Source organism: Lepidochelys kempii, chromosome 1 (assembly GCF_965140265.1).
Source record: "Lepidochelys kempii isolate rLepKem1 chromosome 1, rLepKem1.hap2, whole genome shotgun sequence".
Classification (NCBI taxonomy): Eukaryota; Metazoa; Chordata; order Testudines; family Cheloniidae; genus Lepidochelys; species Lepidochelys kempii.
This window is the reverse complement of record NC_133256.1, coordinates 174,866,483-175,154,840: the sequence shown is the minus strand read 5'-3', so window position 1 is coordinate 175,154,840 and position 288,358 is coordinate 174,866,483. Positions and strand designations below refer to the sequence as shown.

The 288,358-nt window shown below is 41.5% G+C and overlaps 1 protein-coding gene across 7 annotated transcripts; it reads left to right on the top strand.

The window, feature by feature from the left end:
* The first annotated feature begins 108,730 nt into the window (after positions 1 to 108,730).
* On the top strand, positions 108,731 to 255,559 carry USP25 (ubiquitin specific peptidase 25). Of its 7 annotated transcripts, XM_073303634.1 has the most exons (26): positions 108,731 to 108,999; positions 143,446 to 143,523; positions 145,406 to 145,550; positions 158,705 to 158,828; positions 164,240 to 164,402; positions 189,928 to 190,014; positions 196,524 to 196,661; positions 197,733 to 197,809; positions 199,089 to 199,162; positions 203,667 to 203,815; positions 206,659 to 206,786; positions 208,453 to 208,548; positions 208,829 to 208,990; positions 211,872 to 212,080; positions 212,920 to 212,990; positions 224,577 to 224,805; positions 227,040 to 227,240; positions 228,895 to 229,034; positions 237,270 to 237,383; positions 239,705 to 239,800; positions 243,588 to 243,766; positions 244,792 to 244,870; positions 246,918 to 246,997; positions 252,399 to 252,522; positions 253,269 to 253,464; positions 254,104 to 255,559. In XM_073303634.1, the coding sequence occupies exons 1-26, from the start codon at positions 108,955 to 108,957 to the stop codon at positions 254,274 to 254,276; spliced, it is 3,357 nt and encodes a 1,118-aa protein (XP_073159735.1). In that variant the 5' UTR covers positions 108,731 to 108,954; the 3' UTR covers positions 254,277 to 255,559. The 7 variants fall into 7 exon arrangements, with proteins under 7 accessions (XP_073159735.1, XP_073159742.1, XP_073159751.1 ...); XM_073303641.1 differs by lacking the exon at positions 189,928 to 190,014; XM_073303650.1 differs by lacking the exon at positions 237,270 to 237,383.
* Positions 255,560 to 288,358: the final 32,799 nt, after the last annotated feature.

Here is a 288,358-nt window from a genome sequence, read left to right as displayed (position 1 = left end):
AAGAGAAAGAACCAAGCTGCTTTTGAGGACAAATCAGTCCTGGACTCTCAAGTTAACTCAGGTTGGGATCCAAAACATGATCCATCTTCAGTCAGTGACCACCATTGAAAACACATCTCAGCATGTTTGTGCTGGATTTGTTCCACATAACCAGCCCTCTCTATCCTCAAGGGCAGATTGGTTCCTTCTCTTCTGTCCTTAGGAGCAGAGTATTTCCTATACAGCTGGTCCAGCCTTTGCAGGAGAAGTCTGTAATTATAATCCTTTCCCTGAACCCATTGTCCCGCATCAAAAACTAAGTTTTGTTAATTTCAAGCTCTCTGCTGTATTGATGAGAAGGGCTATTATTGTTTACTCACAAACATGCAGCTTCACAGAGCAGTCAGGCAAAGAAAGAAAAAAAACCTACATGTTTCTAATAAATCTTTGCCAATTCTGCACCATACTTATTTGCTTGTACATCATATCTACTTCCCGTGCCTTTCATACGTTTGTGTCTCTAGATCATAAGCCCAGCAGGGAAGTGATTGTCTCTCTTCTGTGTCTCTACCGCACCCAGCACAATGGGGCCCCAAACCTGATGGAAGACTTTGGGCACTGTCATAAATATTTGACTACTGCTGCTAAAAATATTGTTAGTTATATTTCTATCAGCATCAGTTCTATAAACCACTTTAAGTTCCACATGTTATTATTAGATAGTTACACTGTTAGCTTTGCATCCTTTCATTATACAATAACAGCACCTTACTTTCCTCTTCAAACAGACGTACAGTCTGCTCCTACCTTCCTAGAGTTTGGTTTTTGGAACCCACAAAAATATTTTTTCAGGTTACAGGATACAAACAGCCCAGCACCAACACTCAGATTGCCAACTTTCTATTTACAGAAAACCAAACTCCCCTGCCCTGCCCCTTCTCTGAGGTCCCGGTCCCCTGCTCACTCCATCCCCCCTTCCTCTGTCGCTCACTCTCCCCCACCCTCGCTCACTCACTCATTTTCACTGGGCTAGGGTAGGGGGTTGGAGTGTGGGAGTGGGTACGGGCTCTGGGCTGGGAGTGCAGGTTCTGGGGTGGGGCCAGGGATGAGAGGTTTGGGGTCTAGGAGGGGGCTCTGGGCTGGGGCTGAGGGTTGGGGTGCAGGAGGGCATTTGAGGTGCAGGCTCCAGGCAGTGCTTACCTCAGGCAGCTCCTGGGAAGCAATGGCATGTCCCCTCTCCAGCTCCTAGGTGGAAGGGCCAGAGGGCTCTGCGCTCTGCAGGCGCCATCCCCACAACTTCCACTGGCTCTGGTTCCTGGCCAATGGGAGCTGCGGAGCTGGCACTGGGAGCGGGGTCAACGTGCGAAGCTCCTGTGTCTGCTCCACGTGTAGGAGTCAGAGGGACATGTCGCTGCTTCCGGGAGCTGCACGGAGCCTGGCAGGGAGCCTGACAGCCCCGTGCCAACCTGAATTTTAATGGCCCGGTCAGCAGTGCTGACTGGAGCCACCAGCATCCCTTTTCAGGCCTTCCGGTCAAAAACTGGACACCTGGTAACCCCAACCAACACATTAGAATCAAAGTATATTTTCTAAATTACACAATAGATTGTGATCTCTATTTAAAAATCTATTGTTATAGATGTATGGATAACTAGAGCTTTATGGTTCACTATACTGCAAACCCTGGGCACTTTAATACTTGGCAGTGGGTGTAGAATTCAGATTCTCCTGTTTCAAAAAGCATGAACTGCTGCCCTTTGAACTAAAGGAGAATCTCCATTAACTGTAAGAGCCCAGACTGCTTTGACAAGCTGCTGCGCATGTCTGATTTCACCTGGTAGAAGGCAGTGGTGCATTTAGCCAGTACATGGCAGTATTAATATCAGGAAGGCATGGAATTCTCTAGTGTTTGAAGCCAGTTTCCTCAGATTCTGTGGCATTAATAAATGCAGTGGGCCACTATATTTTTGGCATGTCCCAAAAATCTGCTTGTATAAGTGTTGGTACATTCTGCCATCTATTACTCATGTCTGTATTTGAGATAAAGTAATTCTCTGTGCACCTTCACTGCTGCCAAAAAGCAGTGCATCATAATGCAGAACAAATATTGCTGCAAGCTATATCCCATTTATTTATTTTTTATCTTTTAACCTGCTCATTGGATTGTGCTTGGGAGTAAAGGGAGTCTGCAACTTCCTCTGTTTTCTAGGTAACTTCTGCTACCTATTTGTGTCAAGCTAACGGGAGAGACTGACTAAGCAAATCTCTGCTGAATTTACTCATATTTTTAGCATGGTATGTTGGAGCAGTATTTTGACGTGGTAGCAAATAATATGTGGCAGAATAAAATGCATTGGCTATATGAATGGGTGAACTCAAAAGGTTTGGTTGCTTTGGGAAACCTTAAATGAACCTCTGACTCTTTGAGACAAAACTGCACTCCTCCAGAAACTTCTAGGCAGCCTGCCCATAAAAACCCAGCATGTGCCAATTTCCTCCTCCCTTCAAATTCCCAGAAGCACTGTTAGATCCCCAAATCACTTACTTGCAGAAAATGTGAGGTGTCCTGCTGACATTGCTTAAAGTAGAGGGAGGAGGTTGCAAGGAGTTGCAGACCTAGTAAAAAAAATAAATAAAATTGGAACCAGGTCTCTGAGGGATGCACTTTAATCACTCTTTTACCAAAGGTGCTGCACCCACATTGACAGATCCTAGCATCTTTTTCAGACCACTTTAAGCTCTGACTACAGGTATGGAAACCTGCCTGAATGGTCTCAGGTTGCTGCATCAGTCAACTTTCCCAGCTTTTCAGTGTTTCCTCCCGTGTTGTAACCAAAAGTGAATGACAGAGTAATGCCCGAGGGAGAGAGCAGAGCTTACTCCCCTCATATGCTCTAGTGGTCAAAGGCATAATATAGACCCTAGGTTTCCCCTTTAACTGAGCCCAAGAACATTGGGAAGTGTGAATTAAGTAGCAGCACATGGCTTAGCAGAAAACTGCAAGATCTGCTAATTGTTGTCTGATCTTCAAAAGTGAAGTTTAGCTAACAGAGATTGGATCCCATTGTGCACTGTGAACCTGAAAACGGGCATGGATGGGTTGCCAGTGGTCAGAGATTGAATCCCATGGGAATGGAAAGGAGGGAGGGTTCAGATTGTGTTGTGTTTGGGGAGTAGCAATGGAAGGGTGGGGAGCTGGGGGGCTTGGATCAGGATGAGGTAAAAGTAGGTCAGATATTAAAAAGAGGGTAGAGAGGTAGTAGGAAGAAGAGGCAGAGACAGAATCCGATCTTGGAGCTGGAAGTAGTAATAGCAGGGAGTGGAATTAAGATACTTGAGTCAGGGGAGATTTATCCAAATGGAATGGGTTCAGTTTAGGGGAATAGGCAAAGCTTCAGGCCAATTCTTTCTTGGGCCAGTTTGCTTTCCCTAATTAGAAGCTAGGCTAAGTTATCTTTTCTTTGCAGCAATTAACACTTGTGGTTACTGCCAGACAATTTTGTAATGATTCAGGAAGATCATCCAACTTTGAAGAAGTTCCAGTATCTCTTTGTCATAGATGAAAGTTCATGTTTCAGCAAGGAACAAATTGCTCTAAAACACCATTAGACTAGCACTATACACAGTACATATTGTGCAGTATTTTAATGGTCTAGCAATAAATAAAATATGAAGCTTATCCCATCCATCTGATTTATATACTGTGTGTATGCGTGCATGTATGTATATAGATACGCATGTGTGAGCATGCAGAGGAATATCAGCCTAGGAAAATAGAATACTGTGCTTTAATTCTGTGACTATGGGTCTTTGCTATAATAAGTAGTGCGTGTCAGTGAAACTCACACATTCAGCAACCTGGGAAGAAGCCCATGGCCTTCTCCAAATTGCCATATAGAGAGGGCGGCTGTAAGAACAATCGCTACAATACCAATGAACAGCTTAGGTTTATTAGCAGAAGTCTGCCAGAGCACAGATTCTACACACTGGTATTTTTGTTGTATCTGGGTAGCAAAGGATGACAAGGCCACATTGAGCATAATCCTGCTGACCCACAATCTTGTGTAAGTGGAGGTTGGAGTACTGCTCCAAGAGGTGAGGGAGCTAAGGAAGCAATAGTACATCACCTTGACAAGCTAATGTCTGCACATTTTATAAAGCATTTGAAGGCCCGTATTGCCCTCCACCTTTCACTAGAAAGATGCTATGATGTTTTAGGTGGCAACATTTTAGAGGCTGATATCAGCAGTGTTGCCTCAGTTTCTCACTGGTACATGATTCTAGCGAACAGTCATTTATAACAGGTGTGCTTTTGGTGCATTAGCTCTGGCTGTGAAGTGTAGAGAGGAAATATTTCATTCCAAATGAATCTCACATTAGGTAATAAGAGTACCAGATACAGATCAGAGGGAAGGTTGCACTGGTTTCAACATATGGTGTGATTTTAAAAATGACTTAGTTAAACTGGTGTTTAAACCAGGCTGTATGGACACTCATTTCTGTTAAAACCAGGCTTGTTTCAATTTAGCTTAAATTGATTAGGAAGTGGCTTAAACTAAACCAAATTAAGATATTCTTAATGTGAAATAAGAGGGTTTAAACAGGGGTTTGCATTGGTTTAACTAAATCTTTCTAAAAATCACACCATAAGTTTTAACCAGTACAATTTTCCTGCGTAGACAAGGCTTCAGCTACTGCTGTGAAATCCCACTGAAGTCTGTGGACATAACTGAGGGCAGAATGTGGCCTGTGACACTGAACCTAGAAACATAGCCATGTTAGAAAAGGATTGTCTGTTTAAGTAGATTTTGCTCAAACTGAAAAAAAAAAATCTTTAGGCAGAAATAAGCATAATTTTCGCTCCAAAGACAAATGTTTTAGAAAGTCCTTTGTGTGTGTGTGAAAGAAGGGGTTTAATGGACATTATTCTGCAACTTTAACTGGTGCTGCTGGCAATTACTAATACATGAAGTTTAATCATGTAAAATGACAAAACCTGGCGTTCTAGAACTTTAACAAAAGTAAATTCGGAATTCAGGGATAGGACATGATGAAGATACAAATCCATTGGACTCATGGTAGAGTTCTAGCAGCCACGACGAAAGGAAGCGTCCTGTTAAATAAAGAACCAAAAGACCTCACAGATAAGTGGAAGCCAAGCTACACAAAGTGAGACTACAAACATCTTAAAACCAGCCCACTGCTTTGAATGGGAACCAATGAAGGAGTAGTGTGCTATGTGTACTACTTAGACTCCTAAATAGCAAGATTGTGTCCCAAATGCAAATAGTGGAGGGTGATAACAGGAGGACTGGCATACAAAGAATTGCAGTAGTCTTGTCTGACACAAAATATGGAATAAAGTTTTAGCAAGTGGGCTACGAACAGCATAGATCTCAGTCTGGCTAGATTCCAAAGACAGTAGTAAGACATTTTAATTGCATGATTGATGGGGACTTCAAAAGAAACACAGAATCCACAATGACCCCAAGGTCACAAGCATTATCTGAGGGATAAAAAGAACTACTACAAATGGAAACTGCCATAGATGACACCTGAGACCTCTGCATCAGTGAACTAATCAATAGCAACTCAGTTTTTTGTCTGTGTTAAGTTTAACAAAATTTGAAGCTATCCATGATTGAATATCACAGAGGCAATTATACAAAACATCAAACTTCTTTGTCGGATCTGCAGGGACTGAGAGGATATCCAAGTTTTGTCTGCATACAAATGACATTGCAAACCATGAGATTGAATAATGTTACATAGTGGAAGTGTATAAATAGAAATCAAAACTGAAACCTTGAAGGAATTGCACAGGAGCCATTCTAACCAATGAACCCCCAGTGCGTAAACTGAACTTATCAATACGTATAAAAGAGCACTGGACAAACCAATGCAAACTTCCAAATGAAATTAAGGAAAGGCCTGCTAAATATTAACTAAACTTTAGATTCAACAGCCCTCACAAAGACATGTGCTGTGAGGGCCTGATTCTGAATCCTTTATTTATCTTAAGTACTACATTAACAGGCAGGTAGTCCCAATGAAATCAATGGGATTATCAAGGAGTAAGGTATTATATGAGATGTGTAAAGGCATCAGAATCTAGTCTTTTTTTAATAAACATAGGTCTCATTGCTGAGTTGGAACAATGTGATAATATCACAGGATGACCATAAACAATTAGAATTAATTGCCCAGTGCAATGAAATGTGAGGTGTAAAGAAATTCAAAAAGTTACACTACAAGGGCTTCCAACCTCTCATCTACCTTTAAAAATTAAAACAAGGCTTTCTTCTAAGATATAGACATAAAATTTAGTTAGGTCCCTTGTTAAAAGAATAAGAGTAATTATAAGTATCTTCAAGCCAGATGGAAGCTCACCTTGAAAAGCAAAGAACAGAAAAGAAGGAGTAATAAGACAGACAGACCTCCAGAAGTGGGAGAACTTCCAGCCAAATCTTAGTTACAGCCAAAAAATCTAGGCCATTTTCAAAAACTAACTTGAGAATTAATAGTGATTTATTACTGAGAGAGCTGACATTAATTAAAGCAAATTTAGCAGTATCCTTATTACTTTGAGTTGATGTTATTACACCTAGCTGGAAACAGAATACAAATTACTTAGGAAAGGACCTTTAGCTCACCAAGTTTTTCTAGCGTATTTATGTCTCCTGACCATCTCAATACAGGACTTGAGTACAATATGAATCGTCACATGAAAACCAGAGTGAGATGAAAAATCATCAAATTCTGAAGGCCCTGCAGAGAAGAATGGTAGTATAACGAACAAGAGAGGGCACTAGTGACCAAACGGTGTCAAACGGCACCAGCACTTAAAAATGAAAAAAGGGAATTTGTAATCTTAGACAGTTAAAATGAAAAATTTACATAAAATATCTCAATATTAAAACGTGCTTGATCTTCCCAGTGATCAAAGCTCAGTTCTTAATCAATAGATCCTGACTCCCCAGATAACTCCACAATACGAAAAGCACAACCACCACCAAAACTGCAGTCCCTTTCTCCCAGTAAGACTTGGGCAAAAAAACCAAACCGAAACCCCAGAATCTTGCTTCTGCAATCCTGCTTAGTTTCAAGACATGACCCTTGCTATGCTGTTCATTGACCAGATATTCTGTATGCTTACATAGTTAAAGTTGATAGTATTACAGTTGTATAACGTAATTTTAGTATACAGCCCAGACTTCTACATTTGTGCCATTGTTCATTACTGCTGGAAATGGCCCACCTTGATTACCACTACAAAAGGTTTTTTTTCTCTCCTGCTGGTAATAGCTCACCTTACCTGATCACTCTCGTGATAGTGTGTATGGTAACACCCATTGTTTCATGTTCTCTGTGTATATAAAATCTCCCCACTGTATTTTCCACTGAATGCATCCGATGAAGTGAGCTGTAGCTCACGAAAGCTTATGCTCAAATACATTTGTTAGTCTCTAAGGTGCTACAAGTCCTCCTTTTCTTGTTGTAAAGTCAAGCATTCAAAAGTGAGGAAAAGCCAAAATTAAGGTTTCATGTACAACCTTAATGAATCCCCTTTGTGTGTCTGAATTATGATGCAGTCTTGAATTGCATGGTCACATACTTCTTTTTTTCCCAGAGGACCCCTATTTTCTTTAGTGCACGGGATGAATACAAATGGGAGCAGAATGAAAGTTGCTCGGGCAACCATAAATCTATCACTTCCTATGTTTTGAGTGTTTGCTTTTGCAACCTAAATAAAATTGTTTTAGTGCAGGTTTTTGTCTGTAATATTAACTACTTTGCTCGGGGATAGAATAGCACTGTAAGCATCAGCTTTAAAATACTTAGGTGCCATGGACCCACAGGTTCAAATCCCTGCAAAGCTGTCTCCTCCTTCCAAGTTAGGTAAATTGAGTTCTGTGTGGATGGTGTGCACATATTTTTCAGGCAAAACCTTTTTAAAAGTGACATCCTGCGCCCATTCTCTCTGGATTTTAGATGTCGTGTCACTTTTAGTAAAAATAGAAGTTTTTCCCCGCCGTCACTGGCCGAAATATACCTCTTACTCTTAATGATGTTCTGTGCCCATTTGATTACAGTTGGCTGCATTTCAATGATGCACTATGTATCATTATTTTGTTTTAAAAGATTTTGTGTACACTTATCAGCCTGATGTTTAGATCCATGACAGCATTACTCACAGTCAGTGAAGAACCCAAATAAGTACAAAGAGGAATTTGCCGTATTAGCCAAAACAAATTGCTGTGATCTACATTTGTTATGCTCATACATTTTTGTTAGGGTGATGGTCTCTTAAGCCAGACTTGTTGGCTAAATACTTGACAGATATCAGGGATTTTATAGGCATGGCAAAAGTGCTTCCAAGGAAATGGATCAAGATGCTGAATAAAAAATAACTGAAGACCCTGAGAAAATCCCCGAGGAGCTTCAGCTTCACAGCTGAAAGAAAAGGAGTACTTGTGGCACCTTAGCCTTTGTGTAATAGCCTTCCATTTACTTTTAAAACTCTCTTAGAATCATAGAATCATAGAATATCAGGGTTGGAAGGGACCTCAGGAGGTCATCTAGTCCAACCCCCTGCTCAAAGCAGGATCAATCCCCAATTAAATCATCTCAGCCAGGGCTTTGTCAAGCCAGACCTTAAAAACTTCTAAGGAAGGAGATTCTACCACCTCCCTAGGTAACGCATTCCAGTGTTTCACCACCCTCCTAATGAAAAAGTTTTTCCTAATATCCAACCTAAACCTCCCCCACTGCAACTTGAGACCATTACTCCTTGTCCTGTCCCCTTCTACCACTGAGAATAGTCTAGAACCATCCTCTCTGCAACCACCTCTCAGGTAGTTGAAAGAAGCTATCAAATCCCCCCTCATTCTTCTCTTCTGCAGACTAAACAATCCCAGTTCCCTCAGCCTCTCCTCATAAGTCATGTGTTCCAGACCCCTAATCATTTTTGTTGCCCTTCGCTGGACTCTCTCCAATTTATCCACATCCTTCTTGTAGTGTGGGGCCCAAAACTGGACACAGTACTCCAGATGAGGCCTCACCAATGTCGAATAGAGGGGGACGATCACATCCCTCGATCTGCTCGCTATGCCCCTACTTATACATCCCAAAATTCCATTGGCCTTCTTGACAACAAGGGCACACTGCTGACTCATATCCAGCTTCTCGTCCACTGTCACCCCAGGTCCTTTTCCGCAGAACTGCTGCCTAGCCATTCGGTCCCTAGTCTGTAGCTGTGCATTGGGTTCTTCCGTTCTAAGTGCAGGACCCTGCACTTATCCTTATTGAACCTCATCAGATTTCTTTTGGCCCAATCCTCCAATTTGTCTAGGTCCCTCTGTATCCTATCCCTGCCCTCCAGCATATCTACCACTCCTCCCAGTTTAGTATCATCTGCAAATTTGCTGAGAGTGCGATCCACACCATCCTCCAGATCATATATGAAGATATTGAACAAAACCGGCCCCAGGACCGACCCCTGGGGCACTCCACTTGACACTGGCTGCCAACTAGACATGGAGCCATTGATCACTACCCGTTGAGCCCGACAGTCTAGCCAACTTTCTACCCACCTTATAGTGCATTCATCCAGCCCATACTTCTTTAACTTGCTGACAAGAATACTGTGGGAGACCATGTCAAAAGCTTTGCTAAAGTCAATGAGCAACACATCCACTGCTTTCCCCTCATCCACAGAGCCAGTTATCTCGTCATAGAAGGCAATTAGATTAATCAGGCATGACTTGCCCTTGGTGAATCCATGCTGACTATTCCTGATCACTTTCCTCTCCTCTAAGTGCTTCAGAATTGATTCCTTGAGGACCTGCTCCATGATTTTTCCAGGGACTGAGGTGAGGCTGACTGGTCTGTAGTTCCCAGGATCCTCCTTCTTCCCTTTTTTAAAGATTGGCAGTACATTAGCCTTTTTCCAGTCATCCGGGACTTCCCCCGTTCGCCTCGAGTTTTCAAAGATAATGGCCAATGGCTCTGCAATCACAGCCGCCAATTCCTTTAGCACTCTCGGATGCAACTCGTCCGGCCCCAGGGACTTGTGCACGTCCAGCTTTTCTAAATAGTGCCTAACCACCTCTTTCTCCACAGAGGGCTGGCCATCTATTCCCCATGTTGTGATGCCAAGCTCAGCAGTCTGGGAGCTGACCTTGTTCGTGAAGACAGAGGCAAAAAAAGCATTGAGTACATTAGCTTTTTCCACATCCTCTGCCACTAGGTTGCCTCCCTCATTCATTAAGAGGCCCACACTTTCCTTGGCTTTCTTCTTGTTGCCAACATACCTGAAGAAACCCTTCTTGTTACTCTTGACATCTCTCGCTAGCTACAGCTCCAAGTGTGATTTGGCCCTCCTGATTTCATTCCTACATGCCCGAGCAATATTTTTATACTCTTCCCTGGTCATATGTCCAACCTTCCACTTCTTGTAAGCTTCTTTTTTATGTTTAAGATCCGCTAGGATTTCACCGTTAAGCCAAGCTGGTCGCCTGCCATATTTACTATTCTTTCGACACATCGGGATGGTTTGTCCCTGTAACCTCAACAGGGATTCCTTGAAATACAGCCAGCTCTCCTGGACTCCTTTCCCCTTCATGTTAGTCCCCCAGGGGATCCTACCCATCCGTTCCCTGAGGGAGTCGAAGTCTGCTTTCCTGAAGTGCAGGGTCCGTATCCTGCTGCTTACCTTTCTTCCCTGTGTCAGGATCCTGAACTCAACCAACTCATGGTCACTGCCTCCCAGATTCCCATCCACTTTTGCTTCCCCTACTAATTCTTCCCAGTTTGTGAGCAGCAGGTCAAGAAAAGCTCTCCCCCTAGTTGGCTCCTCTAGCGCTTGCACCAGGAAATTGTCCCCTACGCTTTCCAAAAACTTCCTGGATTGTCTATGCACCGCTGTATTGCTCTCCCAGCAGATATCAGGAAAATTAAAGTCACCCATGAGAACCAGGGCGTGCGATCTAGTAGCTTCTGAGAGCTGCCGGAAGAAAGCCTCATCCACCTCATCCCCCTGGTCCGGTGGTCTATAGCAGACTCCCATCACTACATCACTCTTGTTGCTCACACTTCTAAACTTAATCCAGAGACACTCAGGTTTTTCTGCAGTTTTGTACCGGAGCTCTGAGCAGTCATACTGCTCCCTTACATACAGTGCTACTCCCCCACCTTTTCTGCCCTGCCTGTCCTTCCTGAACAGTTTATAACCATCCATGACAGTACTCCAGACATGTGAGTTATCCCCCCAAGTCTCTGTTATTCCAATCACATCATAATTCCTTGACATCATCAGGACCTCCAGTTCTCCCTGCTTGTTTCCAAGGCTTTGTGCATTTGTATATAAGCACTTGAGATAACCTGCTGATCGCCCCTCATCTCAGTATGAGGCAGGAGCCCTCCCCTCACAGACATTCCTGCCTGTGCTTCCTCCCGGTATCCCGCTTTCCCACTTACCTCAGGGCTTTGGTCTCCTTCCCCCGGTGAACCTAGTTTAAAGCCCTCCTCACTAGGTTAGCCAGCCTGCTCGCAAAGATGCTCTTCCCTCTCTTCGTAAGGTGGAGCCCGTCTCTGCCCAACACTCCTCCTTCATGGAAGGCCATCCCACGGTCAAAGAATCCAAAGCCTTCTCTCCGACACCACCTGCGTAGCCATTCGTTGACTTCCACGATTCGATGGACTATGAACTCATACTGGTTTAAAAAGGATGTCCTATGTAGATAGTTTAGAAGTAGTATGCACAGCAAGCCAATGTGAGAAGTAAATGCAGGAGTGAAGATATATTTTCAAAAACCAGGATGGCTTTGTGGTGACATTTTCTAGGGTCATGAAAGGTCACGCAATACGTCTTTGAAAAATTGTGCAGGTGTCGCTGCTGCCATCTTGTGACTATAGAGCAGCACGTGCCTGTTTCTCAGAGTGAAGGATTTAAGCCCCCTTTGCACTCCCTTTATTCTAGGACGACACTGGGGCCTGCCCAGCTCCTGGGGTAAATTGGAGCCATCTCAGGTCTCTGACTTTCATGGCCCCCTATAGGCACTAGGAAGCAAAGAACAGTCACAGTGCAGCAAACCCCTGCCACACGTGTTGTTTGGCTCTTTGCAGCCAGACCTGGGAGTAGATCCCTTGTGCCAGTTCTACACCACCAAGGAGGCTTTTTGTGCAGGAGTTATTCTCAGGGGTCTATCTCTACCTACTGTAGGACTGTTTTATGACACCAGAGTGGTGTGAAAAGGCTGTAACATAATTAAGAATCAGAACTAGGGTGTGCATTGCAGAATATTAAGAAATATCAAAGTATAAAGAATTAATTTATTTCCAGTCAGTAGAGATATTTTAGTGCATGAGGGCATTAATATCTGATAGGGAGTAGTTTGAGTGTGGCTATATTTCAGATATAGAAAATAAATATTGCCACCACCTGGATCAAATTAGGATTAAATGATAAGTAGAAATCAAAAATGCTGATAATATTTTTGGTCGACCTGAGGGAAAGAAGAGTTGTTTCATTATGAGAGATGACAGACAGGGGCATGGAGCGAAGCTGGCATTTTGTTCCAGTTGGGAAAGTCCTTAGTGTTCTATAATCCATACTTGAGTTTTCACCAGGCCCTGAGACAGTACAAAACAAAGCTATCAGTCAAACTCAACCACTTTTTTTTTTTGTGTGACCAAAATTACAGAACCAGTGGACAGAAGGGATTCAGACATAATAAATCTGGACATCAAAAAGTGTGTTTCCTACAATGCCTATGAAATTTTAACAAATTAATATACATTGGCTTGGCTGAGAGTTTAGTCATGTGGCACAAAAGCTGACTGAGAGAATGCAAACAAAGGGTAGGTAACAATAATCAGAAACCCATTGTGTGAAGGAGATGTCACATTCATTCACACAGATGAACCTGGCCTCTTTGGGTACGTCTACACTGCCGCTGGGAGCAAGATTCCCAACTCAAGTAGATAGATGTGCTAGCTCTGCTTGGGCTAGTGTACTAAAAATACCAGTGTAGCAAGGGATAGCATGGGTGGCTGCTCAAGCTAGTCACCAGAGTATGTACCCAGGGCAAGTTAGTACTCAGGCGGCGAGTCCAAGACACTGCCTATGCCACTCCTTGCAACACTATTAGCACTCTAGCTTAGACAGACTATGATGGTCTTCTCTTGGGGGCTGATTGGTAGGGTACTGTCACCTCATAGTCAAGGCTTAGACCCATGACCTACAGGCATAGGCTCCAACTCCAGAGCTGGAGCACCCACGGGGAAAAATTGATGGGTGCTCTGCTCCCACTGGCAGCTCCCCACCCAGCCCCCCCCACCCCAGCTTGCCTCCGCTCCACCTCCTCCCCTGAGTGTGCCACTGTGTTCTGCTTCTCCCCGCTCCCTCCCAGCACTTGCGCCACGAGGGAGAGGGGAGGAGGAGGAACGCGGGCTCGGGGAAGAGGCGGGGCCGGGGCAGGGATTTGGGGAGGGGTCCAATAGGGGCAGGGAGGGGGTGGAGTCGGGGGGGGGCGTGAGCACCCACCAGCACCAAGGGAAGTTGGCGCATGTGCCTACAGGAGATTGTTGGTAGGGGAGCCAGGGCACTCCCACTCCACCAGGTTCTGACCCAGGGCCCTTTGATGGCTATCAGTGATCTGACAGCTGAGGCTGCTTAAGACTGCCCTACCTGGGCCTCTCCCTATTCGCGCCCCCTGCAATTGTCCAAAAGTCAACATACAGGTTAAGGCAGTGTGAAGGGTTCCCATTCACCACAAGGCACTTGCTGGTGATGGCGTGCAGCATAGTAGCTCTCTTCCTCTCTTTGGCGGTGTGATAGGGTATACCTACCTTGCACTGGACAGGAAGGGGTTAACCCCATATTGTGGGATGAGGAAGCCCTGCCCCCTCACACCTGCTGGGCATGCACCAGCTCGAACCATAGTATAAAAGGGAGCTTCCCAGTTCAGTCTGCCCTGAGTGTTGAAGAGAGAGGACATGTGCTGCAGATGCCTTCCTGGGAACTGCTGGAGCACCACACAAAATAGGCCAGGGTGTGCTGAAACCCAGGCCAATACCCAGCTGCCTGTGGAAGCCCATGAGGGGAAGGAGTCATGGGGAACTTCACTAGCCAACTACCCCAGAGTACCTGTGGACTACAGCACACGAAGACAGGGTAGGAAGTAGCCCAAGGGAGCTAGACATCATAGAACTGGAACAGTCAGTGTGTTTTGGACAGATCCCTGCTGACCCAGTGGCAGATACACTTGCTGCTGATGGTGCCCTTGTCTGGGACCCCTTACCCTGGCCACCAACCCTCTCTGGGTAGTGGCCCACCCCCTGCCTGGCCACTAGGCTATACTGCCCCACTCAGAAGGGCAGCCCTATTGACTTCATCCCCTAGGGCCATACCACCCTGCCCCAAAGGGCAGTCCTACTGACTGGCTGCTAGGCCACACTGCCCTGCATAGGAGAGTTACCCTATTGGCTCTGGCTACTAGGCCATGCCACCTTGCTCAGAGGAGGGTGGCCTTATTTAGTCATTAGGCCATACTGCCCTGAATCCAAGGACAGTCCCCCTCACAGGGTATACCTGACTTGTGACAGTCAGTAACTGTCTCTTCCCATGCTATGGCCCACCTTCTTGGGCCAGCTCAGTCCAAGTGCTTTCCCCTATTGGGGTAGTCCAAGCAAAAAATAAAGGGGGTTATGAAAGTCCAGAGCTCATATGAGGGGGAGAAGGGAATGCTTCTCTCTCTCCCACAGCCTCTGTGGCAGGTCCTCCCTAACCTCCAGGAGGGACCTTTGGGCAGTTGTTTTAGGGAGAGATTCTGCCTTTCCCTCCCCTCTCTCTGCCAGAGCTGCAAGTAGCAGATCTGCTCTCTTCCCCTAAATCAGCTGCTTCCCTGCCTTTTAACTCCTCTTCTAGCTGGAGCATTTCCTACAGGTGTGGCAGGGCAGGCCTAGATGGGCCCAGAGCAGTTCCTTAACCCTTTGTTACCCAGCGTGCGGTTTGCACACCCCATCACACAGACACACATTAGTTCTGCTCACCAAAGCTGCGAAGTGTGCTTCCAGCTGCAGTGTAGATGCACTCTTTGTTAACAAGCTGGTACAAGAAGTAAATAGCACAATCCTTTAATGGATTTAAGAGAGCTATTGAGGATAGGGGATTGGATTTGCTCTAATAACCACATGGTTGGATCCTTGATCAGTTAACTTCAGTTGGAGCACTGTGTAGGCACAGGGCTTGACTTTATGATTTTTTGCAAGACCAGGGACTTGGGGAGTAAATATTTAAATTGAACCAGAGTATGGGCTACTGTACATATGGGGAAAGATCATCTGAAAGGCAGATATCTAATGGTAGGGAAATGCTTGGAAATCAGTATTTCCAAATGAGAACTGAGAATAATAGTAGATGGCAAAGGTTCTTTAGTATCTCTTCACATGCAGTTTAAAGAATATTAAATCACTAGGAGCCCACTCAAAATGTTAAATAAACATGTAGCGAGGAGCAGCCTTTGAGGCCTGCAGATCCATGGGACCCACCCCTCAATGATTGTTTGAGGATTCCTGACCCGTTTGCTGCTGCAGCTACCTGTGAAGCTATTGATTGTGAGAGAGCCACAGCAAGCGTCGTCCCACTAACCCACTGGTTGCTAACATCACTGAGCCAACTTGATCCTCCCCTGAGCTGCCATTACAGACTCTAATGAGCAGACAGCAGGAGCAAAGCAGCTCAGTGGAGGAACCACCACAGGCAGCTTGCCCAAGGAGCCATGCACAGACAGCTCCACTGATAGCAAAAGGTCAGGGCCTTGAATATCAACCTCATCCCTTCTTGACTTGCCAGGAGACCAGTGTGGAGGAAAATCCTGTGAAGAAAACTGGACTTGCATGGCAAAGGAAAGAGCCTTTAAGTAACAGAGCTAGAGTATGGGGCAAAGGAAAGAAAGTAAAATTTGTAAAATGAGAATAATAGCACTTCCCTACTTCAGGGGTGTTATTTATGAGTATAATTTCATTAGTCTTGCATGGCATTCAGGTATTGTCAATGTGAGCACTATAGAAAAGTGAGAGAATAGATGGGGAGAAAATAGAGGGGGAAATGACTGAGCAAGAGGTAAAGTGGAGTGAAGATGGGGAGATCTAGGAAGGAAAGAGCAGAAAATAGTATACAAATTAGAAATGACATGGTGGTAAAACTGTATCAGAAGGAAAGAAGAGGGAATGGAGATATGAAAGTGGGGAGGTAGAGAAAAAGAAGGGACTAAAGATAAGGAAAAATACAGAGGAAACAAATGCAACTTTGAGCTCATTAAATTGTATTTTGTTTATCTGCATTCCTACATTTATTTTCTATAGGAGAATGGGCCATTGCATTGCAATGCAAGATCACCTTGTACTGATTTTTGTGCCAATAGGAAAAAAGCCAGCAGCATCACCATGAAGCAATGTCGTGATGTGAAGCCATAAACATTGTGTGATGGCACAAGGTATTGTACCACACTTTGAAGTCTCCTACAACTAACCTTGCTGCCCCGCCCCAAAATATTAAAGCCATTCCAGACCAAGAGTGCATGGCCTAACAGGGCACAGATGTGACAAATCCACTTTTGGGGGACTGAGAGATGCTATATATGAGCAGCTTTTTTTTTCTGCTGGATAATTGGTATGGATCTGAATAGCCATGTCATGTTCTCATGTGAATTCAGTGTAGCAACCATATTAAAAAAAACCCAGTGCATCTTGAGGGCCAGGGGCAGTGAGCAGAAGAGAGTGCATTAATTTTGCATCTGCATTGAGAGGTGTTTTCAAGACAGTTAAAAGTTTGGAAAGACAAATCTCCTTTATCCCTTCCTCAGTGGTTGCACAAATGGGTTAATTAGCAATAAGTCACACTAATGCAGAGCACAAGATATTCTTCCAGCTTACGTTTATATATGAAAAAATAATAAAATATTAAACCTGCAGGAATGAAAGATACAAGGCTCATAATTATTCTAATGAGAATGGCTGTTTTGCAGAAAATGCTGTTTCCTAAATCTAAGTTCTTATAAACAACTATTTTAACGTATAAATCCTGAAAAATACCTCTCCTTCCTATTGATCTAGAGAAGTAAAGGTCTGGAGGAAAGAATGAGGCAATGGGTGTCTCCAGGATGACTTGTACAACAAGCTGTAACTCTGTAATGTACTGTATTTACCCAAAATAAATATTACAAACATACAAAATTTCTCAAGATACCTGAAAGGAAGGTACCCACCTTATGGGTTAACTGCCTTCATAATATTTCTTCTGTATTCAGCATGTGTGATATAAAGATTTGCCAAAGAAACACCAGACATTTTGGTTTAAATTTTTTACCAAAAATAACTTCAGAAATGTGCTTAATTTCATAATTCAGTTTAGGGGTTTAAGACATTGGCTGCTGGTTTTTAAAAGTTGGTTTTTGCATACTCTGTGCCCCTATGGGTGCATCAAAAGTCTATTGAAAATCCCATAAAATACAATCCACAATTACAGACTGTAGAAAGCTTCAGAAAAATCCCAAACAATGCATTTATGTTGGTGATAGCAAATGCAAATTATTTCTACTAGGTAAATTCTGTGGTTTGTAGTAATATGCAAGAAGCTAGACAAATATTTTTGTTCATACAGAATTTTTCACCAATCCATCACTTAGGCCTCAATATTCCCCTCCTTTAAAAGAAAAGGGCCAAGAATACACACAACATCAGTGCCCTAACACACCAGATCATGACCAGATGTATCAAATTCTCCATCTGTACGGCTTTCAGCTTGGCCTAAACTGTATGGCTAGGCCATTAGCCATGTTGCCATCAACTTGCCAGCTAACTAGCATTCTGTGACCCTGCAGAAGGGGTTCAGAGGGCTTGCATTAGTGCTGCTTGAACCAGCATTAACTTGCAGAGCCTTTTAGTCTGTAAGGTACGTGGTTCTTGTAAGACATATCATTTGGTGTAGCTCCTCCCTATCACAACCCCTATTGGTTCATGGTCATTCTATTTGTGTGAATCTTTTGCAGTAAGCCATCAGGTTGGCTATATAATGGGGGAAGCATCTTGCATTGCCACCTTTCTATTCAGTACAGTCTGTGTAAGTTTCTCTCTCTCTCCCCCCACTCCAACAATTCTGTTACCTACTGCTTTGTGGGTTACAGAGAGAGGGAAAGAGGTTTTTAGGGGCATTACTGAACGCTAAATAATACCCTATTCAAAGATGAACTAAGAGGTGAATGTGGTAGAGTAAGTGGCCAAATCCTCATAGGGTTGCCAACCCTCCTGGATTGGCCATGAGTCTCCTAGAATGGGCATTGATCTCCCAGTGGCTACTGAAACCAATCCAGGAGATCTAGGCCCCTAACAGTCCAGTAGGCAGTGCAGCAGGGCTAAGGCAGGCTCCCTAGCTGCCCTGGCTCCACACGACTCCCAGAAGTGGCCAGCAAGTCCCTCTAGCTCCTAGGCACAGGGGAGGCCAGGGGGTCTCTGCATGCTGCCCCTGCCCCAAGTGCTGACTCTGCAGCTCCAGTGCCTGCAGGCAGAGGCAGCACGCAGAGCTGCCTGGCCACCCTTAAACCTAGGAGCCGAACATGCTGGCCGCTTCCTGGGAACTGCCCAAGGTACACGCTGTCCAGCTGGAGCCACCACCCCAACCCCCTGTTCTAGCCCTGAGCCCCCCTGCACCCCAACTCCCTGCCCCAGCCCTGAGCCCCCTCCCCCACCCAAACTCCCTCCCAGAGCCCTCAGCCTGCACCCCTCCCACACCCCAACACCTTGCGCCAGGCTCAGCCAGGAGCCCCCTCCCACACTCCGAGCCCCTCGGACCCAGTCCAGAGTCCGCATCCCCTACCATACCCTAACCCCATGCCCTAGCCCGGTAAAAGTGAGTGAGGGTGGGGGAGAGTGAGTGATGGCGGGAGGGGGATGGAGTGAGTGGGGGTGGGGCCTCAGAGAAGGGGCAGGGCAAGGGCAGGGAAAGGGGGTTTGGGTTTGTGCAATTAGACAATTGACAGCCCTATCACATTCTCTATCCCAAAAAGGGAGGGGTTGGCAATGCTTCTCTTCTTAACTAGTATGCTCTTCTTTTTAATGGTCTCCCAAAATCCTCCCTCTCTCAACTTTAGGATCACCTGTCTCATGTCCTAGGTCACAGTCACTAGCTTAACTATGTTTTTTCTGAATACCACCCAAGATAGCTTTCCTGCCTTTACAGACTCCATTGACTTTCTCCATTCTAACAATGACCTATTTTCCACCTCACGCCTGTGTTTTTGGCCTGCTCTCTCCCCTATGACTCTCCCAAATTGGCAGTCATTCTCTCGCTTGTTCCACGTCATCTCTGTGGAATCCTGCCCCTCCCCCGCAAAACCTCTGAGTCACTACAGATCTTAAGTAGATCACTGGGCCAAAGTCATTGTTGTCTTGCATCTTTGGAGTCATTTGCACCAGTGTAAAGAGGGTGCAGAATGCTTAGCAATCAGAAGGGCAGTGTTTCACAGTCCCTTTGCACTGGTATAAATGACTCCCCAAGGTACAGGACGCTGACTCTAGCTGTCTCCATACAGGGGTTTTGTAGTACTGTATGTGAAGGATACTACAAAAAATTGTCATTGCATTTTTCTTGTTCATCTCACTGTCTTTTTCTTTTTACTTGCCTGCTTATGACGAGAGAGGGCCATTCAGATCCATCCTGTATTTTTATATTCATCTTTTGGAAATGGGAAAATCTAATATTCAGAGTTATAGAACAGTTAACATTACAGACCCTAATGAGATTTAAAAGTTTCTATATTTTGGTTTACCATTCCAGACTCAGGGACAAGATGGGTTAGATAATATCTTTTATTGGACCAACTTCTGCTGGTGAGAGAGACAAGCTTTCAGGCTACACAGAGCTCTTCCTCAGGTTTGGGAAATGTACTGAGTGTCACAGCTAAATACAAGGTCGAACAGATAGTTTAACATATTCTGAGGGACCCCTCAAGGTGAAGTTGCCCATTAACACCCCTGTAGACATATGACCACGGTTTTTAGTGTTTAGCAAAGTTATGAGTTTAAGCTCCCAGGCTTGTCTTGGAAGTGTTGTCAGCTTTCCTTTGAGGACTGATAGATCAGACGTAGAGTGATTGCTTTGTGAAAAGTGTTCACCCACAGACGCTGGATTTCTGGTTTATTACTATAATCTGTAACCCACTAGTGCCACCCGCTTTTGTCCTATGATGACTGCAGGGGTGATATCGGGCAAATTCACCTTGAATGGTCCCTTAGGATAAATGCGAACACTCTGAGTACCTTTCCCAAACCTGAAGAAGAGCTCTGTGTAGCTCAAAAGCTTGTCTCTCACCAACAGAAGAAGTTGGTCCAATAAAAGATATTCCCTCACCCACCTTGTTTCTCTAATATCCTGGAACTGACACAGCTACAACAACACTGCATACCTCCCACACCCACACCGTCTCTGAGCTGATTATAGTGGCAAAGTAAAAGTCAAAGGAGATAAATAGTATGTGACAATAAGAGAATTGTAGGCAACTTTTAGTCAATTTCCTGGGCTGCACTTGGAGGTTACTTAGCCATGGGATATAATGGTTTCTCTACACAATTACAGGTGAATTCACGTTTATCTTTCAGTAAATATATGCAACCCTTAAATGGTAAAATTAGGGCTTACCTTAGATCAGTGTTGGACACATCTCTGAAAATCTTTCTGTTTATTGGCCCAGAATCTTGCAATCCTAGGAAGCCACAGTATTTCCTTTTTGCTATAGTAATCTCATTTCTGGAAACAATCATAATTTGGCAGTTGTAAGTTTTATTTAATTAGTAATTTATGACCTCTAATTTTCTCAAAGTACTTCACTCAGGCTGGAACTGCAAATTATATTATGCCAAAACCTGATCTCTGTTGCAGTATATGTAAAATGACTAAAATTATACATATTTAAGACATCTATTCTTCTACCAAGTGTTTATTAATAAAGGTTTCCTTGTAAGTAAAGTACTAACATAAATTAGAACATAGCAGATTAATCATTTGAGGTTATTTTATTATACCTATTAGATAATCATTATACTATATTTCATCAATTGATATACAAGTGTGGTGTGTTTGTTTTTGTTTTTTTCCCCAAACAATAGCTGCATTCCATATCAGCTATGTATCTGAAATGACTGCATTTGCAGGCTTGGTAAAGAGGACTTCATAAATAATATCTCTTAAAAGTTCATTTTCATCTTCCTTCCCAGCAACTGTTTGCAAGTTGCTTTGGGCTGTACATATACCCAAACTTGAATATGTGGAAACCTTTAAACCACATCACAGAGCAAATATTATTCCAGTTGTTTAAACACTTTTTTTATGTCATGTTTCCCTTCATTTTGTTCTGCTTTAAGTGTCCTAACATTGCACCAGGTTTAAAGGCAAAAGTTAAAACCATACTAGTGGGGTTAACATGTAGTCATAGTCTGCAGAATACACACACACACAAAAGCATTTGTCATTATGCTTGCGGAATAAAGGAAGTTGGTAAGCAGTAAGCTACTAGCACACAGGTCTGAAAAAAAAAACACTAACAAATTTACACAATACTAGACTACTGTATTATTTGTCAGCACCATTGTCATGTTGTCCAAAGAGCTGTATTTCATTTGTACTTCCAAGTGTCCTGCAGTGAGAAACCTACATTTGACTCATGAGGTCTGCAAAAATAACACCAACTCTGTCCGTATTAGCACTTTGTACTCCCTGGGCTGATTCACCACAGCCCCACTCCAACTTTATCCCATTTGATTTCAGTAGTATTAGGCCATGTCTACATTACATAATTCCGTTGACCTATCTTATGTTGGCATGCAGCCACCGCAGTTATTAATCACTTGTGTGTGTGTGCGTACTTTGTTCCTTGTGTTGGTGGTGCATGTCCTAACCAGGAACACTTGTACTGATTGTAGTGTCAGTGTGGGGCATTGTGGGATGGCTCCCGGCAGCCTGTAACAGTTGATGTAAGCAATGCAGTGTTTACACTGACACCCCATCGACCAAATTACATCAACTTTGCCTCTACACCACTCAGGGAGGTGGTGTTAATAAATCGGCATCAAGAGGCACTTACAGCAGCAGGAGCCAAATGTAAGTGAAGACACTTCCACAGTTAGGTCGACACAAGGCAGCTTTCATCGACCCAGCCCTGTAGTGTAGACCAGGCCTTAGACTGGCATAAGAGGAATCAATGCAGTGATGAATCAGGCTCTGTTTCTAGCAACATACATCAGTTAATCTGCTAGATACTTTATTAAGAGACCTTGATTATTCCCTTATGCTGTGTGATAAAGCGGGGTGGGGGGAAAGGAGTCAAAAGGAAAGGTAATGTCCCAGTGGCTACATAAGAAGAATGAGTGCAGGTTTGTGACCTGCCCCTAATTCCCCGTTTCAGGAAAGCTCCTTTGTACTAACATTTTGCAATTTGGGCTCTGTGGGCTGGAGTGGGGATATACAGGTCTGTGTATGTACTGAGATGAGCAGGAAAGGAGTCACTTGTGGCATGAATCCTGGCAACAGTTTAAATACCATCTAAAGGACCAGTGAAAATGCACACTACTAAAAGAATCCTTTAATTTGTACTCCGTGATGTCTCCTGCTCTGAGGAGAGGGAAGGGGTTATAATGCAAATATGATGTTGGGAATTATTTGCAGACAGATGTCCAAGGCATAGAATTGAGAGTAAGTTGGATGGAAATGTCAGGGAAGTCAGCTTTTTTCATGGATCCTTAGGCTCCATGGAGTTAAGAGGTCTTCCTCTGATCTTCCCCACCCATATGGTTTATAGGATTTCCTGACTCTTCTTTCCACCTCCTTTCCAGCAAAATGCATAGTATTATTTAGCTCAAGTCTTTTTTTCTGGGGAAAAAAGTCACTTGTATATAATACTAGTGGCAAAAGATAGTTCTGGAGCAGCTGATGTTATATGTTTATTAAAACTTTACTTAGCTTGCCCTCACCTAGTTAAATTTCTTGCAGTCAGTTCTAACATGAATCTTTCTGCGGAAAGGTGGTCTTGTGGCTAAGGCACTGGATTAAGAGAGAGGAGAGCTGAGATCTATTCTCATATGTGCCATAGAACTCCTCTGTGGAGGTGAGGCGACACATTTAACCCCACTGCACCTCAGTTTCCCCGTTTGGAAAATGAGACACTTGCATTCTTCCTGGGGCTATTGTGAGGCTAAAGTAATGTTTGCAGAGTACTTCAAGATGTTCAGATGAAAGGTGCTATATTGTTACTATAAGGGTAGATGGTGTATTTGGTTAATATACTAGCCTGCACTTCTGGAGATCTGACTTCAAATGTGAGCTCAGGGCACAAACAAAAATTAAGATGAGCTCAGCCTAGTCCCTACTAGATTTATTTTTTGTCCTTAGTACAATATCATTAACACATGGAAAGTGTTGGGCAACCTTAATAGGAAGTGCTTCGAGTCCCACTTTATTTTATTTATATATAAAGTGGGACAGGTAGCACTGCCTGTTAACACTTTCTATTATAAAACCCTGTTTTCAGTTGCTTTTAACATTGCTACATTTTAACCATTTGGGCTGAAATTTTCCATGTTGTCTGTCTGCCTCAGGCTGAATTAGTTTGGAAATCTTCAGCTAAAACCATTCAAACTTTTCCAAGAACAAAGCCAGGGAAAAATATATTATCTTGCCCAAACTAAAAAATTCTGGCAACGTTTTCTTTGAGACTCAGCAGTTCTATAGACAAGGTTCTTTTACTATCCAACCCTGATTCATTTTCAGATCAAGTTCACTGAATGAAGCAAGAGTTCTATGGCAACAATAGTATGTGGTCATGTAAATAAGTACTGTATCATAATATATACACACAAAGGGCTGAATTAAGGGTATACAGACAACCTTTATTGTGACATTTCCTAACTTTTGAATACTTGCCTTTGCAGCCTTAATTGTCTTTTAATATGCTGGGGGGGGGGGGGAGTTTCTGAGTAATATATATATCTAGGTCAGACTAGATGATCTCTTCTGGCCTTAAAATCTGTGACTCTATTAATACATTTGCCACAATTTAGATAACTTTCAATCTGTTAACCTGTTAATCTCAGTCTGTTTTGGCAAGGTCTAAAACTGAGGTGTTCAGTAGAATATTGAGCAATATTCTTAGGTGGATTCATTGTAGATACTTTGATGTAACTGAGAGAAGGATTTCTCACCTTGTATGCAAGGTTCCACACAAAACGATAGCTATGCATCCTAATCATGACCTGAACATCCCACACCTGCATCTCTTCCAAATAGCCAGTGACAACTAATTATGCTGCCAATTTGTGCCAAAGTTTTGATTGTTTTGTTACAAAGAGAGCTATTTACCAAGGACTAAGCTGATCCAGCCAAACTTATTTTCATTTGTGACTGAAGATAACAACTGAATTCACGTGTCCAGAAGAGAGGCTATTTCATAAACCAAATATAGTACTTACCTTCTTGATAGCAGACAAGATTGCAGCCAGTAAATGTATTTCATGTCTATAGTTGCAAAACCAAAAACCACTATAGGAATGTGGTTGAAAAGAATGAAATAATTAAGATAAATGGAATGTCTTATTGCCTACAGCTGATAAATGAACTATGAGGGAAAATGGGCCAAGTGGGTGGACTCGTTAAAAATATATCATTGATGTAACTTTTGATATTATCTATGCTTACTGTAACTCATAATTTATGCTACCTTGACTCTGCAATGTTTCCTTATTTATATATCTAGCACCTTCTCTTATTGCTCATGTCAGTAATTTTCTTCTTTTGTTTTAAGATGCTAATTTTTTATTGAAGATAAATTGACTGTAACAAATGAAGTGTGAGCTGCTAAATTTTGCTTGTGGAACAAACTGAGTGCTTCAAAGCCCTTAATCTTGCAAACATTTAAGCATGAATTGAATTCTGTCCAGTGGGACTACTCCCATGTGTCAAGTTACTCATGTGCTTAAGTGTTTGTAGGACTGGATCATAACGTGCAGAAATGCACAATATCATCTGTGTTACCAAAATGCTTTTCCCACAGTGCCGAAATGTTACTCTTCTCAAAGGACAGTAGACAGCATGGATCAAAAGTCAGTGAGGTTGTATTTGGTAGAAGAATTTAGCCAAGTCTTTCTCCATTATACGTGTTTTAAACCAGCACTATTAATTCATACTGTTTATAGGCATTGCATTTACACTAAGGGCTTGTTCACATAGGATGTTACTGTGCAGCAAGCTGGTGGGATGTAGAATCATACCCTGGCTTACTGTGCAGTAATTTCCCATATAGACAAGCCCTAAGTTTAAAAGTGAGACAGGGACTGTCGCATACTATTTGTGCAACATCTAGCACAATGGGGTCCCAAACTTCTTGGGTTCTAGGTGTTAACATTTAAATTGTAGCAAACAATAATAAAATAATAAAATGACTAGTTACATTTTGTGTGCCCAGCATGAGGTGCCTTGAAAGGCCTGATATTCAAAGAGTGGATGCTCATCAATTTCTGAAAAACGGACCACAGCCCCTTAAGATATCTCGGACTTGGCACCCCAAATCACCAGTGGCTTCTGAACATCTGGGCCAATCGTTTTAGTTGTTCCCTATATGAAAGAACCTCTCTGGCCTGCCACTGCTAGCTCTTGAGCTTGCAGTGCTGTCATCCTTTTAGAAGTGTGTACATTGTTATAAATGGGTCAGGACATTCTTTAAGCCAATACTTGCTCAATTCATGGGCTTGAAAGGGAAGTGGAAAGTGAAATCAGAATCTCTGAGACCAGAGATCCTCTCCCAGCAAATGATGAGACTTCTTTCTATTTTGAGTTTCCAACCCTATCAGGAGGAATCCTTGTGAATTAGGAATCCCTAGGATACCATTAACAACAGAGAATAGCAGCAGTTGCTGCAGCTAACATGGAGCTACAGGCTTTGCAGAAGGTGCTGGGAGGACTTCATTAAACTAAACAATGCAAGGTTTACTCTAAAAGACAGATGGGGCATCTGTGGAAATGATGCAGTAATATATTTTAAATACCTGAGTCAATTCATTCAAAAATACACATTGGCAGGAGGAGGGGAAGTAGTTTAATAATTTTAATGGCTATCACTTAAGAAAAGATTAAAGGTCTAATACATTAAAAAGAAAACTCTGCTGATGGTAATCAGTTTTGTGGCTTTTATGCATTTTTTTGTGCTGGAGGGGAGGGTGGAATGATGAGAATTAGAGAGATTCTTGCTTTCACAAAGGTGTTTTATTGCACATTGACAATTCTGGATTTAACTAGAAAATCCAATTGTTTCACGCTTTTTCCACAATCTGTTTTTTCCTATATCAATCATGAGGTTACAGGATGCATTAAAATAAATTTGTGAACCACCATTCCTCTTCCTTTCTGTTGCCACTTGTCAGTGCTGATGCTGTCCTCTTCCTTCAACCTTTTTTGTTACAAAAAATAAGGACAAGAAAAATGTCTGAAAATAAATGAAGTGTTTTAAAGGTACTGCTAAAATATTGTCACAATTATGATAAATCAGTTGAAATATTGGTGAATTTTTCATAAAGGAAGCACCAGTAACTCAAATGTTTTCATACATTTTGCAGGTGGCTTCCTATTTTCTTGGTTTAATAGAGATTTCAGTAACAAAAGCAGTCTCCAAAAATGGTGGTTCTTGTTATTGTTTTGGACGAGCAATTGCTTTGTGATATTTAGCAAATAACCGCCAAAATCAAGAGCAATATTTTCATACCAGAGCAGAGTGCAGAATAACTTTTTTATAAATATTCCCCATGCCACAATAAATATTGGTGTCAAGAAGTCATAATGTCCATAATCCTCACTTTACTACATTAGTGTGTCAGGTCTTTCTCACTTTCCTTGCCTCTGACCCGAAGTGTGGATTTTTATATCACTTTCTATACTTTGTTCTGGTTTCCTCAGGGCAGCAGTCCTACTGGGCAGTACATAATCAGACTGACTAAAATTGCATCCTCTTTACCCCCCAAATTCAACACATTTCAAATTTACATCAGGTGCATGATAGGTAACAGCATGGGCTTTTCAAAAGTGCCCAACTTACTTAGGAGCACACATTGCTTTGGGTTCACCTTCTCCAGGAAAGAAGGTGTGGTCTTAACTTATTAGCTAACACATGCTAACTAACACAAGATAAACCCCTACTGAAGACACGGCAGTTTTAAAAGGTGTTAGCAGGTTGAGATAAAGACTATGAGGGGGGCTATTTTTAACTGTCAATCTGCTAATTTGTGTTAATTACCAGCTGCCTTTTCTTCATTCGTATTTTACCTCATGTTAATACTAGTTTGCAAATACAAGTTAAGAACACACCTGTGAGGGAAAATCTAGTAGGCCTAAACTTCTAGGCCTAAAACTTTGGTCAAGCTAACTGTGTATATGAAGCATAAGAAAAGAATGCAAAAAATTCCATTGAGGGGCAAATTGCAAACAGCACAGCTTAAGAAATGTAACCATAAATGCTAGAAGTTAGAAAAACCATTAACCGCAAAGAAAAACACCTGTTGATAACAGGAAAAGCTTGTTTTTGCTAAACTCCAAATAAGGCAAAGCTACTGTTGAAGCTTGCACTGTATTCCAAATAAGGAAAACGCTGTTGAAGGAAGTGGGTTTGGCAAATTGTGGTTTTCAGCAATATAAGCTCCTGTATTTCCATTTACACCAGAGCAGCTCCGGCGGACTCTCCCTGTATGCACATGCTTGAATAAAGCTGGCTTCAGGCTTGTTCTGAACCAAACACAACGCATGGTGATTTTTCCATGACACACCTTTATTCTTAGTTAAAGGCAAGGCCTTTGACTTTCAGTGGGACTTGTGCTCCTAAGTGATATAGGCTCTTTTGAAAATTCCACAGCAATGTTGGTTATAATGTAGATGAATACAACTAACTAACTAAATAAATACATTGATTTCTTCAGCAGATTTGTATAGCCTTTCCTTGTGGGATGGGCTGAGTGCAGCTATCACTAATTAAATGCTTTACATAACATATGCAAATTCATACACATTAACATGTAATATTCACAGAATCTGAATAATCAAAATTGCATATAAATATCCAAGACTCCAAGGTGTGGGCTCTTTCATATCTCCCCAAAACAGAGCTCACAATCTATGGGCTAGATTTGGTAAATAGATTCACCTGGACAGACCCCTGAACTTGCGAAGATCCCACTGATTTCAATGGGAGGTGCAATGGCCTACCCATGCAGATCCCTTTGCAGGATCTAACTCACCACACAGAATGCTTTGTAGGATTGGAGCTTAAATACAGTATCCACATCTGTAGAGTCCTGCAAATCTGTGGATATCTGCTTTATATCTGTTGACCATGTTTGTGGTTGGGATGGCGATAAAAAATTTGTATCCATGCAGGGCGCTAAGCACTTGGGATTGACAGCTGAGAACAAATGAAATATGTATTTTGAAGGATGCTGGTGCCAATGTAACCAAACTAAGCATAAAAGGCAACACACATGTATTCAAGAGCTTGATGCTGTAGCCCTTACTCACATGACTAATCCTTGTCAGGGTTTGCAGGAACGAGCCTCAAGTTTGTAAGTGTCAGCATTTGATGACATTTGGCTTTTTGCTTATAAAGTTGTTCTGCTGACAGATAACCGAGGAATAGTGATGTGTATAGGGAGCTCTATTGATGGATGTAGTGAGACAGTGCCATTATAGATTGATGTCACTGCTATATGGTGGCCATTTTCTGTGGCATTTGTTCTCTGCCTCACATCCTGGGGCTTGTTTCTTTTTGTTGCTTTAGTTGCTTTTCATGAGCACAATATAAAGCAGTGAACAAATGTAAAATATTTTAACAAATATGGCTGTATAAGGTACTTAACTTTTTCCGGTTTATCTCACATCACTGTACAGTTATAATTGCCTTTTTACCTGCATACAGTGAAATCATTCAGAGTCTGACAACATATAATCTATAAAGTGCAGAACATGTAAATATTTATCAAACATAGCGTTCAGTGCAAAAACCGCATTAAACTTTATCAAATCCAATTTCATTTTAAAAAATACTAAGCCAGCATATTGAACTGATTTCTGGCACAACTGTAAGATGTTTTCCCCATTTACTGTCATTTTAATTCATTATATTAGTAGGCTATTTTTAAAAGAGCCCATTTATTTTGTACACTGCAGTTCGATAGATTAACATTTGGAAAACTAAAGATGGATTTACAGGAAACATAAGGAAAGTAGAAAAGAGTAGTGACTTGAGTTATCGTATCATATAATATATTGCAAGATCGGTATCATGCCATGTATTCTGCAGTGGAATTATTTTTTGTCATAATATCTTGTTTGCTGATGTATCCTGAGTAGAGCTGGCTGAAACGCAGGTTTTTCAGTTCATGAGAGATTTAACAATTTGGTTTCACTCCAATTCAGACGAAAACCAATTGTTTTGAAATTTCTAAGGAACCAGAAATCCTGTGGGGAAAGAGGGAATTGTTTCAGAAACACTGACACATGGTATTTCTAAAACAAAATGCACTTCTGGGGCCATCAGCTGCTGACTGGAATTGACATTGTCACGGTTCTCAGGGGTTCCAGGCTCCCAGTTCCATATCCAGGAGCATAGAAACCCTGAGACACCTCCCTCTCCTGGTTTTCTGGAATCCTTGCTTTGGAGCTGGAGCCATGTCCCAGCTAAAGTCAGAGTTCCCAGGGCTTCCAAGCTTCCAGCTCCACAGCTGGGAGTTTGGAACCCCTGGCATGGTCTGGCTGCCCCACCCAGATCCAAGAGACCTGGGCTTCCCAGAGACCTGGCAGAGAACCAGGAAATTTTATTCTACCAGAAAATTTCTAACCAGAAAATTTCTAACCAGCTCAAATCATGAGGATGATCTCATGCCAGGGCTCAATTCGATTAATAACCTTTACAGAGTATAGTGTGAGCTAGTGGATAGATGACTGGACTGGTTATCACAAGACTCCGATTATGTTCCTGGCTCTGCCACTGACCTGTTGTGTTAACTTGGACAAGTCCCTTCCCCTCTCTGTGCACCTGTTTACCTTCCACCCTTTGTTCTTCTTGTCTATTTAGATTGTAGGCTCTTTGGGGCAGGTATCATCTTCCTTGTCATTGTTACAAGACAATCAGAGTAAAATGTAGCATAAGTTACATCTTTATTACTATAATTTTATTTGAACAAAATATCTGAAATAAAAATTCTGTTTGATTTATAAGGAAAAAAGGAGTTGCTAGAAAATATTAGGCCATGTCTACCACACAAAGTTTGGTTGACATAAGTTATGTTGGTGTATCACTACCCCAGTTAATGCATTGTGCGTGCACATGTATACTTGGCTCTGTGGGTCAGTGGTGTATTTACTCACCAGGAGTGCTTGTGTTGATGCACAGCGTGGTGCACCATGGGTAGGTACCCCAGTGTGCAGCTTACCAACATCTGGTGCACTTTCTTTTAGGAAATTTTGATAAAGCATAGTGGGCAGAAATAAGTCAGGCAGGAGTGACTGGGAGCATGGGCATCATGCAACTCCCATCATGCAACTTTCTTCATCCCATAATTGTACCATATCCTATCATTTTTGTGCCTCACTTTAGAATCCCACAAATGAGGTGGCATTTTTCGCTGTCCACCATCACTGACAGAAGCATGGAGCCCACCTAGCTCTGCACTATTGTCATGAGCATTGCAAACACAGGCCCACTGATCCCCCAGTATTTGCAGAGCTACAGGAAGAAATGCAGCAATGGAGACATGATGATTTTGTGGAGGACAGTTTGCTGTTGGACATAAGGAAAAATCAATTCAAGGTTGGTGGTGATATCCAAGGAGTAGCTGCAGATGGTGAAGTGCTGATTCTGGGCCTGAGAAATGAGCACTTAGTGGGATTGCATCGTCATGCAGGTTTGGGCCAATGAGCAGCAGCCATATTCCTGGATCTGTGTGCTGAGCTCACCCCAGCCCTTCAGTGCAAGGATGTCAGCATGAGAGTTGCTCTGACAGCTGAGAAGTGAGTGGCAATTGCCATCTAGAGGCTTATAGCTTCAGATTGCAGCCGGTCCGTGGGAAATCATTTTGGAACTGGAAAATCCCTCAGTGGGGGCCATTGTCATGCAAGTGTGCAGGGCCATTAATAGCATCCTGCAACGCAGGACTGTGACTCTCGGCAATGTACAGGACGTAGTGGATGGATTTGCCGCAGTGGGGTTCCTGAACTGCAGTGGGGTAATAGAGGGCACGCAGATCCCTGTTTTGGCACCAGTCCATCTTGTCACAGAGTACATCAACAGAAAGGGACTCTTTTCTATGCTTATGCAAGTGCTGATAGATCACCTGAGATGCATCACCTATATCAGTGTTGGCTATCCAGGGAATGTGCATGCTGCATGCATCTTTAAGAACACAGGACTGTTCAGAAAGCTACAAGCAGGGCCATTCTTTCCTGACTGATGGATTACCATTGGTGATGGTGAAATGCCAACAGTGATCCTGGGGGATGCAACCTAAACCTTACTCCCCTGGCTCAAGAAGCTATACACCGGACACCTCAACAACATTAAGGAAAGATTCTGTAACAGTCTTGGGCTTCATTAAATAAGAAACCAGTGAATGAGAAAGGAATAAAACTTTAATAAAACAAACTGAAGTGTGTCTCTGGTGAACTGCTGCACAAAGCCATGCGTTGTTCACAACCCACGCTTCCAGGACACATCTCCAAATTCCTATGTTCATAATACTGTCCCTTATGAAGGAACATCTCTAAACTATAATCTTCTACAATCCCCATGCCATGGAGTAAGAATGCTCTTACACCTCTGGACAGGCTACTCAGGTCTTGGGGCTTGGCACTGGGTGTTCGGTTAGGGAATGTCTACACTGCAATTAGACATCCGTGGCTGGCCCATGCCTGCTGACCTAGGCTCGTGGGGCTTGGGCTAAGGGGCTGTTTAATTGTGGTGTAGATGTTCAGGCTTGGGCTTCAGCCTGAGTTCTGAGACCCTCCGCCTTGCAGGATCGTAGAGCCCGGGACAGCTCAAGCCCGAATGTCTACACTGCAATTAAACAGCCCCGTAGCCTTAGCCCTGCAAGCCTGAGTCAGCTGACAGGGGTCAGGTGTGGGTTTTTAACTGCAGTGTAGACATTCCCTCAGGGCTTATCCACAGCTTTATACCCCTCTAAAGACTGATCTCAGTGAGTTGAGTTTACAGTAAAACTGAAATGTCTGGTCCTTGCTGTGTTTTTTACCTTGGGCTGACTCATGCATATTAATTACCACATGGTAAAAAACGCACTTTTTTTAGCAGTGAGTCACAATTCTTCCCAGAGCTACTCCTGGGTTGGGGCAGTTCATGCACCAAGTCTTGCTCAAGGCTGTGCTTACAATCAAGCTCTAAATCTCCACACCTCTCCTTTTATTACTGTCTTTGGGCAGGAATGACATGCCCAAAGACAGTTATAAAAGGTTTTTACAACTACCATTTGCAGTAACAACTTTAGATGGATTGCACGCAGAAATACCTAAATTTCTCACGAGTGCTACTAGTTTTGTTATAGATCAAAAAATGTAATAGTTACCTCAGCAAGTGCAAGCAGCATGAGGAACTGTCAAGTGTTTAACGACAATCCAAAAGTCGCACACTGATGCAAAATAAATACTGGTATAATTTAACAGGCAATGTAAGGTCACCCTCCACCATTAAAAGATTCAGAATCAAGTTGGAACAGTTAATCTCTGCAAAAGACAATTTGACAATTACAGATTTAGGTTTCAATTTTTCAGAATGTTTGTTATTTTTCATTCACGTATCACCTCCTTTGACCTTTAAGGTAGCATGGGTCTTTGTCTGTACACGAGAGGTGCAAATCTATGAGATGGTAAATGAAGTTTTTGGATTCGCTAGGCTCAATTTCTATGGGTGTTTCGAACCTGTATTGAAGTTATGTTCATCTGGTCTTGGAGGAAAAGGGCAATGTCCGAGTGACCAACTCTCAAAGAAGATAGAGACAGTGACAGTAGACAAGCTAACGGGTATATGTGGCAGGGTGCTGCTGGAGAAGCCCTTAATCAGTTCCTGCCGCTCAAGCCTCAATCAGGAAAAATGGATAGGGGCTAGGTGAACTGCCCTATGTTTGTCTGATAACTGACCACACCTGCCAGCCTCATTAGCAGGAGCTATAAGGCTTGAAGGAAGTGAGAGAAATGGGGGTGGAGACTAGGAGTGGGAGGTCAGGCTCCGAGGGAGCCGGAGCCGGAGCCTCCGAGTCTGTTGCTGACCAGGCCTGTGGTAGGCCAAGCAGAAGCAAAAACCAATATGTAGTTGGAAACTGGTGTTGGGAAACTGATCACAAATAAAGAACATGGGTGTTGCACCAGACTGAAGTGTCCCTGATTCACGGAGGAGAGGGGCCAAGGGGCTGACTCCGGAGCGGCACTGTGGGTTCCCCTTTGCAGTATGATACCTTGTCAGCTATTAATCCTGGAGGACATTGAGTGAAAAATGAAAAAAGGAAGCACTGGGAAAAGATAGTCAAAGCATTGACACATCTATCATTCCAGCTGAAAGAGACACAGACTAAGAACAAGTGACCATGCATCAGTGACCCAAGGAATTATTTTGTATAGTTATACAAGGGAAGCAGAGAAGTCAAATCCACATTCTTTGTGAAAACAACTTTTTATAAGGGATAAGGTTTCCAGGCCCACTGTATTTGTTGCCATGATAAATACACTTACATTAAAAAAAAATTGTAAACCACACGCACACAAAAATCACATTTAAATAACAATTCAGATATTACCAAGAGCTTACAAAGTTCAAACCTACATTTCATCCTCCATGTCTTTTGTGAGGTCTACAGGTAAAAAGCAGTACAGAAAAAATTATGTAAGTGGACTTTCTCCTGGTCCTACAGACTATTTAATGACTTTTAGATTATAAACTCTTCTGGGGCAGACACTTTTCTCTTTGCACGGTGCACACTGAAGCTTTTAAGTGTAAGACCCGCCATAAAGAATAGAACTCAGATCCCCTGGCTCCCAGTCTAGCCTGCTACCCGCTAGACAGCTCTATCTCCCCTGCTCTTAAAATAGAGAGAAGGTCCAAAAACTGGTAGGGAGAATTGGAGAAACAAAGACGCAGAAGCCCTGAGCCATAATCTAGTATATTTTACTCCTCATTCTCACTAGTCCCATATTGACTTTTTTCTCCCCGTCCCCTCCCAAAAATTAATATCTGTAATATGAATACACAAACAAAAAACTTAATGCTATCTTTCCAAGGAGAGGACATATTCCACTGAGCATCAAAAAGCACAGTGGATACAATCCATGCAACCTCATTTCTACACCTCCTTAAAGACTCTGCTGTGCTACGCTAGGTCATATTACTTGTTCTGTCCCATTGTTAACAGTAGAATGGAGAGACACACAAAGCAAGTTCATTTTCAGGCCTGGTCTGCACCAGAAAATGAGGTCAGTTTAACCACATAGGGCAGGGATGTGAAAATCCATACCCCTGACTGATGCAGTTAAGCTGATCGTATTCCCCATGTAGACAGCACTAGGTCAGTGGAAGAATTCTTCATCGACCTAGCTACTGCCTCTTGGGGAGGTGGATTACCTATGCTGACAAAAGAATCCCTCCCATCATCGTAGGTAGTATCTACACTAAAATGTTACAGCAACACAGCTGTGCCACTGTAGCGCTTTAAGTATAGACTAGCTCTCAGAGAATGGATACTCTGTGTTAGAATTGAACAATAGGAAACACAAGCAGAATTAGCATTTTAATGGGAAACAATAAGAGTCTGAAAATTTCCTTAATTTGGCTATCCAGCACCATCTAAAAACTGCCTGCTTGAGAGAAAGCGAGAGGGCATTATACACAGATGTATAAGAAATTCAGCTTGTGTTTTAATAAGGGATGAACTGAAGTACTCAATGCAGCTGACCTTGCTTCAGACACATTTTCCTGATGCAAAATGCTGTAGTTTCAGACCCACTTTCACACATTCCATGAATAGATATCATTACTCATTACCACTTTTATCATTATAAGTGTTAAAACAATGAGGCGATAACAAGGGAGAAGGACAAAAATAGGCTTTAAAGACCTTCTTTAAAAAGTATGTTATATAGGGTATTATATGGCAGCTTGTTAGAAAGGAGGAAAAAGTAGCACAGGCTGGATCCTGAAAACTCTTCCTCACAGGAGCTGTCCTATTGGAATCCGAACTTCTCACTCTCTTATTCCTTTCCAAAACTTGGCGTAAGACACAGTGCCAGGGTTGAAGAGATAATGGACTGGATTCTGTGCCATTGACTTCAATGGGAGCTTTGCCACTGACTCCAGAAGGCGGGGGAGACAGAGGATCAAGCCCAGCATGTGCATCGTTACTGCTGTTTTGAAGTTGAATCAATACAATTTTTATTAGAACAATGAGGTACCTGGTGAGACATTCCAGAGACAATTTCCATATCTATTTGTAGCAAACCATCTACGGGTAGCTAGTGTGAAAAGAAAGGAGCACATAGACTGGGGTGTGGAGATGGGTGAACGTCTGACATGCCAAATTATGGAGACTGAATTTAACTCATTATGGTGACCACTCATTAGCTTTGAAGAGAAAGTGTACGAATAGTTGAACTGTGGTCACAGGTGACAGTGAGGGTAAAAGTATTTGAGGATCTTTGGTCTCGTACTGCTTGCCCTATGTTGTGGATTGGCAGGGTACATTCTGAAACTCTTTAATCATTTTCTTTTTTAATAGAAAACTGGCAGTTCACAAATACTGAATTTTGCTATTTGCAAAGAAGCCGGCTTTTTGATAAATTGTATCAGTCAAAAGAACTCTGTCATCTAGCCAATTTCAGATTCAGATGAATAAGACTGGCAATTATTTGAACAATTTTGAAAGCAAGATATTCAGACCTAATAGTATGCTTCCTTTTGATAACCAATTCCTGCTCTATATTTGTATTTGCAACACCATCCTCTATACAAATGACAATGCCGTGGCTTTTTATATGGATTTTTCTCATTTGATAAAACTGATTATCAGACACAACACCAAAACAAAATTAATCTGACAGTTACCTTCGGAGACTGCTCCATTGTCAGCAGCAACACAATCAGAGCAAATGGAGAGCTTAGGCAATTTTACTATACTTCTCCAATCTATTGTATATGTGGGGAGCTGACAGCTAATTGATTCCAGTGTCCATTGAACCAAGTGGTGCTAAAGTTGGAGAACTGTGCTGTGTGACATCAAGGACTGGATCCTACTCCCATCAAAGTCAAGGGCAAAACTTCTATTGACTTCAATGGGGGCAGAGGCTTAGGCCATAGCATTGCATTTTCTTTTATACGCCTGTTTATAGCCTAGAATCAGCATGACACTTAACTTCTTTGCTTTAACTAACAATGGGATTATTTATGTGGTTAAGTGCTTTGCTGAATCAGGACCCATTAGGGGGGTTAAATGTTGGAATAACATGAGATGAAATACAAACTAGAACATGATGCCACATGTGTGATTCAAAATGCTTCCTTGAAGAAACATGGATATTGCACGTCCTCTTTCGATGTATCACATTAACCTCTGTACATTTTACAACACGAAGTCAAATGAATTTGCTGCTGCAAGGGCAAAACAGAGAGATATGTTGTCTGATGGTGAAGACAGTTTGATTTCCATAGACTGCTCATAGATTCATATATTTAAAAAGCCAGAAGGGATCATTATGATCATTTATTCTTACGGCCGGCATAACACAGGGTAACTTCTGCATCAAGCCCATAACTTCTGTTTGAGTGAGAGTGTATATTGCATGGCTCATCTACACCACAAATTAAGGTGTAACTGTAGCACTGACAGGCATACCTCACTTTAATCTAGTTTGGGCAGGTAGCAATAGCAGTGAAGACAGCACTGACTTCAGCTTGGGCTAGCCACCCCACTGTAAGCCCAGTGGGGACCTGGATACATAGTACAATCTCATCATACTTTGCAGTCTAGACATTCCCTTTGAAATGTACTGATCATATAAGTGTAAATATGTAAACAGGCCTAGAATAAGTTTGATCATTTTTCCTAAATTCTTTAACTCTACAGGGATGGGATAGATTTTTTTTTCTTAAAAGAAAAACTGCACCTGGATTTTTTTTATTTTTTTTTTAATCCTCATGAATGGCTCCAAATCATCATCCCTGGGGCATTTGCTCTGAGAACAGGTACAGCGTGGATGGCATTCACTCCTTGGCTATTCTCTAGAAGGGTGATAGTTTGTGTGGCAGTTTCTGTAATGTGGACAGTGGTCAGCTCTGAACTGAGCCCAGTGAATTCATTTCACATGGACCACTGAACAGCCATCAGATAACACAGTTCTGTCACTGTGAACCTGGACCAGATTCACACTGACAGTTTACAATAGAAGTGGAAAACTCTAATATATTAGTACCCCCTCAGAGGTTTGTAACTAAGGCCTGGTCTACAATAGAAAGAAGGTTGACATAAATCACTTTGTCAACCAGTTGTGCACGTATCTAAGCTCAAATTTGTCTCTGGCCAATGTAAGCGCTCTGTTATGGTGACACAGTAACACCACCTCTGCGAACGGCATTGAGCCATGGTCGACAATGAGGTCAAAGCATTGTGAGTGTAGACTGTGCATGACCTATATTGACCCTAACAGTCCTCCAGCAGCTGTCCCACAATGCCTGACACTGACTGCTCTGCTCAAGAATTATGAACTCCACTGCGTAGGGGTCAGAGACATCTGAAGCTACACACACACTTTTAAAAAACCTGCACATTTTTGAAATGCCTTTTCCTGATTGCCCAGCTTGGTGAGCACACCTAGCAGCTCTTCCTTGTCGTGTGGAATTGCCCAACCAACCACACCAGTTACACACTTCTGTCTGAAGTAGACAGGAGGTATTGGATCTCCTGGTCTTGTGGGGTGACGAGACTGAGCAAGCACAGCTACAGAGCAGTCATAGAAACATGGACATCTACAAAAAGATTGCACAGGGGCATTGCTGGCACATGATGGCATATATCACATTGGTAGATGTGCAGGTGAACGAGCCTCCCACACTATCAGAGGCTCGTTCACCTGCACATCTACCAATGTGATATATGCCATCATGTGCCAGCAATGCCCCTCTGCCATGTACATTGGTCAAACTGGACAGTCTCTACGTAAAAGAATAAATGGACACAAATCAGATGTCAAGAATTATAACATTCAAAAACCAGTCAGAGAACACTTCAATCTCTCTGGTCACGCAATTATAGACATGAAAGTTGCGATATTACAACAGAAAAACTTCAAATCCAAACTCCAGCAAGAGACTGCTGAATTGGAATTCATTTGCAAATTGGATACAATTAACTTAGGCTTGAATAGAGACTGGGAGTGGCTAAGTCATTATGCAAGGTAACCTATTTCCCCTTGTTTTTTCCCCCCAGACATTCTTGTTAAACCCTGGATTTGTGCTGGAAATGGCCCACCTTGATTATCATACACATTGTAAGGAGAGTGGTCACTTTAGATAAGCTATTACCAGCAGGAGAGTGAGGTGCGGGGAGAGAAAACCTTTTGTAGTGATAATCACCCATTTTTTCATGGTTTGTGTGTATAAAAACGTCTTCTGTACTTTCCACAGTATGCATCCGATGAAGTGAGCTGTAGCTCACGAAAGTTTATGCTCAGATAAATTAGTTAGTCTCTAAGGTGCCACAAGTACTCCTTTTCTTTTTGCAAATACAGACTAACACGGCTGTTACTCTGAAACCTATAAATACAATGGTACATATGTGTGTTTTATCTGTAGTTGCTGCCTCTGGGGCCTTGAGAGGTGCCCCTCCTCACACACGGGCTGACCCCGATGAGGAGGAGGAGGAAGAAGGATTCAGAAGAGATGTTCAGTGAGATACTGCAAGCCAGTGCTGCAACAGACCATGAACAGAGGACCTGGAGGGTGAATACTGAAGATAGTATGGAGAAGGAAAGAGTGGACAGGAGAAAGGTCTGGGAGTCCCCTCAGGAAGAGGAAAGGGGCACGCACCAGAACATAATGGGGTTTCTCCGTCACAAACACAAATGCTGTAGGCTCTTGTGGAGCTACAGGTTCAACAAGCACAGGCTCACCTCACTTTGCAGTCAATGGAGAACTCCATTTTAGCACCCTACCCCACCTCACAACATTCCAGGTGGCAAAAAAGGCACAACCCTACCTCTACCACTCCAAGACGGGGAACGGTAAGGACAAACCTAGCTTCACATACACTGATGTAGGAGAGCTATGATTGACGTATGAGTAGCCAAAATGATCTGAAATGGACAGGAATGTTCTTTTGCCTTGTAAAGTTCTGTTCCGTTAATTTATTTCAGAAGTTTTCATTGTATTTGTTTGCACATTGTTTTTTTTGTTTTTGTTTTGTTTTGCACTGGTTTTGGAACACAATAAAATTCTATTTTGGGGAAATTAAGTCATCTTTATTACTTCACAACATATGCTACAGACTGTCTCCTGCTACACAAAGCACTCACAACTTTTTATCATACAGGACGGCGGAACTCAGGATCAGTGACAAACACAGTGTAATAATCCATAAATATACAGCAAGCACCACACAATTCCTAACCAGCCCCCAAAGTGCAGGGACAGCTAAAGCACAGTAGACCACACTTCATTACTGTGGCTCACTGTTAAAATGCTGTTTTCAAGGCCTCCACCTGACACATAGCTCCACACTGAGCTCTTCTAGTAGTCCCTGTGTCTGGCTGGTCAAACTCAGCAAACAACCTCTCCACTCCACCAGCAACTATTCCCCTTGGCCTCACAGGCACAATGCAGGACACAACAGGCAGCTATCACCATGGTGATATTTTTCTCACTGAGCTCAAATCTTGTGAGTAAACAACTCCAGCGTCCCTTCTGTCTTTCTGCATCTTTTAAGCCAGTAGTTGACTCTGTAGAGATATGTTTGTAGAAGATAATTTAGAGATGCTCCCTCAAAAGGGACAGTATTATGAACATATGAATTTGGAGATGTACCTTGAAGGCAGGGGTTGGGAAACACCACATGGCTGTGTACAGCAGTTCACCAGAGATGCTTTCCAATTTGTTTTATTAAAGTTTTATTTCTTTCTTATTCACTGGTTTGTTATTTAATGAATCCCAAGATCATTACAGGGTTGTGGTCCTAGTTATCATCTACGCCCTTTGATATATGTCATTACAGAAAACTGATAACGTTAAAAATAAATGGCCCAACAGTATACTGTCTCAATAGGAGGTAGAGAGTAGAACTGTGTATTCTTACCTGTAGTTCTGTTCTTTGCACTCAGAGGCAGGAGTTCTTGAACTAGAGGTGCTGTGGGTGCGGCAGCACCCCCTGGCTTGAAGTGGTTTCCATCTTATACAGGGTTTACAGTGTGATTCAATGGCTTTCAGCACCCTCACTCTACAGATTGTTCCAATGCCACTGCTTAAAGGGAGTTATGATCGGGTCCTATTGTTCTAGTGCAGTGTCCTCCCTCTTACACTTCAGAAGAAAGATGATTTACATGGAATGTTCATCCACGTAAGCATTTTTTTTTTGTATGCAGTGGGCTATTCAAATGAGAATACATCACTAAGGAGTTGCATCTATTGTATGTTTAAATCAAACCAGTAATTCAGTATCTAAGTGACCAACACTTACTAGGTCTAAGATCGTTTGTTTTTTTTAATTGAAAATCTGCTGATTGTAGAAGCATAAAGAAGAATGGTAAGATATTTGAATAGTGTAATAGGCTCTGAATGGTAATTTATAATCTCTTTATTAACTGTGGGGCTATCAGGTGAAATTGTGACTGCATGAACCGACTTCTTTTTACAAGTGTATGTAACAAGCACATGCAAAATTTTAGAGCCAAAATATTATGCTTGAGGTTAAATATTTTAAATATTAGACTAATAAAGGGATAAACCTCTTTAAAGGGCACTTATATAAACTGATGTTCCTAAAAGATATAAAGTGGAAATGTAGTGTTTGCTGCACCGCCCACTGTTATGAATACAAGAGAAACAACAGGCAAAATATTTTTTGAAGCTCACTTTGAGACTATTTGAATAACAGACATTAGAGAGACTGTAATATCATTTGTTTTACTAATTATCTCTATCCCATTCACAAATGGGTTTGTGTGGTGGTAAATCTGTTAATCCTAGGAAAATATCAAATACTAGACTTGCTTTCTCAACTCAGTTCTTTGGTCTAAAAGGCTCTTATCCCTAACATATGAAAATTAGACATTTCATGATCTTTTGAATAAGTATGGTAGAGACTGTCTCAAAGAAGGGCCAGATAGTACAGTCCCTCTTCTGGCCAAACTCCCTACTGAGTTCAGTATCTAACTTCTGTTATTTATCATGCCCTAAGAGGTAACTTTTATTGACAGTGGACCCATAACATATTACTGCAGTGATCACATCCTTCAGGCAAATAGTCTTTGAGAGAGAGAGAGAAAGAAATAGCACCTCACTAAAATGTTCAATGGTTTTTTATTTTGGGGCCAAGTTTTACCTCACACATTTCTTACTGGTAAATTTAATTCTATTAGGTCACAATCCTGCAATTGCTTCCATGTGGGTAGACATCATACCCTATGAAGCACTGAGCTTAATGGCACTCTACACAGGCATATGAGTCTGCCCTTATGGATCACTCTTTAGGTACAGGGCCTACAATTTCTTTCCTCCTGCACCTCCTTTTGTTTTGTTTTGTTTTTGCATGACAGCTTCAATGGCCTGCATAGAAACCCCCCTTTCCTCCCACTCCGATCCTACCTATATAGTACAGGCTTAAATTCAGTGCTTTGTTACACCTCCACAAACCTATTGAGGTTGAGATATAAATGAGATCAGAATTTGGTCCTAAGATGTCAAGGTGTTTCAGTTATGTGGGAGGGTAATGTCTGACTTTTTGTGGGAAGAGGAGGTGAGCATTTTCTGAGGTTGCAGCAGTAATAAGCTGAAATTCTTCTCTTGGTGTGTAGCACTTTTATGTCCAATTCAATCCTATAAAACATAATATATGTCTTAGAGAGTGACATATCTTTTTTTTCAGTACATTAAAATATTTAATTACACGGGTTAGTTAATTGAACCAGAAACTGCTTCAAAAATCTCTTTTTATCTTAAACCAAGCTCTGAACATTTGCGACTGCCCACAAGTCTCTAAACACTGGCCACATTCACACATTTTTATGTGCAAAGGAATACAATTTTGTTTCTCGTTGAGTTGGTTTTTTCTCATTTAAAAGAGGAGGGGGTCCTCTAGCGGTGAACTACAAGTTTTACTCATAGGGTATGAGACTTGAGAACATTTGACTCTAGCTGTTTGAATGTTGCAAATCAGGATTCAGAAACATGCATTCAAACTGTAAACCATTGCTCGGCTTATCCATATTCATACCCATTGTTAAGTATAAGTCTCCAACATTTGTGTGAACAGATTTTGTTCTTCCAAAGGTGTGGGAGATTTCTGTTTTTCTTATACATACCTCTATTTTCTGGAGAAGAATGTATTTAGGAGTGACCTTTTGGAAATCCTTATTCTCCTGTTGAAAAGAAAATTGCTACATAATCAGGGAGGAGAAGTAATATAATGTGGCTTTTGTGACCAACCAAACAACATCAATGGCCAAATGAAACAGCTTCCGAAATGGTTAATTCAAAACTAACCATCAATTAGTTACAAATAACAAATACAGTCACAAAAATGAGGATCATTTCACAAATAATTCACCAGTAAAAAAAAATTAAATTAGCATTGAATGTTAGTTAGAACGAAGCATCTGACCAGCTCATGATGTGACACAACTTGAAGGAACACAGTGTACTTCAAAAGGGCATTTATATAACAGGATGTGATGTGATCACTTTTGTTTGGTTACCTTATTAGCTGCACACAAACATCAGTCAAGTACTTTTAAGCAGCCCTGGGGATGTCTCAGCTTTTTGCTCTTGACTTCTCAGAATATTTCCAGTTTTTCATGTATGAATGAACTTGGCTCCTTTTTGCTATTTCAATTTGTTTTTCTCTTTCTCCAGCCCCATTTCAGATTGCAATTGTCTGCTAAGGAAGATGGGGACAGATGATAGGAGCTAGAAGCACAGTACCTGGCATGAAAAGCGATGTCTTCCTTTTTATTAGGGCTTGCTGGACGACAGTAATTACATTTTGTGAACAATGTTGAGGTTGCAACATTTGTTTTCATTTCTCATTCAAAATTTTAATGAAAAATGAAAGTGAAAGAGAGAGAGAGACTGACAGACAGACACCTCCATCCACCCCGGAATAGCTAAAAGCCCAGTTGTTGGGCTGTTCACCTGTTATGCTGGAGACCCAGGTTCAAGTTCCTTCTCCAAATTAGGATACTGATTTCAAACTAGACCTGTGAAATCTCCCCAATGAAATTTTCGTTGAAAAGATGCTTTTCTGTGAAAAGTTTCCATTTCAATTAATTGTAATTTTTCGATGTAAAAATGTTTAGTTGAAAAATTCCCAACCAGCTCCTTTGTTTATCTCTCTGGAATCTACATATTTTGAAAGTGTTACTTTAATCTGTGTGCCTCAGTTCTCAGTCTATAAAATGGCAATAATAGCATTTCCCTACCTCACAGAGATAGTCCCGGATTAACCAATGCACCCTGGGTGTACTTGCACAGGGCCCCTATCTGAGTGGAGGCCCCAACTACCAGATTTTGGTGGGTGGAATGGCAACCTGGCACACTGGGTTGTGACATCGCTCAAGTTTGGCCTGGCTGCCCCTCCATCATGATGTGGGGGGGAGGGCAGTAGGACAAATTTGAATCTAGGTGTGTGGATGGGGGCAGTTTCCATAGTTCACAGGACCTCAGAATTCTTTAGACCCAGCCACTGCTTAGGGATGTTGTGAAGATAAATACATTTAAGATTATGAAGGGTTCAGATACTTTGGTAAAGGTGGAACGTATAATTACCTCAAATATATAAGTAGGTAGGAAAAGATAAGAAATTTATTGAATAAAATTATTCCATAAATTGTTTCTCAAGCTTCTCGAAGTGCTCAAAGAATAATTTTGCTGAGTTTGTAATAGACTTTGGAGTTTTTTCCAGAGCTTCGCTGAGCAGTCGACCATTGAAAGGATCCTAAAGTAGATTACAGTGCAAAGCATAGCCTGTGTCTGGGGTTCTGGGACCATGGTACAACACGCCAGCATATTGGAGAGGAGGAAGCAAGCTGTGATCCTGACTTTGTCACAGGCAGCATTATGAATGGAGGATACAGATGTCCTGAGAGTGCAAAGCTGGCTTCTGATTTCTTTCAGATTCTTTCTTAGAAAGGGTTTTCCCATGGTGAGGGATAATGATAATCTGGTGATGCTGTGGAAGTATGACTGGTGATGCTGGGCCCTCCTTTGCTGCAACTGAAAGGCTGGCAGTGAGAATTCTCAACCTCACAACATATTTCAGTAACCCATAGGACAATACTTCATAACTTCCCGTACAATGACAGCACATACAATCCAACAGGATATTAATGTTCAGCAAATCAAGACTTTTAAAATGATATCTCATAAGGTATACTTTGTATAAAACATATCATACTTATATGAGAGTGGTAAATATGGGGATTCCAGGGTGCTACTTTGAGGTACACAGTGTCACACAACCACTCCCATATTTTTGAACCATTCCTTTACAGTAGGACTGATTTTCTTTTTTCAGTGGAAGGCTACCAGTCACCTAGCAGCAACTAGCAGATGGGAGATTAATTCTTCATTTCCCTTTGCATGGCCATTTCCACTAGAAAGCGCCAGGAGGACTACCCAAGGATCATGTGGTAATAAATAGTCAATAATTTGTAAAATGGATTATGAATTGCATTCCAGTACCCTTTTATGGCTGGACATGTCCACCATATATGCATGAATCTCCTCTTTCTTCACAATTTCTCCAAAATTTTTTCCCATTCAATCTATATCTGTCTGGTGTGAGGTACCTTTGAAACTGTACTTTAAAGAAATTTTGTTTTATTGTGCTTGTGATGGGGTGTACCAACTCCCCACTGGCAATGCTTTGGGTCCAAGAGGCCACACCCCCACACCTCTGCTGGGCATGCTCCCATAGGACGGAGCATATAAAAGGAAGCAGCCCAGTTCAGTCTGGGCTGGCTGAGGAGGAGAGTGGTTGTATACTGCAGGCTCCTGCTTAGAAGCCACTGGGACTCCAGACTGCCAAGACCAAGCACCCTGACTATGCCATGGGAAACCAGCTGATCATGAGAACTAAAGCGGATGATGAGCCAGTACCAGCCAAGGAGATACTAGAGCTGGAACAAAGGGCAAGAAGCAATCCAGGGGATGTGCTGGAGGAACATGGATACCTGAGCCCTGTAACAGGGTAACTGGTTTCAAAGGGCCCTGGGTTGGAATCTGGTGTAATAGGGTGGTCCCAGGTTCCCCTAACCTCTCTGCAGCAGAAGAGGTGACCCCATAGACTCTTGCCACTAGGTGATACTGCTGGCAAGGGAGGCAGCCCCCTGAGACTCTCACCACTGGGAAACCCAGCCACTAGGAGAGGTGCCCTCCCCCCCCCACCCCCTGAGTCTCTCGGTGTTAGGCAACGCTGCAGCCATGAGGGGCGAGCCCATATACTCTTGCCCACCGGGGCAATACAGCTGCTGAAGTAAGTGGCTACTTTTTGGACTCTTACTGCTAGGTGATGCTGATGATGATGTAAACAGACTCTTCTTGGACCCGCACTGACCCCTCGACAGTACTATGAAGTCAGATTGCTGGTTCTCTCTTCTGGATCAAACCCCACTACTCTGTAGTAATTTGTTTGTCCAGGTCCATATACGACATGCTGGGAAAAGGACAACTTTTGTGAGGAAAGTTGTCTGCAAATATTGACATTAATTAGTTACTTTTTGTTTCCTAATTGACCAGATGCCATTGCTTCTATTAAAGTTAGCTTTCTCTAAAACAGATTTTCTAGAAGGTTGTGAAACATAACGCCTAACTTGAAAATGCTGTTACCAGGGGAGAACGGGTCAGCTGAAGATAATTTTGATCTCTAAATAAGGCTCTGTCTACACTAGAGACTTTACAGTAGCACAGATGCAGCTGCACTGCGGTAAGATCTCCTGTGTACCGCACTATGCTGATGGGAGACAACTCTCCTGTTGACACAATTAAACCAACCCCAACACGTGGCAGTAGCTATGTCAGCAGGGGAGCACCTCCCGCTGACATAGCACTGTCCACACCAGCACTTACGTTGGCATAACTTATGTCACTCAGAGGGGTGCACCCTGGCAACATAAGTTATACTGACAAAAGTGCTAGTGTAGACATAGCCTATGCTAGAATAGTTTATTTGCTGAATAGCTGGCCAACCATTTGTATTCCATGGCTCTGCCGATCTTTGAAGTTCTCAGATTCGTGTTTTGGGTTAAGACTTGGATTGTTTACAATGGGTGTCATTGGTGAGGGAAAAGAAATTATTTTATTCTAGCTCTATTTCATACCCATATAGAGTAGCCTTCAGTAAAGGATGTGTGTGAATTTCTGGCAGATGTGATTTTTTTTTTTTAAATCCATGGTAGCGGAGCGATGTTTACACTGCCACAATTTTCTTATTCTTGTTTGTTTGGGTTAGAACATCACTGCTTCTAGCTGACTAGCTTGATAGTACTGTGGAATATTTAGAACCGTGAATGGATCTGTACAAAGTATCTGCACTCACTCTTGGTCTTTTCTTATTCTGTATACAGTCTAACACCCTCTGTATTCCTGCTATGGTTTTATCTGAGATGATTACAGGAAGAGTTTGAAACAAGAAAGATATCCTTGGCAAACTGTTCATTTTGGCTGTGTCTGTTCTTCTCAACCAAGAAACCGCCCAATTCCTTTCTAAAAGCATGAATTAATCTATGTGAGGGTTATCAAAATGTTTCGTGTGCACATACTTTTCTCAAGACTCTTTTTTTTTTCTTCTTCTTCTTCTGCTGACTTTCAGGCTTCAACCTGTTTTGGTATCAGGACATGAAATCTGATTTTTAACTGTATGGACCCCCAAAAGCTTAGGAAAATTACTCAAAGTATATTCAGCTTCACATCATCTAATGTAACTCTTAATACCATGGAGTGTTTTACATCCTAGCATTTCCATAAAAGAGGCAGTAACAAAGGTTAATTTATTTGTAACACTGAATTCCTTAGTATGTCTCTTTTTTGCTCAGTTTCCCTCTTAGACAATTCCTCTCCTTGATAGTTGTAGATTGCAATTATATAGCCACATAAGTCACTTTTGGCCAGCTATGTGTATTTAGTTCATTTTAATTTTTTCTTGTAAGTCACTTGCTCAGAGTAAGTGCACAAAATATTAAATGATGTGAATGTATGTCTCTGTTCTTTGTGCTGGGAAGATTTATTAACTGGGGATCCCTCTCCAATAACTTAAGGTTCTGAAGCAGTGTCAGATTTTACCCATCTATTTTTGGTAGCACTGAGCGAAGTATGGAAGGTTCTCCTGTGGCAGATCTGATGCTTTTGACTTGTAACATCTCCTGAGAGGATCCATGCAGATCATGGGTAGAAAAAAAGTCTTCTAGCTTTTAAGAACAGGGAAAATGAGGGTCTTCAAAGATTAGGAGTATATATTTGGCTCTAAGCACAAGTCTATTGCCTGCCACATTGACCAATATTATCTCATTGTTCTTTGTGCTCCCCTGTCAGCCTGTCTGTAATGTATTGATCTGTTTCACTTGTCTTGGACCTAGACTGTAAGCTCTTTAGAGCAGACATTTTTGTTTTGTTTGTACAGTGCCAGCTAGCACAATGGAGTCCTGATCTATGCCTGAATGTCCTATATGCTATTTCAATACAGTTAATAAATAACATTCCACGGGGGTGAAATGTGTAAAATGATAGCACATTTCATGTATAAAGTGAAGCGGGCAGATTATCTGCTTTCAGTGCCCACCACCCACCTAAAATGTGTGGTGTGTGTGTGGGGGGGTGTCACTGATTAACATTTTGTGATTTTTTTTCTTTATTTTACCCTAAACAAGAAGCAGCTTTTATCAGGGGAAATAATCAGAGTGCATGGAAGATGCAGAAAATATGAAAAATGGTGCAAATGAAAAGCCTTTTTGTTTGTATCAAATGGAAAAAAATTTCACTTTGAAAATATTTTCATCTAATTGGTGAAACTGTGCATCATTTGGCCATGAAAAATTGCACAAAACAAGAAATCACATATATTTCACATAGCTCTAATGAAGTTCACATGTTTGGGGGCAGGGGAGGAAAGAAACACTTTTCTGTTTTCATTTCTGTCTGGGTGTTCAGGTTAGGTTATAAGTTACATGAGGGATAGTGAGATACAGAAAGTTTGATGTTCCTATGCGTTAGGCAAAATATAAATGCTTTGTCTTAAAAGAACCAAAAGAAATGCATAGTTAATGAATCAGTACTTGAAAAGTGTTGTTGCAAAATGTCTTGGGGCCTGAAGGTTATAGATAAAAACTATGGGAAGTGAAGGGTTTAGATAACAAATGATTTCAGATGATGCTCCCTCACTCTTTATATAGGGACATTTTTACTCCATTCAAAGGTGGCTCAGTACTTTTGTATAAATTATCTCTTCCCTTTTCAGCTAGCTGAGGGCTCCTGCTGCTGGGCACAGAAGAAACCTTTGCAAGAGCACAGCTGTTCATAGAAGGATTAAGGTAACACAGAATGATTTAGTGTCTTTGCTGTAAAAGAGAAGTTCATTTGTCATATTAAAAGGATTTCAGAGCAGAGCTTATTTCTGGTAATAAAATATCACCTTGCTGAAAACCTCGTTTAGACCTTTCATGCATATGGTTCTATTTATTAATCTAAACATTTGACTGACATATCAATTTTTAGATTATTTTTCTACACTGCTTGAAGAGTTTTGGCTGCAAAATGGAAAGTAAATCCAAAATATTCATCAATTATCCATCAGCATCATGGCAGAAATGCATCAGATTGCATTTTGAGAGAGCATGTTAAATACAGTATCTATAGTCTTCATGAATGTTCCTTGATCAAATTAAATTCTACTTAGGGACTTAGGTTCAAAGTTCTTAATTTGAATAAAATACCCATCTGAGAATGTGGGTAATAGCTGAGCCTGAGAAGTTTCAGTATGCATGATAGACCCATTGGTTAAATACATACATGAATATGTATGCTGGACATCCTTAAAAACTTGTCATTTCCATTAAATACCTCAGTGTGTACACTATTCTCTATACTTCATGGCAAGCTAAACTGAAATTCTGAAGCATTTACATTTTAAAAACAAATATCAAAAATTAGTACAATCAGCCAGTGGCCCAGGTGTTGATTTTGATATTGAATTCAATGTATTATTGCTGTCTTCACATTTTCAATATTTGATATGCCACAGATGTTTGTGCTGACAGTGCCTAGCTGCATTGTATACCTTGTCAGGGAAAAAGCTGGAGAATCTAGCTGCCGGGGCTTTTGGCACGTGGGGAAATGATGGAGGCAGTTACCAGTTGTCAAGCTATTAATTCTGTATGGGTATCCACTGATGCAGACAGAATCATAGTGGTCAGGGCTGCAGCATGCAATGGGGTGCTGCACTGTGCATAGGGAGTCTCCATAGGTCACATGCTGCATGTAGTCTGAACAAGCTAAGGGAGAAAATAGAGGAGAGGTATTTTATTTACCTTAGGTGGAGTTGTGGCCTCAGACAATACAGCCATTGGGCTGCATAATGTTGTGTGCTTTGCACATGTTGTAGACTTAATCTTTGGCAATAAACACTGAGAAATGAGATTGAATCTTTATGCACATGATTTTGATAAAAATCAATATCACTCAAATCTATTGGGTCAGCTAAAACTCCCTTTGAGACTGTTTCTAATCCATTTGCATTGTTGCCCCTTTTCAACCCATGCATCTAGTCAAAGTTCAGGGCCCTCTGGGGATGTTCCAGCCAGGGTAAAAGTTGATGATGGAATCTGGTATTTTCTTTGATTCAATCCTGTTAATTTACAAGGAATATGCAAGGTCCTCCTTCTCTGAATGCAAAACAAAAGAATAGTTTCTTGGAGCTAGTCTACACTAGAAGTGCTACAGTTGGCCCCCGTTGCATGTCTGGTGACTACACTCCATGCTGATGGGAAAGAGCTCTCCCGTCGGCGTAATAAAACCACCTCCATGAGAGGCAGTAGCTATGTCAGTGGGAGAAGCTCTCCCACCAACATAGCACTGTCCACAGTCGGTGGTTACACTGTCGGTGTAATTTATATTGCTCATGGGGTGTCTTCTTCACACCTTTGAGTGACATAAGTTCTACCGACATAACCTGTAGTGTAGACAAGGCCTTAGCTTACAGCCCCCAATCCTCTGGCTAGCACCAGATTGAAACAACTCTAGCTTTTTCCAGGGGGCTACACTGAGCTCACAGGCTGCTGCTTGGTTTCCTTGCCTCTCCATCTCTGGTTTTGTGTCTGAACCCCAGCTTATCTTTTACTTGCACATGGGCACACGCACGCAGTCAGAAGAATATTCAGTGGAACTCCCCAGCCACATGGTACTAATTTCTGGGCAGACTCTACTAGGCCTTGTTTTAGGTGTGGCCCCTTAACTGTCTGACAACTGTCTTAAGTGAAGGACATATTTATACATCAGTTTTAACAAGTTTTTAACTTAACTCATTCAAGGTTCAACCCAGCTCATAACAGCGTCACATTGTGCATTTTGTACTGGGTCAGAATGAGTATTTGAGTAAAATATTCACTGGGACTGGCTCTCTTGAACGTGTGAGTGTGGATCTCATTGACTTTAAGTTGAGCCAATTTGTGAATCTGAACTTGAACCCTTGTAAGTTGGGGGGAGTGAGGGGTTGGAATAAAGTTTTAAAAAAATAACCAGAAAAGCAGCTTAAACCTCTTTCTTGATAAAAGACAAGGAAAAAGAGTGAGATATCACAGAGATGGGCACTAATATAGGAGCCTAAATAGATGGTCATATTTGCCTTCAAAAGTAAAATAGTCATCCCTCCCCCCTGCAGTGAATGTGCGAATCTTTGAACCACTAATGACTACAACTCAGCTGATTCTTTAGGTTTTATTCTGATGCATGGGGACAACTGGCTCCAGAGATGATCTGCTTGTGGTACTGCTAGGCTCATTTTGAGTTTTGTACACTTTCTGCTAAAGCATTTGGTACTGGTCACTGGTACTGCCAAAAACAGTAGAATGGATTGACCATTGGTCTGTCCTGATAACGCAGTTCTTAAATTCTTAAAATTACTGAAACATTCTAAAAATACAGCTGAAATATTTTTTTTAAAATCTCACAAGTTCACATGGTGAACTTTTTCTTACCACACACTTGTAAGATATGTGAATGAATTAGCTTGAAACTGTGAGATCTTCTAAGCCACACGTGGTTGTCCATAACCTGAGTGTGGCTTTCTTCTCAGTTGTATGTCATCCCTTCATAGATATGACCGCTGACTCAGGAAAAAAATGTGAAAAATTAAAACAATCATTTAGAGATACTTGGAAAGAAATGGGTCAACTGTGCACATGTGATGGAAGCCAGCTAATGTAAGTGAAAGCTTTTGCTTTGATGCTTCAGCTCATTTGTGAAATAGCTATTTTGATATCTGCATAAATTTGTGACTTACGATAAACATGTAGTTAATGGCCAATATTGTTTTTAAAAATGGAAGCCTAAATTAAGGACCCCTAGTCCATATTTAGGCACCTAAATAAGTGACCTGCTTTCCAAAAGTAGTCAGCACTGAGTAGCTCTTCTGAAGGAACTGCTAAGTGCTCAGTGCACGTGAAAATATCATACCTCTTATCTAACTTTAGGCGAACATTTTTGAAAACCTTGGCCAGTGTTTCTCAATTTTTAACGTGTTTAATTCCCTTGTGGAATGGGTTTGAATACATAACGCACTGGGTCAGCGTGTGTTATGCAGCCCCTCTGTGTCTGATCCACAGCGTACTTGAGTTAAGTCAGCTCTTAAGTTCAAGCTGTAGAGACTCAAGTTTTTTATTCTGGAGGACCTGTGTTGAATCCCTGGGCTCAGCCAAAATGTTGGTTGTCATATACATCTACCTTGTCAGCACCACTTAATGTGGCAGCCACTATCTTTGCTGACACTAGGGACTGAAGTGGCGACCTCCAGAATTAGAAGCTTGTATAAAAGAGCCAGCCTTCCTAGCTGACAGTTGTAACAGACTCTGAACCTCTGTGGATGAGGGCCAGAGGACACGTAACACACACTGACCAGTGGGTTACACATACACAACCTACTCTATGGAACTAGTGGATTGTTAGGTCTCCTATACCTGCATCTGTCTCTAGATTGCTGTTTGTAGCCTGGCTTCTTCACAACTTCCTTGGCCATACAATTCTTTCAGAGCAGTGCAGCCATGTCAGGAGCCAGTTTCTTGTGTTGTCACCTTTCCATTCAGTAAACCCCCAATGGCTGGAGGTAACAGGCATAAGATTAATGCTGACTTGATCCACAGTTTAAGGTTCACAATCCTTCTGATGTTGGTGTGTTGGTGGTAGATGAATAGGGTGGGAAGAGAACCACTATACCTCAACCCTTCCCTTATTGGCCCTATGAGTCCCTGTCTGATGGTGCATATAATAATATTACTAAATGATTTATAGTGCTTTATTGGCCAGATTCTTTATTATAATCTACCACCTTCACTGATCCTTCAATAGCATAAAGCCCCCTCAATTGCTCTACTTCCATTCCAGAATCAATACAGTCTGACCACTCCCTCTTCCCCCCCAAAGTAGGCAGAGCTCTATCTTTTAAATGCTCAGTACAGATAGTAAAAAATTAACCTTCATCTACTTTCCTAGAGATGTCATGGGTAAGTAACATTATTACTTAATTTTACAGAGACAGAAAGGGTGAAGTGAGTTGCTCAGACCCACACAGTAAGTCAGTGGTAGAGACAGGATTACAACTCAGGATCGCCTGATACCCACCCTAGTGCATTTTCCACCAGACCACACTTCTTTGCTGCCTGTTTAAGGAAAACAGAGTGGTCTAGTGGATAGAACAATGGCTTGGAAGTTAGGAGACCTGGGTTCTAGTCCTAGCTCTGCCATTGGCCTGCTAGGTGACCATGAGCAGGTCATGTGCCTCAGTTTCCCCATCTTTAAATCAGGTAATGATCCTGACCTCCTTTTGTAAAGTGCTTTGAGACCTACTAATGAAAGACACATTAAAGGATTTAGGTATTATTATCCATAGATGGACTCCAAGGGATCCTGCTGTGGAGCCACTGTTTCTTCCACAGAAACTTTTTACTGTGATCTTCATGCACTCCGTCTCTCTTCTGAGGTCTTGTTTTCACCAGCAAGTTAACATGACATATAGTTTATGTGTTCCCATTTACTCAACCCCCTCTCCCGCCCAAACCTCTCACTGGTGTAAGGTGACGTTAGCAACACAAACCAGCTGGCCTGACCGGGAGTATACTGCATGGCTCAGGTGAGTTCATCTTGTCAGCCCGTGTATGACCTCTTTGTAGTATTGATGGTGGTTAGTGCCAGGACATAACAATTGAGAGCAGATAGTTCTCCAGTGCCTTCCCACAATTCCCCTGGGTTCCTCTGCCTTGTCATCTCTTCTTGCCATCTCTCTTGCCTTGGGACTGGAAGTCACCTATCACTGCATATAGGCTTGCTGCTTCCTTACTTTCTCATATGACTTCCAGTACAAGAAACTGCTGGTGTCTGTTTTTGGTGCAGAGCTCTATTATTTGAGATTGGAGACCAAGAATTTAACATCTCTGCATACTGCCAGCTAGCCGGAGACTGACAGGAATATACGTATAAATCTCTGGTGCAAGGCTATCAAGGGCCATATTTTGGCAGTAAAAACCAAAATGCCAATCTGCATGATATTTCAAATAAGCTGGTTGAGCAAAGAATCCAACAAATGGGACTCCAGTATCAGGAGAAAAACAAAGGGATTAAGATTCTTTACTGCAATGCCAAGGATGTAGCTCTGTTCTGGTAATTCCTTGAGGATGGACCCATTCTATGATGAGATAGTTCACATCATTAGCAGTACCCCTAGCACAAGCAACAATGTCATATGGGATGGACTTGTGGGTCAGGCAGACTGCTTGAAGCATATAGAACCAGAGGGTTGTGAGTTGGGGAAAGAGGAGGCCACCTTCACCTGCATGTCCTGGCACTGAAGGGGCAGAGTGAATTCCTCATACAGCTCCAAGGATGTGGCCTTGGTCATGGAAGTTTGGAGCCCACTGATGGTCATCCTAAGTCTGCATGACCATGTAGTCCCACTACTCAATACTTGTGGGTCTGGTCCATAACTGCAGGTCAGTATATGGGGATTCATCAGCTATCTCCATGCCTCCAGCTCTGTACACATCTTGTACACTGTCTTTAAGAAAGCATGCCACCACTAACTCATGGTGACAACCTGCTGCTGAAATGCCCACCACTATATCTCTTGCCCTGCTTCTTCTTCCTCAACAAAATGAGATTTGCACTAGTACCTACATTGGGTACAGGTCATTCCTCTGAGTTGGATGTATACCTTCCTGCTGATTAGAACAAGGGCCATAGACAGAAATTTGGAGCATGCCAAACCAAAACTTGTTCACTTTAATGAGTTGTCATTTCCACACAGGATCCCCAGAAGGGACAAACAAGTTCTTCTACAATACACCACAAAAGCACTAATAGAAGGGCGCAGTACAGTGACTCACTATGAACCATGGGATGTGCTCCCAAACTCACCCTACATGAGTAGAGCACAAATGTGAATGCAGGTCATGACAGCAAACCCCCACCCCCCAGCATTCAGCTGTTACTCCATAGTATGGGTGCTGTCCCATGGTGACAGAGTACTCATAAAAAAGAGAGAAAATAGAATGAAAATACACTGATTTATACCCTGTTGGGGATCTGATCCTCAAACAGGTGTTCAAAATAAATTTGGTGGATCTTTACTATTTTTGTTTTAAGAGGCAGTTTAAATAGAAATAAACTTAAACTGTGCTATTAGTGGGCCCTCACTCCCTTCAAAGGCTGAATACAATTGCTACTAAGTGAGAATTTTAAGTTATTTGAACACCAGCTATTCATTTGCAAGTCCTTTAAAGATTCTGATTTACCTATTGGTCTGCTTAGATCTCCTAAGAAAAACCCTCCTTTTAGAACTACATACCTCCCAGGAAAAATCTGAAGAACCACTCCCATACCTAATAATTTGAGCTCCAACCTCATCATCCTGCTGCCTGTCTTCCACATCTTAATTGATCTATATTTTTCTGCAGAGTTCATAAATAATTGAAATTGTTGCTGCTTTTAACAGTACATTCCCAGTCAAAAACCTTAAGGGAAGGGAAACATGAAATAGCATAGAATAGTTCATCTGAAAAAAAAATCCAGTTTCAGCCCCTGAAGATTTAATGAATCCCAATATAGATATTTCATTATTATTTTTCCTTCTCCTTTTGTCTGTGCTTTTGGTTCTTCTTAAACAGTACTTGATCTAAATATTTGCTGTTTGTAAGCAATGCAGTACTTGAATTCTTTGGCATTTTTTCCCCTCTGTATTTTATCATGTGCAGTGATACATAGTACCTCTTGTTAAATTTCTGTCACCAGATTAAAAGGAAGGTTGATTTGATCTCCCTGTCTCTGGTGGGTTTAGGCTTGATGCAGCTCAAAGGTTTGGAAAAGAGTAGCTGGTAAAAAAGCAAACTACTACTTTGACTTCAATATAGCTGGGCAAACATAATCATTTGCCAGTTCTGATTCTGAAAGAATAACAGAATAGTCAAAGAGTACAGCCAAGCATCGTAGTTTGGAAGCCAAGTTTGACTCCTACTGGAATCAATGGGAGCTGCTGCATGAACAAGTTGTGAAAATGTAAGTGCCTGAATATGGACTTAGAAACCTAACTTTAAGCACTCATTTTTGAAAAATTGGCCAAGAGAAAGAAACCAAGTTAGTGTTATTGCAGCATAATTCACTTGGAATATATGGAAAGTCTTTTATGAGTCCACAGCAGATGGCACTGCTGAGACATAGGTTATTGTCTTCCTCAACATGCAACTATCACTCAGTGCAAAATGCACCAGAACAGAACTTCATATCCAGTTGCAGACTAGAAAAGAGACGTAATAAAGAGTGGTATTTTACTAAATTTATGTGTCTTTAAATAGTTATATGGCAGTTAGGAAAAAGTAGGTCAAGTGCCACACAGCTCAGTAAAGGAAGGATGATAGTTTGTATGTTTAAATTTTAAAATTTTTAAATTTAAATTTTAAAATTAAAATTTTAAATTTTAAAATTTCAGGATGCTCTTTAAGTGATCAGAAAGAATTTGTATTAAAGCTATAGTATAGTAAAACTTGTTAATTATTGTAGCTACATGAATCATGAGTTTCATTCATTCTTCAGAGATGATATTGTATATAAAATATAGAAATAGCAATAAAAGAATGCTAGGTTAGTATACAAAAATCATATTCTGTGCACACCTCATGAAAAATAGCAATCACATTCTTTTTAGCTTTTCAAATGGCTTTTTCCCCCAGTTCCTTTGCCAGAGTGACAGCACTGGAAACTGAAGTCTTTGTCCCCAGAATTGACTAAAATCAATGGCTGATGGCTTTGCTCGTTTATCCATACTCTGCTGATCATTTTGCTTCAACCCTGTTTTGGAAAGACACCTTCTAGAGAGTATTGCTCAGTCTCTATGTATATCCTACCTTTGGCTTTCCTGCTAGGGCAGCTAAAAAGCGCAATGCCAGTCATGATGGACTGAGTAGTTATTAACTGCCAGCATAGTCAACATTAGTTTTTTGTGCTTATTCTACACATTTTTATGAACCAGTTGTATTTCCAAAGTATACTACCTATGGGAAAAATAATGTATTATACCTGTATGCTTTGAATGTATGCTAAGAACACTTAGAAGGAAAATTTTGAAAGCAGCCATATGGCATTATGTGAAACTACACAAATTACTGAAGACTTCAGGAGTTTCAGTAGGGACTTGAAGAAGAGGAAAGTCCAAGTAATCTTCTCAGAGATCTTTCCAGTCCCACTGAGAGGAGGCAGAAGGCTGAAAATACTGGAGATGAACAGCTGGTTATGCAACAGGTATGAAGCTTGAAGGTTTAGGTTTTGTGTAATATTGGGCCACTTTCCAGTGAACTGAGCTGACTGCACCTCAAAGATAGGGGAGCTAATCTTCTGCATTGGAGACAAGCTGGAGCAAGCAGGAGGACATTAAACTAACCAGAGAGGATGCTAAAGAGACAAATAAGAGATGCTAAAGAGACAAGCATGTGTACTTACATGCTTAAGTACACATGCTTAAACTTATTACTCATACTCTGGATGTCATGAACACATTAGCCTTAGATGGTATGTGAAGAGAAGAAAAACTTCAGTTTTCTATACCAATACTCAGAGTGAGTAATAAGAAAAAAAAATGAAAATTTTCATAGATTAGAAGAATTTGATAAATTGACATTACTGACACCTGGTGGCACTATTTGCTTAGAAATGAAATATTTTTGACAGTTAATTATTCGAGCAGGTCAAAAAATTCTGTTTTATTTCTACACAAAATTTTGAACAAAACACTTTCATTAAAGATATTTTGCCAGAACCATTCAAAGTCAAATTAAAATGTTCATTTCATTTGAAATTGAAATGTTGCTTTTGTTTCCAAAAAAGGGGGAATTGGGTGGGAGGGGCTACTTATTTTTTTTTTTAACTTGAGGAAAAAGTTGAAAATAGAGATAGCGGGCATAAACAAAACAATTTTTCTCCTACCACCTCCCTGTTTTTAATTTTTTTCCTCCTTTAGCAGTGTCATACTTCAGGACAACTCTACCTGTATTCCCCCGCTGTGGACCCTCTAGGCTCCCAGTTCCTCAGCTGTCACCTCTCTTGAGTATAGACCTGCATCTCTCTCATTGCTGAGGGTGTTCAGTTTCTCACCTACACCATGATATCCACAGCAAGCTAGACTGCCTAGACAGGCCAGCATCCGTACTTTGCTTTCTCTGCAAAAGCTATGAACAGCTGTAATTGCCAGCAATTATAAGTTACCACATAGCTCTGTATAAGCAAGCACATTCATTCTTAAGGTGAAAGCATTACAGAGAAAACCCATTAAAAACAATACAAGTTCCTATGTGCATGATAAAAGCTTACCAGAGGTCACCCATCAGTCGCAAGGGGCCTTATTAGGACAAAGTCCTTCCAACCTTTCCATGGGAGGATTGGGTACACCCTTGGACAGAATGCCCTGTCTATTTGCTGGGTCACAAAGAAGGTCTTGAGTCTGAGTTTAAACTCAGAATTTGTATCCAAAAATCCTTTCTTTATCTGCTGGTTCCTGGAAAATCCAGTTTGAACTAGTGTATATGTGAACTTCTCCAGGTAGGGGTACCTCTCTGGAGGTGTTTAACCTGAGTGAATTTGTCTAATCACACCCCACTGTTCTTAATTCCTGGAGGAGCTGTGATCACCCTCCCCTATGGGATTACATACAATCCCTAGCCCACAATGATACATAAAGTTCATATCGTAAAATCTCCTCCACAGATTGTGGGAAATTGCTGTCTCTGTCATGATCAGCATTTATTCAATAGAAAGATTAATACCTGCATGCTCTTTACATTGAATGGAGATGGCAGGTGAAAGCATCATCAGGGAGCTGCACAGTCAGAGGTAGCACAGTAAAGAAAAATAAAACTAAAGGGACAAAATAATCTCGGGTGTAACACTGACAGATTGAACCCCCCCCTTTCCCCCCCCCTTTCAGGGTGCCACCAGTTGTGCTGGGGTCCCACTGAGCCCACCGGTCCTACCAGCCTGGGTTTCCCTTGCACTGGATTGCTATGCCAGGCTCTCAAGCCCCTTTCCAGCACACACCCAGGCTAGGTCATACCCAGCTGCAGACACAGGCTGAAATCAGCTGTGTAGAAGGATTCAGCTAGGGGAATGGCCAGCACTCTAGTGCACACCACTGAGCTGGCCACCGCTGTGGCTGCTTCCCCAATCAGCCTAGCTTGGCTGCTTTTAACCCCTGCTTATTGGAGTGGGGCAGCCACCCCATTACAGTTACTGACGTGTAATTGGTATTATTGAGCTCAAAAAAGGAGACACATCAGCGAATGGTACTCCATGAGGCAGTACTCTATGACTGCCATTATTTAAGACACTATAGCAATGACAGAGTGCTACCTCTGAGAGATATAAACTTAAAAAAAAGATTCGGACTCTGTAAACCCTTCATATTCATGGGTTTAGCAGAAAGACTATTTAGCTAGATTAGACCCAATTCAGCAAAACATTTAAGCACATGCTTAAAATTAAGCACACGAGTAGTCACACTGAAGTCAATTACTCACATATGTAAAGTTAAGCACGGCCATAAGTGTTTTGCTGAATTGGACCTATCATGTGTTCTGTCGCCTTGCAGGACTATGTTCTGGCTAATATGAGTGGGCAGATCGTTGTTTCTATTTCATTCTGTTTAGGTTCTTCTAATATACTTGTGACCACTGGCGGATTAGCCAATGGGCCGATGGGGCCTGTGCTCAAGGGCCCCGGCCAATTGGGGGACCCTGGAAAAATGGGTACCCTGCTCCCAGCAGACCTCTGATGCGGGCTGGCAGAAGCCCAGAGCCCTGGCAGAAGTGCCGGTGGGGCGGGGGAAGCCGCCATGTCCTGACCCCACTCTCCAGCAAAAGAAGCCCCCACACTCCAACCCTGTGCCCCAGCAGAAGCGCTGAGTGGGGGAAGCCCTAGCGCCTGGACACTGGCTGTGGCCACGGGACTGGAGGAGCTCTGGCTTCCTGCTGTGGGGCAGAGGGACAGAGCTTCTACGGTCTTGGGGCTGCAGTGGAGGGGGGAAGAAAGGAGCAAATGGGTTGCGGGGGGGGGCGGAATGGTGTGGGACCATGGATGGAACAGGGGTGGGGCCACGGGGAGAAGGGGCAGAACTGTGTGGGGCCGTGGCAGGACCGTAGGCAGAAGGGGTAGAATGGGGGTGGGACCACAGGCGGAAGGGGTGGGGAGAGTCTCTCTCACACACACACACACAAACTTGCTCTGTCTCAAGGCCCCACAAAACCTTAATCTGCCTCTGCTTGCGACTATGGTATCTGAGTGCTTCAGTAATGCCAGAACTGCTCAAGTGTATGGCACAGGGCCTAGTACTGCTATAGTTGAAGGAAATTCTTCTTTAGTTCAAATGCTGCAAGCCTGAGTGATTTAGAGAAGAAAGTTCTGTGCAGCTAGATAGTGATGATCATGTAGCCCTATTTAACAGGCATTCTATCATGAGTGACATGGCCAGATCTGATTATTCATGAACTATTTATTAAGCACTAGCAGAATGCTGAGTACTTTAAAAACTCAAAAGCAAGACACAATCCTTGTCTCAAGGATTTTATTAAAGTATCTGAGACAGGGACAAAACACTTGAAAGATTAATTATGCCTGCGGTGACTTGCACAAGATGGTGGTGGGTGCAATCTTGCAGTGTCCATCGGTGATAATATGGTTTGTGGAAGTGCATTTTAAGGCAGAATGGATTAAGAGGTAAAGGTAGTTATATGATGTAGGAGAAGAGCGACACACTTCCAGGAAAAGGGAGGCTGGTTTGGAAGAAAGCATGAAGAGGAGAGTGGGATAAGGATGACAAGAAAGGGGTTAGAAGGAAAGCTTGGATGAGCCAAGAGAACATTCTTCCATTTATTTTGCATTAGCTAAGTGATTTTTTAATGCCTAATAAAATCCAGGTGTAATAATTAGTTTATGAAATACTAATAGTAATTACTTCAATGTATTCATATTAGCTATTTTTAAAGAGCACATGCTAATTTTGGGCACTAATTAAGAGTTAGCATGTGATTTTGATATGTATTTAATGACTTATCTACAGTTGATGCTTCTTACTGCTGACTGCAAATGTAGATTCAGAAGATACAATTAAAATAAGTTACCCTCTTATGGGGGAAATCTTATCAGATGGAGCCTAATTAATAATGTTCTTTGAGGGTTTGCAAGGAGATCTGAGATGATTTGACTTTGCATCTTAATAAAAAATTGTTGGCAGTGTTAAGAGTCCCTTTGATTGTTAAGATTATGTTAATATTGTAACCTTTGAAAGGCAAGGACATGCTGTTGCAAACAAGACACAAACAGAAAGGGAACTAGTCACAATATTTGGAAAAAATTTTAATGTTTCCATTTCGTAACTAGTTTGTCTTTTCATTCTGTGAACCAAAATAAGGTATTTCAAAATTCTTCCTCAGTTTCATGGTGAAGATATGAAGCAAGAAATATGACTAAATGGATTTATTTACTCCTCAAAACCTGGTAAGATGAAGAGAGAGATCAGCGCAGAGGAATTAATGTGTAATTCATGCCAATGTAACAGTCTGCTGAGGATACCCAGATCTGTGATCCACAGTTTTACCTCTCTGCCTCAACAAGTGTGAGCTTTGCTGGAGATTAAACTGTGTCAGCTCCCTGCCACATCAGTCTGTCTTCCTCACCAGCAAACTCCTCAAGGCTCTCCCAGCCCTAACCTTGCTTGAGAGGTAACAATGAGTGAACTCCAGCCCCTGAGCAACTCAGAGATGTATTTCAGCAACGCACGGGCCCATCACTGAACATTCACAGCTGATATTAAGTTCACTGCTCTTTTAAAGAGTCAATGCATTACAGCTTATTAACTTAGCTGGGGTAAACAGACTGTTTCCTTCAACCACACCACTGAGTTGGTTTATAGTGGAAATAAAACATGTTAATTAACAAAAGGGTATAGGTTAAGGGATAGCAAACAGAAGGAATAAAGATAGCAATGGTTACAAACAAAAATAAAAATATGCTTTCTAATGACTAAGGCCTAACTTATCAAGCTACAGTCTTTGTTCAAGATAGTTTCTTCATTAATCTTCCTTTGCCAGCAATAGCTGGCTAACTCTTAGCCAGAATCTCCACAGTCCAAGGCCCTGTTTTTCCTTGTCTCCTCAAGTAAAGAATCATCCAAAATCTTTCTGTGTCCTTACATCTCACAGTCTGCCTTTGTTTCAAGGGTCAAATTGGTCCCCTGAGTTTCAGTCTCCTATCTCCATCAGTGGGGCTAACTCCATAAAGATTAATTTGTGCCCTATGGTGATGTTCAAATCTGATGTTTCCTGTTGCAATTTTATGATGTAAATGTTCTTTTCCTGCATCCTTCAATATCAATTAATAGTAGCCCATTACATTTCGCCAAACCTGGTTTGAGGTGTTGGCCTCTTTCCTTTGTGGGGAGAAAACCTGTTTATCAACTCCCCCTGGCAAACTTGGTTTAAACATCTTTTAGTCACAGACTTTAAAGCATAATATCAGTGTGTATTCATAATTCTGCATACATCATCATCATACATATTTCACAATGGTATTACTGACCAGTGTGATGTTAGTTTTCAAAAGATACCTCACAAGGCATATTGTATACAACTATCATTGCAGCAGTCTGTAGGGTGTGAATCCAGTGGAGTCTGAGGTCACAGACAAGAGAGAGGGTCAATGAACAGAGCAAAACTGGAACAAAGAAACCCAATAGGTAGTAGTAAAAATGAACGCTAATATAGTGCTCTTCATCTTGAAAATCTTTTTCATGTAGTAAGGCTAACCTCAAGCCAACTGCTGCGTCCTGCCCAAGCTTAGCAATCAGTTGTCAGGCAGAGTATGAGATACATACAAATGCCTGTTACTTACACCCTGTAAACACACACTGTGTACTGCAGTAATATTAGTAAGTGATTAGTCACACCATATTCAGATATGTTGTAATTACTACATATTGAATGTTTCCTAAATTTAACACTGGTCAAGGTGTAGTAATTGTGGAATTCTCTCTTGTCCCAGATCACAAAAAAATGCATGAACCCATGGCCTAATTATCCAGCTTTAAGGGTTTAAATTTAGAATGGTGGGGAGGCATATCATTTGACTCAGCAAGGGATAAGTAATTTGACTACAAGCAACTTATAGTGGAAGCTAGAAAGCATGCTGCTGCTGCCTTTCTGGAAGAGCCCTGGAACTGGCAAGACTGTCTACACTACGGAATTAGGTCGAATTTATAGAAGTCGTTTTTTTAGAAATCGGTTTTATATATTCGAGTGTGTGTGTCCCCACAGAAAATGCTCTAAGTGCATTAAGTGCATTAACTCGGCGGAGTGCTTCCACAGTACCAAGGCAAGCATCGACTTCCGGAGTGTTGCACTGTGGGTAGCTATCCCACAGTTCCCGCAGTCTCTGCTGCCCATTGGAATTCTGGATTGAGATCCCAATGCCTGATGGGGCTAAAACATTGTCGCGGGTGGTTCTGGGTACATATCGTCAGGCCCCTGTTCCCTCCCACCCTCCGTGAAAGCAAGGGCAGACAATTGTTTCGCGCCTTTTTTCCTGAGTTACCTGTGCAGATGCCATACCACAGCAAGCATGGAGCCCGCTCAGGTAACCGTCACCGTATGTCTCCTGGGTGCTGGCAGACGTGGTACTGCATTGCTACACAGTAGCAGCAACCCATTGCCTTCTGGCAGCAGACGGTGCAATACAACTGGTAGCCGTCATCGTCATGTCCGAGGTGCTCCTGGCCACGTCGGCCAGGAGCGCCTGGGCAGGCATGGGCGCTGGGACTAAATTTGTTGACTAAATCTGGAGTGACTTAACCAGGTCATTCTCTTTAGTCCTGCAGTCAGTCCTATTGAACCATCTTAAGGTGAGCAGGCAGACGATATGGATTGCTAGCAGTTGTACTGTACCATCTTCTGCTGGGCAGGCAAGAGATGAGGATGGCTAGCAGTCGTATTGCACCATCTTCTGCCGAGCAGCCATGAGATGTGGATGGCATGCAGTCCTTCTGCACCGTCTCCTGCCAGCCAAAGATGTAAAACATAGATGGAGTGGATCAAAACAAGAAATAGACCAGATTTGTTTTGTACTCATTTGCTTCCCCCCCTCCCCTGTCTAGGGGACTCATCCCTCTTGGTCACACTGCAGTCACTCACAGAGAAGGTGCAGCGAGGTAAATCTAGCCATGTATCAATCAGAGGCCAGACTAACCTCCTTTTTCCAATAAGAACAATAACTTAGGTGCACCATTTCTTATTGGAACCCTCCGTGAAGTCCTGCCTGAAATACTCCTTGATGTAAAGCCACCCCCTTTGTTGATTTTAGCTCCGTGAAGCCAACCCTGTAAGCCGTGTCGTCAGTTGCCCCTCCCTCCATCAGAGGAACGGCAGACAATCGTTCTGCGCCTTTTTTCTGTGTGGACGCCATACCAAGGCAAGCATGGAGGCCGCTCAGCTCACTTTGGCAATTAGGAGCACATTAAACACCACACGTATTATCCAGCAGTATATGCAGCATCAGAATCTGGCAGAGCGATACTGGGCGAGGAGCCGACGTCAGCGCGGTCACGTGAGTGATCAGGACATGGACACAGATTTCTCTGAAAGCATGGGCCATGCCAATGCATGCATCATGGTGCTAATGGGGCAGGTTCATGCTGTGGAACGCCGATTCTGGGCTCGGGAAACAAGCACAGACTGGTGGGACCGCATAGTGTTGCAGGTCTGGGACGATTCCCAGTGGCTGCGAAACTTTCGCATGCGTAAGGGCACTTTCATGGAACTTTGTGACTTGCTTTCCCCTGCCCTGAAGTGCATGAATACCAAGATGAGAGCAGCCCTCACAGTTGAAAAGAGAGTGGCGATAGCCCTGTGGAAGCTTGCAACGCCAGACAGCTACCAGTCAGTTGGGAATCAATTTGGAGTGGGCAAATCTACTGTTGGGGCTGCTGTGATGCAAGTAGCCCACGCAATCAAATATCTGGTGATATCAAGGGTAGTGACCCTTGGAAATGTGCAGGTCATAGTGGATGGCTTTGCTGCAATGGGATTCCCTAACTGTGGTGGGGCCATAGACGGAACCCATATCCCTATCTTGGCACAAGAGCACCAAGCCGGCGAGTACATAAACCGCAAGGGGTACTTTTCAATAATGCTGCAAGCTCTGGTGGATCACAAGGGACGTTTCACCAACATCAACGTGGGATGGCCGGGAAAGGTACATGACGCTCGCATCTTCAGGAACTCTGGTCTGTTTCAAAAGCTGCAGGAAGGGACTTTATTCCCAGACCAGAAAATAACTGTTGGGGACGTTGAAATGCCTATATGTATCCTTGGGGACCCAGCCTACCTCTTAACGCCATGGCTCATGAAGCCGTACACAGGCAGCCTGGACAGTAGTCAGGAGCTGTTCAACTACAGGCTGAGCAAGTGCAGAATGGTGGTAGAATGTGCATTTGGACGTTTAAAGGCGCGCTGGCGCAGTTTACTGACTCGCTTAGACCTCAGCGAAACCAATATTCCACTGTTATTACTGCTTGTTGTGTGCTCCACAATATCTGTGAAAGTAAGGGGGAGATGTTTATGGCGGGGTGGGAGGTTAAGGCAAATCGTCTGGCTGCTGGTTATGCGCAGCTGGATGCCAGGGTGGTTAGAAGAGCACAGGAGGGCGCAGTATGCATCAGAGAAGCTTTGAAAACCAGTTTCATGACTGGCCAGGCTATGGTGTGAAAGTTCTCTTTGTTTCTCCTTGATGAAACTCCTCGCCCCTTGGTTCACTCTACTTCCCTGCAAGCTAACCACCCGCCCCTCCTCCCTTTAATCATTGCTTGCAGAGGCAATAAAGTCATTGCTGCTTCACATTCATGCATTCTTTATTCATTCATCACACAAATAGGGGGACAACTACCAAGGTAGCCCAGGAGGGGTGGTGGAGGAGGGAAGGAAAATGCCACACAGCACTTTAAAAGTTTACAACTTTAAAATTTATTGAATGCCAGCCTTCTTTTTTTTTTGGGCAATCCTCTGTAGCAGAGTGGCTGGTTGGCCGGTGGCCCCCCCACCGCATTCTTGGGCGTCTGGGTGTGGAGGCTGTGGAACTTGGGGAGGAGGGCGGTTGGTTACACAGGGGCTGTAGTGGCAGTCTGTGCTCCAGCTGCCTTTGCTGCAGCTCAACCATACACTGGAGCATAGTGGTTTGGTCCTGCAGCAGCCTCAGCATTGAATCCTGCCTCCTTTCATCACGCTGCCGCCACATTTGAGCTTCAGCCCTGTCTTCAGCCCACCACTTACTCTCTTCAGCCCGCCACCTCTCCTCCCGGTCATTTTGTGCTTTCCTGCACTCTGACATTATTTGCCTCCACGCATTCATCTGTGCTCTGTCAGTGTGGGAGGACTGCATGAGCTCAGGAACATTTCATGTCCATGTCTAGTTGGCAGCCGGTATCAAGTGGAGTGCCCCAAGGGTCGGTCCTGGGGCTGGTTTTGTTCAATATCTTCATAAATGATCTGGAGGATGGTGTGGATTGCACTCTCAGCAAATTTGCGGATGATACTAAACTGGGAGGAGTGGTAGATATGCTGGAGGGGAGGGATAGGATACAGAAGGACCTAGACAAATTGGAGGATTGGGCCAAAAGAAATCTGATCAAGTTCAATAAGGATAAGTGCAGGGTCCTGCACTTAGGATGGAAGAATCCAATGCACCGCTACAGACTAGGGACCGAATGGCTAGGCAGCAGTTCTGCGGAAAAGGACCTAGGGGTGACAGTGGACGAGAAGCTGGATATGAGTCAGCAGTGTGCCCTTGTTTCCAAGAAGGTCAATGGCATTTTGGGATGTATAAGTAGGGGCATAGCGAGCAGATCGAGGGACGTGATCGTTTCCCTCTATTCGACATTGGTGAGGTCTCATCTGGAGTACTGTGTCCAGTTTTGGGCCCCACACTACAAGAAGGATGTGGATAAATTGGAGAGAGTCCAGCGAAGGGCAACAAAAATGATTAGGGGTCTGGAACACATGACTTATGAGGAGAGGCTGAGGGAGCTGGGATTGTTTAGCCTGCAGAAGAGAAGAATGAGGGGGGATTTGATAGCTGCTTTCAACTACCTGAAAGGGGGTTCCAAAGAGGATGGCTCTAGACTGTTCTCAATGGTAGCAGATGACAGAACGAGGAGTAATGGTCTCAAGTTGCAGTGGGGGAGGTTTCGATTGGATATTAGGAAAAACTTTTTCACTAGGAGGGTGGTGAAACACTGGAATGCGTTACCTAGGGAGGTGGTAGAATCTCCTTCCTTAGAGGTTTTTAAGGTCAGGTTTGACAAAGCCCTGGCTGGGATGATTTAACTGGGAATAGGTCCTGCTTCAAGCAGGGGGTTGGACTAGATGACCTTCTGAGGTCCCTTCCAACCCTGATATTCTATGATTCTATGATTCATCACGAGTGCATTTTTTTTTCTTTCTAATCTTCACTAGCCTCTGGGAAGGAGAAGATCCTTTGATCATTGAAACACATGCAGCTGGTGGAGAAAAAAAAAGGGACAGCGGTATTTAAAAAGACACATTTTATAAAACAGTGGCTACAGTCTTTCAGGGTAAACCTTGCTGTTAACATTACATACATAGCACATGTGCTTTCGTTACAAGGTCACATTTTGCCTCCCCCCACCGTGTGGCTACCCCCTCAACCCTTCCCCCTCCCTGTGGCTAACAGCGGGGAACATTTCTGTTTAGCCACAGGCAAACAGCCCAGCAGGAATGGGCTCCTCTGAGTGTCCCCTGAAGAAAAGCACTCTATTTCAACCAGGAGACCATGAATGATATCTCACTCTCCTGAGGATAACACAGAGAGATAAAGAACGGATGTTGTTTGAACGCCAGCAAACATACACTGCAATGCTTTGTTGTACAATGATTCCCGAGTACGTGTTACTGGCCTGGAGTGGTAAAGTGTCCTACCATGAAGGACGCAATAAGGCTGCCCTCCCCAGAAACCTTTTGCAAAGGCTTTGGGAGTACATCCAGGAGAGTTGCGAATGCCAGGGCAAATTAATCCTTTCACATGCTTGCTTTTAAACCATGTATAGTATTTTTAAAGGTACACTCACCGGAGGTCCCTTCTCCACCTGCCGGGTCCAGGAGGCAGCCTTGGGTGGGTTCGGGGGGTACTGGCTCCAGGTACAGGTCAGCATCATCATCATCTTCTTCGTCCCCAAAACCTGCTTCCATGTTGCCTCCATCTCCATTGAAGGAGTCAAATAACACGGCTGGGGTAGTGGTGGCTGAACCCCCTAAAATGGCATGCAGCTCATCATAGAAGCAGCATGTTTGGGGCTCTCACCCAGAGCGGCCATTCGCCCCTCTGGTTTTCTGGTAGGCTTGCCTCAGCTCCTTAAGTTTCACGTGGCACTGCTTCAGGTCCCTGTTATGGCCTCTGTCCTTCATGCCCTGGGAGATTTTGACAAAGGTTTTGGCATTTCGAAAACTGGAACGGAGTTCTGATAGCACAGATTCCTCTCCCCATACAGCGATCAGATCCCGTACCTCCCGTTCAGTCCATGCTGGAGCTCTTTTGTGATTCTGGGACTCCATCATGGTCACCTCTGCTGATGAGCTCTGCATGGTCACCTGCAGCTTGCCATGCTGCCCAAACAGGAAATGAGATTCAAAAGTTCGCAGTTTTTTTCCTGTCTACCTGGCCAGTGCATCTGAGTTGAGAGTGCTGTCCAGAGCGGTCAGAATGGAGCACTCTGGGATAGCTCCCGGAGGCCAATACCGTCAAATTGTGTCCACAGTACCTCAAATTCAACCCGGCAAGGCCGATTTAAGCGCTAATCCACTTGTCAGGGGTGGAGTACGGAAGTCGATTTTAAGAGCCCTTTAAGTCGAAGTAAAGGGCTTCATCGTGTGGATGGGTGCAGGTTTACATCGATTTAACGCTGCTAAATTCGACCTAAAGTCCTAGTGTAGACCAGGGCTGTGTGTCAGTGAACCTGGGATATTTAGTTAGACACTAAAGACTTCTGTGCGTGTGCTTGATTCATGAGCATTTCCCCATATTCTGAGTAATCAAAATGCCTCTGCTCTTACTGTTTCTCCTTCTTAATCTCATTTTATTTTAATACTGTAAATTTTGGAACAAATTCTTCTCTATGATGCTCTGGGCAACTACCAGTGACTTCAGTGTGAATCGCGTCTGACATCACAATTTGGGCCTTAAGTAGCCAGATTTTCAGGAGTGCTGCGCTTCAATTTCCATGGACTTTAATAGAAGCTGTGGATGAACAATCCTTTTCATGTACCTAGTAATATCTGAGCTAATCACAGTTTTAATTTTAAAATGAAGAGTACATTTGTAGGCCTTTTCACTGTGAAGATGGGTTACATTCTGAAAGCAACCACTTAGTCTAACATACCTTCACAGGGCCACCCAAAAAAGGAGAGCCTGGATCTGGGAGTTCCTTTTGTGCCTTAGCATTGAAGCTATCTCCGAAACAGTGGATGAATTTCATGCTCTGCCATGTGCAATGCAATATTTAGGCATGAGAGGGTGAGTTGAGGATAATTTAAAACTAAATATTCTGTTTTAAACCCAGGAAAGTAAGACTTTTCAGTAAAGTCAGATGACCCTTCACATTACAATAAAGTAATATGCATTCTTCAAATATCACTACATAGAGTGACTAAATTGTAACTTGTAGCAGTTCAGATCCCTTATGCTTATAAAATGTCACCAGAGACAAATGTTAGTGTGATAAAAGTTCCGATTTTTGTCTGTTGTGCCATCTGTTGCTGAAGTTATCGTGGTTCATGGCAGCACTGATTGGCTCACTGAAAATCTTTGTGGCCAGGGGGGAAAGTGATAGCTTCAGTTAAACAAAATATTGACAAATATTTAATATACCGTAATTTTATCTATTCAGATTGTCATTTAGCTTTCTGGTGATTGTTGAAGAGGTGATTGCATATCTGATAAAACTTCATTCTTTATCTGAATATTATCTATTTTCAGAAGTCTAGTCACTTGCGTTTAAAGGTCTACAAGTATTTTGCATATGGAGTGGGCTGGGACATCTGTTCATGATTATGAAATTGTATGAACAAAATTAATTTAACATTCAATTTCAGCAAGGTGAAAATATACAGCTTTGTCTGCCTTAATTATAATTAACCTATTTATCATACTTGACCAGTAACTACATATATCTATTTTACAAAAATAGCCACAACATAGTTAGAGATAATATAATGTGCTGCTCCTCTACTAATGCGTAATATAACATCATTGCCATATTTAATGTATCATGCGCTAGAGGAATTTCAAATTCTCCTTTTTTGGGGGTGGGGGGAATTATTGTAAAGACATTATTGTGAAGAATTATTGTAAAGACATTCTACTTTTCAAACCATGTTCTCTTCTCTATGTCTTTACATGTACAATCCTTGACAATATTTGATGTCTTGAAGTCAATTCAAAAATCTTCACTGGTCCCTGTAGGAATAGGGTGGTGTGCCTCTTTAAGGTCCTGGGGCCAGCCAACCATGTTGAATAATCAGATGCATCTGAGGAGGGGATAGGTGTTCCCTATGAAGATCCAGACATGTCATTAAGGCTGGGGAAGCAGGATCAGCAGGCAGTTCGCTGGGAGAGGCTGCCGGAGTCTTCTGGGAGGCCATGGTAATCTGCTGGAGAAAAGGAGCCTCCAAGAAGAGAGATTTGGGAGGCAGTGGTCAGCCAAAAGAGCAGAGAAGATTTCAGCAGAGCTTCAGGAGTAGCAACAAAGAGAATGCAGAAGCAGTGCCCAGTAAATGGGCAGAATTTGTTTTCTTGTGTTTAGTAAGCACATGGTGGGACTATTGTTGAATGTCAGCATGGAAGAGGAACCTTAGTAGTGGCAGAAGATCCTCTGATTAAGATTCCTACTCCACTGGACGTTGTCAGATTTGGACTCCAAAGACTTTATTTTTGGAATTGAAAGACTTATATTTGTCTTAATAAATGAGCCCAGGAAAGAGTGTTATTGAAATGAGGAGTTTGCGACGTTTCTGTTCAAGAGCGTGAGGAAGGGGAAACTGAGGCAGAGCAACACACTGCCAGGTCTTGCAGCAAAGGAGCATTACTAGATAGGGCATCTATTTTGGAAGGCCATCATAGTCCGATAGTGTTCTTCCTATTTAGTCTTCACTGGTTTTTGGCAATGTGTTTTTTAAAGCATATAAAAGAATTTGATAGGCATGTTCCTATTCTATATGGCATATGCATCTATTGTTTTCCTTGGAGAATAATTTTGTAGGGTTCCCATTCCATGCAAAAGACTGTAATATCTAACTTCTAAACCAGTATCTGTGCTGTGGCTCAAATGTAAAAGTTGTTTGCCTTGTCTGTAGAAGATCATGTTTTCTAATGTGTTGTGGAAATGGACCATTTGCAGAGGTTGCAAAGGTGACAACAGGTGTACCAACATATGCAAGAAAAAAAAGAAACCCACACAAAAAACCCTACACAACAACACAGATGTCTAATTTCCAGCACCAGCAGGGGATCACATGTTCCACTATGAAGAAATAGCTGCACAGAACTAGGAAGTGCCTTGAGCTCAGATATAGGCATTTTCTCCTAAGCCTTCCATTGGCAGGCTGCAGCTTGAGTTCATCTCCCCACTAAATGCAGGATCTCCCAGGATTTAGTTACACCTGCAGAGAGCAGTAACATCCATGAAAAGGCCCAGTACCTTCACACAGCTCCCATGACAGCATGACTTCATCCTAGTTGTGCGGCCATGTTGTTGCAGCTGGAGGCTGAAATGAATCTCTATTCTCAAGTGGACTTGTCTGTTCAACCAGCAGTAACTTGTGGGTAGATTTTTGATCAAACCTACATCCAGGCTTGAGGGGATCCTGCTCCCCAGCATCTTCCCCTCCTTTAGCTCTGTTGTCTTCCTCCTTCTGAGCCACAGAGCACATATCACAGAAAAGGGCTACTGCCATGTGATGAGATGATGAGTAAAAAGATTGCTGTTCTGTCTTTAATTTGGATTTGAGACACTTCCAGGGCATATTACTGTATTTCCAATCCTGGATGTTCAAAAATCTTGAATCAGGCCCCCAAAATAATGACTGATTTTAAAAAAATACATTTTGTATTCTTCTGTGTGTAATGTTTTGGGGGGTTGGGGGCAACCACAGTGTATTTGGATCACATATTTAAGCTTTATGTCTGGCAACCGTGAGGGCTAGAAATTTACTGTTTGTTTTTTAAATCGAAACCTAGATTCTCATGTAGTCACAGGACTCCAGGAGCTGCGGCTTTAAGAAAAAACATCAAATTCCATTAGACTCATGCTAAAATTACATGAATTGGCAACATTTAATTATAAATAATTTCCTGTAGTCCTCATAATGTGTGAGGGCTGTACAAACATAAAAGAAGGCTTGGTTCAAGCTCCTTAAGGACTGACATTAAAATATATATGTGTGTATATAACGTAAATGATTACTATGTATTGGAGGGTAGCATATAGCCCAATCTTGGGATAAAAGACACTCTAAGATAGGACTACTCTTGCAGTGCAATATTATGGTGCATATCTAGGCCTTGCTCAAATAGAGGAATGATTTCAAAATCTTGTACACGTGAATTTTCATCTCTATAGTCTCAAGGGGAGGAAGAATGGCCTTGTGGTTAAAGAAGATGACTGGGAGTGAAAATAGTGTCGTCCATTTTGGTTCTACTTGATACACTGCATGGCTGTAGGAAAAATTGTTGAAAAAAATTAACAAAATATTTTCAAAGGTCTTGGCCATAAATTATTTACCTTCTCACTGATCTAAAGAGTAAGCTAAACCTTTCAGTTATAGTCATTTGTTATAAAGAGAATATCTGTTATCCATCCTTTGAGATTAAAAATGTAAGTTCCCAAAGCAGAAATCAATGGAGACGCTGGTGTAAAAAAATTCTAAAAACATTGCTTATGAATGTTTTCAAATATGGGCATGTTTCTTTAGATGAAAACTTATTTTAAGCAAAATTAGTACTATTTCATTTTAACACCATACTTGCAGAATCCAGAAACAAATTTCAAGTTTCATCTCTTATCTCCCTTTTTACTATCATCTTGGAAATGTCTCATTTAAAAAGAAAAAGAAAAAAAAGTGTACTGGGTTTACCCTTAACCAGATCTTTGTCTGAAATAGCTTAACATTTCCCAACTTTCTGATATGTCAGGGGTTGACAGCTTTCAGCACATGGCCCATCAGGGTAATCCGCTGGTAGGCTGTGAGACATTTTGTTTACGTTGACCGCCTGCAGGCATGGCCCCCCACAGCTCCCAGTGGCCACGGGTATGCATCGAACTTTGATACTGTGTTCACCCTTCAGAAATCTGTACAGAATCGGAGGGTCCCATCAGGCTTCAGAACCAACATGATGGGACTGCGCCACTTCATCTGCGACTGTTCCACAACTCCCAGCTCTATCATCGCTTGGACTTCCTTTTCAACAATTTCTCGTGTCTGTCACAGGAGCAGGTGAATGGTCTCTCGAACCACCTCCCCGGGATTCATCTGAATGGTGTGGTGGACGACGCTAGTTTGGCCTGGGAGGGTGGTAAAAGTTGCATTAAAGGTATCCAACAGGCACCGAGCCTGTTTCTGTTGTTTCAAGGAGAGGGTGTCCCTCAGTTGAGGCGCCTCAGTCTTAGCCATATCTGGGACTTGGGAACCTAAGGCTGGGTCGGGTGGGCGAGGGGTAACTAGCAGTCCATCCCGTGCACGCCAAGGCTTCAGAAGGTTCACGTAATAAATCTGCTTTTTGCTTCTTCTGTCTAGTTTGTAGATTTCGTATGTGACCAGCCCCACCCACTGGACCACGTCATAAGGGCCCTGCCATCGGGGAAGCAGTTTTGACTCCTCAGAGGGGAGGAGGAAGAGTACTTGGTTGCCGGGCTTAAAGGTTCAGTCTCAGACTCCTTCGTTATAGCACCATCCCTGGGTCCCTTGCGCCACCTGGAGATTCTCCTGCATGAGGGCCCCTGCCAGAGCCAGTTAGTCCAGCAATTGCAGCACTTATTGGAGAAGCCCCTGTGAAGCAGAAGAGGTGCACTCCCAGGCCTCTCTCATCAGATCCAGTACCCTGCAGGGTTGTCGGCTGTGCAGGAGTTCAAAGGGGGAGAACTTAGTGGACGACTGGGGTACTTCATGGATGGCTAGCAGCAACGGCGGGAGCAACTGGTCCCACTGCTGCAATTCTTGTGGAGGGAACTTCCTCAACATACCCTTCAAAGTCCTGTTAAAGCGCTCGACGATGTTTACACTGATGTCTGCAGCTTCCTAATACCCAACAGGGCACACACCTGACAGAGCAGCCAGGAAGTGAAATTAGTCCTTGATTGGTGAAGAGTTCCTGGGGAAGCCCCACGCAGGCAAAGACCTTCATCAGTTCTGCTGCAATGGTGAGGGCACTGGTGTTTTGCAGTGGAATAGGTGTGGGGGAAGCAGGTGGCATAGTCCATTAGGACAAGGATATGACAGAATCCAGTCTTGCTCTCTGGGACGGGTCCCACCAGGTCCATGGCGACTTGCTCGAAGGGAACACCTACCATGGGCACAGGGACCAAGGGTGCTTTTGGCACCCCTGGGCCAGCAGCCAACTAGCATTCGGGGCATGCGCGGCAATAGTCTCTTACCTCCTGATGGACTCCTGGCCAGTAGAAGTGAGATAGGACTCAGGCCAGGGTCTTTTCTTGCCCCAAATGGCTGGCCACGGGGATGTCATGAGTAAGCTTCAAAACACCTTTCCAATGACACCGGGAAACGACCAGCTGGGTCCGAACCTCCTGGGTTTGTGGGTCTCATTCCACCCAGTAGAAGACATCTGCTACAAGTTTGAATCAGGGCCATTGCACTGCTTTTTGGGAGTCGGTCATGGCCCTGCTAAGGCGGGCCACCTGATCATAGGCATGACCATGTGTAGGGTCATCCCGCGGGTCTTGAGGGAAGTCGGATGCGGGGTTGTTGAGGGGCCTTCCCCCGGGAGATCTGGAGGCAGAGTTGGGATCCCGGACTTGGGGTCTTCTTCTTCTTGCCTCCCCTCCTCATTTTGAAGGAATCCCCCTTCAAAGAGTGATGTAGTGGTGGGAGTCTGCTATAGACCACTGGACCAGGGGGATGAGGTAGATGAGGCTTTCTTCCGGCAATTCGCGGAAGCTACTAGATCACACGCCCTGGTTCTCATGGATGACTTTAATTTTCCTGATATCTGCTGGGAGAGCAATACAGCGGTGCATAGACAATCCAGGAAGTTTTTGGAAAGCGTAGGGGACAATTTCCTGGTGCAAGCGCTAGAGGAGCCAACTAGGGGGAGAGCTTTTCTTGACCTGCTGCTCACAAACTGGGAAGAATTAGTAGGGGAAGCAAAAGTGGATGGGAATCTGGGAGGCAGTGACTATGAGTTGGTTGAGTTCAGGATCCTGACACAGGGAAGAAAGGTAAGCAGCAGGATACGGACCCTGCACTTCAGGAAAGCAGACTTCGACTCCCTCAGGGAACGGATGGGTAGGATCCTCTGGGGGACTAACATGAAGGGGAAAGGAGTCCAGGAGAGCTGGCTGTATTTCAAGGAATCCCTGTTGAGGTTACAGGGACAAACCATCCCGATGTGTCGAAAGAATAGTAAGTATGGCAGGCGACCAGCTTGGCTTAACGGTGAAATCCTAGCAGATCTTAAGCATAAAAAAGAAGCTTACAAGAAGTGGAAGGTTGGACATATGACCAGGGAAGAGTATAAAAATATTGCTCGGGCATGTAGGAATGAAATCAGGAGCGCCAAATCGCACCTGGAGCTGCAGCTAGCGAGAGATGTTAAGAGTAACAAGAAGGATTTCTTCAGGTATGTTGGCAACAAGAAGAAAGCCAAGGAAAGTGTGGGCTCCTTAATGAATGAGGGAGGCAACCTAGTGACGGAGGATGTGGAAAAAGCTAATGTACTCAATGCTTTTTTTGCCTCTGTCTTCACGAACAAGGTCAGCTCCCAGACTGCTGTGCTGGGCATCACAACATGGGGAATAGATGGCCAGCCCTCTGTGGAGAAAGAGGTGGTTAGGGACTATTTAGAAAAACTGGACGTGCACAAGTCCATGGGGCCGGATGAGTTGCATCCGAGAGTGCTAAAGAAACTGGCGGCTGTGATTGCAGAGCCATTGGCCATTATCTTTGAAAACTCGTGGCGAACGGGGAAGTCACAGATGACTGGAAAAAGGCTAATGTAGTGCCAATCTTTAAAAAAGGGAAGAAGGAGGATCCTGGGAACTACAGGCCAGTAAGCCTCACTTCAGTCCCCGGAAAAATCATGGAGCAGGTCCTCAAAGAATCAATCCTGAAGCACTTACATGAGAGGAAAGTGATCAGGAACAGTCAGCATGGATTCACCAAGGGAAGGTCATGCCTGACTAATCCAATCGCCTTCTATGATGAGATTACTGGTTCTGTGGATGAAGGAAAAGCAGTGGATGTATTGTATCTTGACTTTAGCAAAGCTTTTGACACGGTCTCCCACAGTATTCTTGTCAGCAAGTTAAGGAAGTATGGGCTGGATGAATGCACTATAAGGTGGGTAGAAAGTTGGCTAGATTGTCGGGCTCAACAGGTAGTGATCAATGGCTCCATGTCTAGTTGGAAGCCGGTGTCAAGTGGAGTGCCTCAAGGGTCGGTCCTGGGGCCGGTTTTGTTCAATATCTTCATAAATGATCTGGAGGATGGTGTGGATTGCACTCTCAGCAAATTTGCGGATGATACTAAACTGGGAGGAGTGGTAGATACGCTGGAGGGCAGGGATAGGATACAGAGGGACCTAGACAAATTGGAGGATTGGGCCAAAAGAAATCTGATGAGGTTCAAAAAGGATAAGTGCAGGGTCCTGCACTTAGGACGGAAGAACCCAATGCACAGCTACAGACTAGGGACCGAATGGCAAGGCAGCAGTTCTGCGGAAAAGGACCTAGGGGTGATAGTGGATGAGAAGCTGGATATGAGCCAGCAGTGTGCCCTTGTTGCCAAGAAGGTCAATGGCATTTTGGGATGTATAAGTAGGGGCATAGCGAGCAGATCGAGGGACGTGATCGTCCCCCTCTATTCGACATTGGTGAGGCCTCATCTGGAGTACTGTGTCCAGTTTTGGGCCCCACACTACAAGAAGGATATGGATAAATTGGAGAGAGTCCAGCGAAGGGCAACAAAAATGATTAGGGGTCTGGAACACATGAGTTATGAGGAGAGGCTGAGGGAACTGGGATTGTTTAGTCTGCAGAAGAGAAGAATGAGGGGGGATTTGATAGCTGCTTTCAACTACCTGAGAGGTAGTTCCAGAGAGGATGGTTCTAGACTATTCTCAGTGGTGGAAGAGGACAGAACGAGGAGTAATGGTCTCAAGTTGCAGTGGGGGAGGTTTAGGTTGGATATTAGGAAAAACTTTTTCACTAGGAGGGTGGTGAAACACTGGAATGTGTTGCCTAGGGAGGTGGTGGAATCTCCTTCCTTAGAAGTTTTTAAGGTCAGGTTTGACAAAGCCCTGGCTGGGATGATTTAATTGGGTATGGGTCCTGCTTTTGAGCAGGGGGTTGGACTAGATGACCTCCTGAGGTCCCTTCCAACCCTGATATTCTTTGATTATATGATTCTATGATTCTTCAGCCTCAGTGTCCCCGTGTCCAGCGGGGTCTCCCTCTAGGGCCACCTGGGTAGGAGGAGGTACCCTGAGACTGGCCTCCCTCAGCAAGTCACTAAAGCCCAGCCAGTCTCGGCCAAGGATGACAGTATAGGCAAGAGTGTGGGCCAACACCATTGTCATTTCCTCCATCACACCATTTATTGTCAGGAGTACCCTGACATGGGGGTATTCTCTTACATCCCCATGGATATACTGGAGTCTGATCTCCCGCTCTGTCACTCTAGGGTTGGAGATGACCCTCTGCTGGATGAGAGTCTGCCCACACCCCGAGTCTAGGAGGGCCACGACTCGTCTCGGCCCCACTCCTATGGGCATTGTCAGCATCGGGGTGGACTGCTTGCAGTCATGGGACTCTCCTGTACAGACCTGGAGGAAACTGCAGTCCATCTCAGGACATTCCCATTGTAAATGCCCAAAATGGCCGCGGGAGAAACAAGGTCCCACTTCTGGATGTCCTGGCCGAGGTGGCGTCTCTGGGGGAGGGCTTCAGTGAGAGTCCCAGCCTGCCTTGCCAGGGAGCTCGGGGTGTCCATGAAACCTAGTTCTGGATTGCCAAGGGATGTCCCGGGCTTGGCCATCAGGGTTGCGGACACCTGGTTGGTGTTTGGACTTGGGTCTGGATCGGTGTGGGGCCCATGGTCCAGGTTCCTGGACCGATAAGGATCTCTGTGGCCAGGAAGCCTTCCATCAAGGTGACCACTGCACTCAAGGTTGTTGGGCAGTGGTGGTGTACCCGACCCCTACTGTGGAGTGGGAGCAGCTGGATGAACTGCTCTAGGGCAACCTGTTTAGCAAATTCACTCACCAAGCGTTGCTCTGGAAGAAGCCATCACCAGCAGAGGTCTTTAATTGCCTGGGATATGATGCAGGGCCAAGCACCCAATGGGTAGGTCATCATTTGGAACTGCCAACGGAAGGTCTCTGGCATGAGGTCGAGGACATCTAAGATGGCTGACTTCACCCACCCGTAGTCTCATGTCTCATCCAGAGGAAGCTCCCAATAGGCAGTCTGCGCCGTCCCAGTCAAGTAGGTGGCCAGAAAAGTGGCCCACTGCTCTTGGGACCACCCCAGCACTACTGCAACCCACTCAGTAGTGATAAAGAATGCCTCTGGGTTGTCCTCAGGTCCCATCTTGGAGAGTCTATGGGCACTGAGGGAGCAGGGAAATTCCCTGCAGTCCCAGCCAGGGCCGGACTAGGTCGAGGCAGCAGAGTTGCGAGTTGCTTGACGCACTGTTGCTGTTGCTCTCTGTGCTGGGCCGCCCGCTCCCGGAATAACTGCTGCTGCTGGGCCCCCAGATGCTGCACCAGTTGCTATTGCTGCTGCTGCTGGCTCTCAGCCAGATATTTAATGAGCTTCTCAAACTCAGTTTATCCTCTTTTTTTTTTTTTTTCAGGTTCCCGACGGCAGGCTGCTGCAGCGGCGCCCCTTACTGCAAGGGTCAGGCCGATGCTCACATTCTCCACCAAGTGTAGTCCGTTTGGGGGAATGGCTCCTCCTGCATACTACTTCTCTGGGAAGTCGCCTGGCTTGGGGAATCAGCAGAGTGATGGGAAACGTGAGTGTTGGTCTGTGATCAGGGCTGAACAACAAACACAGTTACAGAGCCCAGGCCCTGGGTCAGGGCAGGACAGCAAAGAGTCTGAGGACTCAGGCTGAGCCACAGAACAGTCACGCCTCCTAGCTCTAGCAGAGGGCCGACAAGTGCAGGTTTCTTGCCTAAGAGAGGGGGTGACTGTCACCCATAGATTGGGGTGGCAGGGGGGACGCAGGCCCACCGACTCCATTGTGTCCCGGCCCAGGGGCCTAGCAGTGCAGAGCGGTCTACCACTAAGTCAGCAGAAATCCTGACCACAACACACTGGCTCACTCGCTGGCAGCATTGCAGCCAGGCAGGGGTCGGCGACCCCTGGGCCACTTCCCAACTCCCACTTGCGGCATACCTGGCTCTATAGAGGGTCGTCCTGGTCGTTGGGGAAGAGGGCCTCTGTCAGGGCTTGCAGCTCCTCCATGTTCGGGTTTGTAAATGGCCAGGGTGGTCAGTCTCAGCTTCCTCAGGGTCTGTCGCAGCCTCCCGGCTTGGGAGCTTGCAGGAAGCATTTGGCTCCTCCGAAAGCTGGGCCTCAACTGAGTTCTCCAGACCACCTTTTATACTTCCTGTCCTTCCCACTGACTTCTGGCGGGAGGGTTGAGCATGGCGTGGGTCCACCCACCAGGGTTCAGTGAGGGGCCCCTCCCCCTCTGGGTCTGTGGATGGCCAATCTGCTTCACTACACCTGGGTAGTGGGACTTGGTACCCTTGTTTCTCAGATCCTGGGAGGCAAGGTAGATGGTAACACCAGGAGTTAAAGAGTAGGGTCCCCTTCCGCCAGTGAATGTGGGGATAATGGGTGACAAGTCAGGGAATATTTAGAATGACAGGAGCATGAGGGGCCTGAATTAATCTAAATCAGAGGGTCTCCTGGTGCCCATGGAGGGTGATAACCATTATTGGCAAGGTCTGGTGGGTTACAGGTCCTGAGGAAAGAAGAGAACCATCAATAGTCTCAAACAGATCTAGAAAGTGCTTGCATATGGTGGGAACCACATGGGTCTTAGCAAATTTAAGTCCATAAAGTTACCTGAGGCCCCAAGTCAACTAGGACTTCTAGAGGGATCTTGGAGCTTACCAATAGTCAAATTAATAGAGGTATTCAGAGTTGCATCAGAAATTGACTTGGTGATCCTGCTGTGCCAACTGTGGCCCATCGGCACTGGGAACTATAGGAGAGGGGAGCAAACCAGCTCAGCCTAGACTCCTCCCAAGGTTAATAGGAATGGCATATACAAGATTCCGTCAAAAATTGGCTGTCCACAAAAAGTGCTTTCCCTATTTAAGGAACTCCTTCATATCATATCCAGTATGAAAACGAAACATTATCTGAGTTTAGCATTGATTCTAGCATGAAGCAAGACTGTATCTTAGTGCTTTGGCATCTTCTTCTCTGTTCTTCTTCAGTATGCTTTTTGAAGTGATCGATTTGGACTACTAATTGAATCGAGGATTTCAGAGCCAAAGGCATGCCACCCAGCTCACTATTTGGGATCAACTCTTTGCAGATGCATTTGTCTCTAACTCACCCGATGAATTGCTGATCATGATGAATAAGTTCCCTGATGCATTATCAAGTTTGGCATGATAATCAGTATCAAGAAAACAGTTGTCATGTCACAGGGCACCAACTTTCCACCTAAAATCTTCTACATCAATAATGAAGCTCTGGACAATGTGGATCACTTCTGCTATATTGGCTCAACTCTAACCAGCTCACTTAGCCTTGATAGAGAACTTGATGTGAGAATTGGCAAAGCCTCTGTCACCTTTGGCAAACTTACCTCATGTGTCTGGAACAACAAGCTGTTGCTAATGCTGAACCCAAAGGTGTCCATTTATCAGGCTTGTGTCCTCAGTACCCTCCTTTATGGCTGTGAAAGCTGGGTCATGTACTCCCAACAGGAGCAGAGATTGAACAGTTTCCACCTTCGCTGTCTCAGAAAAATCCTTGGAGTCACTTGGGACCAACGGATGACTAACAATATCCTTGAGAGAACTGGCTTACAGTCTATACAAACTACACTGGATGCTCGCAGATTTTGCTGGCTGGGACACATGGAACTTATGCCTCCAGATCGTCTGACAAAGTCTGTGCTCTATGGCCAACTCAAGAACTGCCCGCGAACCCAGAGGAAGTCCAAAGCTCCAATACAGTGACAAGATCAAGCAAGGTCTAAAGAAATTCAGCATTCCTACTGACAGCTGGGAGAACCCTGCTCACAACCACTCAGTCTGGAGAAGCCAGGGCAAGGCTGGTTCAGTCATCATGGAGAGCCCAAGCTGAGGTCCGCAGGTAAGCCAGGAAGCAGAGTATGCTCCAACTTCTATCTGGCGAGTGGACATGTAGCACCAAGCACCATTGACTGACTGATTTTTGTCATGTTTCCTTACATCTGTCAAGATGTTGGATGGCCATAACCATGTTCCATTTTAACATTTTAAATAAGTTTAATTAGGACATTTTCCCCCTGACCTTGAGATCTAGTGATGTAAAAACTATATAAGAGCTAGGTATTTCACTGAAAGCAAATCCATATCCACACGATTCCTTTCTATACTCCTATACCAGATTTTCATAATCAAGTATCAGGAACCATGGCTTGCACCAAACCCAGTCTTTGGGCAACATAATAAATGCAGCTGGTTTACACTGCTGGACTGGCTACATCACCTGACTAGTGGGAAGAGTCAGAAGACCAGCTCTTAAACCTGAACCACCAATAGTTTGTGGCTTCTCAGACCTTTTGCACATGGCTGTGATAGTTCAGGTCTTGGACCCAGCCCTCGCCCTACATCACTCCACTCCACTCCTGATAATCCAGCTCTGACCCTCAGCTTAGATTCCTGACTTCTGATTTTGCCTCTGGCATCTGGCCTCTGACTCTGACCCTGAGCTCTTATTCCTAGCTACCAACTCCCACTCTAGCCAATAGGAATGACTATCCACAACCTAATCTCTGACACTAGAAAGCCATCTAGAAATTGAAAAACTTAAAAATTGTATAGATGTGTATTTTCAAAATGTCACACACACAACACACATGGTGGAGTTCTTTTAGTTGCATCCTATAATTATGGAATGTTTTTGTGCTCATTCATTTAGAAAGAGAGAAATCATCTGGTCTCCTTTTGACTACAGAAACAGGATTCATACTACAACATCTATTGATTAAGAGGTAAGAAGTGAAAATTATCATGACATAATTGAATGCAGTATTTTAATTACAGGTGATCTGAAATTTTTGAGGACTGGTGCAGTTATCTTAAAACTGTATGCTGCCTTAAATCATGGCTTAAGGAAAAGAAATCCATTCCTTTGCTTTTCTAGATTCTCTGTCCTTTTTAATTACTGTTTCATATGATAAAATAACTGCTAAACTAATGATTACAGGTTTATAGCTCCCATACATCAATTTTCTCCAGGCTGGCTGTGATATAAACTACTTTTCTGTGAACTCCTGAATGCTGCTACTTTAAGATAGGTCAACAGTTGAATGTTTAGTCGTGTTTTAACACATTTTAATGAATGCAATTGCAAACACTAGTTGTGTGTTATGTTTAGTACTAGGCTGAAGCCCACAGTGAAGTTTCATAGAGTTAAATGTGTCAGCCAAAGAACGTTTGTGTTCTGGAACAAATATTTGTGGAGTGTCTGCACTGGATTTTACATTTCTGTTAAAGAATGTGTGATAAAACATAATTAAATTCAAGGGCAGATATACCCTTTGTGTCTCATCCTATTGTTGGCAATGAACTTGGTACTGTGGGAGTTGAGGCCCTGATTTTACAAGCTGTTCTGTTGAGTGGATTAACATTAGAGTCAGTGGGATTCACTTTCACAAGTAGGGCTTAGAGAGAGTAGTGGTGTTTGGTGTGTTCTCACAAGTGCTGGGCGGAGAACAGTAATTCCATTTCATGGAGGATTTAGAGATTTCAAAATCTAGTTTCGAATACTCTCATGAACCAAAATTAGCATTCTCTACCCAGTGCTTCTGGGAGCCCTGGCTCTGGGGTAGTCCACCAGTGGACTGCGCCAGTACCAGGGACCCCAGAAGCCCAGCTGCCAAGAAGCTTGGGAGCCTGGAAACCTTGGGACCAGTGCTGCTGGGGATACATAAGCCTGGGATCCAGGACTTTGAGGATCCTGGCTTCCTATCAGAACACCAAGAGAGCTGTGGCTCCTTTTTTATCTGAGCGACTAATCCAAGTTTGCAGTTGGGAGCAGAATATGATGATGATGGAATCTGGTGTTTTCTATGATGCAATCTTGTTTATTTACAAGGAATGTACAAAGTCTTACTTCTGCAAAAACAGAAAGAAACAAAGACAAAAGGAGTAGTTTCTTGGCTTGCATCCCCAAGACTCTTTAGCAAGCACCAGACCAAACATTCTCTCTTTAGCTTCTTCCAGGTCACACCGTGCTTACAGACTTCTGCTTGGAGTCCTTCAAGCTGTGCATTGTTTCTGTCTCTCCCCTCTCTCAGGTTCTCTGTTCTGTTCCCCTCTTCCACCAAACACACACTCACCCTCACCCAAAACAAAACTTAGTGAAAAACCCTCTTCCCATACAATTCAAAACTCCTGGGAGGCTTCACTTGCTTTTTTGTCTGAGTGAGGGTTTGTGGTTAATTTACCTTATTTTAACATTTATATTAATTGAAGTGCTTGGTCACACCTATCACTCTGAATGAGGTTTTAACTCTCTCTCTCTCTCACACACTCACACACACGCGCGTGGTTCCACTCAGCTCATAACAAAGCTGTTGAGAAGGTACGCAAGAAACCTGGCAAGAATCCAAGAGGGGTTCCACCAGAAACCTGCCTGGTTTCGGTAGAAATGTTTGTGAAAGATTATAATTGAGGGAGGCTTCCTCATAAGGGACAGTATTATGAATATAGGAATTTTGAGACATGATTGGAAGCAGGGGATGGAGAACACCGTGTAGCTGTGTACACTGGTTTGCCACAGAAACACTCTAGTTTTTTTAATAAAGTTTTATTCTTGTCTCATTCACTGATTTTTTGTTTAATGAACCTCAAAATTATTACATAGTGTCAGAAGTCACAAGTTGGAAAGAGACTGCCGTAATTTTGAGTTTAACTCCTGGATTTGAAACTGAAAGCAGAGGAAAGGGGAGCACATGAAGCAGCAAAATAGAGAAGAACAAAGACTTTTGTATGCATTTTATGAGCACAATAATAGCCTAACTAGCTGAAGAAGGGAAGAAAGCCAAAAATGGTTGTGTTACAACTTCCATCCAGTCTGCAATTGTCTAGCAATGTTGCAGAGAACTGGAAAACATTCAGACAGAGATTTGAATTGGATTTAGCAGCCATAGGGGCAGAGGAGAAAAATGATAAAGAGTAAATCATCAGTCTTCCTGCATGTTTTTGAGGAGGAAGCATTGGATATTTATAACAACTTTAAGTTTGAAGAAGGTAAAAGCATGAAGTTAAGTAAAATACTGATTACAGTTGAGGAATATTGAATGCCAAAATAAAGGAGACTTTGAGAGACACATTTTTTACATACATGCAAAAATCTGATGACGCTGTAGAGCAATATGTCACATAGTTAAGGAGACTCTGTAAAACCTGTGACTTTGGTGAGTTGACAGAGTTTCTGGCTGGAGACAGAATCATTTGTGGCATTAAAGACAATGTGTTAAGAGAGAAAATGCTCCGTGAAGGAGATTTAACTTTAGAAAAAGCTCTCCAGGTATGAAGATCAGCAGAAACTGTGAAAGCACAAGCCAAAGAGCTGAATTCACCAGAAGGGGTTATTCATGTACTAAATTCAAAAGAATATAGCCCAAAAGGTCAAATCAAAAAGTGGAACCACCTGCTCTGAAAATCAATGTGGAGAGTAGGGGGCTGGGTTAAGAGCGTTATGTGGAAGGTGTGGATTGCAGCATGGCCCAAAACAGTGTTTTGCCTTTGGGGAAACTGTCATAAATATGGAAAATAATCATTTTGCAAAATGCTGGGGATCCAAAATGTTATGTGTGTGTTACTGAAATATGTTGTGAGATTGGAATATCCACAAACAGTCTTTCAAGTACAACAATGGAGTAGCCAAACAGCATTAATGGCTCACCAACACCCATCAAGGAAAGAATCCACTATTCTAGGAACTGTATACAATGGAGACTTCTCAGAGAGAGCACATACAAAATGGACAGGTTTCAGAGTAACAGCCGTGTTAGTCTGTATTCGCAAAAAGAAAAGGAGTACTTGTGGCACCTTAGAGACTAACCAATTTATTTGAGCTCACGAAAGCTCATGCTCAAATAAATTGGTTAGTCTCTAAGGTGCCACAAGTGCTCCTTTTCTTTATACAAAATGGAGGCTGCTTGATCCATGTCATAGCAAAAAATTTTTCCAGCAAGCTAGTAGAAACTATAAAAGTGGGGAAGTGACATCATGATTTGGCTTCACTTCCCCCACAACTCAACACCTGGAAACACATCTGGAGGACAAAGACTTTGAACTGGGGTGGGTGGTCCCAGGGTGGAAAAGAGTCCCAGGCTGTGTATGAAGGAACTGTAACCCATTTGTACCATCTGTCAGGATGAGACACTGCTTGATTCAAATCCAACTTAGTTTGTAGAAAAAAGCCTGTGAATTTACCTTTATTTCTTAGGTAACCAACTTTGATCTCTTCACTTGCTACTTATAATCACTTAAAAATCTATCTTTCTGTAATTAATAAATCTGTTTTATATTTTACCTATAACAGTGTATTTTGACTGAAGTGCTTAGGAAATCTTAACTCAGTTTACAAAGGCTAGTGTGTGTCCTCTCCACATTGAGGGAGGAGTAGACTGGGTAATGAACTTACACTAGTCAGGCTTCTGACCAGTGCAAGACAGTACAGTTCTGGGGTGCCAGGCGGGGGAGCTGAGAGAAATTGGCTGGAGCCTCTCTATTGTTGGTTCATGAATGGCTGGTGAAAGCACTCATGTAACTCAGTTGGGTGTCCCCCTGTCTGTGGATGTCTGTGTAAGTGCAGCACCTGTTTGTGGATTGGAAACAGCTTCACAGAGCAAGAGGGATAGCCCTGGCTGGGGACAGAGGGCTAAGCAGTACCACAGGCCAGGTTGTACTCTGGAAACCCCATCACAAACCCTAAGATCATTACAGTTTCCAGTGGAACTTTCTCAGAATTGACACAGTCCTGCAGAAAGTTCCAATTTTGACAAATTGGCAAATTCTGATGAAAAAATGTTTTGCTGAAATTTGTCCAACCAGCTCTAAATCTTATTCTGGTTTGTAACTCATACCAACACAGCAAAAGCACTGCTGACTCTAGGTTCATAAAAGGTTCATTTGCTTTAACAATTTCTATTTTTCCCAAGACCTGCCATTTTGGTTTCTTTAATTCTTGAAGAATTTTGCTTTTAATGTCCTAAATAGACAATTCAGAAATTGGAAGCAATGAAATCGACCTTGGACCACTTTCCATACGCTGCATCACTTGAAACTTTTGCTGCAAATGTTGCTTTCTCAGTAGAACATGAGCCTTTCAGAAATATTTTTAAAGATAGAAAAATACATCAATAAGACCACACAAACTCTTTTTTATATTTTTCAGCTAGTTACAAAGCATTAAGAAGAACATTTAAAATGTTGCTTTTTAACACAATTTTGGTAAACTGATCATTCTTTTGGATATAAAACTTTTTTGCATACCATAGTGGCATTTAATAATGCTTTCTCCCATGTTAATAGTATTGATTCATTCCGGTACTCAGCTCCCATGTTAATAGTATTGATTCATTCCGGTACTCAGCTTTGGCTACTGAAGTCAGAGAACTGAACTATGAAGACTTGCCCTTGTTTCTTTTAAATGATTTTCCACATCTGTATTACTCTGATTAATTAGTGCAAAGGTGTTGCATCTTGAGGCCCAGAATGATGTTGCTAACGTGAAGCAGCATTCAACAGACGGTACTGTCACCATTTCAAATGCTCTTTAGCAGTTGAAAAGTATTACCTAATACTGATTACAGAAAACAAAAGAAAACTAAAAATTCTCCTGCATGAGATGGCTTTGGAACCATTTAGCGTGAAAGAGAGACATCCTGCCTCAGAGCTGGGGACTGGACTACAGGACCTATAAAGGTCCCTTCCAGTCCTACATTTCTATGATTCTATCAGGAAGTGCAGAAAGAGGAGCTGAGGCCTCAGAAACAAATAAATGGTTGTTTTGTAAAACTGAGACTGTGTGGACTGCCATCCATTTCTATCCGAGGCTCCAGTCAGAACTGTTGCTTCTTCAGGGACACAGCAGAGGGTCCTTTCTGCAGTGGTTGGGCAGGTTCACTCCCATCTCCAACCTCAGGCTTGAAATATTAGACTCATCAAGGAGATGCACATGGACTCCTCAAAATGGACAAGGGTTTGAAGAGGTTTCAATGAACTCATTACCAACAGACACCATCCCAGCAAGTGGAAATGCACAGATGCTCTTGAAGAAAATGGATCAACCTTTTTCTTGTAGAAAATGCTTTCCTCTGGAAGAGAGTTGCAGGCCATGTTGCTATCACATTACCCAATACAAACAGCCCTTCCATTCTGGGCATGCTCCAGCCACACCCCTTTCTCTTATATATCACAGTTCTGTAAAGCAGAAGACTACCAACTAAGCAAGGTGGAGCCTGCTGTTTGATCACCGACTATAGATACACAAAGCCTATGGGTCTGAGTTGACCTTCATATTTTGAACTGGGTCATATTTCTGAAGCAGTGCTGGGAGGCAGGGTATGTGTTGTGGGAGATAGTGGCAAAGCCATTGACTTTGTGTTAGGCTGACTAAGACTGGGAGCTGAAATGGTGACACAGTAGGAGAAACTTTTGGAAATTTGTGTAAGGGGTGCCCCCAGTTATTAGGAGTGGTCTAATAGAGGTGAAGATTTATGGATGGGATCCCTATGTGCCTGAAGATAGGGCTCTGGATCCTCCAGTCTATCTAAAACTGATATTAAAGCTCTTTTTTTAATATGCGGTGAAGATTAGCACATGAAATTACGCAGCGTAGTTGCACAAAGCACGATACTGCTGTAGGAGTGCAACCACCATTTATTAACTAAATTTCTTTCTTTATTTCTTGGCTTTGATCTGGTTCTGAGGAAACCAGGTATTTTTCCAAACCCACACCTGCCCAGATATTTCTCTGTCGCTTACATGGGAAATGTGGCCCCTCAATTTTAATTGGCAAATAGTGAAGGGGCGGATTTCTCTCTGGTATGAGAATGTGTATCTATCAAAAAACTGTTTGTTACCATAAGGGCAGGTTTACACTGGTGCAGAATTCCCCTTCAAGCTATGTCTGAAATGCTTCCCCTTTCCCAAACTGGTTATTCATTTGGCTTATTTTTATTTATTTATTTTTGTGTGTGTATGTGTGGGTGTAGCAGAGAATCTTGCCCTGTGTGTGTGTGTAATCTATATTTAACTTTTTTTGAAAAGCCAGGATAATGACAGACCAGCTCAGTCATGTGTGTTCAGATTCCACCTACCTTCCCCCATATGCAGACTAATTGTAAGCAATGAAGTAGCACAACGTATAAAATGGTCAAACTTAGCCTGTGATATCTATCAAAACATCAATATTAGAAAAAAGGCAGTATATCATAACTTGACCATTCAAACTAATGTAGCCACTCTCTAGGGTTCATATACATACAAGTTTACAATTAAGAAACCAAATTAACTCTAATAGTCCCTTTCTCTCTCTCAGTCGTCTATTTAAATGATCAACCCATTTCTTAATATGGCTCTTTTGACAGACTTCGCCCCTTTTACAGCTACTATATACGACTTGCCCAACCTTAGCTTTTTTACATGTGAAATAATTTGAAATCGAATTAAATGTGGCATTTCCAGAAAGGACAACAAGCCAAATTTTCATTTGTATAAATTGGATTTCTCTGTATACATATCAAACTCCACTCAGCTAATCACAACTTGTATCTTCAGTTCTAGGGTTGTTTGTGATTAACAAAATGGGATCCTACATTATTAGAAATCCAGAACAAAAACTGAGTAACTTAATTCACTTTACATTTAGGTTAGCAAAAAGAAAAGGAGGACTTGTGGCACCTTAGAGACTAACCAATTTATTTGAGCATAAGTTTTTGTGAGCTACAGCTCACTTCATCGGATGCATTCAGTGGAAAATACAGTGGGGAGATTTATATACACAGAGAACATGAAACAATGGGTGTTACCATACACACTGTAACCAGAGAGATCACTTAAGGTGAGCTATCATCAGCAGGAGAGTGGGGGGTGGGGGAAAACCTTTTGTAGTGATAATCAAGGTGGGCCATTTCCAGCAGTTGACAAGAATGTCTGAGGAACAGGGGGGTGGAGGGGGGGATAAACATGGGGAAATAGTTTTACTTTGTGTAATGACCCATCCGCTCCGAGTCTCTATTCAAGCCTAAGTTAATTGTATCCAGTTTGCAAATTAATTCCAATTCAGCAGTCTCTTGTTGGAGTCTGTTTCTGAAGTTTTTTTGTTGAAGTATTGCAACTTTCTGTAATCGAGTGACCAGAGAGATTGAAGTGTTCTCCGACTGGTTTTTGAATGTTATAATTCTTGACGTCTGATTTCTGTTCATTTATTCTTTTACGTAGAGACGGTCCAGTTTGACCAATGTACATGGCAGAGGGGCATTGCTGGCACATAATGGCATATATCACATTGGTAGATGTGCAGGTGAATGAGCCTCTGATGGTGTGGCTGACATGATTAGCCCCTATGATGGTGTTCCCTGAATAGATATGTGGACACAGTTGGCAACGGGCTTTGTTGCAAGGATAGGTTCCTGGGTGAGTGGTTCTGTTGTGTGGTGTGTGGTTGCTGGTGAGTATGCAAGGACTGGCCTGTCTCCCAAGATCTGTGAGAGTGATGGGTCATCCTTCAGGATAGATCCTTGTAGATCCTTGATGATGCGTTGGAGAGGTTTTAGTTGGGGGCTGAAGGTGATGGATAGTGGCGTTCTGTTATTTTCTTTGTTGGGCCTGTCCTGTAGTAGGTGACTTCTGGGTACTCTTCTGGCTCTGTCAATCTGTTTCATCACTTCAGCAGGTGGGTACTGTAGTTGTAAGAATGCTTGATAGAGATCATGTAGGTGTTTGTCTCTGTCTGAGGGTTGGAGCAAATGTGGTTGTATCATAGAGCTTGGCTGTAGACAATGGATCATGTGGTGTGGTCTGGATGAAAGCTGGAGGCATGTAGGTAGGAATAGCAGTCAGTAGGTTTCTGAATTGGAATTAGTTTGCAAACTGGATACAATTAATTTAGGCTTGAATAGAGACTGGGAGTGGATGGGTCATTACACAAAGTAAAACTATTTCCCCATGTTTATCCCCCCACACCCCCCATTGTTCCTCAGACATTCTTGTCAACTGCTGGAAATGGCCCACCTTGATTATCACTACAAAAGATTCCCCCCCCCCGGCTCTCCGCCCTCCCCACCCCCCCGTTCTCCTGCTGGTAATAGCTCACCTTAAGTGATCACTCTGGTTACAGTGTGTATGGTAACACCCATTGTTTCATGTTCTCTATGTATATAAATCTCCCCACTGTATTTTCCACTGAATGCATCTGATGAAGTGAGCTGTTGCTCATGAAAGCTTATGCTCAAATAAATTGGTTAGTCTCTAAGGTGCCACAAGTCCTCCTTTTCTTTTTGTGAATACAGACTAACACGGCTGCTACTCTGAAACCTGTAATTTAGGTTAGGTAATTCTTAACCCTATATATATATATTATATATATATATATATGTAAGCAGAGTCAGGATGAGCTCCACCCTGACATCTGGTGGTGAGGTGTGGCAAGTTGTGGAAAAGAACTTCAGGGGCTGATCTCATTTGCATAGGCACACCCCACCCTGCCTAGTATGAGGCCATAGCTGCCCAAATGGTCACTTTGGCTGCTGTGGGATCCCCAGTGTCTCTGTTATTGGGGCAGGAAAAATAAATTGTTATTACCCTGATTATGGGAATCAAGGACAGTGGAACTGTACTTGGCCTTTTGTTATGATGGAGAGACTCGCCATCAACTAAGTAGCACTCGCTAGGCAAGGGACATGGGTTCCAAAACTCTGTGAATTGAGAGAGGCTGGGAATGGGTATTGATACTTGGTGGCATAGGCCCCCTGGTGAGGACCTTACATGCTAATTGCACTTCCTCCTCTCTCCACTGTGGAATATCAGAGCTAATTTTGATTCCATTAGGAGTCTAGTTACAGGCTGCTGAGCTGAATTCCCTTTGGGCTAATGGTGCACCAGCACTGAGGCTCCCCTACTACAAGCTGAAATCACAAAAGGGCTAAAGTTACTAAGAGCTGAAATCACTAAGTGTTGTGTTAATAGTGGGGGAGCCTGAAGATATATGGTGGAACAATTTGCGGGACGGCGAGCGGAGCGGCTGGTGGAGCAGAGCAGTTTGTTGGATGCCTAGAGCAGCCCATGGGGCAGCTGGCAGAGCGGAGCCCCGTGGAGAGGTGGGGCCATCAGCTTTGGACCATGTAAGGTGCCCCTTAACCCCCCCCCATCTCCACCCAGGTTGGGAGGTAAAACTCTGCAGATAAACTTTTGAACTCTGGGGCTGCCCTGACCAGGGACAGAGACTTTTGGGACTTTGGGTGATTTTGGGTTGCTGGACTCAAGAACCAAAGGGAAAGGACATGCCCCAATTTGCTTGGGGTGGGTTTTTGCTCATGAGTTGTGTTATGAATCCTGTTTGTGGTGTTTCCCCAACATAATGCCACATGGTTTCTCTCTGTTATTAAAAGGCTTTTTGTTACACTCAGACTATGTGCTTGCGAGAGGGGAAGTATTGCCTCTTGGAGGCGCCCAGCGGGGGTGGTATATAATTGTCCCAGGTCACTGGGTGAGGGTTCGAGCCGGTTTTGCATTGTGTTATTGGAATGGAACTCCTAGATACTGAACCCGGCTCTTGTTGCTGCCAACTCTGACAGGCTGAAGGGTTACGTGTATTATATATAGGCTAATTTTAAATTGTATATTATATGTATATACAAGAAAATGTAAAAGCAGTACTTGACCCAAAATGCTTACAGTCTTGGGACAGAGTCAAACAGAGGTTAGAGGTAAGGAATCAACTAAAACTATTTATCATATATGGTACTGAAGACAACCAGAAGTTATTTAAAAATGTCACCACGCATGTACAATGTTACACATACTTTTTTTTTTTAAGATCACAACCTTTATGAAGCAGTTACTCCACTGCTTCACTCTGGGTCTCCAAAGCATTGAAGCGAAGAAATCACGTATGTGTAGAAATCAAACAGTCTTCCTCTAATTCAACTCCAGTTAAAAACAGCTAGAGCAGAGGACTATTACAAACGTTCTCCTTGTCAGAGTAGAGTACAACATATTGTACCTTTACTCAGAGCCACTAAACACTGCAGAAATGTTGTTTTGCAAAACTGTATGTAATTATGTAAAATACATTTTATTCAAACAGCTACACAATCCAACTACAATAGAATGTATGCATACATATAAAGGTTAAAAGGAAAATAGCAATTTTCAGTAACTTTTTAATAAACTAAACAATTCAAATACCTTTCCATCTACCCATTAGAATAACAACAGAATTGAATTAATTCACCAGTCAGTCAACTTTGAATATATTAAATAAATAATTTGTATTAGTATCCACTAACAACTATATTCTTGCTCTTATACATCTAAACATTAAAAGGTAAAATGTAAGATTAAAAAACCAGACATAACTGTAAAAAGAAAAGGAGTACTTGTGGCACCTTAGAGACTAACAAATTTATTTGAGCATAAGCTACAGCTCACTTCATCGGATGGTAGTCTCTAAGGTGCCACAAGTACTCCTTTTCTTTTTGCGAATACAGACTAACATGGCTGCTACTCTGAAACCAAACATAACTGTAGCTGCTATATACTCCATTAATTGCAATAGTCACTGATTTGCTGCAGCCTTCCTCGTGGGAAAGTATGAAATCCAAGGTTAGCAAGGTCAGATATTATGCAAGCTGCTTTTGGTTGGTGGAGTATTTGTATAATTGTATGCTAATGCCTCATTTTCAGCTCAGAGCATTAGTTATGAAGTTTAGTATTAGTGATTCCAATTTGTACATATTTCCTCCAAATCATCTACATTTCTATTCTGCTTCCTACAGTTTCAGTGCTTGCAAAAAATTCCTAGATGGACCATGATGACACTAATGCAGACTTGGTATCATCAGAAGCAGAAGCTGTTGCCATCCTCTGAACAGTAGCAGTAGATTAGGTGATGTCACCCACTTGCTCTATCCATGTGATTCAGATATGTCATCATCGTGGATACTGGTTTGGAGGGTAGAGGGGTGAGAAAGAGAGGGGAGCAGGATCTGTAACTGAAAGTAACCATAGAAAACAGTGATTGCACTCTAGTTGTTTTGGGAGAGGCACAAGAATGAGCTAACAGAGCAGGCTTTTCAGGTGGCCTCTTATAGTTACTCAGTACACAGATTCATGCTAACTCATGTCAAGCTAGCTCACCAAAAACAGAAGCGTGGATGTTGTGGCTCTGGTGAAGACTTAGGTCTGGTCTACACTATGAGTTTATGTCGGATTTAGCAGCGTTAAATCCGAATTAACCCTGCACGCGTCCACACAACGAAGCCATTTTTTCGATATAAAGGGCTCTTAAAACTGATTTCTGTACTCGTCCCGAACGAGGGGATTAGTGCTGAAATCAACATCACCACTTCAAATTAAGGTTAGTGTGGATGCAATTCGAAGGTATTGGCCCCCGGGAGCTATCCCACAGTGCACCATTGTGATTGCTCTGGACAGCACTCTGAACTCGGATGCACTGGCCAGGTGTACAGGAAAAGCCCTGGGAACTTTTGAATCTCATTTCCTGTTTGGCCAGGCGAGCTCATCAGCACAGGTGACCATGCAGTCCCAGAATCAAAAAAGAGCTCCAGCATGGACCGAACGGGAGGTACTGGATCTGATCACTGTATGGGGAGAGGAATCCGTTCTATCAGAACTACGTTCCAAAAGACGAAATGCCAAAACATTTCAAAAAATCTCAGAGGCCATGAGGGACAGAGGCTACATCAGGGACGCAACACAGTGCCGTATGAAACTTAAGCTTACCAGAAAACCAAAGAATCAAACTGACGCTCTGGGACAGAGCCCCAGACATGCCGCTTCTACGCTGAGCTGCATGCAATTCTAGGGGGGGCCGCCACCACTACCCAACCCCTGTCCGTGGACTCTGATGATGGGGTACTCTCCATCATGGCTGAGGATTTTGCAGATGGGGAATATGAGGAGGAGGAGGATGAGCTTGGGGAGAGCACACAGCACACCGTTCTCCCTGACAGCCAGGATCTTTTTATCACCCTGTCTGAAATACCCTCCCAACCCAACGAAGCCAGAGAAGGGACCTCTGGTGAGTGTACCTTTTCACTTTTATAATACATGTTATAAAAGCAAGCGTTTTTTAATGATTAAGTAGCCCTGAGGACTTGGGATGCATTCGTGGCCAGTACAGCTACTGTTAACATGTCTGGGGATGGAGTGGAAATCCTTCAGGGACATCTCCATGAAGGTCTCCTGGAGGTACTCTAAAAGCCTTTGCAGAAGGTTTCTGGGGAGAGTAGCCTTATTCCGTCCTCCATGGTAGGACACTTTACCACGCCATGCTAGTTGCAAATAATCTGATATTGCATGACAAAGCCTGGCAGCGTATGGTCCCGGTGTTTGCTGGCATTCAAGCAACATCCGTTCTTTATCTCCCTGCGTTATCCTCAGGAGAGTGATATCATTCATGGTAACCTAGTTGAAATAGGGGAATTTGATTAAGGGGCATTCAGAGGTGCCAGTTCCTACTGGGCTGTTTGCCTGTGGCTGAAAAGAAATCCTCCCCGCAGTTATCCACGTGGTGGGGGGGGAGGGAGCATTGGTGCTGAGCTGTTCGCGTTTGGCTAGCAGGGATCTTTCCTGATACCAGCCACGCAGTGGGGTGAGGGGTAAAGTAATCATCCCAGAGAATTGGATGGGGTGAGGGGGTTAGTTTGGTTTTTGCTACTGCACGTTAACAGGAAAACTGCAGCACTAAATGGCCAACTCAACGGGCTTTGCTTGGTATGGGAAAGGAGGGGGCTGCTGTTATGAAGGTTGCAGAAGCCAAAAGACTATGGCTTACCATGGCCGCCTGCAAGCTGAATTCTGTTGCCCAGCCCTGCGTGTGTGATCTCTAACACCAAAGCCGCAGGCACTCAATATAAGATGCAAAATGCGACCTTGTACCAAAATCACATGTGCTACGTAATGTGAATAGTGTTGTTCACCGTGAAAGAGTATAGCCATTGTTCTGTAAAATGTATCTTTTTAAATACTTCACTCCCTTTTTTTCCTCTAGCAGCTGCAAATGTTTCAAGCCTCCCTCCTCCATCCCAAAGGCTAACTCAGATAAGGTGGTGAAAAAAACGCACGCACGATGAAATGTTCTCTGAGCTCATGCAGTCCGTCCAGCACTGACAGAGCGGTGTGGAGGGACACAATAGCAGAGTACAGGATGGTGGCTGATGAATGTGAGGAGAGGTGGCGGAAAGAAGATCAGAGGAGGCATGAGGAAACGCTGGGGCTACTGCAGGATCAAATGAACATGCTCCGGCGTCTGGTGGAGGTTCATGAACGGCAGCAGGATCACAGACTGATGCTGTAGCCCCTGATTAACCTCCCTCCGTCCTCCCCAAGTTCCATAGCCTCCTCACCCAGACGCCCAAGAACGCGGTGGGGGAGGCTCCAGGCACCCAACCACTCCACCCCAGTGGACAGCCCAAGCAACAGAAGGCTGGCATTCAACAAGTTTTAAAGTGGCCTTTTCCTTCCCTCGTACCCTCCTCCCACACCCCACCCAGGTTACCTTGTGAGTTATCTCCCTATTTTTATAATCAATTAATAAAGAATACATATTTTTTAAATGATAGTAACTTTATTTCCTTTACAAGCAAGCTGTGATCGAAGGTGGGAGAGCGGGTGGCTTACAGGAAATTAGAGTCAACCAAGGGGGTGGGTTTTCATCAAGGAGAAACAAACAGAAGTGTCACACGGTACCCTGGCCATTCATGAAACTGGTTTTCAAAGCTTCTCTAATGTGCACCGTTTCCTGCTGTGCTCTTCTAATTGCCCTGGTGTCTGGCTGTGCGTATTCAGCGGCCAGGCGATTTGCATCAACCTCCCACCCCACCAAAAAACGTCTCCCCCTTACTCTCACAGAGATTGTAGAGCACACAACAAGCAGCAATAACAATGGGAATATTGGTTTCGCTGAGGTTTGACCAAGTCAGTAAACTGCACCAGCGACCCTTTAAACGTCCAAATGTACACTCTACCACCATTCTGCACTTGCTGAGCCTATAGTTGAACAGCTCCTAACTACTGTCCAGGGTGCCTGTGTATGGCTTCATGAGCCAGGGCATTAAGGGGTAGGCTGGGTCCCCAAGCATAACTATAGGCATTTCAACATCCCCAACAGTTATTTTCTGGTCTGGGAAGTAAATCCCTTCCTGCAGCTGTTTAAACAGACCAGAGTTCCTGAAGACATGAGCATCATGAACCTTTCCCAGCCATCCCACGTTGATATCAGTGAAACGTCCCTTGTGATCCACCAGTGCTTGCAGCACCATTGAAAAGTACCCCTTGCGGTTTATGTACTGGCTGCCCTGGTGGTCCGGTCCCAAGATAGGGATATGCGTTCTGTCTATAGCCCCACCACAGTTAGGGAATCCCATTGCAGCAAAGTCATGTAGTATGACCTGCACATTTTCCAGAGTCACTACCTTTGATAGCAGCAGCTCAATGATTGTGTTGGCTACTTGCATCACAGCAACCCCCACAGTAGATTTTCCCACTCCAGATTGATTGCCAACTGACCGGTAGCTGTCTGGTGTTGCAAGCTTCCAAAGGGCTATTGCCACTCGCTTGTGAACTCTGAGGGCTGCTCTCATCTTGGTATTCTTCCACTTCAGGGCAGGGCAAAGCAAGTCACAAAGTTCCAAGAAAGTGCCCTTACACATGCGAAAGTTTAGGAGCTACTGGGAATCATCCCAGACCTGCAACACTCTGTGGTCCCACCACTCTGTGCTTGTTTCCCATGCCCAGAATTGGTGTTCCACAGCATGAGCCTGCCCCATTAACACCATGATCTCCAAATTGCAGGGGAATGCGGTTTTAGAGAAAAGTGTGTTCATGTCCTCGTCAACGCGCTGCCATCGCCTCCTTGCCTGGTTTCTCAGGTGCTGGTTGTGTATACACTGCACGATAATGCGCGAGGTGTTTACAATGGTCATAACTGCTGTGGTGAGCTGAACGGGCTCCATGCTTGCTGTGCTATGGCATTTGCTCCTGCTCAGGCAATCCAGGGAAAAGGACGCAAAACGATTGTTTGCCTTTGCTCTGGCAGAGGGAGGGGTGACAGACAACATGGCTTACAGGGTTGGCTTACAGGGAATTAAAATCAACAAAGAGGGTGGCTTTGTGAGAAACAGAATGGCCCCCTCAAGGATAGAACTCAAAACCGGGTTTAGCAGGCCATTGATTTCACGGAGGGAGGGAGGAGAAAATGAATACAAAAAAAATCTGGTCTATTTCTTGTTTTGATCCACTTCATCTATCTTTATACATCTTTCTGGCAGCAGATTGTGCAGTATGACAGCTAGCCGTCGTCATCTGCTGGATGCTTGGCAGAAGGCGGTGCAGTATGACTGCTGGCCATCATCTTCTGCTGGCTGCAGATTAAAAGACAGTGCACTGCCGGTAGGACTGAATCGCCATGAGACGAAACTTAAAAGGGAAATGACCTGGCTGAGTCACTCCCATGTTTGCCCAGGCACCCCGACCTCATCGAGGTCGGTTAAAAGAGCGCCCTGGACTACGTCGACGACATCTACCAGTCATAGTGTACTGTCTGCTGCCAAAAGGCAATAAACTGCTGCTGTGTAGCAATGCAGTACCACATCTGCCAGCACCCAGGAGACATACGGTGACAGTGAGCTGAGCGGGCTCCATGCTTGCCGTGGTATGGCGTCTGCACAGGTAACTCAAGAAAAAAGGTGCAAAATGATTGTCTGCCATTGCTTTCACAGAGGGAGGGAGGGAGGGAGGGAGGGAAGGGGGGGGGCCTGACGATTTGTACCCAGAACCACCCGCAACAATGTTGTAGCCCCATCAGGCACTGGGATTTCTATCCAGAATTCAAATGGGCGGCGGAGACTGTAGGAACTGTGGGATAGCTACCCACAGTGCAACGCTCCGGAAGTCGACGGTTGCCTCGGTACTGTGGACGCACTCCGCTGACTAAATGCACTTAGAGCATTTGTGTGGGTTCACACACAATTGACTGTGTAAAAATGCTTTCTACAAAATCGACTTCTATAAATTCGACCTAATTTCGTAGTGTAGACAAGGCCTTAGGCTAGCCACCCGTCCCAAGCTCAAACTCAGGGAATCAGGTGGACTTGAGAGCCTGAACTGCTGCCTAAACTGCAATGACTACACTTTTATTTTTAGCGCCTGGGCTGGGAGGCTTGTTCCCAGCTCCAGTGTAGAGATACCCTGAGGGACTTAAAGAAGATATTCTTAGTGGAGTCAGAGGGAGAACATGAACCCCAGGAAGTTGAAGCTTTTTTCCCCAAAAAAAGTTGTCTAGGCAATCCTTCAAACCAATCCCAGGCTGCACTGAAGATGACTTCTGTGGCTTATGCAACAAAGACTCCAACTCAGGAGACTCTGGTACATACTCCAGATCCAAAACTGGACCTCCACTCAATCCCTCCAGTAAAGTTCCAGAGATTGGCATAGCAGGAATGGCTGGAGACACCTTTCAAACCAAGGGAACTTGAACCCAGACCTCTGATCCATCTATACACTCCCTGGAACTATGACAGTTTTTCTTCTTTCTCTTCTACTATGGCACCAAGCCACCCAGCACAAAAATCTACTCTTGAGTTCCTTTTACCCATATGCTTGAGGATGGAGGATCCCCAAGTAAGATGTGTTAAAGAGAAGCTATAAGTTTACCGTTAATATGCAAGTCAGTTCATCGTCTACTGAAAATACCTGTCAGCCACCCTATCTGCCAGTGTCTGGCTAACAAGAAAAGTAAAGCACTCAGAATTGAGAGCTGTGTGTTCATTTTCAAGCCAGACTACTAAACTCACCTTAAGGGGCCTCAAGGATCTGTAAAAATGACAGGCTTGTAATTTGTAAGTTGCTTGCTCCTCTGTCTTAGTGTTTATTTGGAAAACTAATTGATGAATTGTTTGTTTTGTGAAGTTTTGTGGTCTCCCACCTTTGTACTTTTCCCCAACAAACTTCTCCCTTATTGACTTGCCCTTGGTATTTTCACTGTGTATTTTCTGCCTGGCTGTCTCACTGACTCCTTGGAATAGTGTTTGAGCTGTGTGGTATATTGAACTTGTTCTAAGAGGCAGGGTCACATTAGTTGTACCTGCCTTAATGAGAATTACATGGTAGTTGATGAAACTAGATCCAGTTGCCAGTGAAGAGTGAATCCCACAAGACTAATACCTCACAAACCAATGAACCCAGCCCCCTTGAAATTTTTGCTTAGTACTGCCAGTTCAGTCCTGATCCCATTTTAAGTCAATGAATCCTTGCCCCCACCAACAGCTTCACTGCATAGTGACCTTCACAATTATGGTGTCATAGTAGTGCCCTATCTACTGTAACTCAGATACTGTAACAATCTGTGGCATCTCTTCATAAGTGTTGACTTTTAAATTAAACGGTGAATTTGGTACCACCAAAGTTTGTCTCTAGAATGGCTTTTCCTGGAAACAATCAAATGTGTAATAGTGCCCATTGGATAAATAAAACCTTTGAAGGTTTCCTGTAAAATGTTCTTCCAAACAGAGTACTAAAGCTCCCAAAGATCATCAATGAAAGGTCCCTACTGAGTATCAAATGCCACTGAAGATTATTTGTCAAGCAATATGACTAACATCACACTTTGATCTCATCTCATTGGGCTCCAGTTTATTTAATGTGTCATACTTTGTCTTATATTTCACCTCAGCTGTTCATGTTTTAACATTTAAATGCCTTGCTTCCACTACATCTGATACTGTAGTAGTGCAGTAATCTGAGATTACTGTTAGGTGGCTTTCTTTTTATATATCTTACTTGTTGAGGAAGAGTCATTGTAAAGTTTGTCAACAAGATCAGCTTTAAGTGTCTTGCATATTAAACTGTTTTCATTTGGAGTATTCAATTCCATTGTGGATGAAAATGCCATTACAATTTAGGTAATAGATCTTGTGACTCCCGCTGTACACTTAGGGTCAAATACCGCCTGTGGTGTGTTCATGGAGAATGCAGCTGTACATTCAGTCAAATACTGACCTACGTCAATGCACAGAACGCCCATTCACATCAATAACATGACTGTCAACAGGAGTTCTCTGTATGGATCAAGAGCAATATGTGGCTTTTACAGTAGAACATTCAATTGTTTTTTCTTTGAGTAAGTTGACCAACCCAATTTCAGTCATTTTATATTTTCCTCTTTTATTCCATTTTAAACTAAAATGCAGATTTGTTCACCCAAAGCAGGAGATGGGCACAAACTACTTAGATAAGAGATGTCAAATCAGAGATATGAAAGTGATCTGTAAGTAATTCATATTTTTGCTGCAAAGTCTGAGTGAGGAAGCCTTATCAGTTAAAATCATAACAGAAAAATGGAAATGAAAGGGTTTTCTTTTCCTCAGATACCTACTGACTCACAAAGGTCTTGTTGCATCTGTCAATTAATGCTGTGGAGATATCTCAGATCGTGAGCTGAAAAATGGTAGAAACATTTTTTGTTATTCCGGAAACAAAGATTTTATGTTAGAATACTTTTCAATATGCATGCCAAGGATAAATTATATTATGGGCCCGAACCTATACATACATTAATATGTTCAAGTCGTCTTATCATTTTTTTTTAAATTGTAAGCTCAGTAGAAAACCATAAGCACGACTCTACAGCTTGTATAGGAAAATGACAGGTGTTTCCACGCCTGGCTGTGGGAGGGTTGAGGATAGTTTATCAGGAAAATTGAAATGCATATGCCCGTTGCATGTGGTGCAATCTGCACCAATCGCTAGCTCCAGCTTGGGTGCTCACTAATTGGATGTTACGCTAAATCAGACACAGTGGGTTTATTTGACTTTTACCTTTTTTCCTGGGGTTTTAAGATTTTAACTTTTTTTCTCTTGGAGAATAACACTTATCAAATTCTGCAACATACAACAGCTAAAATAAAAAAGACAAAATTTAACACAACCTTTCTTCTGTAGAGACACTTGAGACAGGCTGGTAACTCTGCCTTGCAATGTTATTATGAACTGAATACAATGAAACATGTTAATAATGACGTTATATGGGAGCAAGGACTTAGTTCCTCAATCCTTGTCATGGTGGACTGTGGGAGACTAGGCAAGTAGAAATTAAGGACGTGTCACAAGCAGAAAACATGGCTGTTTGCACAATGCCTAGCACAGTGGGATCTTGGTCCATGACCAGGGCTCCTAGACATTATGGTAATACAAATAATAGTGGCATTTAAAACTAGTCCTACTGGTCTTATTCGGAATCTTATCTTAGGATTATGAGATGTTGGTGGATAGTGACCCTATTTATCCATTCATGCTGTCAAATGTAAAGTTATTGGCTAATGAAGCAGTTGCCGTTCATAATTTAATTAAGGAAGAGGCCCTGATCCTGCATGTATGACAGAGACTTGGTTAGGGGATACTGTAGGCTGTTCTATTTGATTCAACAGAAATCCAGAGAAGACTGGGAAGATGAGTGCCAAATGAAATTCACTGTTGACTAGAGCTGGGCAGGAACTGCATTTTCCATGTCACAGAAAATTTTATGATTTTTGAAAAGTTCTTGGTTACAAAACAGAGCAAAAACTGAACATTTCCCACAAAACAAAATTCTGGCCAAAAAATTCATTTTCAGTCAATCAACACATTTTGTTTTGATTTGATTTTGATATTTTAACATTTTTAACATATTTTATGAAATAAAATTTCAGATACAAAAGTTGTTTTGAAACATTCCATTCTAAAAATGTCAAAACAAAGTATTTCAACTTCATCAAAATCCTTTTCCATTCCCAGCCTCCCCCACCCCTGCCCCACCCAAAATGAAATGTTGTAAAACGCAACACATTTCCTTAACAAGTTTTGCTTTTCATGAACTGGAATTTTCTGATGGAAAGACATTCAGTCGGAAATTTTGCAACCAGCTCTACTGTTGGCAAATGCCAGGTAATGCACATTGGAAGGACAATTATGAATGGCTCAGACACTTTGCTGAGCTCTAAATGAACTGTAACCATTCAGAAAAAGGCATGGATGTCAATGTGGATAGCTCAATGAAAATATCTCACCGATGTGAAAGTGTGGTCAAGTTTGGGGCACCACACTTTATCTGTAAAAAGTTGTTATAAAGAGGCTGGTGATCAATTTCTCTCCATGTCCACTGAGAGTGGGACAAGAAGTAATCAGCTTAGTTTGCTTCAAGGAAGATTTATGTTAGAAATTAGGAAAAACTTTCTAACTATAGACACTGGAACAGGTTACCAGAGGATCTTGTGGAGTCCCTGTCACTTAAGAACAGGTTAGTCATCTGTCAGGGATAGTCTAGGTATATTTAATCCTGCCTCAGTGCATGTGTGGGGTGGATTCAATGACCTCCTGAGGCCCCCTACATTTCAGCCTACATTTCTATGAAAGTAAACAAAACATAAGGCTGTGTAAACTTAGACGACTGCAGTCCAGATTTGCAGAATTACTGAACACCTGCAACTTTCATTGAAGTCAACTGGAGATATGTGTGCTCAGCTCCTCTGAAAATCAGGCATTGCTACAATGAATTGGTGGATTTATATGATAAAGTGGGATGCAGTCATTTACATAGGCTAGATCATCTCAATTGCATGGATTGTTCTTGTTATCCTACGTTTTGATTATTTAGTTAAAGAATTGATTGCTCAAGGTCATACAATGAATTAAAAACTCAGAAACAGAGACCCTGAAAGCTGTGACTTGCCTTCCCTTGCTTTAACCATTGGACCACCTAAATCAAGAAACAGCTAAACTAAGCTATGGGTTGAAACAATCTTGTTGGAAATTTCAGGGAGCATTGAAGTGATTGTTTAGCTCAAGAAGTTTTTGTTGGAGATGGCCATTGTATATAAGGAAACCTATGCTAAGGTGTTTGTGTTTTTGAGATGTCTGAGGTAAGCATGCGGATGAGGCTCCAGGCAGAGATGTGCTAGATAGCTATGGACCTTATTGTTTAGGATTTTAAATGCTTAACAATGCCAGTGATGTGGAACTTTTCAACAGTACAAATGACAGTTAGATGTCTAACTCCCATTGACTTTCAGTTGATCTCCTATGTAGGCAGGCAATGTAAGCATTTGGAGAAATATGTTTGTGGCTGCTCAGACCAGTAAGCAAATGTAATGCTGCTGCTGCAGTCTTATTTGTTTCCTGTGAATCAGAAACAAACAATGATCTTTATTTACTTCTCTTTCTGTGCACTAATATCAATAAGGTCAGCTACAAGTCACAACACTGGGATTGTGCAAGCTAAATGATCAATGCAGACTAGCAGGGGGAGTTCATACACTGGTTCTGTTTTTGTTAGGGAGTCCTGCTTAAGAAGCAATATTATAAAGAAAATTCTCAGTAAAAGATTATTGGATGTAATTCCTTTTGTTCTGTGATTAAGTGTAAATTCCAACCTCGCATTAAATGTACTCAATATAGAACATTTGTTGTAAATGGCACACAAAATTCAGTTCCATCTGTTTTTCAGCGGTGCCATATGTATTACGGAATCATAATTTGCATTGCTATGATGCAGACTGTCAGCATTTAAATTATAAATTCAGAAGTGTTTTAGTCAGGTGTATATAAAAAACTATCATGACCACTCTGTATAGAAATGATTTCTAATTTTTTAATTATTTTACAAAATGTGAGTTTAGGTTATCCTACTCATGCATTAAAATGGGGCACAAATTGAAGTTTATGTAAAACGTTTTCTTTGGGGGCCCATTCCTGCTTTGATGGTGCATGAGGAAAATTTTTTGGTATGTGATTTGCAGAGGGGCAGCTGTACTCCCATGTGTGTTTGTGAGTAGAGGGGTATTGTGCTGTTTGGGTGGGGCAACTGTATATCAGGTGGTTGAGGCAGCTTGGTAGACAGATTACACAATGTACGGGAGCAGGGGCCCTAGGGCAGGGTGAGATGACAGACTCATACATTTAGATGTTTGAAAACTATTAAATTATCATTTTAATTTTTAAAAAATGTTTACATTGTACATATACATGATTGAAAATTATGTTCATAACACCATACACCAACACAATACACAAGTGTGGTTGAGAAGAAAGCTGTTAAAATATATTAAAAATAATAAATGACAGCCCAATATACTTAAGCACGTGGATTTATGGGGAAATTATGTACTGAACTGAAGGACAAAGAGCTTGGTCTTGTCTTTTGGGCACAACAATACAACAGATTTTTTTTTATAAAGAAACAAACTACCACTGCTCATGTGGAGCCAATCCTTGATTGAGCATGAAATCTGAATCACAGCTCTTAACCCTAAATAGGCACCTTTGGATCACTGTCAAATCTCATTATTTGGCTTGCATAATACTTGCTGCCTATTCTACGGTAAATGCTTTGTTAAATACTATTTTAAAAATACATAAATTGCCTAGGCCACCTGCAATGATGGGCAAAACATTTTAAACTGCGACTAATATCTCAGATCAGCAAATCTTAGAAGACCAAATGTTAACAAATTGCAAAACCACCCCCACAAAAGCTAAAATAAAATAAGGAAAGAAAATAAACAAGCAAAAATATTAGACTGAAATAATCAGATGCTAAGGAAAATAACTGGGCCTACGCTGGCTCTGTGAGGTGGGGGAAGCTTGCTTTGTCGCTGCTACTGCTATGTGAATTTTTATGGTGCTGGCCATGTAACAGATATACAGTAAAATTATCCCTACCCCAATGAGTTTACAGTCTAAATGAAAACCCAAAGCCTTGTGACAATGGTAGAGAATCACAAAAAGAATCACTTTCTTCCAACACTGATTTAAGAACTTTGTTAGATTACGGAAAATTGTATTTTCCGTAAAACTACTCTTCCTCCTCTTCACAGCCAAGCTTTTGCCTAGAACTTTCCCCAGCTCTCTTTTGTCCAGCTTCAGGATATATATTTAAATAAGCCATACATATATCCTCACATAAGGTTTTAGAAGTATGAATGTGGGTGTGGGGTTGGGGTAAAAGCTGAAGAGGAAGAGGGGGATAGTAATTTGAATGACTGTGTAGGGTGGGAGGTGAGCCTGTGAGGGTGTAACAAGGATTGAATTCGGGGAAAAAATCTAGTGATATTAGTGCTGCCTTCTCTTGTGAATTTATCATGAGTTTCACATTATTTGATGTTTTTCTTAAAGCCTCAGCTTTTGGAGTCATGTTTTTATATCAGCAACTCAGCTTTTATTTTTAACAACAGGTTTCAGAGTAACAGCCGTGTTAGTCTGTATTCGCAAAAAGAAAAGGAGTACTTGTGGCACCTTAGAGACTAAATGGTTAGTCTCTAAGGTGCCACAAGTACTCCTTTTATTTTTAACTACGTAAGTTTCTAGTTCTTCCGGTTGCAGAGAACACTTGAAATTATGAACCCTAAAGGCTGAACAATCAGAAGACAAATAAAAAGAAACTCTAATTCATTTTTTAAAAATCTCATGATTTTGGGGACCTGACAATTTTTCAATTCTTGTGGTTGGCAATCCTTGTGCTTCTCCTGCAAACTCTGCTCACTTGAGATCAGTGGCATAGTGGTTTAAAAAAACATGTGGGTAAACTAACATAAACTCCATATTTACTAAATGAGAAGTGGGTAAACTCAGTTCACTTGCATTTACCCTCAATTGCATTATTGTTTGAGATGCCAAAATGAGGCACTGCTCACAGCATATATGATATGATCAAATGGGCTCAGCGGGACCTGACTCTCTCTTGATAGGTTTCAGATACACCATAGACACAAATAAGCATGTGTCTTGGGCCACAGAACCCAGTATCATATGATGAGGTGAGAATCTCAGCTTTCATTTTAAACAAATTGTTTCTAGCCCTTATAATTGTGAGGAAAACTTGACCCAAATATGACTAATGCAGTGCTGTCTGCTTGAGCCTGCAGAGAGAGTATGGAAGAAGCAGGAGCAGCTGCCACTAGAGCATACCTGGTCCCACATCCCCTGTCAGTGCAGACTCTGTCCCAACTGCTCTCCAGGTTTGGGAAGGCACATTGGCAAGGTAGTGCTTGGATGCTCCACTGCACTCTGCAGATAGACACTGACTCTTGCTAAGAACTCTGTTCTCTCCCACTGGTTTCTTGGCTCCAACAGTGGTATCCCTCCAATTGTGACACCAAAATGAAAAGACAGTCACGGTACATGTTTCAGATCTGTGATCCTCCCTCTCCTTTCTTATGTTTTTTTAGCAGTGAAATTGTTAACAGTGTTGAGATTTAACTCAAGAGCCGCAGGATGATGATTTAACAATGCAAAGAGAAAAATGGGGTGCTTCACATCTCTCAGCTCTTGTTTCAGGCTTTCTGCAGATGCAGGCAGATACTAAGTTGACTACATTTGTTTCATGTTTTTTTACGATTTTGTCTGCATCCACACATGGGAAGCCTTTTTTTCTAATGAAAGTAGAGATTCTGGAGAACAAGATGACCTCTTAAGAAGTTGCCAAGTATGACCTGACCAAATTCATGCCATGAGGGAGGAGAGGGGAGAGAATGGAGGAATGAAATAACATAAATACCTGGATATGGCAGGGAGAGATGAGCTTCTATTACTGCTAGATAGGAGGAGGAATCATAGGGGACAGGAAGGACACGAAGAGCAGGTCTACACCGCTCTTCTTCTGTTGGCCGTGAACGTCCCCACCAGGAGCGCTTCCACTAACTGAAGAGGGGCAGTGTGGGTCAGGGCTCACAGCTCTGTGCAGCTCCCACCCAGGAGCTGCCTGGCTTCTGGACTCCCTGAGCTGGGAGCAGGGTGCCTCCTGTCAGAAGCTCTAGCTGCCCCCTTTTCTTGTCAATTTCACATCTCCATGCTGGAGCCCTGAAATTGACAAGATAGCCAACATCTAATGTAAGTTAACACAATGTATACACAGACACTGCCTCACTTACATGGGCAGCACAGGGCTATAGTGTGTACATTGATATAATTAGGTCAACATAATCTGTGGACCTAACTGTGTAGTGTAAACTAGGCCTATGACTAGGAAGTTGGTTGAAGCTAATCTGTTGCTGCTGAAGAGTAAAAGGGAGGCCAGTAGTGCTAGTGGAAGAGGGGAAGGAAGGTTACAGGAATGACTGGGTAGGAATTCCTCCTCTTCTGCAGCAGCAGCTGGAGAGGATGGGTAGTAACACTAATGACTAGGTAAAAGCTCAACTGCTGCCCTGGAAGAGGAGGACACTGACACTGGTGACGGGGTAGTGAGGGGAGAGAGCTGAAGTCCTGCTGCTCTTCTTGGGCTGAGTAAGTAAGAGGAGGAATTGGAAGGGAAGGGGCAAGAAGGTGTAACACGAGTGAGGGGGAGACAGACCCCTGTATTGCTGCCAGGGCTCAGGGAGAAGGCAGAATGTAAGCGCACTAGTGATTAGAGAGGGAGGAGGAGAGGTATTAGCCTGGGGAGGGTGGACACTATATTATGCTTGTACAGTGTCTAGGACAATGTGGTCCTGATCCACAAGTGCGGATCCCAGGCACTATGACAATACAATAAGACATATTATCACGGGCGATTAGGTGGCAGCAAGAGAAGGAGGGATCAGAGTGGGAAGGGAGGCCAGCAGCCCTGGCCCCTCGGTGAGGAAGTTGCTGCTGTTGGAAAGAGGCAGCTGGGCAGGGAGGGCAGGAGCACGAGGTAGGGGGTAGGCAGAGGGAGAGCCGTAGTACTCGAGAGGAGCGGGAGGCAGAGGAGGCGTGGGGCGGAGGGAAGACAGGGCCGCTGGTGACTGGCGGGGGAGAGGGAGGAGCGTGGGGGGAGGAGGGCGGCAGCGGGGGGAGGCGGAGGGCGGGGCGGGGCAGGGCAGCGGGGCGGGGGCGGGAGCCGAGCAGGCGGTGGTTGGCTGCGGGGCTGGGCGAGGCGGGCTGCGAGCCGGGGGCGGAGCCGGCGGCACATTCCAGGGCCCGGGCCGGGCTGGGTGGCGGGCAGGGGCCGGGCCTGAGCCGACCCGCTTCTTTCCGTCCCAGGGCGGCACGTCCGCGTCGCGCCGAGTCGGGCTCCCCCCCGACTCTGGGCCCGGCACCTGCCCCTCCGCTGCCCGCGCCGCCGCCGCCTCCTGCTGCTGCTGCTGCTCTGCGCCGCGCCGGGGGGACGCGGCCAGCGGCGCCGGGCCGGGGCCATGACCGTGGAGCAGAACGTGCTGCAGCAGAGCAAAGCCCAGAAGGTACCGACCGTGCAGCCCGCCCGCCCGCCCGCGGCCCTCCGCGGGGACCGGCCCAGCCCGCGCCGCCGGGGGAAGCCCTGCTGCGGCCGCTGGGCTACGCGAGGGCCCGGCTTTGGAGCCGGAACGCGGGGCGGGGCGGGGGTTTCTCCCGGGCGCTTCGCGCTGTGACCTTAGCAGGGAGCCAGCTGGGCGGCGGCGGGCTGGGCTGGGTCGGAGTGGTGGGGGTGCGAGCTGGGCTGGGACTGGGGTTGGGTGCTTGCTGGGCTGGGGGCCCTTTGGGGGTGGGGGCCGTGGCTGCTGTGAGCGCTGTATAATATCGCATGATGTCTCTTCTCCATTAGGTCCTACCTGCCCCGCCCCATGAATTTTTCTCTCTCACCAGGACATATGTGGGGTGTAGCCATTCACCCAGCGCCCATTGTAAACAACTCGCCCCTCCCTCCTCCCCAACCCTTTTCGCCGTGCCCTCCCCTACACACCATCTCCTCTATTCCCCCCCAAATCAATCAGCGTTTCCCTCTCTTCCCTCCAGTCCTTCCCTGAGAAGATCTTTAGAGCAGATCTCCCCAGGCCTTCATAGTTCTGGAGTGTTTTCCTTTTGTATGTTGCTTGAACATGAAAGTTATGAACAAAAACTGTTTGTCTAATTATGTAAGGATGTGAAACCAGTACCTTTCAGTGAGTGGATCCGTCTAGTTGGAGCATGCTTTTATAGTAACCAAGGTGTCATTCCTCATGCCTGAGGAGAAGTGGACTGTCACAATTATAACTTTTGAATTCCTTTATGTAGATGTAGTTAGAATGTGCAGCTTCCCTCAGGATGTGCTCAGATGTGATGAGTGGAGTTCCTAAATAGCCTGTGGTGCACATGTAAAAGAATAGTAGCTTGTGCTGAGCCTCTAGTAAAATCACCTCCCGCCTTCATTGTGCAGTGTGCTCTGGAGTGCAAGGTCACGTTGCTTCCATTCACTTCAAAGGTAGCTGTATTTCAGTCGTGGTACAGGTATGCCGGGTACAGTCTTCAAACTCCCTCATAAGTAGTCCTGTTGACCTCATGGGATACTTATCTAAGAAAAAAATATTCACATGACTAAGGATTGTAGGATAATACCAATATTTTATAATGTGCCTGGTAATTCTCAGAGGAGAAAGGTGCTATGCTGTACATATAAAATACAGGATACAAGGTGTTACTTAAATGTAAAATACAAATACTGATATCAGTAGATATTTAAAGCGGAAGCTATTCTGAGCTTTAAATATGGAGCTTTAAATATTGTTTAAATAAACAATGGAGTAATAAAGTGATAGTAAAATATATTTGGAGGTCTTATTAAAATTGAAGATTTTATATTTAGTGACTTTATCAATTTCATTTTTCCAGTTGGATTTAAGCAGCTGGTGGTGATGTGGAACCTTTCTGCTGAAAATTGGTATGGTCTGTTGCTGTTCATTGGCTAACATGAAATGAGTTGGTGACTGTCTCCACTACAGACCTTACAGCAGCACAGCTGTACCACTGCAGGGTCCCTGGTGTAGTGACAGGAGAGACCTCTCCCATTGGCATAATAAAACCATGCCCAGCGAGTGGCAGTAGCTATATTGGCAGGAGAGCATCTCCTGCCAATATAGCACTGTCCACACTGGCGCTTCTGTCTGTAAAATTTACGTTGGTGTGGGGGTGGGTTTTTTTCACACCCCTGACCGGCAAAAGTTTTACCGACAAAAATGCTAGTGTAGACATAGCTTTACTTAACCTTAAGTAAGGCTATGTCTACACTTCCTCTTAGCAGTGTAACTTTGTCGGGGGGCGGGGCTGGTATATTTAACCAAAATTGTCGTACCAGTAAAACTCTGGTATGGATGTGGCTATACAAGTATAAAAGTATGTACTGGTATAGTTATTCTCACCTTCCCATGTGGGAAAAACTACACCAGTATAACTGTCCTTACTGTGGGGTTGTGCTGCTTTTTCTGTATTGGCATCGTTAAAGTAGTACTACTTTCTAATTTAGATAAGCCCTTCAAGAGAGGTGCCCACTTCTAAAGATTGCTGTCACAATTAGCAATAATTTGCACTTTTGTTGGCAGTTTCAGCAGGGAGGGGAAAGGCTGAATGGACATGGACTAAATTTATCTTCTCATTCCTGAAGTGTTCAATACCCATTTAAATTCAAGTGTGCTAACAAGTTCCTGTTGCAAAGTCTTGCTGCCAGAGCCTGTGTTTTGTAACTAGTGGAGAACTTCGTTTTCTACTACTGCAAGTATGACACCTTTCGTGACCAGTCAGTTAACTTAAAATGCTATTATTTTATTATTAATAGCCCTTATAATAATGCTATTATTTTATTATTAATAGCCCTTATAATAATGCTATTATTTTATTATTAATAGCCCTTAATTATTGTATTGGAGCTTGGTTATAGACACGTAATATCTGGTAGGTCTGGATGCTTACTTTTCGTTCTGTCGATTATGTTTGACAGATAATCAAAACAATCATGGAGCCGGTCTGTGCTAGAAAATTAAGTCAGCCTAGCTACCTGGCTAGGGGTTGTGAAAAATTCACACCTCTGAGAGGTGTAGTAAAGTCAGTCGAAGTCCCAGTGTAGTCATCGCTTGGTTGACAGAGGAATTCTATTGAAAGTACCTACCACATCTCAGAGAGGTGGATTTACTACGCAGGTTGAAGAACCCCTTCTGTTTGTGCAGTAAGTGTATGTGCTGAAGCACTACAGCTGTGTCGCTTTAGCGTTTCTAGTGTAGACCTAGCCGGGGCTGTCAGATAGACCAGTGGGCAATGGTCTGTAGCTGAGGATTCCTTTCTCTTTTCCCCTTTGGAAGTGGCTGGTTGTGATTACATTTCAACTAGTGACCCAACTTTTTTGGCGGGGGGGAGAGAGTTGAATTAGCAAGAACTCTAATACTAAAATCTTGCTGCTGCTGGTAGTTTATTATTTGCACCGCTCCAAAGAGCATACAGTAATACTGTTTGCATTGTATCATCTGAGTAAACTAATAAACCTTTGCAGTTCAAAGAGGATTCAGAGTTCATTAATTTTTCAAGCCAAAAAACTGATGCAAAAGCATATTAATTTAAAATTATTTTAGTTTTAATATCTAGCAATATTTATCAGCTATATGTAACATTAAAAATCTCCCTTATGCTACATTTTCTATGACTTGTTTTCTCTGAAATGTATGTGAAAAAACAACCTTTAGTTCAGGTTGCAAATTTTGTCTTCCAAGTGACAGCTCCAAATCTTAATGGATACAATCAAGAGTTTACATGCTGATAGATTTAGACAAATAATAAGCCAAATAATATGTTACAGAAAATATACTAGCAAATTATGTAAAATATTAAAATGGACTAATACCTTATCTAAACTGGGAAAATTTACAAAAATTCCTACTGGTTTAGCTGAACTGGAGCTAAACATGGTGGGAGTTTGTTTTATTGGGGGAGAGGAGTGGAGAGTGCTTTTTTGTTTGTAGGCAAGGACTGAAAGTCTCTCATGACTGTCCTCTGTTAGTGCAGAGAAACTACATATAAGGTACAAATGTATTATTAGCTTTCCAAGAGATGACTTTGAGTCAGCAGAATACCCTTACTCATCATAACTGTGGTTTTCAGTAACTAATTAATCGGGATCTCTTTCTGTTACTGAGGAAGTATTTAGCAGCTCTTGTAATACTTTAAAATACAGGTTTATTTTGGTACAATGCTGTATAGTTAACTTGAAAGCTTGGTTCACTCGGGCTAGGAGCCTGATCTGCACTTAAAAGTTTTGCTGGCATAATTATGTCATTTAGGAATGTGAAAAAAAAATCTTACCCCTTACCGACATAGCTATGTTGGCAGAAGCACTAGTGTAGACATAGTTACACTGGCAAAAGAAATTTTGCTCGTATAAGTTTTGTCTACACTCAGAGATTTTGCTGGTAAAGCTATACTGGCAAATCCTTTCTAGTATAGACAAGGCCTAATATTGTTTTCCTTACTTAGAAAATCTGGGTCTGTTTAAAATTGGATCTTTATTTCTTTTATTGGGCATCTTGACTTTTGTCTTGTTCACGTTTTGCTCTCTATCTCTTGAATCAAAGAATAACCAGGATCATATTATCAGTCTTGTTGCTGTGTCCAACTTGGGAATCTGTAACATTGTTCAGTATTTATGGGGTCATCTATAATGTCCATGTTTATATATAAGTATTTTAATAAACATAAATAGGCTGGTAGCTTTTTGATTTTTGTCCAGAGGTATTCCCAATATTTGTTAACTTTTGGCTCCTATCTGACTCTTATCCTCTTCTCCTTCCAGTAAAATGTTGATTTTGGTCAGGCTTCTTGTTGAGAAGGTAAAGAATTCTTATTGTTTGATTCCACACAGTTGGCCGCTCAGTTTCGTAGATGTGTCTTCAAGTTGTCTTTCCAAAGGAACGCAGTTGTAATCTGTCACTCTTGCTGTGGAGAGCCTCCAGTCCCTTAGACATTGTGTACACCACCAAAACTCAGATGCACAGTTTTCCAATGATAGAAAATGAGAAGCAATAGTGTACACACATCATATGTCTCTTCACAACTGTGTCACTTAACTCCACTGAAATGTAAGTTATAGCTGACCTCCTGTCTAATAAGAAATGGCTCTAGATCACTAATTCATTTTACACTGGCCTCTGAACAGCCAACACATGGTACCAATTTGCAGTGGTTATCCTGGTTTGTGTGCCAATCAGAGAAGGACTGGATGGTGGTTGTGTGAGGTGTGTGTGTTTTTTTTTTAAATAAACAGCTTGTTTTATTTATGCTGCAGTTCCTCTTATCATTGCTGCTGAACTGTCTGAATTTTGCCAGTGTAGTTGTGATCATAATAGAATAAAATTAGAGGTGGCAGTTCATCTCATCTTTGAGAAATATCCTGTATTAAGGATATGTAGCACTGACTTTTTAAATGATATATAGCATGCTCCTAGGAAAAAGACAACTTGCTTTTTTTCTTTTCGCATCTTCCATAGGTTAAAATGTCTTTCCCTTAAATGCCCCTTTCCAGACTTTTGGTTTGTGGTTTGCAGGTGGCCTGCGGAAAGTTGGCTGGTCATGTGATTTTTGGATCTTCCTGTTTCCTGCTACTAAATTGCATTGAATAACAGCTGAAATGTTATATTACTCCCTAATACTACTTTTCCATGAACTTTTCCATGTTGTAGTTGTCATGAGAATATTATGGGGGTGGGGCAGAGAAATGGTCCATGCAGTCATGAAAGGGAGGGGAGATTATCTGAAGGACCATTTTCCTAAGTTGTGGTCTACTCTCTAAAAATATTTAGGAAGTGCTGTACAACTTTTTCCACAATTCATGGTTTTAAGACCGATAACCACTGAAATAATGGTACTGTGAACATGAACTTGAACTCTTGCTATTGCGACCAGTTTGCTGTGTGCCGGCATCCGCTTCAGATATTAAAAATATTTGTTGTGAATTCGTCATAAAAGCATGTTTGGAGGGAATGCTGTGTATTGCGTTGGTGTTGACTATTTTTAAAATACTTGGTGATCTGTGTATAAAGCTTTATTTTGTGTCACTTATGTTTGAACACAGACCCTGCTCATTATTTACAACAGCAGGTAAAACTCAATTTTATGAAAGTCTGATCAAGACAAAACATCTTTTGCCCTTCTCCTCCTCCCTCTCTCCCGCCTCCCCCGCGAGCCTAATAAGTTATCGAATATTTCCTGGATTTTATGGTCATGTTGTAAAAGGCAGACAAAAAACCTTTGTGAAATTGGGATTTATATTTATTAAGTCGGTGGACCATATTATAACTTTACTATTAAATGCATGTTTTAAGGACCTACTCTAAACCTCATTGAACTCAATGGCAATGCCCTCAGTGACTTCATGATGTATTATTTGTGTTGTGGTAGCATCTATGAGCCACAGTCATGATGCAGGACCCCATTGTACTAGGCATTGTTCAAACCCATAACAGACAGTTCCTGCCTCAAAGACCTTACTTGAATTGCTTTTTGGATCAAGTCCAAGTTCAAAATATACAAATGTACAAGGTGTCTTTAACTAATAAACTTGTTTTTAGTTCTTTTTATAATTCCAAAATGGCTTGATTTACATTTTTAAAAAGAAAAATATTTATGGCTATAATAAATAACATTTATCAAGGTTTATAAAAAAGAATCACAACTTTGCATTAAAAGGTTAAAACGCATTTTCAAAAACACATTATTTTAAGTGCTCCTAACAATCTGTATATATTGGACCATTTAAAAGTGATCTGCAAAGGTGGGGGGGGGAGAGAGGACAACTGAGCTTTTGTGTAATATATAATGAACCTGAAAGCGCAGGGGTGTTAATTTTTTTTTTAAACTTTCTGCCTTTTTAAAAAAATTAGATATTCTGTTCTTGTCTGCCATGGAAGAAATGGAAACTAATCTACTTTTGTTTATGTAGTTTACTTTTTGTACTTCAGTTATTAAGGGTCATACATTTACTATGGTGAGGAGTTCTTCTGACGTAGGTGGAATTGCTTATCATAGTTTTATTACTAGTCAATAGTGAGAAGTTAATGTTTGCAGGATTGGGCTACGCTAGTTAGTTTCACTTTCTATTCTCCTGCACTAATAAGTACAGTTATGCAGTGTATGGATATCAGTTCAGGGAAAGGTTTAAATGAAAGCAAGCCATGTCTTTTCTTGAAAACGAAACTTAAAATTTTTTGTTTTTTAAAAAGTGGAGTTTTTCAAAACTAAGCTACTGCACCAGCAGGCATGTTAAGAAGGACCTGTGTTCCTTGGTCTGTGAGTTGAGGGCACTCAGCATCCCGTAGAACCTATCTCTAACTTTATGTTAAAGGGTATTATTCCAGCATCACAATGTGAATAATAGCCATGTTATTAGGAAGATGGTACAGTGCAGAAAAGTTACTGTAATAGTAATAAATTCCAAAGTGAATTGGAAATGTTCAGGCTAGACAGTTCTTCTTTATTATTTGTTATAAAATAGGACTATTCCTGTTAAAGTGCTACTTGGTGTACTTAAAAATAAAGCAACCACTATCTTAATGGAATGAAATATTGAACTCTGAGTGAAAATGTTGTTAAAATGCTTATTGAGTGACAACTGATTACCATACATCATCTCTCAGAGGTTTATGTGAATAATATATATGGCAGATTTTGATCTGATTCAATTACTGTATATGTATTATAGCCTTCAAAGATCTAGGTAAAAAAGGATGAGGTAGGATTAAGCATGAAAGGCTGATACAATAGCAGCATTAACTTTCAGTGTTTTTTTTTATTTTTGCATATAGTAGAAGTGAAAGTGATCATGTCGGGTTGTTCAAGAAATGTGTAGCTTTCTTCATCACTACCTTTGCAGACATTTTTAAAAAAGACTCTGGTCTCGAAGTGATTTATAGCTGTGAAGTTGAAAAAAGAATACAACTGCATGTTTTAGCTACTGAATGGTAATCAGTAATTGGAGTACACTTACCCCCCCCCCCCAAAAGGGGGGTAAAGGCCTGGTTCTTCTCTCTCTCTCCTCCCCATGGTGGTTTGTAGGTTAGAAATTGTGAACACTTTCAGTATTCCCATATGAAGAGTTTTATGTTCTGAGGAGCAAATACCATGTTTCTTAACGCTAGTTCAAATTCTTAGTTTCTGACAGTATATATGTTGGTAACTTGTTATGTTTCAAAAGAATGTATTTTTAACATTGGGCAGTTGGAACCATTTTTTACTAAAACTTGCTTTAAATCATATCTTCTTTAGCTAAAAAATAAATGGGTCTCCAAAGCAGCTGTGCCGTGCCAGGGCCAAGCAAAACTCAGCTAAATTGTTGTATTCTTTGAACATTCCTAATCCTGACACTTGTTCATTTTCCAGAATTTGGAGAACTTGTTAGTATAGCAAAGCTTGCAACAAATCAATTAAGTCCTATTCCTGAAGTTAAATCTCCTAAGACCCCAGTTCTCCTCTTGTTAAACTCAATAGCAAAATTATAGCTGACTGTGATAGGGGAAGGTATTAAGATTGTTGAAAAGATAAATAGGGGTCTGGTGTGGTGACTAGGAGACTGATTATTTCACAAATGTCTGTGCAAGGCATTGTGAATTCTGTCCTGTGCACTACAGATCGGCTCTTTGTGGGTATTGCTGCGTTCAAAAATCACAAATTAAGCCCCCAGATATTGTCGTCTTAAAATTTATTGGTTTATTTTTATTTGCCTTCTGGTTATTGAAACATTAGAGGTCACATATTTGGCCTTTACTTTGAAAAGATGAGTGTTGAAACTTTGTTTAAACAAAGCTGGTGTTCTCGCATGAATCCAAGAGTTGAAGCTTTGAGGAAAAAATACCAGTATTGAGAGAGTTTACAACACTGAATTATTTACCTCATTTGTGAGGGTAGCTATTCTGGGTGAGGATAGAGATTCTATATGGAATCCTAGTAGTTTATAGTACAAAGTCATTGGAATTGGAGTAACAGAGTGATCAGATTAATATTGGAAATTCACATCGGACATTTAACTTCTGTGTCTGAACTGCTTTTCTTAAAAGCAACAAAAATATTAGTGTGCTTTTTTTTCTGATGCAAATCTTTTGACTTCATATGCCTTGATCAAAACAATGCTGCTTTTATTCTAGGTTGCTAAATTAACTGCAACTGAGAAGTTGTGGTAAATAAAATGTGTCTTTTAAAAGAGTTTCTTTGTTAATATGATAGAAAATAAACAGCACTTTATTTTACTCATTTAAATGTACAAATGTCTCAGTATGACAGGTTTCAAGTCAAGACAGACTGACATACCTCAGATGTTCTTCTGAACTTGAACGCTTCTGATTTTTTTTCTTAAGTGTCAAACTAATAATCCTGTGTGCATTTTCAAGAAGTATATTAGGTTCTTACGTTTGAGAGGAGAATAATTTATTTGGCAGATGGTCTTCAGAGACCACACAGCTTTAAGGGCTTGATCCAAAGCCCATTGAAGTCAGAGGACCTGTGAATCTGACTTTAGTCATCTAGATTTGGTGCAAGTTCATGCAAGTTAATCCTTGTGATGTGATACCATGCATAGGTTTCTGTGGATCCTTCATACATATTCAATAGTCAGTTATAGTTCGTTGCTGGAGAATAGTATAATAAGTACTGCTGTGAAATACAGGGAGTCCAGCTGGATTAATTTGTCTTTCTGGTTCACTCTCTGAGACTGTAAAGTATCCGTCTGAATTATTATGAAAAATCTAATTTGTATACATTCTTTGGTGAATAGCAAATGCTCTAGTTAAATTTTGTTTCTGTTATAATCCTTTTTTGCACAGACTTCATATGAAGTCATGAAAAGTTCAGCTTTTAGGACAAAACTTTCCATGCTTGTTTTCTATCTAAAAGTTTTAATTTTTTCTTTAAATTTCAGCAATATCCTTTTTTAGCTATGTGTTACTTTAAAGTTACCAAGTTGAATGTTAAAATTAGTGCGCTTTTTGCTACAGTAGATTTGAAGAAGAAATTTTTGTATTGCTCTGGCTCATTTGAAAATTACATGGAAGTTCAGCACAATATCTCTTTAAATCAGTAAATGATGATTAGTACATGTATTCAGAATTTGGGAAGTACACACATTTCAAACGTGCAGTTGCCTATAACATCTCTTTGTTATCCTCAGCTGAGAGTGTCTTGTGAAGTTCCCTACTCCTTTCAGCCACAGAAGGTGGTCCTGAGTCTACTCTTTGGTAGGGTTACCATATTTGAACATTCAAAAAAGAGGACACTCCACGGGAGAGGGGTGGTATTTGCTTGCGCCGCCCTCCGGCTCCGCCCCAACTCCACCCCTTCCCTGTCCCGCTTCCAACCCCTTTCCCAAAGTCGGAGCCCCAACTCTGCCCCCTCACTACCCCATTGGACCCCTTTCCCAAATCCCCGCCTCGGCCTCTGAGCGCTCTGCGTTCCCCTTTCTCCCCCCTCCCTCCCAGCCGCACGAAACAGCTGTTTCACGGTGCAAGTGCTGGGAGCTAGGGGGAAAAAGTGGGCACTCTCTCGACTGATCAACATTCACTTTCTTTCTTGAATGATCAACTCTTCTTTGGGAAAAAATAATAATGGCAAAATCCCAGATGTTTTTAGATACTTAAAGACTCCTCCCAGATGGCGATTTTAAGAACCAAAAAGCCGGACATGTCCAGGAAACTATGGACATATGGTAACCCTACCTCTTTGGCCCCTCTCAACCCATCTGGGAGTTAGCATTAGGGTTTTTTGCTCCCTTGCTGACTTCATGGAGGCATTGATGCATTTCTTCTAAGTGATGTGCTTTATGAAATGTGCAGTCTGGGAAGCACCAGGTGTAAATATTAAGGAGAGAATATGTCCTCTTTCAACACATCACAGTAACCTTAATTCTAACCTTTAAGTTGAGGTCTGTGCTCTTTTACCCTACTCAGTAAGAATGCCCACAATTTGAATTATTAAATTAAAAATAAGTGTTTGCTTCAAGAGAAAATAGTCTCTAACTATTTTTAATGTATAAAAACATTTTTAACTAGCTTTGGGATTATTTGCAAAATTTAGTGTCACACTTTCCTTCTCTGCAGAGTCCCACTCCTTTTTCCAGTTTCCTTTTCCTTTCTCCAAAGTGTTTCCTCATTTGTTTGTCTTCTCTGTAACTTCTGAGGCTACTTCATCTGTTCTTGAAGGACCATATCACTTTTTTGCCTACGCATGCATGTTTTGTTTGCCTGTATTGCGTTCTTTCCACTGTTTTCTTCCCCCACAGCTTTTCCCTCACTTCTGTGGCCTCCCTTTGCAGAAGTTCTTTGATTCTGGCATCTTAAATCTCTTTATTCTCTTCTTAAAAAAAAAAAAAAAAAGTCAGATACTAGAATTAAAGGATTCTCCTCACCCTTTTATTTCCTTCCCTTGACTGTCCTGGTACCTTCAGTAATCAAATTTCCATTGGGGAGTTTTAAAGGGGCCTTTCAACCTGAAAGATTTTTCTTTATTGTAGGACCCAAGCCAAAGAGTGTCCTTAACTCCCATTGACTACAGTGCACCAACTTGCAGGATTGGTCTATAATTCAGTCCCAGGAAAACCTGTGCAATGAAGGGTAAAACATTCTAGTGTTTGTGGTTACTGATTGCTATAGAAGGGTATGGTTGTCTAAGCGTTTATTCATTTTTGAGTGCTTTAACTATGCGTTTCCTAGTTTTCCATTGCTTGTTTACAAGATTTATGTAAGATTTTTATCATTAAGTTACTGATATGTTTTCTCAACCTTTTTAACAAATATTTTTGGTTGGGGAATTTACTTGATTTTTTTTTTTAAAGTAAGCAATATTTCAAACCTTCCCAGGGAGTAACTGAAGAATGGGACAGGACACCTTATAGAGGCTGCAACGTTCTGCACAGTAGTGGGACCAGGTGAACTTGGCCACTAGGCATTCTTGTGGAGCTTAGGAGCTCTGTCTGGCCCTGGCTTCCTGGTCAGCATTTTCATAAGTAGGCTTCTCACTATCCTTCTGCTCTCTCAGGGTCAGCACTTTGATTCCTGCTCTTCTTTCCATCTTTGCATTCCTTTAGCTTTTCAGAGAGCCACAGGGTCTGCAGACTTAGCAGATTAACAGAAACTGTAGACTCAAGGTTATATTTTACTGAGGTCTTTAGAAACCCTGCAAGGAGGAAAATCTGAGAGTGGGAGCAGGAATCAAGGAATGGGGACACTGAAGTAGAGAACAAATAACTTGGTGAAGTTGGCTGGAAGCCAGAGATCCAGAGGCCTGCAGGATTCCATGTGGATAGCCAAAGTTAAGGGTAGGAGGAAACTCTCTGAGAAGTTTAGGATATCAGTAGTGTTACAGGAATTCTGAACCCAGGGAAGTCTGTCCAGTTGTCCGTGGTCAGCTCCTCTGATGTGCTGCTGCTGGTGGCTACCACCTCCTTTGAATCATTTGTATACATAATGGTGCTATTAGAAGTTACGGATTCCATGATTTATCCATCTTTAGCCACATTATTTTTCCCTTCCTTTCTCTAGGATTAAAGAAGTTGTGTTACAATGAGGGAAGATACAACCTGTACCCTCTGGGAGTGTGATAATTCTGTCACTACTTCTTAGTGTAGGTGGAGTATGTGTGGAAGGTGGGAGGGAGTGCTGTGTCTGCTTCATTATCTTCCTGTGTAGTAAAATAGAAAGATTCTGCTACCTATTGGCTTCTCCATGCAGAATGCTGAAGATTGTATTGCCGTATGTCCTGTGAAGGTGAAAGCGATGAAAAAGCTATCGCTGAAGTACAGTAGCATCTCTGTTCTTGCCTCTATGGGGACCTTGTTGGAAGAAGGCTGTTGGGGAGGGAAGGGGAGAGAGAGAGGACAGTTGTCTTCTGTTTGTGTACATGTCAAGTAACCTGTGAAATGAGAACTCTTCTCACATAGTTTTCCACACTCCACTGGTTCATCTCAGTGAATAGAATTGCAGCATGCAAATTGACTGGAGAGGAAGGATGACAACAAGTTACGATCTCAGATATCACAGCGCGACTGAAGAGTGGCTTGAGCTATTGACATGGCCTGATAATGATAACAATCATAGACAACGATTTTTTTTTTACAAGTTTAGCTTAGTGACAACCTAATATTTTCAAATGTATATGCTCAAGGTTTCGATGAGCATTATCTGTATGGAAAGTTAGAATTATCTGTATGATTCGATTACAATCATTCAAGTGGAAAAAAAATCATTAATAAAATGAACTAGAAAGTGCCCTTTCGGCATCATTCTATCAATTTTCTCAACAGAGTTTTTAAAAAACTGTGAGATGAGGAGCTTTTACTCTAGCCTTGGGTGCAAATCTCGGTGCATCCTTAATAATGGACATACTACCTGTGCCTCCATAATGTTCTAATATCATTGCATATGTTAAGATTATTAATTAATGAAATCAAAGCTACTCATTGACCTTCACAGACAAAGCCTCCTGCAGGTAGTCCGTAATGTTTCAGTACTCTTCCTGCAGAGATGTTACATGTGTCAGTGATGTCTTAGTGTTTGGCAGTAGATTCTTTTCCAAATCCTAGAAATGAGAACTGGTTTCAAACAAAGAAAAACCCCCACAACCCAACTTGTTAAGTAACTTAGTGTACTGTGTTCTTCCCTTCTCGTATAAAATTGTTCTCTTGAGTCAGTGCCTGCTTATTAACAGACCTTTTTTAAAAACACCTGGAAAGGTTAAAAATAACACCCTTGGGATACAGTAGGATTAATAATCATTTTAATTAAACAAACAAAGTGGTTAACTCTGTCTAAAAAAAGGCCGCCTTTAAAGCTTTTACAGAAGGACCAGAGAAGTTCAAGTGAAACAGTCAACAAACCACATTTATGTAAATGCATCACTAGTACTAGGGGAGAAAAAATGTGATCTCATCGTTATAAAGACATCCTCTGTATGTAACAAAGAAAAAACTGCAGAAACCTTAATTTATGCTGCACAGTATGTAGGATTTTTTCTGTAGCAGAAATCTGAGTTTAGTGTATTCCCTTTTGTGAAACATTGTTTAAGTTGGAATATTTCATTTTCCTGCATGCTCACAGAAAAGCTTCACTTGCCTGAGGAACATAAGGTTGGTACAGCAAGCTGAGGTGAGGTCAGTACAGTGGTGTCTTTAAAGATTCTCATTGTTGACAGTAACACTGATAGTGTTTATGTCATAAGGGATCTTGGCATTTAAAAAGCTGTTGAATAATATGTCAATAAGCCACTTTAGTGTTTACATTAGGAGGCACTTCGGGCATACCCTTGAGTGTGGTGTTTAGTCTTGTGTCTTCAGCCACTGAAAAGTGGACCACTACTAATGCACACTCTGGAGTGGTTTATTGGTGTTAGGCCTATTATTTTTACACTTACTTAAAAGAGATTGCAGGGTTTATGGAAAAATAACAGAAGTAGGGAAAAGGTGCTAAAACATCTTTACTCAGCTTTTTTTGAATATGCTTATTTAAACACTCTCTCTCTGTCTTGGTACAGTTTCCTGGACTCCTCAAGAAACCTAGCTGACCTTGCAAAAACAGATTTTCTTAACAGCCTGCAGCTTGCTTTCTTTAAAAAATAAATAAATAAAGTGGGGGGGAATGGAACAAAATCAACTAACCCGTTTACACTGGAAAATGGGTTAAAAGTGGTTTGAAGGATAAGAAGCTGCTGCTGAAAAGGTAGCTTGAAACTTCAGGGGAAGGGGCATTTTAAAATATATCTCCTTTTCTCCTTTAGTTTCTCACTACCCCCCCCAAGTGCCTCTGTCTGCCTCCCATCCCCATAACATGACCTGTCTTTGACCCTACCCACTTGAAACTTGCCCATCACTGAATAAGTATAATCAACGTTGGAAATTTTCTCTGTGTGAGTGATAAAACTCTAGCTGTGTTGGTGTGTGACTGTGACAGCATAAAAAAAGACCCATTCAGCCAATCGGAATGCAGAATGAGGCAACTGGTGTTCCAGCTAGATTCTTGCATAGATTATTTACATGCCTGGATTTAATGCTCAATTTAGAAAGTGTTTCTGTAAACCTGTATCATCCTTTGAATAAAAAACAACCTAAAATCTTGTGGACTTCATAAGAATATCCGTACTTGATGGAACAAAGATATTTTTGCTAATGGTTAATCATAAGTTACCTAAGAATATAAAACACAAATAAGACAGAGACACTTCCCCAGAAGCAAAGCTTCGCTTGATTCAGTTGAATGCTAACGGAAATTCATTTTAGAACAAATGAGACTGAAGGTAAGTCATTTTACTTTACCAACACATTTTGTGTATTAAACGATATCGTGTGAGTAGAACCAGTATTTATTATTATCTTCTTGACACTGGGCCCAATGTTGCTGCCATGAAAGTCATTGGTGACACTGAAGTTGATTTCAACAAGAGCTAGAGTGACCTGTAAGAATTAAATAACTTCTAATAATTTGGGTTACTTTCAAAAATATTAACAAGTAACAGAACTATCAAATTGCTGAGTTTAATCTTCATGTGTGTTATGTATATACAGTCCCTTATCTGCTAAAAACTTTAGATTCATGGCCTCTACTGTGGAGATGTGAGCAAAATAGAACAGAAAATCCTTCAAAGAAAGAAGTGCTTCTGTTGCCCCAGAAACTCCTGAAGATTCTCCAAGAGAGAACAATATGATGATGCCTCTGTGAATCTGAAACCATGGGGTTATGGGAAGGGCTGCTGTGTGTAGCATCTCCCCCAATTCTTCATCTCCTAATAACTTCTAGGTTACACACATAAGAGTGCTGTTTCTTCCCTTTTCCTCTGTAAGAACCTTTCTCCCTCCCCACCCATGAGGTGTTGAAGGCTAGCTCTAAGGGTTTGTCTACAGTGTAAAAACAAAAGCAAAACAACCCCCAAACATGGCAGCGAGTCTCAGAGTGTGGGTCTACAGCAGTGGTTCTCAGCCTATTAATCATTGTGGGCTACAGGTTGAAAACTACAGTGCCCCTTCCCCTTAAAGCCCCCACCATAGTTCCCTACGCCCAGCACCCCCCACCCAGAGACCCCTCCACAGCGCAGGGCTGGGCAGCTGGGAGCGCCGGGGCGCAGGGCTGGGAGCGGAGCGCTCAGTGTGGGCCAGCAGTCAGCCCTGCCACCTGCCAGACCAGTGTGGCAGCTGTGTACTAATTAGGCCGTGGGTTGAGAACCACTGGTTTACACACTTGGGCTTACGCTAGGGTGCAAAAAATAGCAGTGTAAATGTTCACTCTCAGGCTGGAGCTAGAACTCGGAGACCCACCCTCCTTGTCAGGTTCTAGAGCCCATGTGGGAACGCCTACCCTGGTAGTTCTAGTGCTGTGGTGCAAGCCTGAGTCTGTAGACCTGGGTTCTGAGATTTGCTGCTGTGGCTTTTTTTGACAGTGTATATGTACCCTAAGTTACTAGGTTATGGAAGTGTGACAGAGCCATCTTATAATGAAAGTGGGGCTTAGATAGTCTGACATGTATGCCTAGCTCTGTGTAGAACCTGGGCCATCATGCAGTTTTAGGGGCTCAAACTCCCATCCCCTTGTGTGGGGTTTTGGGAGGCAGAGAGTACAAAACATCCCCTCCCTGCCCCTTGCTAGGATGGTTTAGAGGAAAGTCCACATCAGGGAACAGAAAACACTGCAAGTTCACTAAACAGGTCTTCCTCACAGAGAATGATTTGGCTTACAATATTTAGGTAACAGTTGATTTCCTCCCCCCGACCCCCATAGAACTACTTGCTCTGTGCATCATGTTTTATGTAATTTCTGAGATAGACATTTGTAGTTGGAAAGCTCACTAATTCAGTCCTTTTTAAAAATCTCATTGTTTACAGCTCTTCAATGCACTGGTAACTTGAATTAAAACATACAAAACCAATTACATTTTGCTTTGTTTTAAGACACTAAATGAGAAGTCATGCCAAGCAATCAAAGCCTAAAATATTTAGGATGCTATATAGAAACAGTTATGAAATAGAAAAACAAAAAATCAGTCAGTTCTTCACAAAGGGAAAGTGACTCTGTGTGGTGGTCAGCAAAAAATGGAAAAGTAAACTAATTCAGTATTAAGGCCAAGACTATAACAGGGTTCAAAAAAGACCTAGATGAATTCATGGAGGATAGATCCATCAATGGCTATCATCCAGGATGGACAGGGATGGTGTCCCTAGCCTCTGTTTGCCAGAAGATGGGAATGGGTGACGGGATGGATCACCCATCACTTACCTGCTCTGTTCGCTCCCTCTGGAGCACCTGGCATTGGCCACCGTCGGAAGATGGGATACTGGGCTAGATGGACCCAATTTGGTCTGACCTAGTATGGCTGTTCTTAGTCATCTGCTGTTTTATTTAATACATGTTAAAAACCATTCTTTTTAAAGCTTATGGAGGACTGGTTGACTCCAAACGTTGATAATGGATTTTAACACCCTTTTCCCGCCGTCTCCAAATTGAATACAACCCATGCTGTTGTGGACTGGTAGTTCCAGTGACTTTCCTGCTGCCTATTTGAAATAAGTTTGGTCTCAGGCCAGTTCCAAGTGGATAAATGTCTGCCTTGCACAAACCATAACTGTAATTGGCATTTTTTGGCAGTCCTAGCAGAGAAACCAAGGATTGAACTCCCCTTTTGCCACGTAGGTGATCCTTTCAGGGAAGGTTTGAGGCATATTGGGAGAGTTATGGCATTATTATTTGGTAAAAACTTATTTTCATTTGATCAGATGCTGCTTTAGTAGCTCCTTACTGGATACGCTTCACGGCATTAAATAAGGGGTTTCTCTTAAAGCAGGGGGTGGATGCCTTGTGTTGTGAGGGCTCTCATTTCAGTACCTTCCTAGAGTAAAAAAAAATTGCCTTCCATAAACTTGGCTTCCTGCCATTATACATACTGTATTTTTGATATAAGAAGTAGCCTTAAAACACGAGTGATGATAAAGCACGTGGCAGCAACAAAGCATTTTGATCTGCCCAAATATCTATTGCTTATTAACATGGTTTGCATAGTATCTTCGTGGATAGGTTTCATTTATTAGTCATGTAAGCAAGCTACCGGTTTGGAACCTGACCAGTAAATAAAAGCTTACTATTTTGTTGGAAAGTACAGAGATGTAGCCTTGATCTTAACTGTTCCCAGGAGAAATAATTAACGTTGCAGAGATGACATTCTCTGTGGTAACTGAGGGTCTTTTGTGTGTCCATTCTGCATAATTTCCCTATATCTTTGATTAATTATTTGTTTATAGCAGAAACTAAAAGCCCCTTTATAGATTAGAGGAATGTAATCCTCTAATCAGTCAGTACTTTTCTCATTACAGCAACAGCATCACATGATGAGACCAGTTCATGAGCTAATTGGCTGGGGGCAGTTCCAGTAACAGCTGCATTTAAAATCAATTCCTATTAGAGTAAAAGAAATTCTAATTTAGAATAAATGTAGGGGGCCAAGTCCTGGATTCTTTATTCTGATAGTTTTTCCTGTTTAAGTCAATAATGCTGTACTTGTGAGTCAAGTAAGCAGGGTTTGGTTTCTGTATTGTTTGAAGGAATTTGAGATAAAATACCATTCTTGAGCATGTTTGTTTTGTTGTTTTTTGTGTGACTTAAAAAAATATCCCTAGCACTGATAAATGCTCAAGTATTTGTCCCATGAGAGGGAAGAAATTCTCCTCCATGAGTTTTGAACACTTACTTTTCTTTGAATGAAATGTTGAATCCAAAAGTGCTGAACGTTATATTCTACGTTAGGCCCTACTTCTCATTACTAATGTTTGAGGCCGTCTGCTTCATCACCAGGAATATAACTCTTTGTGGGCCTTTGAAACAAAGGCACATGAAGTGTCTTAAATGACCAGTGTGCACTTGCAGTATGAAAATTTTAAAATTGGAAGTGTTATGAATAGAGCTGGGATATTTGGAGATACAACTACTAAAAAAAAGCGAGGCTAAAATTTATTTTTTCCTCTGAACCAGTTCAGTAGTTCAGAATGGAAGCATACATACGAGGTTTGTCATGAAATATGGTGGTGTAAATTACAGTTGAGCTTTGGCACCTGATAGTGGTTAAATTATCTGAGTTTATAGCACTGTTTGGGATTATAGTATCTTCCTCAGCTGTGTGCAACTAAGTGTAGTGCCGATCCTGTCTTGCTTTGCTTGTCCAGGCTCCGCCAGTGGGATGGTATAGCCAGATAACGTTAATTAGACATTTCCTTACGTGGAGGCGTGGCTGGCTGGAAAGGGCAAAGATGTGGAATATGGGGACACAGAATTATAAAGGAAAAGGTTGGCGTTAAGCCAGAAAAATAGAAAACTTCTTCTGAGTTAACAGCAGTGACTTTAAACTAGGTAGTCACACTCAACAGTTGTTGTATATGCAGCACTGTAGGTACGCATGGTGCTCTACCAATAGACACAGTTACAGGCTCGAGCTCTGAATAATTGACCATCTAAATTTGACATAACACAGCATGGGGTGGCAAACATGTGGAACAGGGTGTGAATATGGGCAGATGTGAGGCTTGCATAAGAAATGTAGTAGGCCTATACTTACCATTGGTTCCAATTTAATATATCTGTATGAAGGCGGTGTCCAGGATGGAAGTCTGTCATGAAAGGCTAATAAAAAAAGTGAATTTTGATCAGGGTTTTGAAGGATTAGAATGAGTCTTGTAGTCTTGCAGGCATTAGGGAGGAAAGACACACAGATTGCTTTGTGGGAGGAGGAGATGCATAGCTAGTCTGTGCTAGCATTTTTAGTTATACTTTGTAACTCAGCTTAACTGAATCAGTTATTTTAGTGTAGATATTCCTCAGAAATGTGTGAATGCTAAGGGCTTGTCTGTACTTGAAATGCTACAGCAGCACAGCTGCTGCGTAGACATTACCTACATCAGTGGGCGGGGTTCTCCCATCAGTGGAGGTAATCCAGCTCCTCGTGAGGCACTAGCAATCCTTTCATTGACCTAGTGCTGTCTATACCGGGGGTTAGGTCGACTAAACTACATCATTCAGGGGTGTGGGATTTTTCACATCTCTGGGAGACATAGCTGTGCCAATGTAAGTTCCCAGTGTAGACCAGCCCTAATACAAACACTTGCCAGTGTTGGTTCTGGATCATGACTTACTCTACACTGTGTGCGATCTTTTTCTGTTGGTGAACTGTGACCAGGCGCAAACATTGATGAGTTTTTGTAGTAGCATTTGCATGTGTTTGTGTCTGCACTAAATTATGCAATGATGTTTGCATGGCCAAAAACGCTAGTATAGACATGCCCAAAGGAAACATCAATATGAGTAAAAATGGCAGGGCACAGTTGGGGTAGTACTTAACTTTCATACAAAGCTTCAGTGCATATATTTCATAAGTTGTACTGAAAATGTTAAGAGTTGTGCAAACTAGGCATTCTGATGGAGCTGTTAGTAATCAAATCAATCTGGAAATTCGTTTTCTGAGGTTGATGGAGAAAAATAATGCTGGGGCAGCATATCTCAATTGATTAACAAAAGCACACGTGAAGGATTTATCTGTTTTTCCATTGTTTCTCTAGTGTGTTTTTTGTAACTGTACTTTATATATGTTGGTGGAGGACTCAAAAGCACTGAAATTCGAGAACATGCATTTTCCTCATTTTAATGGTGATAAAGGATTAATACTAGAATGGAAAGCTACATTGAGACCAAAGGGAGCATGGATGTAGGTAAGGTTGTATCTTCTTGTCTCATGCAGTTTGCTGGATTTTTTTCTTTTGTTTGCTAAAGTGTGTGTTCAGATTTCTAATTTGTATCAAAGGAAATGGAGCAAAACTACCAAAGTAAAATATCTCAGATATTTGATGGAGGAGCGCAACTGTTATTTGGATATGATAGAGAAAGAGAAGACAGGCTTAATATTTGGAGTGAAAAGCACATGAACACAGGTGATTTTACTACTTTACATAGGGGAGAGCAAATCTATAGTAAAGCAACCATGGAAAAATAACAAGTGAATCCATACATGCCGTTCAGGTGAAACTTTTTCCCCTCCCCCCTGTACCCCCCCAATTTGAGTGTGAATGGGATGACTTTCCTGTAGTAAATTCTAGTGGATGAAACAAAAGGCTGTTTAATGTAATTGCTGAATATGTTGTGGTGTTTTATAAAACCTTTTTGAGTTGTTTGTCAAAAATAGTAAAGTGATTTTTAAAGTTTTGATTTTGCCCAGTTTACTCCCTAACTCCCCAGATGGAATTGAACATGAGGACATAGAAAGTATAATAATGCCAAATTATTTTGAGACGAGAATTTCCCCCTTCACCACCCTCCATGCCATTGTCTTGTCCAGTTTTGAGGCTGGCTGACAAGCCCTGTCAGTCTTGAAGGTGAATGAGCATTCTGTCTGCTCAGCTGCCACTGTAACAGACTTTTCTCATCCCAGGAAGTGCTCTGTAAATTTGTGGTTAAATAGTAAAAACACTATGAACTTTGAGATGCAATGTATTTAAAGTACAAATAGTTGCCAAATTCTCACCATTTATATGAGAACCCTTTTGTTCTAAAAGTTAGCAATGTGTATTCATCATGGATATGTAAAGTAGGGGGAGGTAAATAAGTAGGACCCTACCAAATTCACTGTCATAGGATTTTAAAAATAGTCAGTTTCATGGTTTCAGAAGTTTATATCTGAAATTTCATGGTACTGTAACCGTGGGGATCCTGACCCAAAAGTGGGTTGTGGAGTGGGTGTCGTAAGACTATTGTAGGGGGATTGTGTTGCCACCCTTACTTTTGTGGTGCTGCTGGCAGGGGTGCTGCCTTCAGAGCTGGGCAGCTGGAGAGCAGCGACTGCTGGCTGGGTGCCCAGCTGTAAAGCCAGCTCCACCTTCAATAGTAGCGTAGAAGTCAGGGTCATAGAGAGGGGGGTTATCATGTCCCTGTTTTCCCAGAAGCCTCCTTCCCGGCTCGGGGGCTGACCAGCTCCCTCACTTCTGTGCTGCCTTCGGAAATGGGCTCCCAACCAGCAGCCGCAGAGTTTCATGCACCCATGGGAGGTTCCCAGAGGTGGGTCTGACCTGGCTCTGGGAGCCGCCTATGCAGGGGAAGAGGAAGTCACATCCCTCTTCAGCCTGGGCTGGGCTAGCAGCTGGAGCCCAGTGCATGTAGGACCCCCTCAGCTGAAGCATTCCCAGCCCTGCCCCTCCCTGACAATAGCTACATTTCACGGGGAGATCAGATTTCACGGTCCGTGACGCTGATTTCATGGTCAGTGAATTTGGTAGGGCCCTAGTCATACGTACAGAGGATATTGTTAAGGATTTTGTTATCTTATCAGTAGGTGGGATGTTACTGGTTCTAGCTATATTGTCCATTATAAGTAAGGCTACAATTTAGTCACGGGTATTTTTAGTAAAAGTCATGGACAGGTCATGGGCATTAAACAAAATTTCACTGCCTGTGACTTATCCATGACTTATATTAATCAGGCCTGTGATTATATCTTTGGGGGTGGGGAAGAGGGTGTGGTTGTGGGGGGTGCCTGGGACCAGTGGCTCCAGCTGCCTGGGGCCAGCAGATCCTGGAGCCAGCTGCTTGGGCGGCCCTGGGGTTAGTCCCCTGGCCTCTGCAGAGGTCGAGGAAAGCTTCAGAATCTGTGACTTCCGCAACCTCCGTGACAGACATGGAGCCCTAATTATAAGTGAAGGCCAAAAGATTTAAACCTAAGTACCTAAACTTGTGTTCTTAAATCCAGATATAGGAACCTAAGTGACCCCCCGCCCCGGCAACCCCAAAACAAACAATGCTAAGCACCTCTAGCTTCTATTGCTTTCCACAGGATTTGTGAGCATTCAGTAACTTTGAAAACAATCAGGTATTTTTTTATTTAGGTGAATAAATAAGGATTTAAGAGGAGCTATAAGAATCCATTTTTTTTTAAAGCCTTTTACTTAGGGCATGGCTACACTTGCAGATGTAGTGTGCTTTGAGTTAAACCCGCCTTCGGAGAGCGCAATAGGGAAAGCGCTGCCGTCTGTCCACACTGACAGGAACAAGTGCACTGGCGTGGCCACATTTGCAACGCTTGCAGCGACATTGGGAGCGGTGCATTATGGGCAGCTATCCCACAGAGCACCTCTTCCCATTCTGGCACTGTGGCGTGTGGGAAGGGGACAGAGGGGGCCGGGCATTCTGGGTCCTGTCCCAAAGCCCTGTGATGCATCGGTTCGCATCCCAGCAATCCCTGTGCTTCTGTCCACATTTGGCGCCATCTTTCAACATTTTTTGTACTGCGTGCTCTGTCTTCCCTTTTGGTCTGCGGGAATGGAGCCCAAACTGCTGATGAGTCTTGCCAGCACATCATGTTTGGCAGTAGAGTTGTTCCTTATGATCCAAAGTGACAGTGAGGGCTCTGACGATGTGTTACCCGAGGCAATAGCATATGACACGAGTTTGCTTGTGGCATTCACGGACATGCTCATCACCGTGGAACGCTGCGTTTGGACACAGGAAACAAGCACTGAGTGGTGGGATCACATCGTCATGCAAGTCTGGGATAACGAGCAGTGGCTGCAGAACTTTCAGATGAGAAAAGCCGCTTTCATGGGACTGTGTGTGGAGCTTGCCCGCACCCTGTGGCGCACAGACACGAGATTGAGAACTGCCCTGATGGTGGAGAAGCAGGTGGCTATTGCAATCTGGAAGCTGGCAACTCCAGACAGCTACCAATTGGTCGCTAACCAGTTTGGAGTGAGGAAATCAACCGTTGGAATTGTGTTGATGCAAGTTTGCAGGGCCATTAATCACATCCTACTCAGAAGAACTGTGACTCCAGGTAATGTGCATGACATTGTGGATGGCTTTGCACAAATTGGTTTCCCTAACTGCGGAGGGGCGATAGATGGGACGTATATTTCAATTCTGGCACCAGCACATCTAGCCTGCGAGTACATTAATCAGAGGGGGCATTTCTCTATGGTTCTCCAGGCACTTGTGAATCACCGTGGGCATTTCATTGACATTAATGCAGGCTGGCCCGGAAAGGTGCATGACACACACATCTTTCCAAACACTGGCCTATTCAGGAAGCTGTAAGCCGGGACTTTTTTCCCAGACTGGAAGATCACTGTAGGGGAAGTCGAAATGGCCATTGTGATCTTTGGAGACCCCGCTTACCCTTTAATGCCGTGGCTCATGAAACCTTAAACAGGGAGCCCTGACAGCAGCATGGAGAAGTTCAACAACTTGCTGAGCCGGTGCAGAATGACTGTGGAGTGTGCTTTTGGCCGTTTAAAGGGCCACTGGCACTCTCTGTGTGGGAAGCTGGACCTGACGATGACAGCATCCCCGCCATTATATCAGTGTGCTGTACCATAACATTTATGAAGGGAAGGGTGAATGATTCACTCAGGCATGTACCACAGAGGTTCAACACCTGGAGGCTGAATTTGAACAGCCAGAGAGCAGGGCTATTCAAGGGGCCCAGTGTGGGGCTGCAAGAATTAGGGATGCCTTGAGGGAGCAATTTGAGGCTGAAAGCCACCAGTAATGTCTGGTGCCCTGCACCGGAGTGAAGTGCAGTGGTTCCAATGTTAGTAGGAATCTGTGTTTGCTGTGCTGACTTGCGGTGCCTGTTTCTTTCTTGGGCTAAGGTATCTTTTTTACTTTATGCAATAATAAAGAATGTTTTCAAAACCAAAAAATCCATTTATTGAAAAGAGAATTCTTTTAGTGAAAAGAAACCCAACTGCTTGGGAAAGAGAAAGGGCCAAGGGAGTGGGGTGGGGAATGGTACAATCACAGATTTGCGTATGTCCTGTTACCATACTCGGCCTTCCTGTCTGGAGTGCTGTGCAATGAGTGCTGCGCTTCAGGATGGCTATACTGCATGGTGATGGGGGTTGAGTGCAGTAGATAAGGGCCAAAGTTTTCAGGGCTGAGTGGTGAAGCTACAGGTGTTGGAGGCAGCTGGTGGTGGTAAGAACCCGAATGTTGGGGAAGGTGGGTTGGAGGTGACATGGGGGCACAAGGGAAAGAGTTTTGGGACAAGGGCTGCGGGGGGGTCGGGCATGGTAGTGCTCCACCTGCATGGCTACGAGCACCTGGATTGAGTCCGCTTGGTGCTCCATTATGCTTATCAGCCGATCCGTGCTTTGCTGCCGGTGCTTTTCATTCTGCTGGCGGATCCTCCTTTCACTGTCCCACCACTCCTGCACTTTTTGATTTTCATTACTTGAATGCTGCATTACTTAATGCAACATGTCTTCCTTGCTTCTATGTGGCCTCTTTCTGATTCTTTGAAGTCTTTCGGCCAGTGATAACACGGATGGCTGTATCCGATGAAGTGAGCTGTAGCTCACGAAAGCTTATGCTCAAATAAATTGGTTAGTCTCTAAGGTGCCACACGTTCTCCTTTTCTTTTTGAGATCTCTGTTGCATTTTGCCTTTACAGATGCAACCTTCTTAACAGAGGCAGCATTGTTCACACCAGACAGAGCAATGATTCCCCTGTACTTAAGGGCAAGCACAGTCTACACAATAGCATCATTTGCCTGTCCCAAAGTGAGCGCAAATAACCCACGGGAGCCCCAAAATGGTGAGTAAGCACAGGGTCAAGCCTGACTGACTGTTTCACAGCTGTACTGTCTCCTCTGGGTTTCTGTGCTTTGGAGAGAGCCAACAGTGGCAGGGGGCCCCTAGACTGAACACTGTATCTACATGTTCCACAGGAGTTGGTCCTGGAAGATATCTCGCTGCTGAGGGTGACCTGGGAATCTAGGGATGGTCATCTACCGCAGTGCGGCTTCCACCCTTGCCTGTGTACAACAATGGTCCCCCGCCTCTCATGGCACAGTGGTGCAGACAAGTTAGCCTTACTGGGACAAGGAACACAGTGTCTCTCCTGAGAAACCTGTGCAATCGCACTGCCCAAGTTCTGGATGAGACCTTTGAAGAGATCACAGAGGCCGATTACCCCGATGTGAGAGAGCACATCAACGCCCTGTTTCACATCTAGGCATGCATGCAGCCCCAGCCCTAACCCTCCTCACCCCAAGAGCCCGTACCGAATAACTTCCTTCTCAAAATAAAAGCCGCTTACTGGGAACCTCCTCTGGTGTTTGTCCTTCCCCAGGCACCGGCCGCCGCGTCTGGCTACCTTCCTCCTGGCTTGAGAACAGCTCCTGGCTGCATGCATCGTGGGATTCCGGGGTGCCTTCCTCTGCCTCAGCACCCTTGCTTCTACTTTGGTGCTCCTCCTTCTCCTCCTCCTCCTCCCGCCTTGTTGAACTGGGCTCTGAAGTGTCCATGGTAGTGGTTGTTGGAGTGGAGGTGGGGTCGGCCCCAAGTATCGTGTCCAGCTCTTTGTAGAAAGAGCAGGTTGCAGGGGCAGCACTGGAGTGGCTGTGCGCCTCGCAGGCTTTGCGGTAGGCATTCTGCAGCTCCTTCACTTTAACCCTCACTTCAGAGCATCCTGGTCATGGCCCTTTTCCATCAAGTCCCTTGATTTCTGCCTGAAAGTATCGTAATTCCTACCGCTGGAGCACAGCTGGGACTGGACAGCTTCCTTCCCCCGCAACACTGATGAGGTCCAGCACCTCGGCATTGCTCCATACTGGGGAGTGCCTGGTGCATGGAGGCATGGTCACCTGGAAAGATTTGCTCAGCCAGGCATGGAGTGCTCTCAGAAAACAGGAAGGAGATTTTCAACATTTCCAGAGAATTTAAAGGATGGGTCTGATGGTTGGTCACCTGAGGGCAGGGCAGTAGAGTTCAAAGTGATGACCAGAGTGGCTAGAACAGGCATTGTGGGGCACTTCTGGAGGCCGATCAGAGCGCATTAATAGACCAGGGCGTTCACTCTGGTGCTGCGGTGCTCCAGCAGGGGCGCACAAAACATTATTCCACTCACTGAGGAGGAGTACCAGGAGCGGACCAGCTGTGGAGTCAGAGCGCTCTACATGCCTTGCCAGTGTGGATGGGTAGTGAGCTAGTGCGACCCGGGGCTCCTTCAGTGGGCTGTAACTTGCAAGTGTAGCCAAGCCTTTAGAGTAGGCAATGCAGCTAGAACAAGTAGTATCATATCCATCCAAAAATCTCAGTGACTATAGGACCCAGTCCTGCTGCCCCAGCTGTCCTTTGCAAACTTCCCCAATTTAATGTAGCAATGATGTTGAGGAGTGGTTTATGTTGTAATCATTTCCCATGTTTTTGATCCCACACGTTGTTAGATCACAACTGTCCTGGAAACCCCTCACCAATTAGAGTGGTTTTATAATCACATTTTCAAATTATTCTTGTTTTTTTCTGTCCTTTGCTGCTGTGTGAGTGGCACACAAATAGGGTAAACTGACTGTTCGGTGGGAAAACAACTAAATCCATTGTATACATGGTGCTGTCAAAGGCACAGAAAAAAAAAAGCGGGGGGAGGGATTTCCCCTCCAATATTTCAATTAATCATAGGTCTTGTGACAACAGTAGGTTTTGAAAAAAATTCAAACAAATTTGATTGTGTCCCTTAATCTTAATACATAGAGACCTGTGAAATTCTTTTTATTTTTTTAAAATTTTCATTTTATTTTTCAGGAATTTTTGTTTTATCCATTAAAATGTTTTATTTCTCTGTAAATGTAATAAATACCGCAGTTGACTGTAGGTAAATAAAAACAGTGTATAAATCCTAGTTTAGCTATACTATCATAGTATAATTAATCATTATTCCAGGGTACTGAAAGGTTTTAGGAATTAAAAACAAGCACAGAACAGTATTCTGCATTTTCTTTTTTCGTGATTTGTGATCTGTTGCTTACAATCAGTGTATTCTTGGGTGGGTGGAGTTCTCAGTTTACACTAACTGTAGGGTACATGGGACACTAAATAATGATACTGGATAAACTGGCATTTTGGCACATGAGCCCAAAACAGTATGTCAGTAGCATCTAGATACATCAGAATGATTCTTAAGTATATCTTATACGCTTTTTGCTCAGTTTCAGGTACCATAATAACACACATACCTTTTTGATATCTGTTAGCAGTGGCACATTTTTAATAGTCCTTGATGATACTTGTATTTAGGATGGTCATGTGGCTATCTCCAGTGGATTACACAATAAACTAAATGAAGCTAGTAATTTAATTGCTGCATTTTCTGATATTTGTTTGACCATCTTATCAAGTAAGTTTTGAATAGTTACTTTTGCCTGTCGGATGCTCAGTCTTCTGTGTCTGGCTCCATGGCAGCAATACTGTTTTCATCTGAGGCCTCTACAGCGATTCTTAATAGCACAACACTTCACATGAACATCAGTACTCTTTTGTGAGCAAGAGTGCCCAAGCCTTTTTGATTTAATCTAATTGTGTAATGAAATCTGGTATTCGTGCACAATGTGCCTTCACAAAGCTGCACTGAAACTTTACATCTTCCAGGATCGTTAGGAGAGCTTTCATAATGGGCTGGCTTCTTCAGATCAAAGAAAGCTAACAAAGCACAGAACTGAACCAGGAGTTCCACCTGGTTATTGCTTGCTGGGTATATAAGAAAGCAGACAGCTCAGGGTGGTTTACCTTTAGGAATTGCAGAAAGGCAGACTTCAGTGTCTTGAGAATGAAAACTCTGTCTTAAATCTTGCCACTGTGAATTTGTCAGTTAACTGATCGACAAATCCATTTCCAACTAAATGGAGTTTCTGTGCCCAACATGTCATATGCAAAACTTCAAGAGCACTGAAACACTTTATTATATACACTGCTGAGTCACTCAGTGGCAAGCACATCAGAATGCTATGTTGTAGCTGTTCAACATATCCATAAATGCCTGGGAACATGTGGCTGCATTGGCAGTTTCAAGAAATAAGACTGCAGCCTGGTGAATGTTTTCTGTGTCTGTACCACCAAAATAAAACTACAGAGACACACCTTCCTGCACTGTCTGACATTTTGTCACAAATCTCAGCCGGATGCTTGCCTATGACGGCACCTCATCCTTTGTTGCCTGTCCAGCTTGTGGAAGATATTCCAGCCTGAAGCAGTCAGAACTTGGAAGGTCACTGGCTCCTAAAATAGGATAAAAGGACACTAGTTTGAAACAATATATTGGAAAATGCTTAAAAGTCATCAACATTTCCAGTTGTCTTCATATTAGTTTAATAATTAGTTAAATGGTTTCAGGGGAAAAAAGCCGCAAAGTTAACTCACCTGATGCGTAGTGATTCAAGTACTTTTGAACTGAAGGATGGTCAAGCTTCTGTAGTGGGTGTTGCTGCTGGCACACATTGGAACTGCATCCTCTACGAATGCAGTTTTTTCTTTGGCTGTCTTGGCACTTTGCAGTGTTTCACCATTTGTAGCTTGGCATGTTCTTTTGCTTATATCCGTGACTGTACAGGTTTTTTTCTCCTGTGACTGACAGATCAACAGTCTGTAACGAGCCTGTCTTTTTACTCCCATTGCAGCTGACAGTTGGAAAATCTGCATATCGTGTCGCTATCAGCAACATATGTCCTTTCATGCTTAAATTTTTTGCTATGTTTAATTATGACAGGTGGCTTCGGATTTTAAAACACAACATCTCTGAGGGCAAAACCTGTGAATTTCCATGAGGTGTTTGAACAACTCTTGCTATAAATGCATTTGCACAGGTGCAAACCTGCCTTGAGACACTCACCAACCACCACCGCAGTTAGCTGTCCCAATATATCCTGGATAGCTCCTTAGAGTTCCCTCCTTGAAATTTAGCCCATACTGCAGACCCCAAATAAGCCTCATCTCTCCATCCCAACTTAGTGACATGGGACACCCTGAATGGTCCCAGCCTCTATTGCTTCCTTCAGCTCCCCCCTCCCATTTTAACCCCCCGATATTCCCTCGGACCCCTTCCCCCCCTTAACTATTTCCCCTATCTTCATGCCAGGCATCCCTCCCCTCCCCATCCTTCCTTATATATTGTCCCTTGCTTGGGAAATTGAGAAGTCCTTCAGGGAGGTTACAGTGTGAGTCCTCACTACTCTCACCCTGCAGCAATGGCTCCTGTCCTTGGGGGGTTGTCCCCAGCTCCCCGCTCTGGGCGTTGTGAGCTGGTGCAGGAGTTTGCAGTGCTGTTGAGGTGTAGCCTGACAGCCCTTCCCTGATGACAGAGAGGTGGCCAAGCCAAATTTGAGTGAGTGGTGCTGACACACCTTATGCTAGTCACAACATATAGAACAGGGAGTTGGGCCCAGCCCTATGAGCTATGAGCTGTTATGTTCTTTTTGTTTTATTTTTATGTTGCCTGACATTCCCAAAATATATGGGGCTGCCATAGAATTGTAGGACTGGAAGGGACCTCGAGAGGTCATCTAGTTTAGTCCCCTGCACTCATGGCAGGACTAGCTACTATCTAGACCATCCCTGACAGGTGTTTATCGGACCTGCTCTTATAAATCTCCATTATGGAGATTACACGACCTCCCTAGGCAATTTATTCCAGTGCTTAACCACCCTGCCAAGAAGTTTTTCTTAATGTCCAACCTAAACCTCCCTTGATGCAATTTAAGCCCATTGCTTCTTGTCCTATCCTCAGAGGTTAATGAGAATTTTTTCACCCTCCTTCTTGTAACAACATTTTCTGTATTTGAAAACTGTTATCATGTCCCCCTCTGTCTTCTCTTTTCCAGACTGAAAAAAATGGGTTTGTTTAATCTTTCCTCATACGTCACATTTTCTAGATCTTTAATAATTTTTGTTGCTCTTCTCTGGACTTCCTCCACTTTGCACATTTCAGGAAAGAGGAACAATCCAGAACCGGACGCAGTACTCCAGCTGAGGCTTAATCAACAGGGAATAAAGCAGAAGAATTACTTCTTGTGTCTTGCTTTCAACACTCCTGCTAATACATCCCAGTTTGTTCAGATCATTTTGAATTTTAATCGTATCCTCCAAAGCACTTGCAGCCACTCCCGGCTTGATATCGTAACACAAACTTTCAATGTATGGAATACATAAATTCTGGAAATTTCAGTGTAAAAATAGAATTAGGCAGACCAAAATAGAATTTGAAGAGCAGTTAGCAAAAGACACAAACTAACAAAAAAACTTAAGTACATCAGAAGCAGGAAGCTTGACAAATAATTAGTGTGGCCACTGAATGATTGAGGTGGTAAAGGAACACTCAAAGAAAACAAGGCCATTGTGGAGAAGCTAAATGAATTATTTGCATCGGTCTTCATTGCAGAGAATGTGAGGGAGATTCCCACACTTGAACCATTTTTTTTAGGTGACACATCTGAAGAACTGTTCCAGATTGAGGTGTCAGTAGAGGTGGCTCTGAAACAGATTTCATAAATTAAACATAACTAAATCACAGGACCAGATGGTATTCACCCAAGAGTTCTGAAGGAGTTCAGATATGAAATCGCAGAACTACTAACTGCGATATGTAACCCATCACTTAAATCAGCATCCGTACTAGATGACCAGAGGATAGCTGGTTTTTAAAAAAGGCTTCAGAGGTGGTCCTGGCCATTACAGGCTGGTAAACCTAACTTCAGTACCAGTCAATTTTTTTAAACTGTAGTAAAGAACAGAATTATCAGACCCCTAAATGAACACACTGCTGGGGAAATGTAAACATGGCTTTCAGAAAGGGAAATTGTGCCTCAGCAATCTTAGTATTCTTTGAGGGGGTCAACAAGGGTGATTCAGTGGATATAGTGTACCTGAACTTGCAGAAAGCCTTTGACAAGGTCCCTCACCAAAGGCTCTTAAGCGGAATAAGCATTCATGGGATAAGAGAGAAGGTCCTCTTGTGAATCAGCAGCTGATTAAAAGATAAGTAACACAGGGCAGGAATAAATGGTCCGTTATCACAGTGGAGCAAGATAAATAGCAGGGCCCCTAAAGACCTGTACTGGGACCAGTGCAGTTCAACATATTCATAAATGATCTGAAAAAAAGAGCTTAACAGTGAGGTGGCAAAGTTTGCAGATAGTACAAAACTACTCAAGGATAGTTAATTCCAAAGCTGACTGTGAAGAGTTACAAAGGGATCTCACAAAACTGGGTGACTAGGCAACAAAGTGGCAGATGAAATTTCAATGCTGATAAATGCAAAGCAATGCACAGTGGAAAACATAATCCCAAGTATCTGTGCAAAATGATGGGGTCTAAACTAGCTATTATCACTCAGATTTTGGAGACATCGTGGATTGTTCTCAATGTGCATCAGCAGTGTAAGGGAAAAAAAGGGGGGGCGAACAATGTTTGGAATCATTAGGAAAGGGATAACTAATAAAACATAATCATAATATCACTATACAATTCTGGTTGTCCTGTCTCAAAACAAGATGTATGAGAATTGGAAAAAGTACAGAGAAGGGCAATAAAAATGATTTAAGAGTATGGAACAACCTCCATATGAAGAGAGATGAAAAAGACTGGGACTGTACAGCTTAGAAAAGAGATGACTAAGGGGGATATGCTAGAGGTCTCTCAAATCCTGAATGGTGTGGAGAAAATGAATAAGGAAGCTTTTATTTACCCCTTCACATACCATACAAACCATGGGTCACCCAAATGAAATGAACAGGCAGCAAGTTTTAAAGAAACAAAAAGAAGTACTTCTTCACATGGTGCAGCTGAGGTGTGGAACTCTGCCAGGGAATGTTGTGAAGTCCAAAATTATAACCAGGTTCAAAAAAGAACTAGACAAGTTGATGGAAGATAGGTCTGTCAGTGCCTATTATCCAAAATGGTCAAGGATGCAACCCTGTGTTCTGGGTGTCCCTAGGACTCTGACTGCCAAAAGTTGGACTGGACAATAGGGGATGAATCACTTAATTGCAGTGTTCTGTCAATTCCATCTGAAGCATCTGGCACCAGCCACTATAAGAAGACAGCATCCTGGGCTAGATGAACCACTGGTCAGACCCAGGATAGGTATTCTTATGTTCTTATACTGAACAACTGGCCTATCTCCGCTTATTAGGACATGAAATAGTGCCTTTCAGTGTAGTGTTACTTTGGGTATTCAGTAGTTTAGAATTATCTATCCAAACGGTTTTTGATTTCCTGGATACAGCTATTTACAAAGATGAGATAATGATATGTACACCCTTGTATCAATGTGTGTACTGCATGTACAGATTTGTACTGCATGAATGAAATACTTGGATGGGTTTTATGTGTTTACATCTTGTGAAATTTTAAAAACAAACTCTATTAGAAAGTTAACTTGAAAAAGGAATATTTAACCGTATCCCCAATATTTATTGTTACAGAGAAGTATTTTGGAGTTACTTGGCAAGACACTCACTGTTCATGTATTGTTACATTTTGAAAATGACTGCATTTAATTTTCATTATAGCAAGTGCATTTTTTTCAAACCCTATACTTTACTAGACCTTCTCTTACACACATAATCACCGTTTTGATTTCAGGATGTGGTCAACAAAATTAGGAACAAAAAACGTCTTGCAAATGCCAGGAAATATTTCCTTCCTTTTCCATCTCCCAGAACAGAAATGTAATTCGTTAGTTTAGAGCAGTGGCCTATAATCTTGAAGTTTCACTAAATCATCACAATGAAACTTTAAGAGCCATTATGATCCCTGTTTTTCACACTGTCAGAATTAAGGTATAATTTTTTGGGATGAGTGGAGAAAAAGAAAACAGGTGTTTTGTTTTGTTTTTTTGTTGGAAAGCTATGAAAAACACATTTTAAAATTGTACATATTTGTGCTATCTTGAAACTAAAAATACCATGTGTTTAAAAGTTACTTCGTGAGTGTAGCCATTCTTGAGGGAAGGTTAACCTATGTTTTCTTTAACTTAGTTATTACTTGTTTTCATTAGTTCTTTAGATTATCAGATTATATTGGCAGATATGCAAATGTCCAGTGCACTTTATGTTATGATGTTCACTGCTAGAAGGGGATTGATATTGTTAGTTTAAGAGCCAGAGTAAAACTTAGAAGGGAAAATGGGAGACACTGCTGATTTAGGATGCTTTGTCTTACTCCACAGTACTGCTGTGTTTATCAGTGCATTGGTGCAAAAATAAAATAAAATAAATTAGTTCCACACTAGGAGACAAATAGTGAGATGAATTTCTGAGCTCTGACCATTCAAATGGTTAAGATTTAAAACTTGTTGCATATGCAAAGTAAATTCTTGAGGGATGAGCGCATTTGTGATGTCTGAAATAATTAGTTAAGAAATAAAGAAGTTATTATTTAATTAAAATTACTTTCTGAGCATGTTCAATAGACACTGTTTTTCTTACATACTTTAAATCCCCAGTCATGTAATTGACTCCATACAGGAGGACTATGGCAGCCTTATGGAGCCCCTTTGAAGCCCGTGAGGCTCCATACAGGTGCAAAGGTCTGCTCACATGGATCCAGTTGCAGGATTGGCATGGAGGTGGTTTACAGTGAACACAGACAGTAGATAATTGGGTCTCCAAAGCTCATTGCTGAGACCATTCGCAGCTAGCCAGCCAGTCATTCCCTCTGTTACATAACCTACTTACTCCTCAGCACCCTTAAAAGCAGTATGGGAAGGGCCACCGAGGGGAGTTGTGGTTTTGTGTCAGAAGCCAGTGGATGCAATCTGAAATTTCACACATGCTCCCTGACTTTCTGGAGTGCACAGCATGAGAGCAGGAAAATGCGTAAAGGAATATGCAATCTGTCTTTGTGCATAAAAAATATTCTTTTGTATCTCTAAAAGAAATACAGATACCTAGACAACTTTTTACTGATGTATTAAGGTGCATAAATGATGGGGAAAACTAAAATATATGATCCCTCATGCTAACTCTCCTACCTTCTAGATATGTACACAATATATATCTTTCTGTAATTTACAAGGGTACACTATTTTAGACCAAATTAAAGTAACACAATTATTTTGCCATTATGTGGACATTATTCTGACCATTTATTTATTTTTTACAGCACCAGCAGACATTTTTGAATCAGCTGAGGGAGATCACTGGTATCAATGACATCCAAGTACTGCAACAGGCCTTGAAGGTATGGTGGATTTTTAATGAATATCTAACTAATGGGAAGCAGCACGTGCACATGCTGTAAGTTAGCCTCCTGTGATGTCACTGTCTAGCTCTACTAAAGATCTGAACAACATCCTTCAGTGTAAGGAGGCAAGACCTAATAATTCCTTATGTGAAAAATAAGTTGGAAACTTTTTTTTTTTTTGGTTTGTGGTCAGGCAGAGGGGGTAGTGCTTGGATGTCGTATCCATCTAATCAAAAAAGAGCAGTAAAGGTAGCATCCTGATTCATTCCTATGGCATTTCCCTTTTAGTGGAAAAATGACACAATACCTATTAATGGCTTCTTGTGTAATTTGAAAGAACAAAATTGATATCTGGTTAGATATTAATATCAATTGATGTGTTGGGTGGGGTGTGTTTAAAAAGAAGGAAAATATTCTCTAGCCATCTCTCAGATCACTGTTAACATCCCTGCTATTTTATGATGCACCCAAAAAAAAAAAAAATCCTGAGAGGATTATTATATATATGTTGTGTGTGTGTGTGTGTAATATATATATTTATTTATTTCCCAATGGTGGTTTTTTACCTTAGAAATATCAGGAGAATGAAGTGTGGTCTTCCCTGGTTGTGTTGGTGGACCTCTGAAGTGTCTGGGCAGATTTTCAGGGAATGAATCTTTAACAAAATATTTATTCAGCCAAAATGTTAATTAGGCACTGAATTTGAAGACACTGATGTCAACAAAAACTAAAGCATCTCAGGCCTCATCTGCACAGTTTGTGCACAGTCTGACTGTTGGCTAAGGATTTGCTAGGTGGTGGCTTTTTGTTTTGTTTTGTTTAAGCGATGTAATTAGTGACTCTACCGTCCCACTGTAGAGTCAAAACAGTTATATCCCTTATAATTTATATATCTTCTTCCCCTTTCCATACTGGAACAGCTGTACTGGTATAAGATACCCCTATGCTAATATAACTGCATCCTCAGGGTGGGTTAAATACATTGGTTTAGTTAAAGCAATACAACTTTTCTAATGTAGACAAGACCCTTCGGCAGATTGAATAAGGATCTCTTCCTGTCTTAATTTGTCCTCATTTGCTCTCTTTTGACTCTTGTGATAACATCATTTCACTAGTTCTCCAGGTGTCATAAATTCTTGCAGAGCAAACAAGACCTGAATTTTTTGGGGGGTGGGGGTGCGGCAGGAGTAGAAACCGCCACGCTTCTTTCCCATACAACGAAGCAAAATTCCCCTTCCCTCAAGCTTCCCTTTCAATTTATTATACAAAAATACACACACAACCTTTTCCTTCCTTCTCCAAGAAAAAATCGAAAGAAGAAGGGAAGGGGCTGCATTTTTAACATCTGTGTGTGTATGTCTGTTAATCCTGGTTAAATTTAGACTAGAGGAAAGGTCAACAATAGAATACCTGTAGCCTTAAAAATAAAAGGCCAGATCCTCAGGTAGCATAACTTGGCTTAGTTCTGTTGAAGTCAATGAAGCTAGATGAGCCAAATTACACTAGATGAGAATGCCATCTGAAATTTATAATTTACAGTGCCTTTTTAACTAATTTCTTCTTTGATGGGTACAACTGTAATGAAGAGTAATTACTGAAGAAACCTGTTGACTGCTCTGTCATTTATAATTGGAAGTAGACATTATGCCCACAACATTATTTGATTAGAAACTAGCCAAGTATATAAAATAAAAGTCTGAAGAGTTAAAATGATTTTAGGTTGTGGCTTTCTAACCAGAATTTCATGCGGGAAAAAATGAAGTGCAGTTGGTTGTATGACAGTTGAAGTTGATCATAACAAACTCATTCTGGCCTACTGTTTAAATTAAAAAAAAAAACAAAAAACAAACAAAGTCTCTTTTTCTGTTGACATTTAAAGGACAGCAATGGGAACTTGGAATTAGCGGTGACTTTCCTTACGACAAAGAATGCCAAGGTTCCTCAGCAGGAGGAAGCAACTTACTATCAAACAGCACTTCCTGGCAATGACAGATACATCAGTGTGGGCAGCCAGGCAGACACAAGTAGGTATTTCTTTCTCTGTATAAACTATTTTAAAAGCAAAGAAACTGAGAACTTGACTGTACAAGATTTACCATCAGTTCTGCTTGTAAATTCCCTAACTTCACATTTCCTAGGTTTTCAGTTGCTCCTGTTTGTTTCAGCATAAATTTTACTTTCTTCAGTTACTTCTCTTGATTTTTTTTAACATTTTCCTTTTTGCTATTAGTTAGAAATTGAACTGGACCTACAACATATTTTTTCCCATTGTTGGGTTCCTGGTTGGGGCATGCCAGTTCAAGAAGGGTAAGTAGCTTTAAAGAGAGGCAAAAGTCCACAAACACAGGAGTACTTCAAACCTGAATAAAAATAAATATTAAAGCTATAAATACAATGTTATAGAAGTTACCACATATGCATTTTAAGGACCCTATATTGATAGTCAGTGGTGTCCATGAGGTAACTGATAACAGCAGGTGTTAAGCATGCTTTCTGCCTCTCAGGATTAACTCCCAAGTTTGTTAAGAAGTTGGCAGTTGTCTCTTGAAAAAGATAAACCATTAAAAATGGTTAAGATTGTTTCATACGGGAGGCATTATTTTCTGATTATTCCCTAATTGTGTTGATCTTTTTCTTACGTTAAGAGCGTACAGTGTATTTTCAGTCCTGGAGAGGACACTCGTCTTGCCCCCTTATAAATGCTTTATGTTCACATATTTCAGCATTTGCTACCTAAAGTAGAAATTATTCTCTAAAGAGATAAGAGAAATAACGTGGAAGAAACAGAGTATATTGAATGGTGTATAATAGATTTGAGTTCTGTAGTAACTTCTGAATTTTCTGTTAATATTGTTTTTGTGTTTCTAATCTCTTCTAAACACAAACCTAAAATTGAAATTTTAAAATTCTTTGCACCAGACCCCCCAAGCGGTGGAAGTCTGCATGCCTTCATTGAAGTCAATGGAATTCTGCTTTAGAAGAGCATGGGCTTTTGCTCTTAGTTTTTATTTCAGGAAGCGGTGGTAACATAAGTAAAGACATTTTTGTTCAGGGTTAGGGTTTCATATTATTTTAAGCAGACATTATCCATTAGAAAATCTAGTTTTGTCTCTAACAACTTGGAGTTGGAAGAGTAGATTTATATAATTTTAAAGCTTATTTATGTTTTGGAATAACTGAGCTAGTTTAGGTTTTCAGCCGTACAGTGCAGAAAAGTGTATTTAATCTTCTCTGTTTCTGATCTCCCTTCATAAAATTTATCAGATATGCTGTGGAAAATTAGAATTTCCTAAGAATAAATTAAATATCAAAATATTGTGTAACTAAAGTAATTTAGGTCTGGGTAAAGTCAGAAAAGCTTCTGTACCAAAATGGTGCATACTTAACATATCAGCTTCCTGTATGGATCCAGTATTACATCTGCATACTTTTCTGAGATACAGGAATTTGCTACTGCAATATTTATGACTGTGTTATTCCAGAGCAAGTACCGATATTGGATAATGAGTTGGTTTCTGTTGTTGTTTGTTGTTCATGTTTCATTAACTACTCTACTGATGGAAAGAAGTCCAGTTGCAGAGCCACATTCTGCCCTCATTTATACCCCATGTAACCTTACTGGAGACAAGAGGGTTGTATAGGGTGTAACAGAGGGTATAATATGGCCCACAGAATGCACGAAATAGAGCACATTATGAGTTTGAAATCCATGTTTAATTTGCAGCACTGATCATTAGAAAAAATAAATATTTATGGCTGTGAAACTGATGAAAAATTGAAAGATAATCTAGAAGTAAGAACCATTGTGGAGTAAAAACACTAACATTTTGGAGACTGACGTCCGTTATGTTATCTGCTGATGACTGTTCAAGTTCATTGGCATCAAAGCTAGAGAATCCTTAATTCCTTGCAGGCTAGCTTTAGGTCACAGAATGAATGTATTTGGGAGTCTCATCCTAGTTTATTTCTGTACATGAGAAAACCACTAAACAATTCAGCCTACTTTGGCTGTCTCTGATGAAGAGAAATCCCTGACTGGGATAGCAGAACTCTTGCATATCAGAAGAGAGGAGACTTTGCAGAACTTTGAGAAACTTTGTAAGCTACATTATTCTCTGCTCAGTCCACTCTCTGCCGATAAGTACCTTTATCGCATCCACTAAATTTGTTCAGTTTTTTTATAAATAGAAAAAGCTCAAAACAAATCACCAGGACAGTCTGTTGCAATCAGAGTATGGTGGGGGTGGGAATAGGACAGTGGTTGATTTGAGAGGAGAATGGAAGCAAATGTGGGTTAAGACAAAATACGAAAACACAATAACATGATTACTTTAACCTTTATCATTCCATTCCATGAAGAGGGATGTTGATGCCACTTAAATCTGCAACACTGTGTAAAACTGATGAGTGTCTTGCTATTTAAATGTGTTGAACCCCATTATATACCCCACCAAGGTGTAATTATCTCAAGATAAACTCATCACATCATGCCTTATTGCTTGATCATTGACATTCATTTGAAATTTTAAGATGTCATGAGTCATCTAGATGCAGAGTGCTATAGTTTCTCAGCCATCCAGACTGGGGATAAGAGGTCAATAGATAAATACCGGAAACTCAGTCCCTTACCAGGGAACAAAAAATATCCGTTTGTTGAGGCTTTTGAGTGCATGCCAAGCAAAAAGGCATTGTTGGCTTATTCTTGAGGTTATTGGCTTAACTGGATCTATGCTATTGAAAGATGCTTACTTAGTAAAGAATAAAATATCTGCTTGAGCCACCAGGTACATTATCCAACACGGAAGGAAGTGTTAGGAAACTGAAGTTCCTCAAGAGTAGTAGGTTTTCTGTCCCGACCCTGTTTATAGCAAATTATTGGCTTGTCGGCAATTGGAAAAGCTATTAATTGAATGTTCGATTGTTAAGATTTTAAAACCATGACTAGTTAATGAAAATAAAGAACGTTTCCACTCCTACCTCCAACAATGCTTTATATTTCATAAATTTGATAATTTACTACTTATCCGAAATTAATTCAGTATTAAACACAAAAGCCACATTATTACAGAAGTCTTAATACAGCCTTCACTTGTGCATGTCCCAACACCTGCATGCAGTTTTCTAGCACCAACAGCTGCATATACAGTTGATTTGATCCCCTATATGTGCAAGTGGTAGTTGTCGGTTTGTGTGTATGTAAATAGAAACCATAGCATGAAAACTTGTTAAATGTTGGGTTGTTGCAATACACCTGTACAAAAATTCTGATCTAGAGGTTTTGGCTGTCATGTGGATCCCAGGCATTACAAAAGAGACCTGGCAGTTTTTTGCAGAAGGAGCACTGCGCCTATAACAACACACAAACCTAGGGAAGTACAGAAGTGTTAAATAAAGCTGTGCCATTATAGAGCACTTGAAGCACTTTCTACCTGAAGTTCAGTCCTTTTAGTAGCATGATTTAAAACAGCTCACCTCAATTTATTTTTGTCTGGGGATGTTAGTCAGGATTGTTACATTGTTAAACATAGTATTTATTTTCTCCTTTTTAATTGAGAAACTTAAAGAATCCAGGGCTAGAGAAGGAAGAAGCAGTGAAAGGGGGAGAAATTCATTTTCGAAAAATATTGTCTTTGGGTCAGACCTCAGCCAAGCCTGACAGAAATAACCACATGCCCCTCTGTTCTAAAGTAAAGAAATTTCACCCCCCCCATGCCACTAAAATTGTATCAAATTCAAGTCCTGAAATATTTCATGGTCTTCTGCAGTTTCCACGGTATGCATCCGATGAAGTGAGCTGTAGCTCACGAAAGCTCATGCTCAAATAAATTGGTTAATCTCTAAGGTGCCACAAGCACTCCTTTTCTTTTTGCGAATACAGACTAACACGGCTGTTAGTCTGAAACATTTCATGTATAGAAATTCTTCTTCTCTGTAACTCTTAAGCTCCTCTGGCAGAGACAATCTTATGCGTGTAAAAGTCCCTTGTACATTTATGGAACTATATTAACTAGAGCAGAGGTGGGCAAACTACGGCCCATGGGCCCCTCCTGCCTTGCCCCTGAGCTCCTGGCCCTGGAGGCTAGTCCCTGGCCCTCCCCTGCTCTTCCCCTTTTCCTGCAGCCTCAGCTCACTGTGCACCGGCGCAATACTCTGGGCGGCGGGGCTGCGAGCTGCTGGGGCAGTGCAGCTGCAGAGCCTGTCCTGACTCGGCTCCAGCCGCTGGCGCTCCAGGTAGCGCAGTAAGGGGGCAGGGAACGGGGGGGTTGGACAGAGGGCAGGGGAGTTCAGAGGAGGGGGTGGGGGTGTGCATAGGGGTCTGGGCGGTCAGAGGGTGGGGAACGGGGGTTGAATGGGGGCAGGGGTCCTGGGGGGGCAGTCAGGAAGGAGGGGGGGTTGGATGGGGCAGTCAGGGGAAAGGGAGCGGGGGAGGGGAGGTGGATGGGGCAGGGATCGGGGGGGCAGTCAGGAATGAGAGGAGGGGTTGGATGGGGCAGCGGGGGGCAGTCAGGGGACAGGGAGCGGTGGGGGAGGGGGCAGGGGTTCTGGGGGCCTCTCAGGGAACTGGGCAGGTTGGATGGGGCAGCTGTCAGGGGGCAAGAAGCGGGGGGGGGGACATGTGATATGGGGGAGGGGCTGGGCCACACCTGGTTGTTTGGGGAAGCACAACCTCCCCTAACTGGCCCTCCATACAATTTCCAAAACCTGATGCATGTTATGATGATCACTGCTGGAAGGGGATTGATATTGTTAGTTTAAGAGCCAGAGTAAAACTTAGAAGGGAAAATGGGAGAGACTGCTGATTTACCCTCAGGCCAAAAAGTTTGCCCGCTCCTGAACTAGAGGGTCACAGGCTTTGTTGCTTCTATAGGCTGAGCTCCCTGCACACACTTAGGGGCTCCTTGCATTCCTCTTTTTCCCCATAAACTACATGTGTGCCAAACGCTTCTCCCTCTCTATTTCAGGGACCCCCTGCAACTCCACTGCTTTGTTGTCATGCCAAGGGCTGTATGTCCCTTGATTCCTCCCTCTGGCACATGCCATGGGCTCTGTGTGCCACACCCAATACCATTGCTCTCATTCTCTCCCTGTGTTGGGCTCAGTGTTCACCACCATTTACCCATATCCCTCCACCATTCTTGCTTATTTTCTTTCTGTTTGGAAGATGAGTCATTCTGGATGTCAAAATTTAAACTATATTGGGATGATGGGATGGACTGAGATGAGGATTGGCATTATGCTGGATGGTGATTGTGGTTGCCATCAATTGGTTCTTTGATCTGTAGACAATAGTAAAGCTGTTAGAAGGTGCTGAGTCTGCAAACTGGATCCCAGAGGCTCCTCATTCACCTATTTCCCACTTCTGGTTTTCTGATTTTCATCAAAATCAATAGGGTACTGCCCATTAGTACTCACAACATTCCCTGGAACTGTGGAATTGATTGGATGGGACATTCAAAAGGTAACACTTTAAGAACAAAGAAATCCCATGAAGTTGAGTCTAGGACAGTGGTGGTCAAACTATGGCCCAGGGGCCGCATCTGGTCCTCCAGATGTTTTAATCCGGCCCTTGAGCTCTTGCCAGGGAGCAGGATCCGGGGCTTGCCCTGCTCTGGCGCTCTAGCCGGGGAGTAGGGTTGGGGCTTGTCCCAGTCTGCACGGCTCCTGGAAGCAGCGCATGTCCCCCGCTCTGGCTCCTAGGCATAGGGGCATCCAGGGGGCTCTGCATGCTGCCCAAGCACTGACCCCGCAGCTCCCATTGGCTGGGAACTGTGGCCAATGGGAGCTGCTGGGGCGGTGCCTGCAGATGGGGCAGCGCCTCTGTGGAGGAGCCAGATGGGGGACATGCTGCTGCTTCTGGGAGCCGCTTGAGGTAAGCATGGCCCGGAGCCTGCCCCAGAGGTAAGCTCTGAGTCCTCCCATGCGCCTGCCCCAGCCCTGATTCCCCTCCTGCCCTTGAACCCCTCGGCCCCAGCCCGGAGCACCCTCCTGCACCCCCCAGCCCCTCATCCCTAGCTCGCACCCCCGAGCCCACACAAGAAACTCCCTGAAAAAGCACAAGATCAAATCCGCACAGTAGATATTCTGTCTACTACCCAAGATCCATAAACCTGGAAATCCTGGGCGCCCCATCATCTCAGGCATTGGCACCCTGACAGCAGGATTGTCTGGCTACGTAGACTCCCTCCTCAGGCCCTACACTACCAGCACTTCCAGCTACCTTCGAGACACCACTGACTTCCTGAGGAAACTTCAGTCCATCGGTGATCTTCGTGATAACACCATCCTGGCCACTATGGATGTAGAAGCCCTCTACACCAACATTCCACACACAGATGGACTACAAGCCGTCAAGAACACTATCCCCGATAATGTCACGGCTAACCTGGTGGCTGAACTTTGTGACTTTGTCCTTACCCATAACTGTTTTACATTTGGGGACAATGTATACCTTCAAATCAGCGGCACTGCTATGGGTACCCGCATGGCCCCACAGTGTGCCAACATTTTTATGGCTGACTTAGAACAAAGCTTCCTCAGCTCTCGTCCCCTAACGCCCCTACTCTACTTGTGCTATATTGATGACATCTTCATCATCTGGACCTATGGAAAAGAAACCCTTGAGGAATTCCACCATGACTTCAACAATTTCCATCCCACCATCAACCTCAGCCTGGTCCAGTCCACACAAGAGATCCACTTCCTGGACACTACAGTGCTAATAAACAATGGTCACAGAAACACCACCCTATACCGGAAACCTGCTGACCGCTATTCCTACCTACATGCCTCCAGCTTTCACCGTGACCACACCACACGATCCATTGTCTACAGCCAAGCTCTGCGATACAACCGCATTTGCTCCAACCCCTCAGACAGAGACAAACACCTACAAGATCTCTATCAAGCATTCTTACAACTACAATACCCACCTGCTGAAGTGAAGAAACAGATTGATAGAGCCAGAAGAGTTCCCAGAAGTCATCTACTGCAGGACAGGCCTAACAAAGAAAATAACAACGCCACTAGCCTTCACCTTCAGCCCCCAACTAAAACCCCTCCAACGCATTATTGAGGATCTACAACCTATCCTGAAGGATGACCCAACACTCTCACAAATCTTGGGAGACAGGCCAGTCCTTGCCTACAGACAGCCCCCCAACCTCAAGCAAATACTCACCAGCAACCACATACCACACAACAGAACCACTAACCCATGAACCTATCCTTGCAACAAAGCCCGTTGCCAACTGTGCCCACATATCTATTCAGGGGACACCATCACAGGGCCTGATAACATCAGCCACACTATCAGAGGCTCGTTCACCTGCACATCCATCAATGTGATATATGCCATCATGTGCCAGCAATGCCCCTCTGCCATGTACATTGGTCAAACTGTACAGTCTCTACGTAAAAGAATAAATGGACACAAATCAGATGTCAAGAATTACAACATTCATAAACCAGTCGGAGAACACCTCAATCTCTCTGGTCACGTGATTACAGACATGAAAGTTGCGATATTACAACAAAAAAACTTCAAAACCAGACTCCAGCGAGAGACTGTTGAATTGGAATTCATTTGCAAATTGGATACAATTAACTTAGGTTACCTTGCATAATGACTTAGCCACTCCTAGTCTCTATTCAAGCCTATTTGCCCTTGTTTTTTCCTACACTCCCCCTCAAACGTTCTTGTTAAACCGTGGATTTGTGCTGGAAATGGCCCAACTTGATTATCATACACATTATAAGGAGAGTGATCACTTTAGATAAGCTATTACCAGCAGGAGAGTGGGGTGGGGGGAGGTATTTTTTCATGCTTTGTGTGTATAAAAAGATCTTCTACACTTTCCACAGTATGCATCCGATGAAGTGGGCTGTAGCTCACGAAAGCTTATGCTCAAATAAATTGGTTAGTCTCTAAGATGCCACAAGTCCTCCATTTCTTTTTGTGAATACAGACTAACACGGCTGTTACTCTGAAACCTTTCATAGCCTGCTCACTCTTCCAGGTTCCTCCCATTTGCTTTTTCTTTTCAGCGCCATTGATTTCACTCTGGTAAAATCTTTGACATTAAGAACTCAAATAATGCAATAATTGTCTCTCAAAAACACAAAACTTGTTAAACTAGAGTATGAATAGTTTATTTTAAATCTGATGGGAACTTCCTGAATAAGCAAACTGAGTATATGAATTGGAAAAAAATGGACCAGTGGTGTGGTTATTAGCGTAAGTGAAATGTTTTCACTTATTATGGGAGGGTTTCAAACACCGGACCTTGGGCATCACAGATACACACTGGTGCCTAGATTAAAAAACAAAACCAAACTAAAAACTATATCAAAAGCAAAAGCAAGTTCCAACAGTAGTTCCACTGTTCATCTTTGTACACTAATTGTGACTAGAGGTCACTAGTGTACCTAGCTAGACCTTTTAAAGATCATGTCCCCTTCCTCCCCATTCAAAACTAATCTTTCTGAACAGCAGATATAGCATTCTTGAGTCTTTGACTCAAACTGATGTTTCAATGCCATTGGCATAACTCTGAGGAGCTGCTTTGCTTATTAACAAAATTTAAGAGGTGATTTTATTGTGGGACAAAACAACAGCATCCTATTTGGCTGCAAAGTTTGAGAATAAATTCAGTGCTTCTTACAGGGTCGTTTGTAAGGGGTTGGTCCAAAGGTGACTTGATTATGGTGTATAAATACCTTCATGGGGAGAAAACACTGTGTCCTAACGGTTTCTTTAATCTAGCAGAGAAAGGTATAACAAGAACCAATGGCTGGAATTTAAAGCCAGACAAATTGAAATCAGAAATAAAACATATTTTTCACAGTGAGAGTGAATAACTATTGGAACAAACTGCCAAGGGAAGTGTTGGATTCTTAATCTCTTGAAATGTTCAGATCAAGACTGGATGCTATTCTGGAAGATATGCTTTAGTCAAACACAAGTTAGTAGGGCCAAATCTGGAGTAACTGGGTGAAATTCTACATATGGCCTGTGTTATATGGGTCAGACCAGATGATCTAATGGTCTCTTCTACTTTAAAATCTATGAATCAATAGTAATCCAGACAAGGGTGACCAGATGTCCCGATTTTGGGATCTTTTTCTTATGTAGGCTCCTATAACCCTCCCCGTCCTGATTTTTCACACTTGCTGTCTGGTCACCCTAATCCAGACACAAGCCCTCACTGTAGGTATTTCAGTTCAGAAACTTTAGCTCCAAAATCTAAATTCCTACTTAATCAGTCAAAGGATCAGCTTTTAAAATGAGTAGGTTCATCATGTTCCAGTAGAAGTCGCTATTCAATAACCACAAGCCACTGGTTCTGTGTTGCAGCACTCTGTAAACTCCTAGATCGACAGAACGTCATAGATCAAAGGAACAATCAGCCAATTTAACCAATGATTATACAAAATTCAAATTTAGCTACCTTGGGCCCTTTCATTTTCAAGGTATTGCACCAAAAGACTTCAGTCCACTTAAGAATTAACTAGCTACAAAATATTAATCCAATTTTTTAAAAAAAACAAGATTGTTTGAATTTTTCTTGGGAGGACACCATGCATGCTTGGAGCATCAGGAATAATTATATAGAGAACAATCAGAACAGATGTCCTCGAAGTACAGTAGAAAAGGAAGTTTAGGTAACATCAATTTTTAACTATGGGTTCTGCTGTTCCCGTTTAGATATCCAGTGACCCAAATTAGTTACAGTGACTGTGTATATGATGAGAGATAAGTAATAGGTAATAACTGCTTGTTTAGAGAGAAATGTATATGAACACATGAGATGTGAGTACAATTTATAAAAGAAAATCATATAGCGCCTGAGCTAAAGCCTTTTGAAACCAATTGGAGCATTTCTGTTGACATCAGTGGGCTTGGGATCAGGCACCCTATAAAGTAAAGCTGTTTGGTGATGTGTAATTACATGTCATCTTTAAAAATACTTTTCACTACCAAAATTTTTAGAAACAAAGCGTAGATGGGGATTCTCCTTTTTGTTTTAATACTATATGATCAACTTCTGTTCTTAGTACAATTAGCAGTAATGCAATTAACAGTAAATTTTTGTGATGTCGTTCTTAGCATTTAGGCTAATAGTACATGTTAGTACACATTTAAAATATTAAAAATATGCTTTCCATAAACCAGAAAAAGGAAAAAAATACAATTCTGGCAAAGTGTCAATTGACTTTGACCTTGAAATATTTTGGCAGCCTTTGCTTTTTTTAGCAATGGGAACTTATGTCTGGACTCGATGGCGGGTAGTTTGCACTGATAAAACTACTGTGTGTTTTGTCTTAGATGCTGTTTGTGTGTGCGCAAAGAAAATGAGATTTCCAAGTTTATATTTTTCACTTTAAATATTGACTCTTTCAATTTTTGTATAAGATGCAGATAACTCAAAGATTTTCTTATCAACCCCAATGAAAAACGAATGGCTGCAGAAGCCTCCACCTCTCCGAAGAAGTGACTAACATAATCCTACATTCACCTAATTAATGGGGATGCCCATTTATTCGAACCTGCTTTCCTCCAATATACCCCAAACTAACCTTTCACCATCCTTTATTAGTTGTGATCAATACCAGCACTCTGCAACTGGAAATATAGGAAACTTCCAGTGAGATTGCAGGGTTGCTAAGTGACTACCAGCAAATGGGTGGGAAATGCAGAACGACAGATACTTATAAATTGTAGACCTGTAACTTCATTAAATGGTTTTGGCGATGATAGAAACTGAAATTGTTACTTTTTTAATTTTTTTGAATAACAAGTGAATCAGAGCTCTAAATCAATATGCTGCCCATTGGATAACACTCCCAACTGCTTCACTGCTGGCCTCTTCTTTGGAATTTTTATTAATGTATTTTTTTTTATCTACAATCAGTGAAATGTTCCTACTCCAGCTCTGAATGGCCAAGTCTCTCAGTTTGCAGGTGTGGTACCATATTTGTAAATTGCCAGGTTTTTTGTCTGAATTGGCATGTACAGAATACTAAAATCCATAATACGTCAAGTGTTGCTTCCTTATCAGCTGAGTGTATCATTTCATAACGTATTTAGCCCCCTCTAAAGTGAGATTTACAATCCTGAGACTCTAAATGTTCTTAAAAAAAAAAAAAAATCAATTCAGGAACCGTTTCCAAGCATCACAAAGATACTTAAAGTAAAATGAGTTACTTTGCTGTTGTTCTTGCTCTTGTTTATTACTAGAGTGCTATAGTTAAGTATATTGCTTTACAGGTAAGAAGACGTGGTTGCTGACCCTAAGGGCTCAATATCTAAATTAAACTGAATTTCAACCAAATAACACAGACCTTGGTGGAAGCTGGTGAGGAGGAATGCAGTGGGAGAAGGGCCAGTGCTCTGTCTAATTTCTGAAGATATGAGAAAAGAACTGTCGTTTTGATATCAACAATCCTTCCTTAGCTGCCACTTCTATTTGGTATTGGTGTGTAGCTATGGAAATGATTGTAACATCACACACTCAGTGTATTATTTTGATTCAACAGAAAGTATCCACAGCTATATAAGACTGGGAAAATAATGGCTACTGACTCCACCGCAGGCCAATCTAACAGGGGAAGGCTAAAAAGAGAAGCTCTTGGGAATGAGTTACGAAGGCTAGGCAGTGAAAGGGGACATGTAAACAAATTGCCTCACCTCCTTTCCTCTAAAACTCCCAAGTTTGTAGCTCTCCATTCTGTCACCCACCTCCCATCTGCTTTTAACATTGCTTTTAGGCTGGAGTAACCCCTGGCATAGCTGCTTTGTTTGACTTTGCTCTGGCCCTTAAGAACAGGAAAGAAAGTGAAAATGGCACTGTAATGACTCTGGGTTTGACATCACAGAGGTACACATATAAGGGTCATCTTTGTACAATATAATGCGTTCCTTCCTTCTTTCCTGTGCCCCCCCTCCCGCGGCCTTGCAGAGTGGGATTTTCAGCCATGGAAAGTCTGATACCTTCAGTCCTCTGTCCTTCTAGCAGTCTTGCACAGCTGGCCGTCATTCCCATTAGCCTGACTGCTCTGGGAAGAGTTTCTCTGCTTGACTAGAATGCATAATTGAGCAGTGGGGGGCCGCTACAGAGAATATACTTTCTCTTCTGAGTAAAGAGGAGTTTCCACTGCTACATACAGTAGGTTGGGAAGCTTACATAAGTTATGTTTGCTGGCAGCCGATAACTTTTTTTTTTTTTTTTTTTTGGTGGGGTCTGCGGTTGTAGGGAAAGTAAGAAATAGGCCCCTAACATTTTTATTCATTTGGTAAAAGAAAAGAGGCTGGATGGATTGCCAAAGTGGGGACTCTTATTTTGTATTTCAATATCTGATCGTTTTTCTTTGTTTTTGGAAATTGAATGTTGTGGTGGATGCTTCTACTAATCAGACTGAAGGAAATTCAACATGTTTAGTTTCAAACTAAAAATGTGTGAGAGGGAGAATGGGAGGAAAAAGGGAGGGAAGGGAAGATTTAGCCTAATAATGTGCTGACTCCTCGCTTAGGTCTTAATCCTGCAAATGCCTATGTATGTAATTACCTTACCTACATCACTAATCTAATTGTGTGTGTGTGTGTACAATATACACACAAGCATTTGCAGGACTGGGCTTTTGTCTGTGTTTTGGGGACATTCAGCACACATTGCTCCATATGCGATAGTAGTGACTGTTCTCTTTGAAGATAGCCTTTAAGGAAAATCTATTTTCATCAAATGTAATTTGGAAAAAGCAGTATCTTGGCCTTGATAAAGACAGTTACAACACTGACCTTAAAAGCAGTAGTAGAGAAGGGACTTTGCAGGAAGCTATAGGTTTGCAGAACCAGTCCTACATTGATGGGTAATTTGATGGAGACCACTTGGGAAACAGGAAGACTTTGGAAAAAGGAAAAATGCTCTTTGTAGAGCATTAGTTACAAAGGAGCAAGTGTTGTGTTTTTCTTTTTCTTCCTTCTTTTAATGATCAAGTAGGAGAGGGAGTAGGTAGTGAAGACGTTAAGAGTAGTGGTGGAAAGCAAGCCAAAAGAAGTGAATTTTGAGGAGGAATTTGAACGTGGTTTAGCAGTCCACACTGGTTTTATGTCCTCTACAGTAAGATTTATTTTTCATTCTGTTTCACTTTTAATTTTGAGAAAGATAGTTTTGCTTTTCAGATGTGATTGATCTCACTGGAGATGATAAAGATGATCTTCAGAGGGCAATTGCCTTGAGTTTGGAGGAATCAAACAGGGCATTCAGGGAGACTGGAATAACAGATGAGGAGCAAGCCATTAGCAGGTAAACAAACAACTTACATAAAGCAGAAATAAAATTTTAAAATAATCAGAGATTGGCCTGTGTTGATTTTTTTTTTCTTCCCCCTTCTATCTAATAAAGAAGAACTTGTTAATTTTCATCTGTTGTACTGCTGATACGTCTGGCTTCAGGAGTGTTGGTTTACTGCACTGTACGCTTTCTGTTGAAAAACCAGCCCTCTATTTTTAGGGTAGAAATTAATAGTATATTTCATGGCTGCACATTTGCTTAAATACCTAGGACCAGTTTGGAAGGAGAGACCTTTGATCAATTTTTTCTCAAATCAAACCTAAAACTGAAAGACATTTCTATGGTGTATTTGGGAAAGAGTTGAAAAGCAAAATATGGTTAAGAAGCTAAGCACTACTTCGTATGCTTGCAATGTTCATTATTACAATAACACTTTCTCACTTCTGTGACAGAAAAGCATAATTTTGTTAGTGTTCTTAAATTTTAGCAGAAACAAGAGCTACCACATTACAGGTGGCAACATGTTTTTTGTTACAAGACTTGTTTCTGTTTTAGAGGGTCAGAATTTTGAAAAACATTCACGTTTTGGACTGAAATTTTCTAGACCTGGTTTTGCCAAAGGTGGAAGGGTGGGAGAAGGTTTGGTGGTGTGGTTTTTTTGGTTTAACTTTTTAGCAAAATTTTTTTAAATGGGAACATAAATTGTGACCTCTTTTGTGAACAGCAGTAGAGCTGAAATGACGGAGTCTTGAAAGTTGCAATTAGCTGTGGATATAGTTCTCACTGAAAGCTGTGCATGGCTTTTCTTTGGAGGAAAGTAGCTTTGATTTGACCCAAGTTATGAGTGTTTGAAAGTGAGATACTGCCCACTTGCAATAGTTATTTGGTAATCTTGTTAAGTGTGCACCCAACTTGGGGGTGTGCTGTGCATTCCTGTGGTTCCCACAGAAAGTTAAGCTGCTCTAGCTGTTGCTTTATTCTTCAAAATGGCCGTTTACCCTAAGTCTGAGATGAGTTGGAGCTTGGAGATCCACCACAACAACTGTTCTGCTTAGCACATTGTGTTTAGCAAAGTCAGGGATATAATGAAAAGGCTTCCTCTCTGAAGTGTAATTTCCCACCTTTCCCTACAATATTTTTCTTTGAAAAATAGAAGCTGTGTTAATTGCAAAAGTAAACATGCCCATTAAAGAGAGCCTTCCAGCTGTGTGGGAAGAACTATTTAGTGACTAGTCCTCTCATTATTAGACTAGTATAAAATGTCTTACATTCCTTAGGAAGACAGGAGGGGCTGAGACAAGAGCGAGATTTGCACCTGGTAGTTACTTAATGTGGCTGGTGATATTGTTCTTCAGGTTTCAGTTTATGTATATTCTGTCATAATTTGTACTAAAATAGTAATTTATGAGAAGACCGCTAAAGCTGTTTTTCTCTAATTTCATATGAGAAGTTCACTCTTGTGAACTTTTAGTTAGACTGTTTTCATAATTGTGTCTGAAGGTTAGGTGCATCTTGCAGGACGACTTCCTTTTTTTGTTCTTTGCTTTGGCCTCTATTCAGGACCTTTTCTTTTGCTTTTGAAGGGTCTTCTAGATTTAGACCTTTTTCTTTTTACCCATAGTCCCTTTTCCACACTACAAAGATTGCCAAAAGTGGCCTTTTTAATCTTCTGATCTATAAGTAAATACTGCAAATGTTTTAGTATTTTTCTCTGGTGGCAGAAACTAACAAACCAATATGCCATTTTATTTGTATCACACATACAAGAAGCATATAGGATCTCTCTGGTCAATCATATACAGCCTTACCAAAATAAAATAAATAGTGTTTGTTTATACTATCAACATGCTTATCTTTTAATTATAGATGTGTGTATTCATGTAACATTACATTTGAATCACAAGTCAAATACAGAAATTTTGACACTTAAGGTTTTTCAGAAATAGTATGGTCAATTTATGACAGGATTTTAGGTTTTGTTTTTTGTATGTATAGAAAGCCTAACACAAATAGGTTTATTTTCTCCTTGGATACTAGCATTCATTCCTTTGCTGTTTGTTGGCAGCTTTGCTCTGTTCTGAAAACCAGAAAGTGAAACTGATTAAAAAAAAAAAAATGGAAACAAGGTCAAAAGCAGTAGTCTGCCTTTGTTTATTAGGCTAAGGGAAAGACAAAAGTCAAATAAAAACTGGAGTGGCAAGAAAGAAAACTGGAAAAAAATCAGTTTTAATAATTGAAGGATATATGTATGTATCTTTTAATTTGGTATCCTCACTATGGGGAAGATTTTCAAAGGCACAAATGACAGATGTCAAATGAGTTTGCTAGGGGTGGAGTTAAGGTTTCTATGGGAACAGTATGGATTTATTGATTTCTGTGATCACTATATTCATGAAACATTACAGTAGTTTTGTTTGGGTTTTTTTTTTTTTGGCATTAAATTGATATTTTTTAGGACTGGTCAGTTCGAGGTTATTGAGAGATGTGCAACCCAGATGGCCATGCGTGCACACAAACTGTTACCATTGAAGAATATTGATTCTGTTATTTTAAAGTAGAAATGTCTTTTTCTTCCTGGCTGAATCTCTCCATAAAGCATTTAAGTCCAGTGCATTAACATGACAAAGCTCACCCAGTTGTTTTCTCTCAAACATTCCTGCAATATAGGTTTTGATTTTATAGGACATATGATAGCAACTCCATTGTGGTCCACAAATTGTTTGGCCATAGCTGCCTCTAAGGAAGAAGCAAGCCTAGAGTATCCAGAACTCATAGTCACCTGTCCTGATACTAAAATGATCCAAATATACTGCTCTTTGAATATTAATGACCTTAAGATTTCTCAGCCCACTAATGTGTTCTGTTATCAAACAGGCAGCTGTTCTTACTAGAATTTCTATAACTTACTTCCTCATCTGCTATATCGTTTAAAACTTGATGGTTTCAAACAAAGTGTAAATATGAGTAAAATAATTAGGATTGTAATAATATGAGCAAGTAAATAACTGCCATATTTAATGGCAATGGTAGAAAGGGATAGGGTCATTCTAGATATCAAGCTCTTTAACTCTAGAAAGTATTTCCAAATAGGGTCCAATATTTTGGCCCTTTCCCAGACAGAATGTCCACTGACGATAGTGGGACTTCTGGTTGGCTAAAGAGTGCAAGATTATACCCAAATTTACTTGTTAAAACTAAGAAGGTCCTTTTTCCTACACGGTGAGTCATGTCTAAAAATGCATCAAGAGATTGATGCATGTCTTGGTCTTGCTCTTCCAGTTAAATAATAACTTTTTTGGTTGTTGGCACCATTCTTGGGAGCCCTTTTCAGTTCCATATGCTGTGTTTTTGAAGAGGGTTGATGATACCCAGAGCCAAAAGTAAGACATCCTCCTCCCAATTATCTTGACAGATCACTTCCACATGTCAAAGACAATGTGAGAGAGAGATTCTTTCTCGTAAGTCCCACAGCATATTACGTATATGAGAATGGCCTCGTATCAAGCTTCCTTTGCTTAACCTTTGGCAGCAATTTCAAGATGACAGTTGGGAGGCTGAGAGGGTCCAGTATATCCCATCAAGTAATTTATGTTGAATAGCTGTTTTACTGAGCCATAACTGGTTCTTGCACACTCTGATTAAGGTTGTTGAGAACTATTTTCTTGTCAAAAACCGATTAAGGAATTAGAAAGCTAACTTTCATACTGTGACATGAATTTGTTGAGGCTGATGTTTGAGTCTCGGGTTATTGACTATAAAAGCACTGTAATCTGAGGGCAGATAGTGTTAGGCCTAATCCTCTCCCAGCAGATGATTCATTTCTAACTAGGAAAAATTGCCACAAGGCTGGTGAAAGTCAGCTTTAGTAATAAAGCTTTATCTAAACTGAGCTAAGAAAGACCTATACGTGATCAGATTGATGAACCCTCTACTATTAAAGGAAGAGAAAATTCTAAAAAGAAAAATCATTAAAAATGAACTGAATACATAAATGGTACTGGTCTTTGGCTAAATCTATGGTATCAGAACTATTGTAAGTAGGTTAAAAGATCAGGGGATGCCAGTTTCACTCACCTGTGCCAGGGAATGGATCCCTGTAGTTGGGCAGGTGTCAGAATTCCACTTTTCTGCCTGGGCAGACCAGTCTTACAGTCCAGCTGGAGCTCTATATGAACCCTGTGTGCAAAGGCTGCTTAGGAAATTCACAGTAGGGTACTCTGCCCTTTTCTTGGTTGGGCTGAGCAGATCTCTCTCAAACTGTATTACACATTCTGACAATTGTTGACCAAAATCAGTTGTAAACCAGAGTTTAGGTTGTACTTGCTGTTCAATAAATTGTTTTAAACTGATGTGATAGTTGCTTTGAAGTCCTCTTTAATGCCACCATCAAATAGCTGATCTTCTCCCAAAGTGTAGCTGTCTCCTAACTCTATCAAAGAAATGCCAGTGATGGGGGAAGCAAATTTAAAAAAAAAATTGTTCCTTTATCTTTCAGGTTTTCTCAAGAGGCAATACTGATTTTTTGCTAATATGGGAAGTAATTTGTTTTAGTTAATAGCCAAATTAAAAGGTAAAATGCCTGCCCTACGGTGCCCTATATAGTAAGATCTCAGTGATTTGAACTCAGTGGGGTTCATGAGCTTTTGCTCTAGCTTTTGTTGTGCTTCTGTATATGTGATGAATTCCTTGCATCTGAACAATACGTTTCTTACAAGGAATGTAGTAAAGTCTTGAATCTGCCAACTACTCTGTATGGGAGCAGTTTAAGATTTTCTGGGTAGAGGAGTGGGTTTTTCCTAATCTACAAGGTACACTTGAGCTACATAAGGCAATGAATCCACTGACAGGATGCGGAAATGAGGATCCAGAAACATGGATTCCATTATCTGCTTGTCATTGGTATGCTGCATGATCTTGAGTGAGCTAGGTAAATTTCCTTCATTACAGTTTCTCATCAGTAAAATGGTGGTGATATTCTTTATAAAGCACAGTGATAAGTATGGATGAAAAATGACTACTGGCAGATTCTCAAACTACTTCTGTTTCCCACTTTGTTGTTGTCCACCTAAACAATTAGGACCCAGTTTTAAGATTGGTCTTTGACTTTTTAAAATTAATGTCCTTTATTTAGTGGAATTAAGTCATGAAAGCTTACTCCATTCATAAGCATAACTATGTAATGCCATTTATAGTGGAAAATCAGCTACAATACTGCATCTGCAAATAAAATACCATCTTATTTTCCAAGGTGCATTGTGGCACATTTAAAAAAAGTGTTTGAGTCAAGAATAAATCTGACAAGTTACCAAATGGTTAGTTATTATTTCTGTATGGATATTTGAAGGTGTGACTACATATTATACCGTTATCTTACTGTTGTTGTTTTACTTTTAATTTTTTCATTTCTCTTTCTGCTTTCTAAGAGTTCTAGAAGCCAGTATAGCAGAAAATAAAGCAAGTTTGAAAAGGACACATCCAGAAGTATGGAGTGATTCTCCAAACCCCTATGATCGAAAAAGGCAAGACAGTTGTCCAGTTGGATTAAAGAATGTTGGCAACACATGCTGGTTTAGTGCTGTTATTCAGGTAAGTGCGTTTGCTGATTAGCTGTACTTTCTGTTGTAATATAATTTGTATAAAACTAACTGGCGATGATGGACAGTATCTAAACTTACTTTCCCTCTCTATTCTTAAAGGTAAGGAATGAGATATAGTTAAGCATTCTCTGTTTACCATAAGCCTATAAATGTTCATACTGGCTTTAGTGCGGTATGTATAGTGAATTACTGATCTGATTTGGATACGTGAGGTGTCAAAGTAAGTCACAAAACTTGTTAATGATGAAGGGCGTGATTTTTTTCAAAGGTAATGAGGGCCTGTAGCTCACACTTACTATTTTGGCAGCTTCTGGTGCTCAAAGTATTTGAAAATCAAGGAATAAATATTTTAAATAAAATTTTATGTGCAAATGACTTAGAGGTGGGAGGAGGAGAGTGGCTGACTATCCTTTGTTGTAGTTCTACTGATTTAGGATGTTGCAATCCCACCACCCAACAATGGACTGTTTGTAGGGTAGCCACAAAGTTGGGGTAAGAGGCAGAGATAAGATCTTTGGAAGAGAGGAAAAAAGGCCAGTGTAGCCATAGTCATTCTGTCTTAAATTAGTCTGGCTAGCCCAGCTAATATACATATACTGTGGTACTGGGTAAACTGTTTGTTTGTACAGCTGGTATGAAGACTTAATTATTCGTTTGGCATAATTATGTATATAAAATGTTTTTCACTTTGCAACAAGGTGAAAAGAATTCAAGTGCCTTGATCAGGAATTGAGATTTTTGCTCATTTGGTTTTATCTCCAAAAAGCAGTAAAAGCAGTTTGCAGTAGCCAGAATTGGTATACGAGGTTTAAATTTTGAGTGGAATCATTTAGAATAAGCTATTAAGAAATCGGTTAAATATATGAAGTAAATTAGACTGTAGATAATTTCTCAAGGGAAGTAAAATCTCATCACTGAAAATGATCAAGGCAAGATTAGAATAGGAGTGAATTGTATTTCTGTAGAAATCTGTCAGTTCTATCCTGTGGTGATTCAAGAGGATGGACTACATGACCTAAAAGACCTTTTGCTAGTCTAAATAATCTTGAATCTATACAGGAAGGGCCAAATTTTGCCATCCATACTCACTGTAATACCTTACTCCTCGAGCAGTCCTGCTCAGTTCAGAACTATTTGAGAAGTAAAGTACTACTCAAAGTGAATAAGTATACCGCAGCATGTCTCTGAACTAATGAAATGTTGTTAGACTCATATCAGATATTCTTTATGCATAATGCTTATGAAGACTTCGAAATTTTTTAACTAAATGGCTAAAGGGAAAATCAGTCCATCTTTAAACGATTGTGGATATCTTGAAAATATGTATCTATTAGCTGTTGAATATTGTGAAAATAACTGAGATCTAATTGGGAGAGAGAAGTTTCTTAATTATACTTTGCATACTGTATGTTTAAGTTGTAAGACCACTCCTGCATCTTAAGACATTAAACTAGATCATAGAATCATAGAAGATTAGGGTTGGAAGAGACCTCAGGAGGTCTAGTCCAACCCCCTACTCAAATCAGGACCAACCTCAACTAAATCATCCCAGCGAGGGCTTTGTCAAGCGGGCCTTAAAAACCTATAAGGATGGAGATTCCACCACCTCACTAGGTAACCCATTCCAATGCTTCACCACACTCCTAATGAAATAGTTTTTCCGAATATCCAACTTAGACCTCTCCCACTGCAACTTGGATATTCCTCTTTATCTCAGGTTTCAGAGTAGCAGCCGTGTTGGTCTGTATCCGCAAAAAGAAAAGCAGGACTTGTGGCACCTTAGAGACTAACCAATTAATTTGAGCATAAGCTTTCGTAAGCTACAGCTCACTTCATCGGATGCATTCAGTGGAAAATATAGTGGGGAGATTTGTATACACAGAGAACATGAAAGAATTGGTGTTACCATACACACTGTAACGAAAGTGATCAGGTAAGGTGAGCTATTACCAGCAGGAGAACAGGGGGAAAAAACCTTTCGTAGTGATAACCAAGGTGGGCCATTTCCAGCAGTTGACAAGAATGTCTGAGGAACAGTAGGGGTGGGGGGAATAAACATGGGGAAATAGTTTTACTTTGTGTAATGACTCATCCACTCCCAGTCTTTATTCAAGCCTAAGTTAATTGTATCCAGTTGCAAATTAATTCCAATTCAGCAGTCTCTCCTTGGAGTCTGTTTTTGAAGTTTTTTGGTTGAAGAATTACTACTCTTAGGTCTGTGATGGAGTGACCAAAGAGATTGAAGTGTTCTCCGACTGGTTTTTGAATGTTATAATTCTTGACGTCTGATTTGTGTCCATTTATTCTTTTACGTAGAGACTGTCCAGTTTGACCAATGTACATGGCAGAGGGGCATTGCTGGCACATGATGGCATATATCACATTGGTAGATGTGCAGGTGAATGAGCCTCTGATATTGTGGCTGTTGTGGTTAGGCCCTATGATGGTGTCTCCTGAATAGATATGTGGACACAGTTGGCAACGGGCTTTGTTGCAAGGCTAGGTTCCTGGGTTAGTGGTTCTGTTGTGTGGTGTGTGATTGCTGCTGAGTATTTGCTTCAGGTTGGGGGACTGTCTGTAAGCAAGGACTGGCCTGTCTCCCAAGATCTGTGAGAGTGATGTGTCGTCCTTCAGGATAGGTTATAGATCCTTAATGATGCGTTGGAGAGATTTTAGTTGGGGGCTGAAGGTGATGGCTAGTGGTGTTCGGTTATTTTCTTTGTTGGGCCTGTCCTGTAGCAGGTGACTTCTGGGTACTCTTCTGGCTCTGTCAATCTGTTTCTTCCCTTTAGCAGGTGGGTGAGGAAGTTGTAAGAATGCTTGATAGAGATCTTGTAGGTGTTTGTCTCTGTCTGAGGGGTTGGAGCAAATGCGGTTGTATCATAGAGCTTGGCTGTAGATAATGGATCGTGTGGTGTGCTCTGGATGAAAGCTACATGGAGGCATGTAGGTAGGCATAGTGGTCAGTAGGTTTCCAGTATAGGGTGGTGACCGCTGTGCCTGCCTACCTACCTACACAAATTAACTTAGGCTTGAATAAAGACTGGGAGTGGATGGGTCATTACACAAAGTAAAACTATTTCTGCATGTTCCTCAGACGTTCTTGTCAACTGCTGGAAATGGCCCACCTTGATTATCACTACGAAAGGTTTTTTCCCCCTGTTCTCCTGCTGGTAATAGCTCACCTTACCTGATCATTCTCATTACAGTGCGTATGGTAACACCCATTGTTTCATGTTCTCTGTGTATATAAATCTCCCCACTGTATTTTCCACTGAACACATCCGATGAAGTGAGCTGTAGCTCACGAAACTTATGCTCAATGAAAGAGAAGGAGGACTTGGGGCACCTTAGAGACTAACCAATTTATCTCCGTTTTTGATGAATTTCTATTATACGGATGCCGTCAGGCTAAAAAGTATTGTGTTTTAAATAAATTACTTAAATTAGCAGAGCTGCAGATAGTACCTCAGTCTGTAAAACTAAAAAAATTAAAAAAGATTCTGCCAAACTATTCTATTATTCATTGTCTGTCTGTTTTGTTCTTTGTGTGTTCTTCTCTCAGTTTTAATAGTGAAAATGGACCAGTTAGTTTCAAATTTGTTTATAGTCATGTTCTTCCCAGGGGTCTCATGCCATAGCAAAATGTTGAAAGGCCTGAGTTTTATGTATCTAGCTAAATTTTTATTAACACCCAATTTTCACAGATACAGTCCAGTGGCCCCTCTTGGTCATGCACCAGATTGTTTTTGGAGGAATCCTGCTGCTGATCCCTGAGTATTTAAAGCAGGGTAGATTTGATTTAAATCAAATTGATTCAAATCAAAAGTCAGGAAAACTCAATTTAATCATGGATTTCTACTTAAAGTGCATTCCTGTTGGTTGTTATAACCTTAATACATATTCACCACTCTCAGCTAGATGTAGCTTTCATTTTTAGAAGGTACACACTATACATTTTTTAAGTGATTTATTTTGAAAACTTTTCAGATTAGTTTTACAGCTATGTCAGAAAATGAGTGATTGTTTGGTTATTTCATTGACCAAGGGTAATTGAAGCAGATATTTATAAAGTCATTGGGATGTGAACTATCCCCAATTCAACAGGTTAATCATTAATATTTGGAGGATTTTCTTGCCATGCTGTATTAGGAGAAGAATATCACCAGACAGACACTGAAATTGTTTTATTTAACAAAAACAACGTTGTATATTCTGGATTTTTTTCTTCAACAGCAAACATATATTTTAACAAAACAAGCATATGAATTTTTTAGTTTAGTTAAATATTCAAGTTTTTTAAAATCAGGTTTGTTTTTGTTAAAATTCTTTAACTAAAATAGTTAAATTAAATATTTTTTTAAAAAACAAATTAAATAGACTATGTCAGCCAGGTCAACGTGATAAACTTAAAATATTAGCTTCTGCAGCGAAGTCGGTCATCCTTACCTTCATTTTCCTGTTCATAATCTGGAAAAGAAAAACAAGCTTTCTTGCTTTTTCAGGTCCCAAACGATTTCTCAATTTGGAATGAATTAGTCCAAAGGAAGAAAATATTCTTTTTACACCGGCAGAAGAAGCTACTGCTATTTAAAAGTGAGATTATCACTTCAGCAGTCTTTGAATCCAAGTGCTTAAGTGCTTCCACCAGTTCGCTGGTGTGACTTTCTTTAAAACATCAGCAAACATATATTTCTTGAACAGTTAACCCTTTGCTCTGAAGTTTATTATAGTTGGCATTATGGAGGGATGATTGCTGGATGTCATAGCCAACTCCTCTTCTTCAGCAGTTAAGATTTGACCCTGGTACTGAGTATTGAGAATATTTGCAAGAAAATGAGCTGCAGATAGTGCTTCTCCGATTCTTTTTTTTTAATGCTTGTAATTTAACTGTCATTGCACATTTCTCTTTTTAAGATCTCACTTAGTTCCTTCCAAATTTCAACAGCATCAGCAATAAAACGTCTATTTCCCTGCATTCTGTTCTAGGCTACAGAAATAAGCTTCAGGGTACTCAGCATGTGTTCAACATTTCTCTTAAACCCAATGTTAAGAACTTTGGCTGTGACAGTGCCATCTATTTTTTCACCATTTTGTTCACAAAGTGTCATCAGATTAGGTCAGTTCTTGATATAGTGCTCAACACAGTCCACTCCTGACTTCCATCGCAGGTCTTGTGGGAGCGTTAGCTTGGTTCCTCCCGCTTTTTTCAGAACAGCTGCTACTAAGTGGTTGTTACAGAAGTATGTTTCAATTTCAACATCAGTGTGCCAGAAATAAAGGCTAAAGTCTTTGGCTAGGAGGTGCATCAAATGAGCACTGCAGCCATATGTTATTAGCTTGGGACTCCCTTCTAAGTAATTTCTTCCCATCTTGGATACATTTGCAGCATAGTGTGTGACCAAGCTGCGTACTAGACATTTGAATTTTTTTTCACAGTTAGTTATAGCTTTTACTGCTACTTCTTGTAAGTATTCTGTTGTGTGTGCATTTCCTGATGTATCAGTTGTTTCTGTAAGGAAGGCCTTCCCTTCTTCTGTTGTCAGACAAGCATATACAACAGGGTCATTGTGGACATTGCTCCACCCATCAAGACTCAGGTTAACAATTTCACCCTGTAGACCTTCTGATCAATTTCTTTCATACACTTTATCCAGTGATTTGCCTGCAACATCTGCTCTGTTGGGTGGACTGTATCATGGTCTTAATGACTGAACCACGGTAATGAAGTGTGGGTTTTCAATCGTACGGAAAGGAGAATTTGTTGCATAAACAAACGGGGCAATTTTTTTTCATCAGTTAAGTCTTTTTTTGTAATCTGCTGATTCTTATCACAAACTTATCTATGGTTCTTTCTGGATGATGAAGATTTTTCTTTTGTTACAGGTGATATACTGTGACTGTGACATATATGATGTGACTGAAACACTATCATAGGCAGATAGCTCTGAAACTATAGAAAATTATGGTGATCTTGAAGGTGGATAGTCTTCAGAATCTTGTAGGTTGAGGATGGATTCTCCTAAACAAAATAAGTCAATGCAGCTATTTAATTATTATTACCATACTGCTCATTTAGTATTACTCATTGCATTCACTGACACTCAGTACTACATTAAAGGTGAAATTGTAAAAAGATGATCTGCCTATTTCAACTATTTATTTTTTATCATAACTGCATCTAAAATGATAATACCATAGAGTAACAACTGTACTTTTTGCTCAAACGTGAGAATTCAAGAATAGTCCAGAAGGAAGACAGGCAGTCCTTAAAGAAGTATGAAATAAAAAATAGTTTACCAACCTGAAGATCCTGCATGTTCAGACATATTCCTTTCATCATCTTCAACGCAGCTTCCTTCTGAGAAGGAACACTTCTCATGATGATGTTTCATTAGGGCAACCAGGCCATGCATTTCTTTGTTGCACTGTTTGCACTTTGCACGTATGCCTGTCTTACCCACAGGTAGAGGAACTTCTTCATTTAAATATTCCCGAACTGGGTCTCTTTTACAGCCTGCTGCCATTGTAGATTTTTTTCTTCTAGGGAGCAAATGGTATAGTAAATCTTAAATCGATGAAGGCTATACTCAGAAAGACCTCAAGATTTCAGAAATATGCTGCTCAACCAGTTTCACTTTTGTTTCTGCTGCCTGTCCCTCCTTTCTCAGATTTATCTCCAGAATTCTCCTTGTCCAGATCTATTCCACCCCCAACGATCTTCTATTCATTGAATTTTTTGAAACTTTGCACTTTTAGCGAGAGATAAGGGACGGACTCTGTGTACACAGATTTTCAGAGGGACAATAGGGTTGAGGTCTGTTATTTCTCACCTCTTATTTATTTACTTTACAATATTTTTGCTGTTAACAAGCATATTATATCTGGAGACACAAATCCACACTTTGAGAACTGCAAAATTTAGCATCTCTGATGGTATCTTCCAGACCAGGGGTCTTAAATATGCAGCCCGCAGGGTTATGTCCTGCAGCCTGCCAAGCTTTCTACGTCCCCCCCCTTCTCCGCGGAGTTATTTCCTGCGGGCTGCCAAGTTGCCTTCCCCACGCTTCCCTCCCCCCAGCGCGCCACATCCCCGCTCCTCTGCCTATATCCATGCGCTTTCCATCGCCAAACAGCTGCTTTCCGGGGGGGAGGAGCAAGGAGCTGCAAGCTCAGGGGAAGAGGTGGGACAGGGGCAGGGATTTGGGGAAGGGGTTGGAATAGGGGCAGGGAGGGGGCGGAGTTGGGGGGGGCTTTGGGGAAGGGGGTTGGAATGGGGGCAGGGAAGGGATGGGAAGAGGAGAGGCATGGTCAGGGCCTCATGGAAGGGGTGGAGTGCGGGTGGGGGCAGAGGGTCCTTTTGTACCTTTTTATATGGAAAGGTGTCAGTGATGTGTCCCTCATGGTGGTTCAAGTTTGAGATCCCTGTTCTAGACTGAGTACTGAGTTCTACTGGGAGCTAGAAAGATTAACCTAAATAATCTATACAGAAGCCCCTGGAATCCCATAAAATTGGGTCCCTAATCCATGAACTATTGGAACTCATTTACGAAACTTTTCTTAAACATTACATGAATATATTGTCTCATACTATAGAATTATAATTTATAATCTCTATTCCATGATGAGATATCTTTGAGCTATAATGTATCTTAATTAAAACTATCTTTAGATAAATGCTTTTTGGAAGAAAAAAAACTATCAAAAAATCCAATTTTAAATTTATTAATTGATTTTTATGCACCCTGGTTTAAAGCTTCTGGATTCTGAACAGAGTCCAGGCATTGCCCTAGTCTTGGGGTCCCTAAGCATATTCTTTGGATGCAGACCTGCTGTCTAGCAACCTATCCTACAGTCTTTGCAATCAAATTACCTTGCCCCTTGAATCAGGGTGAGTGTGAGGGACCAGCAGTATTGCTTAAGCAGTATTGCTTAAGTTCTGGTCCATCCCAGAACTCCTGATAGTATGAGCCTTCTGGTTTCCTTCTTCAAGGGTCCACGTGGTGAGGTAGCATATAACAGAGACACTTTGCCCAGAATTTTAATGTTATTGCTCTTTACTTGATCCTATGAGAAATGCACAGACCTAACAAAAATTAACATACACACGTTCCTGCCTTAGTTTCCTCACCCCTCCAAGGCATTCTTTTGGCAGGTGTCAGGGTTGTCTGGGGCTGTCCAGTGTCCTTCTGTTGCAGTGTATTACTTGGGGGGGGGGGCTGTGACCATCAAGACTATACAGGGTACGAAAAAGAACTAGATAAATTCATGGTGGGGGAGGATAGGTCCATCAATGGTTATTGGCCAGGATGGGCAGGAATGGTGTCCCTAGCCTCTGTTTGCCAGAAGCTGGGAATGCACAACAGGGGGATGGATCACTTGATGATTACCTGGTCTGTTAATTCCCTCTGTGGCATCTGGCATTAGCCACTGTCGGAAGACAAGATACTGGACTAAATGATACCTTTGGTCTGACCCAGTATGGCCATTCTTATATTCTTTCTTCCTCAGCTCAGCTTTTCTTATCTTGCTCAGTTAAAGTCCTTCCCCTCTCTTGCCCAAACTTCCTGTAAGATCTTTTATAACTTCCTGATTAGTCACCAGTTTATTAGTTTTGCTTGATAAGCTTCCACTGCTCCAGGCCGCATGCAGACCAGCTTGGTCCAACTCGTTTTCCATGTTAGCACTCTCCTTAGCAGAACTAATTGTGGTCAGAGTACAGTCATTAAGGTTAAATACTCCCTATTGTCTTCAGTCTGGCAATAGCAGCATCCACCTTTATATGGGGGCATTCAGCGAGCACAATTTTCATAGCAAAAATTTTATAAAACTTCATAATATCACCCAGAATTCATAAATAGTACAAGAAAAATCCCCAAATCATCACAGCAATACTGTAGGTTTAAAAAAAAAAAAAAGCCCACCACTCTTGGAAACATTTATCTTGACACAATGTTGTTTTAACCCAAAACTCAAATTGTGAAAGAAACTTGACTTGGTAGTTCTTTAATTTGTTGCTTTGCCATTCTCTCATTCACAGATTCCTGTCAGATTTTCAAGAAGATTGACTTTAGCATTCTTTAAATGTTTTTTTCTAATTTGATACAAAAAGTCAAACATTTGTAAGAAACCTTTATGTATAGTTTAGGTTTTGGTCCATCAGCCAATGGAAACACTGAACTGTGACTAGAGAGTTTAGAAGTTTATGCTAGATCTATGATCTCATGTTAGCTTCACTCAGTGTGTTATTTTATACCTTGAAGCGGGATTATAAAAGGACTGGCCAGTTTTTTATGGTCACTACTTGTATTGTGTGAAATTCTATAGCATTCAAAATTACAATGTTACACCTTGATAAATTGTATATTTACTGTTCATAATTAAAAAAAGTAATCAAAATAAAATTATTCTCCTCGTGTATGTTTTCATAATCTTTCTGATTTGAAAAAGTAGGTTATGTTTTGCCTGTCAACTAGAGAGAGAATTATGTTTCAGACAACCATACTAGTATACTACGTGTAGGTTAATTTTGGACATTATCTAATTCGGTATTTATTTAACCACAGGATAGACAGACTCCTTGGGTTGCATCAACTATAAAAATATTTCAGGCCTTTTTTTAGGATCATTTTGAAACCTGATACATTTGATTAGAGGTCAGCAATATCTAGTGTTGCCTACGTGAGTCACAATAATATACTATGCAACATAGTCCAAAACAAACTGAAAATAAATGCAAAAACCAGTGGTGCATTTTTCTGTTCTGTTCCGCACTATAGCGAAGCTTATAAAAATACATTTAACATTTCAATGTACAGTCTCTTATGCAATATTGCTTGGCTTCTACTTGTCAATTTCTCAGCCAATTTTGATTTGAACATATGATTGACTAGTTCCAGTTTCATTTGAGGAGTGAAGTTACTTAGAGCAGCCATTTATAGAGTGGCAGCAAAAAACCTTTTTACAAGAAGCAAACATTTCTAGAAATGGCATTTATTATGTATTGTGTTGAAGCATGTCTTTTTTTTATTTTTTAACTGTGAGTAAGGAAGTGGAGTTTTCTCAATTTTTATTTAAAGACCAAACTTCAGTTAAATAAAGTTCTGTAAATAAAATCAAATTAAGTAATTTTTAATAATGTACTATAGCTTTAAAATACATTCAGAAAGCTATTTAAGGATCCCATATCAAAATAGAATACATGTTTAGATCTCTAAAGACTACCAATGAATCCATATTAAAACAAAGTGGTTGTAAAATGAGTTTTCCCTTCACTTACTTGCCAAGACATAGTTCAAGCCCTCAGGAATTCTTCCTCCTCAAGTACACTTGAGAATCACTAACATGAGAAGTATTAAGAAATGTATGTGGATTCTTTTGTACAAGTTTAGAAATATTAACTTGGTAGGAGAAGTGCAGAAATTTGAGAGCTTAGAATATGTTTTTAAAACATTCATAATTGTAAGTGTACGGATTTATTCTGTTAATGAGATAATATCCTAAGCTAATCATATAAATGCTAAATAATAACTTGGTGGTGGCTGCTATTTGTTGTGATGTTGCACTCCATATGCTTTATGAAAGTGAATGATGTAACTGAAATATGCTTTATGCAAACTGTTTCTTATAATCTACTGAGTGTGTTCACCTTATTTGTATGCATGTATTATTCTTGTACCTGAAGAATATGAAGAACAAGTCTGAGTTCTGTGACAAAGCTCTGTCCTTGTCTCCGTGCGTTCCACGTTTCTTGGCAGATTTCAATAGCCTCAGAGGCTCACTGACCCTCTATGTAACCCTTCTCTCTCTAGAGACAAGGGTCACAGTGTACTGAGCCATTTTCATCATAAGCCAGGAAGGGAGGTAAGGAGAAGCTCTTCTCCCTTGCACAGTTTCTGTTGTCTCCCAGTCTCAGTGATTAATCAGGGAGTGGGCAAAGGCGGGAGCCCGGGCCTGCCCAACCTCTACTCTGGGCTCCAGCCCAGGGACCCTGATAGTATCAGCTATGGTAGCTGACCTTTTAGAAACAGGACACATACAATTCCCTGGGCTACTTCCCCACAGCAGCCCCCACTTCCTCAGGCTCCACTTCACCCTTACCTCAGGGTCTCCTTCCTTGTGCCTGATATGGGGTGTACTACTCAGCCTCTCCAACAGCACAGCTTCCTCCCACAACTCCTGATGTCCGCACCCACCTGACCAACTGGGAAGCTTTTAACTAATTTCAGCCAGATTAGCTTCAGGTGTCCCAATCAACCTAGCATTCTCCCTGCCTTCTTGAAAGTTCTTAATTGGCCCCAGGTGTCTTAATTGACCTGGAGTAGCTGCCATTTAACTTGTCCTGGTACCAGGGATTTGTTTCGCCTGGAGCTAATATATCTATCTCCCACTACTTTTCTATAGCCATATGGCCTTGCCCTGTCACAGTTCCTTTTGTAATTATGCAAAGTGTGGGCCATTAATGGTGGTTTATAATCTAGATGGTTCCCATTGACTAGGACAATTGGTTGTAAATGGTTTATTTACCTGCAAGCCTTCCTGTGTACCTGTGGGCCAGCCGATGGTTAATGAAGAATGAGGTCTTTCAGGAACATGTGACCATGTCACCTGATAATGAAATCCATCTTAAATCTAGTACTTTTCCATTTAGAAGGCGGGGTGAGGACCCAGAGACAAGATTCCCGCCTTGTGTCAAAGCTATAAAAGGGGGTGGAACAGGACAGAGAGGGAGGCCAGTCATGAGAAAACCCCTAGTTAACACCTAAGATTTGTGCTGGAACTAACAAGGACTGGGGAAAGGATTGGGCCCAGACTAGGAATAAGTCTAGTCTGTGAAAGAAGCTTAATGGAACGTATGAGGGTGAGATATTACCTGTAGTCAGTTTCTTAATGTATTAGGCTTAGACTTGGGTGTTTTTGCTTTATTTTGCTTGGTGACTTTGTTCTGTCTGTTATTACTTGAAACCATTTAAATCCTACTTTATACTTAATAAAATCCTTTTATTTATTAATGAACCCAGAGTAAGTGATTAATACCTGTGGGTGCGTTCATATCTCTATATCAGTGTTATAGAGGGCGGACAATTTATGACTTTACCCTGCATAAGCTTCATACAGAGTAAAACAGATTTATTTGGGGTTTGGATCTCATTGGGAGCTGGATATCTGGGTGCTGAAGGCAAGTAACCTGCTGAGCTGTTTTCACTTAAAGCCTGCAGCTTTTGGGTCCAGAGTCTGGGTCCGTGTTGCAGCAGGCCTGTGTGTCTGGCTCACCAAGGCAGGGTTCTGAAGTCCCAGGCTGGCAGAGAAAATGGGCTCAGAGGTAATCTCAGCACATCAGGTGACAGTCCCAGGGGGAACCCTGTGACCGAACCATCAAATTTGTATTCTGGTAGAACCAAGGGGTGCCAGTCAGGATTGGGGCCCCATTATCCTAGATGCTATACAAACATATAGAAAAACTGAGTCCCTGGCCCAGTCTACAACCTACAGCCCTGATCTTGCAAACACTTACGCATGAGTAGCCCCACTGAGCTCAGTGGGTCATTCGTCTATGTTAAGTAGAGCATGTGCCTAATAGTTTGCAGAATTAGGGCATAATTTTAAGAAAGAGTGATCCTAATAAATACTAAGAAGGAAAGTGGGGCAATGGAGAGGTTAAGGGTACAATGATACAGAGTATCAGTGGTTGCTACTGTCGGGTCCATAAGCTTGCTGTGTGTGCAATGTGTTGATTTTAAGGCATTTAATTTACATAATATTACACAGACACAATCCTACATTAATCATTGTGTCAGAGCAGCAGTTGACTAATGTGTAGTAAATAAGGCCTACGGCTGCACCTTGTTCAGTGTTCACAAAACAACATACTCAACAGCTGCTCACTCAGTGAGCACCATCCAGTCTCTGTAGTGAATCAGAGAGGGTCCTACACAACAAATAGTATATGCACATATGTCACATGTGCCACATGAGCTGCACATTAGACAATGTGTATTTCTTTTACACTTAGTTCTGTGGCATTTCCCTAGCTTTGAGAATATTGGGATATGGGCGTTGGAATTTAGTCAGTTTTCATGGTTTGCCAAAACTATGGTTTACAATAAATTCTGAGACAGTTCCAAATTATATTTCTCACTCCTCTTTGAATTACATCAATGTTCTTGTTTTGGGGTGGGTTTAATTAGATGGGGAAAAGCTAAATGGAAAGAAAAGGGAAGGGAGAGGGGACTTGAAGAGGAGGGGAGAGGGTGACACGACAGGGGAAGAGAGGGGAAGAAGAGTAGTTGTGCAGTGACGCTGAGGTAACGACTGTGAGGGAGAAGTTTGGAAAAAAACTGTCAGTTAGCATGGTCTCTGAGCAAAGCTGTCCATGCTTTCAACAACGTACATCACCAGACACTTGGTTAAACCCATTATTTCCATTTGGAGCTTGTCTGTTTTGTTTCTCAGCCAGATTCTACTTTAACTGCCTAAACTTTGTCCCTGTGGAGTCAGACCTTAAAATACTATTTTTAAATGAAATAGTAGCCGTAAGACTTATTAACTTGCAGATTCTTTGTTTTTGACTATTCTTACCTCTTTCTAGTTTCTAGCATTCCACTGTGATAGTGTTCTTTTGTGGGGGCTATTCCTTCCTTTATGCCTAAGGTGACTGTTTCATCTTTAGCAGGAGATATTGCCTAGCTTTTTTCTCTGTCTTGTCACATGCTCTAGACTTTTTTTTTTTTTAAATTACAATGCTAAAGATTTTTGGTCATCTGAGTCATTATTTGGGGGGAGGGATAGCTTAGTGGTTTGAGCATTGGCCTGCTCAACCCAGCGTTGTGAGTTCAATCCTTGAGGGGGCCATTTAGGGATCTGGGGCAAAAATTGGGGATTGGTCCAGCTTTGAGCAAGGGGTTGGACTAGATGACCTCCTGAGGTCCCTTCCAACCCTGATATTCTATGATTTATCATGTGAGAGGGATATCCCACTAACCCAGCCTTACTCTTCTCATAAACAATCATTAATTCTGCCTGTGCTACCATTTGTCTAATAGCACAATTGTGTGTCCATACTGGAACATGTGTGAGTGATGTCAGGGTGCTGCTGCCTTTTAATTATATGTCAGCGTGGAGTGTCCTGTTAGTAGTTCTTGCCAACAATCCTGTTTGCTCATCATGCTCACTTGTAACAGTGCTCTCTGGTTTTCTGTTAAGTTGTCCTTTCCCTTGGTATGGGTACTCTTGACCCTTCTTTGTGCTAGGTTTTGTTTTCTTTCTCTAGTTCAGTTTGTCATGTACTTATTTAATGTGTCCTCCAAAAGAAGCAGAAAAGATTCAAACTTTGTTGCCAATTCTGTTTGCTTCTTTTCAGCTACTTTCCATGTGTCCCCTATATCTTTCATGCTTTGAATGCTCAGTAGCTTCTTTATTGCTCAGAGACTTATTGGTGTTTGTGTATTTTTCACTGTGATAGGTCTGACAATATCCTGCAATTTTCTGGACAAATCGTATTGAACTACGTTAAAATATCTAAGGAGGTCATTGTATTAAGAATGTGAATGGGTTCATGTATTATAATGGGATGGTATGTGACTTCTTATATGGGGGAGACAGCACTCATGTAAACACTGGGAAGTTTTATGTGCTTCAAAGGACTCCTGTTTTGAAACACTGAACCAAACAAGATGTAATTTTTTGTGGAGTGGTTTTAATAGGAAATATTTGGGAAGAGGGGAATGCAAGTTACTCATTTCTGGAGTCATCCTTTTGAAGCTACAAGACAAACCATTGTCTGGCTGATTACCTATTAAAGGTCTCTTCAAAGGCCAAAACTAGATAAATGAGGGACTCTCTAACTTGTGGAGGAGCTAGTTCTGAGAAAAAGTGGTTATGAACTGGTGACGACAATTAAAAACTCTGTGTGGGTTTGAAGGACCAATCATTAACCAGAACCATTGCTGAAGTTTGGGGATGATCTCTGGTAAGCCTGTCAGGGTGCGTGTAGGTCCTTTTATTGTTTTTAATGTTTTCTCTGTAATGCTTTTATCTTGAGAATAAAAGCGCTTGCTTAGAAGGAGCTGTTTGGTAACTTATGACTGTGGCAATCACATTGTTGTTAGTCTCTGAAGAGAAAACAAAGTGCAGTTTAGGCAGTCCTTCCTGGGGGGTTATCACAATATAATCAGGGGAAATACCCATGTCAGGAGGGACAAGAGACTCATGACTCCACCCAAGAGAGGTGACTACTGAAGAGCGTGAAGCCTAGAGTGGTTACCCTTGCTGAACCACTAAAGGGAAATGCAGGCGAAGTTGCCCTGACCTGGGATTTCACCATATTTCCCTTCTGCTTTAATTTTTCTTTTTTCTATCAAACAATCCAACTGCCCTGATCCAATTCTCCGTGCTCTAACTTTGCTGCTAGAAGCTACCAATTGCTAGGCAGCATGTTCACTCTTCCTCAGGTTTCCTATGCAACTTGTTGCCATGGTGCTCCCTGTCAGTGTAGGCATATCTGGCAGAGAGCCACCATTCCCAGCTCATATACGTAATACATATTTTCAGATTAATTAGAACTTTATACAGCAGGTAGCTTGAAGACCTAACATGTTTGTCATGATGTTTGGGGTACAACCCAGACCAGTAAGGGTGTGTCTCAACATTTGCCCTGCAACCCTGAGTTCCTCACAGTGCTTTGCTGCTCTAGCATCAAAGGGTGTTACCGAAGAATGGACTCTATTTAGGCTCAACATGATAGAGAACTCAGAGAATCAGGTTTTATCTTGATTGACAGATAGAGAGAAACCTAGTTAGCAACATGTATATTTAGATCATCTAACACTTATCACTGTGAAAGATTCTTTTGGTGATTTATTTTTTTAGAAGCTCTAACACCTCCATTATTTCCAACTCATCTTTGAAATTTCTGCTGGAGAACTCTGGCTAGGGAAGTGTCTTTTCCTGATCCCCTGAAATTCAGTTCAGTTTTAGCTGAGAAGTAAGTTAGTAAAAATCACTGTTTGCTGCCTTTTGTTTGCATGGCTCATGAGAACTTCTGCTGCATGCCAAAATCTATGAACATGAATATTCCAAAGAGCTGGGCCACTTCAAAAAGTAGCAGTAGAAGGCACTGCACTGGTAATACTTGAGAGCTGCCAGAGGAGCTGTAGTGGGAAGCTAAACCTGACAGTTGGCCTTAGCATCCCCTCCCCCCCCGCCCCGGCAATAGAAAAACAACATGGTGCCTGGCTCAGGAGCTCTCCCAGTGTTTGGGGAGAGAGGGCCACTGCTTTTCCCCATGCCCCAGCATGTTGTGTCAGTAGCACAGCCTTCTGCTATTGTCAGTGGCATATTTCAAGCAGCAGAAGTGTTACTTGCTGAACTTCAGGATTCAATCCCTGATGATGCATGATTGTGTAGTTAGTACAGTAGTACATATTAGAATTTGTTTTTACCTTTTTTCCTTTGAAAGAACCCTAAGAAATTATTATTTTTAAAAAATAGCAATATCAAAATATGTTCACACTGCGCTAAGCCAAACACTCAAAAATTAAGATATTGTTGTCTATGCCAGTGCTACTGAAAGTGGTGGTCCGCGGACCGGTGCCGGTCTGCTAGCCATCAGCTGCCGGTCTGTGTGCACATTGGAAAAAAAAATTGCCGGTCCCCCCACATCAGATAGCTTGAGAAGCACTGGTCTATGCAACCTTAATTCGTCCCCCATGTCTATATGCATTATGATGTAGTTATACCATTTTTTCCCTCAGGGCCTCTTCCTCATTCAATGCACAGGATCGATGTGCAAGGGGGCAGAATTATGATTGCCCAGACGATCATAAATCTGGCATTTCTGAACTTTAACTGTTGGACTGTGCAACCAAATTTTAATTTTAACCTAGTTTTTTTTGTAGGAAATTTATAGCATCTCAGTACTGTTTATGATCTGTTCCTTTGATGCTTCTTGTAAGGTATGTCTAATCCTGGACTAATCAACCTCATGGCAGTTTGACAAACCTTTTTAACAGAGGGTTTAGTAAATTAATTTGTTTTACTGCAACTTAGTTAACCCTTACTTTAGCTATTCAAGTTTACCAAGGCCAAGAGTAACTTCCTGTTGCTCTGTCTACTCTTAAATAGCATGCTTTTCAAGCCCTCTTGTTGAAATATTTTCTCACCCTTATTTTGCCAAGTAAAGAGCTTAATCCAAACCCCATTGATGTCCACGGGAATTGTTCCGTTAACTTCAGTGGGTTTGGGTCAGGTTTAAAGTGGATAAATAGTTTAAAAACACAGAACAAAAACACACAATTCTTTGCCTTAGTTGTTGGGAGGAGTGTACTCCATTATGGACAGGGTTTCTGTACAATATTATTTCTTGCTATTAGAATAGCTTCTTTTGTAATGATAATATTAACCCTAATGGTGTGCATCTTTTACTCAAGTATAACCAAGCTTGCTGAAATTTTTTTCAAGATGTCAAAAATTTGGGTAAATTGAATTAAAGTTAAAAGGGGGCAAAACTAATCTACTGGAGTATTAGCAGTACCAAGTTGTCTCAAGCAAAATACCTTCATTAATAACCAGCATCGATCAAGCTCTAACCAAGTTGTAATAATTTATTCTCTTAGAGTAGAAATAATATCTGATTTTTAAAGATGTCATCAGGCATGCTACTCAAGAGTGTATTTGATACTGCACAAAACACAATCTCTGACACGATCTCTGCTCTATGGTACTAAAATCTAAACAGTAAAAACTACACAGACATTAAGTACCCTGGATGAGCTGAGGAAGCCTGTTACAGTGATGAAATACTTTCATTAAATATGTAAAAGCACTTTCTATATGTAGAATATATTGCATATTAGTTAATGTATAATAAGTACTGTAATCTAAGTGAAGAACTTTGCAGAAATCCACGATGGGTGTATCTCTCTCTCTTTGTGAAGGTGTCTTATTAACCCAACTTGAAAAACGTCCGTGATTTTGGGTTTCAGCTAAGTTAAACTCTTCTACATTTTCCCCCAGCCTACATCTGAATTAATTTTGTATTTTTTCTCTCTCTAAATGATTCCAGCAATGAAATGGGCATATTGTGAAATGCTGACAGTTTCATTCCACATATCTGCCAGGGCTATTTTAATTGCTTAGACTTTATCATTGAAACAATGGATGTCTCATTTATTTTCTGTTTTCATCACTTTAGTAAGCAGTTTGGTTTTCTGTAACCATTATAATGTTGCCAGTATCCATTGTTTTATAGGTGGTATATTTGCACTTGTGCTACACAGAGAACCTCTCACCAAATTATGCTATTATTTTGTAGCATCTCACTGATTGGTCAAGCACCAGTATTCAAAATCGCTTCAACCTCTGAATTTGAGAGAAAATGACCTGTATGAGAGATTCCTTTGACACTTAAGTTACCCTTTCCTAACTGAGTTTTAAAAATACATAAATTATTAAGTTATATGTAACTTGCAATGTGGGAAATGAAAGTTAAATAAAATTTTACCAGTCTTTTCTTAGATTTATCTCTCTCTTTTTTCCCCTAAAGAAAGAAACTAAAAGAGTTGGTAGACAAATATTTTCAAATAGTAGTCATACATTTGGCATTGAAGCAACTTGCTGGCAATCTGCAGACAGAATTTGAAAGGTTCCTTTCAGAAAGCGTCTGTCTGAAATTACATAAAACAGCCTGTTGATGAACCTGCATCTAGAGGCATCTTTCTGCTCGTACCCAGAAAGAATTATTCGGTTTTTGTTGTTTACTCGTATAATGGCAACTGGTACCTAAACAATAGTGAAGAATCTGTTCATGGTTCAGTTATATACTTGTTTGCTGCTTTAATGTGTTCACTCGTCTCTACACATCAATAATTTAATGCAATATTGAGGTAGATACTTACTAATCCTTAGAGTATGGAGGATATAGATGTTCAGTGTTACACACTGAAGGCTGTGTTGTGTACAATTGGCATTATGTGTATTCCTTTAACACCTAGAGACCATTCATAAAATCAGAATCCCCATTTGTCATAAATATAAAGGGAAGGGTAAACCCCTTTGAAATCCCTCCTGGCCAGGGGAAAGCTCCTCTCACCTGTAAAGGGTTAAGAAGCTAAAAGTAACCTTGCTGGCACCTGACCAAAATGACCAATGAGGAGACAAGATACTTTCAAAAGCTGGGAGGAGGGAGAGAAACAAAGGGTCTGGGTCTGTCTGTAGTCCTCTTGGCCAGGGACAGAACAGGAATGGAGTCTTAGAACTTTTAGTAAGTAATCTAGCTAGGTATGTGTTAGATTATGATTTCTTTAAATGGCTGAGAAAAGGATTGTGCTGAATAGAATAACTATTTCTGTCTGTGTATCTTTTTTGTAACTTAAGGTTTTGCCTAGAGGGGTTCTCTATGTTTTTGAATCTAATTACCCTGTAAGATATCTACCATCCTGATTTTACAGGGGGGATTTCTTTATTTCTATTTACTTCTATTTTTTATTAAAAGTCTTCTTGTAAAACACTGAATGCTTTTTCATTGTTCTCAGATCCAAGGGTTTGGGTCTGTGGTCACCTATGCAAATTGGTGAGGATTTTTATCCAACATTTCCCAGGAAAGGGGGGGTGCAAGTGTTGGGAGGATTGTTCTTAAGATCCAAGGGTCTGGGTCTGTAGTCACCTAGGCAAATTGGTGAGGCTTTTTACCAAACCTTGTCCAGGAAGTGGGGTGCAAGGTTTTGGGAAGTATTTTGGGGGGAAGGACGCGTCCAAACAGCTCTTCACCAGTAACCAGTATTAGTTTGGTGGTGGTAGTGGCCAGTCCAAGGATAACGGGTGTAATATTTTGTACCTTGGGGAAGTTTTGACCTAAGCTGGTAAAGATAAGCTTAGGAGGTTTTTCATGCAGGTCCCCACATCTGCACCCTAGAGTTCAGAGTGGGGGAGGAACCTTGACACCATTATATTGCCTGCTCTAGAAAAATACAACAAAAAGGTGGTCCATATCCAAAATAGGGTCTTACAATAAGTTTTTTTTAGGATTTTTCTATTTCTCTTGAATCACTGAAGCAAGTTTCATCTTGCTCCCTTGTGACGTTCTGGATGATGCCTCTCCGTTTCTTCCCATTTTCCATCAGCTGGGAGCCTTAGATTACCTGCCCTTCTTTAGAATTCTAATAGTCCCATCTCTGTAACTGCTAATACTGGTTGCTTTCTGTTGTTTCTTGCTGGTTCCTAGGAGTAGAGGGAGACTATATTGGCAGGCAACAGGGATGAGATGTGCCTGTGGCAGGACAGGTCAGCACTTGACCCACCCAGAAGTCCTGCCCTATTTTCCCAGTAGCTAGAAACCCTTTCTGGCAGGCTTATTGCTCTCTGGTGGCTCTGCTGTAATTTCTCAGGTGATAGGAAATCTGCTAATTTCCAACGAGTTCGAATACTGCACTTTGTATTTTACTGCAGAAAATAAAATACACAAATATATTAAAAAATGTAATAGTGTTAAGTCCTTTTGGAATGAATGGGATTTTCAATATTCATTGTAATGTTTTTGTGCTAAGCATTACTGTATACTGAGAAACTTTTTGCAGTACTTTGCAAAGAACACAAACTCTATAGTAAGAATATTTGATTTAGTTTGATTTAAATTCCCAAAAAAGGAGGATTATTTTTAGTTACCCACTAAAAATTAAACTCATAAGACGTGAAATATCACCCCCTGGACTAATGCCTTCTCATCAAGGATTCAGCTTTTTAGAGCAAATACTTCATTGTTATGGGTTTAGGGCTATATTTAGAAATGAATGTAGCTGCCTTCTATTGAAATATTCTTAAAAATCATTCATGGTGAAGTGAGTCAATTTATTTTAAAGATTCCTTTTCATCATTCTTAATCACTTGAATAGCTTTTTGGGAGTTATTCCTCCCCCGTTCTACACTTCGCAGTTAATTCTCTCCATGTTGTTTGCATGACAAGTACTTGAATGCAAAACTTATGGTGACAAAGAAGGCTCTACCCTAATTTATGTGATTAAAAATGTGTGGCAGAGAAGAAAAGGTTTAAGTAAGCACTCCACTTGTGCACTGTCTGGGTTTAGTGTGAGGATCATTAGCTATTATAGGAAAAGAAAAATTATTACAATAAATTATGTGAATCATCTTCATAGTAACTTTTTTTACATAAGCGCTTGATAGTGGTGGTGAAATGTATACTAAAATATCAATAGTTTTTTTTTACTTTATTAAATAACTTCCAATTCCATTGTTGCTAACTTTAAGAAATAAAATGGTTGCTTAAACCAACCGGGGTTTTCTGCTGCATAGAAAATATATGCTACTTGTTCTACCTGGACAATGAAATCATAATGTTGTAATTTATATTTATGGCCTCACAGTAGTCGTCTTGGTTCCTGCTTGTCATGTCATAAAATAAGAATGTAACTTCACAGGAGAAAACTGAATCGTATCCTATGCTGGTGTCCAGTGGTGTGGGAGAGGACCTTTGGAACCTCTCTTCTTGACATCCTTCCTTCATGAAAACAATAGTGCATAAGTATAGGTGTGTCCTAGGGGGTGACCAAGCTGACATGTTTGTGCTGCGTCACATCACCAGGAGGCCGTGGTGTGAGCTAGCTAGTGTTCATGCTGCCATCATTAAGCACTTGGCAAGAGATGGTGGTGCACAGGTTGCTCCTGATCAGAAAAGCATGAAAGTGCACCCTAGAATCCAGAGCTCAGCTATGTTTTGTCTCCAGGACGGTCTCTCTGTTTGTACCAGCTAGGGAATGTGCAACCGGCCTATAAGGGAAATTCACACATCTGTCATATGAATGGGAGGGGGGATGATAAAACCTTGCTTTTTACGTCACACTTTAAAGATTATAAACGCTGTCTGTCTGGTTGGATGAGGGACAAAAAAGTGATTTTTGTTTGTTTTTGTTTTTAATGATTTGACATTCCAGAAAAGAGAACTGAGGTAATTTTAGTGATTTTTTTTTTCTAAATGTCGTCTTGGCCTAATGCAAGACTTTTGTCTGCAGTCATTTCCATTCTGAGGTTGCCCATTCTGCGTCCTGTGCATTTTCAGGTTGCCAGGAAATTGTATTGTCGTTGTTTTTCTTCACACTGTACTGAATGCCATATTGAAATGAATATAGTGCAAAGAAAATACACGAAAAGAAGAACACAAGGGAATCTCGTGATTCAAGAAGCCAGGGGGGAAATTGGGGATTTAGACAAGTCCTCAAATTTCATGTCTGAATCCCAACATCTCAGTAGTTTGGGAATATTCTGATTGGATATTTGGATGATTTTGGCTTGTCACTAATAGAAATATTCACTAAATAACTCTGATCCTATGGAAGAGGAATAGCGCCTTCCTGCTTTGTGGTCAGGACCCACGAGAGAGATGAGAAATGTAATCAAAAGCATAACAGGATGGTACAAATCAAACTTGAGTGATTGTTCTTTTTTTGGGGATATCAATGAAAATCCTCCATTAATAGTAAGATTTGGATGCTGATTGATTCTCTGCTCTATTTTAGGAGATCAGTTGTTCAACTTGAGCTCATGTAGTTGTGGGTTGTTTGTTTTTGTTTTGTTTGTTTTTTAAAAGGACCATATTTATTATATCTTACAATTTGTAGCTTGTAGCGAACCATATTTTATTATGGCCTGATTGCATGATCTCATCTCATATGGATATTTATTGCTTATGCGAAACAGATAAGAATTTGCAGTGTGTGTTGCTGATGGTCTTGGATATAAGTAAGACTGAATGGTATAGGTATGTTCAATTACCGGGTTTTGGTGGCTTGATATTTAGATTTGTGAGGAAATTTAGATTTATGGGAAACTTGTATTTTTTTCTTTTGGAGAAAAATGGTTGGGCTCAGAAGTACTCTCCTGGACAGTTGCATGCAGACTTGGCCAAATTCTTTACTCCTATAAATTGGTACAAGTCAGTTTACACCAGCAGAGAATTTGGCTCAGTAACTGCAGTACAGATGTTCCTTACCTTACTAGTTCTAATTTTCAAGGCAACAGTCAATATGGCATAACATTTGGAGCTCCGTTACTTGCCTTTTGGTACGTAATGCTTTTAGGCCTAGTTTCTACCATCCTTCCTCACATGGCATTAATATTTTACTCTGAACAGGTTGTCATAGGACTATTCAAGTAGTAAAATACTGCTCTAGGTGAGTAAATGACTCTTCCTGAGTACGTATGGGCTGCAGTTAAATAAGCTGTGAACATGTTTTGGACTTGGATACCTAAATACTTCGTATGAAAAATTTCTGACAACCCTGAATAAATCTGTTCTAAAAAACATAGTGGACAAAGTGCATAAAATAAGTTGTTACACAGATGTTTCTATATTCGTCTAGGAGTAGAAGTAGAAGCTTAGCTTAGTAAAGTGTCAAATACTCAGTTGATACTTCAAAACCACTAGTTTACCAGAAGCTTGTTAATCCCAGCGAAGTGGTGGGTTCAGTTTTATGTCAAAACATCTGCTTGTGTATAACTTTCTCTGGGGGGGGGTGGGAGGGGAGGAAGTGTACTTACGTACTTGAATTTGGCCAGCTCAGCTGCTTGGCTGCATGATAGCACTTGAATTAGTCATGGGAAAAGGCCAGTCTTTGAATGTTATCTGTCAACTGATTTATTTTGTACATATAATAGTGTTGTAACTTATTTGATGAAAAGCCCATCAACAAAATGGATTACATCATCTGAAATGTAGCTTTGCATCATTCCTCTTGAGTTGCTAGAAAGAAGAATAAATTAATATTTCAACTTCCTAGCTTTGAAGGGTATAGACAATATACCTGATGGATTTAATCATCCTTGTTTGAGTGGGAAGAAAAGGAGATACTTAAAGGTGACTGCCAGGGAAAAAATGGGTTGCTTTTTTGGCTCTTGTATAAAGAGATTCTGAACAGCTTTTTATTGTTTGTTAACCTTAGAAATGCTAGGAATGTCCTCTGTTGGAGGATTTAAGGGTGTAAAAAGGATTTTAATCTTAGAAATAGCTCTTTTAACCCTTTATTGAAGAGAGGATGTTGGAACTTGACCAAAATGATCTTTTCTCCCAACTGTTTAAGGTAAAAAAACCCCTCAGTTTTAAATTATCCGAATAAGAATAAAGTGCCATCACAATCAGGTTTCACTTCCTTGCTCTGTGATGTAATATAATCTTGCTAATTCTCAGTGGTCCATACAGTTTTAGGTTGCCTACGCCATGTAGAACCAGTTGCAAGATCTCAGATGCTTGTTGGGTAGACAATATGACTTTCTAAAGTAATTCAGTAAAACACCAGCAGAAAAATCCAACATTTAGGGGATTCTTTGTAGACCATGAAGAAACAAAGGGCACAAGAACTCCCCACCATTGCCCCCTTCTTGCAGATCAACTTTAACTTACCAGGGTCCAGATTCTGCTACTCGTACTTACAGTTAGTAGTACCTTATTCCACAAGCAGTCCTATTGAAATGAATAGGACTGTGAGTTAGAGTAGCAGAATCTTGCCCTAGGTGGTCTTTAGGGAGCTGTAGCTCTTTAGCTCTGTTATAGCAGCTCACTGGATTTGGGAGACCTCAATTAAATTCCCAGCTCCACCACAGACTTTTTTGTGTGTGATGTTGGACAAGCCACTGAGAGTATGTGTACACTGAAGGGGGGAAAAAAGTCTTAGCGCTTGGGTCAACTGATTCGGGCTTGTAGGGCTCATGCTGGGCGGTTAAAAATAGCAGTGTAGATGTTTCCACTCTGAAACGTGCTGCCAGTCTCTTCCCCTCCTCCCCCCTCCAACCCTCGCAGGTAGACATATCTTCCGTCACTCTGTGCCTGAAATCCCCATTTGTAAATTGTGGATACTAATACTTTCCTACCTCACAGGGGCGTTGTGTGGATACGTACATGAAAGATTGAGGTGTACAGGTACTGTGGTGATGGGGGACATATGAATATCTTACATTTATGTTAAATATTGTAAGAGCTGAACCCCTATCTTCATGGAATAATTTCTGTTAGTTTGTAAGCGTAGTGTCTTTGGTAAAGAAAGTAGGAGTTTCTTTAGAAATTCAGTTTTCCATTTCTTGTTTTGAAAATAATGCCATCTTAAATATGAATTATAAAAAGGAAATTTTATTTTACTGCCATCTTAAGTTTTCATTATATTTTATATAAATAAAATAAAAAATTTATATATATAAATAAATCATTTGTATGTGATTTCTAAGATTTATATAAATCTTAGAAATCACATACAAATGACTCTTATTTTTAAAGACTCCAGAATATATATAAAAGAAATCATATACAAATGACCTTTTTTTACACTATGCCATTTGTCAATACACATTTTTCTCTCTACTGTAAATATGGCAAGCGAAGTTTTCAATCTAAATAACGTGTGTAAGAAGAACTTCAGAATGGCATGTATCTAACAATGAATTTATTTTGCTAAGGCACATTTGAAAGATTTTGTTTTCCCCTGCAAAAGCATTTGAATATTTCTTTTTTAATATTTCAGTCATTATTTAACCTGCTGGAGTTTCGAAGACTAGTTTTGAACTACAGTCCACCTGCAAGCGCTCAAGATTTGCCCCGAAACCAAAAGGTAAAATTAGAAACCTATATTTCCAGTGACTAACATGGCATTTCTGTAGTAATTTCAGTTTCATACTGTGTGTGACTGCTAGTTGTTAGTAATTTCAAAGGCACTAAATATATTTACTTTGTGCTTTTTGTAGGAAGGGGAGATTGGAGGCATTGTAAATTCATGGTAGAATGTAGGGCTGGGAGTTAGGAGATCTGGATTTACTACGCTTGGAAGGCTTCAATAGCATAGTTATACAGGCATACTATACGAGCAAAACATTTCCAGTATGGATGCAGCTGATAGCAGCAAAATTTCACTTTTGTTGTTGCAAGTTAATTCTACCACCCCGTGCAAAATAAGCTAGACTGGCCAAAGCACAGTTTTGCCTGTATAACTGCATCTACACGAGGGGCTTTTGCCAACACAACTGTGTAGATCACAGATCGCGTCTCATCACACCCCTTAACTAATATAGCTATGCCAGCAACAGTTTGTAGCCTAGACCTGGCTACACTCACTGTTTAATATTGGGCCTGATTTTCACAGATCTTAATTATCCACAGATCCTCCTTTTGAAATTAAGTACTGTACTATTTACTGATTCATCCTCTCTCAACAGACTTGGGAGGCAGGCTGGTTTTGTGCCTGTGGCTCTAGAATGGGACTTAGGATTGAATTCCTAGCTTTGCCTCAGACTTCCTGTGTGACCTTGAGTGAATTACTTAATCTTCTGTGACTCAGTCCACAGTGTGACAAAATAGGGATAATAACTTCCTTGCTCCTGGGTGTGTTTGAGAGCATAAATTCATAGGTACTTGGGATGCTCAGATTCTACAGCGATGTGAGACAGGAGCAAGGAAAGCCTGGAGATGTTCATGGCCTGATTTTCAGAGGTTGGTCAACTGTAAGTCACGGCATCTCTGAGTCATTTGAGTAAGACCACAAGACGGTGCGCAACTGGTACCATGTAGGCTGTAGTAGGAACTTATTAAGGCGGGGTAAAGGGACAATGTATTCCATTAATTGAAAGAGGTCTGATCGCAACATAGCTTTCCACAGCCAAATAGCTGTCCTAAAATATTTTTCTTTGCACATTTATCCACTGATCTCTGTCTAGCATCTCGACATCAGTTACATTACCTGTCTTACTGGCAACTACACATACTCTTGAGTTCCTTGTCTTGCTTTTCTAGCACTTAAAATATATTAGGTGGCATCAAGTAAATGAGCTTCAATTGTTGCAATTGGAGAAGAATCTCCTACACAGCGGTTAGCACTTGCAGTATTATACAGATTCCATTTCCAAACATACTATCTTGTAGACACTCTGACCATGTCAGACTTTGTCAGACTAATGATGCATGGAATAGCACAATGTCAGCCAAACGTATGGGCTTGAGTGTAGGCATCTTGGCAGCTGGTATACTGGAGATTCAGATTGGGTTGGTGAGAGCAAGAATCCTTGGTAAGGGTCTATATTGCCCTTCTATGTTTAATGGTAACTTATGTTTTATAGACCACCTTCCACCCTGAGGGGAATGAATAAAGTAAATTGATGTACATGCATCTCTTTATCTACCACTGGAAAGTGGCCACCTCTGTGCTGAAATGCTTTTTGTTCTCATAGCAATGCAATTATTTGGTGCGAAGGGATCATATCCAATTGAAACTGCAGGGAGAATTCAAGAAAATTACTGGTTAACACTTGGACAGATATCAGAGCAAAGACCCTTGCTTTTAGGATGCATCTTCACTAGGAAAAAGGTGTTTTCTTAAGTCATGTTAGCTAACCTGGTAACCTAAGCTATGTCTACACTAGCACTTACGTCAGCAAACTTTTTGTCATTCAAGGGTGTGAAAAAATACACTCCTGAGTGACATAAGTTTTTTGTCTGCATAAGCACTTGTGTGTACAGTGCTATGTCAGCAGGAGACACTCTCCTGTCGACGTAGCTTCCGCTGATCGTTGAGTTGGTTTTATTATGTCGACGGGAGAGCTCTCTCCCATCAGCATAACACAGCTACATGAGCACTTTTACAGCAGCACAGCTGTATCGGAACAGCTGTGCCAGTCTAAGATAGTAAGTACACATGGCCTGAGACAAGAGAAAATCTTAGTGAAATGAGGCACGGTATAGTTTAACATTGGCTAGCAATTGAGGTGAACTGTTTATCTTCGTTAGGATTGTATCTTGTGTTAGCTACCATGTGTTAGCTAGCACGAGTTAAGAATGCACCATTTTTTCCCCTAGTGCAGACAAGGCCTTATTGACTACAAAGTTTCAAAATCTTTGTTTTATGTCTCTTCATGCTCTGATGAACTGAGAGTGGGGTTGGATGCCAGGAACTCCTCAGTTTAATTTTGGCTTTGCTTTTGACTTCTCTGTGGGTGGGTGTGCTTGGATAAGTTACTTAAACTTTGTTTTCAACTTTTCTCACTGGTGAAAGAGCTGTACTATATAAAGGAAAGTTTTGCACCATAGGCAGTACCATTTCCTGCAGCCACGAACTATTTCTTCAACACTGTTCCCATCCCGGTATTTAACTGATATCACTCAGTTCAGCAAACAAATCTGATAGAACCACACTAAGTGGGTTGGCTCCAGGCCACTTGCTCATAGTCAAGGAGATATGCATTATAGCTTTTCGCTGCTGGTGTAACTTTGGGAGACAACATAAGCTACTGTAACCACATGGTACCATATTTTGGCCTGTAGAGTAGGGCATAGTATTACGGATTATGAGGGAGACGACATAGTAATGTTAAATCCATATTTTTGTGACCACATATTTGAATTTGAAACTAAAACAAAGAAGGTAGTGGTATTGATGGTCACATTTACATAAAATAGTCATTTTCAAGTGCACATCGATAGAAGCATACTGGAATAATTTAAATAGTAGATTTAATCTATTGTAAAAGCTTTAGCATAACTTGAAAATTTGTGGTAGTTCAATTTTAATCAAATTTATAATGCACTACATTATAAATACAGTTGTTTTTTTTAAAACTAATTTATTTCAGCATAACTACTGGCAGGTTAAATTACACCTCTACCCCAATATAACGCGACCTGATACAACACAAATTTGGATATAACGCTGTAAAGCAGCGCTCTGGGGGGGGCGGGGCTGCGCGCTCTGGTGGATCAAAGCAAATTCGATATAACGCGGTTTCATCTATAACACGGTAAGATTTTTTGGCTCCTGAGAACAGCGTTATATTGGGGTAGAGGTGTATTTGAATTTTACAAATTGCTATAGACAAAGAAAACTGTATAAATTATTTTTCTATAAATTCTTTCTGAATAGTTTTTCTGCTAAACACAATTCTGTTTCAGTTGTAGACACAAACTCTTCAAAATTTAGTTTACACTGTGCTAAATGAGCGTTGTCTTATAGACATTCACTGTTCTCCCTTGTTATAATGCAAAAATTTGTTGTGGACCTGTATTTATAGTGTTAGGAACTGTACAGTATTTGCTAGAAGATTCTAGACTGTGATTGGTCAGGTATTGCTAATTTTTGGTGTCATGGTAGTGCCTAGAAATTCTGGTCACTGTGTTCATAAACATTATGAAAAGATTGTTTCTGTCTCAGAGTTTACAGTTTGTCCCCCATTCTGCACAGGCTTATACACTGAGAGTTCCTCTTAAAGCCAGTGGGGCTATTCCCTTTGGCTAAAGTTAAATATGTGTCTAAGTCTCCGCAGAGTTGGAGTCTCTGTGATTGTATGACAAGGGACTGCTGTCTGCATGAGTACCCCTAACAAGTCAGAAGTAGGAATGAGATGAGCATTTCAGTTAGGCCTAAAACTCTTCAGAATGTTGTCAGAATTTTAAAACCGCGCCACCTTCCTCCTACCCAATGCTTTCCTGGAAGATACTACATGCAGTCTAGTCTAAAATACAAACTATGAAAAGATGAACATTAAAATTGAAACTTCCTGGTAGAAGAATACCACTGTGTGAAATTCTGTCCACCTGAACAATTTAAGACTCTAAAATGGAAGAAAACTAAATTGCTAGGAACACCTAAATAAAAATCTGATTTAAATTTAAAAAGCCAGTTTTAAAAGTTTAAAAAACATTATTTTTATTAACATTGGAAAGAAGTGTGTATTAAATTAAATGAAGGTTCTATGAATATTGCTCTTTTTGACTTTCTGTGAAGTAGGTTGGAAGAGCAGGTAAATCTACTTGGAGGCCTATATGAATATGAAAGGTATTTAACATGCATGCAGAATATATTCATAATCATTATTCCTACTTTAAAATTTGTGAGACACAATTTTTATACACATTGCTCTTAAACATACCAGGTAGCATTCCACAGAACTGCCTAAACAAGTCCGTTCTTTGTTTGTTTAGACTGCAGTTGTTTGTTACAGAGCGATCAATACCAGTTTGACAAGCAGGCTTGACATCTATACCATGTTAGGGTGTTGGTACATTTAATTTATATTTGGAATAAGTAGTCTTTGTCCTTCCTAATTAACGAGCATCATTCATGAGCAGTATCTTCTACCCTTTCAGAAGCCAGAGAGGTGTGGCTAGTGTTGTACAGTAGTACCTGTAACCTGGCTTAAATTAAACCTTTACATTTCAATTCACTAGATTTTGATTTTGCAGGCTAGAAATATTTCTAGGCTCCCCTTATTATTTTTGTTTCTCTCCTGAAATTAGAAAGAGAACTACATATTACCATACAGGTATTTTTAATAGGATTGGAGGAGATAGAGCAGGTCATTATGTAGGGGATCTTGCACCTAATTCCATCAAGGGAAGCAGTAATAATGCACACTATCTTTGCAAATTTATGGCCCACCTAAAGCACACGTATTCCAGGGAGTTTGCTGAAACAGTGAGTTCATCAGAAGCAGATGGACAAAAAATCTGAGTAGAACTGATATAAGATGGTTCCAGCTTTGTTTCCTAGGGTTTTTGTAGTTTAGTTCTAAATATGTCTAGTGATGGGGTTTCTGCTACTTTCTTTGGGAGGCTTTTACAGACTGATCATTTAAACTGATAAATCTCACTGCTGGAAGATTTTAAATTCTTTTTCTTAGATTTAATCTCATTACTCTTGTTAGTCTCTTCTTGGACCCACTCTTCTTCCCCCTCCTTAGTGTGCCTACACACTAAATATTTCTAGGCAATTATATTATCATCACACCCCATCCTCAGTTAGCCAACATACTTTTTAATCACAGTGTAAAGTAAATGGTATAGTTAGCAAATGGTAGTTAGTACAGGAATAGTTAATATTCAAGCAAACATGGATTACAGTTGATCTCATGTAGAAGTTCACTTTATAAAATGAAATGCTATTGAGCTGAAAGATCATTAGATAGTATAATTTTTTCCCTGGTGTTAACTGTAAATTGAGAATATCATCTTGAACCTTATAGTTAGTCATGGAAGGATTACATTTTTATTGGTAATTGTCAGTAAACATTGATTTTATCATACACACACAAACTGATGAAAAAAATTTTCATCCGTGATAACAGAAATTTACAGATGGGCAAAACAAGAAAAATGCTGCTTGAAAACTTTAATTAGAATAAAAATCCAGCAAGTTAGACTTTTGAATTAGGCTTGTTACAAATGGACTAGCGAATGAATAGCAAAAATAGGTATGCTTTGTTGATTTAAGGATATTTATTTTCTATATTTTGACACAGTGTTGACAGTTTGTGTTTTAAGTGTATAAAGGTTTAACAATTAAATCTGAACATCTACTGTCATTAAATAATTGTATAATGATACTATAATTTCCTGCAACTGTTAAAAAATGTAAATTGGTTAAAAAAATTCGTCAACATAAAATTGATATCTGTCAGTTACAAAAAAAAAATCAAAATCAAATTCTGTAAGCCTATTTATAGTATTAAACACAACCCCACGCTTCCACCACTTACGCTGTTCAGCTATGCCTGATGTCTGAAGGCTAAATAGCCATTAAAGTCTAGTTTCTAAGGGCTTGTCTACACCTATGGTGTTGCAGTGGCACAGCTGCACCATTGTAGCGCTTAGTGAAGACGCTACCTAGGCTGATGTGAGAGCTTCGCCAACTTTGAGAGGCCGTAGCTATGTCCATAAGAGTAGCCCTCCTGTTGAAATAGCACTGTGTATACCAGGAGTTTGGTCAGCGTAACTGCGTCACTCAGGGGTATGAATTTTCCGCACCTCTAGTGACATAGTCTTACCGACATAAATTCATAGTGTAGACCAGGGCTTAGAAGCTAAATTTCACTACTCAAGTTTGACTGCATTTTTTGCTGGAGTGCTTTTTTTGGGTAGAGGGGGAATCCACATTCCACGTAACAGCACGAGTCAAACAAAAGCCATGTGGCACAGCATGAGCAATGCATGAGTAAGTTTGCATCCAATATGGCAGCAGACTGAATATTAGTACGTGTGTAATATGCTCCCAGTTTACACACTATCTTTATAGTTACAAGATTGATAAAGTACTTCATGGAAAATTGTTGAATGTTTGTTTTTATTCTTTTTTAAATACAGGAACATAGGAATTTGCCTTTCATGCGTGAATTGAGGTATCTCTTTGCACTTCTCGTTGGTTCAAAGAGAAAATATGTTGATCCATCTAGAGCAGTTGAAATTCTTAAAGATGCATTCAAATCAAATGATTCTCAGCAGGTAATATTTATTATAATTGTATTTAAAATTGGATCTCCCTATGATCTCTGAACAGTAGTAAATATTTAACCTAAATAAAAAGCAAAATATACTATGTTCATAGTTGGTGACCATAAGATTTCTAATTCTCCTTTATTCACTTAATTGTTGTCCACGTGCAATGTTCTATGATCTCATTGGAGTGCTGCTTTCAGACACAAGGTCTAAATCCATTTTCCAAATGGAAGGAAGTTTGTGGCAGAGTGTGCCTGACATAATCCATGCTTTTAAATTAACCCTCCCCTGCCACACTCAAACAAAAAAAACAACTTCAAAGCAGTGATATATATTACTTTACAAAGATTTTTACCAGAACCATGCTCTTGAGTTCCAGCCTCATGTGTAAGATCCAGAAGTTAAATGGAGTTAGTAGTCTTTGGCAGAGCCTTACTCATGGGGAGCGCATTAGAGCCCTGAACTGGACTATTTTTAATCCCACTTCCGTCCCATTCCACAATACCCGCTTCCGCTATTATGGCAGTGGGTCCTGCGGGACCTGTAGGATCCTGGTCCCGCTGCAGGGCTCTACAGCATATCTCAATTATTAATCTTGGATCCCCAGATGGGAGGAATGGGCTAGATATTGATTCATTTGGAGAGTTTTGGTACTTCATTTTGTTCTAAATCATAGCTATTACATTTTACTGTTTCCAAGTAGTTTGTTTCTACTTAAATCTGTCATTTTATCCACATGGACTTGGTGGCTAAATCATTTGCTTACGGTACACTGAGTTCAGCGTTCCACGTGGATAGCATCAATCGCCACATGTCACATACCAAAGGACTTAGAGATGTATTGGAGCACGGGGGGTGCATGAGATCTCTGAGATCTGCCTAAGTATTAGGGATGTCTGGATAGTACTGACTGTTGAGGAACACATTCTGAGAGCCAAGATTGGAAAACCATTGTAGCATGGCCTTGAAACACTTGGATTTTGGAGTTCTTGTCGGTGTGGAAGCCACTGTGCTGCACTCAATAGTGTTAAAGAATACACATAAATATGTATTAATCATTGTTTATTTTCTTAACAGCAAGATGTGAGTGAATTCACGCATAAACTATTAGATTGGTTAGAAGATGCCTTCCAAATTAAAGCTGAAGAGGAGAGGTAAGGGGTTTTTGATATGCAAAAATGTATATTCATATAAATCTTCATCTAATTTCCTATCCTAAAGAATATTTACGCTGTTTTTTAAAAGACAACTGACTCCTCTGTCCTTTCCATCAACCAATGACTCATATTATGGAAATGAAATTTTAAAAAAGGAGATAACTTGAGTCCTGTCTACACTGGAAGAAATAGGGCTTATAATATATAAGTAGTCCAGCTCTACTAGTGGTAGCAGTGGTGTAAGTTGTAAGGTGGTTATGGCTCAGGAATTTTTATCGCTTTTTATCTAATCATGTTCAAAGGCATTGTTCATTTTTGCACTGGACATTTTTTATCTTTCAGGCATAGATGCAAATTGGCTATTTTGTTGATTGTAAATTTTTAGGACTGATAAAAAGAATTAGTGGACACTGAATGTCGATGAGAATTTTCTTGTTTTAACTACTGTAATGGCCCAGTCCAATTCCTGATTGTAAGACTTCCGTTGAACTCAATGACAGCTGGATCTGACCTTAACTTTAGGGTATATTTGTTTTCTGGTTAGTATTAATCCCTTCCCCCTTCCTGAAAACATATTCATTTTGTTGCTGGGACAGATAACATCTTACTGTACTTCAGTTAAAAGCTGATTTTTCTAAATGCAGATATGTTTCTTTCTAGGTACTCTCAGTAAGTTTTATTTATTTTGCTATCTTATCTTTTTCATCTTAGGAAACGTAGGGAACTTGGTATGAAAATAGAAAAATATTAAGGAACTAAAATGCATCATGGCCAATCAATTGGGTTTTGTCTTCAAAGAAAATTTGTTTTTAAATACAGTAGTTTAAATACTTTCAAAACTTCTTCCGATTTCTTCTCAGAAAAGCTAACTATTTTCCGATTTCTTCTCACAAAAGCGAACTATTCACTGTGTCACTGTACATTCTTTTTCATTTGAACAATTAAATTTTTAGGAGGGTGGAGGGAACTCACTCGTACATGGTTATGTATGTTTACAAGTTTACAATGACTTCAATTCTGAGTTTGGATATGCATGGAACTTCCCAGAATAAAATATACTTAGTTTGTGAATACACTTCACCATTGTGAATATATAAATCCTTAGATTACCATGAGCAGATGAAAGTACAAAACTTGACATTTACAATAATTAAGAATGAATTATGCCACTATATAGATTTACATAATAAATGCAAATGCTTCTTACATTTTGTAACTGTTGGTTTATGTGGCTTTGTTGGTTTTGGTCTTACAGTTGCATATTTCATTTTTTTAGGGATGGAGAGAAGCCAAAGAACCCAATGGTAGAGTTGTTTTATGGACGATTTCTAGCAGTGGGTGTGCTTGAAGGTATGCATTTTATTGTAGTTGAACTAGAAAAGATGTCAGTTAAAATTTTTTAAATATACATCTAGTTAAACAAATGAACTGTATAATTGCACGCAATTTCTAAATGATGCCTTACTCCACAGAATACATCTTTAAAATATGTACCATAGCATAAGTTCCCTTTAAGCCGCGCAGCTGCATGGCCCCGCAACAGCCTATCAAGGGCTGTGCAAGCACTCAGAGCTGTGGTGGGGAGAGGCGCCTTTCCCCCAGGCCCAGATCTGCCGTGGCGGGGGGAGGCGCCTCTCCTCCACCTCAGCCCTGGAGCTGCCGCAACCAGGCAGAGGTGGGGAGAGACACTCTCTTCCCTGGCCCCGGAGCTGCTGCGGCCAGAGAGAGGCACCTCTGCCCCAGCCTTGGAGCTGCCGGGGAGCGGCATCTCTCCCCAGGCTGCTGCGGGGAGAGAGGGCTGAGGGAAGTCCTCTCTCCCTGCTTCGGCCTCAGGGCAGCCTGCACTCCAAACCCCTCATACCTGTTCCCACCCCAGAGCCCACATCTTCAGCTGGAGCCCTCACCCCCCTGCATCCCAACCCTCTGCTCCAGCCCTGAGCCCCCTCCTGCACCATGAACCCCACATCCCACCCCTGAGCCCACAGCCCAACCCTCTGCCCCAGCCCTAAGCTACCTCCCACACTCCGAACCCCTCGGCCCCACCCCCACCACACATCACCTCCATATTGGTGCACATAACAAAATTTGTTCTGCACATGCATGGGAAAAATTTGACCACAACTGTGACCAGTTTTTTCATAGAAAAAGCAAGGACATGGATAGTGGGGTTTTTTGTTTTGGTTTTGGTTTTGGGTTTTTTTAAAACTAATATTAGGAAGACTTCAGATAATTTCCAGTCAAGGTGTGTGTGTGTTCAGGTGCAGCACAATTTAGGTAGAGTTGAGTGTAAACGCTCCTGAGAACTGGCAAATACTTCCTACTAGGCTACAGAAAATCCTGTTCCTGCATGTGTTTGCAAGTGAGCTGTTCTCTCAATGGAACATGTAGCAGTTTAAAATTTCTAATACTTTGAAGATTATGATGTTCCACTTTTACAGAAGTCACTCTGAAAAACATTTCAACCAAATTTAAAGAGACTTCCCGGTTGTGTGTCTACCTGGAACATCCTCCCTCCTGCTTCATTCTTTTTTCAAATCTATCCTACAAACTCATTACTTTGAGCTAACATTCCAACTCATATCTGCACTCACGCACTCTCATTCATGTTTTCTACATCGGAACATGGCAAGGTTACAAAACCAAAGGAGCAGAAGTAAAGCAATGGGTCATAAATCATGACTCTTGTAATGACTGACATAAAGTATGCCTAAATAAATACATGTAAAATAAAATTCTTTTCTTTCTTTTTGGTGTTACCCATTATTACTCTCCCTGTCTCCATAGCAAGATGTCTTTACAGATTTGTATAAATTGCTGTAGCATTCTCAGGGCAGAAGTCTTAGCTTGTCCTCTTCTTATTGCCTAATTCTACAGAACATTTATACCAATAGTTCTTCATCCCATTAGTAGTCCCATTGGCTCTGGGACTATACAGGTAAGTAAGAACTATTGAATTAGTTTCCTGGTTCGGGCTCTGACATTTCACCTGTAAATGCTATGCACATCGGGAGTGCTACATCAATAATAAGTAAAACTAGTTGTTAAAGTAACATACATGTAGGAACTAAAATATGTAGTAGATTTTAGTGGTTGAGGAGCAAAATAGTCTTTCACTTTAATATTCTATCCAGATCATTTTTCCTCCAAAGTAACTTATTTTCATGCATCCGATTGATTTGTTCAATACCAGTATATAATCTGGAACTTGCAAATGTAGTACCTATCTTTGTTCCCCTTTTTAAAGAAGACTTGATGAATTATGCACCAGTCAGCCCAACTTCGATACCTGGAAAGATACTGGAACAAATTATTAAACAATCCATTTCTAAGCACGAAGAGAATAAGAGGGTTATAAGGAATAGCCAGCGTGTATTTGTCAAGAGCAAATCATGCCAAACCAACCTAATTTCTTTCTCTGACAGGGTTACTGGCCTCTAGTGGATAGGAGGAAAGCAGTAGATGTGATACCTTGATTTTTAGTAAGGCTTTTGACCCAGTCTCGCATGACATTCTCGTAAGCAAACTAGGGAAACGTGTTTTAGATGAAATTACACAAGTTGGGTGCACAACTGGTTGAAAGGCCATATTCAAAGAGTAGTTATCAATGGCTTGCTGTCAAACAGAGAGGTTGTATCTAGTGGAGTGCCGCAGGGGGTCAGTCCTGGGTCTGATACTGTTCAGCATTTTCATTTATGACTTAGGTAATAGAGTGGGGAGAGTGCTTATAAAATTTGCACTATCACATTCTAGGATGCAATACAGACAGTGAGGGGTTATCACCACCTGCCCTACAACCTTGGGTGCCTCATAGTGCTTTGCTGCTATTACTCCCAAACTTGGGCCCCTTACAAACAGCCAAAGAGCATGCAGGTCACACTCTGAGAATGTGTATAGCTGCAGCCTGCCAGTGACTTTTGTCACACACTGTCTTCCACCAGCCTTGGTTACCATTTGCATGGTGACCCCCCCCCACACACTCCCAATTCCAGATACCTCTCCCCCCTACCCCTACCAAATGTGTTCTCCGCTATCCAGCCATCTCCAGTTATTAGAGGTCCATTGCCCCTATAAGAGGTCATTGTACAACAGTTTACTACTTTGGTTGGAGACAATTCAGTTTAAACACAAAACTGGATTAGCTTTGATTTTAAAGAATAAAACAAGTTTATTTAACTACAAAGAGAGATTTTAAGTGGGTACAAGTATAAGGCATTAAAGTCAGAAATGGTTACAAGAGAAATAAAGATAAAACACTTTATAGTAACTCAAATTTAACAAACTAGAGTGTTCAAGGTGACATTCTGACCAAATGTTTCCAGCAACAGGCTGGAACTCCTCCCAAAATCCAAAGGCTGTTTTTTTCTGTCTTCTCATGTGAAATAGTGAGATAGAGAGAGAGAATACTTAGGGTATTTTTGCCTCTCACTTTTATAGTCCCGTCACCCTTTGAAATGCGTTTTCATGAGGGTTACCTCTAGATAAAGTTCCTTCAGGCTATGGGGATGGAGACTTGGGGTCTCATGGTGAAGGAGGTTCTATGGTGTTCGCTAAAATGAAAATCAATCTGTTTCTGCCCCCCTTCGCTGCCAAAGAATTGCCACTTGACCAGTTATTATCAATCAACTTTGATGACCCTTGGCTAGATGTGTCAGCATGTCTTTTGTCTTCAAGAAACTGGTTTATCCAGTCCACAGAAATGTCTGGTAAACACATTTCAGTCATAACTTCAGCTTATGTTCATAACTGTACATATAATGTTGCTACACATGTTTCAGCACGATATTATTGACCAGCAAGCTAAGCTATTAGTTTTCAAATGATGTTTTACAAGGCATATTTTGTACAAAGACTATCACAATGGTGTGTACAGTGTGACTACAGGGATGCATTATTTGCAAATGACACCAAGCTGGGAGGGGTTGTAGACACTTTGGAGGGCAGGAGTAGAATTCAAAATGACCTTGAAAAATTAGACAGTTGGTCTGCAGTCAGCAAGATGAAATTCAATAAAGACAAGTGCAAAGTACTTCTCTTAGGAAAGAAAAATCAAATGCACAGCTGCAAATTGGGGAATAACTAGGCATTTGTGCTGCTGAAAAGTATCTGGGGGTTATAGCAGATCACAAATTGAATATGAGTCAACAATGTGGTGCAGCTGTAGAAAAGACTAATATCATTCCGGGTATATTAATAGGAATAGCATATATAAGATGCAGGAGGTAATTGTGCTGCTCTTCTCAGTGCTGGCAAGGTCTCAGCAGTCTCTGGTTCTGGGTGCCACACTTTAGGAACAATGTGGACAAATTGGAGAGAGTCCAGAGGGGAGCAACAAAAATAATAAAAGGTTTAGAAAATGTGACCTATGAGGAAAGATTTAAAAAGCTGGGCTTGTTTAGTCTTGTGAAAAGTGAACTGAGGGAACACCTGATACCATTTTTCAAATATGTTAAAGGATGCAATAAAGAGGTCTGTGATCAGTTGTTCTCCATGTTTACTAAAGGGTAAGACAAAAAAAGTAATGGGCTTACCCTGCAGCAAGGGAGATTTAGGTGAGGTATTAGGAAAAATTTTCTAACTGTAAGGGTGGTTGGTTAAGCTCTGTTATAGTCCTTCAAGGGAGGTTGTGGACTCCTCATCATAGGAGGTTTTTAACAAGTTAGGCAAACACCTGTCAGGGAGGGTCTAGGTTTACTTGGTCCTTCCTCAGCACAGGAGGCTGGACTTAATGACCTCTCAAGGTCCCTTCCAGCTCTGCATTTTTGATTCTCTGATCCTAACACATGACTGACTAGACGCTTAAATGACAAATGTTTATGCATAAAACCTTCATTGTTAATACCTCTCTCCTGCCAAGGTAAGAAATTTGAAAACACAGAAATGTTTGGCCAGTACCCACTCCAGGTTAATGGCTTTAAAGATCTGCATGAGTGCCTAGAAGCTGCCATGATTGAAGGGGAGATTGAATCTTTACATTCAGAAAATTCTGGAAAGTCTGGCCAGGAGGTGAGTTAAATGTTTGGTTCCTGTAGGGGCTAATAGTGCCTCTTTATGGTGATGTAAATCCAGGGCAAGATTATTAACCAAGAGTGCAGATCCCCAGAGAGCACTGTGCTGGTGATCACGCAGGCTGCTGCTGTAGTGGTGTAAGCCAAGCCTAAATCAAGCCTGTGTGGTATGCACTGTGTTTGTAAGGAGTGCAAATGGCTACTGCTCACCCGACAGATCAAATAGAAGGAGTCAGTTCAGCATCGGGCCCTGGAGAAGCATATGGTGATGCAAAAAATTGCTGCATCTGCTATGTCGTGCAGTCCTGAGTGAACACCATGTCTCCAGTGTGGCTGGAGATGTCCCTCTGCAGACTTATGGGTCCACCTTCATCTTTCTGAGATGGCATTGAGGGTCACATGACCATCATTTTTCGCATGGGCTACCCTGCTTTTGCTAGAACACAGTTGCCAGAGTAGACAATTATAGTGGTGAAGTAGCACAGGCTGTAACAATGCTCATTTGCATAACCCCTCCCTGTCATAGTTGACTCAATCCTCATTTGCATACTGAATCACTGTATCATAGAGAACATGCACAGGCTAAGCTGTGCTGGGTTCCTTTTGACTATTTAGGCAATGGATTTGGGTGCCTTGCTATTTGCTCCTGCAGATTTTAAGCTCCTGCATGACCTAATGAGCTGACATTTTTCAGGTAACAATTTTGGTCTGAATTTAGTGTACAGATGACACACGTGTACAATGTTGTTCGTAGTACAATTATAAAAATGTGGTTTTTGCCAGGTATTGACATTTTTTTCTTTCTTCTGACAATTTATCATCTTCAGAAGAGTCTAACACACTACATAATGACTGCATATCTATCTAGTCTGGGACTAGCCTGTTTGCAATATGTTAGTAGAACTTAACTCTGACCTAAGATTTAAAAAAAAAAAAAAAAAAAGACAAGTCAACACTCCATTATTTGGGGTGGGCTGGATTATTTAGAAATTTATTTTTTATTTGAATAAATTAGGATGTAAATGTTTTCAATATGCAGGCAAAAGTAGAAGGGGATGAGATGATTCTTTTTTTGCATCCCCCATAATGGTTAAGCCACATTCTCTCAGTTTATGTATTTTCACTATCATGTCACACCTATCTCAAGAATGTGAAATCCTTCCTAAAAGGATTGTGTTGTCTCCTCAGTTCAGATGTAGTCTTTCCTTTCGTGTAAATATGTTACAATAACAAAACATTATTTCCTTTAAAGTGGTGTCAAAATATACATTAGCTTTTAATTACAAAGCATAACAGCATAATAAAAGCATTCTCCAATTTGTAGCTGTCATTTCTGTCAGAGTGTGGGGGAGTCAGGGCCCTGCACCCCACTCTTCCTGCGATTCACCATGACTCTCAGCCAGCCAGTAAAACGGAAAGTTTAATGTATGATAGGAACACAGTCCCAAACAGAGCTTGTTGGTACAACCAGGACCCCGCATTCAGGTCCTTATGCGGGGCAGGGAGCTTAGACCCCAGCCTTGGGGTTCCCTCCATTTCCCCAGTCCTCTCCCAACTCAAAACCCCCTCCAGCTGTCTCACCCAGCCTCCCCCTGGCTCCTCCTTCAGCCTTTGTCCAGCTTCCCAGCAAAAGGTGTTGCCTCACCCAAACCCCCCTCCTGGCTCAGGTTACATGCTCAGGTATCGTCCCTCCAATGAAGCCATCCCCTGCTATCCCATCCCCAATGCAGACAGTCCCAGTAAAACTCCCCTGCGACATTCCCAGGTCAATCCGCCACACTCCCTGCTCCGTCACAATTTCCAATTGGCTAATACTGTCAAAAGTTTTAAAATGTTTTAAAATGTTTTTAAAATTTTTAATGTTTTAAAAGTTTTTGTGTGTGGTGAACACAGCGGACACCACACCTTTAAGATTGTGTATACGTGCACACGGGCATGCTCACACAGTTGAAATGGAGCAGTTTAATTATAATCTGTTAGTTACAAATTCCACGGTTCAGTGGTTTTTGAAACCGACTATATGAATGTTGACAAATTGTAGAAAACAGAGAAGAATGTTCTCGATTGTCCGTCTTTGCATCTTGTAAAGTTAAGACATTGGATTTTAATTTCTACCTGAAGGCAGAAGCAAAAACAGCCATGTAGCATATTCTAAAGAATTGTTGACAGTGGTAAAACCAGAAAGACAATATCCAAGTCTCAGCAAAGAAGAATATTGCTGCACAATTACCAATCCAAGATGACAGCAGATGTACAGTAAATTAGTCCTAGTTCCCATGGAGGGTATTAAATATTAAAAATAGCCAACAAATCTTTAAGGTGTTGGAAATATAGCAGACGGCTGAATTTGTCATAGCTTTAACAAAGGACATAGCACTTCAGAAAAAAACCTCAGGTTGCCATTTGCCATTGGTGATGTAAGGAAACAAAACTTGGCTGCCATAAGAGCCTGGAAGGTCACTAAACTTATATGGTTACAAACACTGGCAATTCATATCTACTCTCAAAGTGATGGCAGGTTTTAATTCTGTACTAAACTGATGGGATGTGAAAGATACTGAGAACTCTGGTTTACCTTGTGTGTTCCACCCAGGTAATCCTGTTGGTAACAATTGGGCTCTAATGATCTCAAGTTTGAATAGAAACAGTCAGTCTTACTTAAACTAAAGATGAAAGGTGGGGGAACCATACAAAGTTGACACTGATCCATTGTCGAAATCTTTTTTTTTTTTTTTTTTTTTTTACCCACAGGGTTGGAATCATTATTGTAACTGTATGACCAAACAATTGCAGTATGGTTGAAAAGAATTTACTGTGTGCTTCTTTTGTTTGTTTTTTCAGCACTGGTTCACTGAACTTCCTCCTGTCTTAACTTTTGAGCTCTCAAGATTTGAGTTTAATCAGGCTTTGGGAAGGCCAGAGAAGATCCACAACAAATTAGAATTTCCTCCAATTTTATATCTGGACAGGTACGGTATAATGTAGTCATCAGTATCTTAAAGTGTGTTTACAGATTAAATCACACAGAATTGGTTAAACTGCCAGTTTTTCTTACACTGGGTTAAGTCATAGTAATCATAGAACTGGAAGGGACCTCAAGAGGTCATCTAGTCCAGTCCCCTGCACTTGTGCAGGACTAATTATCTAGACCAGTAGTGGGCAACCTGCCGCCCGTCAGGGTAATGCGCTGGCGGGCCGCGAGGCAGTCTGTGTTGACAATCCGCTGGCCGCCACTTCCCGCAGCTCCCATTGGCCGGGAATGGCGAAGCATGGTCACTGGGAGCTGCGGGCGGCCGTGCCTGCGGACAGTCAATGTAAACACTGTCTCACAGCCTGCCAGCGGATTACTGTGATGCCCACCACTGATCTAGACCATTCCTGACAGGTGTTTGTCTAACCTGCTCTTAAAAATCTCCAATGATGGAGATTCCACAGTCTCCCTAGGCAATTTATTCCAGTGCTTAACCACCCTGACAGGGAGTTTTTCCTAATGTCCAACCTAAACCTCCCTTGCTGCAATTTAACTCCATTGTAATGTTACATTGTAAAGAGCATTGCTTAATTGATAATGGTTTGTAATAATCATTTTAGTAGGTTCATGCAACTGACAAAAATTGTAGGTATGTTGCTATTTATATTACTGAAACACACTCCATGCTACAGCTTTTGACCCAGCTTATAACTAGTTACTTAAATGATTAGTCTGAACAGTGTTATTCCATAGTGTTTCAAATACTATTTCCCCAATGTTTAAGATGTGCACATGGAATACGTTACTGCACAGACTGTTAAGCCAGTTAGGAGCACTTGAGGGTTATGTCCACACTGCCGAAAAAAGGGTGCTGTACTAGTTTACAGAGTGCAGGGTGAAATACTGTTAGCTGATGAGGATGTGGTATAAACCAACCATGTTTGTGAGGACAGACCATTTTCATGAGTCACTATGAGTAACTATCAAAAAGCATGTTGAGAAGTAGTTACGATATATTTGTATTTGTTGTGTGGACAGAGTTTTAGAGCTTGGGAATCAGACTTTTCTGAAAGTTTTATAATGCCAAATATGATGCCAAAGATTAGCATAAGCTTGTATTTTGTATAAGTAATTCAAGTCAGAATGAAATTAATTTAAAATATTCTTCTGATTAATAGTGGACAAACAAATGTAAATGTCTTAAGCCTGTTCCACGTTTAATTTAGGTGGATATAGGTTCTGAAGGCTGTGAAAAATACATACTCCTGAATGCTATGGTTAATCCAACTAGACCTCCGGTGAGCACATGGGTAGGTTGATGGAAGAATTGTTCTGTTGACCTAGCTACCTTTGCTCAAAGAGGTAAATTAACTACATTGACGGAAAAAACCCCTTCTGATGATGTAGGAAGTGCCTATGCTACGGTGCTGCAGTAGTGTAGCTGCAATGCTGAAGCTACGCTGTTGTAGGGCCTATGGTGTAGACATGGCCTTATCATTAGTCTCTTCTTTTACATGTGTGTTTTAATGCATCGTAAGTGGACAAAAAATGATTTTAGTGAATCAAACTCAGTTGTTAGTGAATGTGCATGACAGTTAATAGAGTTCAGTGTCACTACTGAAATGCAGAAGGGTGATTCCTTGTCTACCATTTTGTTTTCACAGATACATGCACAAAAACAGAGAAATTACAAGAATTAAACGGGATGAGATCAAGAGACTTAAAGAGTATCTCACAGTGTTACAGCAGAGATTAGAACGGTACTACAGATGATTTTTCCAAACATAAGTGCAAGTGACATTGAATTGTAGGCTGTACAGATCAGAATAATTCATGGTCTTTTATATATAATTAAGTGTTCCGAAGTTCCTCTTAGACCTTTGTTCCATTCCACTTGCAACTTCTGTGGAATGTTTATTTAAGCAAAATAATTAAATGCATGGAATTTATTATGGCAGGTTTATTTTACTTAATTGTAGTCTGCCAAAAATTCCATTTTGTATGAGTGCCATGATATTTATACATTTCTATGGTTAACAGATATTTAAGCTATGGTTCTGGTCCTAAACGATTCCCCCTGGTAGATGTCCTACAATATGCATTGGAGTTTGCATCAAGTAAACCTGTCTGCACTTCTCCAATTGATGATATTGATGCTAGTGCTCCCCCTAGTGGTACTGTAACAACACAGACGATACCAAGGTAAAAATGAGATCTCATTTGTGTGTGTTCTTTGTTTAGCGTTTCTGGTTTTAGGTGTTTTTTTTTTTTAGGCAAATTATGGATCACTTTTAAGGAATGAAGTTTGCCTCCAGTATGAGGAATGACTAGGAGGAGGGAGAGGAGTTGTTTTTTTTAATATTTTTGTCCAATAATAGTAAAAATGAGCCCTCTTAAAAGCCAGAGCTCCTAACTAATATGGGAAGTTCTAGGATTTGCTCCTCCTCCTCATGAATATTTTTCAGTAATAACAAAAATACTCAATATATAGTATTTTTGTAATGTATTTATAAAAACCTATTCTCAAATTTTGTTTTGGTGAAGATTTGTCAATTTTAAACTAAAACCAGAAGCCATATTGCTGTGTATTGTGAATTATCTCTAAGAAAAATTTATCTTAGTGATAGAATTATGTGACCCTATGAGCTCATCTGTTCTGTTAATGTCTGATTCTAGTTATAAAACTTAAACTTTCCTAAAAACTGAATTATTATAGTTTGAGTGACAGTTGCAATTCTAAAATGAATACAAGATTTTATAGGTGTATAAATTATACATCACTGGAAAAATATATTATCAGAATCCATATGCGTGTGTTGAATGGCTCCAAGTGTTGCTTTAATCCAGCAATGATCTGCATTTCTAAATTTCAGTCATATGCTATTTGCTCTTCTTATGCTTCATTACTTAAAATTGCTGTTTGATCATGTTGGTTTAGGTAAGTGTCGGAATACCATGCTGACAGAGGTCAAATTCTGCCCTTATTTCCACCCCATTGAAGTAAATGGATTTGAGAGATTTGCAGATGAGAATCGAACATGGCACTGTGACAATGAATCAGTGCTTTCATACTAACCGATTCATTGGGATAGTAGGTCCCAATCCAGCAAAGCAACTAAAGACTTGCGTAACTTGCGAGTATCCCTGCTGAAGTAAATGGATCAAAAGTTTTCTTTTAAAAAGTGCTGAAGTGCTTTGCTGGTACTGCTCTGATCATCATGAATATAGAAACTTCCTATTAATAAAATAGGTGACAGACTCCAGCAAGGGAACACTGTTTGCCTGAATTACACTACAGAAAGTGCTTTGCTGTTTAAAATTGTGCTGTGTACTGAGATCATTTTGTGAGAAGAGAGTATTGTGACTTTTAGGCCCATATGTTAGAAACATTAAAAACACAAATCAGATTAGCATACCTTCAACTATAAGCGTTCCCTGAGTTCTCCAAATCACAATATACTCCAGTCAATCTCAAATAACCTCATGAGGCATAATCCCAAGTAAATAGATCTGTTTTGCTATGAAGGTTAACTAATTTGGGCTCTGTCATATGTACAAATCTGGAAACTAAGCACAAATTTTTTTAGCCGACGCCGAAATGGGGAGGCATAAGGGCAAAAGTGGTCTATGGGGCTGTGTATAAACTTGGTTGTTTTTTAATTTCCCACCATTGCTACCAAAGGACATAGTAGTAGTTACTCCTGGTGTAATTCTGTGCCAAAAAATTCAAAATTCTGTTCACAACATTTTAAAATTCTACATTATTTTGCATATCTTACTTTTCAAAATAACACAATATAATCACACCAGTTTCAATTATTTTGGTAATTTATTTCAAAGTACCCGTCAGCACATATATCTGTAACAATACACACAACAAAAAAGATTCAGGAAATGTTTTTTGACAAATGGATTCCTTACTAGGCTTATTAATCCAAAACTGAGTAATAATTCATTTAAACTACAATACTGAACCGTATTTCCCACCCCTCTCAAAAGCAATGCAAAGCCTTGGGGAAGTCAGGGGTAACAGAGGAGCTGAGGGAGAGGGAAGTAATGGCTGGGCAGGAGCTTGGAGGGTTATTGGATATGGGTGGGAGAAGTATGGAACAGTTTGGGGGTTTTTTGCATGGGAGGGATTGTTTGGGAGTAGGGGAGCTTCCCCCAGGCAGACACTGGCTGACCCCTAGCTTCTCCCATTCAGTCAGGCACATCTGCCCCGTCCCCACACCTCATCCCCATGTGTCCCTTCAGTCCCATTCAGCCACTCTCTCTCATCCTATACCTATGTGGCCCTCACCCCCCACTGCCGTTCAGCCCCTGCCTCAATGCTATCACCCCACTAGCTCGTGTGCCCCTTCCCCAGTCTGTCGTCCCGTGTCGTTCCCCCCCACCACCACCACTAGCCCTTCTGGTCCCCAGTCTATGTGACCTCCCAGCAACCCTGTGTGCCCTGTTCTCTCCGTCCTCCCATATCTTATGCCTCCTCGCCTGGCCCCATGGGCATGGTGCTGTGAGGAAAGTAGCCTCTGCCCCCTCCCTCTCTGCAGCTGCCTGCTCAGGCCCTGAGCTGGCTGACCTCTCTTCTGGTACCACAGCAGCCCTTGCTGGGAGAAAGGTGTAATTGCAGCGTCTCCCCAGCAGAATGTATTATTCTTTGCGGGGAGGAATCTGCAGGGAACATAGATTCTTCATGTGCGCAGTGGTGCAGAATTCCCCTAGGAGTAAATAGCAGCAGTGTTAACGCAGATGTTTACCCTTGTCACAGGAGCTTGTGCTCACTAGAGCTCCCATTGTTGCTCGCACTGTTGGATTAATACCAGTTTAGCAATGGTGGAAATCCGAAGAAAAAGTCTACTGTGGACAAGGTGTAAGGAAAACCAGTACTTAATTTGTGGACTGTATTGCTTTAACTTGATAACTGTTAGCTTTAAAGTGTTTAAAATTGCTCAGATTAAAAAACAAAAATGATTAGGGATTGGTTGGTTTATATTTCAGCTACAAGTGTCTGTGAAGTCAATTTCTGTATAGCTTGTGTATAGGAAGTTTGAAGTCTCTTGTTTCATATTTTAAATAAATACAGCACAACAGAACAACAGGGGCCTTCATCTTCAGAGATACCAAGCACATCACCTGTCCAAAGATCAGTAATACACAAACCATTCACACAGTCCCGAATTCCTCCAGACCTGCCAATGCATCCAGCACCAAGACACATAACGGAAGAAGAGCTTTCAGTGTTAGAGGGCTGTTTACATCGTTGGAGGACTGAAGTAGAAAATGACACTAGAGGTACTCTGAGAAAGTAGAGACTACAGTTGCTTTTGAAAAGGGTTACTGAAAATGTTTTGCTTCTGGAGGAAGAAAATAAGTGTGTTTGACTTCAATCATTTTTCCTAATTCTTACTGAATTTACATTTGTCTTCAACAGACAGATGAAGGAAAAACATCTATTATTAACAAAAATATCAGTCTGTCTCAGATGGTAAAGCATTGACGTCTAGCCCCAAACCTTGCCTTTTCACATTGGAATTGGGCTTGTACCCTATGCAGGCTTTGCTGTGCTGTGTGATATGGAGGGGTGGGAGGGGAAGAGAAGTGGTACTTGCACTGGTAGATTTTTCCATCATTGTCCTGTAGCTGTCAGTGTGACAGGCAGTTTAAAGAGTTATGCCAGCTTGTGACTGGGCCTTTTGTGGGTGCACAACCTGGGACATCTCTTGGGACTCTTTTGGGAGAGCGCAGTGAGCTTCTTTGCAAAAGCTACTTACAGTTGCAGGGCCTTTGTTTGGGAGAGTGCATGGATTGCTCCCTTGGTGTGGGGCACAAGGAAGGGCACTAACTGTTCAAACAAGGGCAGGAACAAAGTAAAGCCACTTTCTTGCCCATAGAGAGCACCTGGTATCTTATGAGGAGCAGGCTGCATTGTCCCTGGGATTGTGGCATTTGTATTCAGTTCTGAGAAACCAGTGTCTGGCATGTGAGTGGTTAACATTAATTTTTAAATAAGATTAGAACTATTTATCCTTATTTGAGCCTTGGAAAAAGTGAAGATGTAGCATATTGTAGAAGCATATAGATAACTCATAGTGGTGGCATAGAAGGATCTGACTTTTTTCTTATTCCCTTAGACTTGCAGGAAAGCATATCTAGAATACATCGGACAATTGAATTGATGTACTCTGACAAATCAATGGTCCAGGTCAGTAAAATGTCCACATGAGATCATAAGAAAAAATAGATCATTTTAATCTTTTTAATGAAAGATGTTTCTTTAAGTCAGTTTTTTTTAAAAAAAAAAAAAAAAGCAGTGTATAATGTGTTGAGGTCCTTAATCAGAAGATCAGAGAGTTTTGTAGACCCTAAATACACACCACTAAGTCAAAGAATAATTCTGTAATACCTATTTTACAGAGAAGTCAGGTGTTAGAAATGAAGTGACTTAACCAATGTTGTGATACAAATGTGTGGCAAAACCCAGAATACCTGATTCTATGCAGCTGTGTTGACTGTAATTTTAGCATTGCATAATAGAAGCCTTAGGCTGTTGAGTGAGGTACTTCCAATTAAGATAAGAGACCATTTTAAAAAGAGGAAAAAATATTTGAATAAAAATACAGGAAACCTATTTCCTATATGTTTATATTTCATCTTCATTTCTTATTCATTTTACTTTGAAAGTTCTACAATATGACTCAGAATTTCACCTCTATTTAACACTTGATTAAACACCCCTTAACTACAGGTATTTGGAACTACCTATATAAATCCATATTAAGCAAGAGTTATTTTAATTCTATCCTGATTAAGCATCAGTCAGTCTTTTTACTATCATGCTAAACCATTTTCTTGGGGGACAAAGCTTGTTAAGTGATATATTTTGTACTGTGATCAGCAATATTAAGCCATCATAATATATAGTAGTGGCTCCTTCAGTAGTCTTGTATCCAATTAATCCTCTTTCCATGTGTGTGTTTTTTGGGTTTTTTATGTGTGGTTTTTAACTATTAACATTGGTACCTATTTGTTGGTATGGCAAATTACAGACATAAGACCATGCTTCCAGGCTCCAAAGAGCTTACAGGCAAAATTCAAGGTAAATGTACCAAAGTTAGGAAAGGAAAAGGAGGGATGAGGTCTACAACTGAAGAATTATCTGTCCATCATTTCTTTTGTCGCAACAAGGAAGAGATGAAAATTTATTTGATCCAGTTTACGAGAAGGGCCTATAGGTGATGTGGGAGTGCTTCATGAGCATCCTTCTGCTAGTCTTATGGAAGCCCTCTTGTGGTGTTTGGTGGAGGGCAGCCACCAAGGTGCAGAAGGGATTGTGACAAAGTTCCTCCTCTGCCTTGGTGGGTCCTGCGCTTTTTGGCAGATTTGCTCACCTCAGAGGTTCACAGCAGCTCTCAGTTTGGCTGCTCTGCTAGAGGCTCAAACCTGCTGTTCATTAAGCTAACCTCATCCCTGGCCAGCATGGGGGAAACGGAGAACAATCTCCTCAGTCTCTGTTGTCCCACCTAGTGGGTCAGGGACAGTCCGGATCCAGATTAGACCTTCCCTTCTGGTGTTGCTCACAGATGAGGTCAACTCCTCCTGTGTCCAATCAGGAGTTGGGAGGATGGGGGGAAGCCGGGCCTGCCCTCTGCACCGGGTTCCAGCCCAGGGCCCTGTGGATAGCAGCTGTCTACAATGTCTCCTGTATCAGCTGCATGACAGCTACAACTCCCTCGGCTATTTCCCCATGGCTTCTCCCTAGCACCGTCTTTATCCTCACCACAGGATCTTCCTCGTGAAGCCTGATCACGTTTGTACTCCTCAGTCCTCCAGCAGCATGCCTCCTCAGTCCCTGCCCCTTGCATGCCCTCCACTAACTGATGGGAGGTCCCTTTTAAACCAGTCCTGATTAGTCTGCTTGCTATAATGCATTCTAGTATGTTCTTAATTGGCTCCAAATGTCTTAAGTAGCTTGCCTTAATTGGTTCTAGCAGGTTCCTGATTGCTCTAATGCAGCCCCTGCTCTGGTCAGTCAGGGAACAGCAACCTGCTTCTCCAGTGGCCAGTAGATTGGCCCTTGACTCCTCTCCTACAGCCCTCTGGCCTGGAGGGAGGCAGGAGGCTGCTTCTTCAGCTGCTGCTAGGCCTTGGGCTCTCACTGCTGCTGCTCCAGCTACTCCCCTAGCTGGCCAGACAACCCTCCACTTCTCTGCTGCCAGGCTGCTGAACCGCGCGCACACACACCCCGATCCCAGTTGTTGCTGCTCCTGCTGCAGCCCTTGCGAGGGGCCTGCTGGCCCGCTCCCCAGAGGAGGGGAGTGAGGGGCCCCAGCTGTTGCTACTGCTGCTGTGGACACCACCACCACCTGCGAGGGGTCCTTCCTGCCTGGCCACCAGACTCACTGCTGGAGCCTTGAGGAGGAAGAAGAGGACCATCTGCTGCTGGGGGAGTGCGCAGAGACTCTGCAGACCACTGTGGAGGGGGCCTTCAAGGACTGAGTAATTTTCAAACTCTGCTCTTGTGGTGGGGGTCTTGACTGTGTTTGTGGGATCACGCGGGGGTGTGGCGTGGAGCCTGCCCCCTTGTCCATCTATGTCTCCCCCCCGCCCTCACCACCATCGCTGTCCCCTCCACCACCCCCACTGGCCGCTTACCATCTGCCTCAGCTCCTGCCTCTAGGACTCAGCTGCTTACCTGGCTTGCTGTGCCCTTTTGCCACCATTTGGGCCTGAAGCAGCAGCCAGCATAAACAGACTTTCTTTTGCAAGCACAAGTGGGCGCACATGCCTCCGCCTCTCCCCCCCCCCCCCACCACCCTGGACTGACATCCTACCCACCCCCGCAGCTGTCTCCCCCTCTCACCTCACAGCCCTTTGCCCCAGCCCCTCAGCTTGTTTGTTTGCCTTTTCCCTCTGCAGTTTTGCTTGTTTGTTTGCCCCGCCCCAGCCGCTAAAGCTAGCCCCTTAGTTTCCCTGTCCTACCCCCAGCCTGGTTGCTCCCTGCCCTGCACCGTGGTTCCTCTGCCCTGACTGGCCCTTTGCTCTGTGCACCCATGCCCCCTCCCGTGCGCTTGTGCCCCTCCCTTGTTTCAGTTTGAACCCCTGTCTCACTGCACTCCTCCCAGTGCTATTATAGCCCCCCATCCCCTAGTGCAGCTATAGGAGCCCGAATCCCATCCTGATGTCAGCCTGCTGCCACTCAGCTTGCTGCCGGTCTGGGGTTCCGTCCGCCGGCTCCTGCCAGCCAGGGTCCCAGCTGCCAGCCCCGCTCACCCCACTGCTGGTCTGGGATCCCGGCCCTACCCACGTAGAGTGGGTACCTACCTTCTCCCTGGTTCTAGCCCATTCTCATCCTCTCTCTCTGCACTGAGCTGTGGGTGGGAGTGCGCTGAGCACAGGGCTGGGGGTGAAGGAGCAGGCTGGGGTTGGGGTTTAGGGTCTGGCCAGGAGCTAGAATGAGGGAGGGGGCTCAGGGTTGGGGCAGGAGGTTTGGGTGTGGAGTGCTTACCTGGGCAGCTCCCATTTGGTGTGAGGGGTGCAGGAGCTCCTGTTTGGTGCTCAGGGTGGGGGTGAGAATGTGGGGGGTGCGGGAGGCTGGGTATGTGTGGGGGGTGCAGGAGTCAGGGAATGGGGTGTGGGGGGTGCTTGAGTAAAGGCTGGGGTTGTGGGGGGTTCAGGGAGCAGGGCAGGAGACTGGGGGGGTGAGGGGTGCCGGGATCAGGGCAGAGGGCTGGGGGGGAGTGTGTATGTGAGGACGGTGCAGGAGTCAGGGCAGAGCGCTGGGGGCATGTGAAGGGGGGGTGCTGGAGTCTGGGTATGGGGTATGGGGGGTGCTGAAGTCAAGGCTGGGGTTGGGGGGGGTGCAGGGATCAGGGCAGAGGGTTGGGGCTGTATGGGGGGTACAGGGGTCAGGGCAGAGGGGGTGTGTGAGGGGGTGCAGGAGTCAAGGTAGAGGGCTGGGTGTGTGTGAGGGAGTGCAGGAGTCGGCATGGGGGGCTGGGTGTGTGTGAGGGGGTGCAGGAGTCAGGGCAGAGGGCTGGGAGGGGGTCAGGGCAGAGGGCTGGGGGTGTGAGTGTGGGCTAGAGTTGTGGGGGTGCTCCCAGCCCCCTGCCCAGAGCAGCTTATGGCAGGGGGTTGGAGGGGATATGCCCTGATTCCACCCCGTCCCCAAGGCCCCGACTCCGCCTCCTCCCCGGGGCAGCGAGTGCGCTGCAGCTCCGCTTCTCCCCCTCCCTTGCAAGGGCCATCAGCTGATCAGCGGCAGGGGGAGAGAGGAGGAGGGGCAGGCACCCAGCATGGTGGGGAAAGGGGGGACCTTGCCTGCCCTGCAGCAGCCAGCAGGACCAAGCTTCTTCACCCTACATGTGCGGTGGGGTGGGGGGCGGAGAAGAGCGGGCCGGGGCTGGCAGGATTTTTAATGGCATGCTGCTGCCTGCCAGGGTCCCGGCCTGGGTTCAGCAGTGGGCTGAGCGGGGGCCCGCAGCTGGGACCCGGCAGGCAGCAGCATGCCATTAAAAATCGGTTTGTGTGCAGTCTTTGGCATGCGTGCCATAGGTTGCCGACCCCTGCTTTAAGGGAACTGTGTTATTGAGTAACCAGTGAGGTATAATAGAAGTTAATTTGGGCTGGCTTGGTAAATCTAAATATTGGAATATCCACCAGCTTTGGGGATTGCCCCATTCTTTGCAGTTCACCCTAACTGAGTGACCTCTGGGCCTCCGGTCACAACATTGTTATGTATAAAGGGAGTCACGTAAGAGAGCTTGGGCAGGGCAATAGTGCAAGAGCTTCTGTTTTCAAGAAGCCGCGCTGAGTAGAAGAATACCCGCTTGACAGAGGCAGCTTGCTGGTATAATGCTTCTAAAAATATGAGGAGGAAAAAAATAAAAGGCCCCCTATTAACAGGGGGGCCTAATTTAAGCATTCTTCTAATTTTAAAAAATATGGAGTGGCATTCATATTAGCAAGATGCCCTATTGATAGGAGAAAGCAAACCATCATAGACATAAAATGTGAGTCAGCCCGTATGTGGAATGTGACATGGGAAGAAAACCAGTTCCTTATAGTGCATTATACTGAATGTATCATTAATTTAATATCTTCTTAGGTATTAGCTAATAGCTAATTAGAGTTAGGGAAGTGCTAGATAAATAACTTAACAGAGCCTAGGGAAATTCAAGGATGTGTATCTGAGATAGACGCATTAAAAAATGTGTTCCTCAAGTGAGTTTTCCTAATATACCGTATAGTTTTGAGAGGGTACCCTAGAACGGACACACCACTTACTCTGTACTACTTAAGTAATTTTTGCTTTCTCCTCCACACTGGTACTTGTGGAATTGCTGATTGATGTTTTCCCTGTTTGTTTACTTTAGTAAAACATAGCAAATCAACTGTGTTCCTTCCAATAAGAGCTATTCAATCAACTTACATTTTTCCTAGAGGTACATTAAAGCTTTAGTACAGTGTTTGTAATAAATATTGGCAGCTCAGTGCTGATATTCAGACTTTCCAGCAGACCTACCTAGATAGTGTCCCTTAAAGTTCCTCCTCACAGGCAGGATTTGTTAAGGTCTACGATATAACAAAGAGGATACATGCTGCAGGTCATCTAGCAGTAACATTTGGTAATTTGAAGGCTCACTGCTAAGTGCAACTATTAATTTTTTGGGACTGTAAGTTAGTTAGCAGTAAAGGCACCTAAGCTCTCTAAGAAGGTCTTCAGATGTCCAAACGCAATTCCAAATAAACTGTGGTTTGTTGACTTCTGTGTGACATGAAGAAACACCTACCTGGTCATTCACTTCTAGATGGCTACAATTTATTAGCCAACAAGCATTACATTGGAGCAAGGAGGATAATTTGGTGAAAAAGAGTAAAAAGGTTCTTATAGTCAAGACCCAGCCAATATATTGGGGCTCAGGTGTCATTTTATTTCCTTGAAAATATGTAATTCCATATCCAAGGAAGATGAAGATGCCACATTGATTTGTTGGTACCTGATGTGCCACTATACCCATTGCTTAATCTAAAGCAGCGGTGTGTGCATCAAAGGTTTAAAATGATAACTTGAGGTTCTGGAGGCTGCACAGATAGATACCCAACCAGCTTAGTATCATATTCTGGGAGTAGGGGTTGCCCCACAACACTGCTGTTCTTCGGAGTTGTCCTGACACAGTGAGGAGGAGGCTGATCTTTATAGTTGATTCAGCTGTCAACTTTTGAGTCTGGGCTATGGGAGTATAAAGGCATTTTGTTTTTCTTTTGTAGACTGCTTATGTGAGGGTACTTTTATAATAATCTTTTATTATTAATAGTGAGTTTCCAGTTGCTACAATCATTCCTTTTTAGGTTATAGTTCGAGGTTTGAGAGATTTCTGGATTCCATAAAACCAATTTCCTTGGAAGGATGGAACTGTGGTATTTGTTTTCTGTTTTGATAACCAGTGAACGTTGTAATATATACTCTGACTATATAAAAAACAAGACTTCTGAAACATTACATTAAAGCTAAAAATCGTATGGGGAAACTGCAGTGGTCTATAAAGCCCTAGCAAAATGATCTTGTGACATTTATAGCTTAAATTCCTTTCTTGCCTTACCACCTTGACCAGGAAAGCCAAATAAATGGATTTATCAAAAGTTAATTGACATTTCTTCAAACTATATGAATACATGCCTTGTGAAACTAGAAATCTAAGTTTGTAATGGTCCTTTATTCCTATGGGAGTTCATTCCTCAGTGTTGGACTGTCCCCTGAGAAAGTTGCTGCACAGGTGAACTTTATCTTTACTGTAGAAAGCTGCCTTGTCTAAGTGGAGTTGTCAGTCATGCTCTTCATCCTGGCGCTTTAGGTGATCTTTTAGATATCGTTGTCCCAGGCCATTGAGTGTCTTGAAGGTAGGGACTAAGACCTTGGACTTTTGGCATAATATTCTTTATGGGATGGCCGTGTAGAGAGTGGAAGAGAGGTTTCATGGGCTCATGGTAGTCATGTTGCCGAGCAGACATATTGCAATATTCTGTGCTTGACAGTTTCGTAAAGGGTGATGTCTTCATTGCTCAGATGGGTTACGTTGCTGTAGTCCAGATAGGAGATGCATAACTGAGGCCAGGTCATTGGGCTCCAGATTGGGATTAAGTTTTCTAGACAGGCAGAGATAGTAGAAAGCATTACTTGTAGACACTGCTATATGAGAGTTTACTGTCAGTGAGAGTGCTCCTGGATCTCTTAAACTAGAATCTGAATTGAATTGACCGTGTGTGCATGTGCGTACGCATCTTCAACCACAGGAGACTGCAACATGGATGCAAACTTCAAAATGCTTTCCTCTTTCCACCACCATAATCTCTGTCTTGCTTGGGTTCGACCTCAATTGTCTGTTGTTCACCCATTAGCTGATCTTGTCCAAGGCCTGGACTATTGTGGTGCTAATAGTGTGGTAATGTGGGATTCAGGAAAGGTAGAGCTGTGTATCTGAATTTTCTGGTACTTGAGTCTGTCGTCTTACCAGTTCACTTAATGGCTACATATATATGTTGAATGGGATAGTAGAGAGAAGATTTCTCCAATTGGGCACCCAAAATCTCTAGTCATATCTGAAAATCTCGGTCATTCATGCTTTTTCAATTATCAGGATTACTCCATTCCATTCTCCTTCATTATTTCTTCCACTACGTCAGTGTTTTTATGCTGCTTTGTTAGCTCAGTTTGATGCAGGAAGGAAACAAGAGGGTGATAGGGGGGTGGGTACACAATTTTGAAAGTTTCCCTTCCTGGGGATGCCTCTCTTGTTACACACATTGGTAGTTACCACATGAAAGTTTAATGCTAATTACATACTTTGTGTGTTGCTGTGTACCATTAATCGCTTCTTGATATAATGGTTTATTGTGAGATACAGCTACTGGTACAGAATTCAGTTGTTAGCACTATACATCTCTCTCTTCATGGAAGGCTGCAATTAACATTCCTTGATCAGACTAAACAGTTCTGGCAGCTAGTTTGGCAGCAATAAAGAGGGATTGAAGTTAACCCAATTAGCACAATTTTATTTAAAACTCAATTAAAACCTCAGTCCCAATGGGTTGTACTGTGCTATGCTTGTGGTGGGGAATGTCATCAGAAAGGCGTACAGAGGCTCCCCCCCCCCCCCCCCCAGCCCCATTAGTCTTTCTAATTAATCTGCATACCCATATTCCTTTTAAAAAATGCTACCAAACCAGTTTGGTAACTCAGCTGTATTTGAACAATGTTACCCACCCAGGACACTCATTTCACAGGACTGCCAAGATTCTTTCAGCTGGGGTTGCCAGCACTAAGGAGCTTTACAGAGGGCAATGTTCCTGTCTCAGGGACAGATGCAACCTTTGCTCCTCTTCCACTTTTCCTGCTGGCTAGTTGTGAAGCAGCCTTACAGTTTCAGGGAGTTTGCATAGCCTCGTAGCTCAAAGAAACTGATATACAGTAGAACTTTGGGAATGGAGGTTATTTGTAACTCTGAAATGTTCATAACTGAACAGAAACATTACGGTTGTTTTTTCAAAAGTTTACAACTGAACGATGATTTAATACAGCTTTGAAACTTTACTCTGAAGAAGAAAAATGCTACTTTTAACCATCTTAATTTAAATGAAACAAGCACAGAAAGTTTCCTTACCTTCTCAAATCTTCTTTTAATCTTGTCAAATCTTTCCCTTTATTTTTTTTTAGTAGTTTACATTTAACACAGTAGTGTACTGTATTTGTGTTGGGGTTGTTTTGTTTTTGTTTTTTTCGTCTCTTCTGCTGTCTGTGTACTTCCAGTTCCAAATGAGGTGCGTGGTTGACTGTTCAGTTCGTAACTCTGCTGTTCATAACTCTGAGGTCTACTGTTTTGAGAATGGTAGGCCGGAATATTAGGGGCAAGTAAAAACCCTGTAATTACTTCAGGGAACATTCCAATATCCCTAATCATTGTCATAAGTGATCTTATTTTTTTATCATGACGATAACACAAATATTAAACTTGAAGTCTACTGCTGCAATAGTATAGCTTTCAAGATGTGTGCAACAAGAATCCAGCAGACATTCTCCTACACAGATCTTCACTCTAGGCTTTAGTTCTTTATAGTAATAAACCTGAAAGATAGCTTAAATTTTTAATATCAGACTGGCTTATTAGCACTCAAGATTGCTGTATGAATAGCATTGGGATCTCTTCCTCTTCATTTTGTTTTTCTTATATTGCTTGCCTTAGATTAAAAAGCCACTCATTAACATCTTCAGTCCTTCTAAAAATCTCTTTTGTATTAAGGATAATAGTAATATTTAATGCTATTTTTATGGAATTGATATTTTTTCCCTTGAACTTTTTTAAAGAAAAACACCTTTACCATTTTTAAAGGTCTTTTAAGGTAGAGTGGATCATTCTTCCTTCTCTACTCTTATAGTTTGTAACACTTCTCATCTCTACTGCAAAAAGTCTTCAAATTCTGTCATAGGTGTTGCCAGAAGATGGTCACTAGCTAGCATCCTATGTCCCTAATGTGTTTAGAGTCTTATTGCTAACTTATTTGATCCTTGTATTCTACTGATCTAGAAAACCAAGGCAGATTTCTTGGAGAACCCCTCTTGGCCTTACTCACAGGTTTTTTGGTTATTTACAGCCACTGTAGGCAAGGTAGACTGTGTAGTCCAATAAGGCATCACTGTGAACAGAGGTTAATGTGTGTTGATGACTGGTAAAAACTTAGACTTGTCTCCACATCTGCAGCAAATCTTTGTATCAATATTTTCATTGATTAGGAGCTAAAGTTCATGCTCTTAGACACTGAGGAAAGTGCAAGGACGTATACTTGTTGGCATGGTCTGGCCTAGACATAGATATGAAGTCCCTCTTCTGTTATCTCAAAATGAGGGGAGGACCCTCCACCTGGCCATGCTTCTCTCTATCTAGCAGTTTCTTCACTGACTGAACATAATAAGAATGCAGCTGTTTTCTTGTATGCTTCTAATTATTATAGGTCTCTTGGTACTCTCAAGATGTACTCTTTTAAAATGTAAGTGTTCAACTTTATGATGTACATGGAAATGAAGTGACTGAATTATCACTGATTTTATTAAACCACCAATATATTACTGTTAATTTACATGGGCCTTTGCAAACTTAGGTATAATGCATTCCTTGTCCCAAAGAGTTAACAAGTCCAAGTAAAGCAAGACAGACACACTGGAGGGAAAGACATGAGATAAGTTAATGATATGCAGAATGTAGGAATGATAAGAAGGGAGGAGGGATTGCTTGAAGAGTTGGACGCTAAATGAGGGGGGAGAGGGTGAGCACCTGACATACAATAACAGGAAGTCAGTTCTGTGCATCGAAGGCTGGAGCAGAAGAGTAAGATCACAGGGTTGGGATGAATCCAGGAAGCGAAAGCATGTGGAGGGTGGGGTGGGAAAATAAAAACAGATGTGCAGACTGCCAAGATGATGACTTTCCTTTTTTCTTTTCTTTACTGTTTTGTGTTAATTGGGAGATGGTAGAATCCAGTGAAAACTTTAAGTGATTTTATGTATTTTGCCAGATGTTTTAGTATAGGTTGACTGTATATTTTACCTGGCTGTTTTTTCTTCTAATTTTATTGTTTTGTTCTGTTATAAGACGCTTAGATGCCTATCAACAAATGGCTTATTAATGTATTAAATAGGGTATCTTCTCTGTGTCAACCATTTGAGTACTAAAATTGGCCATCTTTGACGGGCAGATGACCTCTGTTCTCTTAATTATTTACTCAGATGACAATAACTGGTGCATTGAGTGCACCAATTATTATATGAGGAAACCATTCATTTATGTAGTTTGTTAGTGATGCAGTCAACATGATCAGACAATTAGAACCTAAACTCAGTATATTGTTTGACTTATTATTTGTCTCTGCTGCAGCACGCTTGTATTTATGCTTTGGAAAGACTTGGTTAAACCGGGAAACATGTGACTCAGCTGCTAGATGGGTTTTTTTTTTACCGTTAAGCTTTTTAACAATATGTAATCTAGAGTTTGAAGTTTGCTACTTTCAGATTTGAGAAAAGGAAGGTTGAATTCATAGTTTGTGGCTGATTGCTTGAAGTTCCAGACATGGTACTTGAACTTGGCAGTGGTAGAAGAATCGTGATGTTTGCATGATGAGTTGTAGTCACTCTGGGATGGAGCTGATCTAAACGGTCTGTGTGTCTGTACTGTACACTGGAGAATGAAAAAGAACATGCTCTGAGGAAGACATCTATTGTCTTTAGTCGATTGCTTTTGAAAAGTTTGTAGTGACGATCTGAGTGGTGCTTGACCCAGGTAAATTGTCAGTTAGGAAAATAAAGCTGTAGTCTCCTTGTAACCCATGTTACTTTGTCTGATTTTTCAAGTGTCCAGATCAGTATTCCGAGCACAGCTCGCTACTCTCCCACATCTGGAATCCATATAGAGGCCATCACTTGCAGAGGAGGTGGTTACTTACTGTAACTGGAGGTTCTTCTAGATGTGTGGTCCCTATTTAGATTCCAGTACCTGCCCTCCATCCCCTTACTGGTAAGTGGGACTGGCATTAATACACAAGACTTGGATGCACCACACAGCCAACGCGTGATGTACAACCGACGCTACTATGAACAGTTCTGGCACCAGTGCTTGGCACGCATGCACACGCACATCTGGAATCCAAATAGGGATCCCACATCTTGAAGAATCTCCAGTTATAGTAAGTAACCTCCTCCTACTGCAATGGCAACAACATTTAAATTATGCTTTCTTTCTGTTAGGTTCCTTATCGGTTACATGCTGTACTCGTTCACGAAGGCCAAGCTAACGCAGGACACTACTGGGCATACATTTATGACCACCACCAGAGGAGATGGATGAAATATAATGACATTTCTGTGACAAAGTCAACTTGGGAGGAGTTGGAACGTGACTCTTTTGGTGGTTACAGGAATGCCAGTGCATACTGTTTAATGTATATCAATGATAAGGAACAATTCTTGATACAAGGTAATGTCTGGGGCATATTTTCAGCATGAAATACAGTATGTGGAAGTTGTGCTCAAGGTGTTGACTTCCTGAGTGATTCTGTTGCTTTATTGAATATCTGAACTATGGCTAATTAAATTTCAAGCTTTTAAATTCTGCTATAATTATAACTTGTATATAATACTTTATTTACATGTGAAGTAATAGTCATATGATTATTTTAATTCCTATTGTTGACTAAAATGTTACATATGCATTTTTGTTGAATACAAAGAAAACTAAGCAACCTCCCCCCCAAAAATCCCCATGTTCCTGTGGAGTTCAGCACAAATGCAACAATGATATCCTGCTTTTATACGATTTTACAAGTGAACATTGCTTAATTGTAGATCAGCTAAAGAATATTGTAGGTGTTTAGATAAAGCGCTGTCCAAGTTATAGCCCTAAAGATGGGGTTGCTATGTGGAGTGATGTCGGAATCTTTAGTGTTTAAAGAAATGAGTAGAAAGTGAAATGTTTAATTCTGCTCATAGGTATCAATGTTTATAGTTTTCTAGAGGGCAAAAAATACTGCCCATCTTTTGAGTAGTAAGTATGATAAGGTCACAGTACGAAGTGCTTCCACATTATTAAAATAGCAAAATAAAATGTTTACCAAATGAAGACATCATGGTAAGGGCATACTTTATCACAACACCAGAGAGTAAAACCAAAAAAGTTAAACGTTAAAAGCTGTAGAATAGGTCACTTTTACATGTTCTCAGGAATATTTTTCTTGCCTTCAGCCACTTAATATACTTTTTTATGGAGTGTAAAAACAAAAACAAAAAAAACCTGAGACTTGTAGCAAATTATCAAAATGAGCACTTCATAGCTAACTTACATTTTGAGTTCTTCCTTGTGAAAATCAAAACAAAGGAACACAGCAGGAACCTGTTTATTTGACCCTGCCTTAACCGGCTCTCTGCATTTACTGAACAACCAAGACTCCAGGGCCAGAAACAACCGTTAGATGGCACTGCAGCATTGCATTTTCCAGTTAATCTGTAGTTTTGATTATCTCTTCTGGCCCCAGTTGGCCAGTCCCAATTAGACCGGCTAAAACTTATGTAGTTTGAAATTTCTCTCTTCAGATAACACTTCTTGGGAACACATCCCTTGTTGCATTAAATCATGTCCAACCAGAAAGCAATGACTAGGGAGTATATGCATATACTTCCACAGGAATACAAATGTTCACTGCAAAGGTACATGACAGAAAGCAGTCCCACTGCTCGCTGTTCTTGTCTGGTCATGATAGACAAGTATATATTATGAATACATTGTGGTGATGGACCATGTGTTCCTCAATCCTATTTTTTATAACTAGTTTGTAGTTTAAATCGTAGTTCAAAAATGTTTTAGAAGAAAATATATATTCTCCTCCGCTGTCCCCTCTTGTGGCCACAGATGGTGTAGACTGACTGTTCAGTGGAGATTGGCTGTTCATCTGACAGGACAGACAGGAGAGTTTCTTATGCCTATAGTGCTATGGCACTTGGGGCCTTCACTGTTCTCTCCACACCCAGACATGAGCGAATTGGTCCCAGAAATCAAAGGACTACTTGTTACAGGTTACATGGATCTTCAAAACCTCACTGTGTAGAATGAGAATACCATGAAGAACTTGGATTTTTGGTTACAACTTAGTGACAAGTTTCTAAGCCTTAAAAATGTAAAGCAATATAAATCTATCTTCATAAGGTAAAAAGTTAGAAATTTCACTTATTTTTAAATGAGAACTAAGATTAGCCTCAACATTTCTAGATCCCCAGATTCATAAGGGGCCTCTCGCCACAGTCTTCATTGGCCCCAACTTGTGGCTCTGCCAGTCTAAAAGTTCTAAGTCTAACTAAGACCAAGTGGAATGGAAAGCAATTGGTCCCTTACGTAATTTTGCTGTGAACGTTTTGATTCATAGGCTGCACACAGCCCCAGAGGTTTGGCTTTCTAGGTGGTAATGAGCTTATGGTGCCTAAGTGCAAGACTTAAATTGCAGAAGCAATATGCTTCATGAACTCCACCTCCAGGTGAGTAAGCTTCCTACATATGACAAATGATAAACTGAGAAGCATGCATAAATGTGGGACAACTTGTCTAATTTCGCTGGTATATTGTGTGCTTTCAAGAATGCTCATTCTGAATGCCTTTCATCCACGTGTATCCCTGTCGCCTTTCATTATTCTGTGAAACATATAAACTATGTGGTTTTACAGAAGAATTTAATAAGGAAACGGGTCAGATGCTGCTTGGAATGGATACGTTGCCTCCTGATTTAAAGGACTATGTCAAGGAAGACAATAAGCGGTTTGAAAAGGAACTAGAAGAATGGGATGCAGAACTTTCTCAGAAAGTACAACAGGAAAAGTTGTTAGCATCTCAGACACCCAGGATGCCAGCACCCTCCTCTGCTCCAGGTTGGTCTGCATACATTTTTTATGTTGGGGGGGGGGGGGTGACACAAAAATAAAGCTTTGCATGCACTAGTGCCAGCTGTAAACTGTCCTATCTTTGAAGATACTGAACTGTTTTTCTTCACATCTGAATTGTTTTCAGCAGAAGTTCTATAAAGTAACCACATCTGAAGTTTGTTTGGTTTTTAAATGGGCATTGGTTTCTGTTGGGGGTTTTCTTTTCTCATTAAAATAAAAAAAATATATATTTAAAAAAAAAGCCTCCTGGATGGTCTTACCAATGTTGAGTACTTTCTGCCCTTGTGAAGTTCCAGTACCACCTCAGCTGAAGGCATTCTTCAAAATTGAAAATGTGCCCTGATTTTTCAAAAGGGCGGAGTAGTTAGCTGCTTCTGTTGGCCTTTTATTTTAAGAAATTGGTATTTCCAGAGTAGTTTCCCTTGCTCCTTTCTCTAAATTTTCCTGGTACTCAGATACTCTAGATTTACAGTAATGCAAGAGCAGAAGTTATCCGTAAGGAGAGGGAGCAATTGTGTGGTATATGGGATATTTATTGTAGTAATGGAATTAAATTAAGAAATAGGAAACCTTAGGCTGATTACCAGGAAAATACTGAGAATGTTAGGGATGGTGTGGTGGACTCCAAAGAATAGTGGTGGAAACTCCACTGCTTGGGACTTACCTGACCTGAACAGACAATTGGTGAACTACTTTTTCAGACGGTCCCCCACTGACATAGAGAAAGAGACTAGGTAAGGTTAATAGGCTATGTCCATTTCTAGCTTTGATGGTTCTACAGTGTAATACTTAAGATGACTAGATGCGGTTGGATAGCGGGAGACTGTCATTCATACATTCTTGTCACTCTTGGATCATTAAAGATGGTATGCTCATTTAGTAGTGACAGACACACACACATCATAGTTTGGCCAAATGGATCCAGAAAATTGGTGTACTGATAATGTTAAACTGCATTTTTTTTATTCCAAAGAGTGATTTCATCTTCTAAATGTCTTGTTTTTCAGTTACTTGGAACAACCTAGTTTTTGTTCTCTGTATTAGTGATACAAAACATTTAATGAATTTCTCTTGAAATTTACGAGCAGGTGTTTATCCTGTTTTTGTTTTACTAACTGAAAGCAATAAGCAAGTCTGTTTCATTTTCCTTAGTGAAGATTCTATGTTTAAATGGAAAGGAATTTGCTTTGTCTTAGTTGTTTGAAAAGTAAAATGTATTGATTGTAATGTATGTTTATTTTGCAATGTAAACCTTTTAGATTTAAACTGTTAGCTATTTTAGGCCACAGTCCCACAAGTTGATTCAGGAAGAACCTTACACTCATGCACAGCCCGAGGCTCAACATGGGTACTGTGTTCTGCTTGAGCAGGGCTTACAGGCAATTCAAATATGTTAAATATGATTTTAAACTTTTTTTAATCCTAAAACAGTTCACTAAGCTCTTCCAGTGTTTTCTTAAACTAGAAAAGATGGGACTAATTTTGAACATGGATCTAAAGCAGATTTGTGTGAATTATTTGTCATAACTTGCATTTTTGTGCAAATTTCTTTAGCACTTATTTGTTAATCCAAATAATATGGATAGACTTAGCTATGTTAAGAAATGGAATTGCTTATCTTACATTTTTTGTCACTAAGTTCAAGCAGGAGAACCAGAATATTTAGAGCAGCCATCAAGAACTGATCTCTCAAAGCATTTGAAAGAAGATTCTGTACGAGCAATCACTAAAGCATTAGCTGAACAGGAAGATGGAAGTCCTGAAACTGTCATGCAAACGGTGAGGATATTTTCAAGATTTTAATACCCCTTCTTTTGTTATCTTGCAAGTGGCAGGTATTATAATATCTGATAAAAGAGAAAATTATTCCCTCGAAGAGAGCATTAACCTTTTCTTAACCTTTATACGCTATTCAGAAGAAATGGAGTATACCTTAAGGCTGATGATAGGGTAAAACTAGTGACATACATACATTGTATGTAGTTATCATACTTCTTTATGGAGTACAGTATGTTGTTTCTTAAATAATGGTCACGCGTCTGTGTCCACCTACAATTAATAATTTTCTTGTTATGGGAGTATATTAAGTAGTATTCCTCCCAGAACACTAAAAGATATTAAGGGTTTTTTTAAAATTTGAGTCGTCAGTATCCCTGAAAGGTTTCATCAGTTGATGTAGCTTTTAAGGTTAAGCATTGTATTTATGGAGGATATATGTAAAGGTAGTTGAATACTTGAGGGGAGGCATGAATATCCTGCTTCAATTCTGTTTGAGCTAGGATCCTATTCTAGGAGTTAGTATTTGAATTCACATGTCTTCGAAACAGGTCTTCATGATTCATCACATGTATATATTTAACTTAGAATACACATGTTACGCCAGCCAGAATATTGGGTAATTACTTTTTATGTGAATCCTCCAAAGACTTCCAGTACTTCACTTCAGATAGTCTTCAAGTAATTTTGAGTACTGAATAGAAGTGCAAATAGTAAGGCTGCTTCACGAATTATGAAGCTAAAATTCAATGAATTGTACGTTCAGCAAATATTCTTTGACCAACTGTAGGTATAAGTATTTGATCAAATATGTTTGCATAAATAGAAATACATTTTGAAAGCACAAGCAACTTTATTAGAATAATTATTTTTTTAAATCAAAATAATGTAACGTGTCAGTTTATTATTTATTTCCCCAGTTTGGCTTGCTAAGTCATCGTGGAGCAGTGTATGAACAACAAAAATAAATAAAACAAAACTGTGGCCTGAGTCCTAATTGTCCAGAGCTAAACAAGCCCACCTAGTCCCAGGAACTAACAGGCAAGCATATATACCAGTAAATGCTCATATTTCACATCAAGAATTAGGATACTTCTGTGGATCGAGTACACTTGGAAATGGAATCCTGGATTGGTGCTTAATCAAAGCAGAAGTGTGTTTCTTCTGTCTCTCAACCATTGTGATGTCAAGAGAGCAGAGACACTGCTGAGTTGTGGTTAAAATCAATGGGAAACTAATCTAACTCTTGACACCAAGACATACTGTCACCAGTATTTCTAGTTTAATGTTTAACTGGCCGCCTGTGTTCTCAGAGAAAATAATCTGTCATGATTAACAGAGCCTAAATCAGAAAAATCAATGCCAACATAGCAAAACAGACTGGGAAAATTATATGTTGTGCCTTGTACCTATTTGTGTTACCCCAAAATGAGGATGTGAAAGTCCTCAACGATATCCTCCCTACCCTTGTCTTCTACCTTGGGGTCTGCTGGCTTCCCTCCAGGTACGCCAGGATAGATGCATACTAGCTTGGTTGCAGGGAACAAAATACATCAGTTTAGGCCTGTCACATGGAATGAACAGTCCCAGTGAGTTACAAGATTGTGGTTGAGGGGAGGAATTAACTGTAGGAGAGGCAGAAATTTTATTGTATGTTTGAGAAACCTAGATGTCTCCATGTTAAGTCGGTAACAGAAAGTTTTTCTTCAAGTAGTGTCTCTGTAGCTGCTCCATTTCAGGCACTCCTGCACCATTGATCAGAGGTTTTTGGTTCCAGTGCCCATTCGGCCTTTATGCTCTCTATACATACTCGTGTCCCGTACCAAAGTTATATAGGGCTGCACAGAAGAACTGCCCTCAGTTCCTACTTGACCACCTTTAGTCTAAGATGGAGTGCTGCACATGCCTGCTTCTACTACCTGCCTTAGTGTTATATACGTCATAGTTGTATATAGTTGTACACTGTTTGTTTTAGGGCTTCTGTCTTTCCCTTTTGCTCGTGTTTTCCCAACTTGCAGGGTCATTTCGGACTTGTATTTTCTGAGGTATGCCGGGATCACCAGGCAAGGGAGAAGACTTATGCTACCTTGGCCACCTTGAGGTCCCAGTTACCGAAAGCATCCAGGGCTGAGGCACCTGCCTCCATGTCTGCAGGACTGAAAGCTTTGCAATCTAAGTTGATGGTATTGACAAGGAGCAGGCGTATTAAATCTTTCTCAAAGATGTCTCAGTAACCAGATACCTCAGGCACCAAGAAGAGTGCTGTTGAGGCTCCAAGTGCTTCTGGTATCATGAAGATGTCTAAGACTGCTTCTAAAAGTCATCCCTCTGCCAAGAAGGACTCAATACTGAAGACCACCTCTGTTTCTGGTGGTCATGTCCATGCAAGCAGACAAGTGCCATCAGATTCTTTGGTATCCTCAGTATTTAATTCGGTGCTCCGGACTGTTATATCTGAGTCTATGCTTGGATGTGCTCGTTCCTCAATGCAGACGAGTCAGGTATCTACCTCGGTGCTGATATCAACCTCCAGAGTTCCTCCATTACCAGAGGAGTTCAGATACTCACGAGACCTCTTCATCTCCAATGAACCAGAGTCTCCAATGCTTACTGGTACCACGCATCTCTCATTACTGAGGTCTTCTGGGTCACTCTCTAGTCATTTCTCATTGTGACACTCTACTTCTCTGACTTACACTATCCAAGGAGAACAATTATCATCTCCATTAGAATGTGTGGAAGAGGAATCTGATTTGATTCACAGCTTTCTGTTTAAGTGTTTCACGTTTATTCAAGGAGAGTTTGCTCTCCTCCGCACTTGGAGAGAAGGGAAGATAGATGATCCCCACCTTCCTACAGCTGGAGGGGCAGGAGGCAAGGGCTGACAAGGATGTAGCATCTTGCACAAATATTTCTTGATGAGGCTATAATGCCTCCAACACTTTCCATGGCAGATGACTTTCCAGAGTTCTAGGAGCTGATGAAACAAACTGCTCTTCTGCACTTCCTCACAAGGGATTTGGACTCCCACTATAAACCCCTGGATATTTTACATTCCTCAACTTCAACATGTGTGGCACTTCCAATTAATGAGGCTCTTCTAGAGCCAGCCAAGACTGTCCGGCAAACTCCTGCCACAGCACCCCCTGCATGCAAACATACTAGCAAAAAATACCATATGTTCTGGTCATGGATTCAGAATTTTTATTTTCACATGTGACACGAAATTTCTTGGTTGTGGATGTAGTTAGAGGGTGGGAGGCAATACAAAACCAATGCTATCCCATTTAACAAGGACCAAAAGCATCTTGATCTTTTTAGTCGCAAAAACTACTCCTTTGCAACACTACAGTTCAGGATAGTAAATCATCAGGCATTCATGTCAAAATATCACTATCTGAATTACAGCAAATTTAGTATCTTTATTAAATATTTTCCACAGGACCACAGTGAACAATTTAAGACCATCGTAAATTAAGATCTGGCAAAGTAGTCTTTACAGACTTCCTTGGATACAGCCGATAGTGTAGTCTGTTCCATCTCCACCGTGATGCAACAAGCACCAGGGCTCCAGCTGTGCAGCTTCCACAGGGAGGTACAGCCTACTGTAGAGGGTCATAAGTTATTTTCAGGCTTTACAGACAGCCTCTTCACACTTTGAAGGATTCGAGGGCCACTCTTAGGCCTGGTCTACACTGGGGGGGCGAGCTAAGTCAGTCTAAGTTACTCAACTTCAGCTACGAAAATAGCGTAGCTGAAGTCGACGTACTTAGAGCTACTTATCTCAGTGTCTTCATCTTTGACTGCTGACGCTCCCCTGTCAACTCCGCCTACGCTCCTCGCTCCGGTGGAGTACCAGAGTTGACGGGAGAGCACTTGAGGTCGATTTATCATGTCTTCACTACATGCGTAGACATGTCCTTAGATCCCTTGGGATCTATACACCTATAAATGAAAGGAAATTTAGCAGGTGTTAGATGGCCCAAAGATCTTGCAGAGTTTACTTTTCTACTTTCTGTAGACGACCTTAACCTTGGGCCAAGAGACCAAGATATTCCAAAAAGAAAACTACTACTGACAGAGCTACTTCATCCCAGCCATCTGCGGTGGCTAAGCTCCAGTTTTGATGGCTTGGTCAGGAGTCTGAACCACCCCCTCCACAGAGACTTGCTGTTGCACTGTCCTGTCCTGTCCTCCCCTGACTCGGATACTGCCTTTCCCAATTCCATCCTGCATGGGCAACAGTAACATCTGATAAATGGGTTTTGGAAGTCATAACAGGTAGTTATTCCATCCATTTTACCTCCACACCTCCCTCCCACCCACTTCCCCTTCTCTGTTCAGGGACCCAACGCACAATCAGTTGCTGAGAGCGGATGTCATCTCCCTTCTATGCTTAGGGGTCATAGACTGAGGTCCAGTCCAGCATAGGGGAGAAGGGGTCCCCAAAAAGAACAGAGGATGGAGACCAATATCAGATCTCAGACTTCTAAACAGCAGCGTCAAACAGATTATCCCTAGCTGACAGTTCAATGGGATAGATTTTATAGGACTTTCTCTAGATGCCACGATAGCCAAGGCTTACTTACCTATGAACATGTTCACAAACCTGAAAATCTTGTCTGAAGGACTCTAAGTCCTCAACCTTGACAAGAAATTGTCTTCAGCTGTAGGGTCATATGGCAGCTTGTGTCTTCATTAATCCAACATGCCAGATGACATCTCCAGTGTTTACAGGGATGGTTGAGGACCACTGACACACCAAACGAGCACAGTCTAGATAGACAGGTCTCTGTTCTCATTGCGTTCCAGACTCGCTCAATATGTGGAAGAATCTTTCCAAGATCTGTATGGCAGTTCCTTTTTTTCAAGCTCCTCTGACCATTATCACTTCAGATGCATCTCTCTAGGGATAGGGAGCTGATCTCAAATCACACATCATCCAGGGCAAGTGGTCTCCCCAAGTGGGTTTTCTGCACATCAACATTCTGGAACTGAGACCAGGCAGGAGGGTATGCTCCCTCTTCCTTCCACTGATCAGAGCCAGATCCGTCACGATCATAATGTACAATGCGACCTGCATGTTCTACATCAGTTGTCAGGGCGGGACATGTTCCCCTTCACTCCGTGCTGAAGTGATAAAACTCTGGAATTGGTGCATAGTTAACCAGATAGTCATCTCATCATCTTCCCTTCCAGGTATTAAGAACACCATGGCTGACTACCTCAGCAGATGCTTCTCTCGGAGTTACAAGTGGGAGTTGGATTCAGGAGTCCTCAGCAAGATATATTTAACATAGGGGTTTCAAGAAGTGGACTTTATTGCACTGCAGCCAATGCAAAGGGCAGTAAGTTTTGTTTGAAAAGGGGGACCTGAACCCAATCACTAGGAGATTCCTTCCTCATCTCATGGATGAAGGGCTTCCTTTTTATGCATATTGGCTAATACCGTTGCTCTTGAAAATTCAAAGTCAAACAAGACAAAGTTGTCACGTTTGTGCTGACTTGACCATGAAAAGTTTGATGTCCTTATGTCATTAGACTTGCTTCTCGTCCACCACTGCGACTTCTGATCAGTTCTTGTTTGTTGTCTCAGGGCACTGGTCAGACACTTCATCCCAGTCTGGAATTTCTCTGGCTCTGGGCATGACTCCTCAATGGTTCTCTGGATTAAAGACTACCCGTTCAACAGAAGTGCAACAGGTGTTATTAAACAGTAGAAAGGAATCCATGTGACATGCTTAACTTCAAAAATGAAGGAGATACTACCTCTGGCAGACCCATTGACCAATTTCTCCTGCCCGCTCTCTTGCTTCGTTGTCCTGGACTACCTTTTTGGAATTAAAAAGATCAGGTCTTCCTATGAGCTTCATCAAGGTTCACTGAGTAGCTGTAACAGCCTTTTGTTCCCTCATCAAAGGTTTTTCGGTGTTTGCTCACCCCACGATATCAAGATTTCTCAGAGATGTGGTTAATCTTTTCCCTCAAATTAGAGAACTTACTCCAGTATGGGACTTAAACCTGACTGACAGTTACCTTATGAATTACCCTTGTGAGCCATTAGCCATGTGTTCATTGCTTCACCTATAGCTGAAAACAGTTTTTTTTGGTTTTGTTTTTGTTTTTTCTGATGGCCTTCACTTCTGCCTGGAGGGTCAGAGAACTGGAGGTTTTAATGACAGACCCTCCTCCATTTCCTGTGTTCTTCAAGGAAAAGGTCTTGTTCCGACCACATCCAAAATATTCCTCTAAGGTATCTTCCAATGTTCTTATTAACCAGACCATTCATCTCCCAGACTGCTTGTTTCAATTACAGACCAATCAAAAGATCTGCAATCTCTATTCGCAAAAAGAAAAGGAGTACTTGTGGCACCTTGGAGACTAACAAATTTATTTGAGCATAAGCTTTCGTGAGCTACAGCTCACTTCATCGAATACAGACTAACACGGCTGCTACTCTGAAACCAATCTCTATCCAGAAATTTTCAAGATGAAGATCTGGGTGTGTCATCTTATGTTATGACTTTGCCAACATCAACCTTATTCTAGAGCATTAGCTCATTCTACAAGGTTATAACCTACTTTCATGGCATTACTGAAGAATGTTCCAGTTGCTGAAGTGTGCAGAGCTGCAACCTGGACTTCAGTACATACTTTCTCCAACCACTGTGCTTTGGTTCATGTCTCTAGATCAGATAGCATAGTTGTCAATGCAGTTTTGTCTTCAGTATTAGACTATGTTACAAAGCTCCCTCCTCCTTGTCAGAATACTGCTTGGGAGTCACCTGAAGTGGAGCACCCATAGGGACACTACGAAGGGAGAGAGGTTACTCACCTTGTACAGTAACTGAACTTCTTCAAGATGTGTCCCCCTATGGGTACTCCACTACCTGCCCTCCTCTTCTCCTTCTGAGTTTTTTTCTGCAGGACTTTGCAGCAGAAAAGAAACTGAGGATGATTTGTCTGTTCAGCTCTGAATATCCTCAGTGTGGGGCACGAGGATGTATAGGGTACATGCATGAGCCAAACAAGACCTGCTACCAAAAGTCTCTGATTAAAGGTGCAGGGATACACATGCCTCTGAAATGGCGCACATGTAGGGACACACATCGCTAAGAACTCCGGTTACTGCACAAGCTGAAATTTTCTGCCACAAATTAAGCAACTTTTCAGTATAAATACCTTGTTTAGTAACACTGTGCACTGTCTTCTAAACAACTAGGTCCTAAAAACAGGTTTTAATTGGTGCAAACATACTTTTATTAGCTGGTTTCAGTAATCTTCTGTTACATAAGCATGTACAGTTCAGACAGACCCATACTGTCGTCTTTTCCTTTCTTCATTTTCCCTTCTCTTCACAGCCATCTTCCCATTCCTTTATTTTGCTCCCTTTCTCATATTAACCTTCTCACCCAAGCTCTTCCCCCAGCTTAAAAAAAGAAAACCCAAACCCAGCAAAACTTGTGACAAGCCATGTGCCAGTCACCACCACAATCATTTACTTGTTCTACTTATGTCCCCTGCCCTTTTTTCTGTTCCTGAGTTTCCAGTGGTAAGCTCTTCAGGACCAGAACTCCATCGTCTTGTGTGTTTATACAGTGTCTGTCTGGGACAATGGGGCCTGTTCCTTATTGGGACTTCTGGGTGCTAATAGAATATAAATTATTATTATTCTAGTTCTTACAGCAGAATATAGATGTTAGAGGATTTTGTTTCTGTGGCACATGATTTCCACGTGACTCTAATCCAAGCAAATTGTCAGATGGCATAAACTGTGATAGCTCTGTTGAAGTCAGTGCAGCCAACCATGACAGTTTGATTTCAGTGGTGCTAGGACAGTTTATACCAGCTGAGGATCTGCCCCTTAGTTTCAAAAAATTTGTCACAAGAACACATTAGATCACTTTAGTGCTACAGTAACAGAGAAGGTATAAGCATTAGAATGACACATAATTTTACAGCAAAAAGAAAAATCACTTTTCTAAAAAGGTGTTAAGACAAATTGAAGGCCAAGACTTGTGGAAACATTGAGTGTAAAATTCACTACTTAAGATTTTTCATACCTTTGAATTTCTTTCAAAAATCCAAATAGTGGGAGAGAATGCAGGTGGTCTAGTACCATAAAGTCTAGCAAATCCCAGCAACACAGATTGTTTTACTTATCAGTCTATCATTTTGTTTTTTCTTTTCTCTTCTTTTTTCTGACTTTTTCATACTGATGATGATTTTCTCCTGCAGAGCTCTGATAACACCCCAGCTCAACCAGCTCCTAACCAGCGTGTTGTAGAGGTGGCGATTCCTGATGTAGGGACTTTTGTGATTGAGTCAGAGGAGGGGGGTTATGACGATGAGGTACCTTTGATTGCAGTCTTGTGCACAGTTGCTACACTAGTATTTTCTTTTGCTGCCTGGTGTGAGAATTTTTTGGCATGTTTGCACATTGTGGCGCTTAACAGATATCTGCATAACTGAAAGCTTAGCAATTTGTGTTAATGATCTCTTGAAATTCACAACAAAAATTTACAGAAAAGAGCAGCAGTTACCCTAATTGGGCACATTTTTTATGTGGTATGAAATGATTATAGGAAGGCACATATATTTGTACCTTTGAGCTATTGGAAGTTTAGTATTATCTTAGGCTAAGTGTAGTCTATGAAATATATTTATGAACGACTATCTTACAGTTTTTAAAAAAAATTGTAATAACAAATGGCATTCTGAATTTCCTTGTTTTTGAATAAAGTTAAGGTTCAAACTACATCTCTTATCTGCCAAGCTTAGACATTTTAGATTCAGAGGAGCAAATTGTCCTACAGATACAAGCTGAAATATTTAGACACAGAGGCATGAGTTAAGGACAGATTAGCAGCCAACTGTGTTTCCTGGCTCTTGACTTTTCAATTGTATTTCCTTTTATGCTAGGGCTCCAACTTACAATGGTAACGGTTAAAGAAGAAAAGCTTAATGAAAAAGGGAAATATTAGAAATGTTTAAAAATTCTCATTTATTTCACAATTGCATTCCTATGACATGACTAATGGAAAAGCAAATTAAGGGTTAAGTTGTTCCTTGTGGTGCAACTTAAACTTCAGCTCTGGAGGAGTAGACCAGAAAGGCATAGAACCTCAGAGCTACCCCTCTGCAAAACCATTTCCTTCCTGCTTTTCCCTTTGCTCCAGAAGGATAGTAGTTTTTTGCTGGCCTAGATGTGTGGGAATGCAGAGCCAGGGGTCCACCCCATACCCCACTACTTCCTGTCTGTTTGCTCAGAGAGGGGACATAGCTGGTGCACGGTGCCTGCTTACTCAAGGCACCTGGGCCTATGTTCTGAGTAACTCATGGAGCCATGTATTGGTGGGTTACTTCTCTGTGCAGCAGTGAGTAGGTCAAGTCATATTCTACTCCTCAATTGTGAGAAACTTTAATTGGCAGAATGGGGTGGAGAACAAAACTTAAATTGGTACTGTTGTATTTGTGAGATGTCAGACCCACTGTGATCTGAATGCAGCAGTTATATATCTGTGTCCTGTGACCTTATGTCCTACATGATGCAGCTCTAAAGAAAGTTCTTATGATACCCTGACTAGCTCCAAGGGAATTGTTGTTAATGTTCACCTTTAAAGACATTCACAACTTGGCCCCTCCCTACTTATCTGCCTTTGTCTTACAGCACTGCCATCCCACATCCCCTTCTTTTCAGTGGTGCTGATCTTGTGTCCATTTGTTTGCTGCTTCCGTAAATGTAGTTGTGCTTTTTTACATGCTGTCCTTACATATGGGATGTCCTCCCTGAACTATTCCCAAAGCTCTCTGCCCTCTCTCCATAAAGACTCACTTTTGTTGTGATGCCTGCCAGAAATTAGCCAGCCAATGATGCCTAGACTGAGGGGTATTTGGAAACAGAGCTGTTCATTTGTTTGTATATAAGCAGGAAAAAGACCTTTCAAGTAACTTGAAAGTGTCAATCGGAGTATATAAATAACTTGTGTAACTGCATAATCTTACTGGTTTTACCTTTGTCTTCCCTTCCCACTTCCCTCCTGTTGGTTTAAATTTGTTGCTTCTTAATTCAGATTATCGTAAACCCTTCAGGGTAGGGACCATGTCATCTTGTGTGTTTGTACAGCACCTAGCACAATGGGATCCTGATTTTTAAGATATAATTTATGTAGTAATGCAGTTATTTAATTATGAAGTATCTGGAAAAAAGGCAAAATGATAAAAATAAAAATTTGTAGTATTGAGCATCATAAACATTGTGAATGGATTTTTTTATTTGAAATAATAGAAACTTGCTAGTAAGACAGGCTCTCTTAGGTTAGTACTAATTCATTTTGCAGTATTTGTGGAATAACAGTGTTGAACAGTCTCTTCTTTCCTTGGACATTTTGCTCATGTAATTCTTAAATTGCTTTCAGTGCATTGGGAATAATTATTAGTACTTACTTTATTCTAATGTAAACATCTGTTAGATCATATATGGCTGTTGCTTTGGTAGAAGTAAAGAAAAATGGTATTCTTTTGCAGAACGTAAACGCTAACACTGAAGCATTTGCCATTCCATTGTATGCATGCAGTAGGTTGTTCTTTGTTGCATGAGTCTAAAGGCATATTGACTTAAATCATTAAAATATTAATCATTCAAAACTTTTACCTTAAATCCCCTGTGGCAGGTCATGCTGACCCCGAACATGCAAGGTATTATCATGGCTATAGGTAAAGCCAGGAATGTTTATGACAGGTGTGGGCCAGAAGCAGGGTTCTTTAAGGTACAACTAATGTTTCAATCTTTACTTTTCCTCTGATTATTTTTTAATTTTTGTAATACTTTTTCCTATTAATGCATATTATGATTGTTCTGGCATTTGTCTGTTTTCTTTTTCTTACCTTCAGTCCACAGTTAGTAATACTTTTTGTCCTGACAGAAGCATATAGAAATCTTACTGGGGTGTGTGTTAACAATAAAGCCTTCTGATACCACTAGTCACAGCTTCTGACATTTTCTAAGAAAGATAATATTAAGGCTAGTTGTGTGAACTTGAACAATGATGGCATTTGTCTACATTTACAACACTGCAGCAGCGCCACTAGTGTTTCAGTGGAGACATTACCTACACCGATGGGAGACCTTCTCCTCTTGGCATAGGTACTCCACCTCCCCAATAGGCATTACCTATGTCGATGGGAAAAGCCTTCCTGTCAACATAGCACTGTCTACACTGGGGGTTGGGTCATTAGAACTACATCACTTAGGGGGGGTGAATAATCCACACCCCTTAGCAACATAGTTATACCGACATAAATTCCTTGTGTAGACCAAGCCTAAATGCAAACTTCCACTAGCATGTCTCTGAGAACTCCAGCATTTTCACACAGGAACATCTCTGTGTTCACCAAAGCTTTTCAGAGAAATGTTATTCTGACTCTTGTCCTCCATAAAATAACAAGCTGAATTGTTTGGTTTGGTTTATTTGTTAGTGTCAGTATTATCCCTTTTGTATAGTGTAATTTATTATGGGGAGATATTGTTTGGGGTGCCCATTCTTTAACTTTCTAAAGTAACATTACATTTAGAAAACCATACCCAGATGTTGTTAGTTTTCCTTAATATGTAAATTTTCTGAATTGCTAATGCATAAGATTTTGAATCATCAGTGTGCCAGTGGAAGAGCCACCAGGAAATAGTGCAGAATCTTTTTTTTTCCCCCCCAAGTGAGAATGTGTGTTTATGGTACCTTAAAAGGAAAAAAATGGAACTTGAAATGTTTTTTTACCTTGGGGAGTGTGTGTGTGTTAACATTTGTTTTAAATATGCATAATTTCTGGTGAGACAGATACAGCCTTCTATACTCTTACCATATATAGTGAGTTAGTTTGGTTAGAAAGTGTGGTGGGAGTTTTCTTTTTCCTACCTGATAGAGCTGGCCATGAATTTTTCAATTAAACATTTTTCATTGGAAAATGTGGATTCATCAAAACAACTTTTTTATGGGAAAAGGTCATTGCAATGCATTTCCTGTTTTTTGAAAAATTCAAATGAAAAGTGCCACTTTTTGGTTTGAAATGACTTTTAGTTTTGAAGTTCTATTTAATGCATAGTAAGAAATATATATGGGAAAAGGTCATAATGGAAACAAAATATTTTGTTTGATCTGATTTGAAATTTTGTTCAGTTCACACAAACTTCAGAGATTACTATTTTTTGTCCTGATTTGATATGGGGAAAATATTTTAAATCTCAAAAATTCCCATGGGATGAGAGAACCATTTCACACTCAGCTCTATTCTGCTTACCTTTCTGGGGTTGGCGATGGTGTACTTGTATATAAAAACCATACGTACGATATTTTCAGTTAATACTTTGGCTTAAATGCGCAATTTGATAGTGAAGTGGCTTACTCAGTTTCCTAACTTGAAGAATATTAAGTGCAACTTCACGTTACTTCAGCGTGGTTTTCCATAGTCTCTTAGCTGCTCTGTGCTTAATAAAATTATATGCCATTTTATGTTTTGCATGGTATTTTACGTATAATAGTGCTTACAAAGATAATTTTCTGTTTTTTCTTTAGTTTGCTTTCGGATATGTTTGCTTTACTATTCTTGTTGAAACATATTTGAAATGAGTCACTCTTTCTAAACTGAAACCTGAAGTCTTTATAGGGTAGTTGTCTTAGTTTTCAGAATCTAGCAAATCATATTCTTCAGGATTTTTGTATATAGCTTGCTTTGAGAAATTGAAAGAATCTTTCTCTGATATATTAGTTGTACCGTAATCCCGTTTTCTGTATATTGTATAAAGAAAAAACTATTATTTTCCTCAGCATATAAGAATCTTAGAACTCAGATAAGATGCCTGTTACTGTCCTAGGTCAAGTCAAAAATGTATATGGAAACAGTTCTTTTCTTCTGTTAGTAGACTGTCTGTAAAGTGGTATATATCAAGTGCTTTTGTCTCAGGCCTTGTCCATGCTAGAAAGGGTTGGCTGGTGTAACTATTCCGCTATAACTGTACCAGCAAACAGTCCTATTGGAGATGCTTTTTGGCTGGTATAGTTACCTTGACTTAATTAGACCTGATAATCGATCCTTTCAGTTCAGATCATGCAAAGCTTGTCAATAGTATTTTGGTATGTCCAAGGAAAAGAATAAAATTGAACGCATAGACACACACACAGACATACACCTCTGCATTCCACTAGGCTAGTTAAAATCCCACCCTTGAAAACAAGATGAGGGCTTTCTCCGGTCTTCACATGCCTCTAAATGTATAGCATTTCACCTATACATTGAGTGTCTTGGAAGGAACAAGAAGGAAACCCTTGAATTCCTAAGTAGAAAGAGGAACTACCTGCAATATCCAGTTTATTCTGTGAAAAAAGACTGTTATGTTTGTTAAATGTTAGTTAAAGTTTTGGAAACTGGTAGAAACCTGTATAGAAGAAGAGATTTTAATTATGTGAAAGAAATGGTGATAAGTCTTGCAGAGATGAGTAGCCTTGCCAAGTGTCTGGGAAGAAAGGAATTTGGAGTATGAAACTGGATGTTTATTACTGAGTGCTTTGAAACTGCCTGTTGTTTTTCTGTTGTGTTCCAGATTTGTTACAGTGTTAATATACATTATCTTACATAGAGGCATTGTATACATTCACTCTAGTTCAGGTTGACATTTGTTTACCATAGTGCTTGACCATTTTTGTACCTTTAGAAAAAAAATCTTGAAATACAGTAAGATCCGTCACCATTTCTCTCAGCGATTTGTCTTTTGTTCTACACAGTGGTCAGAGTCCATAATTAAGTAGTTAATGAGCACAATTGAAGTTTTCAGGAAAACTAGAATTTCTGTGTTAAAAAAAAATAGTGCCTGCAAAGATGGAAAAGTATTTCTTGTGACACTAGCGTAAAGGAAAAACAGTGTAAAATACTAAATGTTTATACTGTTAAGGCCTTATAAGGCAGGATAGAAACTTGTTTTAAGTATTTGTTTTCAGTAGAAATCAGATAGTTAGGTTCTTAGTGTAAACCATTTCCATCACGCTTAAATATATTTTTAAAAAGCTTTACACGTTCATTAAACATTCTCTGAAAATAAATTTTGCATTTTAACCGTGGGCAAAAACTATTTTTCAACATGAAAGCTTTCAGAATAATTCACGGGCTAAAATGGCTGCAATTGTCCTGTACAGCTTCTGGCTGTAGATACATATAGTAGGTATCTTTACCTTGGGTAAAAAGATGGGACGGTGGGAGAAGTGGTTGGATAGTAAAAAGCTAAATCTTCCCTGAGGAGGTGAGAAAATGATGTTGAAGTTCTGCCCATATGCCAGTGATAGCTGATCAGAGAGAGAGGAACAACCTCGGTTTTGTTTTTAAATGTTAAATGACTCCCATTACAAGGGTACTTTGGGAATATGTTTAAGTAGGACAGGGCTGGGGGATTACTAAGCATCTTGTAGCATGGCCAGCAATATGAGGATGTTAACTTCACAGAAATAAAAATAATTCACTTGTCAAGGGCTAACTAGAAAAAAAACTGATATTTTTGGTTAAATTATGTAGGCAATTAAATTGGAGTATGCACGGCTACTAAAATTGGCTCAGGATGATCCACCACCTGAATGTGATTACCGTTTGCATCATGCAGTTGTCTATTTCATGCAAAACGAGGCACCAAAGAAAATAATTGAGAGAACATTACTGGAACAGTTTGGAGATCACAATCTGAGCTTTGATGAAAGGTAATGGGAAAATGAGATGTGCTAATCTTATACTATTAAATTTTTTATTCAGAGGATACAATATTTAACTCTGCTTTATGTATTGTATGTATAACATGGGTATTAAGTATCCATCATGAACAATATATTTGCCTAGCCACCACTTCAGAATGGTTTTCCTTTACACAATGTTGCAATTTTCAACATGAAATATTACTTTTAAGAAATACATAATTAAATTGTGAAACTACTTGCTGCAATATATCAGTGCAGCCAAGAACTTAGTAGCATTCAGGATAGAATTAAATATTTATGTGGATAATGGGAACATCCACGGTTAAATTAGATAGAGTAACATTAAAGAGAAATCCTTATGTTTGATGGCATAAATCAATCGATGATTAGGAAGAGATGTTCACTATGGGTGTAATATTCCATAGTTTACCATTACATATTCTTGTTCCTTTCTCTGAAACAACTTGTACTGGTCACGGTAAAAACAAAAAAACAGCACACCAGGCTAGATGGACAGCTTGTCTAATTCACTATGGCAATTTTCTGTGCTCCACCCTAACTATTACCAACTGTTCACCTATTTAAAAACACAAACTGAAAGAATATAGTACTGCACTCTGAATCCTTCACAGTACCAGCACTTGAAGCTTCAGATCCTAATGCTCTAAGATTGTTTTAAAAAAATAGTTACAAGTTCAGGGAGGTTTAAGTCACCTGATTTTTAACTTTTTTAAAAAACTGATAGGGCATTTTGGTAGAGGAAGAAAGTTAAAATATAGTGATTGATTTACATATTTGTAAAGTAATTATGAGAAAGTCCTGTACCCTCTGCCTGTGAATACATGGCAAGGAACTCAAGAAGTATACAGGAAATCACACTTCCTGTCTGTACTTTTGTCAAAGTTGTAGTGCTCTAATAATGTTTACTTGCAGTATTTTAGGCTAATAACTCTGCAGTGTTAGCATGTGTCTGTGAGTTTTCAGTTACCACCAATTAATTTTTTTGCAACTCTTCTTTCTTTGTTTTTAAGGTGCCGCAACATAATGAAAGTGGCTCAAGCCAAACTTGAAATGATAAAGCCTGATGAAGTAAACATGGAGGAGTATGAGGCCAGTATTTTTTCTTTCCTAATAAATTGTAACAGAGAATAATTATCTACTAAAATTCAGAAAAGATCTTCTGTTTATTTACAGTGCACAGTTTATCTTGTTAACCAAATTTCCCAAGTTCATGCCATAAGATGTATAGATCAGCTGCTGAAAGACCCTTTATTTTTGGGGAGGACAAATTTGACTAGGACCATAATTAAAAGACAGTTTATTGGTCTTGGCCAACTCCCTAATGACTTGATATCATTAACAGCACCCCGTGGTTTCAGTGTGAATTAATTGGCTTTTCCGACAAGAAGTCGGCATCTAGTAAAATAGCATGGGAGGTATCAGGTCAGTAGGACCTGGCTACTGTTTATCTCCAGCTGGTATGCCGTCATTCCCAATGTATTGGCGAGAATCAGATTCATGTACATCCTGTCTCACACCGAGACTACTTGCAGATTAATCTCTTGCCGTCCTCCTCCCCCAAAACCCTTGAATTTTGAAGTACTTGATCAATACATTCTGACTTTAAAATGCTGACAAATACTACTCAAGAATGAAACTTTTACAAGTCATTTCTGAGAAATTAGTCACATTCCAGCTAAATATCAAGTGATGTCTGTTTAGCAAAGCATTTAATCACGTTTGAAGTTATACATGTGCTTTAAATGAATTGGGGCCTAAATCCTTCAGATGCACTTCTTTTCACACACAGGTCCCCATGCCTCACTTAAACCTCATCTTTTTGCCAATAGAGCCAAACAGAAGGCAATTTTCCCCCCTCACCTAACCAATGGAAGACAGAGATGCTCTGCGCCCCTTCACCAGCCTAAAGGCCTGAAATAGGCTAGGTGGCCTTTCTGTGTGCTTTCCCTCCCCAGAGTAGGGGAAGGATTGGAGGATTCACAGCGTGGCAGGTTCTTTGCCACACTTCTTTTTCTGTTCTGGGTTCAAGTTCCTTCCCACTCCTGCATAACTTCACATAGATGTACACTACAGATCTTGGCTGTGTCACACCTGGGTGCCACCTCTCCCCCTTTCACATGTGTTAAACACCTTTTTCTGCTAAATTGGGGCAGGAGAGATATCTATATCTGCAAAGGTCAAATTAGGATTTATCATATATAGACAGTAAATGTTTCATGGAACCTCATGCAGGCTCTTCGTGTTGGGGGGAATTTTACCATAAATGGATATCTGGCGAGCCATGCTGGGGTTGGAGTTCTGTCCCTTGCAGCCAATTAAGAGCTGCCATTCTAACCGACTGGAATAGAAACATGCTTCAAATTTGAAGTAAAACATTCATTTGCCTATAGAATATTGGAAAAGTAACTCCAGTACAAACCACATTGCTTTTGGCTTGCAGTATTGTAACGTTTTGCTTCCCCTGTTTATAGATTAAAATTAGAGCCTGATTTTTACTTACACGCACGTGCGCACACACACATGGATCTGATGACATAATCCCAAACGTCTCAGTTGCTCCATACAGCCCATATATATATGGTCATGTAAATACTTGGTCATATGGTCATGTAAATACTTCAGCATACTCCATACAGCCCATATATATATGGTCATGTAAATACTTGGTCATATGGTCATGTAAATACTTCAGCATACTCCATACAGACCATATATATATGTTCATGTAAATACTTCAGCATGACAGAAATCCAAAACATAGATAATCCTATTTTGGTCGCTCTCCTTCCCACTCCCAGGAGATGAAAAGGACATTTTACAATGCTGCCAGGAATTTCCCTTAGACTGCTGTATTTGTTCCTTTCAAATGGCAATGAATTCTATAAACATAATCCTATGGAATTTTTGTTTTGTCACTTTACCAACTTTTAAAATTTTCTTTTTCCCTTTGTGTGACAAATATTTAGACAGTTAGATGTTTTTTCTTTTTATGTGAAAAATATTTTCCAAATTCTTTGATTTATCCCTCATACCAGTCATGAGTCCTTATTATATGTATGCAATGCTGTGTGAAGAGGGCAAAATGTATCTCTCCTTTGTATGAATGAACATTCTTAATACACTTTCTTATGTGCAGAGATGGCATCAAGAATATAGAAATTACAGAGAAACAACCATGTATCTCATGGTAGGATTGGAACTTTTTCAAAAAAAGAGGTAAGAAGAGACATTATAGAATTCAGACTGCGGGGTTACTTTAAATTGGTTACATTAAATACTCAGTTTCTGAGGGGGGGAAAGCAATGTAAACGATAAACCAAATGTATGGAAAAATAATAAATGTAAAAGAAATATAATTTGTAAGTGTATTGCAAATACACCATTCTTTTTCAGAAAAGACCAATATTGCTTTGAGTATATTAGAATGGGCAGCTGTATATATTTGACAATTTGTTGCATAAATTAAAATGACACAATACAGAAGAACCACCCATAAATATAATCATCTCCACTATCCTCAATAATTTGGGGGGGGAAGTGAGGGGCAACTGGCTTTCCAAAATGCCCGGTAGGTTAGTAAATGTAACCTCTGAAGACCAAAGTGGAGAGCAATTTCCAAAGTCAAGGATCTCTTACTAAGAATCACCTGCCGGCATCGCCCTTTTATTATACAGAGGGGGCTTGAGCATTTAAGCTTATTTTGAGAACTTGGTGAAAGAGGGAATAAGGCCTAACAAATTACAACCTGCATTCAGAGTTATTCTATCACATTGATCCAAAACTGGACTTTGCACAGGGTTTATGTGGATAAATAAGGATGATGGTAAAACATGCTCAACCCAAAGAAAGTCCTGCAAAGATGAAAAGAATATTGAGTATGCACTTAACCATCCTGAAGTGACTCAAAGCTCAGATCTGGTCACAGTACTAGTAGATGCAGTCACTGAACCCAAAATCTGTGTAGAGTACCTACTTTGGATGAGGTCTGCTCTGCCATAAAGAAATTGCAAAGCAGGCATGATGCTGGATCTGATGTCATAACCCCGAACTTCTCAGTTGCTCCATTCAGCCCATAAGTGTAGCATTACACCAACTTTTTTCCCCCCAGATTTGTACAGGGAAGGTACCAGCAGAGTAGAAGGAAGGGATCATCATCCCACTTTGTAAGGGGTAATGCCTATGTGGTGAGTTAGGAGACACAGGCCCATAACCTTGCTTTCTGTTACCGGAAAAGTTTTTATACATGTCCTACTCACCCAGCTCCAGGCTAACGTTGTGAAACGCCATCACCCAGGGCAGTCAGGTATCACTGCTGGATGATCTACAATGGACGTTGTACTTGCTCTTCATTTTTATCTGAGATCCATCAAGAATTCAGTCGTCCTTTGACAGCAGCATATGGAGACTTAGTCAGCCTTCAATTCTGTTAATTGAGTTGCCCTCCGGAAGGCCCACAAGGCACTGATGTTCCCAATATCATCCTGAGGTGAATTAAAGATCTACGTAATAACTCAGGGACACAGGTGCAATGGAGGACCCCAAGGTCTAACAGAGTTTACAGTAGATCCCAGGTGAAGCAGGGATGTGTCTTGGCCCCAGCGCCATTCTGCCAGACAATAGATTGGCTCTTTGAGCAAGTCTCCACAAATAACAGTATAATTGTCAGTTTAACTTCTTTTACCAACCTGGATTATGCAGATGATATCCTCTTCAGACAGCTTGCATATGACGTGAAAGACAGGATTGCTTCTGCTAAAGGGCAGCTGCCCTTGGGCAAAATCAAAAATCCAGTGTCAGGGCAAAAGTCGTGATTCAAGACATCTGTGCTGCCGGAAGTAGTGGATGATTTCAGCTCTCTAGACAATAATTTGTCGTCAGATGGGCGCAGCCAACCAGACATCCTCAGGATAGACCGTTTAGCAGCCTCAGCCATGAAAGAGCTCTGTAGGGTTTGGAGACAAAAGAAGGTGAAAGTATATACAAAAGTACAGATTTATCAGACCTTTGTACTGCCGATCCTCTTACGGATCTGAAACATGGGTGGTGCTTAAACAAGACAGCAGCAGGCATTTCATATGTGTGTTAGTGGCAACTACTGGCCATAAGATAGTTTGATTTTTATCAGTAACATGGACGTATTATTGAGAACTGGCCTTGAGAGGTTTGAAGTCATCAGCGATTACTACCACAAGAACTTTTTGGTCAGATACCCCATCCTGGAGATAAAGTCCCAGCACATGGAGCCCTGAAGATCAGACTTGAGGTCAGGAGGGGACATTGCCCAGGCATGGACTGGTGGTGGCCACAGAGCCATCCATGCTTAACTTGGTTGAGCCAGGATTAAAACTGTGTGTTGAGACATTTTATGTCTTAGCCAGAGTCCCACTCCCTGAGAATCTTAAAGCATGTTTCGGTAGGACTAACACAGCAAATGTCTTGCCTGTACAATGTTCCCATCATTGAGATCCATTGAGCTGTTGCATGGTGTTCTCTCAATACTTTTATTTTGCATTACTATCTGGATACCATGGTCTTAGATGGATGTCTAGCTTGGAAGAGTAACATAAGTCACTTCATAAAGAACTTCTCTGCCCTCCTTCCACCTGGGCTTGATTGATTGATACGGCTTGTATTGCTTGGTTGATCACCTGTGGCTATCCCAAAGGAGGAGTGAATACTAACTAGGAATTGTCATTCCTTGAAGCACTTGCTTCTGTGTATGTATGCTCTCTGTTTGCCTCTCTTTCTCCTCTGAATTTCATGGATATGTCCTTGAACTCTGAAGTTTGAGAGAGAATGGATGGGGACAGTGCCTGTACCACCACTATATAATTTCAGGCACAGTGTTTAGTGCTGTAAGAGGGCATTGATGCCATCCACAATCACCATGGCTTTCCTTAATGTTCTGAAACTGCAGTACTGGGACACATCTCATTCTTGTGAATGTGAAAAACACAACCCCCTCAGCCAACTCCTTTTTATTGCAAATAATCTTTCTCTTTCAGTTTATTTTCCATTCCATAAACTGCCATTCCAAATAGACTGTACAGTCAGAGGGGACCATCGTGATCATCTAGTCTCACCTCCTGCACATGGCAGGCCACAGAACCTCACCCACCCACTTCTGTAGTCGACCCCTAACCTCTGGCTGAATTACTGAAATCCTCAAATCATGATTTAAAGACTTCAAGTTCTAGAGAATCCACCATTTACCTAGTTTAAACCTGCAAGTGGTCTATGTCTCATGTAGCAGAGGAAGAAGAAAATCCCCCGAGGTCTCTGCCAATCTGACCTGGGGGAAAATTCATTCCTAACCCCAAATATGGTGATCAGTTAGACCCTGAGCATGTGGGCAAGACCCACCAGGAAGATACCTGGGGAAGAATTCTCTGTAATAACTCAGAACCCTCCCCATCTAGTGCCCTGTCTCCAGATGTTGCGGATTTTTGAAGCTGGCAGTCAGCAATGGGCCTCATGCTGTCATAGGCCATCTCATTATACTATCCCCTTTGTAAACTTATCAAGCTCAGTCTTAAAGCCAGTTAGGTTTTTTGCCCCCACTGCTCCCCTTGGAAGGCTGTTCCAGAACTTCACTTCTCTGATAGTTAGAAGTCTTTGTCTAATTTCAATCCTAAACTTATTGATAGCCAGTTTATATCCATTTGTTTTTGTGTCCACATTGGTACTTAGCTTAAATAGCTCCCCTCCCTCCCTGGTATTTATCCCTCTGATGTGTTTATAGAGAGCAGTTCTATCTCCCCTCAGCCTTCTTTTGGTTAGGCTAAACAAGCTAAGCTCCTTGTGTCTTCTCTCATAAAGTAGGTTTTCCATTCCTCTGATCATCCTCCTAGCCCTTCTCTGCACCTGTTCCAGTTTGAATTCATCCTTCTTAAACTTGGGAGACCAGAACGGCACACAGTATTTCGGATGAGTTCTCACCAGTGCCTTGTATAATAGTACTAGCACTTCCCTGCCTCTACTGGAAATACCTCGCCTGATGCATCCTAGGACTACATTAACCTCTTTCATGGCCGCATCACCTTGGTGGTTTAGTCATCCTGTGATCAACCAATACATCTAGCTCTTTCTCCTTTGTCACTTCCAACTGATAAGTCCCCAGTTATAGCAAAAAGTCTTGTAGTTGGTTCCTAAATTCATGATCTTGCACTTTGCACTATTAAATGTCATCCCATTTCTATTATTCCAGTTTACAAGGTCATCCAGATATTCTTGTATCATATTCCAGTCCTCCTCTGTATTGGTAATACTTCCCAACTTTGCGATATCCACAGGTTTTAATAGCACATTCCCACTTTTTGTGCCAAGGTCAGTAGTAAAAATGTTAAATAAGATTGGTCCCAAGACCAGTCCCTGAGGAACTCCACTATCTTCGCAGATGACACAAAGCTTGGAGATATTGCTGATACAGAGGAGGACCGGACTATCATACAAGGAAGTCTGGATGACCTTGTAACCTGAAGTAATAGAAATGGGATGGAATGTAATAGTGCAAGGTCATGCATTTAGGGATTAACAGCAAGAATTTTTGCTATAACATCCAAATTTGTAAGTTGCTCCACTGTGAAGGCCCTGGTATATCCTTGCATGTGTTCTGTATGATTTTCATGTGTATGTAATGTTAAAAGTACAGAAAATGTCCAAAGAAGAGCTAGCCTCCTATGCTCACTAGTATAGCTGCAGCAAATACACCTCGGTGCTCTGTTTCGCTGAAACTTTTTTTATTGAGGCTTTCACCTTAAGCTGTTCACTTGTACAAAAATTATTTTTTTCTTTACATGAGTACTCATTTCGAGGCATCTTTAGAGGGTACATGCCTTCATTTTCTCTTTCTGTTTCTCTAACTCAGACTATGCCAAAGTTTCCTAATGTATTCACTAGAAGTGAAAGATGAAACACTCGCTAATCCTTTTTGACAACCAGTGTCAAAGAAGTGAGGTCTGTTTTGTCTATCATCAAATTTTGTTGTCGGGTTCTTTAGTATTCATCCCCCTGACAGTAATGTACATATCTCTGTCATTATTTTAGATTAAGGTGAAAATTGCCAGTAGACTACTGATACAAATATTTGCTTTTGGGGAGACCATGCCAGTCACACATCTGTGAACATTTCCATCAGTCTAAATACAAGTGGTAAATTGGGGACATTATAATTAATGTACCTGAAAATAAGTTTTCTCTTAGAAGGTCATACTTGAAAAATGAAATCACACTATTCCACACCCAATTTGCAAAGGTTTAAATGGCTACACAAATTGCAGGATAGTGAAGAATCAGACCAAATGTGTCACGAATGTGTAGAAAAAAACTGTTTTCCTGTGTATATAAGGCCTAATTCATAGCCATCTGAAGTCAATGGAAAACCTCCCATTGATTTCAGCTTTGGATCCATCTTATGGTTGCAACAGAAAGTTGTACTGATGTGCATTGAGGAGAAAATGTCCTAATCAATACCAAGGGAAACCATATCAAGTGTGAGTGTTTGAATGCTTTTTTTATTGTATTGTCCTTTGAAAAGATACAGAAACAAATGATACCTACCTGTACAAGGGCATTATAAATCTGATGTGTGTATATATATTTTTTGTGTGTGTTTTAGTTATATGGAAGCCTTGCTTTACCTTATCTATGCTTACCAGAATAACAAAGAACTCTTGTCCAAAGGCCTGTATAGAGGGCATGATGAAGAGCTGATATCCCATTACAGAAGAGAATGTTTGCTAGTAAGTGGAATATGACCCTAATTTTGTAGTTGTTGCACGTGTGAAATAGTAGACAACCTCAGGTAATTGTTATGCAAAGTTGCAATTAAAAAACCCTTTGTATATTAATGTAACCAGTTAAGGGCATCCCTCCCCTTGTGAGAACAGGGCCGACAATGGAGAAGGAAGCAATGTAGAATATGAGGATTAAAAGGAAAACTTATAATTTCTGTTGTTCCTACAGAGTATGTAGCTGCCTGTTTTGCTGGGGCATTATGATGAACCTGTCCACTGCTACACATAGTGTGGCAAAGAATAGTGGTACACCCTAGTTTTGGACAGCAAACGGCCACATTGCCACAGTGCGACAAGTTGACAGGAGACTAATGCTAGAAAAGGCAGCAGTAGAAATAGATTTTTCTCTCTCCTCCAGCCCCCGCCCCCAACTTGATTTTAATCAGCCACAGGAAGAAGTAGCAACAGAGGGAGTGGGCATCTAGCCTTCGGCAGGGATGGCTAAAACAATTACGAGTAATCAGGCCCCCGTTCATGGGTCTGTTAGAGGGAAGAATAGCCTAAGACCTGACCTGTTTAGTGAAGAATTTGCAAGATTGCCCTGACTTAAAACTTGTGATATGGTCACTGCTGCTTTTCAAATTGTTTTTTTTTTGTGTGAGGAATAAATCTTTTTTTAAAAAGCTGATACTTCGTGAAACATGAAATGCTAAGTACTTACAAGTTTTCCTTTTTTATGATGTTGCATGAAGAAACTAAATGAACATGCTGCAGCACTCTTTGAGTCTGGAGATGATCAGGAAGTAAATAATGGGCTGATCATTATGAATGAGCTCATTGTCCCATGCTTGCCATTACTGCTGGTGGATGAAACGGAAGAAAAGGATATTGCTGCTGTGGAAGATATGAGAAACCGCTGGTGTTCGTATCTTGGACAAGAAATGGAACGTAAGTCGTATGTATTTAAGGTGACCAGAGGTTCTGATTTTTATAGTGACAGTCCCAATATTTGCAGCTTTGTCTAATATAGGCACCTATTACCCCCCACTCCCGGTCCCCATTTTTCACACTTGCTATCTAGTCACCCTATATGTATTTCTTAACTTCAAAGGCTCCTCCACACACACAGTGCTGTCGACAAAATGACTCTGATCTTGAAGTCAGATATAGCTTATGTCTATCTTCAAGTTCTGTCTTATCTTATCAAAATCTTTTGTTCCTTTGAAATATGCTTTGAAATCCACAGGTGACAAGTGTTATTGTGTTGGGCCCTAAAAGAGCTAAGTATTGTATGACGTTTGTTTAGAGGTGGAAAAGGTTTCACATTCATACCATTGCATATTTATTTTTTGTTTCAGTGTATTCCTGATGATCTTGAGAATATTTTAGTCTAGTGTTCAGCACGGTCATACTGAATGACTCATTTACTTATTCCTAGTTGAAGCCTAGAGTACTAAGGAAAGGTGTTTGTAACAAAGTGAAACTAACTAAAAGAGGAAGTTGGTGCTATGGAGCAATTTTTCACTTTATTGCTCCTATGGCCAGTAAGTTCTTATATTGACTTTTTTCATATATATATATTTGCAGCTAATTTGCAAGAAAAGCTGACAGACTTCCTGCCAAAACTTCTAGATTGCTCTACGGAGATTAAAGGTTTCAATGATCCACCAAAGTTACCTTCCTACTCCACACACGAACTGTGTGAGCGATATGCCCGAATCATGTTGTCACTCAGTCGAACTCCAGCCGATGGAAGATAAACTCTGCAAACCTTCATAAGCACATTATATAAACTTTTTTAGTTCTTAACCCTTGCCTACCTGTCACAGGGTTTGCTTGTTGCTGCTATAGTTTTTAACTTTTTTTATTTTAATAATTGCAAAAGACAAAATGGCTGTACAGACATTAGCCAGACTACAAACAGTTAAAGCTGAGAATCGCATGGGGCTCGGTTTTTGTTTCAACCAGAATTGATGCAACATTACAGAACTGCTTGTTTGCCACCTGTCTGTTACAGTATTACTTTGCTTTTATCTTAATATCCTTTACTTTATCAACGGCTTTCTATTCAGTCTGGATCATTCTGTGACTGCAACTCTTTTAACTGTCCAGTGCTGTGTAAATACATGGTACTTGATAGCTTGTAAATGAAATGGAAGAATAAAGTTTTATTTATGGCTACTCCTGTGTTTGCAAGCAGATACATTGTATATTAGTGTATTATATAGCTATTTTTTTAGACCAGAAACGGATGCAATATGTTGATGGGTCATTAAGTTCATAGGCATGGTTCTTCAGGATTTACAGCCAATTTCTTTAGAGATGGTCACTGATTACTGTATATCAGCACATTGGAAATCTGTCACAGTATTATTACACACCTTACTTTTTGTATATTCCTTACTGATCTGTATAATACTGCATCTGAACACATTTATTTTGAAGCCGCATTGGGTTTAAAGTGAAGTTAGATGCTTGCTTCTGAAACAAAAATTAATTGCACCTTTCTTCTATTCATAGGAGACCCTTTTTTAAAAAAACAAAAACTATTTTCCATAGGACTAGAAGCTATATTAGATACAGCAGGCGCTCAGATTTCTTTTGAAAGACTTGATTGAGTAGAGTAAATTAAATGGAGGATTTGTAATTGTGAAATATGTATGACTCTAGAATCCATCACAGATACTCATATTTTTTGTTTTATAAGGTTTGTGTTTTAATTATGTAAACTGCACACTACTCTAGCTCAGAAATGTAACTTTCCACTAACTCTTGCTGTGAAGTTGGTTGCTCATACTGTTATAGTAAAGGATTTCAGAAATACTATATCTGCGCTAATTTACTTTCTCTCAGAAGTAAATGAAGAACTTTGTAGAGTTTGTTTTGTAGAACTGAAATACTGTCTGATTTTAATGAAGAAACTCGATTTATTTTGTGAAAAGGAGTTAATGCATCCTTAGGTAATCCTGTTACCTGAAAATATTTTGATTCCTCATCTTTATAGAGAACATTTTGTGCTAGAACAGTAAAAGATGTAAATATTTGTGTGTATGTGTTTATTGGAGCGACACCCAATAGTACTGTTGTTGGTTCTATGTTGTCTTTTTCTTTTATGACTAATAAAATAGTGAAAAGGGGAGGGAAGAGTGGATAAAGCTCAAAAATTGCCAATCTGGCAGTATAACGGGTCTCACTTTGGACCTCACAAAAATAAGTGGTTTAGTCTATCCTTAAATCTCATCAACAGCCTGCAGACTACTTATTTATTACTTTTTTGGGATGGCCCTGTTATTTTGTATTAGACTGAAGTATGTGAAATGTTGGCACATTGGTTCAAAATCTGTTAAAGGATTTTTCTCTGCGGTCTTCAAAAATATATCAAAAATAATATTAACTATTTTCAAAAATATGCAAAATAGTAACACTACAATAGTGCCCGGAAGCCAAGTAGTAATTCTTGTTCCAGGAAAGAACAAATATAAAAGTCTGAAACGCTGCATATGGTCTCACACAGCAATTAAGGACAGTGTTGAAGAGCTACAGGCATGTGCACTTAGCAGGTGAAAATATGATTTCAAAGGGTGGGATGATGGTTCTCTATCTGTATAGCACGTTCCATCTGAAGGTGTGACTCAATTGTATATTTATTTACTTACTTACAGTAACTATGTTTAAACCTAGAGCTTTTGACAGATTTAAGCAAAGCTGGTAAACTTACATCTTGAGTGACATAGATAAAAGGGAACCAGGGATTATATTTAACAATATAATCCATTATCAAGATGTTGAGCTTCCTTTATAATATATAAACAAGGCCTGAATGAGATTCAAACTGTTCTAATTTTCTCCCCATTTTCCTCCACATGGGAGAAAAGCTCTTTTTGCTAAATCTTCAAATATCCACAGCTTCAGTGGAGGGCTGAGGAATCTCCCTATCCAGTCCTCCATCAAAAATAGAGAAGACAAGACAGTCCATCTTTTAAAAATGAAAAGCAGGGGGAATCCCTGTATTTGGGAGAAAAGGAGACTTTCAAAATCCTTTTATACATAAGAAAGAAGCAAAGGTAAAACCTAAGTGTCTTTCCTTTGGTGAGTTATCTACAATGTTTCCCAACTCAGTTTTTCAGCTCTTCACTGAAATATCTTATGCCTTTGGGTGTAGCATAGTCCATACTGAAAGAAAAGGAGTACTTGTGGCACGTTAGAGACTAACCAATTTATTTGAGCATGAGCTTTCGTGAGCTACAGCTCACTTCATCGGATGTGTGCATCTGATGAAGTGAGCTGTAGCTCACGAAAGCTTATGCCCAGATATATTTGTTAGTCTCTAAGGTGCCACAGGTACTCCTTTTCTTTTTGCGGATACAGACTAACATGGCTGCTACTCTAAAACTGTGTTTCAATTTCACTAGGAAAAGTTTTGAAATACAATTCGTTTATGTTGTTGAAGAAAAATCCTGTTTTGGATACTTGTTAAGTTAATAAAGCATTTTGGAATCTTGATCCAGAAGATCCATAGAGTCAAAAGCATTTTCTCATACCTTATGTGAATGTAAAACTGTAGCAATTATAGGTATTGTGTGGAAAATATGGAACTTCTGCACTGCGAAAGTCATACAGTGCAGAAACCTGAGGGGAGTTGCATGTTCTTTGGCTGCATAGAACTTAGACAAACTTTTTTGGTGAACCCTAAAATATGTAAAAACATTCTGCAGGGTAATACTAGTTTCATGAATGATACATATAGAAATAGTGGGACATTCTCACTGCACCACATTAATCATTGGACTGTGACCAAATCTTCTCAATTCATAACTACACATGCATAGAACAGGGTAAAGGAAGTGAACCCAAGCTCTTTACCAGAGTACCTGTAGATATAATTAAATACAAGCCATTTTTTGCTGTCATATAAAACTAAGGCCTCGGTAGATTTTATCCAAATCTGAGTAAAGGAAGTGCTTGTCAATTTACTGTTCCTGGTACTGATCTTTGTCTGTCTAAGCCATCATGTTGCCACCATTACGTTAAAATCAACGGCAAAATGCCATTGTCTATCATTAGTCAATGCTGTTGCCACAGGACCAGCCAGTATCACTGCTAGTACCAGTGCCTTGGAAGAAGAAGAAAATGAATCTGAAGAAGTGGAAAAGTTGGATCTGGAATGAATCCATGCCCCTGGCAGAAATGTTCATCTTGAAATCATATCAGATGTCAGTAAGGAAGATACAAAACCTCACTACTGTATCACCTTTGTATTCATGCACTTTTTTAAGTGCAGTGCTTCATTGACAATGTAAACAGCTTTGTTCTAGGGCACATCACCTGTCATCTCCTTCTTCAGTTCTGCTACTTGTGAAAATGAAAAAATTGCTGATGCTTGTATTATGCCTAAATAGTCTTACTCTCTCCATTTGTTTGTAGCGTAGTATGAGAATATGCACATAAAAATGCTACTTTTTTAAAAAGTCCTAGTGTAGTTTGAAATTCAACTGTTACAACACTTTTTTCAAAGTTTATTTTTGTGGTTTTGCTGGATGAATTTAATGAATATGTTCTACTTTGTGCAAAATCTACCTTAAACTTTTGGGAGGGAAGCTCGTTGAATTCAAGACCTGTATCTTAAAGTCAGATATGGGGCTTCCTAAAAATATAATTAATCTAACTATAAAATCTAATTATGATCACCATACAAAATGATCAAACTCTAAGGCTATCCTTTTTTAATCACTTGGCTCCTCAAAGGAATTTGAGGAGCCGAGCAAGAAATACCTCAGATTTCCTTATCCACCAGAAGATTTAAAATTTTCTATGTAAAATAAAACATTACCATAAATATTATCTTCCAGTTCCAACTAAGAGCATGGTTCTTTTATTTCTTGTGCAGAAAAAACTCCCCTTTGGTTCAAATTCAGAAGGGACATAAAGGTTAGACTCCCTAATGTATCAGTAACTCTGTGTAAGTTGGTTTAATATGCACATTGGGATGCAGAGGAAGGTGTAAATTACACCCGCTTATATCATTGTGTTACTTGCTGCTCTCTTCTCTTTTGGCTCTTTAGTATATGTGTTGCATCAGCATAGACTACCTTCAGCCATGTGGACCAAATTCAGAGGTGGTATGAAATGGCAGAAACTTAAGCATGTATGTATAGTGTCCTAAATAGTAAGTAACACAGTGTTTTCAAGAGCTGGGGTTTGGGGACTCAACTAGTCACCGTTTCCTAGTACTGTGGGTTTGATCAGATACATGATTTCCCTATATAGCATTAAAAAAGTCTAATCATCCCATGGTTCTCTCTCCCCAACATAATTTAAATATAAATTTATCTATGTGCTTTTGTCTTTAAATGATCCAGAATGCTTATCAACAGTCCAGTCCTGTTCTTCAACCACAACAACTTGATTCTGTTTGTTGGAGTTCTCTTATCTTTCATCCTTCCCACTTCCCCTTAGGAACGGTCACTTGTTAGTTTTTTCTCTCTGATTTGATAGACTTCCACAGCCAAGTAATAGTTAATCTGGAAAGGAAAGGGATGGCTTGCTAGCCTTTAATATATACTAGCTTTGACTGACTGACGGGAGGTGGTGGAGGGGAGCAATTAAGTTTATCAGTACTGACCAAACAGAATTAACAGTGAGTAATTTCTCACTTACAGCATTGTTTCCCGAAGTTTCATTTTGTAAGGGGTGTGACTGTGTGGATACTTAAGGTTAAGGAAGAGATTGATTGCACTTAAGCAGGAAAGAATACTGTGGTTTCAAATGGTCATCCATCTACCAACATTGTACTAAGGGACAATGCAAGAGCCATTCACTTTGAAGTTATTTCTCCAATACCTTGCTGAACTCACTGGACTGGTTTTCAGTGGCAAGGCCAAAAGGACTGGGAAACTGAGCCCTGGTCACCAGGAAATTAGGTTGGTATAACTACACTGCTCAGGGGTGTGAAAAATCCACACCCTGAGTGATGCAGTTAAATCAGTCTAACCGTCGGTATAGAGAGCACTAGCTACGGCCTCTCGGGGAGGTGGAGTACTGACCCCAGTGGGAGAAGCCCTGTTCGCGTAAGTAGTATCTCCCTGAAATCCTACAGCAATGCAGCTGCAGCATTTTACGGGCATGTCTACACTTGCCTCCGGAGCAGTCAATCCAGCAGGGGTCACTTTATCACATCTAGTGAAGATGTGATAAATTGACCGCCAAGCACTCTCCCGTCGACTCGGTACTCCACCAGAGTGAGAGGCGCAGGTGGAGTCGATGGGGGAGCATCAGCAGTCGACTTACCGCAGTGAACACACTGCAGTAAGTAGATCTGAGTACATCAACTTCAGCTACGCTATTCGCCTAGCTGAAGTTACGTAACTTAGATCTATCGCCCCCTGAGTTTAGACCAGGCCTAAGTGTAGACGAGTCCTGATACAAAGGACTCCTGGCTGGATATAAATGACACTTTCTGGGGAGGAAGCAGTTTAGGGAAGAGGATAAAGGGAATCCTTTCGAAGGTCGCTGCCAAGGTATGCCAAGCCTCTAGGTGAGATGGATCTGTGTACAGTGTTTTGAAAAGCGTTTTTCTCGTATACCATGCTTTGTTCCCACTGTTTCAGATTACATAAATCTTTGGTTTAAGAAGGCTGGCTGGTCACTGTATTGACCACTGCTCTGAAGATCCCAAAGGGAGCAACTGTAGGTGCTGAACCCAGTCAGGTCTGCTGAGGTAAGCACGGTTGATCACAGGGTGCTGTAGTCCAGGCCCAGGGCTACCAGAGTGGAAGAATTGTGGGATTCCACCTCAGGAGAGGTGAAGGCACAAGGCTCAATACTGCAGAGGGCTCAGGGGTATGGCTAGCCCTGAAACGGTGGTAGTATCATCACTGGGAGAGGCAAGGTAGGTGAAGTAATCTCTTTTATTTGACCAACTTTTGTTGGTCAAAGGTACATGCTTTTGAGCATGTTGGAGCTCTTCAGGTCTGGGGAGGATAGTGTTTAAGCTAAATATAAGTTGAGACAGATTTTTAAGCATAAAGGGTTCACACATGTTATAGGAGACCACTTAAAAGGAAGTGGGTAATTAAGGGTTAGTATGTCATGAGTCGTGTTTGCAAATTGTTGTAAGGAGCCATAAAACCAGTGTCTGAGTCCATGGATTTTAGTTTCAGCAGAGTTGTGAATTTAATTTCCCAGGCTCACCTTTTGAAGGTGGTGTGCAAGTTTCCTTTGAGGACCATGTCATTGTTGACATCTGAGTTAGAACCCACTGGGATGAATGGGGCGGTTCAATGGGACACTGGGATGAATGGGGCAGTTCTCACTCGCTGCAGTCTGACAGATGATGCTGCATCAGTTAACCTCAACAGCATGATCTGAATGATTCTTCAGTGTCATAAGAACTACAGATTTAAAAAAACACCGAAGAAAGAAAGCTGAGATCCTGGAGAACAATTGAGAAGTGTGTATGAGCCCTTTGCACCACTTAATTTGGGAAACACTGCCTTTGAGCTATGGCTCTGATTCAATAATGTACTTAAAAGCCAAGCCTAATGTCAAGCATGTGAGTAGTCCCTTTGGCTTCAGTGTCACTACTCAAGGTAAACACCTTGCTGAATCGCAGCATACATTGAATTACTTCATTCACCAGTAAAATGAAGCTATTTGAAAACAGAAGGTAGCTTGGGTGAAAGTGATCAAGCCATGATAGAATTCATGATTCTATGGAAAGGTTAGAGGGAAAACAGCACAATAAAGATAATGGATTTCAAGAAGGTAGATGTTAGCAAACTCAGGGAGTTGGTAGGTAAAATCCCATGGGAAGCAAGTCTAAGGGGAAAAACCGTTCAAGAGAGTTGACAGTTTTTCAGAGAGACACTTTTAAGGGCATGAGCAAACTATCCACTGTGTAGAAAAGATATGAAGTATGGCAAGAGATCTTCCCTGGCTTAAGTAGGAGATCTTCAATTATATGAAAGTCAAGAAAGAGTCCTACCAAAAATGGATTTAGGTCAAATTACAAAGGATGAATATAAACAAATAACACAAGTATGTAGGGACAAAATTTTAAAAGGCCAAGGCACAAAACAAGATTAAACTAGCTAAAAACATAAAGGGTAACAAGAAAACATTCTGCAAATACATTAGAAGCAACAGGAAGACCAAGGACAGGGTATGCTTTGACCTGAACGTTGTAATTCTTATGCATTAGAAATCAACCAGATGGAAGGAGGAGGATCCGGGGAACTACAAGCCAGTCAGCCTTACCTCAGTCCCTGGAAAAATCATGGAGCAGGTCCTCAAGGAATCAATTCTGAAGCACTTAGAGGAGAGGAAAGTGATCAGGAACAGTCAGCATGGATTCATCATGGGCAAGTCATGCCTGACTAACCTAATTGCCTTCTATGATGAGATAACTGGCTCTGTAGATGAGGGGAAAGCAGCGGATGTGTTCTTATTCCTTGACTTTAGCAAAGCTTTTGATATGGTCTCCCACAGTATTCTTGCAAGCAAGTTAAAGAAGTATGGGCTGGATGAATTGACTATAAGGTGGATAGAAAGCTGGCTAGATTGTCAGGCTCAATGGGTAGTGATCAATGGCTCCATGTCTAGTTGGCAGCCAGTATCGAGCGGAGTGCCCCAAGGGTCGGTCCTGGGGCTGGTTTTGATCAATATCTTCATTAATGATCTGGAGGATGGTGTGGACTGCATCCTCAGCAAGTTTGCAGATGACTCTGAACTGGGAGGAGTGGTAGATATGCTGGAGGGTAGGTATAGGCTACAGAGGGACCTAGACAAATTCGAGAATTTAGCCAAAAGAAATCTGAGGTTCAACAAGGACAAGTGCAGAGTCCTGCACTTAGGACAGAAGAATGTCATGCACTGCTACAGACTTGGGACCAAATGGCTAGGCAGAAGCTCTGCAGAAAAGGACCTTGGGGTTATAGTGGACGAGAAGCTGGATATGAGTCAACAGTGTGCCCGTGTTGCCAAGAAGCCTAACGGCATTTTGGGATGTATAAGTAGAGGCATATCAGCAGATCGAGGGACATGATCGTTCCTCTCTATTCGACATTGGTGAGGCCTCATCTGGAGTACTGTGTCCAGTTTTGGGCCCCACACTACAAGAAGGATGTGGAAAAATTGGAAAGAGTCCAGCGGAGGGCAACAAAAATTATTAGGGGGCTGGAGCACATGACACATGAGGTGAGGCTGAGGGAACTGGGATTGTTTAGTCTGCAGAAGAGAAGAATGAGGGGAGATTTGATAGCTGCTTTCAACTACCGGAAAGGGGGTTCCAAAGAGGATGGATCCAGGCTGTTCAGTGGTAGCAGATGACAGAACAAGGAGTAATGGTCTCAAGTTGCAGTGGGGAAGGTTTAGGTTGGATGTTGGGACAAACTTGTTCACTAGGAGGGTGGTGAAGCACTGGAATGCGTTGCCTAGGGAGGTGGTGGAGTCTCCTTCCTTTTAGGTTTTTAAAGTCAGGCTTGACAAAGCCCTCGCTGGGATGATTTAGTTGGGGATTGGTCCTGCTTTGAGCAGGGGGTTGGACTAGATGACCTCCTGAGGTCCCTTCCAACCCTGATATTCTGTGATTCTATGATAAATGAGGCTAGCACAAAACAAAATGCTGTTTAAATAGGCAAAACTTTAGGATCATTGTCAGGGAGATTAAAAAGAAATTGTTTGTATGCTACACTGTCAACTGTCACTATAATTACATATAAAGACTCCCATGTCAGATTTGGTGGGTGAAAAAAATAACTACATGTCCGAATTAATCCGTGCTTAACAAGCTTTAAAATGGTTACATCCTACTTAGGCAAACATTCAGAAGTAAAGTAATTTAGCAGGACACCAGTGGCCAGATGCAAGACCAACAAGAATGTCTTTAAATCATTTAAAAAAAAAAACGAGGAGTCCTTGTGGCACCTTAGAGACTAACAAATTTATTTGGGCATAAGCTTTTGTGGGCTAGAACCCACTTCATCAGATACATGGAGTGAAAAATACAGTAAGCAGAATATATATTATAGCAAATGAAAAGATGGGAGTTGTCTTACCAAGTGGGGGGGGGGTCAGTGCTAATGAGTCAATTCAATTAAGGTAGAAGTGGCCTATTCTCAACAGTTGACAAGAAGGGGTGAATACCAAGGGAGGGAAAATTACTTTTGTAGTGTTAATGAGGCCAATGCAATCAAGGTGGCCCATTTCCAACAGTTGATAAGAAAGAGTGAGTATTAGTGGAGGGGAAATTACCTTTTGTATTGACCCATCCACTCCCAGTCTTTATTCAGGCCTAATTTGATGGTGTCCACTTTGCAAATTAATTCCAGTTCTGCAGTTTCTCGTTGGAGTCTATTTTTGAAGGTTTTTTTGTTGAAGAATTGCCACTTTTAAGTCTGTTGTTGATTGTCCAGGGAGATTGAAGTGTTCTCCGACTGGTTTTTGAATGTTACAATTCTTGTTATCTAAGTTGTGTCCATTTATTCTTTTGCACAGAGACTGACTGGTTTGGAGTGTGACCAACTTTAGTATATGTTTAATCAATTGAATTATTTTAAAATGTAGCAGCAGTGAGGCCCAGATTCTGCTCCATTTCCATGAGGTTTTAAGTCTCAAGAGTAATAGAGCGGGTGTAGTTTTACTTTGCAAATAATTAGAAGGTCTTAAGGCTGAAAGGACCTTTATGACCATCTAATCTGATTTTATGCAAAACACAGGCCATAGAATTTCACCCAGTAATTTCTGTATCAGGCTCATAATTTCAGGTTGGGTTACAGAATATATTTGAGAAAGACATCCCATCTTGGTTTAAAGACTTTAAGAGATGGATAATCCCTAAGTAAGTTGTTCCAATGTGCAATTACCATCACTTAAAAAAATTGTGCCTTATTTCCAGTCACAATTTGTCTGGTTTCAGTCTTGAACCATAGGATCTTGTTAAGGCTTTGCCAGATTGAAACAAACTAACACAGATATCAGAAAATTTCTCCCCGTGCAGGTGTAGACTGTGATCAAGTCACTTTCTAATCTTTTCTTTCACCAGAAGCTCAGTCTTTTTAGCATAAGTTTCTTATACTGTAAAGGTTTTCCAGACTTTAAATCATTCTTGTGGCTCTTTTCTGAACCCTTTCAGCATTTCCACCATTCTTTTTGAAGTGTGGACACCAGAATTGGACACAGTGTTTTGGTAATAGTCTCACTAGTGCTGTACACATATGCAATATCTCTTCCTCCTTCCTACTTGAGGTTCTCTTGCTTATACATGGAAGGATCACATTGTCCCTCTTATCCATGGCATCACACTGGAAGCTCATATTTAGTTTGGTTATTCACCATCATCTTTAAAAATAACAGGCTAGATGCCATCTTGTAAATGTCACCTACTTGCACTTTTCTTTATTGACCTTCTGCTTGGCTGTTTTAAAATGCATGTTGTTCAAATGAGTCCAGTTTACCAAGCCATCTAGATTGCTCAGTACAGAAGAACTGTCCTTGCTATTTACCATTCTTCTGTCATCTGTAAACTTTATCAGCAATGATATTCTATTTTCTTCCAGCTCGTTGATAGATATTGAATAGCAAAAGGCCAAGAAGAGCTCCCTGAGGGTCTGCTCATCCACCATTCACATCTCCTGGAATAGTGAGGAGAGGCTGCTGGAGTGGGGCAGCTCCTCTGGTGCTCTACAGCCTCTCTCCTCAAGTAACGACAGAGATGCCCTGCACATAGCTTCATTCAATCAGGCTTTGTAGGGGAGCCTTAGATTCAAGAACAGCATGCAGTGGGGGTGCAGTAATTGTGTTTCCCCAACGATGGCACAAGTTGTTCTAAATGTACAAATAAATAGCCAGCCCAAAAGTGTTGCCATAGGAAATAGAGTGGGTGTAAAACCCCTGTGATGTATATAACCTTTGTGAAAGATATTGACAAAATCCCAGGATTTCAAGGTTAATACTGACTCTCCTAACCCTGAGTTCTAAGCAGTAAGTGTGCCACAGCAATAGAATCTGAGTTTTCTTTTCTACAGAAGTGATTAAACCTTATTTTTCAGAAATGCTTTAAAAGGGGCAATAAACTAAGCGAAGACATTTTAAAAGATGACGTTTGAATTTTTCTTTGGTTTAATGGTGATTAGGTTCATATAATGCCTCAAGTTACCCTTATTTTTTAAAATTTTGAAGGGGATATCTCCCCTTTGATTGGAACAATTTGCAACCCAGTTTATAGCCTTCTGGGGTCTGGTTTGTGCTTCACATTTTAATGTACTCCTAGATGTGCCGCTTCCTACCATAACAATTAGGTGATCGGGGGGGGGTTTTAATAAAAATTTAAAAAGAGAAAAAGAACTAATAAAGAGGAGACTTTAACTCAACCCAGTTTTTCAGGCATGGGATTTACTATGCCAGAGAAGCTCCAGCAGAGGCCCTGAGGTGACACAATGGGTCTGTCTATCCTAGAGCTGGAAGGGGTAAATTTCAGCTCAAGGAGAGACCCCTGTGGTAGCTCTCATTGAACTATTTGTAGGAATCTAGTAGCTGTGGTGGCAGGAGGGACTAGCCTCCTGGTGTATGTACCTGTGATCTCAGGCAGCCAGCCCCTCCTGCCATGCCTACTGCCATAGTGATGCACCGATTTTCAGTTTGCTAGCTTGATCAGAGCTAGCGCCGGTATGTCGCTTCATGCTAGAATTACACCCAATGTTTGAATCCGAAGAGTTAACACAAATGAGGGATTTGGGCACAAGAGGTACTTTGACAGATGGTTTTGAGCATGAAACATTTCATAACAACATTGCCATCCCCAAACATCCAGTATCTTCAGGGTTATTTTATTTTTGTGAATGTAAGTTGAATTCTTTGCCTTCTGGTTTCTAAGCCTTTTTGATACACTTGCTTCATATTTTCCAGGATTTCTCAGCAACCAGGAAGCCTAGAAACTTTTTTTAAAATGAAAGCTGAGATTTTCACACAATTCTTTCTAGCAGGTAGGATTTAGATGGGGGGTTTCATTCCCCAGATCCGTGTTACGGAAGCTTACCATATTCTTCCAACTTCTCCTCATAGTTCACTGGAGATGAGACAGCATATGCTGACAACTAATAACCTAAGGGATTCTAAACACTGTTGCTTTTGCTGAATCTGCAACTTCCCCAGTGTCTTTAGCCAAACTGCTGATTTCTGGATCCCCACTGGCTACTTACAGCTCACACCCATGTAATTTGTAAATTGCAAGCAGTCTGCACTACCCCCCCCCCCAGTCCAGTTGGCCTTTTAGCTGTAGTAAGCAATAATGTGCCAGGGTTAAATCAAACCCAAGGAGTGCACATACAGAGTAACTCTGTTAAGTTCAGAGCTTTTATTTGCATGTTTCTGTGGGAAAATAGACCCCTCTGTGCAGAAACCCAGAGCATTTTTAATTATACATTAAATGTTCATTTGAATATGTTGGGAACAGATTCTCAACTGGTGTAAACAGTCATAATTCTGTTGTATTCATTGGCACGACCCCAGCTTACATCAGTTGAGGAGCTTGTCTGTCGTTTGAAAACGACTACTTATTTACCCAACAGACAATAATAGGTCTTCTAGAATTCATAGTCACAGAAATGTAGAACTGGAGGGGACCACACTTTCTCTCCCACTTCTCACCCACCCGCACTGAGGCAGGACCACATAAACCTAGACCATCGCTGACAAATGTTTGTCTAACCTTATTCTTTAAAATCTCTGATGAGAAATATATGACTTCCCTTGGTAACCTATTCCAGTAGTTAACTATCCTTATAGTTAGAAAGTTTCCCTGATATCAAACCTAAATTTCCCTTGCTGCAGATTAAGCCCATTACTCCATGTCCACTTAACGTAAGACGAGAACAATTGATCACTGATCTCTTTATAACAGCCCTTAGGACACTATCATGTCCTCCCTCAGGGTATGTCTGCACTGCAATAAAAAACCCACAGCACCAAGTCTCAGAACCTGGGGTTGGCTGACTCAGGGTCACGTGGCTGAGGCTGCAGGACTGAAAAAAGCAGTGTAGATGTTTGGGCTGGGGCTGGAGCCTGGGCTCTGAGACCCACCCCATCCTGGGTAAACAAACTCTGTCTTTTTTTTCCCCTCAAAACTAAACTTGCCAAGTTTATTTCTAAACCTTTCATCATTTTTGTTGCTCTCCTCTGGACTCTCTCCAGTTTCTCCACATCTTTCTTAAATTGTTGTGCCTACTATGAAACATACATAATGTATTGCGGCAGATCCATATTTGGATTCCTTATTTGTGAAATGGTTTGCAGAGCCAGGCTGAAATACATTGACTTGATCCCATCAAGGGCAATAATGAAGCTCCCTTTGTCTGAGAGCGGGATCAATTTAATTATCTGTCCTCTAAATCTGGATGATCTGTTTTGTTTTTAAATTGGATTTTTGACTTAGTTTTGTGTCTTCAAAGGAGTTGTCATGAACTATTATGTTAATACCAGCTTCTATGCCTCTGTGCTAACGCACTGATAAAGAAAGGCCCAGGTCCTTTAACCAGTTATGCATGGGTGAATCCCTATGCCTTCATGCAACCCCATTGAAATAAAATAAATGGGGTTTCATTTTGGTGCAAGACGCCTCCCTGGCTGTGTCAGTTGCAGGATTGGGATCATAATGCATAAACATTTTAAGCAATAAAATGTCTTTTGCAGCCTCTGCACTCCAAGCATTTCTAACAGACACAATAAATGTAAAAAGAACTCTTGTTTTAAGTGAGAGCACTGTAGACTGATGTCCTGGTTTTATTTCAGAGGATGTGTACAGCATGGACAAAGGCAGTGTAAGCTACCACTCTGTGCCCAGCCAATGTGCAACACCTTTCTTTGGAAAAAGAAAAGGAGTACTTGTGGCACCTTAGAGACTAACATTTATTTGAGCATAAGCTTTCATGAGCTACAGCTCGCTTCATCGGCTGCATTCAGTGTGCATCCGATGAAGTGAGCTGTAGCTCACGAAAGCTTATGCTCAAATAAATTTGTTAGTCTCTAAGGTGCCCCAAGTACTCCTTTTCTTTTTGCGAATACAGACTAACACAACTGCTACTCTGAAACCTTTCTTTGGAAAGGCTCCTCCAGGGCTAACAGACTTATTCACTCCTTGGTGCCTCCACTGAGACTACCAACAGGACTGTCCATCAGTGCCAACTGCGATGGTGATCTTTACGGTGTGGAACCCCATTTCCACTAAAAGCAAGACCTCCTATGTAAGCCACCATACAGTTAAGTAAAGGCTTGCAGTTAGCAACCTGGGTTGTATTTGGAGCTGGAGTGGTGAAACAGTTGAAAATCTTTCTCATTGCCAATCTCTATCTCCTCCTAGTCCCCCCCGCACACACACCCCTTTTCGTCTGCCAGAGCCCAGATTTGTTTGGTCAAGCTTCAAAGCTCATCTTCTCTTTCAGGTGACTCTGGGGGCTGAGGAAGATACAGCCCATTGGTGGTCAGATGTGGGTGTGTGTCACGGTTCCTCCCCCACTCTGAACTCTAGGGTACAGATGTGGGGACCTGCATGAAAAACCTCCTAAGCTTATCTTTACCAGCTTAGGTCAAAACTTCCCCAAGGTACAAAATATTACATCCGTTATCCTTGGACTGGCCGCTACCACCACCAAACTAATACTGGTTACTGGGGAAGAGCTGTTTGGACGCGTCCTTCCCCCCAAAATACTTCCCAAAACCTTGCACCCCACTTCCTGGACAAGGTTTGGTAAAAAGCCTCACCAATTTGCCTAGGTGACTACAGACCCAGACCCTTGGATCTTAAGAACAATGAACAATCCTCCCAACACTTGCACCCCCCCTTTCCTGGGAAATGTTGGATAAAAAGCCTCACCAATTTGCATAGGTGACCACAGACCCAAACCCTTGGATCTGAGAACAATGAAAAAGCATTCAGTGTTTTACAAGAAGACTTTTAATAAAAAATAGAAGTAAATAGAAATAAAGAAATCCCCCCTGTAAAATCAGGATGGTAGATACCTTACAGGGTAATTAGATTCAAAAACATAGAGAACCCCTCTAGGCAAAACCTTAAGTTACAAAAAAGATACACAGACAGAAATAGTTATTCTATTCAGCACAATTCTTTTCTCAGCCATTTAAAGAAATCATAATCTAACACATACCTAGCTAGATTACTTACTAAAAGTTCTAAGACTCCATTCCTGTTCTGTCCCTGGCCAAGACGACTACAGACAGACACAGACTCTTTGTTTCTCTCCCTCCTCCCAGCTTTTGAAAGTATCTTGTCTCCTCATTGGTCATTTTGGTCAGGTGCCAGCGAGGTTACCTTTAGCTTCTTAACCCTTTACAGGTGAGAGAAGCTTTCCCCTGGCCAGAAGGGATTTCAAAGGGGTTTACCCTTCCCTTTATATTTATGACACGCCCCCCAAATCTCAGCTAGGGTGAAACACTGGCTGGGATTTCTTCCTGGAGCTCTAGGAAAACAGAGTTAATAAGACACATGCATCTCTAAATATACTACCAAGTACATAAAGACTAACAATATTTTCCACATCTCAAGGACGATTTTAACCAGTTGATTCTGGGAAACTTTCACGGGAGAGTGCATCAGCCACTTTGTTAGAAGCTCCTGAGATGTGTTGGATGTCGAAATCAAAATCTTGGAGAGCTAAACTCCACCGAAGAAGTTTTTTGTTAGTTTCTTTGACGGTGTGAAGCCACTTTAGTGCAGCATGGTCGGGTTGCAGGTGGAAACGCCGTCCCCAAACATATGGGCGTAGCTTTTTCAGAGCGTAGACAATGGCATAACATTCTTTTTCAGTGACTGACCAGTTGCTTTCCCTCTCAGACAGTTTTTTGCTGAGAAACACTACAGGGTGGAATTCTTGATCAGGTCCTTTCTGCATTAAAACTGCTCCCACACCACGCTCGGATGCATCTGTGGTTACTAGGAACGGTTTGTCAAAGTCTGGGGCCCTTAGTACAGGGTCAGACATGAGTGTCGCTTTAAGCTTGTTAAAGGCCTTCTGACACTTTCCGGTCAAATGAACAGCATTTGGCTGTTTCTTTTTGGTTAGGTCTGTCAGTGGGGCAGCGATTTGGCTGTAGTGCGGTACAAATCGTCTGTAATAACCGGCCAAGCCTAAGAAGGATTGAACCTGTTTCTTTGACTTTGGGACAGGCCACTTTTGGATAGCATCCACTTTGGCCTGTAGGGGGCTGATAGTTCCTTGATCCACCTGGTGTCCAAGGTAAGTCACTCTGTTTAGGCCTATTTGACACTTCTTAGCCTTAACAGTTAGTCCTGCCTCCCTTATGCGCTCAAGGACTTTTTGTAGATGTTCCAGGTGGTCTGCCCAGGAATCCGAAAATATGGCCACATCGTCAAGGTAGGCGACTGCATATTCTCCTAATCCCGCTAGGAGACCATCTACAAGTCTTTGGAAAGTGGCGGGTGCATTTCGCAGCCCGAAAGGGAGTACATTAAATTCATACAGCCCGAGATGTGTGATGAAGGCTGACCTTTCCTTGGCAGATTCATCTAGCGGTACCTGCCAGTACCCCTTGGTTAAGTCCAAGGTAGAGATGAACTGGGCCCGTCCCAGTTTCTCTAATAGTTCATCTGTGCGTGGCATTGGATAGTTGTCTGGGCGAGTTACAGCATTTAGCTTACGGTAGTCCACGCAAAAACGTATTTCCCCATCTGGTTTGGGAACTAGAACCACTGGAGATGCCCATGCACTTTCAGAGGGGCGGATTACACCCATCTGTAACATATCCTGGATCTCCCGTTCTATAGCAGTTTTAGCTTGAGGAGACACCCGGTAAGGGTGGACCCTAATTGGGTGAGCATTACCTGTGTCAATGGAGTGGTATGCCTGTTCAGTCAGTCCTGGGGTGGCTGAGAACGTTGGCGCGTAGCTAGTGCACAGCTCCTGGATCTGCTGTCGCTGCATACGCCCAAGGGTCATGGAGAGGTTCACCTCTTCCACACCACCAGCACATTTCCCTTCGTAATAGACACCTTCAGGCCACTCAGCGTCGTCTCCTCCCTGGGCTGTAAACTGACAAACCTTTAATTCTCTGGAATAAAAGGGCTTTAGAGAATTAATATGATACACCTTAGGCTTTCGGTTGGAGGTGGGGAATGCTATGAGATAATTAACAGCTCCCAGGCGCTCCTGGACCACGAATGGCCCTTCCCACGATGCTTCCATTTTATGGGCCTGGAGCGCCTTTAAGACCATGACCTGGTCTCCTACTTTGAAGGAACGCTCTCTGGCATGTTTATCATACCAGGCTTTTTGCTCTTTTTGAGCATCCTGTAAGTTTTCTCTAGCAAGGGCTAAAGAGGTTCGGAGGGTGTTTTGTAGGTTGGTTACAAAGTCCAGAATGTTAGTTCCTGGAGAAGGTGTAAATCCCTCCCATTGCTGCTTCACCAACTGCAATGGCCCCTTAACCTCACAGCCATATACAAGTTCAAATGGGGAAAACCCTAAACTGGGATGTGGTACAGCTCTGTAGGCAAAGAGCAACTGCTGCAATACTAGGTCCCAATCATTGGAGTGCTCATTTACGAATTTATGTATCATGGCCCCCAAAGTTCCATTAAACTTCTCCACCATGCCATTTGTTTGATGATGGTAAGGAGTGGCAACCAAGTGATTTACCCCATGAGCTTCCCAAAGGTTTTTCATAGTTCCTGCCAGGAAATTAGTCCCTGCATCTGTGAGGATGTCGGAGGGCCAACCTACCCTGGCAAAAATGTCTGCTAGTGCCTGGCACACACTTTTAGCCCTGGTGTTGCTTAGAGCTACTGCTTCCGGCCATCGGGTGGCAAAATCCATGAAAGTCAGTATGTACTGCTTTCCTCTGGGTGTCTCTTTCGGAAAAGGACCCAGAATATCCACAGCTACTCGCTGAAATGGAACTTCAATGATGGGGAGTGGCTGGAGAGGAGCTTTGACATGGTCTTGGGGTTTTCCCACTCTTTGGCACACCTCACAAGACTGGACATAGGTAGAAACATCCTTGCCCATTCCCTCCCAGTGGAATGACCCCCCCAAACGGTCTTTGGTCCTGTTCACCCCAGCATGGCCACTAGGGTGATCGTGGGCTAAGCTCAAGAGCTTGGCCCGGTATTTAGTTGGAACTACCAACTGTCTCTGAGGATGCCAGTCTTCCTGGTGTCCCCCAGAAAGAGTTTCCTTGTATAAAAGTCCTCTTTCTACAACAAACCTGGATCGATTAGAAGAGCTGAGAGGCGGTGGGTTGCTCCGTGCCACCGTCCACGCTCTCTGGAGGCTTTCATCTGCTTCCTGTTCGGTCTGGAACTGTTCCCTTGTTGCTGGAGACATCCGTTCCTCATTGGATTGGGGACATAGGCTTGGTCCCTCTGGAAGCGATATAGGGGATGGAGCTGTTTCTGTTGACTGTGAACCGCTCTCCGCTGGTGCACTATGTTGGGATTCAGGCTCCGGCTGAGCCTCTTGTGTAGGGTTATCGGCTGCTGCCAGTTCAGGTTCGGTGGGGCCCTCTGGTGTTGAGGTTGCAAGTTCTGGATTCAGTGCTGGCACGGGGTCTGGTGTTGGTTGTTTGGCTGGTTCCGGTTCTGGGACTGGTTCCGTCTGGGTCTCTGGGACTGGATCCACTACTGCTGTTGCAGACATTGGCCTGGGGTCCGGGTCCATCACCTCTGACCGGGCCCTGATAGAAGTTTCCGGAACAGAGCTAGGCCCCACGGCTTGTTTAGCCTGGCTGCGGGTGACCGTTCCCACCCTCTTGGCCTGCTTCACGTGATTGGCCAAGTCTTCCCCCAACAGCATGGGGATGGGATAATCATCATAGACTGCAAAAGTCCACATTCCTGACCAGCCCTTGTACTGGACAGGCAACTTGGCTGTAGGCAAATTGAAAGAGTTGGACTTGAAGGGTTGAATCGTCACTTGGATCTCTGGGTTGATTAAATTGGGGTCCACTAAGGAAGCATGGATAGCTGACACTTGTGCTCCGGTGTCCCTCCACGCGGTGACCTTCTTCCCGCCCACACTCACAGTTTCCCTCCGCTCCAAGGGTATCTGGGAGGTATCTGGGCCTGTGGACCTCTGGTGTGATTCCGGTGCAATGAACTGTAATCTGTTGGGGTTCTTGGGGCAGTTGGCCTTTACATGCCCCAGCTCGTTACATTTAAAACATCGTCCAGCTGACGGGTCACCGGGGCGAGGTGGGTTGCTGGAGAACGGGGTGGTGGGACGATAAGGGGTCTGGAGGGTTCTTTGGGAGGTAGGTGGGGCTTTGGGCGGCCCCCGGTAATAGGGTGTGGTCTGGGGTGGTCCCTTCTGGTCTCCGCTCCAACTGCGACCAGTTTTCTTCTTCTCTGCCACCTCCACCCATCTGGCTCCAATCTCTCCTGCCTCGATTACAGTTTTGGGTTTCCCATCTAGGATGTATCTTTCTATTTCCTCAGGAACACCCTCTAAGAATTGTTCCATTTGCATTAGGAAGGACAAATTTACTGGAGATTCAACACTTGCTCCTGATATCCAGGCATCCCAATGTTTCACAATGTGGTAGGCATGTCGGGTAAATGACATGTCTGGTTTCCACCTTAGGGCTCGGAACCTCCGACGAGACTGCTCGGGTGTTATCCCCATTCTGACTCTCGCCTTGGATTTAAACAGTTCATACTTGTTCATATGTTCTTTAGGCATTTCAGCTGCCACCTCAGCTAAGGGTCCACTGAGCTGTGGCCTCAGCTCTACCATGTATTGGTCAGTAGAGATGTTGTACCCAAGGCAGGCCCTTTCGAAGTTTTCTAAGAAGGCCTCAGTATCATCACCTGCCTTGTAGGTGGGGAACTTTCTGGAATGGGAAGTGGTACCTGGAGAAGGATTGCTAGGGTTTGTTGGTATATTCTGCTGGGCCTTTATCCTCTCCATCTCCTCCACATGCTTCCTTGCCTCCATTTCCCTCTTGTGGGCAGCCTCCTGTACCTCCTTCTCCAGCCGCATGAGTTCTATCTGTCTTTCATGTTCCCTTTGTTTTTCCTCAGCCTGAAATTTGGCTAATTCCAGCTGTAGTCGAGCCGAGGATTTGGCCATTCTAACCTCTCTGTTTTTAACTAACTTTACACCCGAGGTTTAGAAATAAACAAACAAAACTTGGCTGTAAAATTTTGCTGTGCTGGAATAGAATACCTATTCTCTGATAGTGATTGTCAGCCTACAGAAAAAGACAATTCCCTTGTCTCTGCTCTGGGCCCAAATTAAAGCAAAAAACCTCCAACTACTTGGAAACCTGCTTACCCAGCCCAAAGAAAAAAAAAAATTCTTTTCAAACCTGTGCTCCTTGTAAAACAAAAAAAAAATCAAAATCCTAAAAAAAACCCTGCCACTTTTGTCTCCAGGCAAATGGGTAGAGCACACACCCCCTATTTACTTTTAGGAAGAAAAGAAAAAAAAAACCTCTGGGTTGGAAGACTGTGAATTTCCCTGCAGGAGTTAAGAACCCTGCCTCCAGGCAAAGAAAACCTGCAATTCACAAGATAATCCCCTTTTGTCTCTACTTGGCCACAAAGCAGAGAGAAACCAAGCTGCTTTCAGTTTCAAAGCTGCTTTCTGGACTTCCTAAAAATTCCTTTTTAAAATCTGTATTTCTAGTTCAAAAAATCTCAACTGGATCTCAAAATGATTTCAGGTTAATCCCACCACTGTGCCACCATGTCAAGGTTCCTCCCCCACTCTGAACTCTAGGGTACAGATGTGGGGACCTGCATGAAAAACCTCCTAAGCTTATCTTTACCAGCTTAGGTCAAAACTTCCCCAAGGTACAAAATATTACATCCGTTATCCTTGGACTGGCCGCTACCACCACCAAACTAATACTGGTTACTGGGGAAGAGCTGTTTGGACGCGTCCTTCCCCCCAAAATACTTCCCAAAACCTTGCACCCCACTTCCTGGACAAGGTTTGGTAAAAAGCCTCACCAATTTGCCTAGGTGACTACAGACCCAGACCCTTGGATCTTAAGAACAATGAACAATCCTCCCAACACTTGCACCCCCCCTTTCCTGGGAAATGTTGGATAAAAAGCCTCACCAATTTGCATAGGTGACCACAGACCCAAACCCTTGGATCTGAGAACAATGAAAAAGCATTCAGTGTTTTACAAGAAGACTTTTAATAAAAAATAGAAGTAAATAGAAATAAAGAAATCCCCCCTGTAAAATCAGGATGGTAGATACCTTACAGGGTAATTAGATTCAAAAACATAGAGAACCCCTCTAGGCAAAACCTTAAGTTACAAAAAAGATACACAGACAGAAATAGTTATTCTATTCAGCACAATTCTTTTCTCAGCCATTTAAAGAAATCATAATCTAATGCATACCTAGCTAGATTACTTACTAAAAGTTCTAAGACTCCATTCCTGTTCTGTCCCCGGCCACAGACAGAAACGACTACAGACAGACACAGACCCTTTGTTTCTCTCCCTCCTCCCAGCTTTTGAAAGTATCTTGTCTCCTCATTGGTCATTTTGGTCAGGTGCCAGCGAGGTTACCTTTAGCTTCTTAACCCTTTACAGGTGAGAGGAGCTTTCCCCTGGCCAGGAGGGATTTCAAAGGGGTTTACCCTTCCCTTTATATTTATGACAGTGTGTCATACTAATGGGGTCTTGTGCTATTGTTTGTGCAGATTGTGTTTTGTGGACTCTGTTCTTCGTTTTGTGTATGTAAATTATTGTAAAGTCCTTAGAGCTGAAGAAAAGTGCTTAACTCTATTATAAGCAAAATTTCAAAATAAATTTGGAGGGTTGTGAAAACGAAATCAGAATTTTCTTTTGTATTATGCCAGATAGTGGCCATTTAATTAAAATTAAAGTATTTAAACCTTATTTTACTATGGGCAACAGGACGTGTCACTGTTTCATCCACTAAAACAGTCTTCTCCAAGACTTGCCTAGTCTGAGACTCCACTGATGTAGTGCCTAACATATGTTGTGATTCCTTGGGACATCAGTCCAGCTGCTCGCATTCTGGCTGGCACAGTATCTAAAGTGGATCTCTTGTCAGGGTACATATTAATAATTTGTCTCATGTTATACACAGTGTGCCAGTAGCCTTCAAGGGTTAGTGTGGAATATTAATGAAACTCAGTAAAAGTTTAAGTGGGTTCTTTTAGGTTAGCACTTATGGTATCAAAAACCAGGCTGCTTCTGCAACAGGAATTTGAATATTTTTAACTATTGCTACGTAATACCTGGGAGAAGAGTTTACAATGTATTTTAGGGTATGACTGTGATGGGGAGCACCAACCTTCAGTATTCATAGAACACTTCGGGCCTGTATCCTCCCTACTCCAAGTGGATCCCTGGGTAAAATTCCGCTACTCCTGCTACTACAGATGCCTGTACACCCCTCGGAGTGAGCTGTCAAAGTTGAGTTTTCTTTCTGGTGCTGTATTTTATTTGCCAGCAATGACTGTTCAGAAATAGCTGGTGGTTAAATCAGCAGAAGAGAGAGAAGGAGCAGCCAATGAAAGGAACTTTACTGATGGAAAGTACATCATCTGTGTGGCATTTTCGGGGGGGTATTCAGTTGCTGAAACCTCTTTCGTTCTGTGGTGTTTAGTGGGAGGCTATCGGTAGTGTTGGTAAAATTTCTCAGTCTGACTAACCTCTCATTCCTAACTGAATCCTGTACACTTGTTTTGTCTTCTGATAAAATATTTGGGCTGAAATTCTGGTTTTGCCATCATTTTTAATGGAGAAAATTTTACCCCTAAAATTTACCACAGAATGGTTTAACATATGTTTATGTCCTGGCGACGTAGTGCACAAGGTCAGTAATTTAGAAACATAGGTATTAACAACACTGCAAAAATACACACCCACACTGCTGTTGATTATAAATTCTACAAAAACAGAGTAAACATCTGACACAACTATCCTCTCAATTTTCTGCTCTTCAGAACGTTCAGGATATACAGGCAGTCATGTAATGCTCTCCATGCCTCTTTCACATTATCAAAGCCACTCCACTGATGCACAAACAGGATTTTTGGTAGGGTTGAAAATATATTCCATGAAGACTTTGCCAGGTGACTCAAGTAATCAGGGCCAGGAAGCACACACAGTAAGTCCTGTCTCTTTGGAGATGACCACACTTAGAATTTTTGTAGCCAATTAGTGAAATGTTGCTTCTCTTTGCTATCAGAGCCTTTGTTGTTCTCAAAGAGGAATATAGGAAACGGCTGGGAATTTTTGCCAATATCTGCACCAGCCTCACTCACTCAGGCAGATTTTCTTCAGATCCAAGGCAGTTATCCCAAATCTATGGAATTTCTGTTTGGGGTTTTTTTGCATGAGTCCAAATGTACTCCTATAGTTTTGCTGTGATATCCAACATTAAGAGTCAGTAATACTACTTAGCTCTTACATTGCACTCTTCATCTGAGCGTCTCAAAGGACCCACAAGGAAAGTTGTTTAAAAATAAGTGCATTAATTGGTCGGCTTTTCTTCTTCTTGTGTAAGCATATAAAACTTTTGTGATCCATCATTCACCATGCTCCCTAACCTCCGAATATTACAGTACCCGGCAGGATCTGTTTATTTTTTACATAAGCCAGAGGAAAGTGGCTACTATTTTTTGTTATCCTTTCTGGGGGTTCTAAAAATCCCCTATCTAACACTTGAGGATGGCTAATGCCACAGTAATTCTGGGACTGTGGATCCAGCTAAAGCCTGAAGAAATTTGATCACTCACTTGGATAAGGTTTCTTGTTTCTAACCATGAGTTGATGATTCCTTATCTAGAACCTCTGTTGCTGAAACTGCATTATTGCTCTGGGAAGAGTCTCAGGTTTTTAACCTCTAGTTTAGAGAAATCCTACACACCATTTCATATCTCAGTCTCTCCTCTTTCCATGTGTACATGAAGAATTGTGCCGTGAGTCTGGAATCAGAGTTATTTCTCAGAAGGATCTCCAAAGGGATCTGTTTAAACTTAGGGACAATTTCAAAAGACCATGAATGAGATTTTTCAAGTTCTCAGAACCCACAACTGGGACCAGATTATTTCTAAAGACTTCAGCTCTTATTTAGGCACCCAAGTATGGGCTTGATGTTCAAAAACACTGAGCATTCAGCAGCTCCCATTGTGACACTTATCAGATTTTCAAAAGAGCTCAAAACACAGTGTGCCTAGCACTTCTGAAGATATAACCATTTATTTTGATGGAGCTGTGCTGTTTTGAGAAATCTGTCCCATAGAATCATTTGAAGATGCTTGTCTGTCTGTACACAAGTCACACATAGCAAGGGCTAGTACAGCTCCTATTACCCAACACCAATGGATTTGTTCATAGTGATCCTGGGAATTCTATGCTACCTCCTATCCAAGCAGGAAATTATCCTTGAGGATCTGCCTTACTCATATGATGAAAAGGACTCTTCCAGTTGCAGTTCTGTGGAGCAAGAGTGACATCCAGTGGCTAACAGGTTAGTTTTCTACCAGGAGATCCCAAAAAAGTAACTACCTTGTTTTGGGTGTTTGAAGATCAATGAATTATAGTAGGTAACAAAAACTACTCCTTTTTTGTAAGCAGATGTGTAGTACAGAGCTGTGTTCTGGTGTGTCCCTGTCTGCTTAATAACAGATGGTCTGATGCTGCATTGCCTCTTCTTTAGAAATTAATGGGAGTGACACATGAATGCTTTTAATGTTGTTGCACTCTTGAATGAATAACAAAGCCTTTGATTAAATAACATCTAGTGTGCTTTTAAATTAATTTTTACTTGTTCAGCATTTAACCCCGTACTAGCAAGTACATTAGATCTGACAAAAGATGCTTTCAGAATCCCCTGGACAACAATGTACCCTTTGTGTTCTGATATGTCAGTTCTGCATCTAGCCATACTCAAGTTAATTAGGGTTTTACTCCACTTACTGAAGACAGTTTCTTCATGTAAATAGGGACAGCATCTCCCTTTTTTTCAAGCAAAAATAGTATAGATTGGAAACAAGCTGTTGAGATTAAGGTGTTGATTTTAACCTATAAAGCTCTAAATGGTTTGTGTGCTGGGGTTATGAGAGAGCATTTCTGCCCCAGAGTGGTACTGTGGCAGTTGTGATTATTGGAATCGCCCAAGGTAATATTTCCCCGATTTAAAGGGAGACGGAGGTTGGCAGCATGGCATTCTTAGTAAGGGATTGTTGGCTTTGGATTTGTTTGGCTTTGTAAGGAGAAGCTAATACATGCACCTAGCTCCCAGGAAGTTGATTGGGCCTCCTGGAACTACGGAGCGCCCATTGGGAGAGTTTGTTCTCGGTCATTCGAGAATAACTGATTCTTAAAATATATCTGACATATTTCGTATTGTGAATTTTATCACACCCTGAGGTTTTATCACAGCGCTTTAAAGTGGCTGTGTAGTCGTGGCACCAGCACGGGAGGAGAGCTCTGTCTACACTGCCACTTTACAGCGCTGAAATTTGCAGTGCTCAGGGGTGAGGGGGGGTTTGCACACCCCGAGCGATAAAGTTGCAGCGCTGGAAATTGACAGTATAGACAAGGCCTTACTCACTCTCACTGACTATAGAGGGAGTGGCAGGCAGTCCGTTCCTTCCAATATCAGGCCTGTGCTACTGTACAGGAAAATACAGGGAGAAGATGTTTACGCTACTACACAGGTACAGTTTTAAAATATTATTTGAGCTATTTTAAAATAAGGAAAAGCTCTCCATGAAGCTACGTGAGTGAAGGAGTGAAATTGCTGCTGTTTGTTGTTCACACAATATTTTACTGTTCACCGTTTGCAGGAAATGAGGTCTTTATTAGGGATGTATTTGATCAGTGGTGGCAACTCCAAAGTTAAGGTTGCAAATGAATTCCTACTAGGGCTGTCAATTAATCACAGTTAACTCATGTGATTAACTCAAAAAAATTAATTGAGATTTAGAAAATTAATCACAATCGTAGTTTTAATCGCACTGTTAAACAAGAGAACACCAATTGAAATTTATTAAATATTTTTGGATGTTTTTCTGAATTTTCAAGTGCATTGATTTCAATTACAACACAGAATACAAAGTGTACATGGCTCACTTTATATTATTTTTTATTACAAATATTTGCACTGTAAAAATGATAAACAAAAGAAGTATTTTTCAGTTCACCTCCTGTAAGTACTGTAGTGCAATCTCTATCATGAAAATGCAACTTACAAATGTAGATTTATTTTTTTTGTAACTGCATTCAAAAACAAAACACTGTAAACCTTCAGAGCCTACAAGTCCACTCAGTCCTACTTCTTGTTCATCTAATAGCTAGGACAAACAAATTTATTTACATTTTCAGGAGACAATGCTGCCCACTTCTTATTTACAATGTCATCTGAAAGTGAGAACAGGCATTCACATGGCACTTTCGTAGCCAGCATTGCAAGGTACGTACGTGCCAGTTATGCTAAAATTCGTATGCCCCTTCATGCTTTGGCCACCATTCCAGAGGACATGCTTCCATGCTGATGATGCTCCTTAAAAAAATAATGCATTAATTAAATTTGTGTCTGAACTCCTTGGGGAAGAATTGTATGTCTCCTGCTCTGTTTTACTCGCATTCTGCATATATTTCATATTATAGTAGTCTCAGCTGATGACTCGGCACATGGTTCATTTTAAGAACACTTTCACAGCAGATTTGACAAAATGCAAGGAAGGTACCAATGTGAGATTTCTAAAGATAGCTACAGCACACGACCCAAGGTTTAAGAATCTGAAGTGCCTTCCAAAATCTGAGAGGGATGAGGTGTGGAACATGCTTTCAGAAGTCTTAAAAGAGCAACACTCCGATGAAGAAACTACAGAACCTGAACCACCAAAAAAGAAAATCAACCTTTTGCTGGTGGCATCTGACTCAGATAATGAAAATGAACATGTGTTGGTCCGCACTGCTTTGGACAGTTATCAGGCAGAACCTGTCATCAGCCTGGACGCATGTCCTCTGGAATGGTGGTCGAAACATGAAGAGACATATGACTCTTTAGCACATCTGGCATGTAAATATCTTGTGACGCCAGCTGCAACAATGCCATGTGAATACCTGTTCTCACTTTCAGGTGACATTGTGAACAAGAAGCAGGCAGCATTATCTCCTGCAAATGTAAACAAACTTGTTTGAGCGATTGGTTGAACAAAAAATAGGACTGAGTGGACTTTTAGGCTCAAAAGTTTGACATTGGCTTATTTTTGAATTCAGTTATTTTTTGTACATAATTCTACATTTGAAACTGCCACTTTCATGATAGAGATGGCACTACAGTACTTGTATAAGGTGAATTGAAAAATACTATTTTGTTTTTTACAGTACAAATATTTGTAATCAAAAATATAAAGTGAGCGCTGTACACCTTGTATTCTGTTGAATACAACTGAAATCAATATATTTGAAAATGTAGAACACATCCAAAAATATTTAAATCAATGTAATTCTATTTTTTAATTGCACGATTATTCGCGATTAATTTTTTTAATCATTTGACAGCCCTAATTCCTACTGCAGTCCATAAAATACGGATCCTCTCTTCTTCTGCCCCTTTCATTCTAAAATCCACATACATAATATCACCCTCACATCTAGTATGTGAGGTCTGTGGCTGAAGTAGAATTTATCTATCAAATTTGAATTTGTTCTGCCTAGGATATACAGCCACTAAAAAATAGAGGTGATTAGCACACCAAGTTTTTTGGTTTTCATTTTTTTAATGGAGGAAAATTTAGAACTTAATTTACTAAGTTCATCTAGTTTAAAATTTAGAGCACAGACCGAAGATTAGCTATTTAATTAGACTCTTTAATTAGGTGTTGAAAGTTATTAATATTTTAAATAGGTACTTCAGCAGCTGCTGAGCTAATTTCAGCTGAATGTTCATTCCAGACACAGGGGTGGGAAGCAGAAGGCAGGGGTGATTCACTCCTGATGAGTGGAAATGGAGAAAGAGGGTGACATTTTAGGAGAGACCTAGTTTGCTATGGCATCAGAGGCTCAGGGAAGCAAGCTGGGGTCAGGCTGTTGGTGCTCGGACTCGATAGCCTGAGCATGTAACACTGGGCAGTAAAGTTCTCTCCTACAACGGTGCTCGCCTACTGCGTTGCTTATTGCTAATGAAACACTGCCTAGCTCTCCAGCACAGGACATGGGATAAAGGAAGAGAGCGATGCTACCACCTTCTCCCTGCAGCCTCTCCCCACTATGCTTGATGTGCTCCCCTTTGCTCTTGCTATTTCATTTGTTACTTGGCTTTTCTGTGACACCTATCATCATAGTGTCTGATCACTGCACAAACGTTAAGGTTGCGGGAGAGTGGGAGCCGTACCCACGGGGCTGTGGGCTAGTCTGGTGTGGGGGGTTTCTGTCTCTTCTGTTGAAGATGTTCTACTTTGCATAAGTAATTAAATAGTCATTTGAGCAAGTACTTGGGTCTCCCACCTCCCAGGTGAGTGCCCTTAACCACCAGGCTATAGTGTCATTGTCTGTCTCTCTCTCTCTCCCTCCTTCGCCCAGTGACTATTTGCCACTGTGTCCTCAAGCTATTTGCAAAAAGAACAGGAGGACTTGTGGCACCTTCGAGACTAACAAATTTATTTGTACTCTTGTTCTTTTTGTGGATACAGACTAACACGGCTGCTACTCTGAAACCAAGCTATTTGGTGAATCTATCCCTTTCTTTCCTTTCCTTTTTTTTTAAAATACCTAGAAACAAAATTTGTGTGCGTGTATATTTTAACACTATGCCCTTCCCAAACAGCCCTCTTCTGCCCTCTCATTCAATTGGAGCTGCACCTATAAAAGCAAAGGCAGATTTAAGCCCTAAGTGTCTTCCCTTTTCAAATGTTCAGTTTTTCATGCACCACTGAGAAAGTTACAAAACAAAACCCAAGCCCCGAGTTGCTGACACTGAATCATTTTGCTGTTGAAATTTATCTGTGGATGTGGAATGCTGCACCTTAGTGAGTGTTTACTTTTTGCCCGTAGTAAATGGTCTTCCATAGCTAAACCATTGGTAAGTCAAGCCAATTACTTAGTGACTGGAATGCTGAGCATTTTGAACTCACACAAGCACCTGGACACTTGTTATGGCAGTCACTGAAAGTAGGTATTCAAAAGACTTTATTAAAATAACTGCATATGTTGTGCTTACTAAATTCCCCACTACCTTCTTGATCCAGGATGTCCTGCATGCTGTGTAATATTTTGAATTCTTGCACTTACTAACAGAGACTGCTAACTGCATGCCTTCTGGGGTCATATCATCATATTCTACCCCTTTGGTATATGAACAATTGGAATCTTTACAACAGCGTTCGGTTCAAGACGTATTCCAGCCCCAATCATGTCCATGTGGTTAGAAGGGAGAGTGTCACTCTATTGCTACTGACATATTTAACACTTGTCACACCTACCCCTCAAGGTGCTTTCCCAAAGTGTAACATCATTGTCCCCATTTTTACATATGGGCATGCCAAAGCATCTAGAGAGAAATGGCATACCAAAAGTGAAACATGGCATGCAAAATGGGAATGGAAGTCAGACCTCCTAACACCCATTCCTTTGACCTCTCTATTCCCCAGTGATCCCTTATTTATTTATTTATTTATTTGCAGGCAATGCATCTAATTAGAGCTGTGAAAACATTTTTGGTGAACCCTATAACTAGGTAATAAACCCCAAAACTAGCCCTGGTTCCCAGAATTCTGAGCAAACTGATTGATGCCTAGACAAACTAATGATTGATGCACGAGAAATACTTATCGAGAGTTAGTTTTTGGTGGAAACCCATTGGTTTCAACCTGAAATGAAGCAAAATGTAGTTATTTTGGGCAAGTTTCAGTTTGAAATTTTGGATTTGTCTGAATGTGCCACATGGGGGCTGGCAAACCAATCAAAGTGGTCCCTGCTTAATCTTGACAAAACTAGGTGCTTTGATTATGGACTTCCATGCCCCGGTGACTATTTTGAGTTGTGATTTAATTTGTTTTCTGGGTCTGGACTGAGAGCTGACCTAGCTGGAGGGCTAGGCCATCAAAGCTGCAGACCATTGTGGAACCAGGACACAAGGGGTACAAGAGAGGAAGAGTCCCTACAGTGCCACATCCTGACCTGAGCAATGCTTCACTGGTACCTATGTTTCCTGCTGTTAGTTATCCTCAAGCTATTTAACACTAGCTCTGTTTTCCTTCTAATGTAGAGGATGGGGGAAATGCAATTATCTGACTCCTCTGCACCAAGCCTATCTTCCATCTGGGGCTTCTGCCTGTAACCATCTAGAATGAGTGTGGATAGAGCCATCTCAAACTATGATAAACACGTATTTACATTAACTGTTAAATATCTCTGTGCTCTATATTGTTTCAAATTGTATTATACATAGTTAGAAAAATCTCAGCAAGGTATCTTGTAACAAGAGTTATGAAAACGTAACATCTCTGACCTTAGAAACTACTTGTCACAAGATGCACCTTTTGGAAATGGGTTTTCCTTTCAGAGATGGGTTTATTGCTCTCCAGGCTTGATGCGTGCACGTCATGGATGGAATTCAGCCTGGGAGTAATTGAGTATGGCATTCACTCTGTAATAGGGTGGAATTTTAGACTTGCACTTGCTTGTATTGCAGTGTTATCAGCATCAACAATATCAGAATTATTGCTCTCTAGTACAGTAGAGCCTAGAGGCTCCATAGTGTGAGGCACTCTATACAAACACATACGTGGTCAGAGACAATCCCTGTCCTGAACATTCTACGACGTAACTAGACAACACAGGTGAAGAATGGGGCAAAGGACGTACAGTTAACCTCTGTGCCTTGGCTACTTGTCCAAGTACTCTCACAGGTAATGAGTAATAGAGCGGGGAATTGAACTCAATTCTTCTGAGCCCCCAAATTCCACAGAAATTATCTGAATAGTGTCCCCCTACCGGACATGGAAAGATCAGCTCCAAGAATTATAAGATGTTAAAAAAATCAGCAACACAACAATCTGATTCACTTCCAGTTTTTGGGCTTGCTTTTCCTATGGGTTACTGACACCAGAGAGCAGTTGCTCAAAGCCTAGGAGTCAGCAGAAATATGTTCTCTTTCACTCTTCCACTAGTTCATGCCCATTATTTATAAACTGATGCCTGATCCGCAAAGGAGAAAATCAATTGCTCTATATATCCAGTGGAAGACAAAAAGCTTTAGAGACTCGTCAATACACTTTAAGCATTACCTCATGGTTGTGGGTTGCTGTATGAGTATGGATGTTAAGTATTCTGTTGCTCTATATGTTAGTTACTAGGCTCTCTGTCCCAGTGTGTGTGGTCCTTTACAAACACTGTCACTCCAAGAATGAGTAAAAGGGAGCTTTCCGAGACACCAGGTTGGTTTGATTTGTTTTTTTAATTCCTAAATAACGGTGGTGGTTTTTAAAAGTTCCTTGCTTTAAAATGTAATTACAAAAATGAGAAGTATAAAATAAGTTTCTTTCGATAAGGGTCAGCTGCAACAAAGTATCAGGTGTTATATATAGTTTACACAAACATCAGAATATTGGTGATGCTATTCTATTTGGTCTGAGAGCATCTAGAATGTAAATAACTAAATCTGTGTTCCTGCTTTGATTAATTAGCAACTTCCTTTTTTTTTTTTTTTTTTAAAAAAAGGTATTTTAAGGAAATGGTTGCTCTGAACAGTACTCCAGTATATATAAAGTATTGTTGAAAACTGATACTTATGTTGCTATTGCATTGTAAGTGAAAAATATGCTGTAGGTAAACATATCATTACAGTCATTGAATGTGTCTGGTGTACAGAATTCCAGACAGGGTGTGGTCCCTGGTAAACAAAAGAGACAAAACTGGGAGTCAAAATGTGTGGAAGGCTTTTTGTGTGTCTAGTCTGTGCTTTTCTTTATTAAAATCTGCACATCTAAAGTGCATTACAGTTGGATTAAACCTCTTTCTTTCCATGACTGCAGTATATATCGTTCTTTGTATGAATGACTCTAGCATCTCAGATAGCAGTGCATGACAACATTTAATGGTGATTACTATTTCACTCAGACAAAACTCCTGTTGCAATCAGCGGAAAGTTTGCCTGTGTCATGACTATTGCCACAACAGGACAGTATAACCATATTGAGCCCAAGCCTCTCCTTTAAGCCTTAAAAGGGGTGGAATGAGAAGGCAGATTTGAAGCTGGAGTCACTGCTGTCTCGCTATGCTGAGAGCAAGACTGGTGCTGGAGCAGATCTAGGTAGGGGAAGTGGTCAGGAAAAGTGAGGAGGCCAGGATCTGAAGGAGAGAGCTTTAGAATCATAGAATATCAGGGTTGGAAGGGACCTCAGGAGGTCACATAGTCCAACCCCCTACTCAAAGCAGGACCAATCCCCAATTTTTGCCCTGATCCCTAAATGGCCCCCTCAAGGATTGAACTCACAACCCTGGGTTTAGCAGGCCAATGCTCAAATCACTGAGCTATCCCTCCCCCTAGAAGGCCAAGGATCTGCATACTGGAGGAATTTGCATCAATTGGTCTGTGGCATTGCTACATGGGACACCCAGCTTCCTCCCATGGCTAGATTGCTGCTATAGTGTTGAGATGCTATGAAGGGGAATTTCTCCTGCCTCTAGCACCATTAACTTATGATGCTACTGCTGACGCTGGGGGGCATGACTCAGGAGCTTCAGATTTGCCCTCCTATTCCAAATGATCGGGGGGAGGGAAGTAGAAGCCAATTTGTGTGTGTGTGTGTGTTTGTGTAACTTACTATTTAGTGTCTGTCTTCTCCCACAAAGCTCCCCTTACCCTGAGAGGCTCCTCTAAGATTCAGCCCCCCTCTGCAGTACACATGTGATTCAGGGCTGGGAAGTTCTTTAAGAATGAATATTTGTAAGGATTTTTTAAAGAAATTTATTAGCAGCATCAGAGGGATCCATATGAGGTTTAGAAAATGTATCAGAAGTCTTTGTTTCTCATAATTGCTTTGTGAACATCTTCTGTTTAATGTATAATAGTATCATTTCTTTTAGGAAAATTAAAATGAGAAAATAAGCATTTGGAGCAAACTTGTCAAAAGCCTCTAAATCAGCAGTTCTCAAACTGGGTTGGGACCCCAAAGTGGGTTGCAACCCCATTTTAATGGGGTTGACAGGGCTGGCATTAGACTTGCTGGGGCCCAGGGCTAAAGTCAAATCCCAAGGGTTTCAGCCGTGGGTGGTGGAGCTCAGGTCACAGGGCCCTTGTCTGGAGCTGAAGACCTTGAGCTTCAGCTTTGGCCCCTCTGCCCAGAGCCCCAGGCAGTGGGGCTTAGGCAGGCTCAGGCTTCGGTCCCCCCTCCTGGGGTCATGTAGTAATTTTTGTTGTCAGAAGGGGGTCACGGTGCAATGAAGTTTGAGAACTCCTAAGTCCCATTTTCAGAAGTTACTTAGATACTTAGGGACTTGAGTTCTATTGAATTTCAAAGAGTTAGGCTCGTAAAAGCCTATGTCACCTTTGAAAATGCATCATAGGGGAGCTTTTTTAAAAGACCCTTGGTTCCCTTTTCAAAGGTCGTATTGGCCTCCTAAGTCATCTAGGTGCTTTTGTATATAGGACTCAAGTCACTTAGGCACTTTTGAAAGTGTTATCCTGTGAGAACTGCTGTAAAGAGAATGGGGGAAGTAAGGATGAGAGAGAATGTTGACTGTAGTGTCGGCCTATGAAATATTTTATATTTCCTTACTAAATTAGGCTTGTTTTTTTCAAAGAAGCCTCAGTGAGTTAGACATGTAAATCTCACTGAAATTCAGCAGCAGCTGGGCGCCTAACTCC

Bases quoted from the DNA above. Each gene is read 5' to 3' on its own strand.
- USP25 (XM_073303634.1), top strand. From the start codon at position 108,955: ATGACCGTGGAGCAGAACGTGCTGCAGCAGAGCAAAGCCCAGAAG. The intron at 203,816-206,658 runs GTGAGTTAAATG...TTGTTTTTTCAG, and splicing joins CTGGAAAGTCTGGCCAGGAG to CACTGGTTCACTGAACTTCC. The intron at 224,806-227,039 runs GTAATGTCTGGG...GTGGTTTTACAG, and splicing joins GGAACAATTCTTGATACAAG to AAGAATTTAATAAGGAAACG.